General features: G+C 43.2%; 3 protein-coding genes, 2 long non-coding RNA genes and 1 pseudogene across 21 annotated transcripts; 2 read left to right on the top strand and 4 right to left on the bottom strand.

The window, feature by feature from the left end:
• Positions 1–17,063: 17,063 nt before the first annotated feature.
• Positions 17,064–19,908, bottom strand: LOC110565555 (uncharacterized; annotated as a pseudogene).
• A 9,053-nt stretch (positions 19,909–28,961) lies between these two features.
• On the top strand, positions 28,962–32,615 carry LOC132655923 (uncharacterized). The gene is made up of 3 exons (XR_009593882.1): positions 28,962–29,213; positions 30,606–30,773; positions 31,178–32,615. It is a non-coding gene; the product is annotated as an uncharacterized LOC132655923 (long non-coding RNA).
• A 404-nt stretch (positions 32,616–33,019) lies between these two features.
• Positions 33,020–130,582, bottom strand: Calcrl (calcitonin receptor like receptor). Its single transcript, XM_060390381.1, has 15 exons — positions 130,260–130,582; positions 80,331–80,421; positions 80,061–80,170; positions 77,967–78,053; positions 76,091–76,220; positions 71,615–71,725; positions 71,289–71,401; positions 70,060–70,151; positions 53,505–53,631; positions 50,924–51,077; positions 48,415–48,475; positions 48,265–48,331; positions 43,365–43,583; positions 42,469–42,510; positions 33,020–36,125 (listed from the first exon to the last, which is right to left on the bottom strand). The coding sequence occupies exons 4-15, from the start codon at positions 78,018–78,020 to the stop codon at positions 35,901–35,903; spliced, it is 1,395 nt and encodes a 464-aa protein (XP_060246364.1). The 5' UTR covers positions 78,021–78,053; positions 80,061–80,170; positions 80,331–80,421; positions 130,260–130,582; the 3' UTR covers positions 33,020–35,900.
• A 104-nt stretch (positions 130,583–130,686) lies between these two features.
• Positions 130,687–133,589, top strand: LOC132655924 (uncharacterized). The gene is made up of 3 exons (XR_009593883.1): positions 130,687–130,739; positions 131,977–132,337; positions 133,026–133,589. It is a non-coding gene; the product is annotated as an uncharacterized LOC132655924 (long non-coding RNA).
• Positions 133,590–137,968: 4,379 nt separating this feature from the next.
• Positions 137,969–188,364, bottom strand: Tfpi (tissue factor pathway inhibitor). 17 transcript variants are annotated; one of them, XM_060390372.1, is made up of 12 exons: positions 188,102–188,363; positions 187,461–187,578; positions 162,347–162,505; positions 160,658–160,770; positions 159,946–160,028; positions 159,709–159,831; positions 155,896–156,093; positions 154,519–154,557; positions 151,022–151,198; positions 150,382–150,474; positions 141,957–142,136; positions 137,969–138,347 (listed from the first exon to the last, which is right to left on the bottom strand). In XM_060390372.1, exons 5-12 carry the CDS (start codon positions 159,965–159,967, stop codon positions 138,259–138,261), a joined length of 921 nt encoding a protein of 306 aa, XP_060246355.1. In that variant the 5' UTR covers positions 159,968–160,028; positions 160,658–160,770; positions 162,347–162,505; positions 187,461–187,578; positions 188,102–188,363; the 3' UTR covers positions 137,969–138,258. The 17 variants fall into 17 exon arrangements, with proteins under 17 accessions (XP_060246355.1, XP_060246354.1, XP_021498557.2 ...); XM_060390371.1 differs by lacking the exons at positions 160,658–160,770; positions 162,347–162,505 and adding an exon at positions 179,142–179,320; XM_021642882.2 differs by lacking the exon at positions 160,658–160,770.
• A 155-nt stretch (positions 188,365–188,519) lies between these two features.
• LOC132655975 (uncharacterized) lies at positions 188,520–211,399 on the bottom strand. The gene is made up of 5 exons (XM_060390534.1): positions 211,170–211,399; positions 209,765–209,899; positions 207,304–207,580; positions 206,830–206,923; positions 188,520–188,646 (listed from the first exon to the last, which is right to left on the bottom strand). The coding sequence occupies exons 1-5, from the start codon at positions 211,188–211,190 to the stop codon at positions 188,520–188,522; spliced, it is 654 nt and encodes a 217-aa protein (XP_060246517.1). The 5' UTR covers positions 211,191–211,399.
• Between the last annotated feature and the right edge of the window lie 52,342 nt (positions 211,400–263,741).

The following is a 263,741-nucleotide window of genomic DNA, read 5'->3' as shown; positions in this document are numbered from 1 at the left end:
TCGCTACCCTCCCCCCACACACACAGACAAACACACAAAAAGAGTAAATAGCCTCTTTTATTTTACAGGAGATGTTGTATCTTTTATCTGTTAAAATGTGTACCTAGTTGTAAAGACTATAGACAAGAAGACTCTCCTTTTTCTGGATCTGAGGACAGAACCTCCAACTTTGAGTTTGCTAGGCAAGTAAGTGTTCCACCTCTGAGCTAAACCCCCAATCCAAACAAAAGAATACTGTGTAACTGGTCTGTGACTTAAAAGTACCAAACATTCCAAAATCCTTAAAACTGTGGTGCTTTTGTAAGTGATTCCCACCAATACAGTAGATTTCCAAATGCAGCTGAGAAGGGGTCTTGGTTTTAGATACATGTGTAAGAAACAGGGGAAAAAAAACCCTGAATACCATTACCTGAAACAATACCCTTAGCCATCAGGAGGGATCAGAGGAAAAGCCGTCTCTGCACACTTCAGGTGGACTATGCAGAGATTTGTCCTAGCACACTGACCTTCTGTCCTTCGTGCTGTTTAAGGATGCAGGAGAGAGTATGACAGGAATAAGAAAACCACCCCTGGATGGCACATCAGTCCGACCTGATGGGCCCCAAGGGCTTTCTCATCCTTGCAAGAATGTGCTCAGTGTTCATTCATCAAAGGAGGCGCAATGGCATTTCATCAGAGCGGAAACATCATCGCTTCAAGTTGAGCTCCCATTTAGTGGGTTATGAATAGCTGTTTTCATAAGGCACACGTGATTCGATGCTTCTGCTTCCAAGGTGATCTTATGTAACGCGCGTGAATTTCATTCACTCTACGCTGGCAGCCAGATGAAATATGGAATCATATACACTGGAAAATAGTTAGCTAATGAGGTCTTAGGAATCAAATGAACAACAATGCTTCCCTGCCAAGCTGCCAATAAAAACTTGTCTTTCTTAATTAAACCTTTGTGTTAGGTTATTTTGCAGAATTATTTAGAATTTAGAATTACAAAATAACTTTGCCTCCCTCCATTTTTCTCAGAACTTTCTCATTTTGCTGTTGTTTCTGAAAAATGTTTTTGCACAGAAACATGCTAGGACATTCAAGCAGATTAAAAACAAGACAAAAACAAAACAAAGCTACAACAACAAAACCAGCAGTTCTTTTGAGTCATGTCTTTAGATGTAATTTAGTCAGAAGACAGAGGGCTTAAAAAAGAAAAGAATGAGTTATACATGCTGCTTATGGGAAGGAATAGGGCATCCAGACATAACTAAGCAATTAAAACAAGAAAATGGCTTACAAAATTTAATGAGTGGAGAGTGAAGGTGATAAATGAGAGTATGTACTGATTCTAGGGGGAAATCAAACCACTTTGGCTGACATAGGTGATGTCAGGAAGAATGAGAGAGTGAAGACCAGAGGGAACTCAGGCCCTTAAACCGGGGTCTCGGCAGGGATAGGGGAGTGTGCGGATTTTCATCTGAGATCTTGACTTCTATATTGTGTAGGTTTCAGTTTTCTTTGGAATTTTTTTTGTTTGTATTTGGAAAAGTTTTGATTTGAAAAAAAATTTGATTGTGTATTTCTTGGCAATATGGAAAACATGATGTGTTTGACTATTTTCCAAGAGATTTGAGTCTTCAGCTCATTATTTTGTTTTTACATAATGTTACATTGTAGTCAAAATGTAGTCTTTCTTGTGTTTATATTGTTTCAATATTTTCTGTTATTGAGACTTAAAGTGATTTTTAATTATCAGTACAGGAATTTTAATTCAGAACACTTCTGCTCTGGCAAGAGATCACATCCAAAAACCTGCTAGATCTGGAATACCAACACACCTTTAACCCAGGAGACAGAGACAAGCACACCTAGTTCAAGGCCAGCCCGGTACAGAGCAAGTTTCAGATAAAGAAAAGCTTAGGTCCAGGTGTGGCGGCACAAGCCTTTAAAGCCAAACAATGAAGGTAAAGTTAGTTTGTAAAAGGAAGCACCCATGTTTGAAAGTGATGTCTGAGTGGCAGAAAGAATCAGACAAAGACTTGAAACTCTCTCGAGAAGAGAGAGGAAAGGGAAGCTATCCAGGGGCAACGCAGGACTGGAGAGAGGCGGCCTAACTCGGGAGAGGGGCCTAGCTGCTGGCAGACACGGGGCGGCACCCCACAGTTGCGCCACTGTCGCCACAGCCCGCTTTCAGTCAGCTGGTGATTGCAGGGCAGGTTCGCAGCGGGACGGGGTGCAGCTCGCGGAGGGCCTTCCGGAGCACGTAGGGGTGAAGGCTCTCCCCACACAGGCGCCGGCTCCGCGTCTCCACGTTCAGGAACTCTTACATTCCCGAACGACACAAGATATCAGCCATTATTTACGGGACAGAAACACAAATCAGGGAAAGAACATAAACCCGAGAAGAGTTAATCCCATCCACATCCTGAAAATTGGTTGGTTGCTGCCAGGTTAAAGCGGTGATGTTTTTAAGGGACCATCGCTGTGCCGGCTGCCAAAGCCGGAGCCCAGTCCTCGCAAGGAGCCGGGAGAGAGCTGGTGCGCAAAGCTGCCCCCGGCCCCTACCTCCCGCCGCGGCATGCGCTCTAGCACACGCATGCACAAGCACACTAAATGAAATTCAACAAAACAAAGCAAACCACGGCGGCTGCGGGTCAGGAGAGGCCTGTGAGGAGCGGTCCTGACTCCGTGCCGGGCGGGTGCAGCAGCTTGGAAAGAGGAGTTGTGAGATGCTCTTGGACGGCCTTTGTACTAGTGACAGCATGTCGAATACAGAGACAACAGAAGCGATAATGCGTTCTCATTATCTCATAAGTAGATTCCATCCGGGGGGAATATTATCTACGAGAAAGGAGGGAAAAAAAAACTGCTAAAATTTCTCTTAGCTGTCCTGGCCAAGAAAAACACAAGGAACTCAGATTGACAAGAGGCCAAGCCACAAAGACTGGATCCTAGGACCCAAAGGCCAGGGCCAGGGTAAGAGGTGTGAGGCGGGCTCCAGAGCAGCCGGAGTCTAGAGCCCGGCCACTGGGGAGGACCTGTGAGGTTCTTCTCACACGGCCTGCCTGCTGGCTAAAGTGGTTCACGGGAGCAGGAGGCCTCACACTGCTAAAGAACTCCCTGTTCTCGCGTCCCTGTGGTGCTCGAGGTCAAAGGTTGTTAATGCTGAGGGGTGACCTCCAGTGGGTACCCTGGAGATCAGAGGTTGTTAATGCTGAGGGGTGACCTCCAGTGGGCACCCTGGAGATCAGAGGTTGTTAATGCTGAGGGGTGACCTCCAGTGGGCACCCTTGTCCGCGCTGGTCTCTGAGGCCGGGCTGGCTCACGCCTCCCCTTACTCAGGGAGCCGCCTGAGTGGAGGTTGGAACAGAGGCTCTCGGGAAGTTTTCTAAGCTCTGCTGTAGATCACAGCTGTGCGAGCAAACTGTGCTTCCGCCGACCACAGCCAAAGCAGTCATTTCGCACACACTAACACGCATCCTTCTCTGCTGAAGCGGTAGAGAGTTGTTCCGAGGTGGGGCCTTACTCTTAGAGGAAGTGGGTGCAGAACGGCTCCCTCTGTCCCCCAGCCTGTCAGGAACAGCACCCGTGCACAGAACCAACACATACATGTAAGGCCACAGTAAAAAACAGCGTTTCAAGCACTCCCCTCCTGTCTCCTCCTGTGATTCTCTGTACATGAAAAAATTCTTCCAAATGAAAATATTCTTCACTTGTAAAAATGGTTTCTCCTTAACCCACAAACTAATTATGTGTTTCCTGGGGCCTACCAACAAATTGGATATTCACTTTATTACTTATCTGAGTCACAATCTGTTTTCCAATTGTTATTAATGTGTTTATATTTTCCTACCTTAAATTTAATTGCTATATATTATACCGTAAAAAAGCATGTCAACAAGTTATCGGTACAAAGACAGAAAGTTATTATTGCCCAATTAGGATAACTAATTAAAGAGAGGCTGTGTGCAATCCTTGGTTCTGACTTGATATGCTAGAATTCAGATGCCATTTCATAGTTGAGAGGCTTCAGAAATACTGTGTTAACTGCCTAACTCCCTAACACAAACTTTCAAAATCAATTGTCTGGTTTCAGATCTGTATTTCAAAAGTCCATCTTTTAAAACTTTATTTATTTATTTATTTATTTATTTGTTTGTTTATTTATTTATTTATTACAATTTATTCACTTTGTATCCTGGCTGTAGCTCCCTCCCTCCTCCCAATCCTGCCCTCCCTCCCTCTTCTTCCCCCCTGCCCCTCTCCAAGTCCACTGATAGGGGAGTTCCTCCTCCCCTTCCATCTGACCCTAGCCTATCAGGTCTCATCAGGGCTGGCTGTATTATCTTCCTCTGTGGCCTGGCAAGGCTGCTCCTCTGTCAGAGAGAGGTGATCAGAGAGCCAGCCACTGAGTTCATGTCAGAGACAGTCCCTGTTCCCCTTACTAGGAAACCCACTTGGAAACTGAACACCCATGGGCTACATCTGCGGGGAGGGGGGTCTAGGTCCTCTCCATGCATGGTCCTTGAAGTATCAGTCTCTGCAGGCCCCCCTGGGCCCAGATATTTTGACTCCGTTGGTCTCCTTGTGGAGCTCTTTTCCTCTCCAGTTCTTCCTGTCTCCCCCCTCTTTCATAAGATTCCCTGCACTCTGCCCGAAGTTTGGCTGAGTCTCAGTATCTCCTTTGATACCCTGCTGGGTAGTATTCAAAAGCCCATCCTCCAACAGGGTGATGCATCAGGTTCCCATGAAAATTCTGTCTGATTTTATTTGGGGCTTTTATTTTTAGAAGTTCTGAGATTTATTAAAAAAAAAAATAAGAACTATATACCAAAATTTGTTTCTGACATTTACATTTTAACCAAATCACTAGTATGTTTAAAGATTAACTGGAAAATGATGGTATACTTAAAGTTTTCAAATTAAAACACAAAAAAACTTTTATTTCAAAAAGAATATTTTCAAGTTTAATAACAATTTACTTTTAAGTTCCTACAGTTTAATTAGTAAATTAAGGATATGTGTGCATATGTGTGCATGTCCCTATGTACATGTATGCATGCACATCCTATATGTTATTTGCAGTTTCTACTTCTAGGAGCTAAATATTGAAAAATTCTAATTATAGTAAAAATATTTTAGACTCAATTCCCATGCTTTTCTACAGTAAAAATGAGTTTTAAAAATCAAAACATGTTTATTTTTTCAAAAAATACATTGAGATGAAAGTAAATGCATTAGTCCTGAGGAGAGTAAAATATTCTTCCCATAGACAGTGTTCATAGTCTGTTTTAATTGTTTTTGTTAGCAATAAAGAGAAGAGAAAATCCCACAGACATTTAAAACAGACAAGTCATAAACTACAATCAGCATCACTTTTGGAGATTTTATTTGGCAAGACTTCTTTGTCTTTTTTTTAAGGCAGTCCTTTAGAATATGCATCTGGACATCACCTCCTGAGAAAACACAAACAGAGGAGGATCGCTCTCCGTGTGCTCTGTTCTGTGGCCGAAGTTCAGAAGCAGCAGGAGTCTCCATCTGTTTGCAAGCTGTCGGCACGATCTGCTTCATGAAGCTGTTTTCCTCTGGAAAGGCGCACTAAACTAACCTCAGCAGAACAGTGTCTATGGCAATCAGAAGAAAAAACAAGAATACCACAGTCAGCGTACTGATTCTTAAATTGGTAATATGACTAGATTGGAGGGGAGGGGAAGACAAACATGAATGTGTCAATAATTGATCAAAGAACCCAGAAAAGGCAAATAAAAGTAACATAAATATTTGAAAACAGTTAAAAACGTAATTTATGACTTCCTTGCTTTTTATCGCTGAGTAATATTCCATTGTGTAGATGTACCACAATTTCTGTATCCATTCCTCAACTCAGGGGCACTTGGGCTGTTTCCAGCTTCTGGCTATTACAAATAAAGCTGCTACAAACTCAGTGATTAAAAAAAAAAAAAAAAAAAAAAAAAAAAAAAAAAAAAAAAACAAGGAAATCATGAAATCTGTAGGTAAATGGTGGGAACTGGAAAAGATCATTCTGAGTGAGGTATCCCAGAAGCAGAAAGACACACAGGATATATACTCACTCATAAGTGGATACTAGACATATAATATAGGATCAACATACTAAAATATCTACACCTAAGGAAGCTAATCAGGAAAGAGAACTCTGGCTAAGATGCTCAGTCCCCATTCAGAAGGGCAAAGAGGATGGACATCGGAGGAGAGAGAAAACAGGGAACAGGACAGGAGCCTACCACAGAGGGCCTCTGAAAGGCTCTACCCTGCAGCATATTGAGACAGATGTTGAGACTTATGGCCAAACTTTGGGCAGAGTACAGAGAATCTTATGAAAGAAGTGGGAGATAGTAAGACCTGGAGAGGACAGGAGCTCCACAAGGACAGTGACAGATCCTAAAAGTCTGGACACAGGGATCTTTTCTGAGACTGATACTCCAGCCAAGGACCACTCATGGAAATGGCCTGGAACCCCTGCATGGAGGTAGCTATGGCAGTTCAGTATCCAAGTGGCCTCCATAGTAATGGGGACAGGGACTGTCTCTGACAGGAACTGATTGGCCTGCTCTTTGATCACCTCCCCCTGAGGAGGGAGCAGCCTTACCAGGCCACAGAGGAAGACAATGCAACCACTCCTGATGAGACCTGATAGACTAGGGTCAGAGGGAAGGGGAGTCCTTTTTAGTGGACTGGGAGAGGGACACAGATGGGGAAGAGGGAGGGACTGTGGGATTGGGAGGCGAGGAGGGAAAGAGGTACAGGGGGAATACAAAGAGTACTTACAAACTGTACTTAGTAAAAATAAAAATAATTATTTTAAATCCTTAATTTAGAACAAAAGCAAAATATTCATGTGATAAAACGAATTACAAACATTTAGTAAGCTCAATTGTTGAGAGCTTTGTAGGCAAATACTGAGTACACACACACACACACACACACTTCCTGGTCACAGTGGAAATATCACCCTTGTATTGAATACCTAGTTTTATCCCATTGTTTTTGAAGATCAGGATGTGATTCACTGTAAAAATAGCTTTCTCCAGTCTAAAGTGTCTGAACAAAAATAGTTTGTTGTTGTAGTATTCAGGAAAGTCTAAAAAGTGTGTGTGTGTGTGTGTGTGTGTGTGTGTGTGTGTGTTGGTGTGTGTTTTCAGCAGCCCCATAATGTCCCTAAACAGCCACTGTGTAACTGTGTACTTTGCACTGAAGAAAAGCATAGAGTATAGATGTTAAAACATAAAAGAAAATATTGATTCTTGGATATAATTGCCTTTCCAACTTAAACAGCAAATCTTTTCTGTTGATAACAAAACACATTTTTCTCATGTATATAATTCCTTTCAACATTAATGGTATAGTCATGTTCTTAGTAAACCTAAAAGTTGATGTTTCTTCTTCCATTATGCATTACGTTTTGTATATTTTAGGTGAGCCTACTTTCTAGATAAAATTATTTTAAACAAAATAAAATACAATAATATAAAGCAAAAAAAATAACACATTGGATTTGGACAAAACAAACAAATTTGGGCAGGGGGGAAGAGCCCGAGAGAAGGCACAAGAGTCAAAGACCCACTTGTTCACACACGCAGGGATGCGGTAAAATACTGGCCTTCATACTGGGCGTAATACACACGCGAAGACAGTCTTCGCCTCTTCTTCTACGGGTTTCCTGAGCTTGGTGGATATGAGGGAGACATCCCATTTAGAGCTGAATGTTCCAAGGTCTAGAGAGAATGTTTTTAAAGAAGAGAAAGAAAACATTAGGTGGCAAGAAAAGTCAAAGAAATGAAAAGCTTCCGGGCGCCTGCTTCCGGGCGGCTCTTTTACGTATTTGCTTCACGTTGTGAAACACTGTGACTTAGTCTGCCGTGACAGGAGCAGTTATATTTATTTATTGTTTGTTTGTGTGTTTGTTCATTTATTTTTGTGAATTCAACAATAGAGGCAAAAGAAAGCCCTTCTGGTGTTAGGTAAAATGTGCGTCCAACGGGGCTCTTAAAAAGTTTTTCCATCTCATACCAGCCGCCTTAGGTCAGCAAAAGTAGGACCTCAGCAGAGCCAGGAAGAGGATCCAGGTCCAAGACTTAGGGCTGCACAAGCCTAGCACGCCCTGCTGCCCTGGAAGGCCTTCGTCTGCTCGGGCGTCCACTCAGGGCTTAGAGGAGTGCACAGCAGTCTGAGGCACGGGTTGTTTTGTGAGTTACCTGTGATGCTCAAGCACCCAGAAGATGCTAACGAGCAAAGTTTTCAGAATAACTGCTCGATTCCTTAAATCAGATCAGTTCAGACCTTCCCAAGCCTGCTCAGCTCCCCCTCACCCCCCCGCAGGAGGGGGGGGGCTCTTTCCTTAGCTTCCTACCAGTCTATCAAAGTTTAAAAACAGGAAGCAGCCATTAGCAGTGGGACAGTGCTGCTATTTATCAGAACTGAGAGTTTTCCTTGCCATCCTATCTTTTCAGATGGGGATGAATATTCATTAAGCTAGGAAACAGCAGGCCAGCTGCACATCTTCCCAAGGTGTCTTAGCAATCCAAACCCAAAGGAAACACAATCAGTCCTCTGTTCGGGCATCATAAAGAATGAAGATTGGCACTAGCCAACGCAGGAAGAAAACAAACCTCTAACTCACAACTTTTAAAGAAACACACACATTAAAAATACCTTTGGTTTCTGGTTTTGTTTTATTTTGTTTTTACAAAAGAAAAATTGTTTTGAATTGTTGAAAAGATGAAATAGCTAAACATACTAATCTTGAATTTGATCTTCACTCAGTTGTAGGGAGGACTCTGGATAAATGGTGAAAGGTGGAGAGACTCAAGCGTTTGGAAGGCTTCCCTGGAGCATGATGTGTCCCAGCCCACCGTGAGCCAGTCAGTAAACCTATGCAGGGAAGTAAGAACCACTAACTGTGGAGAGCTCCCAGGAGAAAAGCTGCTGTGTCCTGGAAGCTTGCTCTCCTTCATCTCCTGACTCAGTTTTCTCCCTTCCCCACACCCCTGGCGAGCGCTCAGGCTGTGATTTCTACACCCGTCATCACATAAGCAACAAACAAAAACAAAAACCAAAGGCCTCACGATTTACCAGATCCGCTCAGCTTAACAAGGCCCGAGAAATCAAGATATAAAATAAAGGCCATGCGTCTTTGAAAGTTCCACCCCACACATTTAAAGGAATACGCACACTCAGAGATTCCTGCTTTTCAGCTTGTCTGATGCTGCCTCAGAACGGGAAAGAGGGTTGCACTAAGCCTTAATTTCGTTTGCCTTCTGCTGACTGTAAAGCCCTAGACAAAGACTGCGAGATGGAGGGAACAGGGGTTAAGAGAATAACATTTGTTCTTGGCCATGGAGATTTAGTTAATAATATTAATTGCCTATAGAACAATCTTAGATTTTTCCCCAAGATATTAAAGAAAATTATTAACTACTTAAAAGGTATGCCTTAATAAATGATCAATTTTTCCCACAGATTATGATTTTTTTAACATGGGACCCTTGAGCTATATACCAACCGTGAAATTGCCAAAATGAAACAAAAGCGCACACACACACACACACACACACGCACACACGCACACACACACACACACAAACACACAAATAAAACATGACGTCCATTTTGTATTGGCTAACCACTCCTGAGAAAGCACTGGAGTATGGTTGATACACACTGTGGCATTCCATTGCAGAAAACTGACCGCTTGACAGTTTGCCTTTTTTAAGGCATCTATCCTGGAGAGCTACACTTCAGCTTCCTGGTCACAGGTTAAGAGTTCTCTCCGGTGGTTTCTTGTTACTTTGGGGGGGGGGGGGAGAGGAACAGGGCTGTTGTCACAGAGCTTTCTGTCTCTCTCTGATTGGGAGTCTGCAGTCATGGGGGACAGGGCTGTTGTCACAGGGCCTTCTGTCTCTCTCTGACTGGGAGTCTGCAGTCATGGGGGACAGGGCTGTTGTCACAGGGCCTTCTGTCTCTCTCTGACTGGGAGTCTACAGTCATGGGTACCACTGCAGAAGATGCTTTCTTATCCTTACCAGTCAGGGGGAGCACAGATCCTGGACTTCCACGTGGTCTCTGGCGACCACAAGGACCACGAACATCAATCTGGCCTCCAGCACATGCGCATGGTCTTCGGTAACAACATAGAAGGTGGACATCACCATGGCCCCCAGCTGCAGGAGGACCACAGACTTAGACATGGTTCCTGGTGGCAACACAGGCCACGGGCATCTGCATGGCCTTTGGATAACATGGCCAAACAGGCCAGGACCAGACCTGGCCCCCAGGGCGACACAGGACACAGACATCAGCATGACCTCAGGTGGCAGTACAGGCCAAGCACATCGACATGACCTACGGAGGTAGCTCAAGCCTTGGACGTCCACAAGGTTCTGGCACTCATTGAAAGCTACAGCGAGTCTCTCCTCTCTCCTCTCTCTCTCTCTCTCTCTCTCTCTCTCTCTCTCACACACACTCACACACAGAGTCTACATGCAAATATTCATTGCCATGGGTCCTCTGGCTCGAGGCCTCTGATCTCCGAAGCACCCTAATTTATAGGATGTTTTCATCTTCGGAAGCGATGACGTGCTCCCTGATCTGGGTCTGTAGCACAGGCTCCTCCTTCTGGCCCAGCAGCTCATAGATGGAGGAAGTTTAGGGGTTGACCAACTGGAAGCCCTGGGTGGGCAAAGATGGTCAGGCTGCTGTTCCGGTGGGCTGTTCCAGCTGTCCACCCTGAAGCAGCAGACCCACTTGCCACTTTCAGGGCTAGGTTTTGTGTGGTCTCAGTGGTTTTGTTTGTTTGTTTTGATTTTCATTTTTTGTTGCTTTGTTTTTGACAGAGAGAGGGGGAGACAGAGAGACAGAGAGAGAGAAAGAAAGAGCCTAGGGTAGGGAGGTGAAGAGGACCTTGGAAGAGTAGGGAGATGGGAAAAACATGATTAAAATATATTTCATGAAAAAAAATAAATATTATCATCATACTTTCCCCTAAGTGCAGACAGCTAAAATAAGGATACTATATATTCTGTAATTTATTTAGCATGTGCCAAGGCTAGAAAATGAAAAAATACTGTGTAATTATTTTTTATTTTTTTATTTTATATGCATGGGTATTTTACCTGCATGTATGTTTGTGCCTGCAGATTCAGAAAAGAACATTAGATGCTCAGGGTGGTTGTGAGCTGCCCTGTGGGTGCTGGGAATGGAGTTGAGGTTCTCCAGAAGAGTAGCCAGTGTTCTTAATGGCTGAGCCATCTCTCCTGCCTTGGCAGTATACTTTAACGCACATTAGTAACTGAAAAGATGGGAGAACCTTCATTTTGAGCCTATGTCTAGGAGTCTAGGAGTAGAATGTGCCAGTGACACTGAACTTAGGACACTGAGTGGATTTCCGTGTGGTGTGTTGTCTTGTTTTTATTTGTACTCTGATAACGATGGACGAAAATCCAAATGCTGTCTGTCATGATCTCATTCTCCCAGTATGTATGTATGTATACAAGCAGCTCTGCAAGAATTGTAAAGCTTCTTAATGTTGTTATTTGCACATCGATAAAATGGTAGACTCAAAATTTTATATAATTATTATAAGGAATAAATATCAACTGACTAAAATCTATGAAAATTGATACTAATGAAGCATAAGCCATAGCTCATCACTTTTAGAATATTCTTAAAAATTCAAGAATGATTCATTTTATTCTGATTTTCAAGAATTATGGTCCTTGACACAATAACAGAGAAGTGAAGTTTAACCTCTCTTCCTTTTGGGTCTGGCTGGTATTAACACCTCAAATGTCTAAAATTAGGCATTCTCTCAGTCTTGGAGAATTTCGGTGCTAGACATGACAATATCCCTGACCACGGGAGAGTGCGCCTGCAGTTCTGCCTAGTTGAGGATTCAGAGACTGGGGGATCTGCGAGCCTGAAGTTCTTCTAGACCAACCTAGACAACACAGCAGAGCGTCCTACAAAAAAAGAAAAAATAAAAAGTCAACTCAAACTAAAACTCCAAAAAGTATTATCTGTGTTTACACTATAAATGTTCTTTGTTTTCATATATTCTAATTCTCTTATTTTCCTTATATCCCCAAAATACATAAAATGTAAATATAAGACTATAGCCACATTTCATATAAGTGTATAAATACATGCCATATTTTCAAAGTCCAATCAGAAATGTGGGTCCTTGTTTGTTTTTGTTTTTTCTTTCTTTCTTTCTTTCTTTCTTTCTTTCTTTCTTTCTTTCAGCATCGTGAACGTTTTTCAAGTGCACATTTTGGTGAGAGCAGTAGCTCAGTTTTTGGCTTGTTCACTGTCAAAAGGCTAATTACGAAGGTCCGGATACACAATGCTGCCCGGTGGCATTCAGCAGCACTTGCAGCACTTCTTGTTAATTCTCCTTCATTTGGGATGTTCAGGCCTCTACCTCCCTTCCACCAGCACCCCAACCTTAAGTGGGAGAGAGAAAAGGTTAGTGGGGGAGGGGCCCAGACCTCTTTACTCCTCCTGGCTGGTTAGGGTCACGGGGTTCTTTTAGACCCTATACCAACCTCCATCAACTGCAGACACAGCCAGACGGATCCTCCACGCCGCTGCGCCCAGAAGCGTTTCTCTCGGCCTGTCTGCTGCACGCCGCCACAAGGCTGCTCTCCACACACCAACACCACACCACACCCCCCTGGCTCTCATATTTATGCTCTCAGAGTCCTAGACCCTCTCCGTACCTCACCTGGAAGGCCGTTAGCAGATGGCAAAAGCCACGCTCCACACCAGACAGTTAACGGGTGTGGACAAACTATAGCCCAACTGGAATCCCACACTTGGGATTAAGACAAAAGCATATTTACGTAACCTAAAAACCTTCCATTTCAATCATTGTTCTTACTATATACAACAGCTGAAAACTGCCTACCCACACTATCTTCTTTTATCTATAAAATGACCATATTTTCACGGTGTCGGTGTGATTATGAACAGAGTGAGAATATGAAAAGTACGTACAGCGGGTCTGGGCACTCATGATAGCAGCTATGGTCGTAACCATGTTCTTCACCTGACTTGACGGGAAAATAACATATAGAATTGTATCTGACTTCAAATTTTGAATTCCAGCTGATATAAAGACAAGGCCTGTAACTAATTTATTCTCAGAGAAGACATGATCAAAGTGTTTAGGGAAGTACCTGGCAGATGAGTATATTAAATAAATATCTACACTAAACATTATTGTTTAATTTATAGAATTTACTAATTAATTTATTCATAAATAATAATAGACTTATTTTAATTTTAACAGAGCATAATACTAAGGTATGAGTTGCCCAGACTCTAGTTAGGAATTTTGCTGTCCTCATAAAGTGCTGGTAGTGGGTTCTCCTCAAAGACCCACGACCTTGTGATCCGCAGGTAGTTGGCTAGGTTTCTGGTAGCCGGCATTATTCCGCTCCTGCTGAGTAGACCTTAGGTACAGCTAGACACCACTTGGGTACCACCAACGTGAGTGCTAAAACTGCATGTTTAAGGCTGTCTTGCTGTGCTGGTCAAAGTGGTGGCTGGAGGCATCGCAGCTTGATAGAAGGATTGTTTTCCTCCTTTGGCAGCTTGACAGCACCTTCCAGTACTATGAAAGCTAGATTAAGGAAGAAAGCTTTCGTGTTAGATACAGCCTGAATCTCCTGCCTCCTGCATCCAAAGTATGCAGGCTCCTGAGTAAGAGAAGCATTCCTTCAGCCTCTGAGAGGCGATCAAAGGCATCAGCAGTTACCTATACTGTTTTGGGAGTCACATGGTCTAGCCTAACCAACAATTTGAATAGTGGTTTTTCATACCAAGTACTGGGATTTTTGTTAGCTAGTCTATGACTCTTTTAGGGGCATTGTCAGCCCACATGGCATAAGACACACACACACACACACACACACACGTGTGTATATATACATATGGGTGACAATTAAATAAAAAAAGAGATCATCATTTGAGAGAAAGTGGAAGTATAAGAGAGGAGTTGGAATGAGGAGAGGAGAAGTTAGAGGGAAGAAAGGGCAGGGGAACATAGTGGAATAAGATTTTAATTAAGAATTTACAAATATGAATTCTGATTTCAGCACGAAAGCAGAACAGTCCCTCAGCTTTCGCTGAAGTAGAGCATCTTAGCGGCTCTGCAGGGTCACAGCTGAGACAAACACTAACTCTGTTTTTCCTAGAGTCACGGACTTGGCAAGTTGCAAACATTCTGTGAGTCTCAGTTTTCTAATTTGCAAGATGGAGCCATTAACTTATCTCCAAATGTGTTGTGAAGATTTAAAAAAATACAAGTTTAGCAAACTTTATATGGTATTCGAGAAAACTTTATTTAGAACTTTATTTATATAATTGTAGTTAGAAAACTTTATATTGCATATTGTATTATAAGTAACTCTGTGTGAGTGCTTCCTAGCTGTTAAATAATGTATGACATTGTCTGTCCTCAGGTTGCTTCTTGCCCTTCAATGGTCATTCCTCTTCCAAGTCAAGGCAGATGCAGGCCCGTGTTCATGGAAGCATGGCTGACACAGGTGTGCTGCAAAGAGACAGATAGATAGATAGATAGATAGATAGATAGATAGATAGATAGACAGACAGATATTTTTAAAGGAGCATTAATAAGTCTTCTTCTGTGACTGTTATCGATGCTCAAACTTCAACCATCTGTTTTCCTTTAAATGTTCTCTGACTGTCCCTTGCCTTGTATGACTTCAACCATCTTCTTTCCAGGCCCTTGGGCATGAAACTCTATTCTTTCTCATCGCCTCCCTTTCTCAGTCTTTTTCATAATCAAAATCTTGCAAAATAGTCTCTTGAAGGAAAATTGACTTCATTTGTCTTCTCTTATCTATCCCATTGTAGCTGAATCCCTGGTGAGAGCATTAGTCACATTATCCAAATTGATGGGAAAAAAAAAAAAAAAAACCTCTTCCACAATCTCCAGATTTTCTTGTATTTGAAATTTGAAAGTCCTTGTTCAGAGACTCAAGTTTCTCAACTTCTCCCTCATCTTCTTCTACATCCATCACTGCACATTCTCCTTTTGATGACAGTCTTTATGAATTCAAGAATCTTAAGAATTATCTACATCTTTAGCCATTTACAACAATAGTCTCATGTAGTTTAGTTTATACCTTTGAGTTAATATTTTTTAATAAAGTGATATAAAAATGAGTTTGTTTTCTTGAAAATTCTGATTCAAAGCATGTAATCATTATCACGTCACTTAGGTCTCAGACACTGCTAACTCGCTTGTATACGTAGATTTTCAGCAACATAAATGCCACAGTGTTCACCCACGAACATCACACTATTTTAATATACAAAAATACCACAGATCCGCAAGGAAAGACATTTTCTAGCTGCAGATGTGTTTGTTTAACTTCTGGACAAACAGTGGCTGGGAAAGTGCAGTTCACTTTGTGATTTCTTTAAAGTTGGGAAGAATTCCAATTTGATGAAACAAGAAACTGAGGGAGGGAGGAGTTGGAGATGTGTTTGATCTTGGCTCCATCTTCAATGCTGATCCTAATTTTTACTCTAACAAAACTACAAACTTGTTACGTCCAAAGTTGGACTGAGTTCACACACTTTGCAGAAGGTAATTATAGCTATTGTCAGCAAGCCAATATAACAACATGCCAATTGTGATTAGCCAAGAAGCCTGGAAGTCAAAAACTGCCTTATATTTGTTTATTCTTTCATGTTGGCTGTTTATCAGGAAGTGACTTCAGTAAAAAAGAGCTACAACTAATTTATTAAATAAACTCACAAAACACTGGTATATGGGCTCCATTAAAATGCTACACCTTCAAAATATTTGTATGTAAGTGTTCGTTGATGTTTGACTTGACTGTTACTGTTTCTAATGATGTATGAAAGTAAGATCATGATTACAAAGTGAATGTGGTACATAATTTCTTCATGCTTTCGAAACATAGTATTTCTCTCTGTCCAGTATCTTACAGGGAAGTGTGTGTGCGTGAGTGTGTGCGTGAGTGTGTGCGTGAGTGTGTGTGCTTGTGAGGCTATGTGTACATATGTACATTTTGTGTAATTTTAAACTTAATTTTCTCTCAATAGTAAATGCAACAAATAACAGAATGCAGATTACAATTTTGGGCTATGCAAAACTCAGTAGAAAGGTCATGTGAATAAAAACTGGCCTGTTCTAATTGAGATGCTATTTGGTCAACAGGTCCAAGGTTGAAGTTAGCAAGAGGAACGTCTGGTATTTTACTACCTCATAGTAAGTGAACATACATTGCTAGAAGAAAACATTTAGAATGTACTCACCGTAAAGAAATAGTTAAAAGTTAAGTTAATTAGCCTGAGTTAATCATCATCCAAATCATATGTATGAATCAGAGCATCACTTTGTATCTGACAAACATGGACAATTGTTTTGTAGCAATAAAAAACTAACCTTGTGTTTTGGTCAGTTGTGGTTTTCTATAATGATCTCCACCCACTGCAAAAAGAAGTTTCCTTGCTGAAGGGTGAGAACTACAGATCTCTGCGGGTCTTTAAGAACTGTTTCGATTGTTGATAGGGGTTATGCTGGCTTAGAGCCCCCCATGTCAAGTTGCCACTCAAATATCTCTTTATGCCATGCCCAGCATGATATGACTACCCCAAGTGTAACTCATACTCATTGTGTTTAGCACAGATGGCAATGTCCTCTATGGGACATTCTTTTAGTACTCAAATTTAGATGTGACAACCACTGATAGTCTCTTAATTGGTGTTACAAAGAACTCAAGAAATTAAACAGCAACAAACCAAGTAATCCAATTAAAAAATGGGGAGTAGAGCTAAACAGAGAATTCTCAATAGAACATCAAATGGCAGAGAAACACTTAAAAGAAATGCTCAATATCCTTAGCAATCAGGGAAATGCACATCAAAACAACCCTGAGGTTTCACCTTACACCCATCAGAATGGCTAAGAAGCTGATGAAAGAAAACACAAACATCTGTACAAAGACATTCGTAGCAAAACATGATGGAAACACTCATGTTCGTCACAACCCTTGTTTCTGTAACTAGTCACGTGGCCTCAGCTGGCATTTACCACTGTCTTCCTCTACTACCCATTCTGTGTTTCCCCACCCTCAGCAAGCACCTCAGCAGGCTCTTTCCCTGGAGGAGTGACCCAGAGCTCCACCCTGACAGCTCCTTGCCCTTTGCCACCCTGCCGGGATTAGACTGTTGTGGTTTCCCTTTGCCTTTACTCACAGGGCACAGCAGCACCGACACACCCTACAGGACCTCCCGAGCTGCAGACATACTCTTTCTTACCTCCTCCGTGGAGAAGCAATCCAATTTCCCCTTGGTAATCTTGATCAATCACCCCTCCTAACACTATTCCTGCCTTAGCCCTTTGGCTTAAGGGCATCAGAAGCCCAGAGTGCCCAGAGGAAGCCTGGGCTTCCAGTTCAGTGGGATATTTATTGTGCCTCTGGCAAGAGCACCTTTCCTCCACTTCTGGAACCAAAGTTCTAGGCCAGGAGAACTTAAAGTCATGGAAACAGGAAGCAAATTTTTCCTAGTGGGTGACTAGGAAACAGGAAGCAAAATTTTCCTAGTGAGTGAAACAATTCCTTTTTTTACCCCTTGATTTCTGGACCCATTGATCCTGGCTATAAGAGAAACCATACTATGTCATAGATGCTGATTCAAAGTATATACTGCATTCTAAGGAACCCTACTCCAGGCCATTTTATCTTTCTAGCAAGCCAGCTGCGTCAGGATGGTAGGGAACATAGTGAGACCAGTATTCCGTGACCATGGGCCCCATGTGGCTGTGAGGTAAGTTCCTTGGTCAGAAGAATATTGAGTGTGATATTATAACAATGATAAGACATTCTGCGAGTCCACGTGTGGTTGTTTTAGAAGAGTCAATAGGTGCAGGAAAGGCAAATCTATAACCAGAGTAAGTATCTGCTCCAATAAGAAGAAAGCCATGGTGAGCTGAAGTCTATGCTGCTGAACTCAAGAGTAACTCTGTCACCGTGGCCACATTGTTCATGGGCCCATTGAGCAGTGACAGGGTCGGCTGGGGAAGGGGCAGAGTGTCTACAGAATGAGTCAGCCCATCGACTCGACTACTGAGCTCCTCCTCAGCTGAAGTCACCTTTTGATGAGCATTTACATGGGGCACAAGTATGTTCACATCCTTCATCCACTTGGGGAGATCTATCCCCATGCTTCTTCTCCAGATGTCTTCCTCACCAACTTTCTGACTTCTTCCAAGTCCCCGACCATCCATGGCTATGGTCCGTAAGTCAGTGAACAATCTCACATCCTTCCATTTCTACTTCAAACAGAATTTATGACTGTGTGCTGTACAAGGTTCTGCCCATGTCTTTCAAGCCTGTCCCAGAGAAGAACTGTCATACTGCATCTGTCCACTCCCGGAGGGTCCCTGCACAGGGCACAGTACCGTTAGCCCGGCCCCCGTCTCCTCGCCCTCAGCCAGCCAATCACCTCAGGGACCCTCTGAGGGTCAACTTGCGTAGCCGGCGAGAGACGGCACTGTAACAAGGGTTAATACCGTAGGTATTAGGGCAAACTTTTCACGTAACTTGTGCCTCCAGGACCTGCTCAGGCCTGATCATATATATACCGCTTCCATTTGATAGCGGATTGTTTCCGCGCACATCCTGCTTCAGAACTTGATAGGTCAGGGTTACAGTTAGATCATGATGGCCATCCCACACGGTTAGTTGGTGACTGATTTTCAAACGTTCAGTGTCCACCAAGAACTAGTAGCCGTCCAAGAACTATTCTTCAAAGGGAGAGTCGTTGTCTGAAGATGATGGTAGAGCCTTGCTCCAAAATCCCAAAGTCCCTTTCGTGATCCACCTATCAGGGCCTGCCAAAGGCTCAGACAGCATCTCTCTCTGTCACTGACACGCGGCCCATCGAGTCAGCTGAATCATACAGTCCAAGAGGTAGAGCACCCTGTGCAGCAGCCAGGACCGGTTGAAGATACTTCTCCTGCCCAAGGCCTCACAAAAAGCCGTAGCTTTCCACGTAACTTGGGATACATCAAGGTATGGTTTTATCTTGAAGTAAAACTGAGAAAGTATTCTGCTCACCTTGCCAAGTGAAAGCAAGTTGCTGCTGATGGTGTTTAGGGACATCTGCCGGGCCAACAGCTGCACGCCGTGTGCCAGGCGCGTTGATTTGCTCAGGTAACGGCATCTGGTACAGCAGCTGCAATCCAAGTCCCGGTTTGATTGAGTTTTGACAGTCAACTGTCACTCTCCACGGTCCATTTGTCTTCCTCGCTGGCCAGAGAGAAGAGTCAAAAGGAGATGTGGTGGCAAGCCCTGCCCCTGTATCTTTCAAGTGCTTGATGATGCCAGTAACTTCCACACTTCCTCTGGGGATGCAATACTGGTTCTGAATCACTATTGTCCCCAGAAGAGGCAGCTCTGAAGGCAAACGTTTAGCCTTTCCAAGCATAAAAGCCCTCACTTCACAGGCCAAGAACCTATGTGAGAATTAGCCAGTGCGTGTGTGTGTGTGTGTGTGTGTGTGTGTGTGTGTGTGTGTGTGCGTGTGTGTGTGTGAATTATACATTATGGGACTGGGACTAAGGAAATAAGTACAGAATGAGTTCGGTGACCCACTGAGCCTACCATGAGTCAGACTTCAGCCAAAATTCTATTAATCATCTGATCTCCATAAACTTTAACTGGAGTTTAACAAAGTGTCTGTGGTCTCCCAGACTCAGTGTCAGTTCAGAGCCAATATTCAATAGAGCCTGGAGATTGTGATTGTCCCTCTCCTCCAGTGGACAGTCATCCTTGGAAAAGGCCAGAGGTCCCTCTGGGGAAGGACTGGAGAACGGCAGAAGTTTTAGGTGTTTTACCAAGGCTCCTCCTCAGGGGGTGGCTGTCCCTTCCTTCAGTGGTTCTGGGTCACCAAATTGGCTCAGGTATGGAAAGCAATTCACAGGCCAAGATTCCCCTTTGCCACAACCCAATGCAGCCTTCCTTTTATTTGGCTTTTCGCTGTAGTTAGCCAACCTTATAATGAGGGCTTTGGTTTGGTTTTCCTCAACCCAAGCTCTGTGACTGCTGCAGAGAAGAGTCCCTTCCAAAGAACACTCAGAAATCTTTAGAGTGCACACCTGGAGCCAGGCAGTTTTATTGCTGAGTTTATTCTTTGCCTTTGTCAGTTTATCCAGAGATGCTAGGAGCAACCAACCAGCACCATCATTTTCTTTGTTTTTCCACAAATTGTCAAAAGTTTTATATACAGTGTCATCAATTCCATTGCCCCTCACAACTGATGAATCAGGACAACCAAATGCTTTTGTCTCCTTGAGCATGTAAAATAGTTCACACCACAGGCTTTCAGGGCTCTCTGAGCTCCCAGGAGAGGCTTCAGTCACTGTAAGTGTTGGCAAGTTGGAAATCCCATTCCAGATACTTAAAATATTTATCCTTATACATCTGTTGCTACAGAACTACTTCTGCCTCTAGAACCAAAATCTGTGTTAGTCAGAGATTTCTTCCTAGAGGAATAAAATTTATAGCGTAAGTATATGCTATAATATAAAATATTACATGTTTTCTATTGTATTAATTACATTGTATGTTATATAGTACATATATATTATTGCATAATATTTTATATAATAATATAATCCAGTAATTGGTCAGTCCGCAAGGCTGGATGTCTCAGCTGGTCTTCAGTATATGCTGAAATCCCAAAAAAGCAGGCTCTATTGCCAACTTGGTAGGGAGAGCCAGAGCAGGCAGGGGAAGAGTGAGCTAGCTTCCTCCTTCCATGTCCTTTATATAGGCTACCAGCACAAAGCATGAAACAGACGAAAGGTCAACTTTGCTATCTCAAAAGGTCTGGATTTAAGCTTTACCTTCCCGCCTCAAAGATCTAGATTAGAAGTTGGTCTTCCCACTTCCAATGATTTAACTAACACAGAAAAATCCCAGAAGCCGACCAGCTGCCACTCTGCTCTGCTCAGGCAGGTGAGAGACACCAGAGGCATGCTTACCTCCGGTGCCTCTGCCGTGAGCAAGTGTGTGGTGGAGAGGAAGAAAGAAAGAGAAGTGGAATGGTCTGTGCACTATGAAGACAGGCGGAACTGGAGAGGAAGAGAGAAAGAGAAGTGGAATGGTCTGTGCACTGTGAAGACAGGCGGAACTGGAGAGGAAGAGAGAGAGAAGTGGAATGGTCTGTGCACTGTGAAGACAGGCAGAACTGGAGAGGAAGAGAGAAAGAGAATGGTCTGTGCACTGTGAAGACAGGCAGAACTGGAGAGGAGGGTGGAGAGGAGCAGCCTGGTGTGAGTAGCCTGGGCTGCCACGTGAGGCCATGGCGGTGTCCCAGCCCATGCTTCTGCCAAGGGCCAAGCCTGGTTCATAGCCCCACAGCAGCAAGGGCCTGGGTCCGTGTCTGTGGCCCAGGAGGCCCTGAGGATCCCATATTGATAGCAGAAGCCAGAGGCCTGAACACTTGCAAGTGAAGCTGTTTGGGGGAAAGTGCATTCTGTGTGACATACCACAGCTTCTACTACAAAATGGTAGTAGAAAAGTGTCTTTTCTTTTAATTTTTGTGGTTTTTTTTTTTTTTTTTTTTTTTTTGATGAAGGCTTTAAGTAGGGATGGAGGATGGAAAGATGAATGGGATTGGAGTGCAGGATGTGAACTTCACAAACAATCAATTAAAGGTTTTTAAAAAGAGAAAAGAGAAAAAAAATCTTCTGCAGGTGTGCCCAGTAATTTGGCTTTAAGTTCATTCCAGATGTAGACAAGTTGACAACCTAGAATACACACCAAACACACAGTAGAGTAGTGGTTTTAGGCTCTTCTCCAGTATCCGCTCCTTCGCCAGCACTGCACAGCTGGCTAGGCTGCCAGAGCAATCATGTTTTCCCTCGAGTTGCATGGGTGTTAAGACCCAAAGACACATAGACAAAAGACCCCTGCCCCGAAGGCTCAGGGAACAACTGTAAGAGCCAGAGGATCAGGAAATCTGCTACGGCCTTTGTCTGCTGGTCATGTCAGAAGTTACAGTCATACAGTCTCGCCAGCATGACTGCCCAAACATGAGCTGAACATGTTTGGTGACACCAATAGACACTCCAAAATGGAAGGTGGGAAGCGCATGAGGCCTTGACCCTACACGAAGAACTACAGACGCATGAGGGACAGCGATTAAGCTGGGAAGAATGCATCAGGCTACTCTGTACCAAACAGTCATCCCTGGAAACGTGCATACAAGTAACAATTCATTGTCTGAGTCAGTTAAAGTTACAAATACACATGCATATACATATACATACATGTATATACATATACATACATGTATGCAGTAACAAATAACAAAAAGAGGCCAGGAATTTGAACTGGAGCAACGAGCACCATAGGGGAGGGTTTGGGTGGAGGAGAGGGACAGGAGAAATGTAACTACATTATAATACCAAAAAAAATTTTTTTAAATGAGTACAATTATAAGATCAAAGAGTGTTGCACTAGGGATGAACTTTTTAAGAAAGAAGCACGGTGCCTATGAAAACAAAGCTTCTGAAGAAAAAACAAGATGAACTATGTTCTTATGAGAAATGGCACCAGCAATGGGTAAATTGTGCCTTTGTGTATGTTTAAAAATGAAATACATAATTCACTAGAAAATTGAAAGACCGCAAACAAATTTTCATTGTGAAATTTTCTGCCTTAGCCAATTTGCTTAAGATGTTGAGTTTCAATTCATTTGTTTTTCCATCATTTAGTCAGGATTAATTTATTAGGGATTCTTCAGCTTTTTTGTCATGGGGCCTGGCAATAGTGACCATGATATTCTGAATCTTGAACACTGAAGAAGTGAACCATAAAATTGAATACATGATCAATAGAAATATAATTCTAGAAGACTGCCCTGTAAGACCTTAATATAACCTAGATAGTCTACACATAATGAAGTATTCTCTGGCAAAACTATGAAACAGACGCAGCCTTCTTTCAATGTGACAGACATGATAGTATGCATTGTCATGTTTCTGCTGTAAGCAAGGAACACAGCAAATTACACCTTTTGTAATACCTAGGAGTGAATAAATGGACCGACTCCTCCAGGCTTGCACATCTAGAACTCTTGCCAAGGTTACCAATATTCTCTTGCTTTTTAGTGTCGCAGGCTTGCCAAGCTTAACTGGGCTTTAAACTCTTCTCGTTGCTTTCTAGAGCCTCACAGCACCTCTACTTCAGAGATCATTGTTTTCTGAGGATCAACTGTCCTCAAATTCAGGTGACTTAACACCTGAGCACGACCACTTTCTCAAAGCCCTCAAACACTATCTCTATATTGCCTGTCTCTAAATGGTCCCAGTCAGTCTCGGAATCTATCACCTCATCTACTTTATGCTCACTGAATAAGCAAAGAGTCACGAGGCTGGTAGGGGAGAAAGAAGAAAAAGAAAGAGAGCGGGAGAAAAACGGGAGATGAGGATCCACAGAGAGGATCGGGTAAACGAGCTGAAGTCCCAGGATTGTCTGTTGTAAACATGTCTAAACAGAACCATTTTCTTTCCATATGGTACTCTACTGTCTCCATTCACTTGTTTAGTGTGTACATCATTGCCTGCAGTTAGGAAAAGAGAGTCAATAAAAGGGTTCCTGAAATCTGGCCTTCAATAAACTCATAAGCTCTGTCCTCAACTCATGTCTGTTTGAACTGTCCTTTTTCCACTGCCTAAGTTCAGTCCAATCCATCTTCTTGGATCATTGTTTCTCCTCATCCATGAGCCTGTGGCCACACTGAGAAACTTTCCCACTCAGAACCCTGGCCAGCTGGACACCGCATCATGAAGCCCGCATCCTCTGCAGACTTCCCATCCGTCCATTGGACTTTGTATTTCCCTTTGCTATTAGGCACCCAGATGCAACTGATTCTCACACCCCTCCACGTGGGTGCTCCTGGACCTGTTACTTAGGATGTAAGCTTCCTGCAGAGGTCTGTGTCGGGAAGACCTGGGATTCCTCCAGGCCACCGCTGCTTTTTACCAGCTGTGTTAAAACTTGGTACATATGTACCACCTCAATGAATGGATGTGGACTCTTCCCACTGCTGACAGGTACACTGAGGTTTCTTTTATTCAAAATTGAAAATAGTGACTCCAAAAAGTGAATCCCAAGGACAGGATAGTGGGGAGGAATATGTGATACCTAAACAAGGCTCTAGGGATGCTGATTTCAGAGCTGTGCTGTTCTTTTCTGGACTTTCATGTGAAATAGAACATATCAAAGGAATGAAGTGATTGTGTGTTATCATTTACCATTTAGTACCATTTTCCTCTCACAGACACAGGAAGAGGGGAGAGAGGACAAGCTCCCTCCAACAGCTTCCAGATGCTTTTTTCCTTAAAGAAATCAAACTTTGTGTTAGATATTCTTACACTCTAAATATCTGTAGGTAAACTTTGCCGGACTTAGCCACATTTTCTAAACCTGTTTTGACTGTTGATTTTCCTATGCGTTTAGCAATGTAGCTATGCACTAACCTCTAACAGATGCCTACGGTCTTGAGAATGTTTTTTGTTTATTCAAATTTCCTTTCACCTAATATATGTTATTTTTCTTATTTTAAGGCTCTCGATATTCAGTCAAATACTTGCCTTTTGTGATGTGGTCTTATACCGCCTTGGCTGGACTTGGACTTGTGAACCTCCTGCTTCTGTCTCCAGAATGCATGGATCATAAGCATGCACCAGCTTCTTCTTCTTCATTTAATACGTAGCTAAGCTTAAATAGTATGGCTACATAAAAAGGTACATGTTGATCCAGAAGAAGGGAACGATGCTAGAAGTCTCAGCAAGATGGGAAATTCTAGAACTAATACAGTGATTCTCTGTCACACTATTTTATTTTAATTTTTTTCTTTTGTGCTTTGTTTATTACTTTTTCCTGGGAAGAACTGATAAATTTCCATTTTGATCCATTAACATTCAGAATCATAATTCAGGAGCTAATGTTAGTTAAAAATCCATGCTCACCGGAGGGAAGGAAACCTGTAAGACAAGGGTTCATCACCACATGACTTTCTCATATCCTTTGGACTGAGAAAAAAATAAATATATCCAAGAGGCAGAGAAAGATTCACCCAGTTTGGAGCAGAGCTAACTGAATTAGTGGGGGAACATCATCAGAATTTGAATTGAGTATAGATGTAAAGCTATGTTCACTGTTCATCATTTTACATTAATATTTATATAATGTGTCTCAAGATTCTCCTGTCTTAGACATATTTCTACAAAGCATCTCTGGTGGGAATAAGAGTGAACTGGATCTGGCATCACAATGGTCACCCATCAGTCATCAGTAAGAAGCAAGACTTCTCTTAGAGACAGTGGCTCTTTTCCTGGGCTGATTCCTTGAATGCGGTATCCTAACTCCCTCTATATCCCGGAACAATGTAAAATGTTTATTCTTGATAAAGGTACTGCTGTTTCTATTTATATCTATTATTGTCATCATGAGAAGAGAGGAGACTTTAAAGGCAGGCGCCTTTCTACAAGTGTCTCGGCCTCTGGAAAATGTATACAATTTGAGCATGTTTGTGCGTGCATGATCTCCAAATTTTGTTGCCTCGGCCCTGGTCAACATGACAATAATAAGGAAGCAGCTCCAGGCCTTAGTAGTAAGAACTGCTTGTTCTTTTGAGCAGTGCTATTGTGATCATTTTCAAGATGCTGTGTGTGGACCAGAGCACTCGAGGCATCTGGGAACTAACTCCAAGCTCTCGGGTTCACCTCGACTGTCCGAATCACTAGTTCATTTCCCACCAAGCTGTCCAGAGGGGCTGGGTCACACTTTGGTTGGCAAACCATTGCTCTTCTCAACTGAGGCTCTTCATTGCTTTGTTGTCTAGATCCCTCCTCTCTGGCAGGATGGTGAAGCCCAGACACTTTGTCAGGTTCACGTTCTTACATGACCAAAATAGAAAATAAGTTATATTGAAATATTAAGAAAAAAGATCATCCTGAGTGAGGTAGCCCAGAACCAGGAAGGCATCATGGCATATACTCGCTTATAAGTGGATATTAGCCATATAATACAGGATAACCATACTACAATCCACAGACCTAAAGAAGCTAAGTAACAAGGAGGACCCTTGGGAAGATATTTAATTCTCACTCACAAGGGCAAATAGAAGAGACACCTCCCCCAATTAAATTACTAACAATGGTTTGGTAAATGTTTTTCTCAAAATCATTTGCATACACAAGTATATATTTATTATAATTTATTTCTCCTTTTGGAGAAAGGAGTCCTCCTCCATTGATGGTAGGAGTGCAAACTTGTACAACCACTTTGGAAATCAATCTGGAAGTTTCTCAGAAAATTGGGAACAGCTCTACTTCAAGACCCAGCTATACCACTCCTGGGTATATACCCAAAAGATGCTCCACCATACAATAAGGACATTTGCTCAACTATGTTCGTAGCAGCTTTATTCGTAACAGCCAGAATATGGAAACAACCTAGAAGTCCCTCAGCTGAGGAATGGATACAGAAAGTGTGGTACATTCACACAATGGAATACTACTCAGCAATTAAAAACAAGGAAATCATGAAATTTGCAGGCAAATGGTGGGAACTAGAAAAGATCATCCTGAGTGAAGTAACTCAGAAGCAGAAAAATACACATGGTATATACTCACTCATACGTGGATTTTAAATGTACAAACAGGACAATCATACTACAATACACAGACCTAAAGAAGCGAAGTAACAAGGAGAGCCATAGGGAGGATGTTTAATTCTCATTCAGAAAGCCAAATAGAATAGATCCTGGAAGCAGTTGAAGAGAGGGAACAGGACAGGAGCCTACCATAGATGTCCTCTGAAAGACTCCACCCATCAGGGGATAGAAGAAGATGCTGAGACTCACAGCCAAACTTTGGGTGGGGTGCAGGAAATCTTATGGAAGAGTGGTGGGACAGAAGGACCCGGAGGGCATAGAAGCTCCACAGGAAGACCAACAGAGCCAACAAACCTGGACTGAGGGGGGCTGCAGAGACTGATGCATCACCCAAGGACCATGCATAGAGAGGACCTAGACCACCTGCTCACATGTAGCCGATAGGCAATTCAGTCTCCATGTGGGACCTATAGTAAGGGGATCAGGGGCAGTCTCTAACTCCCCCCTGGCTGGGCAGCCTTGCCAGGCCACAGAAAAAGAGGATGCCAGCAGTCCTGATGAGACTTGATAGGTTGGGTTCAGATCGTAGGGGAGGAGAGCTCCCCCTTTCTGTGGACTATGGGAGGCAGATTTGGGGGAAAGAGGGACTGGGAGGAGGCAAGGGAAGGGGCTAAAATTGGGATATAAAGTGAATGATTTATAAAAATGAAATGAAAAAGAACAAATTTGTGATCCAACACCATCCTTCTCCTTTGTAACACAGTCACTCTGTGGACCAGTTTAACTGCGGCCATTGTTCTGAAATGCTAATGAGCAAAGGTTTTTCTAGATGGACATCTGCAGTCACTCTGCCATGGCACCACATCTGTGGTTTATAAAAACAAAAAATAACTAACCCTGATACAGCCAGTTTCTTAGTTTAGGACTGTATTCACAGTTAAGCAAACCAATAGTTTGAGTTTTCTTTGCATCCAAGTTCATGGACTCTCTGATTTCTATCCATTAGTCCCTGGGGGGCAGGGAACCCTCTCAAGAAACAGTTTTCAGCCCATGTAAAAGATGCTTCTCTTGCGGTGTGATGAGTGTGGTTCACTATGACATAACAGGATAGGTTGTGACTCAGGTGTTTTCTGGAAGATGTGGAATAAGCCCTCCAGGTACAGTTACAGCAGGGCTGAGCAAGCACTTCGCTGGAAACCATCACCGTCAGCGGAGGAGTTTCCTGCCTCGGCACTCATGGTCTTTTTCACCGTGGCTTTAAATCCCTGTCTATGAGCTTCACAAGTCTTTGCTTGTTGGCTTGCCGTTCATTGACACCCTGGGACCCCTCAGAGGTGGCACATTTCAGGCCGTTCCTTTTTGTAGTTACAACCAGCCCCCATCTGCGGAAATGGATATTTGAAGATCACAAAAACCAGCGAAGGTTAGATGCAGTCTGGGCTCTGCGCTGGCCTTACCCGCCAGAGCTCGGAAGACGCAAGCAGCCAAGCGGACCTGGCTGCCATGCGTGATGGCTAAATGCAGGTATCAGATGAATGAACTGGCCAGAAAAAAGTTTCTTTCCATCTCAGTTACTGCAGACAGGCTCTCCAAACAGGAAATAGCAGAGTAGAAAGGGGGAACTGCTTTCAGTACAAAAACAAAGAGACAATAGGCAGTGAGGAGAAGGACATGCCTACACTTGGTGGCTCGGCACAGCAGTAATTTGTTTGTTTTCCCGCCTTTCGTCAGTTCCTTCGCCCAGCCGCTGCTTTCAAACCATGGTTTGTTTGTTTGTTTCTCTTCCAGTTCGTTTTGTTTTTCCGGTACTTTCTCCAAACTCTGGTTAAGGGGACGGTAAGAAGGCCTCTAGAGCACTTTATTATGTTTTCTTCTATTTTTGTCTCTTGTCTGTACCAATCAGAGCCTGAAATGGGCACTAACTAATTTCAGCTTAATGATAATCAGTGTAACAGGAGCTAAAGCTTTCAAAAGCTCGTTAACTTACCACTGAATAACTGCGTTTCTGACGAGGGAACTAAAGCAGGTATTTGTCGCGTACCCACTATGTGTGAAACTCATCACAGACAGGAGGCAGCGTGGCCTAGGAAGAAGGTGAGGGACTGGGTGTGAGGACACGGGGAAGGAGAGTAAGCCCTGAACAACACAGCTGCCAGGGAGCCAGAAACCAACCATGATGAGGTGACCAGAAAGCGCTGTGCCCGGGGACCCCCTGGCCTTGCAGGTGTCCGCAAATGCGGCGCTAGCAGGATCGGCTCCCTTGCTTGTTATACAGTGCTGAGAGCTCTCTGTTGCCGCTGCAGGAGGCAGGTACGTGAACAGATGGGCAATTTAGGAAAGATGGACATCAGGACAATCTGTCTGGAACAAACGTGGATGCATCTTTATAGGAGGAAGAGGAGTTGAATGTACACCTGCTTCTGTAAGTCATTCGTGATGACCCACCTCTGGACAATCAGGCAGAGAGAAAGGCTCTCGCAGCTACCAGGCAGGATTAGGTAAGGCAAAACTTCTTTCAGGTAATTAAGAAAAAAAATTAGGACACAAAAACTTTGATGTTTAATTTAAAGAATATTTATTGTTTTAATGGAAGAAAAAGCCTGAAATGAACTTTGGAAAAGCAGTGTAGGTAGACTTCATAATCTACCTACCTATGAGTGAAGAAGCTCATGATTTCTGCAGGAACTCTCACACGTTTATTGAATAAGTCACAAAAAATTAGTTACTTTAAAGACATCAGTGGGTTCCAAAAGATTCATAGGTGTAATATTTGAATAGTAGAATGAAAAATAGTAAAATAGCTGGCTTGATCACTAAGAATTGTGACATTTGACTTGTTGCAAACAACATGTATGAGGTTAAACCTATACTATATATTAGAGGCATGGAAAACCTATGGCTTACATAAAAGAATATTTAACTATTTAAAATTCTTTTCAACTTGGCACAAGAAAGGATTAGTAGACGAGTGTGGATACTTATGCGTTATGAAAACCAAGGCACTATTATTTAACGCGCACACCCAGGCTCTTCCTTAGTCTTGATGTCTCAGGCAAGAGGCTAAATATAAGCCTACGTACTTAACAGATGTCAAGTGTATAAACAAAAATCTACAAGGCAATTCAGCAAGTTTTTGTTTTCCCTTTTTCAAATAATTTTAACACCCCAGAAAATTAGTTTCAAATTTAGAATTTTTGGAAATCTCAAAGTCCTTGGAGACTTGTACATAAATGTGCTAGTTTGGTGTAAGCTACTATCCAGCCTTTGAAAAGTATCTTCATTCTCAGGTCATTCCTGAGAAACTAAGGGTGGTCATAGACAATACACAACCCATCACCAGGAAGGAAAATTCAGCCAAAACCTCACATTCTACCTCTGTGAGCAAAGGCCACTGGGCTGGGACATTTGGAGTCGATGTGGTCCAGGAAATGCTCACACTTAAGCCCTAGGAAGACCTGCTTCCTTGGTTCTGATCACTTCTCATCACAGGAAGAAACACCAAGCCAGTGCAAGCCCGACAACAACAGACAAGCCCTCTCTCCAGTTTTCCTTCCATGCATCTAGTGCTAGAACTACAAATTCCAAACCAGAACTGATGCCATGGCTGGAAGAAAACATATCTAAACTCTTCGATAAACTATATGTTTAGCCTGAATTTATAGAAGATGTGTTAATCACAGAACACAAATAAACTCCTGCTACAAAAGTGCCCTCGGCATACAGACATGGATCATCAAACATTTGTAACATAAAAATAAAATAATAATAACAATTACAAAATCCATGAAGAGAAAGCAAAAATGAAGGAAAGCAGAGGACGAACAAGGGGACTGCCCGGCCCTTGGGCTGCAGGGAGACCTTGGTTCAGCGTGCGTGTTTTCTCTTTGCAGCCTGGCTGTGCAGCCGGGAGCTCACAGTTCGCAGAGCTCTGGGCACCTAGCTCGTGACCACACATGTACAAGCGGCGCTCACGCTCCACATGGGACAAAACAAGACAGAAGAGAGGATGCCTGTGCTGTTCTGTTTTCGTCCTTTGCTCCTCCAAGCTGTAAGCTGAGGTAAATGTTTACAAAACTTTTGGAGACTAGTGTGTTACTCTTGATCCAAGGGAGGAGCTGGCTCTGGGTCAGCTGGGGGATTTTGAAATGGTCTCCAGTTGGAACACAAACCATTTCATTGTAATTAAGAGAGATGAAACCAGATTTAATTCAACAAGTTTTTAAGTAACTGCATCTGCTTCTATAAACTATGTTGTAAGTTTGTGTAGTTTGTAGTTTTCATGAATTCAAAACAAAGCAGTGTTGTGCAGAGATGTTAGTGCTGACGAGAAGCTTTATGCACTGTCCCGGCACAGTTCTGTGGAACCATTATGGCGTATTCTCAGAACGTTAGCTATACCTGGGCTCACGTGACCCAGCTCCACCAGCCCTGCTAAACAGCCAAAAACTCTGTCTCATAACAGAGGTACTCATGCATCCACGCTTCTGAAGGCGTTATTTGTAGCAGCAGGGAAATGGAACCAGCCTAGATGTGCTCTGATGGACCAGCGGATAAAGAAAACGCAGCACAGCCGAGTTTATTCTGCGACAAGGAAAAGTGAAATGACAAAATAAGACGGATGCACCTGGAAAGTGGCCTATCGCGTGGGTAACCAACATTCAGAGGACAAAACCTCCATATTCTCTTTCATAGCCAAATCTCGGCTTATAATATCTATGTGTGTGTGTGTAGGTAGCAGTAAGTGCAGGATAGACTAAGAAACTAAGAACATCAGGAGAGGGAAAAACGAAGAGTCCAGGAAAGGGGCACTAACACTTCCATGACATTAAGGCAAAAAGAGCCATGAAGGATTGGAGGGCACGGGGGTGAGGTGGGAGGAAGATGAGTAAGAATGTGGGGGAGGAGAATCAACAAAACAAATTTTATCTGAAAATTAAACCCACCACTGTGTGTGGTAGTTAAATTTTCAATTAAAGAGTAAGCTAAAAGATCTGAGATTGTCAGACACCATAGAAATGGTAAAGCCGGCCTGGAGAAATTCCATTTCATATTACAGTGTTCTCAGGGTGCTTCTGGAACAGCTGATAGACTTCAATCTACTTTATGATGTAGTAATATAATCTCAGCTATGACAACGCTAACTTCATTTGTGTATGTATTAGCATGTTATTAGGCAGCACACTCCACCTTTTGTTTTGTGTTTTTTGTTTTTCTTACAAATGAGTAACTTCGGAGGAAGCAGTTTCAAAACGCATTGAGCAGTATATGACCTGCCTAGTTAGTTCCATTGTATCTTTTTTATATTATTTAATTTATTTTTATTTATTTATTAAAATTCATTCACTTTGTATCCCAGCTATAGTCCCCTCCCTTGTCTCCTGCCCTCCCTCTTCTCTCCCTTTGCCCCTCCCCTAGTCCACTGATAAGGGAGCTCCTCCTCCCCCTCTCTCTGACCCTAGCCTATCAGGTCTCATTAGGAGTGGCTGCATCCTCCTCCTCTGTGGCCTGGCAAGGCCGCAAGTTCCATTGTATTCTAAACTTTTACCACTGAATAGCTCAAAATACTCTGGGGATATTTTTGCTTTTGCATCTTTGTTAAATGTAAGCATTTTTGTCTTCTGTAAGATTTATGTTATTGTTTAACTCTACATCAATATTAGCATATTATTTTAATGTCATCTCGTCTCTTCTGAGTGTGCAGTCTATTGTATTTACTGTTTTGCTTAATTTTATCAGTAAATATATTTTATTATTTGCTTTTTGTTGTTGTTGTTTTTCAAGACAGGGTTTCTCTGTATAGCCTTGGCTGTCCTGGAACTCACTCTGTAGGCCAGGCTGGCCTCTAACTCACAAAGAACCGCCTACCTCTGCCTTCCAAGTGCTAGGATTAAAGGCATGCACCACCACACAGGACATTTGATTACAATTCTTAAACATAATATTTTGTACATTCACCTCAGGGTTTTTGTATTCTCAAGCATATGTGGTATTTTAAGTTATGCTTGGAATAATTTTGACATGTTACTAGTTCTATCGTTAGTCAGACAAAATCTTTGAAATGTTTAAGGTTTTTTTTGGGGGGGGTGAGGTTTTGACCATTTCTTTTTTTTTCATATTATGTAGGCATTTTCATTCTTTTTATTTTTGGGATTTTACACAAACTCACTCCTTGGAATACAGTGCAGAGAGAAGAAAAATACACTAAAAATGTTCCTATTTGAGAAGGTCTTTCCTTTTCTTACAGGACAAACAGGACTCCTGTTTGTGCATGTTATAGTTTTAGCATGGAAAACAAATTCACATCTTTTAAATTAATTTATTAAATTCACTTACTAGTTTATTGAAGTCTTTAAAGAGAGGAATAAAGACATCATCATTTATTTTGCAAGGTATTTCTTTAATTCCTGCAAGAATTTTGTGAGACATTGAATTACTCTGTAGTCCAGGAAGATGAGTGAAAACTCAGTGTTAACTTGTAACTCTAATATTCTCATAAAATCTAAATAGAGATTTTAAGTAGATGTAACATGAGTTCTTTGAAGTGACTGGAACAGCTTGAATATAACAGATAATGTTTCTATGCGCAAATCAAAACACAAGAGAAAGTAAGACAGATTCACATTAAAATAGCTAACCAGGGAGAACAACACAGAGGCCACTACTAAGCGTTATACAGTTTGCTATATTTGAACAAATACTGAACTCCGGGATTACAAAGTCACTTCTAAAATGTTGCCATGACTTTAACAAATACTTACACAGAAATGATACATCTAACTGTTAAAAAGCTAGAAATCTCCCCTCCCCCCCCAAAAAAATTGGTTTTTAGGCACCAGAGAAGTTTTGTTTAAAAAAATGTCATATTTTGTTTTTTACAAGCAACACAGAAAGGTTTTAATTGGCACTTGAGCTTTAGAGAATTCTAGCTTCAAAAATATTATTACAAAAACTAATACTGGCTGATCTCAGATGGAAATGGCTGAGGATTATGCCACAGTAGATGTCGGCAGTAAAGAAATCTCAGCTCCGTTCAGTAGGATAAAAGAATAATAAAGTTACAAATTATCATACTCCTTAATCGTGTTCTCTGGTAGTTCAGCTTCCTCCACCGTCATGTATGGTGAATGCTTGACAGTTTGTTTGGAAGAACGCAGAACTACATGAACACTGTCAGCAAAGATACAAATCTGTGCCTTTGAATAATAAATAGCTAAAATTTGAGTGTATTAAAAGGAAGTTCTGTACAGTTTAGGCAGTTGCAAGTTCAGAACGGCCTGCAATCCTGTCTAGTGATGGCTTGCATGAAATCCACAAAATTCAAACTAACTTAGTAACACCTTGTGCCTATATAAATGAATTACAAATATATCTACCTGATCACCTGATATGTCAGCTCTTGATAAGTTGAATTGTTTTCCTTAACAACTTCAAACAACTTCTGAATTCCCTATCTTGAGACACAAGTGGTGATAACTAAATTATTACTTTCATCCATCGTAACATGACTGAAACACTTCAAAAAGACACATATATGTGACTTTCCCCAAAATGACTTTTCTTAACTTAAGTCAATCTTGTTCCTCAGAAAATCCAGAAGAAACCAACATTAGAAAAACTAAATCCATTTAGAATGTCACTTTATCTCATGAGCAAGGCATTCTTCTGTCTTAATTTAATTATTACCTAAGTGCCTGACGGTGTCTCCTCAATGACAAGGCCAAGTTTTCCCCTGACTTGTACTATACCCACAGTAGTCTACTGAAACAGTGAGTATTACATAGAGAAAATTCCTCGTGGTTCATTAAAAAAATAATAATAACCTGTGTCTTTTTCAAGACACATATCTTCACTTAGTAAAAGTCAGAAAAGCTCTATTTTAGTGAACTGAAGCCCACACACAGCAGACCAGCATCTCTGTGAACAACTGTGGGTGCTCCAGTGTTCTGGATTTGAATGAGTTGTCAAAATGGAAGAAGCAAAACGTGAGCACACCAAAGATAATGTGCTATATAATTACGGTTTTGCAGTTTAAAATAAATATTTCTGTTTTTAGTTCTTAAACCTCTGATGCTGGTGTCTGGTTGTCCTTAAAATATTTACCAACTGCAGACTTGAGGGCTCTGTTTACTATGCAGCCAGCACAGACACGGCATCAGAAACGGCATCGCCTATGATGTCGCGTTATCTGTCTGCTTTAAAACAGTTACCTAAGTTGTGTTTTGAATTGAAACAATAAAATAAACTGACAGAGTATTTATTTACAGGTTCATTTGTACAAAAGCTCTCTCTCTCTCTCTCTCTCTCTCTCTCAGATTTTCAAGATAAAAAGAAATCCTTCATGTGAAATGATTGATCACTTGTCTACACAGTAGAAATGGAAAGGCCAAAGTCTCTATTTACAGATTCAGGAAAATTGATTTCCTCCCACACATGCAGTAAGATTAAAAAAAAAAAAAAAGTAGCTGACAAAGTATTTGTAGCTTCTACCAATATGTCTCCCTAGTGATTCAGAAAGGGATTGTATACTGTAGGTTTTGCTCACCAAGTGTCAAAACGGATATACCCCAGGATACAAGTGTATGTAGCAGCAACTGAGAAGCCCGTGGGAGTTCTGCTCAGCCGCTTCTCTTAAAGAGAAGAGCATGAGGTGACAGAAATAATGAACCTCGTGTAGTCCATTGGGGAAGTTCTAAAGAGGGTAGGAGTCTTTCTGAGCAAACCATCCACAGCTACCAAATGTCAACAGGACAGAGTTTTACCACAAACAAAACCCAAACTGTCCTCTCGTGTCTGTAAGATGGAGGTCTCCTCAGGCGAGAAGAGCTGAACGCTGCTCTGTGTGTGTGTGAGCATGCGGTCATCCATCTGTGAGCACATGCAGGGTTGTGGTTTCCAAGGCATGTCTGTTCCCAAGAGTTGATTGTGCTTTCTTTCTTTCCAGTTCCACAGCCGGTGGTGTCAGGTTGGTAACTCGAAATCAGCTACAGTGGGAGGATTTACTGGCCAGTGGTAGAGATTGAGGCCTTCCCCACTGAGAGAGGGGGGATTGTTAAACAGTATCAACACAACTCTCATTACATTTGAGGGCTTTCTTTACGGTATTCAAGAAATCCACTTGCTATCAAACCTTCCGGCTAGCATATCATAGCTTCGTGTGGCACCGATCAGGTGAGATCTCTGTATCTTCACAGAACTAGGTCATACACTTTTTCTGTTTTTAAGGCAACGTTTTCCATATCCTGAATGCTTTTCCCATTCAAGTGTTCAGTGGGACAGTCGTGGCTATATCCAGGAGCATCACTGATGGTTGACACCGTGTAGGAAGCACTGCGGAGAGCATCCGAGTGGGAAAAGCCATTTCCAAACTGGATTTTGTACTGGTTCCAATTTCTCCTCAGAATTGCTTGAACCTACCAATCAACAAGAGACAGGAACAGCAAGAACAACCCGTTAGTGGAGATGACGTTATTCTAGTTGAGGCACAGCAAAATGTTTTGTAGAAAGGGTATTTGTTTGTTTGTTTGTTTGTTTGTTGTTTGAAATAAGAGGAAGACCACGTGGTCCTGGTCTGTAGTTGTAGCTACCCATGAAACTGAGGCAGGGATACTGCATGGTCAGAGCCTATTGCCTGGCAGTATTAAGTAAGTTCAGGCCTGCTGACAGCTGGTGCCCAGTAAAAAGGAGGGAGAGAGAGAAATACTTAGCTCCTTGGTAGGTTGCTTGCTTAGCACGTGTGATGCCCTGAATTCAGTCCTAGTATCACGCGTACACATGCACACCAATTTTAAGTAAAACACTTTCACATTAGGGAACACAGTGCAATTAATCTGTACTTTTGATTTAATTAATATTTTATTATTTTTATTCCATGTCTTGAATTTATTTTTTAATTTATTATTATTATCATTATTATTACTAATTACAATTTCTTCACTTTGTATCCTGGCTGTACCCCCTCCCTCATTTCCTCCCTGTCCCATCCTCACATCCCAGCCCCCATGTCCCTCCCCTAGTCCACTGATAGGGAAGGTCCTCCTCCCCTACTATCTGACCCTAGCCTATCAGGTCTCATCAGGACTGTCTGGATCCTCTTTCTCTGTGGCCTATTAAGGCCACCTCGCCAGGGGGAGGTGAGCAAAGAGCAGACAACTGAGTTCATGCTAGACACAGCCCCTGTTCCCCTTACTAGGGAACCCACATGGAGACTGAGCAGCCATGAGCTACATCTGAGCAGGGGTTGTAGGTACTCTCCATTCATGTTTCTTGGTTGATTTATCAGTCTTTGCAAAGAAACCTGTGCCCAGATTTTCTGGCTCTATCAGTCTCCTGTGGATCTCCTGTCCACTCCAGGTCTCTCTCTCCCCCATCTTCCATGTCTGGAATTTAAAGGTATAGTAACCTATATGTAGTGCGTGTGTTCTTGTCAAACACAATTCATCTAGGCCTTTCCCATCCAACACAATATGTATATCTGGTTTTACATCAATAACTTAATAAAATAACAGTCTAAGTACTGACAGTGTTTAGGGATTGGAGAAATACGTACATTAAGAGAATATAGGGACACAGGGAAAATTGTCATCACTAGCAGTAGGATTTAGTGAATGATTTGTGTACGCTAAAAATGGTGCTACTTTCTGAAATAACAGGGCATTTGACTTAACAAACCTAAAATAATGCAAGGCGTTAGACTGGACAAAAGTTATTGCAAAAATTGGGTAGGGATGTCTCCACTTCTGCGTATCTTGTCTTTCTTTCCTTTTTAATATTTTCAAGAATGTATTACTTTTATTTTATGCATGTAAATGTTGTGTCTGAATGTTTGTGAGCGTATCACATGTGTGCGAGCCTGGTACACAGCGAGGCCGGAAGAGGCTTTTGGGTGCCGGGAATTGTGGCTACAGGTGTTCTTGAGCCATCGCTGGGTGCTGGGCCCTGGGCCTGGTGCTCTGCGTGCGCAGGCGCAGCGAGAGCTCTAAGCTCCGCCACCTCTTCCTCTGTAGCTTTCTTTCTGAAAACAGACGTGGAGTTTAATGCTTTCCCTGACCGAAATTCCAGACTATGGCTAGTTATGTCGGATATGATGGCTCCGATTTTGATTGAACTTAGGCCACTAGAAAGACTTCCTTCAAGCTGAAGCCTTAAACTCGTGAGAGTCTCCGTCTTGGATGATGTCATCTTTATTCCAGCACATGGTGCGCAGTCTGACTGGAGCCTGGCACTTTGAGTCATAAAGTGTTTGCCCCGTCGCTGGTGTGTAATGCATGTGTGCCTAAGATTTGAGGAGACTACAGCTTTGGGGACTTTCAAGTCTCTTCTCGGCTACCACGTAAGATAGAAACAGGTTTCCTGACTTCTTTCATGTTTTAGTAGTAAAGAAAAATGAATGGTCAAAAAAATGGGGTCATTCATTTCTTATATGTAATTCAGAATTAATTACTGAAATATCCATTTAATATTGCTGTATCTCAAACACCATAAAAGTAAAATGCTATAAACTCAGTTATAAATATATCATTAAAAACTTCAGCAATTTTGAACCATCCCTTTATATTTGGTACTAAAAGCTAATGTATATTCATGTAAGTACTATATAAATAAAAGACTTATAGAATAATTATATATTTATCTTGCACAAAATTACTATTTGCCCCCCTCATGGTTTATGAATTCTAAATCAACAAATAAGATTTAAATTAACATAACTTACTAATTATGTATATAATGTCTTTAAAAAGTGCAAGCAAACAATAACTGCAATGGCTTTCAAGGGTATGTTTAAGTAAACATTCAGAGACTGTAAGAAGATATACTTTTGAACAACTATGTAACTATTTTGGGTAGTAAATATTTTAGTCTGATATTTATTTATATTTTTCATTTATTATGGATGCTAGACTAATTAGAGACTGGAACTGCATAGCTTCAACTTGAATGGAAGTCGGATGTATCTTCCATAAAATATTCCAGACCAGTGTTGAAAGGATGCCAACTGGAAAGTCGTGAGATCCTTGAACTGATAGTTCTAAGAGAAAAGCTAACCAAATCCCAGAGGTCAAAATAAGCATGAGCTGTTAGATGTTTGTCCTCAAACAATTTTTGATTATGATCATCAACTTGTTTCTTCCGAGTGAAGAAGTCATCAGAAAGGACTATGTCCTGAAGTGTGGGTCATTACTTACCAAAGTTTAAAAAAATGAATCTAATTAAAGACCAGTGGTCTTTACAACCTTGTGTGGTAAGAATGTTACGTTCTTAACTTTTTCCTCTAATTTAAGAAGAATATTAAATTAGACAATCAATAATTTTAAATGGGAAAAATGAAAAATATGTGACTGGGCACATATGAAAATGGTTTCACTGGTTTATGTAAGAGCTTTATGCTAAATCAAATGCTTAGCATAATATATGCACATTCATACATGATAAGGATCAAACACCACCTCTTAGTCTAAATCAAATTTTAAGAATATGATAGTTATAAGGAAAATACCCATTTTTCTTTACAGAATGAGTTAAGGCTCCTCAACCTTCTTTCGTTCATTGTAAAATGCTTACAATGCATCGTTGTCACATTCGCCCTCCTGATGGCCGGAGCCCCCTGTTGGTGTTACCCAAGCCTATTTTTATTTGAGTGGAAAGGGGCTGAGATGAAAGTGGCCTGCCTACTTGTCAAGCTACAGTTAACTAGCAAGAAATGCTAAGAGGAAAGCAGATGCTTGCTTAAAAAATAAAAATCAGCAGACAGTCAAATGCAAGTGCAGATACTGGGCAGAAGCAAGCCACTGACCTAACGTGAAGGGCAAGTAGGAAACTGAGACAAAGCAATGATCTTAACAGAAACATGACATATTTGGAACCACACAAACTGAATCTGGCAGCCACTGCTTCGTGTTACAGGGGTGGGAAAATGCAAGCGGCAGAGAGACAAAAGGCAGAAATTACAGCATTTCCACATTGAGGGATGAATCATGCTCCACCAGGGACTGTCTCCCAGGCAGGACAAGGGACAGATATTAACGATGTTGTGATGAGCTGAGAATTTGGCAACAACCTAGTTCAAAGGTTTTCTTGTTATTAAAATTCTCCAATGCCAAAATTTCCTCAGTTTAAGGCATGGCAGAAGAACAAGGTACCGTCTTTCTTGTTTACACAGATAAGGGACAACAGGAGTGTAAGGCAGGGACTTCCGTATTCCCTGGACACTGTTTCTGAAGGAGAGTGCCAATTTGAAACTTAAATTGCGGCGTGGCTGATGCTCCCATTTCTACACGGCTCTTCATTGGACAGTGAGTTCTCCGACCAGCACAGCAATGGAGCTACACTATTCTAAGGATGTGGTTAGGTTGGGGTATTGTATGAAAAGTTTACATTCACCTTTCCAACATTAGTGCAAATAACTTGCTTTTATTTCTCTTTTATAAGGACAAATACACTTCCCTTGGTTCCAGGTCTTTCCTAAAATGTAACTTCTAGGAAGAAAGAAGCGTCTCCAGAGTTTGAGGGTAACACTTGTTCGTTTTCCACCACCCCCTCTCCTGCGGCTCCCTCTTCAACTCCTGGTTCACGCGTGACTATGATGTAACTATGTAAAAGCTTCACTAATCTGTTTCTATGAACAGGAGCACAGCTTCTGTATTTCATGTGTGCTCTTTGACGTGTGTTCCTATCATTCTCATCAACATGTAACCGGTGTGGCCTCAGTGAGCGCATGTGCGTACGCACATAATAAAGGCTGCGTGAGTTTCCCTGTCAGATGGCTTCTCTGTCCTTCCTGGTTGCATTCTCTGCCTACAAGTGTCAGCCACTAGAGGAAAACAGTCATTCTTGTGTATAAGGTAGAATCGTGGAGACACAACCCATATTAGAACTCAAGAGCTACATTTGACAGCGCACAGCTATAGCCCACTCATACACACAGCGTTAGAAATAAATGTAATATAATAGCTCTATGTTTGATTACATATACTTTAAATTTAACTTTAAACAATTAATTTGATTATTTCCAAAGAGGAAAAAAAGAAAGTAAAAGCTTACTTAGACCAGGAAAAAGTACTTTACAGTTTCTCATGAGATAGATGTAATTTCCAGTACTTAATTTTATAGAAAATATCCACATATATTGTGCCAGCTGGTCCATGCGCTTCCCGTGTGAGGTTTGCTGATGGGTTTTGCAGTTATTCTCTGCCCATTTCTCACTGAGTTGCTGTCTAGATCTCTGTGCTGTGCTCAACTGTGCTAGCACCCTCCAGATAAAAACTAGCCAAGCCGATCAGGAAGAGTTAAAAATCAAAGTCAGTAACACCCAAACAACTGCAATAGCAATGTCCATGTGACCGGGAGCGTCACCCAGGGAGATTCCTGAAGCCTCTCAGAAAGAAAGTCGTCCTGCAAAACCCATCGTGCCAGCAGTCTAGTTACAGCAGTCTAGTCTGAATTTCCTAGTTACTGCTTTTACTTTAACTTGTTTTAATTTTTTTTGTATCTGTAATAAAACCTTTCAAAAGATTGTGTAGTTGAGCCTACTGAAAAAGAGACGAGAGAAATGTGATAGACATCAGAAGCAGGGAACAGGGCAGGAGACTACCACAGACAGCCTCTGAAAGACTCCACTGATCAAGGTATTGAAGCAGGCTGAGACTCACAGCCAAACATTGGGCCGAGAGCAGGGAATCTTATGGAAGAAGGGAAAGACAGAAAGACCTGGAGGGGACAGGAGCTCCCTCCAGGGAGGGAGAAAAGAAAAAAAAAAAAAAAAAAAAAACAAAAAACTGAGACCTGGGGCCCTGAAGAGACTGATACCCCAACCAAGGACCATGCATGGCGATAACCTAAAACCCTGGCTCAGATGTAGCCCATAGACTCAGTCTCCAATGGGGTCCCCAGTAAGGGGAGCAAGGACTGTCTCTGACATGAACTCAGTGGCTGGCTCTTTGATCACCTCCCCCTGAACAGGGAGCAGCCTTACCAGGCCACAGAGGAAGACAGTGCAGCCAGTCCTGATGAGACCTGATAGGCTAGGGTCAGAGGGAAGGGGAGGAGGACCTCCTCTATCAGTGGACTTGGGGAGGGGCATGGGGGAAGAAGAGGGAGGGAGGGTGTGACTGGGAGGAGATGAGAGAGAGGGCTACAGCCAGGATACAAAGTGAATGAATTGTAATAAATAATTTAAAATTTTAAAAAGAAAAGAAAGAGAAGGGGAAAATGAATAAATTCTGTTTCTTGTGACAGTGCATGTTCTGTGAAGTTAAAGATTGTCCAGCCCTGTTCCCAGAGCAATATCCAGACTTAGTACTTTTTTCTTTCTTTCTTTCCTTTTTCTCTGAGCTCTGTGAAGCTCTGGCTGTCCTGGAACTCACTCTGTAGACCAGGCTGGCCTCAAACTCAGAGATCCACCTGTCTCTGCCTCCCAAGCGCTTGGGTTAAGGGCGTGTGCCAGCACCACCTGGCTGACTCAGTACTTTCTAATAGTAGGTCAAAGAGGTAGCTGAATAGAAAGTACTCACTGGAATATTTAGAAGTAAGACTAGCTTTCTCCTGCCGTTCAACTCCAATATTACCTGCAATTTTTGAGATGGATATCTGTGCCTACACAAGGTAATTTTACGTTATTTTTCTATGATAAAATTGGTACTTGAAATAGTTGTTTTGAGATGGGTTTATTTATTTTAAAACAAAATTGTATAAATTATATAAATTGTATAAATTTAAAAATTGTATAAATTATAAAAGTAGAAGAATCAATAGGCATACCTCTCCATTGAAGAAGCAGAAAATTGTAGACACCAAAAGACCCTGTTAAAAAATAGAATTATCTGGGTTTTTATTATATCCTTTATTATTTAAAACAATTTTTAATTTAAAATATTTTGGTCATATTCTTTCCCTACCCCAGGTTCTTCCAGATCCTCTCCCCATCCCTAACCATCCAACTTTTAAGTTCTCTCTCAAAAAACAAACAAAAACCAAATACAATAACATCCCCCCTCAAAAAAAAAAAAAAAAAAAAAAACAAGGAAACAAAATAAAAACCACACCCCAAAACAAAAAAATACACCAAACTGTAACCGAATAAAAGCGTGCACACACACGCACACACACACACACACAAACAGAAACCCGGGGTCCATTGTGTGCTGGTAAACTGCTTGTGACCAGGAGGCCTGTCCTGGGGTGGTTGATACACCACCCAGCCTCGCTCTGCTGGAGAAAACTGATTTTCCCACTCCGGGCAGGTATCAGTGACAGTTCGGGGTAATCGTTACCCTGGTGTCTAGGTTTCCGTTCATCTAATCGTTCACGCATTCATTCAAAATGTGTAACACTGTGCAATATAACAAGATAAGCAACAGCAGGAAAGAGCCCAAGGGAAGGCACAGGAATGAGGCGTCGTGCATGCCAAGCCGCCAGGCCCACACGCAGGGGGCACAGAGGAGGAGCCCCCACGCCCACGCAGGGGACACAGAGGAGGGGCCCCACGCCCACGCAGGGGACACAGAGGAGGAGCCCCCACGCCCACGCAGGGGGCACAGAGGAGGGGCCCCACGCCCACGCAGGGGGCACAGAGGAGGGGACCCCACGCCCACGCAGGGGACACAGAGGAGGGGACCCCACGCCCACGCAGGGGGCACAGAGGAGGGGCGCCTCACCTGATAGTGCATCAGGATGTGCATGACGTAGTCGTACACCTCCTCGGCCACCCTTCCTTCCGGCCGCCACGGGAAAAGCACGAACTCGATGCCCAGCAGCGGGACCAGGATGAGCGTGGCTCGCACAGCCTTCATGTAGAGGTTGGATTCTGCCTGGTGCGTGACTTTGAGCTTGGTGATGAGAACGCGCACGATGTTTAACAGGAAAAAGAGGTTTACCTACAACCACAGTGAAGAGCCACGGAAAGTCAGTTTGGAGGACTCCGGTTCTAGAAAGCTTGGGCTGTTTCACGTACAAGAACTACGGGCTCATTTTGGTAAGACATTAGTGTCTATTTCTAGAGCGATGCTGTTCAGTTTATAGGTGCGTGAATTTTAGTGAAATTAGCTTTTAGAAGTTATGCCAGAATTGTTGTGGAACCCATTTAGTCAGGAAATATTTGAGTCATTTTAAGCTCATTTGCCATATAATATTTAGTATATGTCTATGATTCCAAATAAAGGTCATAAATACTTTAAGCAAAAAGGATTCTTAAGAAATGTTAATTTTTAAATATTTATTTTTATTGCTCTGTGGGGGGGTGAGTGAGCGGGGGTGAGTGTGTGTGTGTGTGTGTGTGTGTGTGTGTGCGCGTACACGCGTGTATGTGTTCCCATGGAGGCCTGAGCTCGATGTTAGATCCATGGAGCAGGAATTACAGGTAGGTGTGGCCGGCCTAAGGCGAAGGCGGGGAACTGAACTCTGGTCCCTGGAGGAGGCGGCAGGTGCTCCTAATGTGAGTCATCTCTCCAGCCTCAACAAATGTTAACTTAAAGAGTCGCCTCTTCATCGCTCGCATTCTGTGTGCTCTCCAGGCACATATTGTACCGTAATAGCTATTTTTGTATATTGTTTTGTCTTTCTTTCTGTAATAATCTTCATAACATCTTTTCATATAAACATTTCTCATAACAAGTACCTGCAATGTACAGTGATCTTCCTGACGCTGAGAAGAGCCAGCCATGCACCTGAGCCATCTGATATCCAACCCAGACTGCGCTAGAGATGGACTCTTTCGCCTCCCATAACAACCTCCACAAATAACCTCCATAAATAAATTTACTATTTATTGTGCTGTAACAACTTTCCCCAAGGGACAATTTTGTCTTTGAAGGGATTCATAGAACTATAAAAAATATGGAATTTGACTCAGCAATTAGAATGTCCTATCAGTGTATTAATTTCAATTCGTCTGTCCTTGCTTCCCTTTCATCTACTTCTTTTTCTCCAAACTCTACTTTCTTTCCTTTTATAATGGCTACTCTAGATTTTTTTCTCCACTTCCGTGATAATATACTTTGACAAAGTAATATGCGTTTATTTTAGCTCGTAGCTCAAGGAACAACCTGTTACAGAGGGGAGTCAAGGCAGCAAGAATCAGAAGCAGCCTCTCACACCCTACATCCAGTCAAGAATCAGCAGCAAGGATGCACTCGGGGGCCCAGCTCCCTCGCCCCTTTTCATGCTGTCCGGGATTACCAGGCTGCGAGGTGATCCTGCCCACGATTAAACTGTAGCTTTCCACACCGATTAAAGTACTTAAGAAAATCACCTACAAGCATGCCCCAGAGGCCTTTTAGGTGATTAAATAATTAATCATAATTAAAAGGCCCTTTAGGTGATTCTATATGCTATCAGGTTTACAGCTAACACTGACCAAAATATTGACCTAAATACAAACTAAAATTTTCCCATTTCCTATTGAAAATTCCTCATTTAGTCCAAAATGTCATATTGAACAAACTGTTAATTTCTTTTGGTTTTCTGACCTTGACTTCTATAGCATTTTTCCTTTCTTTAGTAACCTAATCATAAATTTTAAACAACAAGCATCTATGCACCTTAATAAACTGAGGTAATTAAAGCCCATCTCTAATCAAAGCCAACACGGATAAAAACGTATATTTACTCACTTTTAACATGTGTCATGAAAATTATTAAGCGTAAAGTTGTTGCACTACTAAGAGAATTCAATGTAACACAGGCTTCAAAAACGCATAGCTAACCAGACTCCTAACAGGAGCCAGTCTGTGGGAAGAACATGTTTACAGACATGGGAATGCAACGAAGACAAATACAGAGAAGGCCATTTGACAGGGGGTATGAAAGATGACACAAGCCAGCAGGCCAGCTGTACTCCTCGCCCTCTAAACAGGTTCCCCTTACATATAGAGAGAGGTTTTGTTAAATAAAAATTACTGCCACTTCCTGGGGAGAGTTGGGTAACTTTTATCCACTTAGAAGTGATCTTTTATCCATGTATAGGTTATAGATATAAATTATATTACAAAGTATTTTAAAATCCTAATATACAAGAAGCACTGATTAATAAATGTTAGACATGTAGCAGCTTAGATCTGTCCTCCATGAAAAACAGTTAACTACAGAGAGGTTCTTTGACACCGTCGTTCTGACAAAAACGTGGAGCTAGGCCCGAAGAGGAGGCTACTGTTTGTGTAAGCCTCCGCTATATATAGCTGGAGCAGGGTGGACTGGGCCCTACGAGCTACACAATTTCCCACAACAGTCTTATTTTAGGCAAAAGCAGAACTTCAAATTTCAGATGAACCCTATCTGGATTTCATCTGACTTAAACCAGACCTCATTAAAAGATTCCTGATTTTTTTTTTTTTTTTTTTTTTTAGCTTATGTTTCTGAGAATTCTGTACGATTACTTCCTTCATATCATTCCCCCACGCTCCTTTTCCCTGCAGCCTTTCTCAGGTAAACACCTCCCCACACCCTTCCAACTCCATGGCTTCTTTCCCTGTCATTATGATGGTTATATGTGTATATATATTTAGACACATAGGCATCTAAGAAACCCGCCTGGTCCAGGTACTGTTGCTTGTGTGTAGATGTGCTGAGCTGCTGGTTATGGTTGGAAGATGAAAAGTACAGGTAACAGATGCGTGCTGAGAGACATGTTTTTCACCATGGCACGATGTGCAATAGCTGGCAGATACCACAAGATACATTCACATCACCATGGTCCTGGGGTCAGAGAAGGAAGACTGTCACACAGGGCAGCCAGCAATTCCTTCTCTCTGCCCTCAAGTGACTTCTCCAAGATCTCGAGCTGAATGCATCTTCTCAGCAGTAGCTTAAAGTAGCTCAGCGGGGCCTGCCTGAGGGCTGGGGGTGAGGGAGGAAGTCTGAGTGGGAAAGGGTGATTTTCATTGTGGAACATAACAAAACTCTAACTGTGACTTTTGTTGCCCTCTAACTGAAAAGGACAGGAGGGAAAACTGGCCCGGGGCTCGGGAGCAAGGACCCCCCAAATGCACAATTCCATCTCATCCTCAGCCAGAAGCAGGGCATGGCCTTGGATTCCTGGAGAGGAATGCCAGAATGGAGCTCCGGTTTCTGAACTCTACCTGGAGACCATAAACAACCATGTGACCCAAAATCCAGTCCAGAGACCAGTCTCCTCTGATGAGCAGCTTTGGAACTGCATCTCTAGATTTTCATTGTGAAAGCGGGTTGTATCTATCCGTCAGTCTCAGCCTTTTTCCTAAATGATTTTCAAGACTCTTAATTCAGGAATCTTGTAGACTTGGAGGTCACTGGGGCTGGGGATTAGGGCTCTCTTAAGGCTTAATAGGGAGAGATATTTCCTCCAGGAAATATTGAGTCTAACTCTGTCCCCGCATGGAGACATGGCATACCTTAAGAGACAGCCCACCTGGACCTGTCAATCACTGTGGCATGGAACCACCCCTCAGGAAAACCGATTCATCCCCAGGTGGGGGAAATAATTACCCACTTAATGAGATAATCTACTCATTCTTTCCCAACCCCCCCCCATGTGAAGTTTGCAGCTGCCTGAGACTGAGAACGCCTGCTTTTCTGAGTTACTCAGAGGAGCGTCAATTTTTTTTTTTGTACCTTCTATTTCTTTCCCCAAAACTTAGCATGCTTTTCAGATGCTCTAGGCTTTTCACTCTTTCTCTGAAGCTCCCATCTTCTGCATGTGGCTGCTTACAAAAGGCTTGTCTTCCTCTTTCTTCCTCCAACTGGGGAGATTTAAGGCTTGTCTGTCCTATTGCTTTACTCTTAAACTGTAATAACATTGACCTTGATTTGTTTGTTTGTTTAATAACAAATTAAATTTTTCTAAATTTGAATAAGGAGAATAAGAACCCAAAAGAAAAATTATGGCTCGACAAAATTTCTGATAACACAACCACATTCAAAGATGTCCAGTTGCTGCATTCATTAAATGATGTATGATAATTACAGAAAACATTAAGCACTGCTCCTTCCAAACAAGGTTGTTTCCTCATGGGCCCTTCCTCTTGCAAAGGTGTGTTGCAATCTCTTAGCAGAGCCTCTGTTCTGCCCCTCCCCTAGAAGGCAGCATTTGCGGTATCATCACTCAGGCCTCTGACATTTACTGTATTTGGCTAGCAAGAGGAACTAAGAAATCAGGAAGAGAAAAAAGTCTGAGGATTTGTCTCTGCTGCTGCTGCTGCTGCTGCTGCTGCTGCTGCTGCTGCTGCTGCTGCTGCTGCTGCTGCTGCTGCTTCCCTGCCTTCTGTGGTTTGAGCAGCAGCTGCTTTCCACTAGGCAGAGCCCGACTGCTTGCTGAGTTACTCTTAGCATTTGTCTAATTCTGTTGGAGCAGCTTTGACCTCGATACAAGTTCAGCAGCAAAAGCAACCTCCCACACTTGCTTCTTCTTGATACTTCTCCCTCACTTGCAAATTGGCAATTTACCTTACATGCTCACATTATAAATACCACAGCCTCGCCAAACCTTATTCAGTTATGCAGTGTATCAGCTCTGACTGAGACGTGTGGAGAGGAGATTGAGGAAGTATGACTGACGGCGAGAAACAGCGAGTTTTCGTTACATACCAGTAAAGCAGCACAAATCGGACCATGGATTATGTAGAGGAGATGAGTGTCTGAGCTGATCCAGCAACTAGGAAATAAAATGAAGACATTAGAAGGAAGACTTTCATTTCGTTTAGTTCTAATAGAAGTCACAAACGGAAGACGTCTTACTTGTCATTGTAGTACAAGCTCCTGGCGATGGCGTGGATGCAGGCGGGAAGCAGAGGGAACCCTACAAGTAACGCAAAGGAAATGAATGGGTCACATCCCTTACAGACGGGGCTTCTCCAAGAAGTCATGATCAAACTTCAGACACACCTTAGTAGCAAAAATAATTAGCCACCTATTTTTTTCTGTGTAATTGCCTAAATGCGCTAAACTATCAAGTTTGAATGTCACGCACCACTTTGAATCAGTAAAACTGCAGAGATTAAAAATATTACATGCTGCCTAAGTCACGATCCTTAGAAGAATTTCTGTACTCATATAATTTCTGTGGGATGAAATTGGCTAAAATTTAATATCAAAAATTGAAAAATGCTTAAACTAATAATTGTTTTAAGATTCGCAGTAAGTTATTTTCTGAAGGAAGAGAGAAAAATGTGTTTCCTATACCAAGATTTCTGCATGTTTTCAGGCTTCTCAACAATATCTTGAAAAATCTGAAGTGAAGAAATGTCATATAGAGAAAATCAGAATCGATTGACAGTTTGGTGTGTATACATGCATACTTCTTGAATATACCTCAGTATCTACACTTTCATTTGATAGATAATAAAGAAATAAATCTCAAGAAATTAGTCCTATTAAATTCATTTCCTATCTATTTTATCCACACACATTATTCCAATGACCTTTAAAAACATAGCAGTATGATTCAAGGTTTGTTTTGTGAGTAACACAATGCCAAGAGATCACGTAAAAGAAGCAGATCTTTTGTATGCATTTGTTCAATTACTGACACCCCAAAATTATAAAATGGCAATTTAAAGAGATCTCAACAGGGCTGGAGATCTTTAGTCCCAGCACCCAGGAGGAAGATATGTGAATCTCTAAGTTCAAACCCTTCCTGATCTCCATAGCAAGTTCCAAGCCAAAAAGATCCTATTTCAAAACCAAGGGAGAAAGAAAGAAAGAAAGAAAGAAAGAAAGAAAGAAAGAAAGAAAGAAAGAAAGAAAGAAAGAGAGGAAAGAGAGAGAGAGGAGAAAGAGAATCTTAAAATTTTTTTGATGCCACTCTAAAGCTACTTAGCACCAATGTCCTCATTTTACACATGAAAAAAGAAAATTCAGACAAGTGCAGAAACTAGATCCTGACTTTTAATTCTATTATTTCAGTCACTGTGCATTCATCTAGAATAAACTCGTCCCTGGGATGTCAAATATCAAAAAGGGATCATGTTGTTCATCAAAATGAGACTAGCGAGATCACGACTTTGTGACGCTTTGCTCTCTTTTTTTTTCATCAATTACACTTTATTCATTCTGCATCCCCCCATAAGCCCCTCCCTCCTCCGCTCCCAATCCCACCCTCCCTCCTCCCTCTGCATGCATGCCACTCCCCAAGTCCACTGATAGGGGAGGTTCTCCTCTCCTTTCTGATCTTAGTCTATCAGTTCACATCAAAAGTGGCTGCATTGTTATCATCTGTGGCCTGGGAAGGCTGCTCCCCCCCAGGGGGAGGTGATCAAAGAGCGGCCAATCAGATTATGTCAGAGGCAGTCCCTCTTCACATTACTATGTAACCCAATTGGACTCTGAACTGCCCTGGGCTACATCTGTGCAGGGGTTCTGGGTTATCTCCATGAATAGTCCTTGGTTGGAGTATGAGTCTCTGGGAAGTTCCCTGTGTTCAAATTTTCTTGTTCTGTTGCTCTCCTTGTGGAGACCCTGTCCTCTCCAGCTCTTACTATTTCCCAGTTCTTACCTAAAATTCCATTCACTCTGCCCAACAGTTGCCCATCAGGCTCAGCATCTGCTTTGATAGTCTGAAGGGCAGAGGCTTTCAAAGGCCCTCTGTGGTAGGTTCCTAGGTTGTTTCCTGTTTTCTTCTTCTTCTGATGTCCATCCTCTTTGCCTTTCCGGATGGGGATTGGACATTTTTGTTAGGGTCCTCTCTCTTGCTTAGTTTCTTTAGATGCACAGGTTTTAGTGGGTTTGTCCTATGTTGTATGTCTATATGAGTGAGTATATACCATGTGTGTCTTTTTGCTTCTGGGACAACTCACTCAGGATGATCCTTTCCAGATCCCACCATTTACCTGCAAATTTCCTTGCTAGAGCAATAAGACAGTTGAAGGAGATCAAGGGGATACAAATTGGAAAGGAAGAAGTCAAATTATCACTATTTGCAGATGATATGATAGTATACGTGAGTGACCCCAAAAACTCTACCAGGGAACTCCTACAGCTGATAAACACCTTCAGCAAAGTGGCCGGATACAAAATTAACTCAAAAAAATCAGTAGCCCTCCTTTATACAAAAGACAAAAGGGCTGAGAAAGAAATTAGGGAAACAACACCCTTCACAATAGCCGCTTTGCTCTCTTTACATGTTTCAATGTATTGCAATGAGAAAATCTCGTTACAAGTTAAGAATGATTGGCAAAAAGTCACGTTGCCTCAGAGCTGAAGGCCTCCTTCGTCAGGCGACGAGGCCGGTGACGACAGTGGCACCTACCCCAGCCAAGAAAGTAATACCACATCAGGTGCTGCTTCTCCGCAAACACAGCCACCACGATGAGCGTGTGCAGGTAGACGCCTTCACAGAGCATCCAAAAGTAGTTACAGCCCATCAGGTAGAGATGGATGAACTGAAACACCTTACAGCTCACCTGAGGGGGAAAGAGGGTTGGCTCAGTTCACGAAATTCACGTGCGAAGCAATCGTCCGGCCTATTTCTGAAACCATGGGCATTTTCTGTCCCCCACTCGGAACTGTGCGCTCTAGGGAGACTGAGCTGCACAGTCTTTTGAACACTCAGCCCACGGTGGCTCTAAAGTTGTTAACCATGCACTCTATCGGTTCATAAGAATCGTATGATATTCAAAACAAAGCAATCTCCCTCTGCTCAGTTGGTACCAGTTTTCCTGGTGTGTTCCAGTTGTTACGCAATCATGAATGTAGCAGTCCACACACACAACACTGCACAATTGTTTTGATTTGGGTTGTTGTTTTCTGTTAGAAAAAAACGTTGACAGGCTCATCAGCGCTTCATTAAACACGCATGCTATTGGTAAGTTTTGTAGCTTTCAAACCAAAAGCACAAATAAAACTTGGTAAGTAATTCTCTAATGAACCTACTCATTGTCCAGATATAAAATATGTGAGATTTTTCATAACAGATAAAGAACTGTGGGTTTGTTTCCTCTTTTTCTAGGGTTCCTGTTTTCTCTTCTCTTATAGATTAGAGAATTAGAGAATAGAGATTAGAGATCCAAATATCAGATAAAGAAAATACAAAGGAGCTGAGAGATACAGGTCTTCCCTTACCAAAGTAAATAAATGTAGCAACATGTGGAAATCGTTAGAAGTTCAGTCTGAAATTCAATATATAGTTAGTGCTTACTGCATTTTTTGAAATAAATATTATATTAGAAACTGAAAGCCCTGATAAATAAGTTTAGAGTTATCATGGACTAAAATGAATAGCATTTGCATAAACGTCACCCTAAAGTGTTTGTACTATTATCATTTATACATATTTTAATCAAATTCTTGAATATTTCTGTGAGGTATGCACTGTAAATTATCACACACCACAGATAAAAAAAAACTAGTAGAAAAGTGAGAATATTTGCAAATATTTATATAATATTAATCAGAGTTGCACCTTAAACAAAAACTATGATTCTATTTTTATTACTCTATGTAATAACACCTTCTTAAAGGATATTTGTAACATCATTTCTTCATTTAACATGTGTTAAGGATTCATTTACTAAATTTTAAATAATGTAGTATGTGTTTTATGACATTCAAGCCTCGAAAAGATAAAATAACTTTTAACTACATATATTTGAGCATATTTATAGTTTATTTAACCTTCAATATTTATATAGGTATCAAATTCTTATCTAATTAAATTTGATGCTGCTGATAATTTAAAATTAATATAAACTATTAAGAGGAAAAGCATTTAGGACATACTTCAGAAAAGCATTTTTGTTGAGGGCTCTGTTAACATCATCAGAGAATGCTTTTTTCCAAATAGTAACTTCACTGTACTCTAACTTACACTTTGTGGATTAGCTGCATGTCCTTTCAAGTGTTAGAAACCCAGGCTGTGTTACAGACTTCCTCCTCCTAGAGAAACTCGTTCTGAGAGGGCAGAACGTCGCCAGTGTTTTATTCTGCTGATTATGTCCTGGTCTGCTTCCTGCCCCAGTGGCTTCAGAGAGGACGCAGTGAGAGCAACCCAGAAACACACTCTCAAACAATGGGAAAGCGTTAGAACTTTGTAAATTACCCTGAAAACACACGTAACACACACGAGTGTTATTTCCCACTTGTTGGAAACTCCTTCCCTTCTCTGATTTCAGTAACCAGATAACATAATCCAGAAACGCAACGGATGTGCTCAAGAGCACACACTTACACACTCACCACACACACAAACCACACACACACACATCCAAATCCAAAATTAGAGTCTCGCCACATGTCAAAGTAGATGACTCTAAACGTGTGAACATTTCTGCTACATTACAGATATTTGAATCCAAGTATGGTTTACATATATGTACATATCATGGATAACTTTAGCATGTATTTTAAGTATGGCTTACAGGAAGAAGAGTTTATCAGTGTGTACTGAGACTGGAGAGCTTCTAACATTTCATTTTAATGGCGTTTAAGGTTACTGTACATACAAAGTATGTAAATCCTTATCTTTCTGGTTTTATTAATTTTTAATGTAAGCTTGACACCAAAACACAATCTGAAGTTCCCATTACACGCATTGTGCTCTTTCACGGAGTACTCAGTTGCACTGATTGCGGTTTAAATTGGATTGAACAAACATTGTGCAGTCACAGCCCCTCGGGCTGCCCGGAGTCCATAGCTATGACATGAGCTGAAGCTGTGGAAATACTGAAGGGAATTTGCCCTCTTAGGCCGCAACATAGCTCAGCTATGTTTTCTGTGTTAAACCGAAAGTTCACATAAAGATTTATTTCAGGACATACATATTCTATCAGAAACCAGCCCCCAGCCCGAGTCTCTTCCCACTAATCCTCAAAGCTACAGCTTATTTTACTTACTGGATTTGTGGCCACCAAGGCCTGGTTGTTGGCCACTGCGGTGAGGTGAGTAATTGTTACAATCGAATTACAGACAAAGGAAAAGAACAGGTTCTTATGTAAGGTAATCCGCTGGCAACTGAGGCTCCTGTAAGACAAAAGAGACAGTGTGCTGACAGCACAAAATGTTCCTGCATTTTTAATTAAACATAACTCAAATAAAGTACACTTTCAATTTATAGAGGCTGCTCTAATTTTGGAAAAAAATTATTTTGTTTATCCATAATTTTCACTTGATAAAAATTTTAATTAGAGAAAAACTCAGATGGAAATGAGTTGCTTTTGCAGAGATGTGGTGATGTTCAGGTGGGGAACTTGCCTTGTAAAAACTCTGCATTAATTAATCTCCTTAATTCTGAACACAATATTTTAATTCATTCTACAGAAAGCAGAAATTGATATTCGATGATGTTACATAACCAAAAACACACTAATGAACGTAAATACTTCCATTTACCTGAGACTCTCGTGCAGATAACACCCTCTCATTGCACTCCACAGCTTTCTTTAAACAGCAGGTGGATGGTAATGACCGGTCACGGGAACTACGTGATTGTATTTAGACCAGCTGCACTCATGGAAACTAGGAGCCACTGAGGATTGCTTAGCCCTGTTGATGGTCTTCCGATTGGCCCACATGTCATCAGAACATAAAAGAAGCCGTCCTCTCCCCATTTGTACAAAACAAAGAACTGGCCACACAAAGTTCACACAGAGTAAAGTCCAGGAAAGGTGTCATTACAGTTGTGTGACACAGCTTTTAAATGTAACCCACAATCACACATAGAATTTTTTGGAACAGGACAACCTTACCCACATTCAAAAGAAAATCCCAGCACAAATTCCTTCATGACACAATTGCACGCAGTTTTACTCAAGGTTCCGGGACAGGGGTGATAAAGGAAGCTGCCGAATGGCACAGTTAAACACGGGTAGGAATGCGCAGGGCAGAGCGTCATGATGTCAAATGAAACCTTGTGTGTGGTTTACTAACTCAGAATGTCTTTCTGGAGAAACCACCCAACTTAATCACAAGGTTTCTACTTTGAAAAATTAAAGATTTCGTATAATTGTATCACTTCCCTTTTATCTGAGAAAACAGAATGTGTGGAAGTTTTGAATTAGAATTGGGAATGTTTTCCACATTTAAAATACAAAGTTTAAACTATTTTCCTTCTAAATTGTCCATAACTCTGTGATTCTATATACAGCTCTACCGTTTTAAAGAATGAGGAAGTCTTTTTAGCCCAAACTAACGTTTTCAGTTTGCTAATACGTGTCCGATGCTAGTAGCCAGGATTTACAAAAGCTTAATAGATTGGATAGTTCTTAAAATAACCACTGGCTGTGGGTGAGCCGGTCAACTAACAGCAGGTGTTTGCAAGCATCTGCAATCCATCCAAATCGGAAGAGTGACAACCCCAGGTGTCCTACTGACTAGAGTCAGCCACCTGGACTTGATTTCTCAGTGCAGAGAAACAGTGAGGATACTCCACAGAAAACAGGAGTTTTCAGGAATGGTGAAGAGTAGCATGGCTCTTGTACTTAAAGAAAGTCCATACTGAAAGGTGGGCCTATTTCCAAGACGGTGACACAGCAGTGACGCGATTCTGCTTACTAACAATGAAGACAGAGGCTCAACAGGACAGGCCTACTAAGGATATTCTTCTCACAGTGACTAACATTACATGTAATTTATTCCCATAGTGTGCCACGCTCCTGTGATGAAAGTCCTGAGCAGCTCTGCCGGGGGCCTGCGCTTTTTCTGTGGGTTCCAAGCAGTGCTGAGGAGCTACTTAGCAGTGCACACATTTGCTTCTTTGGGTGCAGAATTAAAGAAATGTGTTATCAGACAGAAAACATTTCCTTCATGGGGCTAGTTCACCCTTTTCTGCTGAACACGTCTCTAATCTAAGTCATGGATAAGACACATATCCTCCTCTTTTCAAGAAAAAAAAACAAACAAACAATTTTCAAATTATGATTAAAGATTAAAAATCTTGGCTTAAAAGGCAAACATGAAGTGTTTTAAAGTAGCTGAATTCAAGCATTAAGGAAACCTTTTACAAAGCAGCAATACCTGCCAGGCCAGGTGAAGAGGCCTGAAATCTTATCTCTTTGAGAGATCAAGGCAGGAGGATGAAAAGTTCAAGGCTAGCCTGGGCTACAGAGGGAGTTCCAGATCAAGTTTAGTAAATTAGTGAGATTCTGTCTCAAAGTAAAACAAAAACATGACTGTGCTAGCGATGTATTCCAGCGCACCCACCTGGCATGCCCGGGACTGTAGGTTCAGTCTCCGGGGCTGCCGATGGACGAGCTAAGTTAAAACTGAAAATAGCAATGCTGGGGTGAGGTAACACGTAAAAGTTGAAAGGTAAGATCTGAGGAATATGATAGCAACATTTATAATAATGCATGGTATACATGTATGTAATTCAAAAATAAATAAAAATGTAATATTAAAATAACTATAAATGTTGATATTAGTGGTATTCTCATGGGAAAAGATTGGAAGAACTTAAAATGTTAGCCATAGACTGCTTTTTGTCCAGGTGAACATCCTGCCCTTTCCTATACTAACCTGCACGTCTGTCCTCAGAAATTCCTTTTTCATGTGGTTGCCCGTCCCCCAACCTGTCCTGAATGCTGAAAGCTTGAAAATGTGCAGCTGGTATGTATTGTCGCTGAAGATGAGATTGTGTCAACCTACACAATGCAAGCCAAAGATCTCTGCTTTAGCGATCCTGATCATCAGCTGAGCTGTCAAAACTGTTACATAAACTAGATCACTGCCAAATCAGGCCACCCTATGGAGTGAGAACAAACCGCACTGTCTAAACCTTTGGCCTGCTGCTTTAGTTTCTTCCATTTCTGCCTCGAGGCACCGCACAGACAGATGCTATCTGATACACCGTGTCTACTGATAAAAAAGGATTCAGATCCCTACGGTGAGTCTTAGTGTTTCCTTCTAAACACAGTCATTAACACATGTAAGGAGATTGGTGCACATGAAAATCAACTTGTGCATGAAAAATTTTAATTGTAACTATTAAGCAAATGAGTGATTTGCCTAAAGAAATATGCTAACATTTTGAGATATATACATATAAAATTTGTCCTGGGGACTGTAGCGCAACCACAGAATAGAAAACATGGCTGATGAGCCTGGATTGTTTCCATTTCATAGCCTTATCTGATAATACTTCAGCAAATCCTTCCAAGATGCAGTTTTGACATGCAAAGCTGTATAGGGAGGTGTGCAAGTGTGCAACCCCAGAGGCGTGCCATTGCGGCCCTCTCAGAACAGTTTCACACAGGGAGCATTAAGTCAGGACACGTGGTTCTGAAGGGGCTTTGGAAGCCTGGACTCTTCCTTAGAGCACGCATTTGAGCAAGTGTCTGGCATCTAATATCACATTCTTTTTCTGCACCAGGGGATCATCGTATGATCGCCTTGAAGGTTAAGTGTGCCTGGCCATGACGCGTGTGGTACAACCTTTAGCCTATGGGGAACACATATTGATGCTTTTTTAATTATTATTTTTAGCATCACTAAGACATGGTTAATTTTAATTACACAGTTAAGAGTTTCCTGTGCACAAATATTAAGCTGGCATCAAATTCTATCTCAGTAATAGAAAACTGCTTCAGTAGTAAAACATTTTGTCTTAGTGTTTAATTAGTCTCTATTGATGCAATGAAACACCATGACCAAAGAGCAAGCTGGGGAAAAAATGGTTCATTAACTTTAAACTTCCACATTGCTGTTCACCGGCAAAGGAATTCAGGACAGGAACTCAAGCCGGACAGAAATCTAGAGCAGGGGCTGACGCGGAGGCCATGCTGCCCGCTGCCTCGCTCCACATGGCTCGCTCAGCTGCTTTCTTCTAGAACCAAGCAGCACTAGCCTAGGGGTGGCCCCACCCACAATGGACTGGGCCCTCCCCCAGTGATCACTAATTAAGAAAATGCCCAACTGGATGTCTACATGTAGAAAAATGAAAATAGATCCATACCTATCACCCTGCACAAAACTGAAGTCCAAGTGGATCAAAGACCTCAACATAAAACCAGACACATTAAATCGGCTAGAAAATAAAGTGGGGAAGACCCTAGAACTCATTGGTACAGGAGACAACTTCCTGAACAGAACACCAACAGCACAGGCTCTAAGATCAACAATCAATAAATGGGACCTCATGAAACTGAAAAGCTTCTGTAAAGCAAAGGACACCATCATCAAAACAAAACGACTGCCTGCAGATTGGGAAAAAATCTTCACCAACCCTTTATCTGACAGAGGACTAATATCCAGGATATATAAAGAACTCAAGAAGCTGAAAAGCAGCAAACCAAGTAATCCACTTAAAAAATGGGGAACAGAGCTAAACAGAGAACTCTCTGTAGAGGAATATCGAATGACAGAGAAACACTTAAAGAAATGCTCAATGTCATTAGCCATTGGGAAATGCAAATCAAAAAGACCCTGAGATTTCACCTTACACCAATCAGAATGGCCAAGATGAAAAACTCAAGTGACAACACATGCTGGAGAAGTTGTGGAGAAAGGGGAACCCTCCTCCACTGCTGGTGGGAATGTAAACTTGTACAACCACTCGGAAAATCAATATGGCGCTTTCTCAGACAACTAGGAATAGCACTTTCTCAAGATCCAGCCATACCACTCCTAGGCATATATCCAAAAGAGGCTCAAGTACACAATAAGGACATTTGCTCAACCATGTTTGTAGCAGCTTTATTTGTAATAGCCAGAAGCTGGAAACAGCCCAGATGCCCCTCAACTGAAGAATGGATGCAGAAATTGTGGTACTTCTACACAATGGAGTATTACTCAGCAATGAAAAATAAGGAAATAATGAAATTTGCAGGTAAATGATGAGACCTGGAAAGGATCATCCTGAGTGAGCTGTCCCAGAAGCAAAAAGACACACACGGTATATACTCACTCATATAGACATACAACATAGGATAAACCTACTAAAACCTGTACATCTAAAGAAATTAAGCAAGAGAGAGGACCCTGACTAAAACGCTCAATCCCCATCCTGAAAAGCAAAGAGGATGGACAACAGAAGAAAAAGAAAACAGGAAACAACCTAGGAACCTGCCACAGAGGGCCTCTGAAAGCCTCTGCCCTACAGACTATCAAAGCAGATGCTGAGCCTGATGGCCAACTGTCGGGCAGAGTGCATGAAATTTTATGTAAGAAGTGGGAAATAGTAAGAGCTGGAGAGGACAGGAACTCCACAAGGAGATCAACAGAACGAGAAAATTTGAACACAGGGAACTTCCCAGAGACTCATACTCCAACCAAGGACTATTCATGGAGATAACCTAGAACCCCTGCACAGATGTAGCACATGATAGTTCAGTGTCCAAGTGGTTTACATAGTAATGGGAAGAGGGACTGCCTCTGACACAATCTGATTGGCCTGCTCTTTGATCACCTCCCCCTGAGGGGGGAGCAACCTTACCAGGCCACAGATGATGACAATGCAGCCACTTTTGATGAGAACTGATAGACTAAGATCAGAAGGAAGGAGAGGAGGACCTCCCCTATCAGTGGACTTGGGGAGGGGCATTCATGAATAAGGGAGAGGGAGGGTGGGATCAGGAGGGGAGGGGGGCTTATGGGAGGATACAAAATTATAAAGTGTAATTAATAATAATAATAATAAAAAGAAAATGCCTTACAGCTGGATCTTACGGAGCATTTTCTCAATTGAAGCTCCATCCTGTCTGATGACTCTGGCTTGTGTCAAGATGATATAAAAACAGCCAGCACACATTTTATGTAATTCAATTAAAGAATTAGAAAGCTGTCATGTTTTTGTTATGATGACAGGAATTTAACATTCAGAAGATAAGGAATTCCGTCCTATCTATGTATGTCTAAATGACTGTGTTTGCTATCATGATGACCCAATTCTGCCACTGTATCTTCAAAAATTGGCAGATAATGTGGTCAAGGATCTTGACGTCATTTTCCATTCAGGTTTGCTTTTCTCAGTACTAATAATGAGCAGCATTGAGTATTGAAAGATGGAGCACATGATACAACCATAATCTTGCCTATAGAGCACTGCTCTCTTGTTCTGATTGATCTAATTTAATTACTGAGTGCTCAGACCACTTCCCATTAAGTCACTGGTCATGTATTTAAAAAGGACAGCTCATGCCAACCTGTGCACTAGCAGAAACAACAGGCAGAAAACAGTGAGTACGCTAAAAGGACAGTCTATATCTTGATTATTTGTCCATTGAATTGATATGTGCTGGTCGGAACATCTGATCATTTGTGACAGGAGTAAACGCTCTTTAGTGATAATTCTTTTTCAGGCTACTTGTGATTATCTACACACATTGAAAGATGTGTTTGTTTCCATAGAGGGCTAATAAAAGTCCCAGCCTGGAGTCAGCCTTCTTCCAGCCTGGAGTCAGTCAGCCTTCTTCCAGCGCGCTCCTCCCTTCCCCGTCCTTGCTAGGGCTGCCTCTTCAGTGCCACAGCTGAGCTCAGGGCTGCAGAGGGAGCAGGGCTTCCACGTGGCCAGCCAGGACCTTCCCATGTGTGTTCTATGTTATACAAGTTTTCTCCCTTGTCTCCTGAAGGGCAGGAAACCATCAGAACAAAAACAATCTTTTGAATGTTTATATTTCTGAAACAAACAAAACCCTTTTTGATTCAAAATCAGTAATGAGAGCAGTCACCGTTTATTGAATCTTTAATATATCCCAGGCATGAACATAAGCCAGCTAGAGTCATTTTCTTAACAACCTCTTAAAATATCATTATCTTTTAATACAATTAAAGAAGGTTGTTCAAGGTCATACATCTACAGAGATGACCTATTGAACCGGGAAGTTTTGAGGAAGCAATGAGGGTTTTATTTACTTTATTATTCAATTAGTGCTATTTGTTGTTTAGAGTTATCTGTTGGCCACTGCCTCTAGATTCTGGAGAAACCGTTGTGAACTGCTAGAGCAAGACCCTCATGTGTTATTTTTATCGCAGTGGGAAGCAAACAGACACATGAGTTGATGTCCTTCTTAATACTTGTCCTCCTTTTTAAAAACCTAAAAGACTATGGCCAAAATGAGTGGCGTACTCAGGACTGACCCAGCCAGGAGAAGATAGTAGGAACGTGGATCGTAGTAAGGAAGCCCTCAGTTAAAGTAATGAACTTGGTGTTCCAAAGAGGACGGAGACCGCAGGGTGACAGCATGAGACAGCTGTGCACCTTCAACAGGTGAAGAAAATGGAAGAGGTTACAAAGTATTTCCCTGTTCTGTGTGATGTCAGACAAATGTTATGCTTATTTTTCTGCTTTTCTAATGGAAAACTATGCATGCCGATATGCATAGATACATATATACAGATATGTATAATTACTTTTCTAATTATCCTCATCTTCTTGAAGATCTCAGTTTTTGACATCTGAATACCTCACCAGCAAGTGTAGCGGTGTGGGATCTGTGCACTCAAAGGCTTTGCATTTTCTAGCAGCTAAAAGGATGCTACAGTCCTTGAGGGGGGGGGCATTGGCATTCCTCATCCATAGTCACATCTGTGTGCATGGATTAAGAAAATAAAATGTTTACATCTGCAAGACTACAAGACCAGATTACAAAATATTTTCACTTCTGGAAGAGCTTTTATAACATGTTGTCTTTGAACTACAAAGTTTTAATGCATTTAAGTAACTGTATGGTTCTACACCAACGGATAGTTTGCCAGCTTAGTTAAAACAATTTTGTGTCTTTCCATATCATTTTAACTTAGACACAATTAATTAACACTTTGGTTAAACTTTTTCAATAAAGTGCATAGGGTATATTTATGGAGAAGTTAATATTTATAAAATATCAATAAACATTTATCTTTACATACATATATGTAGCTTCAAATCACACAATTATTTTTCTCCCTGGGATTCTTTGCTTATATTCTTTAACATGGGTTATTTTCTTATATTTCCATACATGAAGCTCTCCTCATTAGCCACTGGCAGCGGTTACCTTAGAATTGAAATGGTTTTTACGGAGCAAAATCCATTACTTCTTGCCCTACAGTGTCCTTATCCAAATGTAGTAGTCTAATGAGAAGATGCAATTTCATGACATAGTTCAGTCTATATTTTTAAGATTTGTTTCCGACTACAACTTATGTTGTGTAATGGAATTGTTTTTAACTCACACAACATTTAGTATGAGGAACAGTTTTCAATCCACTGATTATAGCACAACTTGGGATAGACTGAGTGAGGCTGGATAAACAACACTAAAAAAACATTCAGGTAAACAACGCACAGCATTAAGCTAGAGAACACATAGGATGCATGTGTGTGACATGATACACTTCAGACGTAAGTACATAAATCCTGCAAAAGAGCAACTAGCTCACAAGAGTTGGAAGGCAAGAATGCGGTAGGTGGACTTTGACAGCCTGCTATCCACAACTAGATGGCTTCAGCCCTCGTCACAGTCCTGACAGAGCAAAAGCAAGGTCAGCAAGTCACTAAATGAGCCACTCTTAAGTGACCGTTCTGGCTTCCCAGACAAGTTTATCAGACAGATTTGTAAAACAAGATTCTATGTAGGATTCCTTTGATTCTAAGCTGCCCTAAAGGGTGAATTATATATATGATTCCTGAAGAAAAATTATAGCTATAGGGAAAAATTATACCTGCTTTAACTCAAAAGAAATGTGAAGACGAAACAGAAGGTCATAACACTGATTAAAAATATTCAGATTCGATCTGGGCACAAAGGTGCAAGTTTGGGTCATTCATCTTGAAATGTATTCAAATATATATGCACACATATATATGTATTCATATAAGTATATGCTGAAGCACTGTAAGGCTGTGCCACTAAGTTGAGAATGCTTGACTCACCAATGGTTTGGGTTTTTGTTGTTTTGGTTTTTTTTGGCTGTGTTTTATTTGGAATTCATGACAATAACCTAGAAAGATAACTTTTACATGCTTGAAAATATGCAACTTGCTTTAAAAGAAGTTGAAATTAGCATCTAAAATTTCAGCAAAGATGTTCTTTCAAGAAATCAAAGCAAATTAAAAAGAGAGCGAGAGAAGAAAACGAACTGTTTTCTCTGACAAGACAGATAGGTGCTGCGCACTCCCTTTTATGTGCAAGCCTTTTATCTGAGTTGAAAGAGGCAGGTTTGCTATGCTTTTAGCTTTTGCACAGCAATTAAAACATAATTTGTAACTAATTCCAGTAAAGTTTATTTATTTTTTATCTAGAGGGTTCTGCTCTGTTTTTCCAAGGATTATTATGAGTAAGCTGTGGCCTTTGAGGGCTTGGCAAACCCCAAAGTCATGGCTGTGTCTCCCCCTCCCTTCCAGTTCTCTTTCTTTTAATCTCCTGCTCTGACTCTACTTTAATTGTCTCTAATATAAAACAAATCTATCTGGTGAACAGCTTCTCTTGTTCTCTGTTTCTAATTTAAAGCATGGATGAGCAGTAGAGCATTGTCTTCCCCTTCTAAACAAAAAATAACAACCAGCACCCTAAGTCAACATTCTGTGGAGTTCCTGGTTTTATGAGGGGTCAGCGCCCTTGATTACCACAGTGGGGAGAAGGAGTTTCCTCTGCCAGAGACTAACTGAAGAAGACCGAAATATGAGGAACCAGGATAAGAGGCAGAAGGAATATGTTAATGGATTTTTCACACACCCAGTGATTTTAACTGGAACATCAGCTTCTCTAGAAATTGTTTCCCAGTTACTTGGCATGAAACTAATAAATCCTATCATCCCTGACAGTCTATGAACACACTCACGCAGCATTTAAATGTAGGAATTTCTGAGGTGCCCAGACTTTCTTCAATGTATCTGTAGTCTGCGTCTGCCGTCTGATTTTCCTTGGATACTTCCAAGGATCAGAATTCAGAGTTCTGGGCTAATTGCTTTCTTTCTTGATGGCAACCATAAAGCCTGGAAAACCTCAAGGAATTTGTCAGAGGTTAGAGATAAGGTATGGACAAGTCAGTCCTGGATGTAAACTACAAAGCCTTTATGAGTCCAATTTCATGCAAGATACTACTGCAAGGGCTAGGCTGTGTGCAGAGCAGAACAAACAACGACTTCGCTCTCCTAATTCTGTGATGTTTTATATTACTGTATTATATTTTATTTATTTAGGCATGATGCTTTCTCATTTCTCAGCATATTTCTAACCATATTTTTTCTGAAATAATTATATTGTTAATTCAGTTCACAAAAATGTTCATTCTGTGTTTGCTTTGTTTCACATGAACATTATGAAATCTTCTCTCTAAATACAGTGCATATAAAACTAAAAGTTTTGCTCTTAATTTTTATTTTAAGGATCCTCTAGCACACTTACTAGGACTAGGAAGCGGAGCTGATTGCTGCTGGCCAACTAGCAGAAGCAGCAGTGGCAACGTGCGTAGCTGGGAATGCGTGGTCTTAATGAGGCCCTGCGCGGCTCTGCGTCTCACTGGCAGCACCGACATGCAGTAGCCCTAAGCGTAAAACAGTCATGTAGATGATAACGCCATCTTCATGGCAAAGAAACAGCATCAGAGAAACAGCAGAAACCACACCATGCTCTGACATCTGTCCTGTAATAATGTCTACACGAATAAAAAGCAAAATGCTGACTTGAGCACTGTTGTATTTCATGTAACGCCTGTATAATAACAGGAAACTGATTTTTGTTTTGTTTAATTTTGTTTCTTTCTGTTCAAACTAACTATAATTCAAGAATATTCAAGTCAAAGAAAATAGCTAAGTCAAACAGAAAGATGATAGATTCAGAAGGACTTAGGAAAGTTAATTTTTTACAGGGAAATAAGTGAAGGTAAGAGTGAGGCTAGACATCTTTATGCTTCTAGTTTATGATTTCTACCTATTGAAAGTCTGTTCATCAAAGAAACACCCATCCTTCTCAATGGCAATATCATATCACAAATACCTGACTAGTGTGTTAGACCTTTCTTCCTTCTTGTTCCTACTGTTGTTTGTAGCTCTGCATTAATACTTTTTAAATTGCTTGGTTATAACATGGGATAATGCTGGGTAATTGCATAAATGTATCTTATAAACGCCAAGTATGGTGTGAGTGTATATTCCATTCTGCAGGGATGCTCCTAGAGCAGAAAGCTAACGAATTCAAAACCTCCTCAGGAAGTCCCTGAAGCTGACCACATTCCCTAGGCCCCTCCGTGACAGGGAAAGGAACCTAAGTGCAGAGTGCCTCTCCAACTAAGTTGAAAGCAAACTGCCAAAAAAAAAAAAAAAGACCTTCAGAGAAGACAAGCTGGAAAGAAGACTCTAAGGCCAGTGCAGCTGCCTGGAGAAACCAGCCCAACTGCCTGGAAGAGGTTTAGACCAAATGAGGCACCTGGAAAGAGAGCTCTCTAACCTTCTGAGCTGCCTGCAGGCTGGGCAGTGCGCTCCAGGTTCCCAGCTTCTCGAGCCTTGGTGATGTAGCTGTCTGAGTCATTTCTCCTGTCAATAACTCCTCACCCACATTCATGTAAGTAACTCCAATAAAACTCATGGCTCGCCATGTTTAACTCTGGTGGTGTCTGTATTTCACTCTGTCCTGGGCTCCCTAACGGGGGTGGACAAATGTTTGTCGTGCACCCCAGGAAAAGTTTGTTACTCAACAGTCTACTTCAAATACAATGGCTCACTTTAGAAAGAGAAGTTGAGCTACTAAAAACCAGCAAAGCACACACTACTAGTAAGTGCTGATATAGCCAGGCAGTGGTGGCCCACACCTTTAATCCCAGGACTTGGGAGGCAGAGTCAGGTGGATCTCTGTAAGTTCCAGGCCAGCCTGGTCTACAGAGTGAGTCCCAGGACAGCCAGGGCTATACAGAGAAACCCTGTCTCAAAAAAAAAAAAAAAAAAAAAAAAAGCCCATGCTTAACACTTTCTTTTATAAAGTCCAGTAAATAAACAGTTCATTATAATTTGGATATAAACATTAGGTATAAGCAAAGTAATTATTAGTCTTTTAATATTTTTTTGTAGAGGCCAAGAACCAATTTTTTTAAACTGGTAGAAAACTCATTTGATTTCAATGGTGTGGCCTTATATCATTTTTTTAAAACTTCTTACTGATTCTTTTTGAGTTTTACATAATAGACTCCATCCCCAGATCCCTTTGAATCCACCCTCCACTCTTGCAAACTCCCCTCACAAAAGAAAAATTTTTAAAGTAAGAAAAAAAAAAACAAAAAAAACATCTCATCGTGGAAGCTGTAGTGTGACAGTGTGTCACAGAGCACACCCTTTGTCCACGTGTCTCTTCTTTCAAATGTTCGCTGCCCTGAGTCATTGGTGTGGTTGAGGCCTCTGGCTTCTGCTGCGCTGTCAATGCTGGGTCCTCACTGGACTCCTCTCAGATATCCCATTGCTGCCCTGTGTCCTGGAGTTCCTGCCACTTTGGATCTGCAGGACCGACCTGCTCACACACTCTAACAGTTCACAGAAGGGGCAGGGGTTGGGGTGGGCCAACTCACAGCCCTGGATCTGAGCCCAGGGGGCAGTAGCTGAGTTGGTCAGCCCGCCAGCTTCCCTCTGCGCTCACAACCAGGGCAAGCTCTCCGGCTTTGCCCCTGCTAGCTCACCCAGTGCCCCCGCCTGCGAGGGGCAGTGCCAGCTCTCCCACTCTCACACCCTCAGGCCACTCACTCAGGCTCAAGCCCTCACCCGCAGGGCCAGTCCACTGTGCTGCCCAGGCAAGGTACCCGCCTGCTCTCCAGAGTGTTGCAGCAGGTGAGGGGAAGGGACAGTCCTGCTCTCCTGACCTGGAGGCCAGCTTTCCATCTGAAGCTGGGATCAAGGGGCAAGATGGTGGGCGGGGAGGGGGGCCGGCAGGGAGCCACCTCTCCCTGGCTGACACCATATCACAGCAGAGGAATGGCAGGGCCAGCTCCACCCGCCTGCTTGTGCTCTTGTGTTCTTGAGTCCATTCATAGATACTTGGGCTTTGAAAGAACAGTGTTCTAAGTCCTCAGGTCCAGCTACAGACCCAAAATAGGAATAACCGACTACAATATTCTTTCATGTGTTTGGCTGTGCTCCCCATGCTGTGCATGTGTGGGAACATGCACAAGCATGTGTGCACACACATAAGGAGGCGTTGGTTGACCCTGGACATCTTCCTCCATCACTCTCTAAACTGCTTTTGAAAGCAGTATGTTCCTTTGAACTGGAGCCTGCCAGTTTGGCCACGTTGGCTGGCCAGCAGGGCCACAGCGTCCTTCCTTCACCATCTCCCCAGCACTGGGGTTGCACGCACCAGTTTCCTGCTCCCTGCTGGAGCATGGATGCTGAAGATCCAAACTCACATCCTCCGCTTATGCAGAGAGCACTGCAGTGGCTGAGCCATTTCTCCGACCCGGCCGGCAACATTCTTGATAGGTTAGCATATGACTTCTGCTGGAAAACTGAGTGACAGCGAGGTCTACTGATAACCAAATAATCACTGCATTTGTTTTTAAGGAGTTTTTAAGTTAAGCCACATATTTTCTTCTCTTTATTACTGCACAAACTCTATTTCTAACTATAATTATTTGAACTCAAGTTGCTATGCTTCTATCGCTGTACATCTTAATCCTTTATGACTTAATGTTTCTTCTACTTTATGAAATAATCAAAATAGATATTTTGCCTTAATTTCTCAACCTCCTTGATAACCCATTTATTATGACAGTGTTTTCTCCATTGAGAACTGACTGAAGGAGCAGTTTGATTAGAGACTCAGACTGATGCTGCACTTTCCCTGGTCCATTTTGGCTTCAGCATTGTTTGCCTTGGCTGTCCCACTTGCCTCATAAGCCCAGGGAGCATTTACTTTACTAACTCTTAGATTTTCTTTATATATAAGGAAGCAGTATATTAATTTTGCTTTTAACTTGTAGGTACTTTACTGATATCTTTGCTAAATCAAACTTGCATGATGGCATCTGGCCTAGAATTCCAGGAGGCCATTGTTTTCTGTCTTACTACTGGATTTGGAATGCAATTCAATTGCTATTAACTTTATCACCTTTAGAAATTTAATGTCCTTAGATGTTTTGGTTTATTACATGAAAAATAGAGACAGTTTAATCTGAAGAGTCTCAGCTGGAATGGTTTTTAATTTAAAGAGATTGTTATCTCTCAAATGCTTTCAAATTTTTACACCGTGTCCATTGTAATTAATTACAGCTTCAGTAAGGAATTCAGGAAGAGTCCACTGAGGAAATAATCAAGATAATCCTAGATATGAAACATCTAACCAGGGTAGGGAGGCACAGAAGATAATAGGCATGATTCATTGATACTTTCATGTTCATATAAGGTGCAGTAAAAAGCACTCTAATGTTTTTAGGCAGAGAATGACAAGTGAGGTCTTGATGCAAAAGCTGATTTATAAACTATTAGAACAGCAGCTGGGTACGTGGGCATATGCCTTTAATCCAAGCATTTGGGAGGCCAGAGGACACAGGCCTCACTGGGTTTGAAACTTGTCTAGACTACATACAGTTTCAGGCCTGCAACGGCTACACAGCGAGAAACCTCTTCTGGCTCCTGTGAATACCAGACATGCTACGGTACACAGCATATAGATAGATAGATACAAACACATATGTGAAAAGTACAGCCATTATAGAAATCAATATGGCAGTTCCTCAAGAAGATGGGAATCAATTTACATCAAGATCCAGCTATATCACCCAAAGGACAGACACTTCATCCTACCGCACAGACACTTGCTCAACCATGTTAATTGATGCTGCAGTGATAGTAGCCAGAGACTGTAAACAACCTAGATGTCCCGTAACAGAATGTGGATAAAGACAATGCGGTACAGCTACACAATGGAGTATGACTCAGCTGTTAAAGAAAAAATGAAACCATGAAATTTGCAGGTAAATGGACAGAATTAGAAATAAATCGTTCTGAGTGAGGTTTCTCAGCCTGAGAAAGACAAATGTGGTATGTGTTCACTGCTATGTGAATATTGGCTGTTTAAGTCAATGATAACCAAGTAATAATCCATAGAACCAGAGATTTACTATAGAGAAAAGGACTCGGGTTGGTGGGGTAAATCTCATTAGGAAGGGGAAATAAGATAAACAGATATGGGCAAAAATGGGGAGGCTGAAGTGAGGGGATCAAGTGAGGAGAGGAGGAAAGGGGAAAAGAAGAAAGGAAATAAGGAGAAACAACTGAAATTAGGGCCATTTGAGGGGGAGTATGGAAACCTAACACAGTGGAAACTTCCTAAAATGCATGCATATATGAAGGCAATCCAAATCAAATTGCCAAAGTTTGGAGGGGACAGACACATCTAGCCAGCTTTTATCACCAAATGAAGCTTCCAGTGCTGGGATTGGGTTACCCCTAACTGGGTGGTTGGCCAAAGGGAGCCCACGGGGACCCAGGCTGTTGCCAAGACTATGGACTTCTCTCCACAAACAGACAGCAAGGCTCCACTGCTGAACACAACACAACTCATTGGCTATAGATAAATCAAGTTAGTGCCTTTGTAGAACCTTCGCCCAGCATCTTTGGTGTAGGAAAGCACTCAGCCAAGGTGCTACCAAAAGAGAAACTCAAACACCAACCCAACCACCGTGGTGTCCTTCCACCATGGTGTCCTTGCCTGCCAGATGCACTAATGCAACGGTGGCACAAAGATTGTGGGAGTGACAGAACAGTGTCCGTTTAGACAGAGCTCATTCCACGTGATGCAGCCCATCCCTGACCCTGCTTAAGTAACTAAGAACATGAGATGACAGAGCTCAGGAACCTGGGAGAAACCAAATGCCACTGTTAGAAAAGAAAAGAGATAGCAAGAAAATGATGCTCTGTCATTCTCACATCAGCACCTTGCTCAGCTGCCAGAGAAGCTTCCTCCTGAGCAGATGAGAACAAAGATAGACCACAGCCAGGCATTATGCAGAGACTGAGAACTTGAACACTCAGCCATAGCACTCAGGGAGGCAGAGGCAGGCATTTCTGAGTTCAGGGCCAGCCTGGTCTACAAAGGGAATCCCAAGGCTACCCAGAGAAACTGTGTCTAAAACAAAACAAAACAAAAACAAACAAACAAAAAAAACAAACAAAACAGAAAACCCACTCAGCCACGAATGGAATGTCTCTGTCAAATCCCTTCCTCAGGGCTCAGGAACCCCTGGGTAAGAGGAGGCAGAAACGGTACAAGAGCCAGAAGGGATGGAGGACACCAAGAGAACAAGGCCCTCTGAACCAACACAATCAAAGCACATGTTTCATTTATATATGCCTAATCATTTTATAACATTAGAGTTAAGATATTTCATTCATAACCTGCCGATTTCATAAAGCTAAAGTATAATAAAAATATTCCAGTTTAAATACTAAATTTATTATCCATATTTTGTATATTTTGTGAGCTCGTGAGCCCACTGTGCACCTAAGCTGGATCACCACATTTGTCAAATTAAAGAAGATTGAAATGAACTTACTTGAAATAAAAAAATATGATGAGAGAGATGAGCAGAGACGCAATAGATAATCCGTGTCCAATTATAGTCAGGTAGAACAAATTCAGTGCGGTCTACAATTGTGTGATAAAAAAAAAATAGAATGAATTCTGTATCTAAAATCTTTATGTGTGTTAGGTAAAGTTCAAATAAATAAATTTTATTTTTTTAAAAAACATGCTGATAGATTTATAATCACTTACTTGAAAAATCAATAAATATTTGAAAATATATAAATGAAGGACATCTACACAAATTTACCAAGTGAGTTCTAAAATTCATGTCATGTATCCTTTTTTAAGGACTCAGAAGTCACTTTAACCCTTTGACGTAATGCATTTACCGATCTAGCTTATACTGTATATTAAATCAGCATTTCATATCCAAAATCAAATAACACTCAATGATTCAGTTCGTTCAGAGTGAAATGCCGTATAAGGCTTTCTTTACCTATTGAGTTTTTCCATCCCTTTTCACAAATCTGAAGCTCAGAGACAGATCTTAACGTGGAAACTTAAAAGACCCTTTGATCTGTGGAAATGTCGGTAGCGCCTCTTAATTTTCGCTTTCCTTCTTCCTTTCTCTGTGTGCTTTTGGCATACCGTTTACCGAGGTTCGGTGGGTGGGTGGTGGTTGTGGCTGGTAATTAAACACCTCTGGGTCAGCACGGCGTTGGTGACATTTGAACTCAGTGAGAGCTGGCAGTACTGCTGGGAGGCACGGGAGAAAGCACGCCTGTCCTGCGTGGCGCGAGGGCGAGCTCTCGCCACGGCCGGGAGGCGGACAAGGTCCGTGTTCACACGCTTAAGCGCGCACACGCGACCGAGAGCACATGCAAGTGTCCCTGTCGGGCCTGACTCTGGGACCGCTGCAGGCGGAGGGTGCGGAGCGGGAGGTTAAGGCCGCTGAGCTCGTCCCGCGTGGCGGAGCTTTTGGGGTCACTCTAGAATGCCGCTGGCAACGAGAGCTCTCAGAGTTGGCTCTTGAGCTAAATTTTCTTGGGAAAACCCGAAAGCCAGTGGCTGCCTGTGACCGCACGGGCCCCGACACGGTTCCGACCGTGCAGACACAGAACTAGCTTTCCGGATTCTTTCCCCCCTGTTCCTCTCGGATGGTGTCAGGGACTGCTTTACTGGGAGCGGACGCTGCGGCTCGGGACTGCCGGCCCGCGGTCAAGCGCAGGCCAGCCGCGGCCAGCCGGCGGCTCCTACCTTCACTTTCTCGTGCGTGCTGTTGTTGCACAGCGTGTAGTTCGTCCACGTTCGGTTACTGTCCGGATGTCGGAACCAGTTCCCGTCCTGGTCGCAGATCTTTATGACCTTCTCTTTAATATTAAAAAGAAAAAAAAATTAAGGGAGTTTGAGAAACCTACAGGTTTTGTTCAAGTTTTTCCTGTGGTTCAATGAACTCAGAAGTAAAGAAGTTAAAATTCAAGCAGTCGTAACTGCAAAGATTTCTGCGGAAAGTTCCAGCCGCGGTTAACACAGACAACGTTCAGCAAGCGGATTCCGGAAGCCTGACCCAAAGCCCAGCGCACCTGAGGGATCGAAATCCTGGAAGTAGTCGGGGCAGTACTGCATGGACTCGGTCCCCGCCGCGACGTCGCCCCAGCACATCCAGCCGTCCCACGTCCTGTTACAGAAGAGGCCTGCGAGGGAAGAGCGCGGTCGGTAAGGCTGCAGCCACCCTGACACATAAACTCCTGCTGTGGATAGGAACGTGTTTGTTTTGCAGGTGTGGGGCTGATTCAGATGGTCGCAACAGCAGACTATTCACCTCATGTGGGCTCTGAGAGGAGCTCTTTGCCACCTGCAGATCGTTTAAATCTGAGGACTCTGGAGAGAGAATAAATGCCAGAGCCAGGAGAGTGTGGAGGAGCTCCAAGAAAGAAGGTTCTGTTGCTCTCCTTGTGGAAGCTCCTGTCCCCTCCAGATCTTTCTATCTCCTCCTTCTTTAATAAGATTCCCTGCACTCTGCCCAAAGTTTGGCTATGAGTCTCATCATCTGCTTTGATACACTGCTGGGTAGAGTCTTTCAGAGGCCCTCTGTGGTAGGCTCCCGTCCTGTTCCCTATTTTCTCCCTCTTCCAATGTCTGCCCTGTTTGCTTTTCTGAGTGAGGATTTGTCATCTTATCCACAGTTCTCTTTCTTGTTTATCTTCTTTAGGTATGCAGATTTTAGTATGTTTAACCTATCTTATAGGTCTAATATCCATTGATAAGTGAGTATATGCCATGTGTGTCTTTCTGCTTCTGGGATACCTCACTCAGGATGATCTTTTCTAGTTCCCACCATTTGCCTGCAGATTTCATGATTTCCTTGTTTTTAATTGCTGCATAGTATTCCATTGTATAAATATACCACAATTTCTGTACCCATTCCTCAGCTGAGGGACATCTGGGTTGTTTCCAGGTTTTGGCTATAACAAATAAAGCTGCTACAAACATGGTTGAGCAACTGTCCTTGTTGTGTACTTGAGCATCTTTTGGATACATGCCTAGGAGTAGTATAGCTGGATCTTGAGGAAGCGCTATTCCTAGTTGAGAAAACGCCAGATTGATTTCCAAAGTGGTTATACAAGTTTACATTCCCACCAGCAATGGAGGAGGGCTCCCATTTCTCCTCATCCTCTCCAGCATGTGATGTCACTTGAGTTTTTGATCTTAGCCATTCTGATGGGTGTAAGGTGAAATCTCAGGGTCCTTTTGGTTTGCATATCCCTGATGACTAAGGACATTGAGCATTTCTTTAAGTGTTTCTCTGCCAGTCAATATTCCTCTATTGAGAATTCTCTGTTTAGTATCTTCTGATACTCCAACCAAGGACCATCCATGGATATTACCTAGAACCCCTGCTCAGATGTAGTCCATGGCAGCTCAGTATCCAAGTGGGTTCCCTAGTAAGGGGAACAGGGACTGTCTTTGATGTGAACTCAGTGGCATGCTCTTTGACCACCTCCCCCTGAGGGGTAGTGGGGAAACAGCCTTACTAGGCCACAGAGGAAGACAATGCAGCCAGTCCTGATGAGATCTGATAGGGTAGGGTCAGAGGGAAGGGGAGGAGGAGCTCACCTATCAGTAGACTTGGGGAGGGGCATGGGAGGAGAAGAAGGAGAGAGGATGGGATTGGGGACAAGGGAGGGGGCTACAGCTGGGATACAAAGTGAATAAATTGTAATTAACAAAAAAAATAAGTTAATTTTTAAAAAAAGAAAGAACAAGGCTGCCACTGCTTCCCCCCTGTGGCTCCTGTGTTGTGAGATAAGTTGGAGATCTCCTGAAATGAGGATTGGGCTGGCTCCAAGGATCCCAATGACCCAACCAGCAGGAAGCAGTGAAGAAAGAGAACTGTGCCCACTCTCCCACTAGCCATTTCTCTCTCCTACCTGGTGGTAGGATGTTGGAAGGGGTTGGGGTGGAGTTGAGAGAAAGAGATATAAGAAATGTAAAAAGAGTTTTTAAAAGTATGCCAACAACTATCTTTGATGATTGTATCTGACCATGAGGTAGTAGTTAATTAGTGTCCTTGTACTTAATTTTTTAAAGGAAAAAGTGAAGTGTATTTTATTTTAGAAATCATATTCTCTTTCCTTTTATATCTTTCTTTCTTTCTTTCTTTCTTTCTTTCTTGTTTTTCAAGATAAGGGTTTTTTTTTTTTTTTTTTATAGCCCTAGCTGTCCTGAATCACTCTGTAGACCAGGCTGGCCTCAAACTCTCAGAGATCAGCCTGTCTCTGCCTCCCAAGTGCTGGAATTAAAGGCCTGTGCCACCACTGCCTGGCCAGAAACTGTATTTTTTTTGTTTGTATGTTTGTTTGTTTTTCAAAACAGGGTTTCTCTGTGTAGCCTTGGCTGTCCTAGACTTGCTTTGTTGACCAGGAACTCACAGAGATCCACCTTCTCTGCCTCCCCAAGTGCTGGGATCACAGGTGTAATCCCACAGTATACAGCTAGAAAGTATTTGTTCTTTGTTTGTGTAGCCATGGCTGACTTGGACTCACTTTGTAGACCAGAATGACCTTGAATTTTCAGCAATCCACCTTCCTCTGCCTCCCAGAGTGCTGGGATCACAGGTGTTAGCCACCACACCTAGCTAAGAAACTGCATTCTTAAAGTTATTTGAGCTCTTTCTGAGCAAATCAATACTATTTCAACATTTCAACCATAATCATCTCATGTTTTCATCAATGTGAGGATAAAGAGGCTTTTGTGATATATATGTGTATATATATTGCATATTACATATGCATAGAGAAATTAACTCATTGATGTTCTAAAAAGTGCCTAATCAAAACTCTGTAACAATCTATAATCCATCAGAATCGAGTAGAACATTGACTGCTGCATGAAATATTTGTTAATAATAGCGTGTGTGATCATTTTAGCCCCAATGGAGTCATAGTAATTCTGGTGGCCTTAAACTCTAAATAATTGCAAACTTTTAAGAAGCAACTAAGACAACCACAGCTTCTTTCCTGTGATTGTAAATAAATTTTAAAATCTCTCCCATCATGCATGGCTGTTAAATTACATCTGTGGTCTCTCAAAGAACATTCTTACTGCTTCAACATCATCTTCAACATGCCCACGTTTCCACCCCACACGACTGTGTGTGGCACACTGTCACACCAGCAACGTGACGCGTCACAGCCTGCTCTTTAATTGTGCTGCTGTGTGAGAGCGAGATGGGTGTCTCTGGTCAGGTGGTTTCAGAAACACAAAGTTTAAAGAAAAAAGTGTTTAGTCAACTCTCAGAGTCTTCTTTACAAATTGTGAGGTGCATTGTGAAGTTCTGAGGTAAAATAAGCAGTGACCCTGAACTATTTTATCACGGAATTGTTTTACTATGAAATTTAAAAAAAATTCCTGTTGCTCAGTATTATTTTTTAGTACTTAAGCCTTCATCTAGATCATTTGCAAGGGTTAGTTCAGTAGTTTAGAAGAAATAGGATGGAATACAGTAATGTCAGTTAACCTAGAATTGTTGTGCAAATATTTTAATTACTTTATAATTCCATCTTATTGTTGTCCTAAATCAGATAATGTGTCATTGGTTGGCAAGTATCAAAACATACTTTTCTGACTATACAGCAAAAATGCCGATGCAGCTTCGGTGCTCAAATAGTTATTCAAGTTTTAGTAAATTAATGTTCATTTGAATTAAGTTAGAAGGTGCTAAGTGTGAAAAAAAGTTTTTTTTTCCTCATTTTTAAAAGCAAATTCATTTTTAATTACAGATACTTTACTTTTTACCCAATTTACATGTAAGTATATTATAAATGTTTTTTTGTAAATGTTTTGAAATCTTCCTTTTCTCTTACAGTTAAAAAAAAAACAGAATTATCTAAAGGGTCCGCATTTTGCTTGGTTCACCAACTTGCACCCTGTCTTTGAGACTAATGCTGTCTTGGCTTGTCACAAGAAGCCTGGGAGCTCTTTTGGGTTTGGGTATGTACAGAGACTGTACTTTTGTTACTCGTGTTTTCTGCCCAGAATCGAGGCAGGTGTGTGGTGCGTGGAAGGTTCTCTGTGAATGGCACTAATGGCAAAGCTTGTCTTTGGGGAAACAGAGGCTTTTAGACTTCAATAGCTCTGTCACCAAATTTACTGTGAATACGTGTTTTATGAAAAACACCCACGTGCAAGTTCTAGCAAACCCGGCATCTTTTTTTAAAGATAAATTTACAAATTACATTTACTGAAGGTCAGTAGCTATTGACTTGTCTTGTTCTAAAATTAATATAATATAATAGCAATATCTGTTAATATTTTGAATATTTTTACACCTCCTAAAAGGTCATTCGGAGAAATTCAGTGTATGAAATATTGTGTTGAATTTTACTAAAAAGATTAAGCCAGATCATGTCATAAAACACCCTTCACAAATACATAATAAAATGTACACATAAAGCAGAAAGCAAGCAACAGTCAATTTTTGTTAATAGACGTAAAGAAGCCGCTTTACGTTTTCTCTTAAGTACACGTTAAGTGGGCTTAGAGTCAGCAGTAGCTACCTTCTGCCTGCTGAGCGGGTTCCTGCATAATCTTTTGGTAGCATTCGTATTGCGCCGTCATGATCTTGTTTCGAGTGACTCCCAACTCCGTTTGGTTAAAATCTTCATCCGTCGCGGCTGTGACAAGCACCTGGGGGGGCAAAGCAGCGAGGACTTTAGAATGGTGGGAATCTTTGTCAGAGGCCTGAGGCACAGCAGTGAGGTGCCTGAGCACTAGCCCCAAGGCCTGACTCTGGCTGTGCCCGGGGTCCAACAGCGCCATTGGCTCTCTGAGGCCTGCGGTAGGCGGCTGACCACATCTCCGCCTAAACACTGGCTCTGAGATGCCAGCAGCTACACCTGCAGTCCCGCCCGGCTTCACTATGTGTGAGTATGCATCAGCCACTGCTCACACGAGTCTCTTCTGCACTGTAAAATAGCAGAGAGTAGCATCCAGCTATCGGGGAATATCAACCACATCGAAAGCAATCGAATTCGTACGTCTGTAACATCCAAATAATCATTTCCTCCCTGCGCGGCATCCCGTGCCTGATCAGCATCAATACTGACTGTTACTTCCTGGTAGGTTGAATTTCCCGCTAGAGCTGTCTAAAGCAGTCACCCTCTGAAGGGATGGCTGAAAGTCTAGAACATCAGGACTATTTTTAAATCAATTGATTTTAGTCCTTACTGCTGTGGGCTGGACCCCGTGCCTCCAGTGGGCTAAGCAAGCGGTGAGCCACAGCCTACCCAAAACAATACTAGAAAAAAAAGACATACACCGTTTTTTGAAAAGGCTTGTTAGAAATTAAACAAAGTAATAATAATGGATTTACACAGTGTCCCTGCATGAATTCAGGGGAGGTAACAGTTTGCTGCCGTCTGCGGGAACTCGCGTCGGCTCGCTGGCAGGCTTCACGGAGGGTGTAGCTGAGACACAGCTCTGCCCTTTGATCAGTCAGTTACCACGATAACATCTTATAAGGGCAGACGCTGGGCTGCTTCTAGACTCGAGGCTGCTGTCCTAAGTGTGGACTCACAGAAACGTAATACTGCTTTTTTGCTCGTTTATGTTTTCAGTACTCTCTTTTTTTATCTTTTTGTTTGAATCTTTTTGAGGGCTTTGCTTGGAAGCACCACAGAAAAGTTCTTTTTGCTGGCACAGAACTGGATGAGGTTATGTCTCTGGGTTTCTCGTGTACATGAAGAGAGAAGAGCAACAGTGGTTTTAATTCAATGCAGAGAAAAAGCTGAAGAGAAACTTAACTACAAAGAAGGGACGCCAGGAGGCGGGCGGCTCTTCTGGCTTTGGTAAGCCTCTGGCTTTCCCGCTCTAACACCCGTGGAGAGAGGCATGTGGATGCGCACACACAGATGGAGACGCACTTGCCCCAAGTCTAGCGTCAATACCTACTTGAATGAGCCAATTGATGAATGGACGAGTAAGGTAATACACAAGGCAGCACACAACTTCTAGGTACCTTCAATCGATATACGCCAGTTGGTGGAACAAAAGAAAATTTTTGAAAGACTAGAATATGATTTTTTTCAAAGGATTCTCTGAATCCATGTGTCTCGACATATCTGTGTGTATTTGCACTACTATAAAGCGTCGTCCCAAAGTCTTTTGCACTTGACCTCTTCAACATGAGCTTTGCACATGCCCATGGATATTTCTCCCAAGGACCCACCAGTCTGCATTGGTTATAAAAACTCAAAGTATAAGTAATACTAAAAGAAAATGGATCACGGCTGTGTGGATATAAAAATGAAATCAACTTAGTCATCTAATAACTGCTCTAACTTGTATTTATTAACATCTATCAATTAGATGCAGATTTTAATAAAGCATAAATAATCATAACTAATAAGATAAATAAGTAGGACAAATGCTTACCACATAAAGAGGCAACAGAAACAGGAAACATAGTACATGATTTTTATCCATCATTAGAGTCCAAGTGAAATGTGCTGTACGTTCAAACTATAAAAAAAGAAAGAAAACTCAATACTCGTGAAATTAATCTATGCCTCAGAAAAGCTGTTGTAATTCTACACTAATTCTAACGATTTGATTAATAGTCATATGTGTTACAAATATTGAGAACATGATGGCTTAGAGTATAATAGAGTTTAGTGAAATATAATCTAGTTTAATTTAACTTACAAATAAATCACTTGATACGTGTATTTTTGTGTAATTAGAAAGTATCTTGCTTTCTTTGCCTTTATCAAATTGAAATTATTTAACCACAAACATAATCAGCTTTACATGACCATCTTTTACATTGTCTTATATATAATTTATGGTTATTTATTATAAATATTAAATTTATCTGTAACTTTCTGAGTTCAGTTTAAGGAAGGAAATTACTCTCAAGCCAATTGCCTGAGAATTCAAACAACATAAAAATGTACTTTCAATTCTTCACTGTAGAAAACTGTGATTAAATTTGTATTAGTACTGATTACCAGGAGGCAGATTTTGAACCACCTAGGAGACACATCTGTGAGGAATTATGCATATTAAATTAGCCTCTGGGTATGACTGTGAGGGATCATCTGGATTTGGGTTGATTGGGATGGGAAGACCTAGCTTAGCTGTAGGGAGCAGCACTCTGTGGCCTGGGACCATGAACTAAATAAAAAGACAAAGCCGGCTGAGTGGACACACTCATTGCTGACTGCTTCTTGACTGTAGACAAAGTAACCAGATGTTTCAAATCTCTACTGTCCTTACTTTCTTTGACAAAATAAACTAATCGGTCAAACTGTGAGCAAAAAATAAACCCTCTTCCTTTAGGTTTGTTCCTGACAGGTATTTTATTAAAGCAATCAGTAGTTAATACAGAAATTAATTATTTTAAATCAGAAATAAAAAGATTCTCAAGGTCATCCACATTGTTGAAATAAGGCTCCGGGGAGGAACAACATTAAGCAAATGTTAATCTAGTGTTAGATCACATTTCAGGCTGGTAAAAAGTGGTCTCTCAAAGCTGGCCTCACCACTGGCAGGAGAGCTGGCCCTGTCCCTCACCAGCTGCAGCATTCAGGAGACTGGGCCCTGTACCTTGCCAGGGCAGCTCAGTAGAGCTGGCTCTGGTAGCGTAAGGACAGGAATGCTGAGCTGAGCCCAAGGGCATGCCAGCTGCACCTTGCCAGCCACAGCATTGGGTGAGCCAGCCGGGGCAGAGCTGGAGAGCTTGCCTTGTAGCTCAGGAGAGCTGGCAGACTGGACTGCTGAAGTGTGTGAAGGGCCAGTCCTTCAGATCCAAAGCTGTCTCATGACACAGGGCAGCAACAGGGTATCTGAGAGGAGTCCAGTGAGGACCCAGCATTGACAGCACAGCAGAAGCCAGAGGCCTCGAACCACACCAATGACTCACTGCTGCGAACATTTGCAAGTAAAGACGTGTGGACAAAGGGTGTGCTCTGTGACATACTGTCACACTACAGCTTCCACGACAGGATTTTTTTTATTCTATCTTCTTTTCTTCTGGCAGGGGGGGGGAGGGGTTACAAGGGCAGATATAAAGAGACTTGGAGATGAATGGAGTGTATGATGTGAACAGCACCAAGAATCAATAAAAAAATTTCAATGACCTCTCAAACACCATCTTCTAGGTGATACTAAAAGACAGGCTCTGTGGCGCTGACGTCCCTAAAAACTTGCTTCCTTACATACCCTAACACAGAAGTTTTCTACGTGTGGGTTATCGTGACATAAACACTGGACATAACACACATTCAAATTAACATGTAACAATGACTTTTCAGAGAGAATAAAAATGTATTCAGTAGATATTTTCCACTGAGCAATGAACTTGGATTAAATTCTGTTAGAAGAAAAGGTATGATATTCATTATATGACTAGCTTCAGAATACAATTAGAAAGCCCTTTCCCACGTGACCCCGTGTTCTGTGGTTTTATGGCAGGCTCTCACTGGTGGTTAGACTGAATTTGCTCCACTGTCCGTCCGATTGACTCACCAGCTAGCTGTGGCTGTTCCTGTCGATCATAGGCCACCCTCTGAGTATTGTTTCTCTTCTATCAATCAGCTAACCTGCACGTGTTTTCTTCGATCTTAAGGAAAGTATACCTGAAAATCAGGAAGGCCTGTATTAATCTCATATCTTGAAACATAGTGTGCTAGACTGAAAACTAGGAATGAAAGTTTCTGCAATTTAGTAATTAACAAGTTGTTACTTTAGTTGTTAATTACATTTAGCCCCTGGAAAATCTAATTTCCAAATACTTACATGCACAATTGTCTCCAGACTCGAATCACATTTTCTCCTGGATCATGTCCAACATTGTCTTCAAGAACTTCTTAGTTACAAGGGTCATGACCTAAAATATGGATTGATTTAAAATAATTTAATATGATGTTAACAAAACAAAATTATTTCCATAGTAAACTTAAATTTTCTAAGTAATACCGTTACTAAAATTATACATTCTTGAGCTATTCTAATTTTTAATAAACTACAGAAATGATAGTGGAAAGAGTAGTCTTCATCCTCACTTTTAGACTCTTTGTTTATAATAGGTTTGAGTTACTATTGAACAGTTTAGTTACTGTACACAATTTTTCAGTATAAATCATAGATGTGTAATAAGAGCACAGCTGGCCTAGAAATTTACATATTCCCTATGAATAAATGAATTTCAAAGTTGTTATATTTTTAAAGAAAATATTTCCAGGCCTGGTGGTGCACACCTTTAATCCAAGACTCTGGAGGCAGAGACAGGCAGATTTCCATGCATTCTGGCAGTGTGGGGAGACTGAAGCCAAACAGGGCTATACAATGAGACCCCATCTCAACAAACAAAATAATGTTTAAAATGATTCTGAATATGAATTTATGATTTTCTTTTTATTGGTTTATTCATACATTTCCCTTAGGTATTTATAACAAGTAGATTTTTCTTTATTTCTCTCTTTACAGGGTTTTCAATCATTCTGCCTTAAAACATTGAGTGTGGTTTTCTAATCTTATCAGTGAAACTCAAATTATCAACCAGAACAAGGAAAAAGATGCAGTTTGGGGGATGAGGAGAATACATGCACTTGTATTAAAGAAGTGAAGGCCTATATAGTTTGCTCACAGCTCTTCTTTTCACGGCCCTGATAACTTATTAAATTACAGCAATGTGAAACCCATCGCAAAGAGTATGTTTCATCTGGAGCCAGGAAACATACGGAACACCAAGGTTTAATGTCAGGGAGCCTGGCAGTTCTGACTTCCGGCTTCAGCCTCACCTCACTGCTCTTATTACCAGACATAAAAACAAAAATATCAGTATCTATTTGTTAGAGTAACAGGAAGATAACTTTGTAGGTTCTGTATGTGGAAACACTTATATCTCTACACTTGGATAAATATATCTTACTTTTATCTCATTAGTTTAACCACCATCACAGTCTTAATACTGATTTTGCATCATTTTTTCCTTCAAACCACAGAAAGATAATTCATTTTGTGCTTAATATCTAAAATAGAAAAAATATATTTGCAAACCTAAAAGTTTGGTAGTTACTTGGTTAACAAAGTCATTAAGTCTTGGAGATTCTGTTGTTTTTTTTTTTTCTCTCTCTCTCTTTTTAACTATTTACCATGTATTCATTTTTTTTCCCCTGAGGTGAGGATTGAACCCAGGGCCTTATGCTTACCAGGCAAGCTCTCTACCACTGAGCTAAATTCCTCAAGAATCTTTTTCTTAAAAAAAAAAAAAAATTAAAAGAGGGCCAGAAGCATGGCTCAGCAAGCCTGATGACCTGAGCCCCCACAGGACCTGGTGACCCACAGGAAAAAAGGCAAGAATAAGCCCCTCCAACAGTCCTCTGACCTGTGCACACACGCCATGCAAGTGCTTCCCCACCACAAACACAACAAATAAATATAAAAACTAAATAAAAAATCATGTATTTACAAAGCCAAATATGTGATTTTTGGGTTGAGGTTTTGCCTCTAATGAGCTGACTTTTTTAAGACCAGCTACTCTTTAGCAACATATCTGCTCACGATTTCCTCTACTCGCTCTCTGGTATCTCTAGTGTGCCTGATAGTATAGGGTCGGACTGCTTCAAGTGTCTTTGAAGGCTCACCAGTGGCGTCCCTACTTGAGCACACGCGTGCAAACGTGCGTGACATGCACAAGCAACAATGGCCACGTCAGCAGACGTCTACACGGCAGGCTTACCCGTGGACAGTCATCCGTGTCTGAATTTGAACCGATTATCTACAAGATCAGGAAGGTCTGAAATTCACTCTAGTTAAGCATAGAATAACTTTTAGATGTCGTTTGCGTCACATTTGTCTGTAGTTTGTTTTTAAACATCATATTGATTTTCATTTCTCTGGGATAATTGGGACATCGAATAATACAACTGAGTCTTTGATTTACAGACTCAAAGACACAAGGGTTGCAGAAGGCGCCCTGAGGTGGAGCCTAGGGCAGCGCGCGGCTGCTCTAAGCTGTCCACTCCCTCCACTCTCTGGTTTGGTTCTTCAGGGACAGAAACCACACCTGAGTGTATGTGCACCTGGCCAGACGCTCATAAATACTTACTACATAAATAAATGAATGAATTAACCAGTGAAATAGTTCAGAAAACCAGCGTTACGCTCCAGACTTTTTATCCTAAGTAGCAATTACCGTTTCCTATCTTAGAAGGCTTTGGTGGAGATGCTACACAGTGGTTCTCAGCCTGTACATATCTGATGCCCTGCGTGCCAGGTCTTTCCGTTACAATCCACGGCAGCAGCAAAATCGCAGTTATAAAGTAGCAAGAAGTAATTTTAGGCTAGTGGTTGGGGTCAGCACAGCATGAGGAAGTGCATGAAAGAGTCGCAGCGTTAGGGAGCTTGAGAGCCACAGATCTACGCTGACCACCAGATTCTGATGTTGAAATACTTACATGAGCATCACTATTGCCTGACAAAATCAGATCGTGAAAGCTGCTAATTCAGTCTCAGAACGCCAGGTGCCAGGGTGTCAAGTAAGCAATGGTCTACTAAGTTGGGAAGGCATCAAGATTACACAAATTTAAACCATTGGGAGGTATGTTTAAAAGATGACCAGTTCACGGTCATCTGTATGTATGTAAAAACACATGCAAATCGGAGTAGAAATAAACGTTCTGCTTGGGAGACAGATAGGTTTAGCAACACAGTGCTCTGATGCTTTACACACGAGTCAAGATCAAATTTCCTTCACTGCGTACAGGGCTAAACCCTTCAAGGCAAAGCGCTTCAAAATCATGTTTGAGATTTCCCAAGCATAACATAGTAAGAAACATTTCACCTGACTTCGCTCTTATTTTTGTTGCTATCTACTACATTTCAAAATCAGAGTTCTAAAAAATGCACCTTAGTAGTTGCCAAGTCATCTTGGCTACAGTAACTGAAGAAATATTCTCAATGCAAAGAGTTCCATGTTTTTAGCTTTCCTCGTCCCTCCATCCCTCGGTGATCTGAAAAACACACTCCCAGGAGGAGCAAGGGTGTGCTTTACACAGGAGTGCCTTATTCCCGATCAGTGGGGCAGGTGTAGCCCTGTCACTCACAGCAGCAAACAATCATGGCCGGCTTCTGTTGGCAACCCTGGAGAACAAGGGCCCTATCTACCCTCCAGATAGAATGTATCTTCTCCAGTTTGACACTGTCTCCACCTGATTCACCTCATTCCATTTATTTAGGAAAGCAGCCTCATAGACATTTGACACCAGCACGCTACAGGAGGGTGTGTGCGTGTGTGTATGTGTGTGCGTGTGTGTAGTAGACTGTAAAAAATAAAATGCAAAAAAAGATTACAGCAACAAGTTTGTGTGATAATCATCAATCACATTGTGGACACTTGTACTCTCCACAAGACACACCAATGTCCAGGCTGTGGGGTGACTCAGTTCACAGCTGTCACCTGCTCGTACGAGCTCTTATCCAAGTTTCCCTGATAATCGTCACAAGCAGCGAGTGGGGAAATGGAGGTATCACTCCTTTCACCATGAGGTCTGCGGTTAGTCACAAACAGACCCTGGGTGGGTACGTGGATAGCAGATGTAACCGAAAATCAGCTTAGGTTGTGTCTCAGATTGGTAGATGCAGCTTTTGCACGGCTCTTGGGGGAAGTACATTTACTTGTGTCTGTCTTTTTGAACATTTTCTTTGCACACTTCCTCTGTCTCATTCTGTGTTTCATCTACAATAAGTTCATTATGAATGCACTTTTATGAAAATGCATTCCACATTAATCAATTAACACTCTTAAGCAAATGATCTTTCAGATCTTGAATTATTTACTGACAACTGAATGTGACGCTGTAGAATATACTAAGTATTTTCTTTCAAACTTGGGGAGAGAGGAAGTCAATGAGGAGTTCAAAGTAAGCAGCCAAGTCTGCTGGTAGGATCCCCAGCACCCTGTGGTTTGTTTGAAGACACTTGTCAGAGTCGAGGAAGCTGCAGTTTGCTCTCAACTGAGTCTGTAGCCACAATGGCACTGGTACTATTGCCTAACATTTTCCCACTCTAGTTTCTAGTCTCAAGGATTGTTTATGAATGATTTATTTTCCCTTCTCAAAATTAGAAAGACTGGAAAAACTGGTTCTCTATGGAAGCGGTTTTCCTTCCGTGCAAACAGACAAGTACATATCCTAGCTCCCGGATTCTCCCCAACCATCAAAACTTTAAATTTTCAAGTGATTTATCATCACAGAAAGAATGTGGAGAAACAAAAGTTACTTGAAGCACAACTTATGAGTCAGTCACAACATTATATAATTTACCCTTCTGATTTTAATTTTCAAAGCTGCCTGGGTTCACTTACAAAATAACCTTTGCTGCTCTATAAAGTTCGTGAATTTTGAAAAGGACCCTACTCTTGGATTATTGTAGGATAAATATGTTTTGTTTTACAAAAAAAATATTAATAAATATAGCTAATCGGTGCTAATTTGTCAGGACACAAAGATGCAAATGTTTGCATGCTACCTGAAAGCCTGCTCATTCTATTTTCCATTTTATTATTATTCACATACATGTATATATACTTTACATTTGTTATGTTATATTAAGTTAATTTCTAGTTGAGTTGCCTAATCCTAATATTAAAAGAGTATGTTCACGCTAAGAAAAAAATAGTTTCCATCTTCTCTTCCTCTGCCTCTTAAGTACCCTGAGTTATTTTAGGCTCAAAGCCATATTCTTTTTCTTTGTTTATTTACCCAGCCACAACAGAGCTGGCCAACAGAAGCTTCATTTCCCACACATGACTAGATGCTCTAATACCCTAAACCTAGGCTTTAGCAAAGGTCAGTGATGTTCTGGCCAGCACACGCTTGCCCTCCTTGTGGCAAAGAGGATGAAGAAGAAAGTTTATCCTTCTTACAGTCTAAGAAGCAAATCTATTAGAGAGGGAAAATTTTAATATAAAAGTCTCAAAACTTGATTATTTTTTCTTTTATCATCATTGCTTATTTTTTGAGAAAACTTAAATCTTAAAACAAAAAACTATTACTACCACTTACCAATCTGATTCACATACAGTGTAGTCATTGATGGAGATATGATAGATTTTAATGTTACAGCCAAACCTGGCCCAAAGAGGCCTATATAGTATTATGATAAATCAAATATAAACATTTAGTGAGATCACAAAGGATCTTTCCAAAAAACATAACGGCCTATTGTCCTGGCTTTTGGTTACTCTCCAGACATGTTAGTAAAACTCTGTTGATGAAGACACATGCTGGAGTGACAGAACGTAGAGAAATCAATCTGGCACTAATGTGAAAGCTTCGCTCCAGCTATCTTAGTTTGGGAAGCACAGCAGCACACGAGAAAAGCAGTCATCAGTCTTACGAGCTGTCAACCCTGTGAGCTACGGTAATGACTGTCCTGGCAAGACATGACCGCTGCTACAACAGTGACACGAAAATCATGGAGTAACCAACCATTTGCTGATTGGGTCTAAAGACCTCTCCATAAGATGGAACTCCTGCCTGTTATGAAACTGAACCAAAATTTCATGACTAGCTGTCATAAACCCTAGGAAGTAAGATGGATACAGTCATAAACTGCACGCACACACACACACCCAAAGTTCTTATATTTATAACCATATATTAGTGCATCTCCTAGTCCTCATCAGGGGAACTCTTTTTGCAATGAATGTCAACATACATACCCACAGTTAGTCAGCAAGCAGAGAATGAGAGACTGAAATACTCAGCCCTAAAAGGAATATTTGTATCTTACCCCTACTGTTAAGCCTCAGGGGTTGTCAAGAAATTTCAAACAGAAAGAGTGTAAGAGCGAGAAGGGGTAAATGACTACCAGGAAATAGGACAGTTAGCCCTATGAACTCACAGCGATTACAACAGCATAGACAAGACCTACGCACACAAGCCAACAAAACCCCAGAATGGACTGAGGAAGTTGGGCAAGAAGTCTCTCTCTCAGGAGCTCTGGCAACAGACAGCTTCCGGGAGAAGAATCTCTTTAAAGGTGTGATCCTGTTAGGCTGACCTCACGCCAAGGTTTGGCTCCATATCTAAGAGCATTTGAGGAACACCAATTGGACTCAATAGGGAGAGAGGGAGAGTGAAAGGGAGGGGGGAAGGGGTCAGGGAGACCATGGGAGAAAAAGAGAGAAAACAGATGGGCTAAGAGAAAGGCATGGATTTGAAAGGAGACTAAAGAAGACAGCTGAATCTCCTGACACTGTTTTTGTCATTTTTAACGTCTTAGAAATATTCTCCTGGAGTCTACAGTTGCTAACAGTCCAAGATTCAAACATTCCAAGTTTGAATCTGACAATGACATGTATAAACTGAAGTTCTAGCAATTTTTTGTATAGTATATTCAAATAGTGGCATCATGAAAAATATATCATTTTAAGTTTTTAAAGGAGACAAATATGAAGCCTCCTAATTTGAGTTCAAGGTGGGTTGAAATAGCCTCTTCTAAAACTGTGCTGAACGCATGCCAGAGACCCTAATTGGCCAACTTGCTTATCTAATGAGCATTCCAGGCTGAACAGCTGAGCAGCTATTATAGAGATTCTTTTGTGATTGGGTTTGGGATTTCATTTTACACTCTGGAGTATTTACTCATGGGAATAATTTTCTCATTGTGGGCATAATTAGCCATTTTCCGGTAATTTTAGCTACACTCTTTTTATTTGAAAAGGCAAGTGGCCAGTGTCAGCCCAATTAGTAAAAGATGGGAGGGAGTCTTTTTTTAAAAATGCAGCTCTGTGCTTGAACACTCTCCATAGCTAATGTGGAAAGAATTAATTGGAGTAAGATGTGGCTAAGCTCTGGTCAGGCTAGCACAACCTCTGCTTAGGCCGGGCGAGCCATGGTTATGGTCGAGAGTGATGCAGTCAGAACCCTCCCTTGTAGCAGGGTCATGGCAAAGCACAGCATTCAGCCAGAGCTGCCCGGCAGGCAGGACATGGTATCAGGATGTTCATGTGCGTCCTGTTAGCTCAGGTAAAATACGGAGCCCAGTGCAGGCAGACACCTAAGCATCGCACACGGCAGAGACGCCTGTGACACTTTCAGAGCCCTTGGTTCTGGCGTTCTTAAAATCGGTTACAATTCTGAAATTCCTCAGAATACAAAGTCGAATTTTAAGGTTTGTTTTGTATTCTAAAGCGCTTGAGAAGTGTTGCTGTAGGAGCAAGCTGGCTAATTCTAGAATAAGGAAGCTTCCCTATTCACTCTACAGCTGGCTAGCACGAAATTCCTACAAAACAAGATGGCTGAGTTTCACTCCATCATATAATCTAGATAGTTACGGTTTTTTTCCAAGGGATTTTTTCATTTAAAGTAAGAGATTATTATTTCTTAGTATATTCTATGCCCTGGTAATAACTCATAGTGGATGCTTTTAAATCCTATGGATCTATAAAGCGACTGTTAAGGGGTAGCATATACTATACTACCCTTCTCAGGTGCTCAAGACTTAAAGTATGCCCATGGCATATACTTATATCCAGCTCAAAAAAGTAAAGCTAACTCTCAGAAGAAAGTATTCAAGACCATTTTGTCACCATGATTTAGGAAATACTTTTAATAGACATGACATCAAAAGTACAAGTCACAATAGCAAAAATAGATTGACTACATTAAAGTTATATATGCTTGTGTACCAATAGTGCCATTGTGGAAATGAGGACAGAGGTACCTCAGCAGCAGAAGATGGACCGAGAATGATCAAGGTCCTAGATTCAATGTACACACACACACACACAAGAAAAAAAGAAAGAAAAAGAAACAGAGGGACAAATTTGAAAATCACATTTGATAAGACGTGTTTATCATTGATACAGAAAGAAATTTTACTACCCAATAAAGAACACCTCAATTAAAAAAAAATGGCCAAAGGATCTGACACATACATTGAGCACTTGGAAATAAAGACTCTGTATTGTTAGTTATCATGAAGTGCAATTCAAAACCACAATCTGATACTGCTTCCCAGTTAGGGAAGTTACGCTAGGTTGTCACACTTACGATAAAAAGAAAGCCAAGCAAAAAGAGGCATATGAAGAGGTGTGGAAAATGTGTACGTTGCTGGTGGGAATGTAAAATGGTGTAGTCACTTTAGGGAAATACTTCAGAAGTGATACTACAGGTTAAAGCTGAAGTTACCATCTGGCCACAACTGTCTGTCTAGGTACATAGTCAAAGGGAATGAGGACATGTAGCTCATGGACGTTTCTGCATTAGTCATGTTCTGCGTTTCTGCATTAGTCATGTTCTGCGTTTCTGCATTAGTCATGTTCTGCGTTTCTGCATTAGTCCGCTGACAGGCATCTGAGAAGTCTTCACCTTCCAACTGTCAAGAACAATTCTAGGAGCACTCATGTGCAAGCATACCAAGGCTGGTTACAAGCAAATATTGTGCTCACTGAAAGCCAGTCGAAGGATGCACAATTTATGACAATATTTGTGTGAAACATCTAGAATAGGCTAATCTAAGAAATGGGAAATTCCATTATTGTTTGCCTAGGGTAGGGAGAGAGCAGCCATGGAGGTGATTGATGATAGATACAGGCATCCTTTGGGTGATAAAACTTTCTCAAATCTGATTATGTGACCCTTACACAATCTTACAATCTTACAAGCATCAAAACCATTAAACTGTGCACTATAAATGTATAAGCTATGTGTTAGATGATTTATATATTAAGCATTTTTAAAAGTTAATGTCCGAAGACAGATGTATTTGAGTGGAGAAGTTGCTTACAAAAACCACTTTTCATAATTGCTCTAACTCCTTCCCCCTTCTTCATCTTCCTGTCTCTATCTTTCTTGTCTTTTATTAGAAAATTAATAGAAATGTTGTAAAAGAAAACACACACAAAAAAATCTTGTCTCACTTACATACATCATTTCCCAGATTGCTGCATGGAAACCTGGAATTTTTCCTTCAATTTGGTATATTATTTCATGTTCAGAAAAAAAAATCCAGTATTTTACATTGATTGAGCTATTTTGTAAAGAAAAATACATCATCCTCAAATTTTGGTTTCAAAGCTTGCATTTCAACTTACAGGCAAAACATTCTGTTTTATTTCACAAGTAAATGTTACTGAAAAAATAACCCTATTAATATTCTGCTATGCTCACAGACAGCTGACCTCTAAGAGACTCCACCCAATAATGGACCGAACAGATGCTGAGACTCACAGCCAAACATTGGGCAAACGCAGGAAGCCTTGTGAAAATGTTGGAGGAAGGCTAGAAGGACCTTGAGGGGACAGGAGCTCCACAAGAAGACCAACAGAGCCAACTACCCAGGGCACAGAATGGCTTGCAGAGACTGAAGCACCAACCAAGGACCGTGAATGGACTGGACCTAGGCACTCTATACAAATGTACCTGATAGCAGCCCAGGCTTCATGTGGGTCCCCTGGTAAGGGGAGCACAGATTATCTATGACATGTACTTTGTTGCCTGCCTTCTGATCACTTCCCCTGGCGGGACTGCCTCTCCAGGCCACAGGGGAAGAGGATGTGCTCAGTCTGATGGGACTTGATGATCTGGGGTGGGTTAGTGGAGGAGTCTCCCCTTCTCTGCGGAACAGGGGAGGAGGAAGGCTACACCCTCCAGGGGAAGGTGATCAGAGAGCAAGCCACAGAGCTCATGTCAGAGAAAACCCTACTGATCAGGGTATTGAAGCAGATAGCTAAACTTTGGGCAGAGTGCAGGGAATCTCACGGAAGAAGGGGAAGAAAGATCTGAAGCGAACAGGAGCTCCACAAGAAGACCAACAGAGCCAAAACAAATCTGGGCCCAGGGAGGCCTGCAGAGACTGATGCTCCAACCAAGGACCATGCATGGAGAGGACCTAGAACCCCTGCTCAGATGTAGCCTGTGGCAGCTCAATGTCCAAATGTTTCATGTACTTAACCAATACTAACACTAAGGCATCTATAGCATAATTAGAACTAGGAAAACGATTCATTTTCTACCCTTTCGTAACTGCCGTCCATTCAGCATCTGTCCTCTCCAACCTCTTGTACTTAACCCTTCCTGCTCTCCTTTCATGCAGTATCGTACCCACACGTACATTTGTAAGCATATACACATATATTATTGGCTACAAACTGCATATGAGAGAGAATATGTAGGGTTTTTTTTCATTCTGAGATTATGTGACCTCATTTACTTTTATACATTTCAAGTCCATAGATTTTCAAGCAAATTTCACAACTGCGTTTTTCCTTTAGCAGAGACTTTCATGGGAACATCCTCTCTGCTTTGCTGATGGAGGCAGCCAGCCTGTCCTGAGCAGTGTGAAGTGGCTACAGCAAACCCCACAAGCAGTGATGCCCGGATATGTGCCTTCCTGAGAAAACTAGTGCTTTTCATGTATTTCCCAACTTTTCTAGAAAGTAGTAACAACCCTAGGAATATTAAACACTAGAGTAATATGACAGAGTTCCTGCTATTTTTTGCTCCTATTTCTACAATTTTTCCTGAGCCTTGCACTGTAGAGGTAGCCACTGAGAAATTTCATAAGGCCCAGCCCTAGGTGAAGAGCCACAGGCATCAATGGTGACAGAAAGAGAGAGAGAATGAACCAGCTTTCTCTGAGATTGAGCACTCTGATAGGTAGGTGCATGTGTGAGTGTGTGTGTGTGTACACATGATGTTTGGATGTGAGTGTACAATCATGGACATCATAGATCATAGATATAACCAGTGAGGGGGGTCTTCATTAATAACCCAGCCAGGGAGCCAGGTTTCAGCTCTGTGGCCTCTGGACTCAGCCCTCATTGACTTGTTAAAAACCACTCACAGTGGCTAAGACAAAAACACACTCAAATGCCCATGGTGTTAGAAAACTTTCATTTATAGTGAGCGGAGAACTTAGTGACTTAAAAGTACAGGTCATTCCCAGAATTGGATATTGGGTGTCAGAATAAGAATCAATGGCCGACTCAAAGACTACAGCTGAGAAAAGTGATGGCGGGAAGTTCCAGAGGCCGCTAAGACAGTTTATGGGAGAATGATTCCAGGAGTGTTGCCTTCTTGTCGTTGTAGAGATCAACAAACGAGAGCCTTGAAACGGACGCTCTCACCCATCACCACTAGACATTTGCTCTTGAAATGGACGCTCTCACCCATCACCACTAGACATTTGCTCTGGAAAGAGCTGTCTGTAGTTCGAATATATAGTGTAATAAATGTGTGTGCAAATACAGATAATTTTCCCAAATGTTAGTGTCTCAGGCAGCCGTTCTCAAGCTCCAGATAGCAACCCTTTGGCAAGCCTCTGCCTCCAAAAGCATTCACATTACAGTTCATAACCAAATTTGCAGCTATGAAGTAGCAACGAACATGATTTCATGGTTAGGGGTCACCACACCATGAAGTACCATTAACGGTTCGCAGCATTAGGAAGGTTGAGAGCCACTGGTGGTGAGTTCCAAGTCAGCAACGCTACGCGTGAGCAGCAGGTAGGGATGAAGAGCTGCAAACACAAAGGAAGGATGCGGGAATGAGGCGCGACAGGAGACACAGGGCCGGGGAGGACCTGAGGTGTGAGGAGGTCAGCGGTGGACACCAGGCGTGGGGCTTCAGGCGGCAGCGGGACAGGTTCTCACAGCTGAGCGGCGGTAACTCTGCACATCCCAAACACTGCTTCATTTACTAATCAGCTCCTGGGACTGTGTCTGGGTTAAAAATAGACTTTCCCGTGCAAGAGAAGGCGGCAGGAAGAGGCTCCTCGCTGAATTAAGCCGCGCTTAGGCGAGAACCCCACCGCGGGACGGCTCGTTCCCTGGGAGAGAACCCATTTCGGCGGCTCTAACCTTTACAAGCTGCTATTATCAACCCAATTGTATGTTTTTTCCTGTTGCACAAACATGTTCCCAAAAGACTTCTAAAATAGCTTTCTTTCCTGCTAAATCGTTGTGCCAAGCACTTTTTCTGACTCTCAGTCCTAAGTGCACCAGGATGTGTGAAAGGAAAAAAAAAAAATGCCCCGTCACGCTTGACAGGGTTTAATAGGCCTTAACAACGCTGAGATGCTGGCTAACGAAGCCTCCGCCCGCTCTGGGAATCCTCCCTCCCTGCGCTCTACCCAGACTGTCCCGAACAGACAGCACCTTCCCACGAGTCCCGCCTTCACCCCAGGCACCCAGGGGAAAGCCTGCACTCCCAACCGAGGAGGCTCTTCTCAAGTGGAAAAAATAATCAGAACAGAAAATAGAGCTTGTTTGTAAACATTTGATGTCCTAAAAGGAAAAAGAAGCCGGTGTCCTATTGGTGGGCGCGGCGCCTTGGGCAGAGGGCGCGGGCTGGGAGCGGAAGGCCACCTGGAGCGGGTGGACAAGCTCCAGGCTGGGCGGCACGTGCTCGGCGCTTCTGGAGGCACCGAGGAAGGGTCAACACCACCTTCTCTCTTTTCGGTGTCTTTTGTTCTTTCTGGGACAGCAAATAAACCACCACACGCACGCTGCGCCTTCTCAGCTGTTTCGAGCTGAGTCGTTCTCACGGCAACGTCGCTGGCGCCACCGGCCACGCGTCTGTCTTCCTCGCACACGGCTTCCCCGAGGTCTTTCTGAACTACACACCGCGGCAGCCTCAGCGGGAAGCAGGCGAAAATAAGCCAAAGCTAGAGCGCTAAGCGGACCGGGTTCTTGGTGGTGGCTGCAGCTGGAAAACTGAGGCGGTTCGGGTCAGGGGTCAGAGTGTCTGCAGGTGCGGCAGTCTGTGGTTAAGAAACGATAAGAGATCGCCTTGCAGTCGCCAGGCAGGTGGCAGGCGAGCAGCAGGGCCACGAGTTCGGGACACCTGCAGGCTGCCCGGCGGGGGCCGAAGCCAGGCTTGGGCGGTGGTGAGATGGGAACAGCGCAGCGGTACCGAGCGGAGCCACAGGGGTGGCGGTCCCTGCCCAGAGCAGCTGCGGGACGTCCTGGGTCACTCCAGCTGCTCACGCCGCAAGGCTGTGATGTTCGGTCAGGTAACACATGAGTATCAGACAACTTCTCTCCTTTTTGTGAAGCAGACCCCGCGGGCCACTGAAGACAGTGGGGCCTAAGACAGTCAGGAACGAACGGAGAGGACAACTGTGTGTGAGTCACTTGTTTCTAGCCAAATGACTTGGCTGTGTGCGCACGGCGCAGCTGCTCTTGGCTTTGTCTGCCGCTGCCTTAAAAACGCAGACGAGCTCTGTGCTCTAAGAGCAGCAACACCAACGGGCCTGTCTCTCTGTCTCTGTCCTCTCTCTCTCTCTGTCTCTCTCCCTACCTGAAGATAGTATTATTAAGAAGTCTTTCGCTCTTGGTCCTATCAGACTGAAAGAGGAATTCTGAGTCTGAGCTGCCAGCTCTTGTTTTGGCCAGCTTCATTCATTCCTAGATAAAGAGGAAAGCTGGTGAAATGGCGGTGTTAGACAGCGTACTCTGTAAATAATGTGGTCTGGGCGGTTATTAGTTCCAGAGAAACCGGTGTAAAGAGATGCAAGGCAAATGGCTCAAAGGGAAAGAAAAACCTGTAGCGCTTATACTTCAAAGAGTGTCTATTGAGTTCCTTTGAGATTGAGAACTGGAGAATAACTTAGATATTTTGTTTTTATGTTCTTACTTGTACTGTACATAGGTTTGTGTGAGTGTATATGTGACGTGTGTCTGTGTGTGTGTGTGTGTGTGTGTGTGCTTTCATCATTTTAGACATTCTAACACTTTATGTGTTCCTATAAAATAGTGAAATCAGTGGCTGGGAAGCAGATAAAACTTATCACCTTATTTGTGGAATATTTTGTCAAAACTTTTTTTCATTTTATTTTTTGATATTTTTTAATTTAATTTTTTACATTAATTACAGTTTATTCACTTTGTATCCCAGCTTTAGCCTCCTCCCTCATTCCCTCCCAATCACACCCTTCCTCCCTCATCTCCTCCCATACCCCTTTCCAAGTCCACCGATAGAGGAGGTTCTCCTCCCCTTCCCTCTGACCCTAGCCTATCAGGTCTCATCAGGACTGGCTGCTCTGTCTTCCACTGTGGCCTGGTAAGGCGCCCCTCCCTCAGGGGGAGGTGATCAAAGACCCAGCCACTGAGTTCATGTCAGAGACAGTCCCTGTTCCCCTTACTAGGAAACCCTCTTGGACCCTGAGCTTTCATGGGCTACATCTGTGCAAAGGTTCTAGGTTATCTCCATGAATGGTCCTTGGTTGGAGTATCAGTCTCAGAAAAGACCCCTGGGCCCAGATCTTATGAAAGAAGGGGGAGACAGAAAGACCTGGAGAGGACAGGAGCTCCACAAGGAGAGCAACAGAACCAAAACTTATTTTTAGCCAGGTGTGGTGGCACACTCGGGAGACAGGCAGGAGGATCTCCGTGAGTCCAAAGCCAGCCTATCATAGCAGAAAAGGCCCAATCTTAAAGTTAAAAAGTGGGAAAAATTAATCATTTGCATAAAGTAAGGACTGAGGTAGAGTTTAGTATAAATATGTGGAGCTTTGACGACACAACTGTCTTTATCACAGACACGCTTCTAAGTATCATGTTGAGTGTAAAAAAATCAAAAACCATCAACTTGAGTATGAAGAAACACAGGCTCTAATTCTAACCAAACCCAGGGATTGCAGTGGAGACAGAATGGCGTCTAAAACGTATCTGGTCCTAAGGCTTTCGAGCATGGTACAAACGACTTCTTAGTGATCCTACCTTCATGGCACGTCCTAGTTTCTGTTACTGGACAATTATATGTTTAATCTGTGTGCTGCACTGCCTCTCGTTTGGTGGGCTCCGTTGGTATTCCTCTTTAATTCAGATTAGGATATGGTGCCCGATTCTTAATGTTCATTGACTCTTTTTCAATTCTATTGTTCCAAGTAAAAATCTGCTAATGCATTGTTTTTTTTTAATTCTTTTTTTAATTAATTACACTTTATTCATTTTGTATCCCCCCATAAGCCCCTCCCTCCTCCCCTGCCAATCCCACCCTCCCTCCCCTTTCTGCATGCATGCCCCTCCCCAAGTCCACTGATAGGGGAGGTTCTCCTCTCCTTTCTGATCTTAGTCTATCGGTTCTCATCAAAAGTGGCTGCTTTGTCCTCTTCTATGGCCTGGTAAGGCTGCTCCCCCCTCATGGGGAGGTGATCAAAGAGCAGGCCAATCAGATTATGTCAGAGGCAGTCCCTCTTCCCATTACTATGTAACCCACTTGGACACTGAACTGCCATGGGCTACATCTGTGTAGGGGTTCTAGGTTATCTCCATGAATAGTCCTTGGTTGGAGTATGAGTCTCTGGGAAGTTCCCTGTGTTCAAATTTTCTTGTTCTGTTGCTCTCCTTGTGGAGACCAAGTATATATTCCGTGCTGCATTATCTGCATTTCTCAGTTATAACCAATGATGAAAAGAACTTGAAAGGCATTCAGGGTAGGATCTAAGCAGCAAACCATCACACAGCAGACAGCAGAGGAGAACAAAACGACAGGGAGAGTGCATTGTTATTGCAAGTCAAAACATCAGAAGAATGAGGACTTCTGTCCTTTTTGAATTTGTTCATGATATTAAGTATCAGTTGATATGCTCAAAATTTATGTTCTACATTTGGAGAGTTGATAATGACTTTACAAAATTAAGAATGCATTTTTGCATATTTTAGAAATATATTCTTTATTTAAACTGAACCGTTTTGTTCATCACATTAACTTTTTTCTTGCTAATGCATTGTTAAAAAAACAAACTGTTTGTGTATGTGTGTGTGTGTACATATGTATATACGTGAATATATATATATATATATATATGCAAACACACTAAGTATAAAAGTCCAAACTAAAAACAAAGATCATTTTTAACCATTAATTTGAGCTTACAGGAGACAAAAGTTACAATTTACTACATAACACAATCTTCTTCTTGATAGATCTAGAAAACTGATTTTTTGGCTTTCCAATGCCCTAATAAATTCTCTGAAGGTTTCCATCTGCTTTCTCAGAAAATTAGGATGAGTGCTACCTCAAAATCCAGCTGTACCACTCCTGGGCATATATTCTAAAGATGCTCCACCATTCAACAAAAACATTTGTCATAGCATCTTTATTTGTAACAGCCAGAATCTGGAAACAACCTAGATGTCCATCAAATGAGGAATGGATACAGAAATTGTGGTACATTTTCACAATGGAATACTACTCAACAATTAAAAACAAGGAAATCATGAAATTTGCAGTCAAATGGTGGGAGCTAGAAAAGATCATCCTGAGTGAGGTATCCCAGAAGCAGAAAGACACACATGGTATACACTCACTTATAAGTGTATATTAGCCATATAATATAGGATAAACATAATAAAATCTATAGTCTTAAAGAAGCTAAACAACAAGGATGTCTCTAGGGAATATGCTTAATCCTCATTCAGAAGGGCAAACAGGATAGGCATTGGAAGTAGGAAAAGACAGGGAACAGAACAGGAGCCTTCCACAGGGGGCCTCTGAAAGACTCTACTGAAACAGATGCTGAGACTCAGCCAAACTTTGGGCAGAGTGCAGGGAATTTTATGGAAGAAGGGGAAGATAGAAAGACCTGGAGGGGACAGGAACTCCACAAGGAGACCAACAGAGCCAAAAAATCTGGGCCCAGGGAGTCCTGCAGAGACTGATGAATCAACCAAGGACCATGCATGGAGAGCACCTATACTCCCTGCTCAGATGTAGCTCATGGCTGCTCAGTCTCCATGTGGATACCTTAGTGAGGGGAGCAGGAGCAGTCTCTGGCATGAACTCAGTTGCCTGCTCCTTGATCACCTCCCTCTGCTGAGGTGGCCTTAGTAGGCCACAGAGAAAGAGGATCCAGACAGTCCTGATGAGATCTGATAGGCTAGGGTCAGATAGTAGGGGAGGAGGACCTCCCCTATCAGTGGACTAGAGGAGGGACATAGGTGTGGGAGGGGGGAATGAAGAGAAGGGGGACTGGGAGGAGATGAGGGAGGGTGCTACAGCCAAGATACAAAGTGAATAAACTGTAATAAATAATACTTATTATTATTATTATTTAAAAAGAAAAATAAGGTGTATAAAATTAATATAATAAATAAAAATCTATGCCTTATAGAATGTTTTGGGAAAAAAAAAGAAGATTGCTATCATACTTTAAAGATTATTCTGAGTATGAAAAATAGAAACCAGCAATAAGACCCAAATATGTTTAATACAAAACTCATGACAGTTTTATTATTATTACTTTTGGGTGCTTGAGATTAACTTCAGGGCTTTGTGTGTGCTGGGTGAGTACTTTGCCACTAAACTAAGCCTCAGACCCAAATTATATTTTCTACTGCGTATGCATATTTTTTCCCTTTTAAAAACTAAAGATAGCCATGAGGTGGTGGCACATGCCCTTAATCCCAGCTGCTGAATCTCTGTGAGTTCAAGGCCATCCTGGTCTATAGAGAGAATTCCAGGACAGGAAGAAACCCTGTCTCAAAAAAAAAAAAAAGTAGATAAGTAGAAAGATAGATAGATGATAGATGATGATGATGAAGATAGATAGACAGACAGACAGATAGAAATAAAGATGATCATAGCGACCCCTGCTTGTTCTCCCAGCACTTCAAAGGCCTGCAGGAGACCTGCCTCCGGTTTGAGGTGAGCTTGGGCAACACAGTGAGATCTATGCCAGATTGGCTTGCAGTGAAAGGCCACGGATCAAAAACAACAGAGAGAGAAAGAAGAGAGAGAACACCACCCTTGCTTTCCAAAAGTCCCCACTGAGCACAATTCTTACGCTGCAGTGACAAATGTGAAAAGTGGATAAATATGCCTTGACCTCCAGCCCTGTTCTGTACAGAGGGAAAACAAACAAACTGCCTTCTGTAACTAATAACTTGGGATAAATAATCCAGCTTGTTTTATCATTTTATTGGTATGCATATATAAATTTCCACAGTTTAGAAAGCAACCAGTAACCTTTTATAAAAGAAATGAATTAATTTAATCACCATATTTTTGAAAGAGGTAATTGTACTGTGATAACTGAAGACTCCAAGACCAAGAAAAAATATGAGTTTTTTTTCTCTTATCATTTTTTAATCCCATTTTCTCTTCTTCACAGTTCTAGATAGTAATTAAAGCAATTTTGTGAAAGTGTTAAATTTATTTGTTATAAAGAAGTAGCAATCATGTTTATAGGATTTATAAGTAGATGATTTCAGAACACAGAAAATGCCAGCAAGTGTTCCTGCCCAAAGGTCTAAAGTTCTTTCTTTTCCTGGCATCACTGTCTCTCTCCCAAGGCTGTCACGTGGCTGAGTGGCTTTCTGAAGGGATGTTTTACATGTGAATGCCTTTAATTGACCCTGTTTGCCCAATAATGATGGATAATTGCCTTGATCTCCCTGGGAAAGTGCTCTTTCCTCCCTCCTTGAGTCAGCTTCTAGAGCTTGTTTGCTGTGACTCAGGGAACAACGTTAGAGGAGGGAGAGTAAGGTTGTCTCTCTGGACCAATAAAGGAGATGCTGGCATCTAGCATCTGTAAGGAAATACATATCTCTGACAGTTTCTTTAACAAGAACTAGGAAGCTTAAATAGCTTTAAGCCAAAGAGAGTTGGCAGCAAACGTCTGACTTCAAAGTCAAGCAGTTCAAGTGACTTTGAGGACAGCGACACAACAGTGTTCCAAAGCAGAATCCACACATAACTGCAAGATGCTCTGTACTCTGCTGGAGTTTGGTGTGTTCAAACATTCAAACATATTTACTGAAACACCAGGAGGCACCTGAGAGAGGACTGTATACGACGAATGTAATGAGAAATGAAAATTTCTTACACATTATACTGCAGAGACAGGAATTGAATGCACAAATTTAAAGTTACAAATGAAGATAAGTCCTCTGAAAGAAAAAAGATGAGCTCATATTGTGGCTCAGGGGATGATTTCCCAGAGGAAGTGGCATTTCACTAGACATCTGCATTCGGAGGATAGTTGTGGAGAAACAGGAGAGCAAAGGGCCTCTATCAGAAGCGGGGAAGGGGCAGAGGGCGACAGAGAGGGCGCTGAGATGGGGCTGTGAAGGAAGGTGGACCTGGGGAACACACTGACCTGGGTGACCGGCCGAAGACTCCAATCTGGGTCCTGTAACACCTGCAAACATCTGCATCCAGCAGGAAGAAATGATGTGGTTTATGTGCCCATTAAAACTCAGATGCAGCTGGGTGGGTGTGAGGGAAGCAAACAGTAAGAATAAAGAACCTTGCTGAGGAGTCTGGCTTTTAAAAGGAGAAGAAGGAGGTTTGGTGGTGGAGTGGGAGGACCTGTGGAGTGGACTTCTATTTTTAGATAAGACTGACATCAACATTTTACAATAATAGTGGGATGTATGTGGATGACAGAGTTTGACTATACAAAAGACGTTTAGATTTCTCCAGAGACTGGGGGAATAGGAAGGACTGCCCGGCCAGCTTTTAAAACTGGGCTAGAGGAGAGCGGGAGAGCAGGAGAGCAGGAGAGCAGGAGAGCAGGAGAGCAGGAGAGCAGGAGAGCAGGAGAGCAGGAGAGCAGGAGAGCAGGAGAGCAGGAGAGCAGGAGAGCAGGAGAGCAGGTCTGGAGGCTGGGAAGAAGGGAGCCACGTTCTGTCTATTCCCTTTTGTAAAACTAGTTGTTGAAAAAGAGCCAAAGGAGCCGACGGGATCCGTGAAAAGCATAGAGGTGTTGGAAGACATGGGGGAGAGGACGGGCCAAGCCAGCTAGTGCCGCGGAAGAGACAAGTACCGGGTCTGACTAAGATTAAGTTTGCTGGTTGCAGGAAGAGCATCACTGCCACAGCTCATAGGAAAAGGGTTTCACGGCAGAGTAGAAGGTGGAGCCCGGCCCTGCAGGCCGACAGGAAAAGGAGCCCTGTGGGCATGGGGGTCTAAGTATTTTCACTTTGGGGAGAACAGCACTGGAGATACTGGATTTCAAACTTAGTGCTGGGATGACTTTTGTGTGATAGGTTAAACAGTATTTTCTGTTTTCCTGATGTCGCGTCCTAGAGATGTTTAGGGAAAAAGCTAAATGAATAATATATTGATTTTTTTCTTCTGGGATTTGATAAAAGAAAGGATGTTTGAAGTAATAATCAGCTTTAATTACTGATTAAATTCAGTGAGCAGAAGCTCCCTAGAGTTCAAGCTTGTCTGTTTTGTTCTCCTTTCAAAACTCACGTGGTCTTTATTTCCTGGATCAGGCAGCTGAGGGGCACTGAGGGAAGCACACTAAAAGTACATTAAGGAAATCATTTTCAAGGCAATGGTTTTGCGTGTGTGTGTGTGTGTGTGTGTGTGATGTACGGGCCTGTTTGTGCTCTAACATTTTTGCCTTATTCCTTCGGCAACAGATCTTTTGCTAACCTGGAACCAGCAAGCCCCAATGATCCTCCAGTCCGCACCACACCTTGCTGAGCAGCCATACCTGGCTTTTTATATGGATGCCGGAGATTAGAACCCAGGTCTTTCTCTTAAACACCAACTGCTCCTTCCCAGTGAGAGCTACTGCCCCAGACTTCATAGGTGGTTTTAATACAATTGAGACAACCTCAGTTAGAGTAGTTTGGTATTATGTAATATCTACACAGAACCTAATAAGGCATGTTTATACAGGGATGTGGATAAATTGGTGGAACACGGGCTCAGCATGTAAATGGGACTTCAGTCCTGATACTGTTGCATGTATGTGTGCACGGGTACACACTAAGAAAGAAGCAAAGGAAAAGGGAAAAGAGAAAGGGGGGAGGGAGGAGGACAGAGGGAAGGAGGGAGGGAGCTAGTCCCAGGGCTAGATGGGGAGCATAATTACTATTAAAATGACTTATATATCTTAGAGTAGTAATAAAGGCCTATGAAGAAAAAAACAAAAACAACTCCTCTAGTCTTGGTAAAACTATCTCTGGTCTTGGTGAAAGCTAACATCTTACTTGGGGAGGGTCAGTAGCCTGGCCAAGGGGCCACCCACCCTAAGGAGGTGGATTCCCTGAGTCATGCTGAAGAGATAGGAGGGTGGTTTTCCTTTAACGAGAAACTGTGCTTTCTTACTGAGCCCCCACCCCACTGGCAGATTATCAGGCTGAAGCCGCAGAGCTTCTTTGTTGGCCCACGTTTCTAAACTCTTCAGAGACAGCAACTTCTCTTCTTCTTTCTATTTATTTCTTAAGTATGCTTTCTCTTCTACTTTGGGACATCCAAAGAAGAGGATTTGTTTGACGCAAGCCTCAATACCCTGGAGTAAAGTAAGATAAGGGGGGTAGATTAAATACTGTGATTAAATACTGTGAGTAGCTTTTGGGTTTCAAACTCTGTGACACCTCAAAGTATTTGTTGCTTGGTGAGTTTCAGTAAGTAATTCTACATATAACTACTTTTGTTGGTTATTCTCTATCAATAGTTATGTTTCTGTGACTAGTATGTGTGGTAAGTGCACTTTGTTCTCGAAAATATGTAATCTAGTACAGAAGGCAAAATAAGCAGAGTAAATATTTAATTGCAATGGTTCTCGTATCTGCCTGGAGTTCATTCCAACGCTGCCAGTAGATTTTTCTCATATATATACACAGTGTTGATAAAGTTTAATTTATGGTTAATGTACAATAAAATAACGTAATAACGCACAACATGGAACAAAACACTGCAATAAAATTGATTGACAGCATGTTATCATGTAAAATAAATATTTTATCATGTAAAATAAGGCGAACTCGAATACAAGCAGCAAATGGTGAGACCTCTGTCACGATAAGCAAGGCAGCTCCTACCAGATTAATGAGCCCCAGTGGACCACACATACGTAGCATGATATGCTGGACAAAGGAGTGATTAACATCCTGAGTTGGGTGGACAGGGCCATGCAAGATTCCATCCTGCTACTCAGGACAGCAGCACAAGTTAGAAACATTAATAATTTTTCTTTGCAATGCTTCATTTGCCTTGGCTGTGGACAGCTAAAACCATGGAAACTGAAAACAATGGCAAGAAGAGACTACTGTTTCTTAATCTGTGATTTAAAAAAAAAAAAAAAAAAAAAAGATCATTGTAAGGTTTCAGGTTTGGAAGTCTGTAAGATGACTTGGCCATGAACAATTATGAAAAATTACAAAAGAGAATAGATGCCAAATAGGAGAAGTAAAATGAGCAAAGGCAAAAGACAAGAGCAAGGCAGGTTGCTCTAATACTGTGACTATTAGGCTGGGAACAATAATAGAACCTAGGGAGGGACATCTCTTGGTCAGGCTGGAGTCCTGGTAGAGGGCAGGCTCCTGGGAGTCCACGAGCGTGACTCTAGCTGAGACTCCTAACAGGGGAGGACATGAAGACTGAAGTGACCACTTCCTAGCCAGGCAAGACTGGTAGAAGGAGGGGACCAACAACCCACCCACAAAACCTGTGAACCAAAACTTACCCTGCCTGCAAGAAGTGGAGGGATAACGAGGGAGCAAAGATAGAGGGAAAATCCAACCAATAACTGGCCCAACCTGAGGCCCACCCCACAGTAAGAGCCAGCACATGACACTATTAATGATTCTCTGCTATGCTTTCAGACAGGAGCCCAACTTGGCTGTTGTCTGGAAGGCTCCAACCAAAAGCAGATCCAGACAGATGCTGAGATTTGCAGCCAAGTATGGGGCGGTACTCTGGGAGTCCTGTGGAAGTGTCAGAGAAAATACGGAAGGACCTGAAGAAGACAGGAACCTCACAAGAAGACTAACAGAGACAGCTAACAGACAATCACATGGGGCTTGCGAGACTGAGTCATCAGCTAAGGAGCATGCACAGTTTGGACCTGGCCCCCTGCACACATGTGGCCTAAGGGCAGCCTGGTCTTCATATGGGTTGCCTGGTGTGTGTGTCTGTGTGTGTGTGTGTGTGTGTGTGTGTGTGTGTGGTGAGGAGGTGCTGTTTCTAACACGGACTCTGCTGCCTGCCTTTGATCACTTCCCCCTGGCAGGTCTGCCTTGCCTGGCCTCAGGGGATGAAGATATGCTCAGTCCTGATGTGACTTGATGTGCTGGGGGAGGTTGATACCAGGTGGAGGAGTGCTCCCCTTTTCTCAGGGGAAAAGGAAAGGAGAAAGGAGGAGAAGTGGGGGGGACTGGGAGGAAGTGAAGGAGGGGCACCCTCAAGATGTAAAGAAAATAAACGAATATATATTTTTTTTAAATCCTGTGATTATTGTGCTGTTTTCAGCCTGCAAGTGAGGTGCTGGACTTGTCTGACTGCAGCTCTCCCTGTAGTCGGTATCCTTTTTACAGCTAGTTTAATTGCACTTCACACAGGAGGAAAGCAAGAGAATGTCATTAGACTCTAACAATATTTAAATCATTCTTATTAACATAGTAAAAAAACGAGAGTGGGTTTGAAACGCTCCAGATAATAATATAAATTATTTCACCATTCAGCACTTCTTGATTGTTAACGGTTTGATCTTTAAATGCTCCTGTTCAGGCTCAAACGTCTTGTGCAGATTGATCATATAACCTTATGTACCTATCTTTGTAACTTGGGAAAGATATTTAATTCTGGATTTCTCAATATTATTCAACTGATTTACATAATAATAACTCTAAAAAACGAGAATATAAACACTGGCACATTTTAAACCTATTGCTAATATCTTTAAGTAGATCACACCCAAATAAAAATGGGATCATTTGAAAACTATTCTGTATTGAAAAGGTCTGTAATTATCACAAACCTACCTATAAGATAAATAAAATAAATGTATTATAAATAAATTTATTTTTTTAATTTTATTTTTTTCTTATCAGTTACATTTTATTAACTCTGTATCCCAGCCGTGTCCCAATCCCTCCCAGTCCCTCCCTTCCTCCCTCATCTCCACCGTGCCCCTTTCCAAGTCCACTGATGGGGGGGACCTCCTCCCCATTCATCTGATCCTGTTTTATCAGGTATCTTCAGGACTGGCTGCAAAGTCCTCCTCTGTGGCCTAACAGGACTGCTCCTCCCTTGGGGGGTGGGAGGCCAAAGAACCAGTCATTGAGTTCCTGTTAGAAATAGTCCTTGTTCCCCTCACTTTGGGAAACCAATTGGTTACTGAGCTACCACAGGCTACATCTGAGCGGAGGTTCTAGGTTACATCCATACATGGTCCTTGGTTGAATGTCAGTCTCAGAAAAGACCCTGTGCCCAGATATATTTGGTCCTTGTCCTCGTTTAGATGGGATGTGCATTGAACGTATGACAGGAGTCTACTGAGCGCATCTGAAAGACTCTAACTAGCAGTGTTTTCAAAGCAAAGACTCATGACCAAACCTTTGGCAGAGTACAGGGAATCATAAGAAAGAAGGGGAGTTAGTATGATACGGAAAGGATAGGAGCTCCACAAGGACCAAATAAATAAATAAATAAATTCATTATAAATAAAATAAATAATACCACGGAGTGGTGGTAATCCACGCCTTTAATCCCAGCACTTGGTAGGCAGAGGCAGGTAGATATCTTTGAGTTCAAGGACAGCCTGGTCTATAGAGAAAGTTCCAGGACAGCCAGGGCTACAAGGAGAAACCCTACATTGAAAAAAAACCAAATAAATATAAATAAACAAACAAATAAATAAATAATCAACCAACCAACCAATCCTAGGTCAAACTACAAATGTGAATGGCTAAAGATGCTATCTGCTGCAAGATGGCAGCGACCAGCACACACCATATCTGAGGGGCATAGGATCTGAAACTCTGAAATTGGTGGTGAGCTGAAGCCAGAACATTGACACTGAGGCTTCCTGGGCAAGAGAGACAACCTGTGAGCTGGATCAGTCTGGATCCAGGTCACTCTCGGGAGTCTCCAGGACTGAGAGTGGCAAATGTTCAACCCCCTGCACTTCCCCTTGCCCCAAGCACTGGCCTCCCTGCTCAGCAGAGACAGCAGGCAGGCTGATGCCCCGAGCACCCACCCGCCTCCCTGCTCGGTGGAGGTGGCAGTGGCTGCCCCAAGCACAAGCCTCCATGCTCTGTGACTGAGACAGCAGAGCGGCTACTCCAAGTACAGGACTCCCTGCCCGGCAGCCAAACAGCGGACACCACTGAGCTGACTGATCTCATACACTCTCATTTGCCCCTGCAGGCCCAAATCTGAGACTAGAGAACAGGGAGAACCCTGCGCTTTCTGATTAGGCCTAGCAAGTAAGTGCACCCTCAAGTGAGTGCATGCAGAACCCCAGATCCAGGGTCCCTCTACACTAGCAGCCCAACATCAAATCCCTTCCACCCACCCCACTGTGGGCAACATAGGGATTCTTGGGACAGCGTTCTCAACACTGAAGCCCCTGTTCTGTGGGTCTCCCAGTGGAGTCCAGGCAAACAGCTCCTGGAGCCCAGACAGATCTGAATGCCAGGAGGACAGTACAACAGGCCTGCAGGCCACTGAGGTATTCAGGGCACCTGTGCATGTGCATTGTGCGCATGAACAGCACCAGCACCCACACCCTCTCCTGCACTTAAGCTCCACCCTTCCAGGCATCTACATGCTCTAGCACCAAGTCCTTCACGGCATACTTCCACGCACACATCCCTGCTTGCACACATGCGCCTGCAGCCTTCCTCCCTTAGCTACAGCTGAAACATCAACACCCACTCTCACACCAGGGGACGCTCTCATCTTCCCGAAGAATGCTCCAGACTCCAGAGAAAGACCGGCCTAGTCTGAATGTAGACTCCAGGAACAAACAGTGAAAGGTTACGGATAAGCAGATGGCTAGAGGTCAGCAGAACACATCCAACAAAAATCAGGACATCATGGCTTCACCAGCAACCCACAAAATCAATAAATATGCTAATTCATTGAAAACACAGGAAAAATTATTTTAAAGCTATGCTTATGCAGTTATTAGAGGCACATAAAGAGGAAACAAACAAAGCAATACATGCAAATGCAGCCAAACAAATAGAGGCACACGTAGAAAAAAAATAGAGGCCATCACGGAAAGACGGGAATCCACATTCAAACATATGAAAGAAATGGTGCAAGACGTGAAAACAGAATTAGAATCAATAAAGAAAACACAAACAGAGAAAATCCTGGAGCTGGAGAACTTAGAGAAAAGATCAGGAACCACAAAGGTAAGCATCACCAACAGAATACAAGAGATGGAAGAGGGAATCCCGGGTGGTGAAGATACACTTGCAGAAATGGACACATCTCTCAAAGAAAAATAAAATCAGAAAAGTTCCAAACACAAAACCTCCACGAAATCAAGGACACCATGAAAAGACGAAATCGAAGAATAGTAGGAATAGACGAAAAAGAAGATTCCAGGCTCCAAGGTTCAGAAAATATTTTCACGAAAATCATAGAAGAAAATTTTCCCAACTTAAAGAGATGCCCATAAACATAAAAAAGGCCTACAGAACACCAAATAGACTAGACCAGAAAAGAAACACATCATGTCACATCATAGTCAAAACACTAAATCTACAGAACAAAGAAAAATATTAAAAGCAGCAAGGGAAAAACACCAAGTAACATATAAAGGTAGACCTATCAGAATCACACCGGACTTCTCAACAGAAAGTATGAAAGCCAGAAGGGCCTTAGCAAATGTCACAGAGACTCTAAGAGACCACAGATGCCAACCCAGACTACTATACCCTGCAAAGCTTTGAATCAACATAGATGGAGAAAACAAAGTATTCCATGACAAAACTAAACTTAAACAATATCTACACAGCAACCCACTCTACAGAAAATACAAGCAGAAAAACTCCAATCCAATGAAACCAATAAACCCAAGAAAACACAGGATATAGATAACTTCGCAACAAAAAAATTAAAAGAAAACAAGCATTGAAACACGGTAACACCACCAACTCCACAATAAAAGGAACTAACATTCATTGGTCACTATTATCTATCAACATCAACGGTTGTGGAAACAGGGGCCACAACTGGGATACAAAGTAAATAAACTGTAATAAATTTTTTTAAAAATTTAAATAAAGTAAAAAAAAATGCTATTTGCTTGCAGCTAACAAGACAACCCATTCCTTTCACACTTTTATCCCCATCCATCCAGAAATTGACCCCCCTAGAAAACATGGAATATTAAGTGTTGTTGTTTGCATTGATTAACTGATTGGTTAGTTAGAATAGAAAGTGGTGCTTTGGAAACACTCTTTGGTTGACGTCACAAATGATAGGCTGCGGCCAAAGCATGAAGCTGCAAAAGCCCCAGTGCAGCCTGTCGAGAAGCAGCTTGGATGTGTGGCATTCCTCAGAGTGTGAGCTCGCTGACTGATGGGCTGCTGGACACAGGACAGACGAGAAGTCCACTCGGCACAAACATACCTGAACATCTTGCAAACGTCACGACACTGATAGGGGCTAAAGCTGACGTGTATGTCACTGAACTTGTCAACTAAAAGGGGTTTCAGTAGCACCCGAGGACAGTGAGCATGCCTCAGGTCAGTTCCCAAGCATGTGCCTGTTCCTGGGCAGGAGGAGGTGGCAGCAGGCAGAGAACCAAACAAGGCAGAATGCTGTGAAAATGTTGAGAAACGAAAGAGAAGCAGATCCTTTAACCAGTGTCACTGTAATCATGGCCCCATGGTATCACCTCCCACTTGTCAGAACAGTCATGATGAAATCCATGAAAGAGGAGGAGTGATGTGTCTAACATGGCGAAAAAGAACCCTTACCCATTGTGGGCAGAAGTACAGAAAATGTGGGCACCATGGAAAGCAGGATTTCCTTAAAACAAGAACAGAACTCTTCTGTGTTCCATGAAAACCCTGGTAGGTGTGTCCTATGGACATGAGTCTGCAGGGTATCTACAGCCAAGACATGGATCCAAATTCAGCATCCTTTAATTGCTGAATGGCTAAAGAAGTGTTCTACACACATGGTGCATCATTCAGCCGAAAAAGAAGGAAGTCATTTTATTTGAAAAACACTGATGAACCTAAAGGATGGTATCCTGAGAGAAATAAGCCAGGCATGGATGAGAAATACTTCATGGCCTCTGTCACATGGAATTGAAAATAGTTGATCTTGCACACCTGGACAGTACAGTGTGGTCCCCAAAGACTTTACGGAGTTGATAGTTGGTGATTGTAGAGAAGTTGGTCAAAGGGAACAAAATTAGTTACAGAAAAGAATAAGTTCAAAAGATGCATTAATTGTACAGTGTGATGATCACAGTTACCGGCAATAGAAGGAATCCTTGAGAAATGCCAGCAGTGTTCCATCACACACACGAAAAGATTCATCTGCTAAAGGGCTGGATTTAACAATGCTGTGCCATGCATATGTGCCTCAAGATATCACATTGTACACGCCAAATTCATACAACTATATCTGTCATTTATAAAGCAGCAATAATGTAAAATTTAAAGATAGCTTATAAACAATGGCTATGGGAAACATTCCATCCTAATTATTTCTGATTATAAATATCTACAAATTTTGAATGACCCAGGGCTGCTTGCTGTGTCGTGTAAAAAGGGAGAGAATGTCTCCTGTTTTCTAATTTGGGGGGAGGTTTACTAGGGTTAAAACTAAGGCTTTATGCATACCAAGCAAGAGTCCAACCACTGAACTCTCTCCAGTTTTTCCTTTCTGTCTTTTATTCTTAGAGTCATGATAAATTACACAGGCCTTAAGCTTGCGAGTCTCCTGCCTCGCCATCCCAAGCAGAAAATCTCAGATTATAGGCCTGGGCCACCAAGCCTGACTGTTTTCATCTGCATATTATCTTAATACTAAAGTCAAATACATGAGCCTAGTTCTTTCCTGATTAAGCGTAGTTAACACACTTATAGTGACATGGAACTATGAGGCTGAAAGGCCAGGTGTGTCATAAATGAAAGCCATCACTCTTTATGGCTGGTCTAACACTTTGATTCTTCTTTTTTTAGCATATTGAGTTCCCCCAGAGTATCATCCATGGTAACTAATCAGCTGCTGGGGTGCTGTGCTTTGCTCTCCATGGAGTCTCCTAGCAGAACATTCGGTAACAATGTTAAATTAAAGCCCCTTGATTTGGAGCTGCTCCTCGCCAAAATCTCCATGCAGAGTGATTGTGATGTGTCCTTCAACCTGCTAGCTTGACTTTATCTGGGAACAGATTTTGATCTATCTAAATACATTTTGGGTGATGATGACTATCTATTCTCTTAAAAGAGATCTGTTTGGGGATCCGGAGATTGCTCAGGTATACACATAAAGTGCATGTCTCAAAAGCATGATAACCTGAATTTGATTTCCAGGACCCACACGAAAAAGACAGGCATGGTGGCATATTACTATCCAGCTAATCAGCATCCTTGTGAGGGAAGGTCCCAGCTAACGAGCAATCCTGTCTCATAAAACAAGAGAGAGGCCTCTCAAGGAACAACACTCAATGTTGTCCTCTGTCCTACATACCAACATATGCAAGCATAAAAACAGGCACACACATGTGAGTGGAAACATATGTGTGCTTTGTCCTCTGTCCCACATACCAACACATGCAAGCACAGATACACACAGGCACACACATGAGTGGAAACATATGTGTACTTTGTCCTCTGTCCTACATACCAACATATGCAAGCACAGACACACACAGGCACAGATGAGAGTGGGAAACGTGTGTGTTGTCTTCCTGTAACAAGGTCTCATTGTGTAGCCCAGGATGTCTGTGAATTTAGATTCTGCCACCCAGTATTTATATGCTCCCATGCCTAGCTTTAAGACAGATTTTAAGTCAATATGTTTGTCATGCATGGTTCTTTTCTTAATTATTTAATTTTATTTTAGGTGCATTGGTGTTTTGCTTGAATGTATGTCTGTATAAGGGTGTCGGATCCCCTGGAACTTGCATTACAGAGAGTTGTGAGCTGCCATGTGAGTTCTGGGAATAGAACCTGGGTCCTCTGGAAGAGCAGCCAGTGCTCTTAGCCTCGGAGCCATCTCTCCAGTCCCTGTCATACATGATTCTTGACAAGTATTGAAAAAAAAAAATCTTTTGACCTGAGGATAAATTTTTTATATCTGAAATGAAGTGCATTTATTTTATAGAATCTCATGGATTTAAAAACTATGCCAAGGAAATAGGTGCATAAAGAAAAACAGTCAGGTTCAGTGACCTACTCAAAGCAGCATGGCAGAAATAAAGAATAAAACAATAACAAAAAAAAAAAAAAACACCAAAATGTGTAAGTGCTCTCTTTTTGGAACCCTCCCACAATAAATGAAATGTGAACTCAGGCCTGGGTAACTTTCGTGTTTTGTTGAATATAAACCCAAATTTACACAAGCCTGGAAAAGTTTCATTGAATGTATGCCTATTTTCGAGTGAATTGATGCCACTTACTTCACTATTAAGCCTAAGTTCAAATACCTGTATATAGATGAGTCTGACCGTGTCAAGGGCAGAAAACTAGAGAGGAAACAGGCAGCTTACCGGTAAGAGCACCTGTTGCTTCTGCGGAAGACCTGCACTCAAGTCTCAGAACCCACGCGATGGTCGGAACTGTCAGTCATTCAAGTTCCAGTTTATCCAACATGCCTTCTGAGCTTGCTGGGCACCAGGCAGGCTCGTGTTGGACATACATGTAAGGTAAAACACGCATGCACACTTTAACAGTCTGAAAAGGGGGTAGAATACTAGGTGATCATAATAGAATAAAATATCAAAAGGTTCTGATTGCAAAGAGATGGACCTTTCCAAACAACCGCGGTGAACGTGAGCCAGGAGCTGGGCTTGGCAGTCCTATCTGCAGGCTAATTGAGTCATAACTCTCCTTTACATCCAGGGTCTGTTTTTCATTGGAGGGAAGTTTTAGATCCAGCACATAAAAAGCTGCAAATATTTGTGTTTGGTTTTCCTTTGTGAGATATCTGTAACAGTCTGAGAAAGTAAAGAGCATTTAGCCACAGCAGGGACTTCCTGTAAAAACGCGGTGAACTCTGCCCCCTTTATAAACATGCCCTTTGTTTCTTCGAAGGTTCTAGAACTTTCTCAAATGTTTAAAGCAGAAACTTGCTCATTTGAACAGAAACACATGTGTTGCATGTGTCTTTACTGATCAGTAGAAATATAAACAATATTTTAAACATATTAAGAGGACTCCACCCATTTGGTAAAGGCACCTACCACTGAGGAGATAACATAGACAAAAATTGGAAAATCTTTGGAGGATGTTACAATGGCACAGCAGAGAGAGCTGGCTGAGAGGAAAGAATCGTTGATAGATGTGACGCTCTGCTCGAGACCCGTGAATTGAAGATAGGCAAACGTGTAGCTCTCTACAGCCTGCTCCTGGCGTGTGTGCTGTCTTCCAAAATACTAAACACACCCTACAGTTTGCACATTGGAATGACATGGTAAAACATTACACAGTCCTCCTCAGCCTCAGAGTCTGGTGGGGACACGCGTTGGAAAGCCAGAGGCAGTTTTTTTTCTGTTAAAATCTTTTGTTATGGATTCTTTCGTACATATCATGAAGCAAAATGGGGATCTTTTAAGAAATGATTTGGCACCACATCACATAGAAAATATCAGGAAGAGAAAGGCAGCTGTCACATACATGTAGGCATTTGGAGCACTGAGACCTTGCTGCGAGGAACAGTGAGTCATCTGAAACGTAATGTTAGAGGAAGCTGACACATGAACAATGATGAGTTCCCAAAGACGGCAGCAAAGAACAATTACAGAAGTCTATTTCGAGGTCGAGCAATGTAACTTGGGAATTCTTTTAAAAATCCACAGCTTAAAAACAGAAAGAAAAATAAAGGAACCATCTCACAAAACTTTGAATTTCAGATAATGCAATTTTATTTTCAACTGTAGTGTTGTACCTTAATAGGAAAATCTTCATTGAATTGTTAAAAAAACTTTCAGCTTAAAAATAAGTTAAGGTAAGGAAATCTAATTAAATATTGTGGGGACTAAGGGGTTTAGCAAATAGATTCATAATAATTTTACTTTCCATAGCACTATAATGCCTGAACACATGTGTCTTTTTGGGAGCACCCATGGAAGTTTGCTGTTCTTTGACAGAATAAAATCCACACTCTTCTAAGGATTCCTAAAAATGATGTCTGGAATACTGCATAATATTGAAACAGTTCATATTCCTATATTTTTGTTCTTTTATTTATATATAAGGTATCATCTACTTTCTAATAAGAAACTTTTATCTCACCCCATTTATAGACATACAATGTAACCAAGATTATGTGGTTAAGAAAATAAAAAGTCCTATACAAAGAAGACATTTAGTTCAAGTGTATAGCCATATTATAACGTTTAAAATCACCTCTAAGAAGTCATCTCTAGATCAGTGCAATATTCATATATACACATGGCTTGCATCATTAAATCACTAGAATAAAAAAATATGACACATTTGAAATTAACTTAATATTTCTAGCCATCTGGCCAAAAAAAAAAAAAAATTATAGGTTAAATCTGCCCCTCAATGTCCTGAGAAAATAGCTCTGAGTTGATAGGTGTTCGTAATTCCACCTCTATCAGTAACCTATTGGGTTGCCACTTCAGGTTTCTTTCCGTTTAGAAGTAAGCTATGCACTTTCCTGTGAAATTTTCGTCTCTATAATGAGTGTGTTCTTAACATCCTTGATTTTATTGGCAATCCAAGATCTTACTTCTTGTTGGAATAGGTGCAATACCTGAGTGTTAGCCCAGCCAAAGTTTTGACAGTTGGTAGTTCAACATGTTGGTGTTTCATCGTGGGCCCTGGATGACAAAAGAACATTCCTGGGAATTTCGTAAACTTATACGTGTGAAGTGGAATTTTACAGAATTTAACCTAAACGCATATACTGGTGTGTTTTTCTGATACGATCCTAATTTTAAATGTTTATTAGCGTGCAAAAGGGAAGTTCACAGAGGAGATACATCTGTCACATTTAGTAACCATTAAGCTAGCCCAGAAGTCTAAAAAAAAAAAAAAAAAAAGCTTTGTGTTTGCAGCACGGCAACATATCCCTAATGGGGTCACTGAGGGACAAAACATGGAGGCAGGTGTTTCCTATTGCCTGAGGTGGGAGCACTAAATGGAGGATACCAGAGTTCCTGGCCCGCTGCAGCTACTAAGGAGAAATTTATCAACAATTAGATATGTAAAGGTCCAGAGGTAAGAAGTGGAAGAAAGGAAAACCAAGCAGCTAAAGGAAGCTTAAGGAGAAGACTGTGGCAGTCATGAAAGTCTCCGAGGAGGTGGCATTGAAGCAGGGACTGTGGTGAGGGAGGGGGGTACTGTGACTGCCCCTAGAAACAGGATGGTCCTAGATTGATGGCTTGATCAATGGTTCTGAGACAAGAATGACTTGGCTGGTTCAAGGTGTGAGCAGACGGAGGGTAGCATCGTCAGAGAGGAGAGATCAGAGCTGGTCAAGGAGGGACCCAGAAAAAACTCGTGCCACACAGAGGGCTAGTAACACATGCATGCACTGCTAAGCAAACTGAGAGTGTGTGGCATGTCTCTATCTTTCCAGGTGGGGTGAATGTTGACAGCAAGGTGAGATCATAGCATAGTTCCCACTGCTTTACATTCACATTGCATTAAGATTTACTGAACTTCAAAAATGTCAAGTTTGTGTTTTGTGGTGTCTCAAACTCTCATGTGAGCTCAGAAACTTTTGTTCATCTTGCTCTCATGATCTGTTAATCTACTGTTATGCTTTCCTGATCACTAAGTCATTGTCAAGGATTAATACAAAGTCAAGGCAAAAGCTTATGTGAACATTCAAACATATTAAACAGATTATTTCTAAAAGTGATAAAGTATTCTGTGACCCAAACCCTATTTAAAGCACCTTGTAATATCACTCTATAATTAAGAAAAATTTATCATGTTTCCATAATTTCTATTTATAATTATTATAATCAAATAGGATCAGGATCTAGTTATAGTAAAGAGATTTATTTAGATGTGAACCAAAGCTTTCTAAATCTAGAATCAGGGATTTTCTAAAAGTGCTTCTGAAAAAAATGAAAAACTACTCAGCCTCAGGCTTTACTGCACCCATAGGGAATTCAGCAGGTTCAAAGTTCAAGTTTATTTTGAATATTTTCCCAACTTGCTAGAAAATGCCACTAGAAATAGAAACAGCTGAGGAACCTTAGGCATTTTTCTCAGTATAATTATAAAATTTTCATTTTTTTATCCCAATCAAAGTGACCATGGAAGAATATTTTAAACCCTTAGGTAATCAGGTCATGAAACCAATAGCCCTGGTTATCATAAAATCAAATATAGAGGTATTTTGGTTGAAAACTATCTTACACATATTAATAAAATTACAGTGCATGAGTTACCATGTGCTTTCATTCTATAGGATAGCTATTAATACATATGGTGTCAAATAATAAAGGTTAGTATTCAGTGTGAAGCATGAAATGTATTATTACACAAACCTCAAGGGAACATGAGATACCTAGATAAAAATGAAGAAAATTGACTGGACAATGGGATTAAACAAAATGAACTGAATCTTGAGAAAATAGAAAAAAATCCCACCATAGCCACATGGCAAATAAACTTTCTTCATGAAATGTTGCCATTATTTAAGCCAATTTTTAATACTAATATTAAGTCTATAACTAAGCCAAAGAGAAATAAATCTGCACCTAATTATATTAAGAGGAACCCAGGTCTTGAAAAAATAAATGAGATAAATTCAGCCAGTGGTTATAAAGGCAATTATGTAGTTGCCAAATTATGACTTATGTGAAAGATGCAAACTCCAGTGCCTGTATAATGCTTTAATGAATAAGAAGTTAATATTACAACAGTGGGGAAAGAGATACAGAGTCAGATGATTTGTAAGTCCCATGACTTACTCTCAATATTTAATAGAATTTAAGTATAGAGAGGATAGATGATGGCTATCTATGATTGATAACAATCAAACCAATGATTGATAGATGATACATAGATAGATAAAAGTTATATGATTGATAGATACATGATGGATACATGATAGAGTAGATAGATAGATAGATAGATAGATAGATAGATAGATAGATAGATAGACTATCTGCAAAAAGTGGATTAATCACAGCTCCTCCAAATCAACTAATTATTACCTAATTTGAAACAAATGTTTTAAAGGAAAATTTTTATTATTTTATAAGCAAAATCACCATGATTTATGACCAGGCAGATGTAAATCAAAACCACAATGAGATATTGTATCACATGCTCCAAACTGGCAAAAATTAGACAGCCTGACAACAATACCCAGTTTTGGAAAGACTGTGGTGCAATAAATATCTCATTTACTGTTTGTTGGTGAGAATTTCACTTGGGTCAGTACTATGATTGCTTGGAACTGTGTCTTATAAATCTTTTCTCTTAAAAAGAATTCATGCAGGTGTATGGAGAGATATGTAAGGGAACTGTTTATGACTTCCTGCCTTATAAAAGCCAAATGTTGGAAGCAATTCTAACATGCCTTAGAAAGAGAAAGGGTGAGTGCATTCTGATATACCCATGCAATGAACCCTGCAACCGTGCTAAATAACACACCCCACAACACACCAACAGTGATGTATCTCAAAACCACAATGCTACGGTGTCGAGGTAGCTTGCAGTGCTGTTCCTCCTGCCCCACAGGCCGTAGGTTCTTTTAATTGACAGGTGTTACATCCATACAACACACAAGAGTTCCTTCTACAATGTGTGAAAGAGGCACTCATCACAGGAGATATGACAGCACTTTCATAAAGTAAAAACCCCAACAGCAAAGCTAAGTAATATAGTACTTAGAAAGTCATGCCAGGGGGAAACAATCTCCAGATCTTTAGAACCTATTTTAGGGACACAGTTTACAAGTGCATCAGTGAGGCAAGAACTCGATGCCCAAACAAACCAGGCTCTAGGAAAGGGAGATTTACTTAAATAGGATGTTTATTAGCTGGGCAGTGGTAAAGTGCATACCTTTAATCCCAGCACTCCAGAGGCAAAGGCAGGTGGATCTCTGATTTTGAAGCCAGACTGATCTAGAGAGAGAGTTCCAGGACCGCCAAGGCTACACAGAGAAACCCTGTCTCAAATACATATATACACATATATATAGGATATTTATGATAGATACAATCTGAAGATGAGATACAAAGTTCAGAGAATAAACTTTACAGAACATTGGCATAGTATGACTGTCTAGAATTTCGTGTTTTAAATCTTTGAATCAAAACATGGAAATACAACGTATGGCAAGAATATGGGAGGGGCGAGAATAATGGCTTTGACTCTCATACCACCAAATCAATTTGAGTTTTCTTCTTCCTGCCAAAATATTGCAATATTCATGGAAGTTCACGAGTGTTGTTATATGAACAAATTGTATGCTTGTAATTTAATGAGAATCATTTACTTGTCTGAATTCTAGCCATCTAATTTTGTTTTAAAAATCTACATCATACTTTTTTTTCTGAGTCTTCTAGGGAACTAGTGGCTACCAATGGAACTTTAGGCTACCAATGATGAAAAACCCTTGAGACTAAGCAACCAATGTCTGATTATCCCTGTCTGACTCAAGACACACTCCATGAGAGGAACCCAGACCCAACAATGCTTGGGTGACTAAGAACCAGAGACTAGATATCCCAGAGACCTAGGGGAAAGCCAAATGCTACTGGTTTTCTTAAAAAGTAACAATAAGATGATGTCTAATGATATTCTGCTATACTCAGATCAGTGCCTTATCAAGCAGCATCAGAGAGGCTTCCTCCTGCAGCAGATGGGAACGAATTCAGAGACCCACAGCCAATGCAGAGAGAGAGAGAGTCCTTAGAACACACAGCTCTAAGTGGGATCTCCATCAAATCCCTCCCCTCAGAGCTTAGGGAACCCTGCAGAAGAGAAGGCAGAAACTGTGTAAGAGACAGAGGGGTTGAGGACAGCAGAACAAGGCCAACTAAATCAACTGAGCAAAGCTCAGACGAGCTCACTAGGTCCTCTGTGAAGATATTTTACCTTTCAGTTCCTGAGTGTGTGAGCAAGTGGGTCTATAACTCTTGTGCCTTCTCTTGGGGTTCTTTTCCTTTTGTTAGTTTGCCTTATCCAACTTTGATGTGATCATTTTCTCTTTTATCTTATTGTATTTTATTTTGTTTAAAAATGACAAAAAAAAGCGTTGAGTCAATGTATGCTTCTGTGTGTGTGTGAGTGCATGCATGTGTGTCCTAGTGTATGTGTGTCTGTCTGTGTGCACCTGTGTAAGTATTATGAGTTTTTTACCTCTGAGCCCAGTGAAAGAAGAAAAGTTGTAATTTGAACTAATAGCAAGTTTCTAATAATACTTCTAAGATGTAGTGCTTTGTAAAAGAGAGCTGCGCTCTGAATAACAATTCTAAGCCAAGGCTTTTAAAAAAATGTCCTGCATACATCTTTGGAAATGTTTTGACGTTTCAGTGCGAATGCTTAGAGTTTAGTTGTTTTTTGAAAAAGACAAGCCCTAATTTAAACGCCCTCCTTCGAGTGTGATGGCCGAGACAGATGTCTAGTTAGGAACTATTCTGAGGGACTGGAACAGGCCAGCAGTTTAGACTCTGTGACACCACCACTTAGGAGTGCAGCCATTCCCTTGAATTCAGCCCCTTGAATGAGGCAGTAAGCCTGTTTGCTTTTCACAAGCTAATACACACTTCTCAGAGCTTACCTAGGATAGTAAGCCTGAGGCTTAGCCCCAAGTACACAAAAACATAAGACAAAGGGTCTTTTCCCAACACAGTTTTAGACCAAGTGTCTGAAAGACTTTTGCTTATTGACTAAAAAGAGTGCTCTTCGTCTGCCATCCATGGCCAAGTATCTCACAGCTCCCTGTCTGAAACGATGCGCTTTGTAAAAGATGTCTGATTAAACCCGCTTATCTTCTGGTCTAGCCTTTTATTTTATCCCATTATTTAGCTCATTTGATCCAATACTCCATTTGTTAATGTATTTTTTATAATTACAATTTATTCACTTTGTATCCCAGCATCTTATCCAGAAGGACCCTGGGTAAGATGATCAATCCTCACTCAGAAAGGAAAAGAGTATGAACATCAGAAGAGGGAGAAAACAGGGAACAGGACAGGAGCCTACCACAGAGGGCTTTTGAAAGACTTTACCCAGCAGGGTATCAAAGCAGAGGCTGAGACTCATAGCTAAACTTTGGGCAAAGTGCAGGGAATCTTATGAAAGAAGGGGGAGATAGTAAGACCTGGAGGGGACAGAAGCTCCACAAGGAGACCAACTGAACCAAAAAAATCTGAGCACAGGGGTCTTTTCTGAGACTGATACTCTAACCAAGGACATTCATGGAGATAACCTAGAACCCCTGCACAGATGGAGCCCATGGCAGTTCAGTGTCCAAGTGGGTTCCACAGTAATGGGAACAGGGACTGTCTCTGACATGAACTGGCTGGCCTGTACTTTGATCATCTCCCCCTGAGGGGGAAGCAGCCTTACCAGGCCACAGAGGAAGACAACGCAGCCACTCCTGATGAGACCTGATAGGCTAGGGTCAAATAGAAGGAGAGGAGGTCTTCCCCTAACAGTAAACTGGGGGATGGCCAAGGGAAAAGAGGGATAAAGGGTAGAATAGAGAGGGAATGAGGGAGGGGGCTACAGCTGGGATAAAAAATAAATAAATTGTAATTAATAAAAAATTAATTAATTTTAAAAATATACCCTTTCTTTTTTTTTAATCAATTCATTTAGTTTTTGAAATTTTCATGTATGAGTTCTGTATTTACCTCATTGCCCCTCACTTTTCTCCCTCCATCTCCTTTCACATTTCCTCCCACTCATTCTCAAATTCACAGCCTTATTCTTTGATTGGTATGTTACACACACACACTATCCACAAACATTTAAATGTGTAAATTCAACCAGCTGAGTTCTCTTAATGTTTTTTTCCTGCCTTTCATAGTTCCTTTTACTTTCAAATTTTACTCTTGGCTTGATTTTATGGTTGTTGGTGGTGGTTTGTTTGTTTGTTTGTTTGTTTGTTTGTTTGTTTGTTTTTCAAGACAATGTTTCTCTGTGTTGAGCTGGCAGTCCTGAAACTCTCTGTGGAGACCAGGCTGGCCTTGAACTCACAGAGATCCTCCTGCCCCCGCCCCCGCCGGGATTAAAGGCGTGGGCCACCGCCACCTGGCCTTAACTCGATTTCATAGCAGACTTTTCACTTCGACTAAAGCCTAAAGTGAAGTACTTTAGGCTGTTAATTGTTTACGCATCTTAAAATATTACACAGAAAAGCTTTTCTAGAACTACCTGAAGTGACTAGGTCCCAACAGGACTCTTAGCAGAAATTACAAAAAGCCTTTGCTTGTAGGTAACCTCATGAATCACAAAACCGGCTCAGACGTAGGCAGTTAGTCACCGGCGCTACGACCAGCCTCTTGCAGCAAAGATGACGGACAGAGCCAAAGCCTGCTGCGCCCTGATTTACCATCCACCCTAGCTACACCAGAAGTTCTCAGCGAGCTGCAAGCTGCAGCACCTGCTGGCCTATTCGAAATGCACAGCAGACCTCCGAAGCGTAATTTGGTGTTCAGTACTTCAGCCGTCAGCCTGTGAGCAGCGTTCTGTTGGAGGCTCTCGTATTTGCTGCCTCCGCTGAATCAAGACGAAAGGGAAGAACTGCTCAGCACAGGGTTTTTCTGAACAAGAATACATGGGAAGTTTGTTTGTCGCTGAAGAGTGCGGTGCTAGCTGAGAGAGTTAAGTGGCTCTGAAAATTGAGGAGTTAATCATCTTTGCACTCGAAAGTACTTGACTTGAAATTTCATTACGTGACTTTTCTATGGTAGTTCATTTCTAAGTGCAGGTTGCCGTTTAATCAAATCCACTCATTGGAAAATATTGACGTTTTGTCATTTAAAGTACTATTGGTGCCAGCTTACTTTATTATTTCCTGGCATGTGCCTCCTGGAATGAAGACTTGCTGCAACGGTATTGCATTGCCTTGTTCATCATATGCGCCAGAACTTACGCTCTTAGAATATGTTATTTATAAAAACTGCAAAAGAAAAGCAAGCCGAAATCTTTGCATTCTAGAAACACATTAATGAAGATTAAATTTCAAAGCAGCATGATTTTCTCTACACTTTATGATAATAATTTAGTCATAAATACAGTGCTTGATAATGACCACTTCAAATAAAGTGGGAAATTTTAAGAATTAAATGACAAAAAAACAATGACAGCAAGAAGTCATTTTAATTTTGATTTTTCAGCAATACTTTAGCAGTACAGAGCATAATGAGTCCAATGCAGCTCATTGCTTCTGGCTTATAAATATTGTCACTATTAGAGAATAAGGATAAAATATGAACTATGGTGCATACTTCACTCATTATACTCTGAATGTACATTATATCTATATTAAAATATAATGAACGTCACACTTTATCCTCCCCAAAATTATTGCATTTCTGAATTATACTAAGTAATTATAATTAGTATATAATTATATACTAACTAATTATATTAACAACTTCTTGTTGTCATTGTTTTTTGTCATTTAGTTCTTAAAATTTTCCACTTTATTTAAAGTGGTCATTATCAAGCACTGTATTTATGACTAAATTATTATCATAAAGTATAGAGAAAAGTATGCTCTTTTGAAATTTAATCTTTATTAATGTGTTTCTAGAATGCAACAATTTCTGCTTGCATAAATATCTGGGCTCAGAGTGAATGCCACTGTGATATTTCTTCATGGAGGAATGGTTAGCTGTAAATCTCTCAAGCAAATGGGGGATCGAAATTACAAAATTTGATTGTATTTCTTCTCATTTGTTATTTCATTCACTTTACATCCTTGTAGCCCCTTCCCTCCCAGCCCCACCCTCTCTCCCAAGGGAAGCTCCCTTTCCCATCAACCCTAGCTCAACTGTTGACTCCTGGCAAAACCTTACTCCATTAGTTACTGCCTTTCTGGACAAAGGAGCTAGGTCACTTACAAAAGTTGCATCAGGACTGAGCATGTCCTCTTCCCCTGTGGCCTGGCAAGGCAGTCCTGCCAAGGGAAAGTGATCTAAAAGCTGGCAAATGAGCCCATGTCCCATACAGTCCCCACTTCCCTTACCAGAGGACCCACACGAGGCCTAAGCTGCCCATCTGATACATCTTTGTAGGGGGCCTAGGTCCAGTTCCTGCATGGTCCTTGGTTGATGCTTCAGTCTCAGGAAACCCCTCTGGGCCCTGGTTAGTTGTCCCTGTTGGTCTTCTTGTGGAGCTCCTGTCACCTCCATGTCCTTTTCTCTTTCCTCCCACTTTTCCACAAGACTCCCTACGGTCTCGGCCTCGACCAGTGTTTGGCTGTGATCGGTTTTGGGTCGCTGCTGGGTAGAGTCTCTCAGAGAACAATTCCGACAGGCTCCTGTCTGCAAGTTTAGCGAGCAGCATTCATAGTGTCAGGGGCTGGCACTTTCCAACAGGGTGGGTCTTTGTTTGGACCAGGCATTCTCTCAATCTCTGCTCTATCTGTTCTGTCTTTATATCTGTACATCTCATAGGCAGGGTAAATTGGGTAGAAGTTTTGTGGGTGGGTTGGTGTTCCCCTCCCTCTACTAGGAGACTAGTCTAGTTAGAGGGTGTCCTCTTCAGTCTCTATGGCCTCTGCTACTAGGAGTCTCTGCTTTATTATATTTTTTATAATTTGGGAATTATATCAACTCGAAAGATATACTTGGTGAGAGTCAAACATGGAGCATGTGACAAATAGAGATTTTGTTTAGTCATAACTGTGTGTGTGTGTGTGTGTGTGTGAGAGAGAGAGAGAGAGTGTGTGTGTGTGTGTGTGTGTGTGTGTGTGTGAGAGAGAGAGAGTGTGTGTGTGTGTGTGTGTGTGTGTGTGTATCAGAGTCTGTTTCTGTGTATAAATACATATTCTGAGCTCACAAAATAATGCTTTGGCTTTAAGTTTAAAACCCTACAAAAATTGTACATATATGAAGGACATTGAGAGTTAGCATTCTGTTTAGTTTTTACTAAATACTTGTTGACTGGTGTTTAAAAGCTTAACAACTTGCAGATAAGAGGCATGTGACTCAATGCCTATTAAGCATGTTTTTTTGTTTGTTTTTTTGCTGTTGAACTAAATTCGCATTCTCCCACATGTGATTTTTTAATGCTTGATTCACTTTCTTTCGTCTCCACTGCTAAGCTTTTTGCTTTTGTAAGTGACCTAGCTCCTTTGTCCAGAAAGGCAGTAACTAATGGAGGAAGGTTTTGCCAGGAGTCAACAGTTGGCAAGTTTGCCAGTTTCAACAATAATTTTGCCAGTTTCAGCGATTGTTTGGCCTCCTGTGGAAAGGCTTCAACACTTTATGTCAAAATACTGGGCTCCATTCTCATTTACGCTAGCCTGAGTGTGTCACTCCTTGGAGCTCAGTGAAAACTGAACACTAAGCCCATTGCAGAAAGTACCTTTACAACTTATTTCTCCTCACAAACAATGTGGGGATCGATATTAGATTAACCTACAAATAATTAAAAAGTCATTAGTTTCTGGACATTTTCTCTTTGGAAGGATGCAGTGATTCTAACACATTCAGAAGTCAATGTACAGTGTTCTGTGATGTACAGACCCATATATAAAATCCATTCATTTAACTATTTATTGAGCAACTTTCAGCACCCATTACATCTAGGCATTTATAGAAGAGTTTTCAGAACCTTAGAGAATGCCTTTGTATGTATGGAAGTAACATGTTAGAGGAATAAACAAAATTCAAAAAACACATAGCAATCATGTAAATTACAATAGGTTGTTCGTTGCAAGGTGCTTAGTATTACAGAAGAATCCCGGGCCACCCCACGCAGAGGAAGAGCATGACAGAGCAGCGGTGGAGTAAGAATGTGCTTGGTTAAGTAGTGGCTTGAGAAGAGCACACACAAAATGGCCGTAATGAATCGCACTAGAGGAAGGTGAGGGACCGTGGCATGTTGGTGTTTGAAGAAGACATTTACGCTCATTATAAGAAACACACAGAAAGTTGGAGAGCATACTTCTCTCGCTGGACTTGTGTTGATTTGTATTAGGTTCTAGCCTGGCGCCCACTGTCTAGGGCTGAGATGCACCACAAGGGAAGAGGAACTCTGAGGTGTGTGTGCCGAGAACCCTGTGGCCGTGAACGCTGAGGAGCAGCTCCGTGTGCAGAGCCAGAGCTGCACACGTGCAGATGTGACTGACGGAGAACGACGCTTTCTTTCCCACTTCACTCAGTAAATCTCCCTCACTGAGCATGTCATAAACGTCTACCCTTCAACAAGGCCTTCTCGTGTGGAAAGGTCCATGCTGGTTCTAAAGACACGTGGCTCAGGGCCTCTGCTCTGGGCAACAGCCAACTGAGACAGAGGTATGAGCTCAATCTGTGGTGCTGTCAGTGTTCTCCTTTCTTCCCCTTAGCGTGAGACCAGGGGTCAGTTGTTGAAGGGGGTGGTGTCTAAAGTTTCAGAGCTTCACGTGTCAGATATGTGCTGTGTCTGCAGATTCATCTGGGCATCTCTGGACAGAGGAAACACGAGAAGGTAACCACTCTGAAGTAAAGAGTAGCCTCGTGACCTCTGCACCACTCACATCATGCACACCTGTGCTACGGTGTTTTAAAAAATGAATTCTATCCCGTTCACATCACACATGGCTGCGCTACAGTGTTCTAAAGCAGCTCGAACTTCCCATGCTTTAGCAGTGAAGACTCCTGCTACTCAGTTCCACTGTCAATGCCATGCAGCTTAATCCTAGTATTTCTTAAAAGAAGTAACTATATAATCAAATGCGTTATAACAGAGCTGTTCCCTGTGGGATTAAACCACGAAGTGAAAAACAAAAACAATTATTCCCACCTCAAAGTGTGCCACCACGACAGAAGGTTGTAATCTGGATAGAAAAGCAAGTCTGAAAGCCGCTCCATGGGTAAGATTCGGGACTCATACTCCATCAAACAGGAGGTCCAGTGAACTCCATATAGTTACATTTTTTAAAATATCTCTGTGAATGAAGTTTGCAAGTTTATTGTCGCTTCAGAAAGTGTTTTAAGTTTCCATTGCCTTTTCAGGAGGGTCATAATTCACAAATACTCAAAGCAAACTCTTACAATAAACTATCTTCAAATCTTTCAAAACCTAAGTGTGTTTTTTCCATCTGTTGCACAGGTAGTCTTGAAAGACGTCAATTACAAAGTAACTAGAAGAATCTACTAGCAGACAGCCTAAAACCCCAGACAACAAAAAAGACTTTAATTACATTAATTGAGTTTACTGAGTCACTCCCAATGCCCTTTTTAATCTTAGGCTTCTGTGGATGTTATTGTATTCACCACTAAATTTTTCTTGACATTCTTGACAGTTATTTAGTTACTTACTTTAGTCAGCATCTCACCCTCAGCCCTTGCTGTCCTCAAGCTTATTAGTTAGCACAAGCTGCCCTCTAGCCTGGGGTAATCCTCCCAAGAGGCCACTAGCCTGGGGTAATCCTCCCAAGAGGCCACTAGCCTGGGGTAATCCTCCCAAGAGGCCACTAGCCTGGGGTAATCCTCCCAAGAGGGCCACTAGCCTGGGGTAATCCTCCCAAGAGGCCCTCTAGCCTGGGGTAATCCTCCCAAGAGGCCCTCTAGCCTGGGGTAATCCTCCCAAGAGGGCCACTAGCCTGGAGTAATCCTCCTGCCCCAGCTTCGTAAGTGCTGGAATTACACATACAAGCCATCGAGTCCCGCTATAGTCTAAGATAATGTAGACATAATAACTAAGACTTTGCTCAGCTGTGTGGGATACAAAGGCAGAGGAATAATCCCTTTGACTGTAAACTACAGCTGTCCAGACCCCCTCATGTGTAGGCTGTATTCTCACTGAATGTTGGTTCTAAGAATAGACCTTTGTACAGATACACAGTGGCTCCATTTGTATTTCAAAAACACCTGACGATTTCTCCATAGACCTAAGCATTCCGCTGAACATGCTCCTCGTATTTTCTCCCAGACTTCACACCACATTGTAGAGCAGTGTGGTTCTAGCATACCATTTGTAGATGATGGAGAACTAGCAAGGGGTAGGCTTGAGACCCACCTGTGGATGGTGTGGGGCTAAAGCCCACCAGGCTGCGTGTGTAACACATCTGAGTTTGTAAAGCAGTTGTATCGGGTTGTTTTCCCTTATCCAATAAAGTCTATTGGAATGTTTTTACAAAGGTTTTAAAATACAAACTTTATTGAAATTAAGCTCTTGAAGGAGCATACATAGGCAGCCTGTTTCATAGAACACTAAACCTACTATTCTAATACTAGGTTTCCATTTATTAAGCTAAGTAAATCTATCCTCTGCCTCTGTAATAAAAATAGCTGCAGAGCTATTAATAACAGTTTTACATTGATAAAATTATTTCTTCATGACTTTACCATTTCCTATTAAAATGTACTGTATTCCTCCCTGACACTTTGACCAAAGTCTCAATTTTCCCTTCAGAGTCTCCTTAGAAAGCAGACTAAACTGAGTCATAGATACACAAGATAACTGCACGACTCCTGGTCTCCGCTAATGCTTGGATACAAGATAAATTTATACTAATTCTCATTGTTAAAGTCTCCCTTATCGTCAGGGGCGCACGAAGGACCTCCCAGGGAACTGAGATGCCGTGAGAGCACGCTTGCAAACCAACCTGTTGCTCATTTAATAAGTCAAATGACGCTTTGAAGATTTACTGAAGTTTTTATGAAAAAGACAATTGGATGGAGGTTACACTAGGCACACACCGTTTTTTTACACAGTGTGTGCTCTAAAAAGGCAACTTGTTTTAGTCTGACAAAAAATGGAATAGTGCTGAGGGGAGCAAGAGTTCTATGAAAAAGAGGTTTGTAATAAAAGAGTTGAAACTTCAGTATCACAGGATTATTAAGTAATTGATTAATTTATTGTTCTCTTACGTCGCTTTGAGTCAGTTTAATGTTTTGTCCTTTTAATTGCCTAAAAGGCTGAAAAAGTCACATATTTTATTAAAACCATGCATGGATTAAATTCTTTTACTTTTAGAAACCTGAATACACTATTTTGACCATATTTTCAAATAGTATGTTAATGTGTTCATGTTACATAAAGAAGCTAGCTGAAGAAAAAAGTGAAAGAAATGTGTTCTGGGCAAGTAGACTTTATTCCTTTGTGGGGGTGGCTCATGCCTTTAATCCTAGTACTCAGAAGGCAGAGTTAAGAGGATCTCTCTGAGTTCGAGGCCCGCCTGGTCTACACGGTGAGTTCCAGGACAGCCAGGGTTACACAGAGAAACCCTGTCTTGAAAACCCAAGTGTAACTCCTGACTTATTTTGAACTGTAGAACTCACACTGAGGGAGAGTCACTGGTAAACAGCTGATGGAAGAACCGGCATTTCTCCGGGTGCAGATGAAGTCCAGTCTGCGGGTGAGCTCTAAGCATGCAGTTCTTCTCTTGAGCGGTGTATACAAATAGTTTATCACATGATAGTAATTCTGGCAACCTAGGAAACCCTAACTCAATTCATGTTTAACATGGCATTAAAATTAAAGATCTTTTCCCTAAAATAACTTACTAATTTAAAAACTGAGTTAATTTAAGAAGTATTGAGATTATTTGACTTAAACTAATTTACTGACAAATAGTATAATACTAATTACACAGGAAAAATAATCACCTGGATTTATTGAGAAGTTTCTGCTTTCCTGAGGATTACAATGGAATATAAAAATATAGTCCATTTTGTCAAAATGAATATTATGATATGATTATAACATATTTCACAGATTTTTTTCATTTTTTCCTTAAGCATGGTAACACTATATTTTTTCAAATTTACAATAAATTGTATTCTACCTATTATTCCATTTAACTATTCAACTATGATCATATATATTCAAAATTACACACAAATTTAAAAGTTTAAAAAAGCATTGAATGATTTACTGCGTTGTTTCCACTTCTTTCTCCGGTTACCGAAAAATTAAAATGGCAAACTACAGACACCTGGAGTTTGTACAACCGCCTTTAATGAAAGATTTTGGGCAGGAAAAGAATTTCCACGATAATGAATGGGGAAAACGCCTTGTGGGATGCAGATCTTATTTGCAATTTTGCAAAGTTTTGTCCTTACACAATTGCATCAGAATGCTCTTACATAGTAAAGGATGTCTTTAAATAATTTACTATTGTAGTATGGCTCTTTTTAAAGAAGATTACACTCAAGAAAAAGTACACGTAAAAGTACATGTGTGGAGTTCATGCCCAGACCGGACCTCGAAACCGCAGTTCTTCCCTGATCAGCTGTGCACAAGTTACTCATGCTCAGCGCGAACCCTAAAATTCAGAACAAGTCAGGATTACGTCGCACTACAGACGCCGCCTCGGCCTCCATTAACAGCACTGTAAGACACCGATTATGCTAATGCCTTAGAAGTTTTTCTAAATCCCAAACAAAGACGAGGAATTAGGCCCTTGGACTATGTTTGTATTCTGAAAAGGTGACATCATCGACCTCTAAGAGCAGAATAGTTTTACTAGAGTCAATCAAAGTCATGTATAAAGTGTGAAATGCGTTTTGTTTAGTGAATACCTATTTTGATGCTTTAAAGGTAATTGTATTAATTTGTCTACAAAATTGAAAAACAATTCTGAATAAACAGTTACCATCAAAAGTTGAGCGAGATAAGGCTGATTGTATGCTATTATTGTGCCATCTAAATGCATCGAGTTACAAACAGGAAATTTTAGGTAAATGCATTTCAGATTATGTGTGACATGACAATTATGAATTCTTTGTTTTTATGTGACATATCTAAAACTTGTCTAAGAGCATATGGATTGATTTTTTGATGTTACAAGGAAATATTGTTAAGCTACCATTGTGGATAATAACCAGGTTTGGTTCTCAGACATTTGCTTACTCATTTTAAAAGCTACATTTATTCTAGAATGATATAAATTCTTATTTTAATTTCCTCATTATTAACTCAGATAATTCATTTGCCTAGTGACCATCAATCTTCATTGCCTGGCATTTTCTGCTATAATTTTTGGTAATAAAGATTGTTTTAAATGATGCTATTAATACAGATGAAGGTATTAAAAGAAATTATGTGCTTTGGAACATTAATTCAAGAAAAATCAAAAGAGTTTGTGGAGTTACTAATTTACAATATTTTACTAATATAGCAGTTAATTTAAGAATGTATCTGGCTTAGAATAATGCTTTTCAATTTCTGTTACTATCTATGACATGCGGTTATTTAATATGCTGATTGTACTTCCTTCTCCAGTTACCTAATGACTATTTGTAACAAGCCGTATCTTAGGAACCTTGTCCATTTCTGTCCATTAGAGAACTCAGTGATATAATTTTAAAAATGACTGAAAACATAAATTAACTACAATGCTTTTAAAAATTACAAGTGTATGAATTAATTTTTTATTATGCTGAGAAACGTATGTGCAAACTGAGCCAAACATCACTGAGGAGGTTCTCAGGATGCTTATCTGCCGGACTCCCGGACTCTATGCTCAGCACGCTAGCCTTGGAAGGCAGCTTGCAGTTGATGATTTCATTTAAATAAGAAAACATAGAATTGAACAATTACGCCGACAAACACAATTTGAGTCGAGACTGCTGCCTTCCACCCCTTCCCAGCACTTTGTGTGCCGCCTTCACCGCCCTGGCTGACGCCGCCTTCACCGGCCTGGCTGACGAGGCCCTCGGTTCCTAAACTCTCAGGACAGTCTGTGCCGTGGCAGAGAGCGGTACAGATGTTTCTTCTCAGCATCATCCTGGAAGTGCTTCCTTCAATACCTAACTGCACTCCTCTGCTTAGTGAGCTAATGCGCTTGCTTATCGTGTCTGTGAGTGTGTGTTCGCAGCGTTCCCCTAACAGCCTCTTCCCCACAAGTTTGCAGGACGGTTGAAATAACACAACTCTCAGCTGGAGAGCTTAAAAACCATGAAGTAATGCAGAAGTCACTGCATTTTCTTAACCTTGGGCAGTTGTAGGCGTTTCAAAGGGTATTTTTGGTTGTTGTATTTTTGGGTTTTTTCCCCTTATTAGTAAGACACCATGATCTCAATACAGGGACACTTTCTCCAAAAAGACCCAAAACAAACAAACAGAAAACAAGACAAAAAAAGAACAAAGCAAAACAAAAAAGGGTATTTACACATATCTGGCATCAAAGAACAATGAAGATTCCGCTGGTTAGGTAGAGATGTGTCAATAGACACAGAAGGCAAACAAAAGCCCAGGCTGTGGCTTTTCTTTCTAATTCTGCTTTGTGTCCGCCACACAGGAAGATTCTGGGACCCCATGAAGCCTCTGCCACCCCTTCCTTAGAATACTGATTATGTGGAAACTTTAAAGACCTTTCCTGGGCTGCAAATGTTTTCCAGCTGTCAAGACTTGAGCTAGTAGAACTAACTTGAACCAGCATTGTTTCCTGATTAAGGTATTTGTTCAGAAAGTTGCTTTTTGGTCCATTCCCATTGTTATTAGTTGCTAAACTTAAGTTCTAAAAGATCACTGTAAATACTCTTAGGCACTAGTAATAGATGCTGTATGAACTCTGGAGTAAGACTCTAGTTTCCCTATGTAGAATACTTGAGGCGGCTTCGACATTAACTCAGTGCCATTTAGTAAATTCTTGTCAGAAACGTTGTCAAACTACCTGAGAACAGTGCGGAGGAGACGTAGATTTCTCCTGAGGATCCACTTACCCAGCACAGCGACTAGGGAACTTCTGTGTGAGGCAGTCTCAGGATGGAGTTGTGAGGTGCCGCAGAGGAGCTTCCCAAGGCGTGGACGAGTGGAGCCCTGCAGTGTGGTCCTGCAGGCAGGGTGAGCTGCAGGCAGCAGCGCGAGGTCCGGGGCAGGAGTGCGCCGCTGGGAGGGAGGGCTTGCTCTGAGTCCATGCAGAGTGTTGTCAGATTGTAAGTGATCAGCGGCAGAGGGGAAGCATCACGGCTTCCTGTTACATCACCCCGCCCCGCCTGCACTTAGTGTTAGGTTACTTTCTTTCTCAAATAGCTCATCCCAGGAAAGGAGCAGCAGCTCCCTTCCCGCTCCGACAAGAGCAAGAAGCAGCCTGAACAGACAGAGATCCTCTGCTGTGTGAGCACACTGTTACCAGCAAAGCTGGCTGGCTTTCACCCAGACTGAGTTCTGTCAGGACTTGCTGCCTGTGATTTGAAGGCAATGTGAGTGCCAGAGAATCAAAGGAGTGTGCCTGTGGGTGTGTGTCGAGTTAGCGTTCACAGAACAACCAGCAAGAATTTTATCTGTCACATCTTTCTTAAATGTGCATGGAATTCTGAGCATCAGGATTACTTGGAAGCACTGATGTGTGATCCAATTCACAATCAATTTTTCGTAAGGAGATGAAGAAGCTTTGTGCTTCCTTCCTGAAAGTCCCTTAGTCGGTCATGACGTAGTACATGTGTGTGCACTGTAAAGCCAGCTTGTGTCCTGAGTGTGAAATAAATAAAACAAAGACTAGACTTTAACTTCTAAATGATCACAGTACAGACCCATATATCCGATTCTAAGGATACCTGACCTCTCAGACTTTCAAATGTTTGATGTAGTTATATCCCTGTATGTAAGCTAAACATTATGTTATTTGTATCTCAAAATAACTTTAAAGAAAATGTGGCTGTAGTTTGACATGATACTATGAAATAATATATATAGTAAATGAACTTTACTTTTTTTAAATGTTTTATCTCTAAACATAATTATATCATAGGTATTTTTAAGAAATCATTGAGTATGAGCAGGAAAAAAAAACTGTAAACCTGAAATATACTTGTTAGTTTTATATAACTATGACATTTGGTGATAATCATAACTCCTGAAACCACAGCATTAAAAGTCACGTGACCTTTGCATCAAATTTCTCATGTACAGACAGGGAAAGTTGGATAAAATAATACCTGGATTCTCCACATCATTTAAACTTTGAATCATTTAAACTTTTAAAACATTTACAAAATGGAAAGCTCCTCTGATTAGCTGCTCTGATTAGCGCTGACTCAGTGGCGCAGACTAACAGGTAAGCCGCTACAGCTAAGGAGCAAACTTCGGAGCCCAGAGTCCAGGCAGATTAGCCATGGCAGTAAAGACAGGATGCAGTCGAAGATCATCATGTTTCTGAAAGACCGTGCTCCTTCCTAAACTTTCACTATCTCAAGGGCTGTGGAAGAAATGTATTGCAGAATCTTTAATTCTACACATGTATATAGAATAAGATATATCCATATAAAAATAAGAGACGTGATTGGCAGTCTCAATCACTGATAAAGCCAAAGCTATGTAAGAAACTGAATGGACACAACGTAGCTTTAGGAGACAGAGGTAAGTGACTTTGCACAGACTTTAGTTTTGCTTTCTTGAAGGAACTGTTGGGTTATATTTTTGTTGTGCTGTTTCCTTCAGCTCATAAGATGAAAAGTCAACATTGTAAATCACTACTGCCTCCTAAAATAATAACTCATTAATCAGAAGGACGGAGAAGACAGTCCCCGGTGAAAACTGCAGCGTTCTGATTGGAGTCCCGCCCTGCACAGGGAACCGGGAGGAAAGGAGTGGAGAACAATCGCTTCCCAGCGTGGGGGCTCAATCTTGCCGGGGTGACCTTGATGGAACCTTTAAGCGTGATGCTTACAGCTTAAAGTTCAGGGCAAAATAAAGACTAGCTTTTAACTTCCAAAGGCTCACAGTCCATACCTGTACGTCCCACTCTAAGAATACCTGACCCCTCAGATGGAGACTGACTGTGGAAAGCTGCACGTTTCCAGTAAGTGTTAAAGCATTAACATTTTGTGATTCACTCATTGGATTTGTTCAAACACAGCTGTCTTAGTAAGTAAAGGAATTCTTTCTTTGACATGATGCCTGAAGTATCAGGACCCAATGAATGTTTTCCTGTACCATAGATATACAAGGTGCTATTGAAAATAGAGAATTTAATGCAACTTGTAGTGTTTAGGATAAATTATTGCTTGGGCAGATAGGCTTCTGGCTGTGGTCCAGAGAGGTTCTGGATAATTCATTTGTGTGTCTTTCTTAGAAAAGTAAAACTACTTCTCAATAATAAGATCATCATAAATTACCATTTAATGAACATGGAAAATGTGCATACGTGCTATATTAATGCACGTTATAAGGACCTGGGGTAATCTAGATTATGATAAGATATGTAGGAACAAGTGAAAAGCCTGAGTGAAAATTCTCAAGTGCATGCTTTAGAATGACAACAAATGCTTGGATAGCTGTGGCAAAACTAAATGAAACGATTCCCAGAGACCGATTAGGTGATCTGAGCCGACGAGGTACTGTTAGTACATTCATTCAGTCTTCTATATTCTACATGTAGTTCATATTGTCATTTTTCCCCAGAACACACTGAAGCTACTTAGAATTATGTGGTAAGTGGTGATCAAACTTGTATGTTCAGGTAAACGCTCAAAATAGTTCTTTTTCAGGCAATTAGGACCAAAAAAGAAGCGTCTTCTATTTTGACCGTTTAAGGACAGTTGACAGGCGTGCGAAGATGCTGCTGCATAACCACACAGAGCACACACCATGCAGAGTCCCTCCCCACCCCGTCCACACGTCTGCAGAGCGAGGAATGACGCACAGATGGAAGGCATCCTGAGGAACAGCCACATCTGTCCACTTCAGCTTTTACTGCAGGGTTTACGTCCTCCATCGTGTTCCTCAGTCGGGCTCAGCAGTGCCAGGTCCTCTACATGGGCTGTGGGAGCCCCTGAGAGATGGACCTTGCCTCACAAGGCAATTCATCAGGGGATGCTAAATCAGTCTGATGTGCACAAGTTAGACAAATTAGACCAAAAGCCTCTGTGACAATCTTAGGCTTCTGCTGTCTCAGCTGACCGCTTGGGTTTCTGTAGCCACTGCCTTGAACATGGGTCTTTAAAAACAACCAAAACAAAATCCTTTTACACAGGACGTGTGATAGATAGAGCATTCCCAGTGAAAGTGCCAGGCCGGTCAAAGAAAACATTTAAAAATTATGTTGTGAAACCTTCCAGCTACCATATTCTGAACTAGAAATTCTTTTATGTTTTTGATTAAGCAAAATTCACTATTCATCTTTAATTAATTGATGTGATTAAAAAGCCATTGTATGCCATCCTTTATAGGAATTTGCTATCTGAGAAACGTGTAATTCTTATACAGTTACATCAAAAAGAAAATTACTGAGGAACTAAGTTGACTTCATATTGCACTATTTTACCTAGCAACTGCTGTTAGGGTTTTATTCTAAAGCAAAGGGTAATTAATTGCATTTGCTAAAATAATTTCTACCCAATACCGTGTCTACTGAGTGTGAATACGCTATTACTAAAACTAAAGGACCAGTTTTCACTGTAATTATTTATTAAAGGTAAATAATGTTTTAATAAGCTTTACTGTGCATAAGATTGTTCAAGTGCAAGTGTGAATTGAACTGAGCAATTGGTGCCTGTTATCCACACAACAATAAAGCGATTTCACGAGCCTGTAGTATTTGTTATAGTATCTCGTGATGTTCTTCCTCAGGAGAGTCAAATTATGTCAGGATCAGCCGAATACTTATCAGCTAAAAAAGCCTAACTCTTGCTATGTCTTGGTGTATTTCAACTCCTGTGGGAACTTGTCTAACTGGTGCTGCCCATGAGAATCTGAAGAGAGGCCACTGAAAGAAGAAAGGGTAAGTAAGTCCTGGGAAATGAGGCGTGAGATAGAACAGGGAAAGTAAGGTCTAGATGTAACAGCTTAGAAATCCCTGGTTTAGTAGGGTGACGTGGGCTCTCTGGCAAGCACACGGGTTGGAGGTTTTATTTCTCAGTCCTGAGGGCAGTGTCCCTTCCGTGCTCAAGAGGGTTTCTGTTTGGGTGAAAAGTTATATGTGGACAAGCAGCGAATAAAGACCAAGAATTAATGTGTGAGAGGTTCAGTTGGGACACAGAAATCTCCCTTCCCAGGAAGGTTTGAATCTATTTCTGGAGCAGAGTTAGATCACATTGAAAATGATACTATCTCATTTCATATCTATTCATGTCGATGTGTTCTGAAATGCTTCGTATTTTTGAATACTAATCTTGAGTGTGAAAATGAAAGTTGTATTTAAATTTGCATTTGACATCTTAACCCACTGGTCATCTTTTACATGACCAATGTTATGTTTGCAAAAAATGAATCGCTAAATTCAAAAATGACAGCTTTAATGTTGTCCAATACTAGCAGACAATATTATCCACCTACCAACACTAATATTTGGGAAAGGTTTTTAGCAATTTTTAATTTATTCTATTTTCTTCAATTTTTCATTCATTCTGTTTACCACAACCCTGTTCTCTAGAATATAAGTATCTCTAAAGGGATTTGTGATCCAAATAATGCATAAGTCAAAGCCTAACACGCTGCCCATTTGAACTCTGGAGATCTGTGGAGAGGTGTAGCCTTTTCAGGCCGCACCTGAGGAATTACCTATCTGCAGGCCTATCCTGCCACCTAGTGTCAACAGTTCTCCGGTTTTAGTCCGTGCTTGTTGGCAGGGCTCAAAGTAATTCTGTTCCCTTTTTGTTAATGAAACAAACCTTAACAACTAGGAAAAATAGATGTTCCGTGTGTGAGAGAGAGAGAGGGAGACACACACACATCTCTCTCTCGCTCTCTCTCTCTCTCTCTGTCTCTCTTTCTGTCTCTCTCTTTCACACACACACACCAATGCAGTGAAACCTGTGGCTTCTTCAGTACAGCACTTGTAAACATCTGATCAGGAACCTGAATCAGATTTTCAACAATTCCTATCACAATGGGAAATGTCTCTCACATTCTGACTAGCAAGCTTTTTGTAAATATTAAAAGTATTCATTCAAAACAAGCTGTCCAAATTTTAATCATTATTTGGCTGTAATATTGCTCCAACTTAAAATTTAGCAGACCAAAAGGGGGGGGCTGGAGAGATGGCTCAGTGGTTAAGAGCACTGTCTGCTCCTTCAAAGGACTGAGGTTCAATTTCCAGCACCCACAGGCAGCTTACAACTGTCTGTAACTTCACTTCCCAGGATAGCTTCACACTGATGCACATAAAATAAATTATTTTTTTTAATTTAGCAGACCTTTCACAAAGACCATATTTTGTACATATTCATTGTCTCCAAGACCCAGCTCTTCAAACTTTTAATCACCAGAAAGACGTTTCTCAATGGTCATCCACAGAGCACAAATCAATTGATCGTCTACCATGTGAAACATTCAGATAGCAGCTAGAATACAAAATTTGCCAGAAGGGACGTTTTCTGCTCTTGAGGTTTTTGCTTAAAACTTCTTTATTCTTAGAAACCTTCAAAATTTTTATACATATATACAATATAAATTGATCATATCTACCCACTCCAACCCTCCGACCTCCCGGGAGGCCCCCAACACGTGCTCATGACCTCCTGCCTCATCCCTTCCCTTCTCTTGTAGTAACTCGCTGGGTCTGACTAGTGCTGCTAATGTGTAGAAGGGATATCCTCAGGGTATGGGACCTGCCAGTGTCCTCACTCCCAGAGAAGAGTGACTCTCTCTCCCAGCGACCATCGGCGGTCAATAATGCCTCAGCTCTAGTGGGGACTGGTCTTTTTCCTCCTCCCGGCCTGAGCTTGTGCCTGATCTTGTGCAGGAAACCACAGCTGCTGGGTTCAATGAGGGACAGCCGCATCGTGTCCAGAGAATGGCGGTGCGTGGCGTTTCCCCAGCCCTCTAACTTACTACCTTTCCGCTCCTCTGCCGTGATGTTCCCTGAGCTGTGGCCGGCAGTGAGGAGGTTCGGTGTATGTGCAGAGAGGATGAGTTCCATCTGGTTAACGTGGACACGACCAGGTTAACGACCCCACAAGAAGGGCAAAGCCTTTCCCAGGTCAGGCTCCCAGGAATGGGTGAGGGTGCTGTTGCTGATAGTGTGTGCCAAAGTCTGAGGAGATATTGACAGTCAACTAATCACAACTAATTCCTGTATCTTGTCTTTTTATGTTCACTGTAAAACTAAGGCTGGCCATGTGCGTTGAGACAAAGCAGGGAGGAGCATTTAGCCCGGATTCTTCACTTCAGCTGAATGACTTTAAATTTTCATCACTAAACTTCATGTTACTTATGATTTAGGTACATATACCACAAGATTAGCTGATCTATATTTTGCTGCAAAATTATTTATGGGAAAAAAATGTTGAATTTCATCAAAAATTGATTCATTTATTGAAACTGATGCTTAAACTTCCTTTCTTATATTTTTTCTCTGTATTAAATAATGATCAGATGTGAGCTATTGTTTGGTGGAAATCACCACCTCACATCCCTTGTTATCCATCTCCCCCTCTCTGCCCTGGCACCCGTTTATAAAATGAACTATATGAACGGCTCTACCCCAGCCTTCCTTCTTCAGGGCTCTGTGCAATGCTAGCTAAAGAAACCGACTGCTGGACTCAGCCAAGGGCCGAACGTGACAGACAGAGCGGAGAGGTTTTACGCCTCGTAGAGAATGCAGGAACTGCAATTATGTCTCTGTGTTCAAGTCAAAGGGCCTAAGAAAGAATGGGACCCCCAAAGGGAGCGAAAACATGCCAATTTCATAAAAATAAGGTAGAATAAGATCTGCTGGTGGAAAAGTCAACACCCTTCGAATAACTGGCTGATTGTGCAGCATTTTCTTCTGATATGGAGATGGACCCAGAGTACTAAAATAGTTTGAGCTGAAAGCATTTACATAATGTATTCAATTTTTATTTAATAACATGTTTGGTTTTATACAATATTCGATTCAATCATTGATGGAAATACAAATACAGAAAGCTTAAGTATTTTTAAATTTGTGTATACGTGTGTGTGTGTGTGTGTGTGTAACACATGGGCTTGTGTGCCTGTGGAGTCCAGAAGAGGACATCAGAGCCCTGGAGCTGGAATTACAGATGGCTGTTAGCTGCCCAGCACAAGTGCTGGAAAACGTGTCCACGTCCTGTGAGGAAAAGCACACACTCTGATCTCCTCACTCATCCCTTTTGCATTTCCATGGTTCTTAAGGCATTGTAATCTAGCGTCTGTGACAAACAAGAAATCATGTGTGCCTGCACGTCTGTAACTGAAGGAGATTGCCAAGACATTCTAAATAAGGAAGCAAACAGAGTGAAGCAGGGACAGTCATTTTTATTTGGTTTCATAACTCTGTATCTTTGTGATAAGTAACAAGAAATTCTTTAATAAATACCAGTGTAACAGTCCAGTTTATTGCTTGGGATAAAATATTTTATTTCTTACATTGTTAAAAAATAAAACCACTTGACAAGGTTTAGATTATCAAGGGTACCTAATGTTCATGATCAAATCAAGTGAAAATATATCTTCAATAGATGGTCCCCAAAGGAAACAAGAAAACTGGTTCATGGGTCAGCAAAAGAACTTTTAATTAAGTGGAAATACTTAGAAAGGGATCAAGATGAAATTCACAGTGGCCAGTTAAAACTACACCTTAAAAAAAAAGTACAGTGACTAGGTTAGAAAAGAAATGAAATGAAAACTCATCCATAGCAGACACAATGGCCTGGAAAATTGGCTATTAATATATCCATTAAAATTATTGTAGTAGAAGAACAGAAATTATAGTGAAACTACCTTATGGAAATATTTAGTGAAATTAATGTAAAAATATAACGTGTTTATATCTTAATCCTAACTAATGCTTTCATATACTACTTTCACTGAAGGCTTCTTTCTTCTTTGAATTTTAATTTCTCCTTTTGATTTTCTTTTGATGAAACCTACAATAAGAACAATAAATGATAAGATAATGGTGAGAACAATAAGAATTTATCAAAAATTTTTCTCAAAGCCTTTAATTATTTTTCGTAAAATAATATATTTTTTAAAAAGTCATTTTGCACCCGGCAGTAGTGGGGCACGCCTTTAATCCCAGCACTCAGGAGGCAGAGGCAGCCATATCTCTATGAGTTTGAGGCTAGCCTGGTCTATGGAGCAAGTTCTAGGACAGCTGAGGCTACACAGAAAATCCCTGTCTCAAAAAAAAGAAAAAAGAAAGTCATTTTGCAAGTGTGAGGGTCACCAAAACTGGGTAAGTATACTATAATTCAGTAAAAAAAAAAAAACATGTTCTTCTAGTAGATTTGTGCTTCTGATCTTATGTTGAGGTTTTTGATCAACTTGGATTTGAGTTTGTGCAGAGTGATTGCTGTGGATCTATTTGCATTTTTCTACATGCAGACATCCAGTTAGACCAGATGGAGAAGAGCCTTGAACTCATTGGTACAGTGTATAACTTCCTGAACAGAATACCAACAAATAATAAATGAGACCTTTTGAAACTGAAAAGCTTCTGTAAGGCAAAGGACACTGTCAATAGAACAAAACAGCAGCCTACAGACTGGGAAGGGGTCTTCACCAACCCTATATCTGGCAGAGGGTTAATATACAGAATTTATAAAGAACTAAGGAAGTCAAAAAGCAACAAATCAAGCAATCCAATTAAAAAATGGGGTACAGACCTAAACAGAGAATTCTTAATAGAGGAATATCAAATAGCAGAGAAACACTTAAAGAATGTTCAGCATCTTTAGTCATCAGGGAAATGTAAATCAAAATGACTCTGAGATTCTATCTTACACCCCACAGCCTAAGATCAAAAATTCAAGTGACAACACATGCTGGAGAGATTGTGGAGAAAGGGGAACCCTCCTCCATTGCTGGTGGGAATATAAACTTGTACAACTACTTTGGAAATCAATCTGGCACTTTCTCAGACAACTGGGAATAGTGCTACCTCAAGACCCTGCTATACTTCTCCTGAGAATATATCCAAAAGACACTCCACCATACGAGAACACTTGCTCAACTATGTTCTTAGCAGCTTTATTCATAATTGTTAGAATCTGGGAAAAACATAGATGTCCCTCAACCAAAGAATGGATAAAGAAATTGTGGTACATTTACACAATGGAATACTACTCAGCAATTAAAAACAAGGACATCATAAAATTTGCAGGCAAATGGTGGGAACTAGAAAAGATCATCCTGAGTGAGGTATCCCAGAAGCAGAAAGACACACATGGTATATACTCACTTATAAGTGGATTTAAGCCATATGGTACAGGACAATCATACTACAACTCACAGATCCAGAGAAGATAAGTAACAAGGAGGACCCAAAGGAGGATGCTTTACTCCCACTCAGAGGTAGAAATAGAAGAGACAGCGGAAGTGGCTGAAGAGAGGAAACAGGGTAAGAAAGGAATTACAGAGAAAAATTAGGGTCCATATCAGACCTGAGGAGAGCTGGGTCTAGAAGACAGAAGGCTTGCAGGCAGAAGAGAAGCCTTAGGCACGGACTTCTCTGTTACATGCTGGAGACCTACGACAAGGTAGGTTCCTGAGAGGATACAAGGATGACTCTAGCTGAGACTCTGGTAACAGGAGTCACGGAGACTGAAGAGGACACCCTCTAACTAGACAGGACTCCTGGTGGAGGGAGGGGAACACCAACCCACACACAAAATTTCAAACCAAAATTTACCCTGTCTACAAGATGTGCAGGGACAAAAATACAGCAGAGATTGAAGAAACGTCCAACCAATGACTGGACGCACCTGAGATTCATCTCACAAGAAAAAGCCAGCCCCTGACACAATACCCTGGTATGCTTACACACCGGAGCCTAGCATAGCTGTCCTCTGAAAGGCTGATGGAAACAGATGCAGAAAACCACAACCAATCATTGTATGGAGGACAGGGAGCCTTGTGGAGGAGTCAGAGGAAGGATAGAAGAACTCAGAGGACAGGAGCTCCACAAGAAGACCAGCAGAGCCAACTAACCAGGCCAAGGGGACCTGTGGGAACTGAATCACCAACTAAGAACTATGTGTGGACTGGACCTAGGCCCGTACACAGATGTAGCTGATGGGCAGCTCCGTCCTCATATAGGTTCCCTAGTAAGGGGAATGGGGGCTGACAATGACAAGGACTCTGATGTCTGCTTCTCCATCACTTTCCCTGGTGGGGCTCCCTCACCAGGCCACAGGGGAAAAGCATACACTCAGTCCTGATGCAACTAGACATGTTTGGGAGAGGCTTTAGGGAGGGGTCTCCTTTTCTGAGGAGTAGGGGGGGCGGATCGGGGAAACAAGGAGGGAGGGTGAGACCAGGAGGAAAGGAGAAAGGGGCCTATGGCCAGGATGCAAAATGAATAAATTAAAATTAAAATTAAAAAAATACACATTCATCTTCATAAAAAAGATAGATACGTGGTTATTGGAATAGCATTGTTTTATTTAATTTTTGTTTGGTTGGTTGGTTTTTGTTTTTTGAGACAGGGTTTCTCTGTGTAGTCTTGGCTGCCTTCCTTTGTAGACCAGGCTGGCCTCCAACTTACAGATCCACTTGCCTCTGCCTCCCCTAAAGGCATATACCACCACTCCCAGCTTTTATTTAATTTCTGTTATTTGTATTCTATCATATCATTATTATTGTCAGAAAAAAAGTCATCGAAATGTTACAGTTTGTGCATTAAAAGAGAACTTGCAGCTAGCTGGGCATGGTGGTGCAAGCCTTTAATCCCAGCACTCAGGGGGCAGAGGCAGGAAGATCTCTGAGTTCAAGGCCAGCCTCATCTACAGAATGAGTTCCACAGTAGCCAGAGCTACACAGAGAAACCCTGTCACAAAAAACCTAGAGAGAGAAAGAGGGAGAAGAGAGAGAACTTGCAAGACTTGCTATATTTCTTAAAAATAAATTCTTAGCTCTTAAACATTTAGGAAAAAATATTGCTGAGTGCAGTGGTGCGCCCATATAATCCCAGCACTCTGGGAGTCAAAGACAGGAGGGTCTCTGTGAGTTCAAGGCCAGCCTGGCCTACAAAGCAAGTCCAGGACAGACAAGGCTACCCAGAGAAACCATGTCTCGAAAAATAAAACAAAAAAGAAAGAAAGAAATAGTGGGACTGAGTGGTGGCTCGTCACTAAGAGTGGACCAACCTCAGTTCCCAGCACTCACTTCAGGAAGCTCATAGGCACCTGTAAGTCCAGTTCAGAGGATCTGACACCCTCCTTAGACTCTGAAAATGCCTGCACGCTCACAGCAAACCCATGTGCAGGGGCACACACGTAACATAAATAAAAAAATAAAATCTTTTTAAAAGGAAAGAATTAAAATTTTGTTTGAAATGGATGACTCCTCTGTGATACACACGCAGAACAATATGGCTGGCATAACTATCAGTATTACCCAAGTTTAGTTAGTGGGAGAAGAGACATTAAGTTGTTATATTTCTTCTCATAAGTAAGGAAATTTCTGTTGTTTCATAATTTAAACATAATTATCATTTCAAATATTAGTGATTTAATAGGAAGCCTCTTTCATACCTCTTTTACATGCTCTAACACAGTCTCTTCTGGTAGCAAAATTATTATTATTTCCCCCACATCCAGTGTACTTAAATTGGTGACATTTCCCAGTGGCTGAATTGTAGTAGAATCTTTTCTCACTGGCTCGACACAATCCACTGTCTGCCGGAGCAAGACACCATGAAGGGCCATGATATTCTAATACACAAACAAACAAACAGATAAATAAATGGAATTTTTAAAGATCAAGAAAACATGGTAAGCTCTCTGCATGATGAATCTGAGACTCCCTATTGTGTACTCCTTGCAGATTAGCTTTTGGTATGCCTTCTGAATAAAGCAGAATCCTACAAAGCTTAATCTACGAGAAACCCAAGGGTTTCCATTGCCAGAATGTGCTTAAACAAATTGGAATGCTCATAAGACCATGACCTTTCTCCAGTGAACAAAACACATCACAAAAGGAGAGCTTGCAGTTAGCGTTTACCTGAACAAAGTGGTTATACATAATCCAAACGAGTCCTATTGAACAATCTATCTTCTGAAACTTCAACTACCATTCATAAATACGCATAAATCACTTTCTATGAAACAAATTTTTATATTTACATAGTAAAGTAAGACACTGGTTTAGCATAGATAGGTTGGCGTATTAATGAGACCAAAAACATTCAAAACCCAAGAATGTGCAGCAAGGTTAATAATTTCAGTAACAGTGATAATAACATCTCCAAGGAAGGGATTTTAAAGGAGAGCCACGTCCTGGCTGGGTCGTCCTATTGTCCGAGTAACCCAAGAGGCATCCTGTGAGCGACTGCCCCACCTTTGTCTCCTGAACTTCCAAAGCCACCACTCAGGTTCAGAAACAAAAGGGACAGACAAGAAGCAATTGAATAAAATTGAGAATCAGAGGAATTTGTTCCTTGCTTTATGTTTTTTCCCAGCAAGTACCACATATATTTGAAAACAAAGTATGGAGAATGATATGGAATGGTGTGTCGCTCCTAGGAAGATGCAGATAATGTGTTACTGTAATGTAACGTTAATAATGTGTTACTGTAACTGTAATGTTAACTGTGGCGTTTTAGTAGCGATGCCCGCCCTTCTGATGTCAGGACAGAGAGGCGCCTTCGCTCTGAGAGCAACCCCTTCTCCACATGATCCGATGCAAGTAGAGCTTCATAATGGAGATGGAGAATATTTCAAGTGAAGAGAGGCTAATTTGACTATTGCCCCTAGATTGGAGGTGGGAAGAAAGAATGTTACCAGAGACCAAAAGCCTCCATCCCAGGTGAAAACCAGAACCACAGGCATTTCTGGAGGGACACCAGTCATGGACGGTGCGCCAGGGGCATCGTGGGCACACGGGCTTCTCTGTCTTTAACCACTTAATAATCCAGAAATATTTACAGACGGCAGTGACGTCAGAAGCCAGTGGAAATGGGTTTAATGCAGCGCAGGCCAGCAGAAGGCAGGGGTCACGTGAAAGCAGGCACTTAGGAGCACAGGTGCATCAGGAAAAGCTTCCTCGCCGATTTAGCCATCCAAGACATCACATTTCTGCTGCCTGACTTCTGCGCGAGGGCCGAGCGCAGCTCCGGGAGCTGAGGTCAGCGTCTCTGCCTGCCCCGCTCCCGCTATACGCGCTTGCTCCAGCTGGAAGCATCTTCCCAAAGCGACCCGGTGGCAGCTGTTTATCTCACCCTGTCAGGCCTGCTGCCTCCCTGTCCACACTCATCCAGTACGACACACCTTTGACCGCGTCAACAATGCTGCCAGGGCTAGCAAGAATGCTGCTTTCAGCGCGGGCTACAGTTTCAAATTTACCGCCAAATATTTTGTGTTATACATAGTCCAGTATTAAAAATACGAAATGATTTCCAATTTGGGAGTCTTTTTATAAGACATTTGTTTTTCTAGAACATAAATTACAGAATAAATTGAAATTAATTCATTGTTTTTATTTTAACTCTGGCTAACATTTCATTACTTTATCATAAATTGTAGGTAAAATAAAGCAGACAGTTTCTGCAGGATGTTTGGAGTCCTTGACTAGCATCTAATTAAATTTCCAGAGGTGAGAAAATAAAATATTTTTTAAAAATGAAAAGATAAGTTTGCCTATGTTCGGTTAACAAATCTATTTTAGACATACGTAGACACTCACCTATTTAAATTCCAGACATTGATATCTACAATAAAAGAAAATAGGTTTTGAAGTAGATGCATGGTGCGGTTTCTTTGGTCTAGATTATAACTAGTGACAGATTTGAGACAGAATAAAAAGACACTAACCTGGCTGGTTTCTGCTCATGTTCCAAAGGGACCTTGGCAGCCAAAGGCACTTTATCTTGATCCCGGCATCAATAACAAGCTGAGAGGATTCTGTCTAGAAGCTTTTTGCTAGGTTTCAGGGCATAGCACCTCCTTTCTCCAATTTGCTTTAGAAAACACTACTGTCTAGTGTGACCGCTAAATGGTGGTGGCCCAGGGTCCACTTTTCAAGTAAAATGTTCTAGGTAAATTTACTTTGGAGTTCATGCGTAAGCTCTGAACTTAATGCACTAAAACTTTACCAAAGGTCCCATTCCCGTAACACTTTCTCGTATAGGTTCTTCCTGTACCAAGAACATTAGTGTTTATAAACCGCCTCATCACCTGTCAACCGTTTTCTTCTGAGAGTTTTTATTTCCTTTTTTCCCTATAAGTTGTAGTAAAGAGAAATATACTCTTATTATAACTTTTACAAAAATTTAAGTAATATCAAAAGATAAAAAAAATGAAATAAAACACCTGCATAATTCCCCTCCCCCTAATTAAATTACCATCAATGATTTGGTAAATATTTTCTCAAAATCATTTGCATTCACAGAGATATATTTATATACTACTCTATGTATGATTTCTAGCCTTCATAACCTGTGAATATGTTTTCTACAATTACACATCATTTTAAATAGGCATAATATTTCATTTGTTCTGCCAAACATCACTTACATGGAATCTAACATGTGTTTGATTTTGAGTTGGACTATTTCATGTACAACTAATAAGGAAGCTCTGATTACATTATTGCATCCTATCATTCACAGGCTTCATCGTGATTACAGTGCTAAGATGTCGAAAAATGTGTGACTTAAAATTAGTAAAATATGCTACTTTGAATTATATGTCAACATCATACACGAGTACATATAGAATCACGTATGTAAAAATGAAAGTTATATATGTTATTCATTGGGGAAAATGCTGAGAGCCTATGTAACGAGTGATGTCTCTCAGTGTTGCTTTCTCAGGCTGTAAACTGAGGAGTTCACTAGACTAGAGTTCTATAGAGTAGACATTTGTGGCGAGCATGTTATGGGCTGGGGCCCCTCCAGCAGAACTTACAGCCTTCCAATCATTTGTTCCAGGATAAATTTTTTTAATAAAATAAAATTTACTAGCAATGATTTTACTAGTATGATGTGATTATGGCCAATTTTTACTGCTGTTTTCTGTTTTTCAATATGTTTAGTATTCCTAAATTCTAATGCTCAAGTTACACAATAAAAAATTAGTGACTAGATTATTAATTACAATTAAGTCCAGTTCCTTAAAGTGATAAAAAATAAATAAAAAGCCAGAGCACCCTCAACTGCAGCCTGGTTGGTAATGGACAGTAAGGCACCACCACCTCCTCTGCTGTGCAGAGACGCCCAAGGGAAGAGCAGCCACTGACCGAGCAGAAACCCATAGTCCTTTCAGCCCTGAAGAGAGCGAGGACTGCTGAGCAGTCACTGTGAGGATGATTTTCCCTCCTGGGTGTGCAGGACCACGTAGCAGGGGTTAAAATGAGCAGCCAGGGAATTCGAGATGGAAAGGTCAGAGGAAGAGACTGTGAGAAATCTTTCCTGGACAGGAAAGCCTACACAGATTAGAAAGGAAAGAGGGAACCTGATGAGTTATGTGTTTGCTTTTGTCTAGATGCCGACTAATCCATACTCAGAGTTCACTAAGAGAGCTGAGCTCAAAGGTTTGTCTTAACAGTCCAAAATTCAAATGGCTGTAGACAGTGGCAACTATGAAATTCTCTCATGAACATGTTTTTCTTTTTAAATTAAGCATTTTGTTAGAAAATATATGTTTGAGGAAAAAAATACTTACAATCAGCACCATCATACGAGCACTTTTATCTTAATCTCGTGCAGAGGGGAGAAGGCTCAGCACCTGAGAACACCTGCTGCTCCTGCAGGGAACGCTCATGCCATTCTGCACCCCCAGGCCAGTAACTGCTGCCAGCTGCCTCAGGCAACGCACACAGGAGATGTGCAGACAAACACACTCCCATACACACACAATAAGGTAAGTCTAAAAATATGTCATTGAGAACCGTGTAGAGGGAAGGCTATACGGACCGTGACTGCTGACACAAACGTGTGTATCCAGGGCCTCTGTCATCTGTGCAGCAGGTCACTCTCCATCAAGCCCAACTGTAAAATCTTCTAGAACATCGGTATGATTTTTTCAAGATCATTTTGAGTTTGAATACCTTTGAAGCAATCCATGATGTGTGCAATTAGAAACATTATATCTAAGCCAGATGAAAATTAACTATTTATTTAATATGTCGGTCAGCTTTAACAGAAGAATATGGTCTTAACAGTCAGAGAAACAGCAGTGTGTGGGAGAGCACAGAAACAAGAATATTTCTGGCTCATCTGAAGGGGTGCGTTAGAAAGTCTAGACCAGCTAAAGAGCGGAGCGTAACAGACAGGATGTTAGATGTAAATCTGGAAGCACAGATTTAGGAAGAGTTCAGGCAGCCGAGGAAAGCTGGGCGTGGGGAGGCGGCCTTCCCCAGGAAAGACTGAGCAGCAAGTACCTTTGCTCTGTGACCTAGGTCACTGGTACCCACATTCCGAATGTCACCTTAGCTCACTTTGACTTGGTCCTGCCGTATCACCTATAAGGCCTCACTACTGGAGCCGTTTATTTATCTGAATCCTTCTCGTATCTGGGAATCACGTCTGCAAAGAGCAAAACCACCCTATTTCATTCATCCATTTCCAGATTCTGTCACTCTTCCCATCAGCAAGGTCATCAACTTTTGATAAATCTCACTAAAGTTAGAAAACACAGAAAGCTACACCTCAGGTCATAAAATTGGATAGATGGGTATTTTATGCCTCCAGCGATCACAAATAAAATCCAAAGACACAAAAGATAGGATTTTATTTAGTAAATTGGGCTTGAATTCTGCAATCACTGTGTGTTAATTCAGATAACTACATCGACTTTAAGATTTCTCAACCCAAGGTTACCACGTTAGTTTATTAAGATTATAATAGCGTATGCATGACAGTACCTTGAAGCCACTTCTTTTACGCCTTTTTCTTTTAAACCTTAGGTGAATTGGGGTCACCATCATTGCCACCGAAAGCCTTAAAATCAATGTTCTTGTTAATGGCAGCACAGGAGGAAGTGGTCCGTGCTGGCATAGTGGGTCAAATACTTTATGACACACGACATTTCACAGGCGGCAAAGAGACCTGCACGCTGAGAGAAACACATGCCTCTTTCCAAGGTACAAAACAAGTCAGGAAACTAAAGAACTGGACTCAAAGCCAAATTCCACTCAGAAAGCCAGTCTTCTCGCCCACTGTCAGACATCTCTCAAAAGCTCAGTGGGAAGTTCTTCTAGACTGACGGAGCAAGTGTTTAAAAGACTTTATCAGACGAGGTTGGCAAGACTTCATTATTTCTCATCTCCAATTCTCCTCCCCTTTAATCTCCAGTCAAAACACTCGAAATGTGCCTTGCACCCTGCCCCTGCACCTCATGACAGATTGGTGCTCATCAAGTCTGAACAAGAGCAAGACAGCTAACTGAAAGAGTAACCCTAACAGGGAGGCTGGAAACGCCTTGGGGGCACCGGCGCTGAGCCAGATGGCACTCTGTCATCCGAGGGCAGGAATCGCTCAGTCGGCACCTTCAGCCTGGCCTCACTCTAGAAATCACAAGCCACAGTCCAGGCCTTTATGCTTCTGGGATCAGATGCTCCCGGTGAGGATGCTCCTGACACTCAGGAAACTGGGAAATAGGAAACTGCCCTGTGGGGCTGGGAAAGGCAGGTGGGGCTCTCTGATGAGAGCTCCTCACTTCATCTCTGCAGAGACCATCCGATCCGTAAAGAGAAGCATGACTGGGAGTAGCATAGGTTTTTCTAAACTAATTCTTATTCCTGGCCTATCTTTTTGCTATCAATACAAAATTCATATTCCAATATGGATGTCCTACTGTTTTAAGAAAAGGGAAATTTTAAGAAATTAACAGTATTAATTAGTAGTTTGGTCTGTATTAATATGCAACTAAGTTTTCTTGTGGCTTTACAGTTGCACAAATGTGGATTTCTATTATTTTATTCAGTATAGACATCATTTGAAATAACTGGCTGACACAGTGACGTTCTCCGGGCTCTGCTCCCGGGGAAAACCATCATCTTTGACTAGACACAAGACTGTCTGCGGGGAGATTTACCAGTGAGGTGGGGTGGTGCCTGCGATTTTGGCAGAGGAAGTGCCACATTGTTGTTTCTTGCCAGCACTCCTGACAGGAAGTAGAAGGCCTGAGACGAGCTCCGCTAACGCTCTATTTATGGAAAGCCAGCTTGCCAGGGTGTCAGCACCAGCCACCAGATTTCCCATGCAGGACCACGTCGGTGGTGAGATTTACTCCGTGCTTCTCTGTGAGAATACATTTGAAGGCCACCATACTTGCTTCAAATTGTGAGTGTTTGCTGATGAAGTGAGGTTACAGCACCGTCCACTCATGACTCCGTGGGCTGTGCATATAAATGTGTAATTCCTTAGTTGGAGGGGGTATTTTCTTCCCAGAAAATTTACATGATTGCAATATTCCTCTGAATGCAATCAGTGTCTTCCAAGAGAATACCTAGATGAAAGGATTCTATTGTGGATCTCTAACATGAACACATCAGTGTTTGATTATTGAATAGTTTCTCCATCAACATCATTCCTCTTCCAAGAGACATATGTGTGTGTGTGTGTGTGTTACACACACACACACACATACATATATAATTACATGTGTGTTTGCTCCTTTCCACCATTTTCTATGTATGTGGAGTTTGGCCCTAGGTCATATTCAGGATAGAGTCAGGAAAGAGTTTCAAGTGTCCACGGGTCTTCTTTGTTACATGTAGTCATTCTCCTTGGACCTGGAGGCCGCATAAAGCAGTATGGCCCTGGATCAGTACTCAGGTGCTCCTTTCTCACTCAGAGACCAAGGGCTGGAGACTGAGTCAGCCGTAGGCTTTTGAAGTCTAACCAAAGATGAGTCTTTTCAAAATATCATAAAGCTGATACAGTCCCAAGGCAGCTGTTAAGAGATGACGTGTAGAAGTAAAGTGGGCTATGAGAATTTGGAAAATAATTTCAATTTCTCCAAGATGATCAGGTCTACCCCAAAGACCCCAAACAAATCTGATTGGTCTGTCTTTCCTAGTGTAAGTTTACCAGTTAAACATAGTAAAAGACTATGTTAACTACAAATGTTAACATTAAACTTTATTAATCATAAGTGCAAAAGCATCAAGTACACTATCTAAATATTAAATAAACCCAAAGGCAACAAACAATAGGATATACACAGAACGCTATCCAATCCTAAAAATAAAGAACCTGAGTACGTGACTGTAGAGGCATTTGGAAAGACTTGGCAAGTATAATCAGCATTCTTCCAACCACTATTTGTTCCTTCTTTCGTACGTGCAATCACAAGTTAATAAGTAAAAAATGTAAGTCACCTACATATGCTTAAGATGGAGGTGAACGCTGGAACGGAGGCTATAAATTATCATCCTCAGAACCGTGTAGCATAGTAACTCGAGCAAGGCAGAGACATCGGACGACAGCCACATTAAATGACTGCTTGGCTAGCCAGAGGAAGGGGGCTTCTGTACAGCAGGGAGCCCACAGGTGAGATGGTGAATACCAGCTCGGGGGACACAGAGTAGTCGGTGGGTGACCGTGGGTGACCGTGGGTGACGTGATTAAGAATAAGTTCATTTGACAGGAAGTCTTATGTTGAAAAGCTAGTTTTAAAAAATCTGGGATAGGTAAAAAGCTAACAGGAAATGTTGACAAATTCCAACTGAGTAATGACACTAAATTAAAACAGGCCAAGTGCATCATGTACACATTTCCCACACGGTACACGCAAGCAAAGCCTACTTCAAAGCACATTCTAGAAGAGATGAAGAAAATTGATTACTTTTATGAGATTAAGTGCCTGAAATTCATCAGATGTCTATATTTAACATACTCTCAAATAATAAAACAATTTTTTTAATAAAACAATTTTAAAAGATAATTCTAACACACACCGCTTCTATCTACTGTTCTTATAATATATTCATAAATCTTTTTAAAAAGATTCTTACCCCAACGGCTGAGCACTTTGGTAGATTGGGAAATCAAAGTGATATTTACAGCATTGGGATCAGCTGTGATATCACCTAGCTGTAACTCATTCACTGAGAAAAAAAAAGAAAAACAAGCAATTACACTCTGAAAACACAACAGAATTTCATACCTTTACATCAAGCAAATGCAATTGCTGTGTTAAGAACAGCATCCTTGCTGCATTTAGTCCCCGTCCTGATCTAAACTAGCAAACGAGGAACTTTATACATACACAAGCTAAGATTTCCATTAGTAATTTTGCGGCTAGTGACCAAAATCCTGCAACAGTTAATGTATAAGGTTTCCTTTTTCTTATTTTGAGTAATTATTAACGTCATAGTTTGTAAGAATAAGAGATTTCAGCACTCCTGCGGCTTGGCTGAGCGTGTACTGCAGCCCTCTGAGGAAAGAAGGTTAAGTGGTACACCTGAAAACACGCCGAGATTTAGGGTGCCTGCACAGTCGTGTTAATTCTCTGTGTCTGTTTTTGGTTTTGTTTTAACACGGTAGTGAATCTCCTTCAAACCTGATTGCTGTTTGTGCAGCTTAAGTAGCATCCGGTGCCCTCGTTTTAAATGCTATCTGTACATGGACCCAAAAGAGACGGGCAGTGCGTACATGCGTCCCCACAGGTCTTCTTGCACTCATCCAAGGTTTCAAACTGGTTGCGGTTGCCCAGGCACCCGCCGTAGCCGAACTTTTCACACTGCTTTGACTCGTTGTTATAAAAATACTTGGTAAAGTAGCCTCGGCAGATTCCAGGATCCTCTTTCAGGAAGCAGAAATCTGGCTTTCCTGGAAATTGAAAAGCACATCAAAAAGAACTATTTTCCTTTTGTAAATCATTTAGTTATTTTAACAAAATTCATAATCAACTTATTTAGAAAAAAACAGTTTTGAAAGTTTAAACACTAAACCAGAAGATATTTCTTATCTCATTAAAGGTAAATAAAATTGCTTTATTAAAACCTGAACCATTGGGACTGGAGAGATGGCTCAGTGGTTAAGAACACAACGGTGGAGCAGCCTTACCAGGCCACAGAGGAAGACAGTGCAGCCAGTCCTGATGAGACCTGATGGACTAGGAGCAGAGGGAAGGGGAGGAGGACCTCCCTTTTCAGTGGACTGGGAGAGGGACACGGGTGGGGAAGAGGGAGGGTGGGTTTGGGAGGGGAGGAAGGAGGGAGGTACAGGGGGGATACAAAATGAATAAACTGTAATTAATAAAAATAAAAAATAAATTAAAAAATAAAAATAAAAAGAACACTGGCTGCTCTTCCAGAGGACCTGGGTTCAAATACCAGCAACCACATGGCAGCTCACAACTGTGTGTAACTCCAACATCCAAAACCTTCACATAGACGTACATACAGGCAAAACCCAATATACATAAAATGAAAATAAACAAGTTATCTTAAAAAAAAAAAAGAAAATTTTTAAAAAACTGAACCATTATCTGGCTATTTTGGTATTTGGAATAAGGAAGATGAAACTATATCTTCTATATTTTTACCTGGTATTTTAGATCTAGGTTTCTTATATTACAGGGAAATACTATCAACATTTTCATGAAACAATAAAATATAGGATTTGGGGTTGTTTGATAATGTGCTGACCTTGCTTTAGAAGTACAACATATTATGATAAGTTTTGCTTTAATTGCTTCTGTTGTTTACTAAGGAACAGTCCGCTGAGGTGTTGGGAGTCAGCAGGGAAGGAACTGAGCTGCTTCGGAAGAATGCCATGGCGGCTTTAAACACTGGAAAGGCTCTCAGAGGAAGCTGCCTGGCTATTCGTGGAAGTTCCTGAATTCTTGTGCTGGAATTAATAACTGGGCGCAGGATGGCACCCTCCACTTCTGCGTCTCTCCCTCCCTCCCGTCTCTTCTTCCAAGCAACAATGTAGAGGCAGAAAGGAAATACACGTTCGGGGATTAGAAGAGCTTTTGCAAAGTTTAATATCCTTTCTTTGATCACGTTCCAGAACAGGCTAAACACAGCTGTCACAGAACGTGTAATATTATGACCTACGTTATAATCTCTGTCTACATGCAAACTGTGACTGTTTCTTGAATTCCAAAATACAATTTTACATTCTATTTTTTTTTTTTTATGGGACAGGGTTTCTCTGTGTGGCCTTGGCTGTCGTGGAACTCGCTCTATAGATCAGGCTGGCCTCAAATTCACAGAGATCCATCTGCCTCGGCCTCCCAAGTGCTAGAATTACAGGCACTACCATGCCCAGGGAAATCTTAATATTTCAATGTCACTATTTCCTTTCATAAAAATATCTTCCTTCACTTGGTAGACAAAACGGATTTTATAAATACACTGTTTTTTCAGTACTAATAATAACTGAATTTACTTAACTGAAGTCCTGCACATTGTTACTAAAATTAATTCACTATTTGTGGGAATATCTTTTTTTTTTCAGCTTATTTACTTTACATCCCAAGGGTGCCCCCTCCCTCCTCATGCCAGAGGAATATGTTTTTAAAAATTATAAATAATCAGTTCTATTTGTTATACACATTGTGATTGAGTTTATTTTATTCCTGCTGGTTTGGTTTGGTTTGGTTTCGTTTGGTTTGGTTTGATTTGGTTTGGTTGTTTGGTTTGGTTTGGTGGTTTGGTTTGGTTTGGTGGCTTGGTTTGGTTTTGTTCGGTTTCATTTGGTTTGTTTCTGAAACCTGATCTTTCTGTGTATCTCTGGCTGTCCCAGAACTCACTCTGTAGACCAGGCTGGCCTCCTCCTTAGAGATCCACCTGCTCTGTTGCCAGAGCACTGGGATTAAAGGAATGGGTCGCCACTGCCTGGCCATTTTATGCATTTTTAAATTAAATTCTGATAAGTTAGTTCTGAAGATTTCCAATTAGTGAAAGATATTTTCAACTGTTTCCCAGACAGGATGGTTAAAAAGATGTTAAAATTTAAGTGTACCTTGAATTTTGCATCTTCACTTACTTTTAAATGACGCAATATTTCCAGGATTTTGAGTTAAACAGCTTGATTTTTAATATGCTTTCCTATTCAGTACAAATATCATAAGTGGCAACTGGATTAAACCAGTTTCTAGGCCTCTGTTGACAGCAGTTTGAACCAGGGATTGGAACGTCGCTAGACTGCAGAGTAAGCTGGAAGCCAAAGCAGGCGACCTGCACAACAGCTGCAAAACCAAAATAGAGGCAGGAAAAGCGGAGCTTGGCTTCCCAACACAGCGACACTATTATTATAATAAGTCCTTAAAAAGTTACAACTAGTAAAAAAAATTCTTTATTCAAAAATACGTGTGCACACTAAATAATGATACGTGCACACTAAATAAGGCAGCTACTGTTAACTTATCTACACTCACCTTTACACTCAGAACTGTGAACAGTTCAAGCATGCGTCAATTCATCCGTTCAATGAGATTGACTAAAATCACCCAGAGCGGAGGTTAACTATGGCTTAGCGGGTGGAGAAGAAGACATCAGGGCTACATTATCACCCGCATATTTTTAAAACAGCCCATGTGGCTCTGGCGCAGTGGTTCTCACCTTTTCCCATGCTGCGGCCCTTGAGTACAGTTCCTCCTGTTGCTGACCCCCAACCATAAAATTATTTCATTGCTACTGCATAATTATAATTTTGCTGCAGTTGTGGATTGTAATGTAAATATCTGATCTGCATGATATCTGATCGGCAACACCTGTGAAAGGGGTGTTAGCTCTCCCTCAAGGGGTAGCGACCACAGGTTGAAAACCACTGCTCCAGAGAGCACGCTGCAAAACTCCTGGCCTGTCAAGGCTTCCCCCTGGCTGTGGTGTCTAAGATTTTACCGTTTCTAATTCAGAAAAGTATCTCAGCTGTGGTGGGACACACACAGCCCTCAGGGGGCAGAGGCAGGCAGAACTCTGAGTTCAAGGCCAGCCTCGTCTACATTCGAGGCCAGCCTGGTCTACAGAGCAAGTTCCAGGACAGCCAGGGCTACACACAGAAACCCTGTCTTGAAAAAAACAAAAATAGAAAGAATTATCTCTGATGTCATGTAGATTTAAAGTCAATCTACAGAGGTAGAGAAGAACTGAACAGCCAGCTGCCTTAGAATAAGTTACACATAAGTGAAAGTTCACCTGCCCCGGATGTTGTCTTTACCATCTTCTCTTTATAACCTGCAAAAGAAAATGAGTGACTTAGTGGCCATCACTTATAAAGTAATATTATGAGCTTGACTTTAAACTAGAAGAGTTACATAATCTCATTAATATTATCCTCATACAGAATGCCTTAATGAATCAAGTTAGTTTGTTTTTATTTATAGATTATTAAAGCCAGGCCTTTTTTTGTTTGTTTGTTTGGTTGGTTTGGGTGTTTTTGTTTTCCAGACAGGGTTTCTCTGTGTAGCCTTGGCTGTCCCAGACTTACTTTGTGGACCAGGCTGGCTTCGAACTCACAGAGATATGCCTGCCTCTGCCTCCCTGAGTGCTGGAATTAAAGGCGTTGTTTGTTAGTGTATATCAAATGAAGGCCCTGATAAATGCCGTGCAGAAAGTCAGCTCCGGAACTCAGCTTCCCACTTCCCGCTTCCGATTTGCTTTTTTGAAAATTATCTTAACTGATACACAGAAATGAAGAATGATACATGGTAATAGGGTACAGGTCATATTTCAATACACGTGGACACTGAGTAAAGTTTAAGGGAGGCTAGATATGGCTGCCCCTCAAGAGCATCAGCTCTTTCTGTGAGCTTCCCTGCAGCTTTTGGAATGCACAACATCTCATTTCCTGTAGCTCCCCTACTATGAGTCAGTCAGACTACCAGTGGTGGCACTTGTGAACACTGTTAAAATGCTATAAAAATTATGCTGTGACCAAAAGCAAAAATGCCAATCAAGTTTAATTGTCATATGCTTTAAGTCGTGTAGCAGTAACGTCAACACCAACACTAGCTTAGGCAAAATTCACATGGAAGGGTTGAAATTTTGACTATTTTTTCTGTAATCTTACAAAATTCCAATAAGAATGACTCACTTCTAGGTCCTTGTTGACTTAGAAGCAGTAAAGCCGGCTCAAATAGTAAACATTTGTATATGTCAACATGTTTATCTTTGGAGCCTATCGGTTCTCTGATTCATTATCTTCAGAGAAAGTTGCTGGAAGAAGATTCTATTTATAAAGCTGCAGCCAAGTCCATCTGAAAAACGATTTTTCTCTGCCAACCCAGCACCCAGGTAGGTTAGCTGCACTCATTTCGTTGTACCTATGAAATCCTTCAGCAGACTTTACTGTTCCCTCCCTTTTTGCTATTCTAAGATGCTAAGATAATAAATGAGGCTTCATAATTTTAAACTGATATGAAGAAATCAAAAAAACAACAGTTAACTATGAAACACAGAAATGTAAGCAGTAGGATTTCTTAGGAAATAGCATTGCTTTTCAAAAATTACTAAATCTGCATTTAGACCTGGTAACCAGACCAGCTCCTGGGCCACGGCTTCCCGGAAACCTACCTTTTATGCACGTTGTCTTACACTCTTCCAGGGTATCAAACCGATTGGGGTTTCCTCGGCACCCTCCATATATGAACTGTTCGCACTGCTGGCTAGAAAGATTGAAAAAATAACTCCTTATCATTGCTTTGCACGGGCCTCCATCCACCTTCATTGCACAAAATGTTTGCAGCGGTTTCCCCGGCGGCAGCTCTGAATCTGCAAGGTAAAAATAAAAAGCTCACGTGTTTATTCTCTGCCAGCACTATGATAAGGTCCTTGCTGCTGTTGTGTGAAATACAAAATCTTCACTCTCAACTTTTTTTTTTTTTTTTTTTTGGTGTTGTTGTTGTTGTTTTTCAAGACAGTTTCTCTGTGTGGCCTTGGCTGTCCTGGACTCTCTTTGTAGGCCAGGCTGGCCTCGAACTCACAGAGACCCTCCAACTTCTGCCTCAAGGGCAGCAGTGCTCTGCTAAGTCAAAGGCTGTCAGCACAACTACCAAACGTTGCTTCATTCCCTATAAAATCAAATACCAAAACATGAATGAGCATCATTTTAATGTTTTCATATAAAAATTATTTTAAAACAAAGCAAATTTGTAGTTGGATGATAATCTTGCTGTAAATCCATTTTTTAAATTCCCTGCAAATTTAAAATGTGAATTTTTGAAAAATATTCATATAACTTTGATTTAGGTTACTTTCAAGTATCTGCTTCCATTTTTATTTTATCATTATAGTTATATATATTAAACTAATATATTTTATAGCTATATTTCAATAAAGATTCTAGCAAAGAAATCGGAATGTTCTCATTTGTTTACTTATGTATTTGTGTGCGTACATGCCTGCAGAAATGCTGACGTGGAGGGGACTGTCTCTCTTCAACTCCTGTCTCTCACTAGCCTGACCCTCGGAAGGCGGGCGAGGCTGGCTGGCTTGCTCTCCGGACAGTGGGCACCAGGAGCCTACCTTTCCCAGCACTCGGCTTAAAAACACGCACCATCAAGATCCCCGGTTGTTTTTGTTGTTGTTGTTCTTTTGCTTCTGTTCTGGAATAAAACTAAGATCCTGGTCTTGCAGGAGAAGCTCGTTACTATCTCCTCAGCTCCAATCATTTACAGAACTGATAAAATTGCAGTTAGCGGTAGTGGCTGGTGTTAATCATCAACTTGTGTGAATCAAATCACCTGAAGGCGGCTTCTGATCTGGCCTGAGGTACGAGAAGCCCTGACTCAGCTAACTGACGGGAAGCCCTGTCCCCCGCAGCCGGCTCCCACGCTCTGGCTGGGAACTGGACAGGGCGAGGGAAAGGCGAGCTGAGCACAGACCTTGTCCTCCTGTTCTTTCTAGTCTCTGGCTGACTTATGTAAGATCTTTGCTTTCTGAAATCTCTTGACTGTGTGTTTGTGTGTGTTTTCAGGAAAACCCAAGTTCCGCCTGCTAGTTAATAATCACGCCACCAGAGGGTGGCGCTGTACCACCGAAGAGTCATTTTGTTTTGTTTTTCAACTCTGTCTGCATTTACACAGCAGCAATAGTTACAGTAATCACGGGCAATTTTTTCTGAGTGATTACCGGGTCAAGAAACGTTATTCTAAAATCATCTGACGATCACCTGGCGGTGGCACACGCCTTTAATCCCAGCACTCAGGAGGCAGAGGCAGGCCCATCTCTGCGCTCCAGGACAGCCTGGTCTACACGAAGAGACCCTGTGGGGGCGAGGAGGGTCATCTATTGATCACAACTTTGTGGTGTCGGTGTTATCTTCATCTCACGACAAAGACTTCCGGAAACTCGTCGTTCAGACTTCCACCAGCACAGGGTGGAACTGGGCCTCCTCTGCTGCTGTAGCAGATGTCTTACAGAGCTAGAGCCTCAATGGCACAAACCTATGACTGAGATGCCCAAGACGGCACCTGGATTAAATAAGGAAATTTAATAATACAATTTACACTCAACAGCATTCTAAGAATTTGCTTTATAAACAAAACTATCAATTTTGTATTACCTGTATTTTGTTATTAGCTGACTATTCTTCTTTTAGGATTTCCGTGTTAATGAACTTACCCTAATTCTGTATCAGTACATTCTGTGCATTCAGCTTGTTAGCACTCACATCTGAGCAGGACACCGCTGACACGGGGGTGCTGGGGTGGTCCCCTGACATGCAGAGCCACCCACCGGAGGGATGGGTGCCTGTCTTGGTTTCCATTTGGGGGATAACCTTTTTGCATGTTAAGATTGCTTACTGAATACTTAGGTATCAAGCACTGGGCTGTTGTAGCAGATACGGCAACAGAGCAGGTACAGACCCCTTCATGAAGCCTGCAACCACTGAGACTTAGAGAGGAGTTTACTAAAGGGTGGACAGCAGAATAGCTCATGGAAGGATGAGGCTAACTTTTCTCACACTTGAAGTTGAGAGTGGAGGATAATGTCCAAAAAAATAAGGAATATCCCTTGTAGCACGAAACTAGGGAATTGGCAGAATAACCTAACAAGAATCTGATCTAATGTAACACAAGAAATAGAATTATAACTGCTATTTAAATATTTATAACTGATTGCATATATTTTGTGCCTGACAGTAACAATCTAGTTTCCTTCCCTGTGTCAAATAAAAAGCTCAAGGTCATAGGATGCCCTGACCATTACAATACTACTGTCCTGGAGACTGTTTCGAATCTAGGATCCCAGGTAACTTACGGTCTAAGGGCCCACATGCTGAGCACCTCTGGGCATCGCAAAATTAATTAAACAGAAATTAAACAAATCTCGACGAGACTGTTCAAGTAAATGATCAAGAGAACCTCAGATCTGCACTGTGAAATGGAGCTGGAGCTAGGGGCAGGACCCCGCCTTCACCCCCAGCCCTGAGACAGAAGAAAAGCTCTTCATGTAAGGCCAGCCTGGACTACAATGGAAACCCTCTGCAGAGCTCTGAGGATTTAAGGCCCTCCTCTCAGCCAACAACTACAACTTCAGCTCAGAACATGTACGTCCCCAACCTCTGTCAGAGGGAGTACATGGACAAACTCACTAGACATGAGAATGCATGTGTGGGACTCTAACACACGTCAGAACTAAGACATCATCACTAACCACTTGAGTTCTAGCAATAGTTCTGCACAGTGTTATGACGGGGAAAATATACAGATCCATAATGATGAGTACACAGTTTTTAATTTTTTTCATTATTAATATTTTTGTTTTAGACAGTTTAGGGAGTTGAAACTCACTATTCCTTTGATGTCCTGCTCAACTAGATTCCTACATTAGTTCCATCTCTGATGTTCTCATTTTGAAAATACTGATAAGAAGGAGCTCAAAGATAAGTCATGTTAGCAAGAATCTCCTTCAGATCTTCCAATATTTCAGAGAGAGTTGACTTTCCTGTTCACACAAAAGGCATGTCTCGCTGAAGTGCCTTGATTTTGCACAGTCTAAAAACTAACACACTCAATACAAGAATTGTCTTAAGAAAAATACCACTTCATTTAAAAAAATTCTAAGGGGCTGGAGTGATGGCTCAGCAGCTAAGAGCACCAGCTGCTCATCCGGAGGGTCCAGGGTCGATCCCAGCACCCGCATGGTGGCTCCCAACCAGCTATGACTCAGTTCCGAGAGATCCAGTGCTGGCCTCTGTCTTCTGAGGACCCTGCACACGTGGTGCACAGACACACATGCAGACAAAATACACAGACACATAAAATAATAAGGCAAACATCTAAAAATCTTTTAAAAATCTAGCATAATGAAAGAAATGTGAATGTTACCCTAAATTGAGAGCTTGGGTCAGGAAAAGAAAAGCTCAGTCTCTGCAGTGTTTACCTGTGGCTTCTGCATGTCCATCAGCCTCTTCAGTCAGAGCATTAGGAAGCTCGGGGACAAGGCTAAGCAACAGACACACAGATGCCCACAAGGCGTGTTCCTTCTTCATGACACGAGTCATCTCTGAAACACAGGACACAAACACGGCTAAGGAGTGGTCAGTGTGGCTGTGTCTGTGGGCTGGAGGACTCTTGCAAACGTCCTCACACGCAGCTGTCGACACCTTCTGAAGCTCACCTTTAACAATGTAGAGAAGCATCTGAAGTCACAAACATCCGTACAGTGTCCTTTAATAACAGTCAATCAAAGCCGCCTTTAGCCTTGAAAGGGCAAGACAAGACAATGCTGAGAGATTACAAGAGCTGGTTAACACAAATCGCTGCGACGTCGCATGTGGAATCCAGATTTAGATGGCGGTGCGGTAACGGGCAAAATCACGGTGTGGTGTTGTAAACACAACCTAAAATAAACTAACAAAAGCTGGTTCGGGAGCCAGGTGTGGTAGTCCACACCTGTAATCTCAGCACTCGGGGAGGCAGAGGCCAGTGGATCTCTGTGAGCTCGAGGCCAGGCCAGCCTGGCCTCACAGAGAACCCAGTCTTGAAAAAAAAAAAAAAATCCGGTTCTGGTCTAAACAGGTTGCATTCCCATGTCACTCAGCTACTTCTCTTTTCAGTCAGAACTAATTGTATTTTATTTTTCCAGCTTTTTTGTTGTTGACATTATTCAGGCAACTTTCAGTTTCTTATTCTCTTTCCCCTTGCTTTGCTCCCTCTCTCAGGAAGGAAGCATGTTCACCTATCCCCTCCTTGTTTCTTTGATATTTGTGTCTTGACCCATTCGTTTCCCACCCAGGTTTTCTGCCCGATGAGCAGGCAGACAATAGAAGAAGCCTCCACCCCAGCCACTCCCATCCTGAAGCAACTCAGGCCACCTTGCCCCAGTTTACCCTCTTAAAGGAGTTCTGCAGAGAAGTGATGAGCCAACACTTTACACTGAGAGATATGGATTCCAGCAGGAAGTGAGACATTTCCTGTTTCAAGATTATTTAAAGATCTAAATCTAAAAAGGAAAAGAAGTTGGAAAACATGTAGCTTTAAAACAACAAAAATTGACTTCCCCTTTGCACTCAAAGGTGAAAAGAAACATCCAGCGACCGTGGGACAGTGATGCTTCAGAGTGGAGAGCAAACGTGCAAGGCACAGCTGCGCCTGCAGACTTTATCTTTATACTGTATGCATAACTGTCTTAGTTGGTTCTCACTTCTGTAACAGAATGCCGAGGACTGCATAATGTTTAAGGTGTAAAGTTTTCTGTCATACTTCTGGAGTCTGGAATGCCCCAAATCAGGCCAAGTAGGAAAAAAACAGATAAAAAGACATGGGCGGCCTTTGAATAGATTAACAGTAAAGTCAGTGGTGCCATTTTACATTCAGCATCACTAAAATCACTGAGAGACTATATAATCAGATTTCTCGTGGCACACTGAACATGCTAGAACATATCTGAATTTTAGCCAGCGGCAACGTCATATATGTATGATTCATACAACATACCACATGCCACCTCATACAACATACCGCATGCCATTACGAGATTCTGATACACGTGTGATTACAAAGAGTATTTCTACTAAATGTTTAGGTTCTAATTTACTCTTCAAACCCTTTCAGAGACTGATTCTATGAAAACTCCAGTGCAGCTACTTTGAATTCACCATGAAGTAGGTTTTTTGTCTGTCTGGCTCAGGCTTAGGTAGGACTCCTGCTGAAAGCTCAGAACACAGATGCTAAATCTATCTTATTTAAAAACTGCAGCTCATTTAGTCTCTGCTTTGTTGCAAGCAGCCAAAGCTGGCTTACCTGAATTGGGTCAAAATGTCATTAGCCACATTCCAGAGACTGTGGAGTACCTACGCCTGGAAGGGCTGATGTCCGTTAATCTCGGAACCAACCAGAAGCAAGGATCTGAGCGCCTTTGGTGTCTCTGATGGCGTTATCCTGTCTCTGGAGAGCTTCTCCCTTATCCCCTCCACACAGCATGGAATATGGTCCTTTGGATTGTGGGGCATCAAAATAGTTTGGCTACTTTCGCTATACACCAGGTCCAAACAGCTAGTAAACAACCCTGGCAATTCCAATCTGTAAAGCGAGGAACCTTTCAGAGAAGGAGCTTTAAAGTGGAGCGTGCAGGGGACCTGGCTGGATTTCAGGGACCCCAGACATGATCCAAATGATGTTAAAGCTGTAGGGACCTGGAAAAGGCAAAGGCAATATACAATGACATGTCTGGTCTTTCCAACCTGAGCGTATGCATTTGTGTCTGGAGTGGCAGGGTCGGGGCAGAGTGGCAGAAGAGGCTGTTGGCTCTCCCAGAGTTATAGGTGGTTGTAAGCAGCCTGATATGGCAGCTGGGACCCAAACTCTGAAAGAGCATCAATGGCTCCAACAGCTGAGCCATCTCTCCAGCCCCAAACAAATGTGGTCAGGATTAAAGTAGAAGTATGTGTTTGTTGGTCAAGATTGAAATAAAAATATGTGCTTGTTGGTGGAGAGAAAAAATACAGCCCCTAGAAGGATGGGGTTGTTCCTCCAGAGCAGGAGAAAGGGTTTACACTATACACTACAATAAGTCATACCTCATTTTTTTTTTCAAGACAGGGTTTCTCTGTGTAGCCTTGACTGTCCTGAACTCTCTTGTAAACCAGGCTGGCCTTGAACTCACAGAGATCCACCTGCTTCTGCCTCCCAGAGTGCTCAGGTTACAGGCGTGCCCCACTGCACCCGGCCCTAAAATACTTTTAAAATAGAAAATTAAAAATAATTTTTGATGAGTTCAGCTTCCAATAACATGCAGGGATATTTTTAAGTAAGGTCTGTCAATAATAGCATGATCAAAATTTCCTCCTGTCCACACTAGTTCCCTGTTTCTGAAGCCTAGTGATTTAGTTACAGCTCGTCAGCTCCCCAGATTTCCCTGTTTTTCTTCTTTAACAATTTTTCTCAAGTCCTCTACATCATGCTTACTGATATCATTTATTAATAATCTAACAGTCAATCTAAATAGGTTCTGTGGAAGACTCAGTTTTCTGCACAGCCAGAAAGCCCCCGTTTCCCCAGGAGCCACCGTTAGTTTTATTATTTTCTATTCACACCAGCTTTTGTTACATTCTTCTAACTCTAGCCTCTGGAGAGAGGCCTTTAACGGTAAAGGGTCAGTCCAAGGTGGCCAGGAACTTTGTCAAGCAGGCCTTCAGGACACTTGGCCTCGCCACTTGGGGTCTGGAGAGATGGCTCAGCAGGTAAGAGTGCTGACTACTCTCTCAAAGGACCCAAGTTCAAGTTCCAGCACCCACATGGTGGCTCACAACTATGGTTAACCCCAGCCCCAGGGGATCTGACAGCCTCTTCTCAAATCTATAGGCACCAGGCTCACACATGGTGCTTAGAACATACACTCAAACATACAAAGAAAATACATTTTATTTTTTAAAAAGAATTCTGGTTCCTTCTTCTCTAGCTCCAAATAGGACTTACTTACTAGGGGAAAGTAGAAATTGTCTTAACAAAAAGGACAGCAGTTGCACAGGTTCTGGCTGTTGAGTGCTAAACTTGATGCAAGAAAACACCAGATGTTTGTATAGTTTCTTTCTAAACAGGTTTCTAGTAAGCAATGATTTTAGGTCCGCATTGCTTCAGTGTGGACTTCAACTTCAACTTCAGGTGCAAGGCCAGAGACCCCTGAGCTGGCACTGACCCAAAGCCTCCTCCCCGCAGACTAGCTTTCATGGCCCCAGAAGGCATCACAAAAGCTTCCACCGGAGTAAAGCAGTCAACAGTCGAACCCAGTGACGATGCCTAGGAACCACAACGATAACCAGCACAGCACAGGAATCCTGAGGCGGCAGCACACACACCCTCACAATAACCAAGAAGCACATGATGGATCGTACAGTAAACCTAGTCAACTACCCAGGGCAAGAGAGGTCATGAACCATGGAGGAGAACCTGTAGCCACCGCTTACTAAATCACAGAATCTCACTTACGTGATAAATATTTGTTCTCATATCCACAGGTAGGGCTAGTTCTCACTGCTCATCAAGGAAGCATCTCTTTGTAAGAGACTGAGACCACTACAGAAAACTACAACCAATGAAAATGCAGTTGTGGCACCAAAAGTTACATCTATAATACAACTCCTAAACCCAAGGCACGGGGATCATTGTAGAAGACAGGGCAGAAAGATCATAAGAGCCGGAAGATCAGGGACTTTGCTGCCTCCCAGGAATGTCAAAAGCTACACGCAGAAAGTCTCCCCATTATGACTGCCAAAACGTGAGCTGAGTTAGGCCAGTAACAACAGGCGTGCCAACGTGGGCAGAGGGGAAAGCCCAGGAGGCCTCAACGCTATGCAAAGACCAACAGGCGGCTGGGAAGGCCGAGAGCTACAGAAAGGCTTCTCTAGGGAGAGACACCAATCAGTTCTCCAATCCCAAATGGCCAATCCTGAAACACAGTACAAGTGACTTCTGCAGGCTGAGGTTTAGCTAGGTTCACATATGCATGTACACACACATTTACGCATGTAATAGTCACTGGAAAAAAGAGACCATGATTTTGAAAGAGTCAAGAAGGTGTCATTATATGGGAGGATTTGGAGGGGAAATTATGTAATTATAATCTCAAAAAAAATTAAAAATCTACAATAATGAAAAAAACTGCAAAAAACTGGTTATCTGTCACACTGGGCGACCTATCATCTCTGTGCGCATTTTCAGAACCTTATATACTTGTACTCGGTGTTGGGAGGGTGAAATTTTTCTTGTGTATGTCTGGTTTGAAACAGGGTCTCACTACATAGCCCTGCATAGCCTGGAACTCACAAAGATCTTCCTGCTATATGAGTGCTAGGATTAAAGGCACGCACCACCATGCCCAGTCTCAATGGGTTTTTGAAGCAGTATCAATTTCAGCTATTATCAACTTATGACTCTGACCCTAAGGTCATCAGTGATTATGCATTTCAGTTCCAACACAGCATAGTCATGCTAACAATGCTAGGAAATCAGCTTCAGCCGTTTCCAGTGGGCCCTCACCCAGCCCCTTACCTTTCACCACTGACTACTGTTCCACAACCTCCCGCTGCCATTGAACCCTGGGCCAGTACTAGTCTGCTCCTGACCTCAGGTGCAGGATGCTAGGCATCTCAGCAACCTTTCTCATTGACCTTAGGCTGATTTTTGTTCTGTTGTCTCTTTTGTTCTGTTTTCTTCTGTTGTCTCTTGCACAAATAAGTTAACTGAAGCAATGTCTGGCTTCCAGAGGGCTGTGCTAACCAGCATGTTAGGTCAACTTGACACAAGCTAGAGTCCTCTTAGAAGAGGAAATTCCAAGTGAGAGCAGATGGTTCTCCCAACAGATGGTCCTGTGGATAGTTTCTCCGTGAGGACTGAGGTAAACGGTCTCTGTTTACCGTGGCTGGTGCTACCCTCAGGCAGGTGGACCTGGATGCTTAAAAAAGCTGATAAAGCCATGGGGACCAAGCCCTAGCAGGTAGCATCCTAAGTGCCATGCCTTCTCCTTCAGTCCCTGCCCCTAGGTTCCTGCCTTGAGCTCCTGCCATGGTTTCTGTCGGTAATGCACTATGAAGTGGAAGCAAAATAAACGTTTTCCTCCCTAAATGCTTGTGGCCAATGTTGTCTCATCAAAGCAATAGTTGCCCTAAGACAGGGATAATCTAAACACTGGATATCAACACAAACTGGAATTCTGTATTTCATCGTCTTCTGCTCACTTTCAAGTTATTAAATGGTTCATTAATATCATCGTGAAGATGAGGATATTTATTTCATGTTGTATGACAATCCATTACTATTTTATGAATGCTGTTGCTCAAATTGTCTCCCTTTTGGCCAATATGATGCCGGATTGACTTGGCTCCTGGACTTCTTCAGCACTTCATTAGTATGACTTATCTTTTTTTTTAATTGCCTCCATACTTTCAGTTGCTACAAAATATTCCAGGCTTATATTGTACATCTATGTCACGGTCACAAAAATCAGCCATGTTTCCAGGGAGCTATGATTTCTTTCACTAGAGATTGCTATTTAAAAAATAACAAGGGGCTCTAGTTATTGTCAGTATCAGTGTGGAATCATCTATATTTGGCCCTTTCTGACAGATTAAAGCAATTTATATTCAGCTGGGCAGTGGTGGCACACATTTTTAATACCAGCAATTGAGAGGGAGAGGCAGTCAGATCTCTGTGAGTTTAAGGCCAGCCTGGTCTACAAAGTAAGTCCAGGATAGCCAAGGCTACACAGAGAAACCCTGTCTCAAATACAAGAAAGAAAGAAAGAAAGAAAGAAAGAAAGAAAGAAAGAAAGAAAGAAAGAAAGAAAGAAAGAAGAAAGAGAGAAGGAAAGAAGGAAGTTAGGAAGGAAGGAAGGAAGGAAGGAAAGAAGGAAGGAAGGAAGGAAGGAAGGAAGGAAGGAAAAAAGAAAGAGAGAGAAAGAGAGAAGGAAAGAAGGAAGTTAGGAAGGAAGGAAGGAAGGCATGTCTACTATGCTATGCGTACGGATAAATGCTCTGTAAGTAAACCTGTATATCCTGGAGGGACTGACTTGTTTCTCTTAGAATAATGTCTGAAGGTTTAACCTACACGGTTGTCTGCAGGGTCCTCTGTTTTAGTGTCTGTAGCACATTTCCTCACCCTTTCATCTGATAGTAGATGGATTATTTCCATATTTGGGTTAATGTGGCTCATGCTACAACTAAAATAGAAACGCATATTTTCAACATTTTGATTTCAACCTTTTCTTACATACCTAGAACTGGGATTACTAGATCATAAACAATATTTTACTCTACATTTTTGAAAAACCTCCCTATTTTCTCTTTTCATCAACACATTACCAGTTAACTTTTTTTAATTACAGACACCCTAACATATATGAGGTGGTTTCTCATATTGTTTTAATTATCATTTTAGCATATATATGTGTTAACCATCTGTATTTTCCTTTTAAGTCTTTTTCTTTTTAAGATTTATTCATTTATGTATTTTATGAATGTGCTATCTGTGTGGACACCTTCATGCCAGAAGAGGGCATCAGATCACATTATAGATGGTTGTGAGCCACCATGCGGTTGTTGGGAATTGAACTCAGGACCTCTGGAAGAACAGCCAGTGCTTTTAATGACTGAGCCATATCTCCAGCCCCAGCCATCTGTATTTCTTTTAATTTTGACCAATTTTTAGCTTGGGATTTTTGGATTTGTGCTATCAAGGTGAAGGCGTTCCTTATATATTTTGTACCTTGACCCACCGTCAGATACAAAGTTTGCAAACATGGCCTTGGTTTCTTGCTTGAGGTGAACTGAATGGTTTGCTCCCTTAAATACCCATGATGTGCTGTTTTCCCCAAAACAATAGCGCTAACTTGTTAGACTCTCAAAAAATATAATGTTAACAGTTGGAATATCTACCACCAAAATGAATATTTTTGTGACTGCACTGACGGCCAGAGGACACAGAGATAAGAACTTCCTGTGCTTTGATGGTAACACTGTTACTGGAATCAATGACAGTGAACGTCAACCATCAGACACATAAAAACCATGGCTATAACACAGGGCCTCGTGGAAACAGATCTTTACAAGCTCCTAAAGACACGACCCCTCTCGGTGACCACAGCTGTTGCTTTGTCTTGAAACCAAAAGAACATTAAATAGAGCCTATTCCACTACTGTACTGCACTGTGACCTCAGCCTTAGCCAGTGGCTCAGCATCACTCTTGGTCTCACCTTCAGTGGGTATTTAGTCTTACTGTGACAGGTGTGAACAAAATATCTCAGTGAAGCTATAGCTATGTTTATTATTATACATAGTTAAAATTATGATAGAAATACATGAAAACACTTTTATAGAAAAAAATGCAGGTAGAGCCCTAGCCTTTTCCTCCCTCATCCCCAGACTCTTCCTCCCCAGAAATAACTTCTCACTGGAACAAAGCTCTGTGTTCTCCTCTAGAACTTGTGCTGCTGCTACATACCTGCACACGCTCATACTTGCATGTGCAAGTAGGAATGACAGTATCATGTATAAATCTTAAACGTTTCACTGAAAAAACTTTCTGTATATGTAAATAGGATGACATGTATTATGTATACATTCTATAATGTTCTGTGTCGTTGAAGAAACTTTCTTTCAGAAATGTTATAAGAGAACTCAACACAAAGCCAGCCTCCCTGACTGACAAATGGGGGACCTGAAAATGTGGGAGGATTGACATTTTTCACAGGTTCATGTTCCTCCACTTCCTCCCATCTGTGTCCACTTTACCAGGCAGCAGGGGTAAACAAAAAGGGAACCTGAAGGTGTCTCAGTCATTACATATTACTATACAGGGATGTACAGCTAACCTGGTAAAATACATACAAATCCACGACCTAAATCACTTGAAAACATACTCATCTGTCCCCAGAGCAAAAGTTTACCCTGAGACGACAATACTCCACAATGTACTCCACATATCGCACATAACCTCAATCCCTGACAACACTTTGTTTTGTAAAAATCGACGAGGAAATCTTCAAATTCACATGGAGACTCTAGCTATTTACCGTAGCTAAAGCAAGCATAGGAAGGAGCAAGGTTGGAAGATTCACACTTTCTGAGATATGTGGGTACCTTTGTCATCTGAGTAGATAAAGAAAGTATGTCACGGGCTGGAGGGATGGCTCAGCAGTTAAGAGCACTGGCTGCTCTTCTAGAGGGCCTGGGTTCGATTCCCAGCACTGCATGGCAGCTCACAACTGTCTGTCTGTCACTCCAGTTCCAGGGGATCTGACACAGACACACATGCAAGCAAAACACCAAGGCACATCCAGTTTTTAAAAAGAAAAAAAAAAAACAAAACAAAAAGAAAATATGCCACATATACATAACAGAGTTTTATTCATCTGCAAAAAAGAATGAAATCAAGTCAGCTCCAAGAAAATGGATACAAGTGAGCACCATCCTGTTACATGCACTAAGCCCAACAAGGGTGACCAGAAAGCAGGATTAACACACAAGGAGAGGGAAGGGGAAAGCAAAGAAAGGACAGAAAGTTTTAAGGAGGGTGGATTTGAATAAATTTTGACATATATATGTATATATTAAAATGACACAGAAAATTCCACTCATTTGTATACTTAATGTGAGCTAACCACATGCAAAAACTGAAACCAGCTCAAAGCTACAGTAACCAATACATTCTGGCAGCTTTATAGATTCATGGAGAACTGAGAATCATTAAACAGACCTATGTGTACAATCGACTGACAGTGTCAAAGATTTCAAGAGTACTCAGTAAGGAAATGTTTATCCTTTCATCCAAAGATGCTGGCACATATGACTAGCTGTGTTTCAAAACAATGTGATAGCAGGGCATGACGGCATCTGCCTGAACCCCAACACTCGGGAGGCAGAGGCAGGCAGATCTCTGATCTACAAGAATGGTTCCAGAACAGTCAGGGATACCCAGAGAAAACCTTTCTTGGACCATCCTCACCCCCAAAAAAGAAAGACTAGACCCTTCCTTTGTATAGTACACAAAACTTGACTAAAAATAGGTCAGTGGCCTAAATAGAACTAAAACTTGTAGTATATTCTACAATATGACTAAATCTTTGTGATCTTATGTTGGGCAAAATCCCTTAGGTATGGAATCAAAAGCAAACCTAACAAATGAGAAAAAATGCACTCAGTTAACATTAGAAACATCCTACAAAACAGTTAACGAAGAAAGATGTAAAAGCCTACAGGGTAATAGAAAATATTTGCAAAGCGCCTATCTGACTTGTGACTAGCCGACTAGCCGACAGAATTTTCATGAGCCCTTCCCCATGCATGCTGGGATTGGCACAACTGCCTGCCTGATACTGTTAGCTGGGCCAAACCCCTGCCTAGCAAGGTCACAGGCCTTGGAGGTGACCCTAATACCATTATTCTGCTAAATGGACAAAATGTTAAACCAACTCCCAGAGGCTCATCACTGCACCCATAGGCCAGAGCATCTCTCTGTCCTCAGAGAAGTGTCTGTCTGCAGTCCATGACAGTTAACACAGGCACCCATTGCTGGTACAGAGGACAAGAGACTGCAGGAGCTTTGCTCTAAAGCAGGTATCTACATCATAACCAACCTCCCTCCAAGACTAAGGGATCGTCACAGAAGTGGGAAGCAGGGGCTGAAGAACACCCTGTCTAATGCGGTCTTCGTGAAAAGGCATGATACAACTAGCAGACATTCGTTGGTCTAGGTCAAAACCTCTGCAGTGCACATATTATTTTGCCATCTGTAGATTACCTCAAAAGCTCATGTATTAATTTCACATATGAGCCAGGTATGATGGTGCACGCCTTTAATCCCAGGGCTCAGAAGTCAGAGGCAGGCAGATCTCTGTGAGTTCAAGGCCAATCCGGTCCACAAACTGAGTTCCGGGACAGCCTAGGCCACAGAGAGAACCCTGTCTGCGGTAGGTGGGACTGTATATGTGTCACAAGCTTGCAGCTAGTAAACTTGAGCGTCCTTGTGAAGATTTTCTTCCCTTTTCACATCCTGTTGACCTTTTTAAAACTTTTATGAGAGCTGGAGAGATGGCTCAGTGGTTAAGAGCACGGGCTGTTCTTCCAGAGGCCCTGAGTTCAATTTCCAGCAACCACATGGTGGTTCACAACCATCCTACAGTGAGATCTGGTGCCCTCTCCTGGTGTGCAGGCAGAACACTGTATACATAATAAATTAATAAATAAATAAGTCTCTTTTTTCAATAAATGAAAACTTTTATGGCTGGACAGACATGACAGACCTTTAATCCCAGCCACAGAGGCAGGAAGAACTCTAGGGCTAGCCTGGTCTATCTACATAGTGATTTCCAGGACAGCCAGAGTTACATAGTGAGACCTTGTCTCAAAAAAAAAAAAAAAAAAGTTTTATGATAAAAATATAAGGTAATGGGTACTTTCCTATATCTTAAAGAACAGAAATTTTGTTTTGGTTGATTATTTATGGTCTGCTAAAGGAAGGCGTGAGGGACAAACTTGACCACTGAAAAAGGGAGGACATTTTGGAGAAACATCTTCTGGACTCATGCAATTTTCTCGGCTAATGCCGTTTCCTCTGTGCATTTACCACTTCTGTCCACACAACTTGGCTGACCCCACTAAACCATGGCTGTCCATTCTCTTGAGCCATGTGCCTTTTTACTTGCTGCTTCTCACTGTGGGTGAGCCAGCAGCCAAGCAAAATGAAAAAAGGGAAAAAGCAAGCAAGATAAAGCCCACTGTGAGGCACAAGTTAGAGAGCCACTCAGGACTGTTTCACTTTTTTCTTGTTTTCAGGGGGTTTTGTTTGTTCTTGTTCTCTGTTCTGGCAGACAGGCTACCCTGACAAGTCTTTTCCGTGTTTGGAAGTTCGCTTTATGTAAGCAGTATTCTCAAGTGAAAATTCTAAAACACTCATAACGAGGTGCTGTAAATAAATTGTTGTTAGCTGTGGTGTTTTGGAAACTGTAAAGTCACATTCCCTAGTGGAGGAATGGCTTGCCTCAGAAGAGGCCTGTGAGCTAGGTTTGTATTCACAGGAAGAAAGTATTTTCTGAAAAAATATACTGTGGAAATGCAAATGTTTGGGTAATTCCCTGGGGGACAGCGTGACGAAGAACTGCACGAGGACCACATCCCAGACTAAGGAATCCACACAGGGCCACGTTTATCTCCTTGCTCACTTCCCCAGGAGCACATTCCTAGTGCTAGGGGTCAGAGCTGTAAGCGAGACATGAGCCTCAGGCTCGTTTATGACGTAAAACTTAAGTTAAGCTAAAATGGGGCTCTGGCTAGACCAGATAAACATCGACTTTGAAAATGACATTAGAGGCACAGAGACATGTAGCTATAAAACCTGTACATTTCTGTAATGACTGAATATTTTCAGAGATTTCCTGCCGCGACGCTAGGTTGCTGTATCCTGACAATAATGCTGCGCAGCTCTCCCGCAGGCACACTGACCTGCTGTTTGCTGTACAGCATGTCCATTCCAGGACCAAGTGCCTGGATGACCAAGAAGCAGCACAAGTGATCCTGAGCTGTGTGCCTGCAGCACTCCTTTGTTTTGTTTCTCTGTGTGGCCCTGGCTGTCCAGTGCTCTGTGGGCCAGGCTGGCCTCGAACTCACAGAGATCCGCCTGCCTCTGCCTCCCTAGTGCTGGGAGTAAAGGTGTGCGCCACCACTGCCGGCTCCCTGCTGCACTCTTAACTAAGGTGTATGCTGTGGGTACCAAATTTAACACACGAAAATATAAAACGAACAGATATATTATTTATGTCCATATTTCTCTTTTAGTATTCTTAACTGCCTCTTGCAAAAGAGGCTTATACAGTATCTGTTACAACAGGAAAAAAGCCTGTTTTCTCTAATATGCTTATTCTACAAGCAAAATTCATTGAATAATACAAGTTTTACAGTGTTTACTGTTATAAGTTTAATACTGAGGATTGCCCAAGTGTTTCATTCTTCTTAAAGTCTATGCTTTGTAAGAGATTATATTTATTAATGAAAAATATTTCCCATGACTCTTTCCAAATATATACAAAAAAACTAAGTTTAAGCCCAATTCTAAACTAACCATATTAATAAAAGAAAGAGCCAGGCACAGTGGCGCACGCCTGTAATCTCACCACTCAGGGAGGCAGAGGTAGGAGAATCTCTGTGAGTTTGAGGCCACCCTGGTCTACAGAGCGAGTCCAGGACAGCCAGGGCTACACAGAGAAACCCTGGCTCCAAAAAAGAAAAAGAAAAAAGAAAGGTTGAAAATCAGGGAACTGGCCTCTTCCACATGAAGTAGTGTAGGAGTTTGCTCAGTGATAAAACTTAAACAAACAAAAGACACGCCAAGTATCAGACTTTCCTTTGCCTCTAAAGTTTGGTGGTAATAAAACCCATAAATTCACACATTAAAGAATCAGCTTAAGAGAAGAGCTGGAAAGAGCCTATCCTATTGGACGTGAGCTCGTTTTGAGCACCTACCTGTTCTCAACGTTCGCCCTCTCTGCCTCCATCTTGTGTTAAGGCTCAGCTCTTTAGCGGGCCGGGATGCTCTCCTTAGCCCTGAGCTACAGCCACAGTGTGTCCATTAAAGCTGCAGGCAAGCAACAGCAGGTTCCGAGAGCCCTTAGCATCACACTGATCTTCTCATGTCTAACTTGTACTCACGTTAAGAAAAAAACACGTCTCACTATTTTATACCAGAAGCAAATACTGATTCAAAATAACGAAATGAGTTGTCAAATTTTTCCTTGACTGGGACAGTGTAGAGCCACCTGAAATCAGCACTCTCTACAGTAAAATACTCTGGTTTCTCCTCAGCTAGTGTGAGTCGTGTATTTAAATATACAACACTGACGGAAACTTTAAATACTCTTACAGGTAGGTTTGCACATTAATAGATTTGTTTTAGTCAAAGTGCCAAAGCAAGTCCAGGGCAGCCACAGGGCTGTACAGAGAAACCCTGCCTTGAAAAAAAAAACAGAGACAGAGAGAGACTGTTGATCAGTTCCCCTACTTAGGTCTCTCTGCCTCCTGCAATCTAGCCCTGACTTAATCTCTTGAACACAGTGGAAACACTGCTTTATATTCAAATTTCTCTTCAATTATTGCCTTAGAAGAGTGGTTTGGGGGCTGGAGAGATGGCTCAGTGGTTAAGAGTACTAACTGCTCTTCCCGAGGACCTGGGTTCAATTCCCAGCACCAACATGGCAGCTCACAACTGTCTCTAGCTCCAAAATCTGACACCCATAGACATACATGCAAGCAAAACACCAATGCACATAAAATAAAAATAAATAATTTTTTAAAAAAAGAGTAGTTTGAACACAAAAGAGAAAATAGCTGCATGTGTATGTCTATGTCGTTTTCATGCATGTAAACTTGTTCATATGTGCACGTGTGTAGAAGCCTGAGGTCAATGCTGAGCGTTTCCTCAGTCTCTCTCCACCTTCTAGGTCCAGGCCTCTCCCTGAGCCCAGAGCTCACTGTTTCGCTGCTTTGTCTAAGCAGCTTGCTGGTTCCCTGATGGCTTCCCAGAGGATGGGATTATAGACAGACCCCCACGACCGCCCAGCATGTGTATGCGTGTGGCATAGTCGAGCTTCCTTTTGCTTCTGAAGCAAAAGCTTTACAAGTTTTTCAGTGTTCTCACAGGCTGCTGAGGAAGAAGAGTCACCAGCGGTCTTACCTAGATGCTCTGTGCGCAATGGTCAGCTAGGCAACAGGTGCCTATTTGTGCAGTAGAGGCACGAATGTTTGTTATGGTGACAGCTTTCTACCTGGATTCTTAAAGCTCACGCCACAGGAAGAACCCCATGCCTGGGACGCTCCCAGAACAGGCGGTTGAGGAGGCTGCAGGCTCTGAGGAGAACCCACTGATACTGTTTTGTAAATGGACACTCAGCAAACCACCTCCTACACACCTATTCTCACAAACATAGACTACTGCAGGTTTCACACTCACCCCACATCAGAGCAGATCCTTCGTGCTGTTGTTAGAGTCGCAGCCAGTAAAGCAAAGAAAAGAATTGACTGTGGACTACTCATCCTTAAATGAAACATCCACATCACAACATGCTCAACACTCAGGCAGCACTGAAGAAGGCGGGTGGAAAGATTCTAAGAGCGGAAGGTCAGGGAAGACTGCTGAGGTGTCTTCTGGACCTGACAAGGCCTTTTCCCTCAAAATCTCACAGTAACTGTAGCTGCTTGTATCAGACCTTGTACAAGATTGAGCCCGTCAACATTCTAGCATGGTTAAAGAATGGGCTAACGAGGCCCCGCCACTGCCCAAAAGCCATGGTTAACTGACGGTTGCTGGAGGCGGCAAGACTCCCTTTTCACGGTGTGGCTCATGGCAGTGTGGCGGTGAACGTATTTCCAGGCTATATTTACTATGCTAAACTTGTGAGAAAAAAATTTTTTGCTTGTATAGGCCATGAGAAAGTTGTTCCTGCCTTGAATGTCCCCTGTCAGCTGGCCTGAGGTGGACCACTTCCTGGCACAGTTGTGTTATTCTTATTATTATTCTTATGCAGCTTTTATTCACTTTACATCCTTGTGGTAGCCCCTTCCCTCCTCACCTCCCAGTCCTACCCTTTCTCCCTCCCTCCCTCCCCTCCCCTATTCCTCAGAAAAAAGGAGCTCCCTTTCCCATCCAGCCCAGCTCACCAAGTTGCATCAGGACCGAGCATGTGGCCAGCCAAACCAGTGCCGCCAGGGGGAAGTGATCAGAAAGCCGGCAAAGGAGCCCGGTGCAGTCCCCACTTCCCTTGCTAGAGGACCCACACCAGACCTGAGCTGCCGGGCTGCTACATCTCTGTAGGGGGCCAGTTGTGTTATTCTTAAGAACTGCTGATTGTTGCAAAATATTTTCACTGCCTCAGCTCTTCCTACAAGTTAATGAGCTCACAAGATTAACTGCTAACTTCTACCTTTGTGGAAACGCTTGCTGGCTTGGATGGCTCAGGCACCTGCTGGACATCCATTAAAATCAAGCCTTGCCTCCACCCAGAAAGGACAGGAGTTACTTTATGGGACTGGAGAGATGGCTCAGAGGTTGAGAGCACTGGTCCTGAGTTCAGTTCCTAGCACCCACCTGGTGGCTCACAACCATCTATAGTGAGATCTGGTGCCCTCCTGTGGCATGTAGGCATACATTCAGGCAGAATGCTGTATAAATAATAAATAAATCATTTTAAAAAAATTATTATTTTATGGTTTTTGCCTTTATAATCCTTAGGCTAACAATAGCTGGGGCCTTACTTAGAAAACTCTCTCTGGGTTGGGTTCTGGACACTCTCTTTTTATTTAAAAAAACAAAAACAAAACCTCTGACTTACTAAAGCCAAAACTTGAGTCCGACTGGTGAGTCTCTGAATGACGCACAACAGCAGGATGTCCAACCTCTCGGGGATGAACCAATATCATGTGCACACTGGAAACCCTAAAATCAGGCTCAGTGATTCCCAGGAAGGGTGTAGGAGAAGGAGTGGGAATGGAGTTAATAAATCACGAAAAAATTATGTAGTAAACCACCAAAAAATTATGTTACCATTTTGTCTCTAGAAAAAGAGGATGGATGGAAGGAGGGAAAGAGAGAGGGAGGAAAGTGAAGAAAGAGTTGGCTTTTCAAAATAAAAAATAGTAGTGAAGTTTTAGAACTGTGAAAGTTTTGATGTTTTCATTAAATAAGGTATTAAAAAGTCCTCATTAATGGCTGGAGAGATGGCTCAGAGGTTAAAAGCAATGTTGGTTTTTCAAAGGTCCTGAGTTCAAATCCCAGCAACCACATGGTGGCTCCTAACCACCTATAATGAGATCTGGTGCCCTCTTATGGGCTGCTGGCACACACACAGGCAGAATTCTCTATAAAAAATAAATAAATAAATCTTTTTAAAAATTTTCCTCATTAAATGGATTAGGGGCTGTTAGCTGTTATCATCCCAAAAAATCAATCCATGGTAATGTTTGCCTTTAAGTGTCAGTAATCCTTGTCCTTAGATGCTTGAATTAGATTCACAGCTGGAGTTTATTAACTGAATAGTGATTTAATATGCAAAATAGGGAGGGCTTTGGAAAGAATTGGGTAAGAGACAACAGATAGATGGCCTACAACATAATCGCTAAGCCATGCATTTTCCTGCACGTAAATGTTTATTGTTCAGAAATGCCTGAAATTCTTTAAAAAATTATACTTATGAACTAAATATTACAAAATGGCTAAATACACATTCATATCTATTATACACTCAAGCAATGTAGATTTTCAAGACTGTAACAATTAAACGTAGTGACACTTTCATTCACTAACTGCTGTATCTCTTGAAGCTGATTGGTAACGAAAAAAGCCCTTCACATTTACAAGAAAATGTGTATTTGAAGACTATTTAGTAGAGAGGAAGGAAATGGTGTTCGAGGAGAAATACATGATTTGACAGAAGATACAAAGTTTTAGGGAAATGTGACATATTTTCTTTAGATTTTTTAGTTAATTTGGACATCTTTGCTGGTTACTGAAATGGTGATTAACTGGCCCTCCCTCTCCACAATCCATGTGCTCACAGACCACAGACCACAGAAGCCAGCCGGGGCCACAGCACAAGTGGTCTACACCATGATGTGTGGCTGGCTGTCAGTGTCTGGGCAGCCCTGCGACCCTCTAGAACAGCTCCTCATGCTGGTCATCTCCAACCACAGCACTATTTCATTGCTACTTCCTAACGGTAACTTGGCTAACGTGGTGGGTAACAGGGCCGATACCTGACATGCAAGGTTTCTCGGCCCACAGGCTGAGAGCCGCTGCTCCAGGGGGATCTTACAGGGTTGAAGAGAAGGTGTTTGTTTGCTTGTGTGTTTGTTTTTTCAAATGCCCCTCCATCTAAGTGCGCTATGCAGGAAGATTCACTCAGAGTCGTTTAACTTCTGTAGGTACCTGTGACCAAGCAGCTCTCATGTGATACTAAGGAAGATGGCTCTAAGGACACTGGCCTGCTGTCAGTTACGGGAATGATACGGAAGAGCCCAAATTCATGCTGAGCTGGTCAGTCTTGAAAACCCTGCCTCTGAGATTTGAGTATTAGGGGCTAATAACTGGGCCCATTAATTTAAACTTGTATCTTCTATGGTTGTTTTCCTTTGGGGAACAAAACATGGCCAGGCAATTGTAGTTTGTGCTTTCACAAACAAGCTATTAGCCAATCTGTGAAAACGGTTTTAGTTGGAAGATGTTTATGGTGCTATGACTCACAAGGCCCAGACAGAACCTTCTCTCTGTCAACTGTTTTGTGAGATGACACAGCAGTAGAGGCCCTTGTTACACAAACATTGCAAAGGTGGAAAGAGAGACTAACTCCATAAATTGATCAGGTTGTTGTTGGTTTTGTTTTGTTTTGTTTTGTTTTGTTTTGTTTTGTTTTCTTTTCTTTTCTTTTCTTTTCTTTTCTTTTCCAAGGCAGGGTTTCTCTGTGTAGCCCTGGCTGTCCCGGAACTTGCTCTGAAGACCAGGCTGGCCTTGAACACAGAGATCCACCCCCACCTAGTGAATCATATTTTTAAAGATTTCCCAGACCAAAAATTAAGTACGGGGAGCAATGAAACAAAGCATTTTGGAGCTGAAGAATGAATATCAGAACATGGAGTAATTTAAAAGCAAAGCAAAAATTATAACGCATGATTCCAGGCTCTGCCTCATCTACTTACTGAAAGGCTGAACAATCCAACAGTGAATCCGCTTTTGGATTTGGCTCTAGTTATAAGGAGATGTAACTTTCTGAGGAACTGCTCAGTGTAAAACTACCTGATGGCGTAATATGTCCATATTTGAAACTGTGACCATTTTTCGGGTTACATTTTTTTTTTTTACATTTTTTAGGAAAATAGTTGACACAAATGGTTTTATAAAAACAAAGAAGGTTGGAATAAAGATGCCAAAATCTTTAGACCACAGACTCTAACTTCTTATTCATAATATAAAAAGAAAAAATGGGCTGGGCAGTGGTGCACAGGCAGATCTCTGAGTGAGAAGCCAGCCTGAGCTACAGAGCAAGTTCCAGGTCAGCCAGACTACACACAGAAAAACCTGTCTCAGAAACAAAGAAACAAAAAAGTAAAAATGAAAATCACTTCATGGGAAAGGAACAACAGTGCCAGGCAGAAGAAGAAAACATTCTTTTGTTTTGTTTTGTTGTTTTCTGAGACCGGGTTTCTCTGTGAAGCCCTGGCTGTCCTGGGCTCACTCTGTAGACCAGGCTGGCCTGGAACTCACAGAGATCTGCCTGCCTCTGCCTCCTCTTGTGCTGGGATTAAAGGTGTGCACCACCACACCTGACTACAAGACAGAATATTCTAATGCCATGGACAAACTAAGATGTTAAAAAGCTTGAAAACGTAAAAGAGGGTATGGTTATTCACACTGCTGTAGACGAGAGAACTCGTAAGTATCTAAAACATTCCAGCATATTTTATAAGTAAACAGAGACTTAGAAACCATTGGCGGGGGGCGGGGGTTCTCTGTGCCACAGCCCCACTTCCTGTCCTTGGCTAGTCTCACTATAGACCAGGTTGGGCCAATGTGCGGAGCTCCTCCTCTCTCAAGCGCTGGGATTACAGCTGTGCGCGGCCGTTCTTCTCTGTTTGTGGCTGTGGTGGGAACAGGGCATCTGTGACATGGGCCTGTGGGCGGCCAGGCACGCCAATGCCAAGGTCTGGTTCCTGTCTCTGTGTGTTCTGCCCTGGGCTACCGTGCTCTGGGACTGACAAGGGAAAGGCACCCCGACACCTTGTGGTTCTGCCGGCTGAGCTGACAGCCCACATCTCCACCACACTCTCCCCTGGATTTCTTACCTTGATAAGCCTGTAGTCCTCCAAGGAGACCCGGAGATGAGCTCCCAAAATTATATTGTCTGCAGAAGAAATTCGGAGACAGGTCCCCAAAAAGATACAGTCTAGAAATAATACAGGCTAGGGGTCTTGACTGGGTTCAGTTTCTCTGCCAGTTGGAGAAATAAAAGGCAGGCAAAGGTCTGAAGGGCGACAGAGAGCAGCAGAGATTGTGAGTGCCACTGGCAGAACAGCAGTTAAAGAAAGGCAGCTCATGAGCGTGAGCAAGCCCCGGCCTGGCAGACGCTTGGAAGAGTGACTCTCTGCAAAGCAAAGAGAGCCCAGCCTTTTCTGGAGGCCTGCGGTTTTAAAGCATCTCAAGCCTTCCTCCCCCGAGGTAGGGTTGCTCAGTCTGAAGACAGGACCTGTGTCACATTCTCAGCGAGGAGGGTTGGTCAGTCTGAAGACCTGTGTCACGTCCTCAGTGGGCCTTGAACTCACTGAACCGGTTCTCAGCTTGAGGCTCTTGCCTCAAGGTCAAAGGCTGCTCAAGAAACTAGCCTCCGTCCTCATGCACCATCACCCCTCTCCACATCTGCCTGCCTACCAGGAAGTAAGTCTAACTCCTGACCACTCACCCTGATGGACCACAGTACCAGCGCCTGGTAACAGGGAAGAAGACGGGTGGCCGCAGACTCCATCTGGATCTTGCTTCAAGTGTGGCAAAGAATTGTCCTACGCCTCAGCCCAAACTGCAGCCACTGTTGGCTTGGCTGCCCTGCTCTGCCTAAGTAGTTTTCCCAAGTCTCCCTTCTACAGGAAAATCTCTTAGACCCTCTGCTCTGGGGGCTGACGCTGTCCAGCATGGTAGCTGAAGACTTAACGCTGCCGTGGGCGGCTGCCAATCACAGATAACCTCTGCCCCAGCAAAGACCCCAGAAGTCACCACACTGGCTGTCCAGGTAGCAGGTAAATCTGTCATCCTTAACTGACACAGAGGCCATTTGGTTTGCACTTCCTGCTCAGGTTTCTCCTTGTCAGATCACTGTGACAGTTACGAAGACCAGCCCTAGCTTTATCAGTTTAGGAGCAGCAAGCTGACCTTATCCTGCTCCCCGCAGGACACAGCTTCCTGGTCGGTCCATTTCCTACTTAAAATCAGGCCTGGCCTTTTCTAGACCTGGTCTCCAGCTGAGAAACGCAAGCTCACAGATTTCCCTTGCTGGCAGGCTTCATGCTGATGCAGATAAACTCACAGAAATGGGTTTCAAGGTTAAAAGCAAACTCTAGCAATGCCATTGCTGCCACTACGTGAAACTTGCTTTTTACTGCTTCATCATTTAAAAGAACTCTCCCTTCAGTGGCTTTTCTCAGTAGCCAAGCACCTATGCCTCACAATAAATGAAAAAGGTCAAAGTTTATGCAAATTGCACAGGCCTGAGGAAAGGATTTAAAGTATGTGAAAATGATTTAAGGTATGTGAAAATGAGGCCTAAAGATGATACAGGATGCTAAGAGTTCAAAGGTCACTCGGTGGAGTTCTGCTATGTTAATCCTGCCTTGGTAAAACACTGGCTATTAAACCTTTTTTAAAAATTATCATAGCCAGCCAAATGGGGTGGCTCACGCAGTGAGGCAGAGGCAGGTGGATCTCTGTGAGTTTGAGGCCAGCTTGGTCTACAAAGGGAGTCCAGGTCAGCCAAGACTACACAGAGAAACCCTGTATCCAAGAACCATCATAGTCACAGATTCAGTTTTTTTTTTAATCTCCTAAATATAAATTTAAAAGTGTTTCTATTAGAAATACCCTTGTCTTCTGTTTTCTTCCCTGCCAAGAAAAATCTCTTATTGCAGAAAAATAAATCTACATGCTTCTATTATACTGATAAATTTTCAAGCTTTGTTTTGCTATGGCTCAAAGGTATGTGTCTAGTCCCACTGTTTATGGACATTTGTTAACTGCTTTTTGTACAGTGAGTATTTCAGTGTAGTTTAACACAGTGGTCATGCTACCCAAAACTTTAATCTCTTTTTGTATACTTAAAAATATTCACAGGCCAAATGTACCCAGGGATCCCTTGCCAAAGGTAGGCCTGGGTAATTGTTCCCTGACTGTCTTCAGACTCACTCAGAAAACCAGATCCTGCCCCACCCCCACCACAGCCTCTGACTGGAATTCCAGCCTCCCTGACTGCCGGCTAAGAAGCCGCTACAGAAGAGGGCAGTACATCAACCCTCATCACCAACAAATGGCTGGACGCTTTCAGCTGTCCAAATACACAGAAGAGAGCTTGAGCTGAGCCACAGGGGGATTTCTGGAGGTTAAATAAAAGCAACCATTCCTCAGGGACTTTTGAAATCAGTTCCCATCGGCCAAAAGGCATCCTTTCTCCCCTCTGGCAGAAGTGACAGGGCTCCATTGACATGGACCTGTGGCTGCACAGCAACGCCCATGTGGCCTCCAAGCTCCCTCAGTCCCTCCTCACAAATACCTGCTGTACATTTCAAAGCTCCCACACCAGTCTCCTGCCCCCCTTCTTATAACCCCATATTCTGGCTACACTTTTTCTTGTTATGTGCTGTCTGTCTCTTGTTCTTGTTCTCTCTCCCTCTCTTGCTCACTCTCTCTCTCTCTCTCTCTCCTCTCCCTCTCTCTCTCTCTATATATATACATATATATTCTCTCTTTCTCTCTCTCTCTATATATATATATATTATATATATATATATATATATATATATATTCTCTCTCTCTCTCTCTCTCTCTTCTCCCTTCCCCCTCTCTCCACTCTTCTCTCCTGCTTCCCTAGCCCTGGCCATGTCAAGTCTGCTGACCATGTTCTCTCTGCTATGAACTCCTCCAGGTGCCTCTGGCTCTTCTTTCTCTCATATCTACAACAAAGTCTGACCATATCATGGAGCAATGATGTCAGCAGTTTCCTTACTATATCCCCTCACACACAAGAATTACACACTGAAACTTTGGAGGCATGTTCAAGACACATGCTCAAGCACATACAGACTGTTAGATTATGTTAGATTATTTAAGGCAGCTGTAGAGAGACAGAAGAAGGAAAGAAAGAGAGGCTGGGTCTGACCTTAAGTGGGACCATGTTTATTCTCAGCGAGGAAGGGCTTTATCACTCACGTGTGCAGATGGCCAAAATGCCTACAGAAGATAGGCTGCGGCCCCTTATGGGGCGGAAATGACTTCTGTAGTCCACGGGAAGCTGGGAAGTGTAGTCTTTCAGCAGGAAACTATCATTCCTAACTCTGACAGGATATAAAAAGTGCAGGGCAGGGATGTGAGAGCTGCTTCGTGGTTTGTTCTGCGGAGGGGGTTCTTTGGTGGGGGGTGGTACCAGGCCCAGTTGGAGAGGCGCTCTTCTGGTCAGGCAGCAAGGAGTCTTAACTCGTTCAGCTGCAGCAGATCATGTGTTTCCATCCTGCATTCCTGAAGAAACTTGAAAATTTGTTACTGGGGGGCTGTAGGCAGATTGCTTTGGTTACAGAGTAAAAATGAAAGGTTTTCCAGGAAGGTTGAGGAATAGGGAGGAGCTGAGATGGGAGAGACAGAGGACCAGCAAGAGAAAATGAGCATACAGTCGATTCAGGGTGACAGTGATGGTCCCATGGCCAAGTCTGAGGCACCAAAATGAGCCAGCAGAAGTAGCAGGGTGCTCCAGAGCAGCAAAGGAAGGGACCAGAGAGAACTGAGGGCTAGTGTAAAGATCTGGCCTGGGGTGCAAGGAGGAAGGTGCCTTTTGGCCAGAGCTTCTCCACAACATCCAAAGGGTCTCTTTGTAGATGTATCAGGAACAAGCGGAGCTGTTGTGGAGTGAGAGCTGTCGGGAAAGCTTATGTGGGACATTTTGTTTGGGTATAAGGTGAAGTTCAGTAAGTAAAACATGTAAAAGGCATCAGTGTGAGGACAGTAAAGAAGAAAGCAGTGATCTGGGCAGAGCCAGAGCACAGCGAGCCGGAGCCCAGACAGGAGGCTTAGGCTTGTGTCTCTAGGCCCCATCTCAGACCAGTCAGGATTTGTCGGTCACAGAGGAGGGCCCAAACCACCCAGTAGTCAGACCTAGTCTTTGTTTGTTTGGTTGGTTGGTTTGGTTTTTCAAGACAGGGTTTCTCTATGTATCCTTGCTGTCCTGAACTCCCTTTGTAGACCAAGCTGGGCTCGAGATCACAGAGAGCCGTCTGCTTCTGCCTCCCCAAGTACTGGGATTAAAGGCATGCGCCACTGCACCAGCTAGATCTAGTCCTCCTTAATCTTGGAGCACTGCGCCATTCAAGGAGTCCAGCTGGCCCTGACGGGTGTTACTGATCTGAGCTGGTGAGACAGAGAAGGGAACTGATGGAAAGGAGACTTCAGTCCAGCGGTTTTCAGTTCTGAGTCCACAAAACAATGTCCAGAGTGGGAAAAAGAGGGATGAGTTGGACAGCCCATGGTCCATGGTTCTCTTTTAGAGGGTCCCTGAATTGCCTTCAGGGTTTTGCCCATCCATCTCTTAGAAACTGCTCCAAGGCTGACCAAAGGACAAAGAGCGGAGCAGCAGTCACAATGCCTCAGAAGAGGATCCGTGCGAGGGACTGTGATAAAACTTAACAGTTGGCAAAGATCCAGAGCATCTCAGGAGGTGAAAACTGTACAACTCTGTAGGGATCATTAACAAAGTTATATGAGGAAAACTGTCCATCCAGACTAACAGGAGTTAATGTGAGGTTGAGTACAAAGCTAGCAAAAGGTTAAATGCAATTGTACAACTGGCTGGGCCATGTGCTGGAGATCTGTAGAAGCAAAAGGTAAGCAGAGCTACCTGTTTGCTGCATCAGACTCTTGCTTATGGAACAAGCGCCTGGAAGCTTTGCAAAAGAGGCCGGTTAACAGAACACCGGAAGGAGAGCAAACTATTAATTTAGTGAATAATGCCGCTGCTAAAGCTGGGCTCATAGAACTAATCCCTTCCTTATTGATTGCTTATCCCTCCTTCCTCCTCACTGCCTATTGGGATTACATCTCATTTTATAGGACTATTTATATGTAATTCCTTATTTACCATAAAGTATAGACTTGATAGTGACGGGAAGAAGGTGTCTTAAACAACTAGCTGGGGCTGGAGAGATGGCTCAGTGGTTAAGAGCTCTGTGTGCTCTTTCAGAGGTCCTGAGTTCAATTCCCAGCGGCCACATGGCGGCTCACAACCATCCATACTGAGATCCTCTTCTGGTGTGCAGGTGTACATGCAGTCAGAGCATTCATAAAATACATAAACTTAAAAACGAAAACAACTTACTGGTAAAGTGCTTATAGAGATTATTGTGCCACTAAATAAAACACAGGTAGATTATTTGTCCCACACTGAGAATAATGGAGAGGTAGCATTAACATGTTACTCAAGACCTATAGATAATCATTATCCCAAAGATCACATTTTAAGATTTTTTTAAATCTTTTGTTTTGGTTTGGTTTGGTTTTTCGAGACAGGGTTTCTCTTTGCAGCCGTGGCTGTCCTGGACTCGCTTTGTAAACCAGGATCACCTGCCTCTACCTCCAAAGTGCTGGGCTTACAGGTGTGCACCTGGCTTTAAATCTTTTTTTAAGACCCGTGCATGTTACCTAAAATTATACATCCAAAAAAGCCTAGCAATTGCTTATTAATGCTTTTATAGATGGCTCTTCAAAAGGACAAGGAGCAAATATGTTATATACGAATTCTGCGCCATCCATGAAATAGATTGTGCCCAAAGCAGATTGTTGCAGGTGCCATAGTCAATCCGTCCTTACCAGACGTTTCTCGGCCACTGAATATTTTAGCTGACTCTGCACGTTCCTGTTTCTCTTTTAGAAACGGCAAGACCTTAACCACACACACCCCCCAGTAATGTCATTTCACAAATATTCCTCTCCCTTCAGCCACCTATCCAACAGCGAACCCAGCCTTCCTCTTAACTCAAACCTGTGCTCCTCCTAACCTGCCAGTGTTCTAGCCGATGAGCTGGCCTCCTTTTTGCTCCTAAGACTTTCTTTTCAGGATGCTCAAAAATCACATACTGACTTCACCAGCTTGGTTTTCTTCCACACCACTGCCATCTACTGGTGGAATGCATTAATTAATCCTTGGGCGTAAAACTACCATTTGGCAAACAGGTATCACTGATATCTCAGAACTTGGGTGTTCAAAGTACGTTCATGTAACAGTTCAGACTTTCTCTAATATGACCATTGCTCCTTCTCACAGAGGTGAAACAACCTTGAATGCCATTTATTGTATACCTTTTTAACGGCACTCCCATTACAATTTGATAATGGCCCTGCCTGTACCAGCAAAGGCTTTAAGAAACTTCACAATTAATCACATTCCTGGATTCCCTTTCAGTGTACAGAGTCAAGTTACTATGGAATGACACTATCAAATATTTAAATGACAATTTTTTTTAAATAAAAAGGGGCATACACACCCACCTAAATCCCCACATACTCTACTACACTTAACCACGCTAACTATGCTAAGCTTTTTCACCTTACTGGATAATGCTGTTTCTAACGTGCAAAAGCATTTTGCCCTAGAGAAGTCACAGCGTAAAGTACATGTTAAATGGGGAGACCTAGAAACTAATCAAGGCAAAGGGCCGGATGTTCTTCTCAAGGTTACGCCTGTGTCTTTGCAGAAAATGAATGAGGCCCCAGACTCCCACTCTGATACGGCTGACGAGAACAGCATCCCAGAGACCACTGGACAAATAAAGCATCTGGAGACAGATGACAAAGCCATCCAGGAGAGGTGCCAAAGAAAGGATAAGTCAGTAACTTGGGGAAGGAACAAGGTCACAATACTACTGATCCAAAAGTGATGCTGTTGTGTTTACTATGTTACATGTTAATTCTCAGCTTGTTAATGCAGAATCCAAATGCTTTCTGTCAGCAGTGAGGCAGGCATAAAATTCACAGCTGTAGCAGGAGACAGCATGACGCTGTCTTGCCTTAATGAGGACTGTTTCTTATGGTTTTTATTCCCAATCCCAGGAACGCTTACTGAGCCATGGAGAGATTTCAAAAATGGTTTGCATTGTTGGGCCTGATAAGGCCTGCTGTATCTACCTGAGCCTGGCTTGAGTTTGGAGACCTGTCTTTAGCTTCTGATTTAAGAGGCGCCACTTCTGGGCAAAAGTGATTCAGCATATCCACCTTAAAATCAACCCTGACTGGTAACTGTTACATGGAGTTTTGTCACTGGCCCACCTCTCCTTGCACTACCTAACCTTGCCCTCTACGTCATTTTACCTCACTTCCTTAACCCTGCCCCCAGACCCAAACCTATAAAAAGAACCGCTTTGTTCAATAAACCAAGTTCCTGCTTCGACAGATCTCCTGGCTCGGTGGTGGTTTATTCCCTGGGGCATCTGGGGCGGTCCAGGCCGTTGACACTCACTATCCCGCTCAGCCATGGAGGGCGTCCAGCTGGACTGGCCACCCTCCTCTCAGCTCCACCTGCCGGATAGCGACCCGGCATTGTATGACTACTACATTAGCAAAAATTAATTAACAGATGGATCAGTTGAGAACCACAGTTTTACCAAATAGAGCTACTATAGATTGTTTGTTGCTCAAGTATAAATTGTTGACAATTTCCTGGAATACACTGCTTTAATATATCCCTCCAAGCTTGCTTCCATATAAATTGCATTTGTATTTGGCATGACTATTAACTTGTATGCCTTAGTTATCTTTAACAGCTTACAATAAGTGTACTGTCACAAAACGCCACCTTTTTTTATGACTCTGTTTCTCCAAATAACTAAAGCTTGACAAAGACAACTTGGCCATCACAGTTCTTATATGATCCAGTTTTAGAACAAACCTTCTAAAGAGGCTGATATTGCCTCTTTAGTTTGAAAACAGGGTACAGTGATGAGCAGAGTACCCCCTTAATCACCTTAACCAAGGTGGTGGTAAAGTCACGCAGCATGCTTCCATCCAGATGAGGACACCAGCCAAGACGGCAACAAGCCACACAGTTGCTAGGTCACTGTCAGCCCCAACCCAGCACAAGTGGCTGAGGTGCCCATTTAACATACCAAAGTGGGCCTGGCCTCCAGGTTCTCCCAGCATCCCTGAGTCCCAACAGGTTACAGGGGAAGGCTGCCAACCCCGCCCTCTACCCTGAACCCTCCCCCCAGGGGCTCTTTCCTATGTAATCCAGATATTGTGGTTACTTGCCCCCTTTTGCTCCGTTTGTACCTTGGGCCTCCCGGTTGGTTCTCCTCTGTCTCTTTTCCCTCCCTTCTCCCCATGACTACTCTGGACCCTCCTGACTCTGGCTGTGCTCTCTTACATACCTATCATAAGCTTTCTCCTCCACCATACCTAGGAACAGTCATGTCCTTTTCTTTTTTTCATTCAGTTTTCAGCCATGATGGAAGGCATTCTGGGTCTGAGCATGTCTGTAAGCCAGGCCTTGAGGAAGATGAAAGAGAACTGTGTGTTATATTGGGAGGGGCCTCGAATGTAACATTCTGTCTTGCAGAATTTTCTAAATCAGCTTAGGTATTAGAAACCCAAAGACTTCGGGCCAGCAGCGGCCATTTGTCCGATGTGTGCTGAGGCCAGCTTTGGTCAAGAGTTGAGCAAATGAACTACATATAGGGTCGACTGTTTCAGATCAGCATGTAGCGAGGCTGAGAGAGGGTGCTTTGGAACGGAGACTTTAAAACTCATAGCAGCGTCCACGATCAAAGTAACGCACTGTTGAGAAATATTTAAAAATACGCCACGCAGGCGACAGATCTAGCATGAAGGATATTTATTGGATAGAGACATGGTGGGGGAGGGGTGAGAGAGACAAAGTGGCCCATTGGTCCTTTCATAACTCAGCTGAACTTGTCTGCCACACACCTGGTGGGTAACACATGATGACATCATCGGTTACTAGGCAGCCCAGAAGCAGGTTGACTAAACTTGTGCTCTAAATCTCACGTACCTGGAAGGTAAAGAGGGCTCCCCAACCTGTACCATTCCAGGGTCACCGGAAGGCCAGAGTGGACGTTGTCTGACAACCTGGTGGATGATCTTTTGCTGATGTGTGGAGCCACATTCACCCGAATCCCCCAAATCCTGAGTGTTGGTTAGGTGCTAATTCTGACGCTCGTCTCTCGGCGGACGGAACCGTCCCTATCAGAGAGGTCCCACAGGCACCCTCCGTCCATAGACCTATCCGTGTGCTCACTGCAAATCCTTCCTCACGAGGACTCGTAAAGGCCACGGGTGCTTTGCTACTTTACAGGGGGGGGAGGGGGCGACGTAGCCAGCCTTGAAGCTTTGTTGTGATAATAGTAAAGTGGAGACTTTTCCCCCAAATTTTACTGTGCGCAAGTGTGTGAAGAAAGTAAATTAATGAACTACACCAAGAGGTGAAGGACTGGAAGTTTGGACCCAGCGCCGACCAGCCCGGTGTTGACCCGGATTTCCTTCCGACCGGTTCCCTGCCGGCGACGACGCTGCAGGGACCCCAGCAGGAAGTGACTTCTGCGGTCCACAGGGCACTCTGGGAAGTGTAGTCTCGCAGGAAACCGTCCCAGCCAGGCCGCTCAATTTTGCCTTTGTAATTTCGGAGACTTCCGGAAACCAAGACTGCAATTGTTCTTTAATGTCTGAGATGGGAGGAAATAGGCGGAACCAGGAGAGCCTCGTAGAGAAAGTAGCGCCTTGAACGTCTGAAGCTGGCAGGCGCTGCAGAGTGGAATCTGTGTAGGTCGGAGAGATGGCTCCGCATCCTGCCTGCACCAACCCAGGACCCACAAGGTGGGAGGAGAGAGCCAACTCCTGCAAGTTGTCCTCCGAGCTCACACTCAGCGTCTGTCACACACACACCAATGCACACAATTTTTAAAAATAAAATATTATAAAATTTTTAAAAGAAAAAAATGATTACAAACTGAACTGTTCTGGGTTCAAGCCTCAGATACGCATCTTGCTGTTAAAGGCAGACCTTAATTCCATCTCAGTGTCTAAGCATGGTGTTTGGCTGGAATGGATTTTCTTCCCCAAATGAGGATGAACGTGAATCAGGAGACCTGCACCACTCTGTCCTGTCTGTGCTTCAAGCCTCGCATTTGTGAAGAGGCTTGACAGGACTATCTTAAGGACTTGCTTTGAGTCACAGACATACATTGAGGAGCGTGCGTGAACAGCTGCTTAGGCTATCTTAACAGTCCTGTCAGAGCTGCCGCTCTTAAACATGATCAGTAAGAATATTTTCTCGTCCCTACTATTTGCTCAGGGCTCTGGAATGGGGGCGGGGGTGTGACTGTAAAATACCAGGAAGCGTGCACTCAGCTTGAACCTTAAAACTGCCAGAGCCCACTGCTTGTGTGGCAACTTTTCACGCAGTCACAACTACAGAAAGTAGAAAGGGGGCAGCAGAGAGCTGTGGGGCAGAAAACACTCTAGAAACCATGCCGTCTTCACCCTCTAGAACGCTGAATGAAATCTAAGACCAAGCCGGGGTCCAGCATCCCCCATAGACCACCCCAGTCCTCCCACTTGGCTGCTTTGTGACCTAGACAAGGCATGTCTCTGGTTTGTGGTCTCTGGTCTGTGGTCCCCGACCTCTGAAATGAGTTCAGCCAAACCTAGCTCTCAAGGCTGTTCTAAAGGTTGGTTTGTTTTGTTGGGGGGAGGAGGGTGTTTTGTTTTTGTTTTCAGTTAGAAGAGTTACTGAATTCTGCAGCAAAGTTGCCTCAGGGCAGAAGTGAAAACTGAACAAACTGAAGATGGGAGAGATGATTTGATAGTTACATAAATAAGATCAGTTTAGATAATAAACCATCTGTTATGACCAAAATAAGGATACAGTTTTGTGATGGTGGACTTTCTCTGCTCCTCACCCAGCGCGACTTGAAAAGTGAGTCAGAAACCAGGCATTCTGCCCTCTAGAGCCAGTTCATGTTCCTGCTGCTGCTGTACAGGGAAGACTGAGAACATCACAGTGTGAGGGACAAAGGTCTCTTCCTGCCTAACGAGTTGGAAGCCCCCATGGGCTCAGACCGCTTTAAGGGTCACATAGCAGACACCTGCATATCAGACATTGACATTACAATTCCCAGAGGTAAAATCAGAGTAATGAAGTAGGAACAAAATGATGTTTCTGGCTGGGGTCACCACAACCTGAGGGGCGGTATTAAAGGCTTGTAGCATAGGAAGGTTGGGAATCAGTCCGGCCTCGGTGATCCTCAGCTTCTACCCTTGTTTGTTAGCACAAATCCTTCCTTCCATGGATGCACAGGCATGAGAAACAGAACTTTGCTGTGTGGTGAGAAGTTGAGGGTCTGAGTGATATTACCGCATAGCTGAAACTATCTCAACATGGTAACAGAGAAGAGATTATAAGGAAAGCATGTTGATGATGATAATCTAATGTGATAAAACTTATAGCCCAAAAGGGATATTAAATTTTACAGTATCATTTTATACTCACTAAAGGCTTACTCCATCAAATGAGGTGTCATGACATCTTACGAATTTAAATGTATGAATTCAAATTTTTATGAAGAAAATCTGTTTTAAAATATAAGGAAGGGTTAGATGATGCAGTCAGCAAAATGCTAGGTATAAATGCAGAGCTGAGTTCACTGCCAGAATCCACGTAAAAAGTCCATCATGGCGGGCCATCCCTGAAATCCCAGTACCAAGGCGGTAAGCACAGGAAGCTCCCTGGTGCTCACTTGTCAAACCACATAACCTGCTTGATAAGCTCCAGGCCAGAGACAGATCTCATCTTGAGAAAAAAATGTTAAGGTACACACATGTGAAGACCACCACTCAGGGCTGGCCTCTTGACTTCCACATGCTTGCTCACACAGTCATACACAGATACGTCTACAAACAAATAAGGGAAAAGCGACAACCAGCAGGGTAGTCAAGGACTTTGAGCAGAAAAAAATGAACACATATGATACATATGATGTTTTTTATTTCTTCTCTGAAAGCTTCATACAGCAGTGTGTTTTGCTCATTTTCACTGCCATCGCCCTCTCACATCTCCTCCCTCTTCTGCTGAAGCCTTCAGCACAAGAAGCCCCGCTTTAACCTCTGTGTCTCTTCACTTAAGTATGGCCCATAATTTCACCTTGTCTGCTTACACGAGCACATGGGAAGATATCTGCTGGACCGTGGGCTCCTTTTCAATGGGTCCAGCACTAAGAAAAATGGCACCCTTCCCCCTAGTAACCATGGGCGAACTTCCCCAGGAGTAGGCAGGGTCTCCTGACTCCTCCCATCCATGGTGAAAGGTTGACAGGTCCAGCCAGGAGCAGATCTTGGGGGGCAGAGGCAGGGAGGACGACACAGTGGCTGTGAATCCTGGAATGTGGTAGCCATTTTGACTTCGGGAGGCATCACCACCTTTTCCTCTGGCTCTTGCATTGTTCCCATCATGCTTTCTCCGTGTTCCTGGAGCCTGGGAGGGGGTATTCTGCCTAAAACAACAAGCAGCTTCTCTGACCATGGCTAGGAGAAACACCGATCTATCGTTGTGAACATGAATATCGGAAGCCTGTTTATCTCACCCATTTAGCAAAAACTGGTAATCTGTTCTCCTGTAGGGCACATGACCTCCCAGCCGTAACCAGGCTGACAGTCCCAGGCCTGGGTTCCCTCTGATAGTGCAGGCCTCAAATTGAGTCAGAAAGCACATAGCTACCCTCAGAACCAACATGGTGGCTTGTGTTGGAAGGACCCTGCTGCTTGAGGCTGCAGTCCTCCCAGTCCAGAGAGCCAGTCTGAGCTCCGTGTTAAGGTGCGGGACTCCCTCTCCCCAGCAGGGCCTCCTGCTCTCTGCCTCACTTCATCTGGAGAGTGTCTCTAGACACAGATGCCCCCCCAACCACATTTGATATATTGCTCTCCCCTCCCTGCGCCTATAGGATAACTAGGTGCCATGTCCAGTTCCTCTGATAGGAGTGCGGTGTTCAATGCGAATCGAGCATCCTTGACGTGCCTAGTTTTAGCCAATCATGTACACCTGTCCTTGGAGCCCCCACCAACTCCCCAAGGGGTGCACAGCCTTTGTTCTCTGGAATTAAAGTTGAACCAGCTCCCTGAAGTGGTTCCCGGAGTGTCTGGCCTTCCAAGCTCATCTTTTGCCCCTCCTGACATCATGGGCTGGTGGGAAACAGCCCCCCAGGCAGGAGGAGAACACAAACTTGCAGCACTGTGAAAGCTATCCAGCAGGAAGGAGGTCTCCAGTTCTGATACAGCTTGATTTTTCTGTGTTCTGTGTGCCCAGTGTGTGGCTGATGTCTTCAGTAATAAGGTTCTATCAAGTCCTTGAGAGCAGCCAACAGAAATGGCAAGTCTGTGGTGCTTTGGAAACCTCCATAGCTTCCCTGACCAACACTTTGTAAGAACATATCCCACAGCTGGCACTGAGTAGGATTTTTATTTAATAACCTATGGCTACTTGAAGGAGCATTGTTATGAAAGATTTTCAAAGATTTTTAATGCTGTCAATGCATTAAGTAAGATTTTAAAATAGTAATAATTTAAGAAAACTATTCAATTTTATTTTAAATAGACTTTAAAGAGGCACATGCAAAAACTGGAGAGATGGCTCAACAGTTAAGAACACTGGCTGCTCTCTCAGAGGACCTGAGCTCAATTCCCAGTCCCCATGTGGTAGCTAACTACAGACCATAACTCTCATCCTACTGGATCTGGTGCTATATTCTGGATTCTACGGGCACTGACATACTCAAGCAAACACTCATGCACATAAAATAATATTTTGAAGGCAGATACAGGAAAACTAGCTAGGTGGCTATTGCAGTGCCAGGTCCAGAGACAAATGGCTTAGGCAACAAGCGATAAGTAGTCAGGTCCCGACAGAGCTTGTTAGCTATGGAATGTGAAGTTCAAGAAAGAAGAAAGATGAGAAAAATCTGAAAGTTTGGCCTGAACCGTTAGGAGGATGGACTAACCAGACACTCATCTGGAGAAGTCTCCAGATGACCTGTTTTGCCAGGAAAAGCAATGGTTTAATTATAGATCAAATAAGTTTCCTTTGGAAGTTTCCTTTGGGACACATCGAAGTAAAAGATCAAGATTTGTAAGTCTGAAGGTTTCAGATAAAAAAGCTAGAATGAAGATAGAAATCTAGATTTAGTCAGTTTATTGATTATGTTTAAGGCTGCAAGTTGACCTAAGAGCGCCTGGAGTAAGGAATCAAAGGCAGACAGGGGATCCCGGCCAGTAACCGCACTCCACACAGTTCTGTGCTGAAACGAAAGAGAGGCCGAGGGAGCAGCAAATTTAAGGAAAAAAAAGAAAAAGTAGGAAAATGTGGTCTTCCGGTGTCCAGTGAAAAAGCTGTCTTAGAGGGGGCTAGAGGGATGGCTCGGTGGTTAAGAGAGCTGTCTGCTCATCCAGAGGTCCTGAGTTCAATTCCCAGCAACCACATGGTGGCTCACAACCATCTATACTGGGATCTGATGTCCTCTTCTGGCATGCAGGTGTACATGCAGATAGAGCACTCATATATATATAAAATAAATTAATTTAAAAAAACTGTCTTAGAAAACCTAATTCCACTCTATCAAATGCTATCGATGCATCAATCGAGATTTTAAAATAACAATGACTTAAGAAAACTGAATTCTGATCGAAAACAAATTTAGAATTTAGAAAGGTGCAGGCTCTGCTTGCAGAGTAGGTTCAGAGAGGACAGAGTTAAAATACTGAGGGGCAGTGGATATGAGTGACTGCAGAGAAACGTGGCTGAGTTGTGCTGTGGCGCGGGCCTCCACTGCAAGCCCAGGGGTTTGGGTTTGACCCCAGAACCCACACAAAACAGGAAGGAAAGCAGCCGGTGGCTTGTGGGGAAAGGTGGCCTGTTTTCTTTAATCCTGCGGCCCTGGGGTCCACACTGGGCTGCACGAATTGGACTCTGTGGATTGCTTTTTGTTTGGTTTCTAAGAGAGAGAACATGGGGTTGGTGGGATGAAGAGGTAGAGATAGATCTGGAAGGAGAGTGGGGAGGAGTTAGCGGAGAATTCGATCAAAACACAAATGAAGTTGTCAAATAATTAAAATATTATATTACAAATAATGCTGTAAAAAGATGAGCATGGTGGCACTGCTTAAGATCCCAAATATATCTGGGCACAGGGGTCTTTTATGAAACTGTTTCTCCAACCAAGGACCATGCATGGATATAACCTAGAACCCCTGCTCAGATGTAGCCCATAGTAGCTCAGTATCCAAGTGGGTTCACTAGTAAGGGGAACAGGGACTATTTCTGACATGAACTCAATGGCTGACTCTTTGACCTCCCCCCCCTCCCGAGGGAGGAGCAATCTTGTTAGGCCACAGAGGAGGACTTTGCCGCCAGTCCTGAAGATACCTGATAAGCTAGGGTCAGATGGAAGGGGAGGAGGACCTCCCCAATCAGTGGACTTGGAGAGGGGCAGGGAGGAGATGAGGGAGGGAGGGAGAGATTGGGAGGGAATCAGGGAGGGAATCAGGAAGGGGGCTACAGCTGGGATACCCTAGCTGGTTTCCCTAGCCAGAGGCAGCTCCAGGCTAGTGAGGATGCTGCCTCAGAAAACAAAGTGTGTGGGGCCAGAAAGATGACTGGGTAAAGATGCTGCCACGACGAACAGCGTAAGGTCAATACCTGGGCCCTACAGAGTGGAGGGAGAGATACAGACCACGGATGCGCACACACACACACACACAACACACACTCATACACAGGTAGAATAAAAATGTGTACAGCACCTGAGTAAGGACACTTAAGGTTTTCCTCTGGTCTCCTTGTGCACACGCTTTTTTTTTTTAACATATTACTCCCACTTTAGCCATTGCATCTGTGTGTATGTGTGTGTGCGCGTGTGCGCATGTTTCCAGTGAGAGACATAAGCCAAATTGTGTGTGGTATTTGCATATTCGTTTATACTCAAATGGACAGAGAGAGGCTCTCTGTTCCCAGACCTTCTGTTCTATCAGGGTGAGGGAACGTGACAGCTTCAAAGAACAAAGCGCATCCACCTGACGAAGCCTGCAGCCTCTGAGCCGCTCCCTGTGGACACCGCGCCAAGAGGGGACTGTGACTCCAGCACCTCACTACCGCACCGCTCCGCGCTCCACATTTAGATACTCCACCCCCGCCCCCACCCCCACCCCTGCACCCCACCCTCAACTCCTCACCCCCCACCCGCCCCACCCCCCCACCCGCCCCACCCCCGTCAAAGTCCTCCTTCGCAGAGCTGAGCCACCTCATGAGGTTTAAAACAAGAAGCTTCGCAGAGCTGAGCCACCTCATGAGGTTTAAAACAAGAACCTTGGCTGGCCCGCCCCCCTCAGCCCAGACACCGGCCCTCACAGTCACTTCAAACCCACCATTTGTTTCTCCTCTTGTTTCCTGTCGGATTTCTAGGTCACATGCTCATGGGGTTTCTAAGCGGTTTCTCGGCATTTTAATTCTTGACGTCAGAAAAACAAAGATTTGGCTGTATTAATCGACAGCTCACACCATTACCACTGTATCCCTCTCTGCACTGTCAATGACGTCACAGTAAAATCCTTTGTTAGTGAACGTTGCATTGCTAGCTCTAAAAACGTGATTTACATCTAGTCACTCCAGGTGCCGTCATGTCTTTTTTATTGTTTTTTAATTGTCTTGGTTCACCCTTGCTTAGCTGCGTACATACCAGCAATTAGTGCAGAGTCCAAACAAAGCTAAAAACTCCATGTTTGCACCAAGAATTCCTTCATTCAGTGTCATCTGTCAGGACATACCCCCTAGGGTCCTGATACTCTGTCCCCCTCAGGCCTGATAGGACCCTCAGGATGAGAACTCCTTTTCCTTCTTCCTCTTTGAATCCTTTTTGTTATGGCTAAGATCTTCCTCTTCTTTAGTTTATTTCTTGATTTTTTTTCTACTTTCTCTGTAGTGCTCTGAGACAGATGCCTAAAAGGTACATTTTTATGACCTAGTACCTTTGAAACATTCTTTTTTGTTGTTTGTTTGTTTATTGAGAAGGGTTTTTTTTGTCGCCCTTGTTGTCCTGTAACTTGCTCTGTAGGCCAGGCTGACCTGCTGACCTCAAACCCAGAGATCTGCCTGCTTCTGCCTTCCAAGTGCTCGGATTAAAGGCGTGCACCACCGCCATTTGGCAAAACATTCTTTTTTAATATAACATTTTTCTTAATTTTGAGAATATCACCTATATTTACCCTTCACAATCTCCCTAGTTTCTCCCAGATCTTCCTCTCCATTCCCATCCCAACTTAATGTCCAAATAATACATAGATAGATACATAGATACATAGATAGATACATAGATAGATACATAGATACATAGATAGATACATAGATAGATACATAGATACATAGATAGATACATAAATACATAGATAGATACATAGATACATAGATACATAGATAGATACATAGATACATAGATAGATACATAGATAGATACATAGATAGATACATAGATAGATACATAGATACATAGATGATACATAGATAGATACATAGATAGATGATAATTGTTAGATAGATAGTAGATAGACAGAAGGAAGATGGAAGGTAGATAAATAGATATGATAGATAGATTATAGATAAATAGATGACAAATAGACACATAGATGATAGATAGATAGATAGATAGATAGACCGACAGACAGATTCAGAGCTATAAAACCTCCAGGTTTAATATGTGCTCCCATATACACAGCATGGGACCATGCCCTGGAGCATGGTGGACCTGCCAGAGCCACACACTTGAGGACCACTGACTCCTCTTCCCCCAAAAGCTATCAACTGACAGTAGCTTCTCAGCTGGGATGGGGTTCACATCCCCTCCATGTTCCACACTAGAATTGTCACTGCTTGATGCTGTGCAGGTCCTCTGCAAGCAACCACAGCTTCCGTGAGTTCATGGGTACAACAAAGCTGTCCCGACAGAAGGCATCGCTCCTCTCAACTGCTATTTCAATCACAGGTACTTCATAGGCTGCCGAGTACAGAGAGCATCTTCTGTTGCACGCTCATTTCCAGAGGCAGCGGCAAGAAGTGCGATGCCATTCACGCAGCCATCTTGTCTGCGAGATCATTTCTCCTGTGGATACTCCACCAGTATCATCCCTTGTCACCTGAAACATTGCCACCATGTGATGATTCTGTTGTCACTTGTGTCTCTAGTCAGTGTTTCTTCACGGCCTACGTTAATCATTTCCCCTCAGCGTTCTAGTTTTCCTGCCGGGGATTTGTGGAACCCTGCTTTTAAGGTTTAAGTCTGGGGCTTCCAGATAGCCAACTGGCGGACCCCCTTTCTCAGCAGGGTACCCTCTGTGAGGAGGGCCTGTCACACGGCCCTCAGGAAGACCCGGGGCTGGATCCTCTCCTGGGGATTCCTGGAGATGCCCACCCTATGCTAATTAGATGCCTTGACTTTCCACCAATGACCTTCAGTTGTATCTGGACAGTTAAGTGCTGTGTTCTCCTTTCTGTGATAGGACCGTGCTACTGTATGTAAATCAAGTATCCTCAGCATCCCTGACCCCGGCGAATCAAACACGTTCACCCTCTAAACCTCTTCCACCGCCCAGGGTTTAAAAGCCCCTGATTTCACAGGAAATAAACATGCTGGGTAGTGCTGCGTGATACCCGTCAGCTTTCCACCACGGCCAGCTGAGTCATCATCTATTCTGGGGAGTAGGAGCGCTCCCCTCTCTTGAGAATTGCCAGTGATTGCCCAGAGCTTGCCTACCAATCAGAAGGCTGCCCACCCTCGCCCTCAGGCTTCTGAACCACTCAGGGCTTGACCGCCGGTTGGCCATGTGCTGCTGGCTGCCTACAGCCGTTCACGAAGGCTGTCGTGCTGACCTCTGGCAGAGCACGCACCGGGCCTGCACGCGGCCCACCTGACCTGCGCCTCGCCAGACCTGCGTTCGGTCAGGCGGCGCTCACCCTGCTGCGGTTCCGTAACTCCCGGATTTCCACGGCCTCTGATACTGACAATCTCATTCTAAAAGAGCTACCTACCTGGAACACTCCGTGGAAAGCTCTTTGCACCCCTCGGCCTAGCGCATGGGCCTTGCCCTGAAGTGCTCTAGCCCATCCTGAGAGACCTGAACCCGCATTCCAGTCCAGAAGCCTGGGCTCCCAGAGTGGCATTCGGCCTGGCGGAATCCCCTGTGCCACCCTTGGCGGCAGCTTGGAGGAACCTCAGAGGACAGCTCCATCCGGAGGACCACCCAGGCCCCTGCTGGCCCTGCCAAATAAAGAATGGCCACCGCAGGCTCCGCCGAGCGGAGAGAGACAGGGTTCCCTTCAGTTCTATCAATTTTCAGGTCAGCATAGAGGCTTCATCCTGGCATCTTTGTGTTCACGTTACTACAAGCTCCTAGTCCTCATTTCCCTCTCCACACCCGCTTTCCCCTCATCTTGTTCTGCTCCGCATCTTCGCACTTACGTGTTACTACGCTCTATGATTATTCATTTCTCTCTCCATACCCACCTTCCCTTCATCTTGTTCTACTTAAAATATGTTTTAGGCTCAAGGATAATTTTACTAGAGTTTAAAAGAAAAGCGGCAGGAGAAGCGGTCTGTACGTTTCAGCAGCTGTCTGGAGGAGAAAGAGAAAGCTCTGCTTTTTGATTTAGGCATGGAAGTCAGCAAGTAATCACATGACCACATGGCAAGCGAGCAAAACATCCTTAGGCTCTGGCCAGCTAGACAAAGAAGCGCAGGGCAAGCAGAACTGGTCCTTTCTGAGTCAGGTTTCACGCCGGCAGGCAGGCCAATGCAGGCAGAACTTCCTGCCGGCTCTAGGGACAGAAAGGAAGGAAAAGTGCAATACTTCATTTATCTCTTTAAAGGGATAATTATTCCTCCCATTTGTTCAGCATTCTACCTAGAATTCTTATTACTCAGATGTTAAAACTTTTTGCCTGATCTTCTCATTACCTTATGTTTTTATTATCTTTCATTGTTTTCTCACAGGGCTGGGGAGATGGCTCAGAGGTTAAGAGCACTGGCTGCTCTCCCAGAGGTCCTGAGTTCAATTCCCAGCAACCACATTCTGGCTCACAACGATCTAAAATCTGATGCTTACTTCTGGCATGAAGGTGTACATGCAGATAGAGCATTCATATACATAAAATTAGTGCACACCTGTAATCCCAGCACTCAGGGAGGGGGCAGAGGCAGGCAGATCTCTGTGAGTTCAAGGTCAGACTGGTCTACAAATCAAGTCCAGGACAGCCAAGGGTACACAGAGAAACACTGTCTCAAAAAATAAATAAATAAATAAAAACTTTACATTTGTATTAATATACAATAATCTAAACCAATGTAAACCTTAAATTTGTATCAGTATGAAAAAATCTATATTAATATAAGCAAAATAACCTTATTTGTGTATTAATATTCAAAATCAACACCAATGTTAGATTATTGGCTTATAAAATATGTTTTGGTTTAAGGATAGATTCAATAATTTACCTTTTTCTCCTATTATTCTGATTATTATTCCTATATGATATTCCTATACTGCCCTTGTTTTCTATCAGCTCCTTCCCCCTTGCCTAAGAAATAAAGATAGAGAAAAGAAAAATAAGGAGTCCAAACTCCTTTATCTACTTTCCTCCCTGATCAAGATGAATTAATAACTTGTAACCAATCCCTTTTTAATAATAAGCATCCATCATCCAACAGAACGACCAAAACCTACCCACCCTGCCTTAAGGGAATGGGACACAATTCTCTTTAAATTGCTTCCTGCTGATTTGGGACATAGTGTTCCTTTTGGGGGAGAGCAATAAAATTCAGAAAATGGCTAATAAGGCTAGCTGTAACTTGCTGTCCAGTTGCTAAATGCTGTGAAAATGCAGGCTTACGTCAAGTCCTGCATGGAACAGTCTGAAAGGCTGGACCAATTGGGCTCCGCAGCTTTCTTTGAAGCTGTCCTGGAAGCAAGCTTTGATGGAGCAGCAACTGAAGCAGTCTAAGGCTGGATCAAGCAGGATGCTAGGATAAATGTGTTTCAGAGTCTCGGCGTCCTGGAGGATGAATCTGGTCAAGGCCGTCTCCATTCTGTTGGTGTTGGTCCTTGTGTTCTGTAAACATATCAACTCGCACAAGTAAGATACAGTTCTGCAATTACATATGTATGGAATGTGCCTTGTGCATAGATCATATAAAGATGGTTCTCGCTCTTTGTTTGAGCAGGTGAAAGACATTCATCTGTCTTTATGATCTAGTTTGGACTGTGTAACAAAAATGCAACATAAATCTGCATCCCCACCATAGAAAAGGATAGCTTGTGATAATAAGCCATGAAGACTCTGGCCATCCATGCCACAGAAAAGGATAGCATGTGATAACAAGTCATGAGGACTGTGGCCAACAAGATTTCACCATGGAAAAGGATAGCATGGGATAACAAGTCATGAGGACTGTGGCCATCCACTCCACAGAAAAGGATAGCATGTGATAACAAGTCATGAGGACTCTGGCCAACAAGATTTCACCACAGAAAAGGATAGTATGTGATAACAAGTCATGAGGATCGTGGCCAACAAGATTTATTGGCTATGCACAGGCATTTAAGTCTCAGCCTCTCAGAGCTGTTCCCACGGAGAAGGATCAGTGTGTACATTACCAGCCTTGTTGGTCCTGATGACCTCCCTCCTCCTGTCTTCATCCAAGATCTTCGTGGGGTCTCCCTCTGTCAAAACTGATTTCCAACAATTTGAAAGGAAGACATAGCTTTTCTTTCCCTGTTGGAACAAATGCACAGTCTCCTCCCCAGCAATATACCTCCTTTCTTCCATTCTGAAAATAACACACACACACTCATATATACATATACACACACATACATGTGCGTGTGTGTGTGTATACATATATATGTTGATCTGATTCATCAGTCCTTTCTAAATTCCAGTGCTTTTTAACACCTGTGTCTCATTGACTTTAAAAAAAATTCGAAGCCAACAAAGCATCGTTTAATTTATTTCTGGGATATTCCTCACCCCCTTTCTGTTCTATGAGCACCTCTTTTAAATTCCTGTTAGAGCTCCCCACAGTTGTTTGACCTGTAGGATTGTAAGTTATATTTGTAACATTCTCTGTGCCACACAGTCTAGGATGTTGCTGTATTCTGATGGATATGTATGTTGTAGCATCATCATCAACTTCTGTCTGTAAAGGCATCTCCAAGATAGTCACCACTTCCAACAAATGTGCAACCTCAGAATCATCCTCGCCAGAATCTAAGGCAAAAGCCCACTGGAATTCTGAATTTGAACCTATGGAAGTCATATGGCAGGGAGATATACAGCATGGCATATATTTCAGCTCTCTAAACTCTGTAACATGAAACACACAAGCAAGTGTATGACTTTGCTCCAAAGCAACAGCAAATAGGATCTGCATCTCTAATTTAGCAGATGGACCTTGACAGGACATACATAATATCTGGTGTGACCATGTTGGCCTCTAGCCAAAGCCTTCTAGTCAGTGTCTTGGTGGGCTGCCATTTTGCAATTTTCTCAAGCCCCTCTGGACTTTTCTCATCAGGAACTTTATTTTTTTTCCTTCTAATCTCTGTTCTACGGTCTCCAACCCAGCAATCTATTTCTCAGTCTCCCACTTCCCCAAGTCCATCCCATTATGATCTCTCCCAAAGAGAATATACAAAACTGCAATCATCACTGAAGAAAATTCTTTGTATGCTAAGAGCAACAAGCGCAAGTGGAATCCAGATACACTGTGTCTTTGAAGTCACTGACTCTCCTTTTCTCATTTTTGCTTTTGTTTTTTCGAGACAGGGTGTGCTCTGTGTGTCCTTGGCTGTCCTGGACTGGCTCTGTAGAACAGGCTGGCCTTTAACTCACAGAGATCCACCTGCCTCTGTCTCTGAGTGCTGGAACGAAAGCAGTGCCCCATTTTTTTTTAATATAGGATATATTATTAATTTTTCCCAGACTCTCTCTCTGAGGACTTTACTTTCCTATTTTCAAACCAAGTATTTTTCCTCTGGTTTTTATACCCAGTTTCCCACCTCTTTTATTGTTTTCCAAACTTAATACCTTACCAGATTAGACGCTTGGGGAGTCTCAGTCTACAGCTGGAACTGTGCCCTACCCCAATTCTAGTATCCGGCCCATGTGCTTCACCAGATGCCCAGCTTCGTGGCTGGCACTGCTGGCGCTTTGGGAAAACCCCAGGGAAACTGCCGTGCACCTCTGGAACCTGCCGCTGAGTTACCCATGCTGGCATTAAAGGCTACAGATCCTTTGCTCCACCGCAGTTCTGGGAAGCTTTTCACCTTCAGGCATGCCTGAGGCTCCCGTCTGCTTTAGCACGGGCCCCACGTTGGGCACCATTATGTTGTTAGGTGCCTGGTTTTTCCTCCCAGCCTTAAGCTCCCAGAATAATGATTCATGAGACTCAAGACATATTTACAAATACCTAGGCCATACAGCTAGGCTCTTCTCTGACTATCTCATAGGTTAAAATAACCCATGTCTACTAATCAGAGACGCACAGACCACCATGCCACCCACTGGCCTGCCCTTTGTTTCACAGTGTGCGAGTGTCCGGTGGACAGGTGGGGGAGAGGGACGCGGAGCGGAGACAGACAGAACTGAGTGGAGAGGAGTAGCCTGATGCGAGTGGCCTGCCCGCCTCCTGGGCCACCTGCGGCCGTGGTGAGGTCCCAGCCCGGGCTACCGCTGAGGGCCAGGTCTCAGTCTGAGGCTAGGCACCCACAGTGTCGACGTCTGCGGCTCATGTTAGTGCTAGAACGCTGGGGTGGCTGTGGTTGGAGCAGCTGTGGGGGACCGCCTGGCTGTCCAGGGGCTGTGCAGAGCTGCCCTGACCCTCACTGGGTGCAGCCTCTGGGTGCGGCCCCACCTCTCACCTCTGGCAGCGTTTGGAAGGGCAGGCCCTGCGCCTCACCCTCGCAGCACAGCAGAGCTGGCCCGGGTGGAGGGTGCCCAGATGAGCTGGCCTGAGGGCTTCAGAGAGGGAGAGCTGGCCCTGCCACTGTCTGCCCTCCCCTCCTTGCCCCTCACTACCTGCAGTGGTCAGGACAGCAGGCCCAAGGGCATGAGAGCAGGAGGCTGACCCTTCCGCCTGCTGATACAGCTTCCGGCGGCCTAGCTGGAGCTGGAGAGCTCGCCCTGGTGCTGCCAATAAGGGAGAGCCGGTGGGATGACCACCTCAGCTACCACCCAGGCCTACATCAGGGCTCTGAATTGGCCCACCCCAAAATCTACACCATCTACAAATGGCCGGGATGCACAAAAGGGCCAGTCCCTCTGCTCCAACGCTACAGGATCTCCATGACACAGGGCAACAACAGTATAACCCAGAGGCAGAGGAGTCCCAGTGAGAACCCAATACTGATGGTGTCACGGAGCCAGAGATCTCTAATCAGACCAATGTCTCATTGCAATGGAAGATGTGTGAACGGAGGGATATCCTGTAAGACACACTGACACAGTACGGCGTCTATGATGAGATGTTTCCTATGCTTTGTTTTGCTGTTGGTGGTGGTGGTGGGGTGTGTGTGCTTTACTTTGGAGGAGGTTGCAAGGGTGAAGGGCAGACATGAGGGGACAGGGAGCAGGGCTGAGGTCTGTGATATGAAAGTCACAGAGTCAATAAAAAGTACCAAAAAAAAAAAAAAAGGAAAAGGAAAAGTAACAATTCTGAACAGCTGTGTTAGTCTGAGTTTACTGCTGGGTATCATAGGGGAAATCTGATCTACGCAAAGGGAGATTGCCCTTGGAATGTGGTTTTTCATTAGATGATTCAGCCACGGACGTGGGCGTTGTGGAGATGGCTGCATGCTGAGTGCCAGCTCTCCAGCAACTAAGGAGCACGATTAAAGCCAGCCTGAGCAGCAGCTGATGGGGCAGATGTGGAGACCCACGGCCAAACACTAGGCGGAACCAGGGGAACCCTGAAGCAGAGTGGGAGGGAGGCTTACAGAAGCCAGAGGGGCCAGGACACCACAAGAACAAGATCCATAGAGTCAACTAAGCAAGGCTCCCAGGCTCACAGAGACTGAATGAACAACCACAGACCCTGCATGGCTGTGAGCTGGGTCCTCTGCATGTACCCTTTAGTTCCTGAGCTCGGTGTTCACGTAGGACTCCTACCAGTGGGAGTGGGGCTGTTTCTGACTCTTTTTCCTGCTCTTGGGACCCTTTTCCTCCTGGGTCACCTTGATCTGAGGATTTGTACCCAGACTGATTGTAACGTGTTATGCCATGTTTGGTTGATATCCCAGGGAAGCCTCTTTGCTTCTTCTTTCTGTCTTTCTTTTCTTTTTTTCTTCTTCTTCTTCATCTTCTTGTAAGGGAACTAGAGAAGCAGTGGATCTGGGGAAAGAGGAGGTAGAGGACTGGGAAGAGTGGAGGGAGAGGCATGTATGAGAGTGTAATGTATGAGAGAATATTTTTAAGCCAGACTGAGCTACAAAGTGAAAGCCTACCTCCAATTAATTCTAATTAATTAATTACACAATTCATTAACTTGATAAAAAAAACACAAAGATTAGAGACCCTGAGGATTTTATCACATACAAGTAGACACTAAGTTGGCTTCACGGGGGCAAACCTTGCTCAAAAGAGTCAGGGGCTTAGTTAACTCCACTATCGCTACCCTTCATCATGGGAGAATCCAATATAAATAACTGGCCTCTGAGTAACTGGTCAGCCTCCAGTTATCTCAGCTCCCTGAGAACTCATGGCTGCTTGGTCACCACTGGTGATAATCCAAACATTCAGCCAGTCATTCTGAGTTGCTTAGTAAGTGTTAGCCAGGTGTGGTGAAGCATGCCAACACTCAGGGAGCCAGAGGCAGGCAGATCTCTGTGAGTTCAAGGCCAGCCTGGTCTCCAAAGCAAGTCCAAGACAGCCAGGGCTACACAGAGAGACCCTGTCTCAAAAAAAAAAAAAAAAAAAAAAAACAACAAAGTGGGTGTTACAATTTCCTCCTCTATCTTCCAACCCTTGCCTATGAGAGCCTGTGTTGTCTGTTTGAACTATGGTGACAGAATACATTAACTTGGGTGCCTTATAAACAATGGAATTGTACTTCTCATGGCTCTTGAAGCTACAAGATTAAAGATCACATGCAAGCATGCTAGGCTTCCTGCCGGTCAGAATACTCACTTGTCCTTGGGTGCCAACAAGGTGAAAGGGACAAGCCAGCTCCCGGGGAAATAACCCTACTTAGGAGGAATGAATCCTAGGGACCTAAGCAACTTTAATACCATGACCTTGGCGTTTAGGATTTTATTTCCTCATAGGGGGAGACAAATAGGGGGAGATAGGGACAAAGATGTTCAGACTGTAACTGAGCCCAAACAAAAGTCAGGGCATTTCCTTTAAAAGGCAATAAAAGTTACCTGTTGAAAGAGACAAGACTTTCTTCTAAAAATCCTAGCAAACCAAACTGCCTCCCCTCTTACCACACTCCTGCTGAGTTCTAAAGATCCTGAAAGAAGAGCAGGCTGAGCCTCTGCCGCTGGGGAGCCTTCCTCCCGGCCCAGCCCTAGCACTGATCACCCTGATGGCTCTCAGATCACCCAGTAAATAGGTCAAATTGATTGTATATTTTATTCCTACCGATATCACCAAGACCTCCACTAGGATAAGGAGTGTGATGTGTGTGGATAAATTAATTTTTATTCCCTTAAGATTGTCCAATTATATAAGAAAAAAATAGAGAAACAGCTTTATTTGGAGATGTTAGAGTTTAAGAGATGTGATTTATCTGAGAACCACCGTGAGAGTGACCGACGCAACTAGGATGATCAATGAGTGCTTACATCCCTAAGTGAAGAGGTGAGGGACTGGGACTCAGTCTCGGAATATCACCCATAGACAAAGAGAATAAATGTCTAATGGTGATGACACTGGCCGACACTGACCTAACAAATAAACGAAGAGAACCGGGAATGGGACAAACTGACATTTTGGGTCTCATGAGTGAGAAAGATAATTATTTAGAATTTTTGCCAAAAATTCTTTTCCCAGGTCTAATGATAATTAGGTAATTAGAGAAATATAAATATGCATAACTAGAAAAGCATTATGCATAACATAAATATGCATTATGTAAAAGCCACTGGTCTGAATTATTCAAAACTTTGTCCAAAAAGAAAAAAAAAACACTTCATTTTTTTTTTAATTAAAGGAGAGAAAATATAGAGATGTATAGGGCTGTAGAAGAGCTGCATGGTGGAGAACAGACACATTATTTGTGGGACCCTCAAATCGGATACCCGGCCCAGAAATGTGGAGAAGAGGAGAGAGAAGAAAAGTCCTATGTTTAAAATTAGCAGGTATAAAGGGCATTATCAGGTTATCTTTGTTATAGGTTATCTAGGTTATATGTTATCTAGGTTAATATAGACTATATATTAATGACACTATTTCAAAGTTGAATTTCTTAGAAATTGTAATTATTTCTTAGCTATTGTAATTATGGCTATGTAAAAGAGTGTCTTCTTTCTCAGCATCTAAGCGTATCCTAAGGCTTCAGCTGACTTTGGAATGATATTGATAGACAGGCGCCTTCACCCACATAGAGGGGAGGAGATCTCAGAATGCAGCGCACCATCCAGGCAAACCTGCCCGCTGGTACCGTAACGGCAGGACCATTGCAGGGATGACCTTACCGTGGGGTTTGCGGTGGGGCCCTCTCCACAGGGGAGAATTCAGCCTGCTGCTGGAGACCTGGCCGAAAGTCCATGCCTGAGGAGGTCATGGGCCCTAGGGAGAGTTTATTTATTAATTTACTTATTTACTCACTTATGTACGTATGTATTTATTTATTATTGTTTTGTTAAGCAGTCATGTTTTCAAACTGCCTTTTTAAAAACTTGTATTTATGCACATAAATTAGTACTCAAAACCTCAGCAGAGAGCAGTTAGCACGCTCACAACTAGTCAAAATGCTGAGAATAAGTGACTGTGAGTTTTTGCTCATAACTGAAACACCTGTATCAAATCCCCACCTCCGCCCACAAAGGCTCATTGATCATGCAAGAGGGCTTGTGAAGCATGTAAGAGCTGGGGGAGGGTAGAATGCCGTGAGATGCTGTCACACAAGTGTGGTCTTCCCGCTCACTGGCTCCCACCAGCCGTGTTACCTGAACACAGCAGTGGAGATTCCAACATGACCAGCAGCAGCTGATGGCCGCTGAGGGAGGGAGAGTCGCTCTCCTTTGGAGGGTGGGTTCCTGCTCCGGTGCATGGGCACAGAGGCGTGTCAGATTCGGTAGGTGACTGGGAGGGAGACATGTTCAGGGCGCTTTGGAGAAAGCAGTGGATAGATACGATCAAAGCGATCAGTGTCGAGTCGGTTGGCAGAGCAGTACACGATGGGAGGTGGGCCTCTCCAGTCCAAAGAGGTGTGCCGTGATAAAACTGAGGGTGGGAGAGAAAACTATGGAGCCGCCTTTCAGCATGACACCACTTGTGCTGTATTCATCTATTAAAATGTTAAAGAATAAATTAAAAGATTATTTTAAAACAGTAAATAAAGCCAGGTGGCAGGAGTTACACAGTCAAACCCAGCACTAAGGAGACAGAGGCAGCAGCTCTCTGCGTTCCAGGTCACCCTGGTCTCCAGAGCCAGTTCCAGGATAGCCAAGGCTACACAGAGAAACCCTGTCTCAAAACAACAACAAGCATACAAGAAACAAACTGATGAAAATGTGATATACATATAAAATGAAATACTGTGAAACCTCAAAAAAGAAAAGAGCAGAAATGGCCACGTGCGGCAATGTGAAGGATTGTTGGGGCATTAGGCTGAGCAAATCAACCACCCAAAGGACAAATGCTGCACGAGTCCCCTCGCGTGTGGCAGCTGCAGTAACCACAGCGGCAGGAACAGTGTAGGCAGGAGTTGCCAGGGCTGAGGAGAGGAAGGCAGGCTCCACCCAGCGGGCAGAGTTCTGCGTTTTCAGACTGAAGGCTCTCTAGAGACAGATGAGCGTATTGAACTGTGTGCTTCAGACCGGCTAAGATGAGCTGGGGATGTGAATCGCAGTGGAAGAGCCTACACACGCAGGTGCCTGGATTCAAGCCCTGGTATCATAAACAAAATGGAGCCAGCTGTGATACCACTCACCCGCTCTCCCAACACTCTGGAGACTGAGTGTTCAAGTACGAGCTGCACAGGCAGCTCTCATTTAAAAAAACGTATTGCATTAAGAAACACCTCGCAGGGGCAGGAGAGATTAAGACCACTGTGATTAAGAGCACTGTCTGCTCTTTCGAAGGACCCGGGTTCGATTCCCAGCACCCACATGGCAGCTCACAACTGTTTGTAACTCCAGTTCCAAGGAATCTAATACCCTCATACCAACCAAAATTAAATAAATTATTAAAAGAAGACGAAGAAGAAGAAACACTGAGCAGGACAGGCTATAACTCAGTGGGTAAAATATGAGCAAGAAAGACACCCAGCATCACCCTCTGGCCTCCACACGTGTGCCTGTACATGTGCCCACACACACACACACACACACACACACACACACACACAGATATGTAATCACATATAAAAATAAGGGTGTGCAGGCCAGCCAGGGCTGCATAGCGAGACCCTGTCTCAAAAACAAAATAAAATTTAACAAAAGAGAAAAGAAAACCCTTGGGCATGGAGGCACTCGTTTGGCCTGTACAGACATTTTCAGAGAAATTACACTGAGGATGCAGAGTCACTCCAAATACAGATGGCACCATCCTATGAGCTGGGGTCCTAAACTGAGTGAAAGTGGGACACGGAGGAGAGCCGCTGAACATCGCCAGCGTCCTCCCCCTCTGTCCCTCTCTCCTACCTGACTGCGCGTACAAGCGATGGCATCTTACTTCCTGGAATGCCCCCCACCACGGCGGACCATGCGCCCTCAAACGGTGAGCAAGATAAAGCCCTCCTTAAGTTGTCTTGTGAGGTGTTCGTAACAGTGATGAGAACGGTAACTGACTGTAGACGGTGAACACTGCGCTTGCTATATATTTATGATCATACTTATAAAAATAAAAAGTTTAAATATGTACATGTACTCTTATAACATACTACAATGTGCACAAAAATATGTACAATTCCTCATAAGGAAAGAAAAATAAGCAAACTGATTATGGTGAATCTGGGAAATACATGGACATTTTTATGTTATTATGTTTTTATGTTATGTTTTCTATTTTTCTTTAAATTAAAAATAAGAGGAGGTAGGGATCTCTGTTCACTGAGAACATGAGAACACGTACGAGAGCCCACGGACATGCTTTGATGAAAGTGTGTTCTTAAGTTAACGCAATGTCCGCGTGGGGATAAAGCACTTGTGCTCTGTGCTCTGTGGGGACTTGCCCAGCCTTGCTGTAAACATGAACCTTCCATGCCAGCCACTGCTCCTGATGGAGGTGGAGGCCTTTTCCCATAGGCCACTGTCGGTGCCTGGCAGCCGAGAAGGGTGTAGAGCTGCTTGCATTCGGCAGCTTGCTTTAACACCAACACCCTCCCGGCAGTGAGGATGAGCGAGTGGGCATGCACCTCTTCCCCACCCACACCTGCCTTAACCCCCAAAACAATCTGACACTCACGCACGTCAGGTCAGCCGGCAGCAGTGGCACACCAGTTGTGGAAGGCAGGCCCCTCCAGTCCAGCAGGTGAGCAATGATGTAACTGAGGTGGAAGGGAAAACCATGGAATAGGCTTTCAGCGAGGTATCTTGTGTGCTAGAAAGAAAGACAAGAGGGATGAAGGGAGAGAAGGAAGCAGAAGAGGAGACAGGAGGAAAGAGGAAAAAGAAAGTCGGGCCGGCCGTGGTGGCGCGTGGCCTTAATTCCAGGCAGAGACAGGCGGATCCGAGTTCACTGAAAGAACTAGAGTCAGCACAGACACACCAAGACCAAGTTTTCTGCACAAAAGAGAGCTATTTGCCCAAGAGGGACAGAGAGCAAGAAATAGGGGACAAACACAGGAGACAGAGAACTAGGGAGAAGGGAAAAGGAGCAAGGGAGGGGGAAGAGGTATTTGTCCTGGAGGGACAAGGGACCACCTCTGGAAAGAGAGGTGACAGACAAGTGGCCCATAGGCAAATGGAAGTTTATGAGAAGAAAAGGGAAAACCCGTGTTAGCATGGTTGGTTCCTTTTGATTGGGAAGGTTAATTAGGTGAACCAAAGGGGGTTTTCATCCCTGGACTTAACATTTTGATAGCTGGACCTTGGTGGTCAGCCTCAGAGGGAGGAAGCGGTGGCCAGGACTGGGTGGCTGGCTTGAGGAATGTAATCTGAGGAGGGAGGGGGAGGGCAAGGGCTGCCATAGCCATGTTTGCTGTGCTCAGGCCTACTAGCCCTTCAGGCACATACATGCAAAGTGGACACAGCTCAAACTGTAAACAGCATTATTCTTGAAGGGTATTTGGGGTTTTGTTTAAGATTTTTTAGGCAGGGATTTGCTGTGTAGTCCCCTAGCTGACCAATTCAGAGTGGCCCTCCTGCCTCAGCTTCTCAAGTATCCACCTATACGCCCAGCTCTTACAGCGTAACTAAAGGATGGGTCAAGATTACTTCTTTCCATGCTGTTTCCTTGTAGACGACATTCATTTTATGTCCCATCGCTGTGGTTAAGAGAATAACAATAACAAAAGCACCTTAAAGGAGTTATCGCTGAGGGGAGGTCAGGGCAGGAACTTGAAGTGGCCAGTCACATTCAGTCACGAGCAGAGAAAATTAACGTAAAGCTCCTTGCAGCTGCCCTGTTCCGGGCTTCTCCCTCAGTCCAGGCTTCAGCCCAACAAACGGCCTTGCCCACGTACAGGTGTGACTTCCCACTTCAGTTAACCCAATTAAGACACTCTCACAGGACATTGCCACAGGCCAACCTAATCTACATAATCCTTCCTCCAGCCTTCATTCCCAAGTCATCCTAGAGAATGCCAAGTAATCCTCACAGCTGCAAAGTTCTCTCTCTCTCTCTCTCTCTCTGCCTCTCCACACAGTACCTGGTCTCTGCTGATCCCCATGACCCACTCAGTCTTGACACTTTCACATCCTCAAAGCCCGTGCCACGTGCACAAAGCTTACAGCCTCCGTTCTCCTGGAATACATAGGCCAACTCCACTGACAGCTGCCATCCTGTGTGTGCGAACTCCAGGAAACACCTCCCTGTTGTGTCGATGGGGCATATTCGGCTCCTCTGAGATGTTCTCTGTCTGTTACAGCTGCTCCCTCATCCCAAAATGTCCTACGACAAAAATCACTCCATTATTTTTAAATTCAGCTTCACTCTAATTTCAGGCCGTGAGCAGAACGAATCCAGACACATAGCCAAGACATTCCATAAATACTTCCCGGTGGAGTCCCATGTTTCCTAGCTCATCAGCTAGGCCGCCCACTGCCTGCATCTCTCTCAGCACTTTTTTTTTTTTTTTTGTCTTCCAAGTTCCAACCAGAATGGCCCACTAAGCTTTTCTTCCAGCATTCGGGGTTCCCCACACTCGAAGTTCCAAACCTCGCACATTCCACTCACAAAACAGTTCCGTGGTTTAAAAGTCGCAAGGTCAGGCTTATCCCAGCAAAGACCCTCCTTCTCAGCACCAATTCCTGTCACGGTGTCTATTTCAGTTACTTTCTGTTGCCATGACAGACATCATGACCAAGACAACTAACTAACTTACACAGTGAGTTTATGGGGCTTTTTGTTTCAGGGGTGAGTCCACAGCCATCGTGGTGGGAGGCACGGTGCCAGGCAGGCATGGCAGCACCAGGGCGGCGGCAGCTGAGAGTTGCATCTTTGTCCTATGGGTTGGGGAAGGAAGAAAGAAAGAAGGGGGAGGGGAGAGGAAAGCGAGAGAGGGGAGGGGAGAGGGCGAGCCAATCCAAACAGCCGTCACTGACCTTCTCCTCCCACATTATTCCACACTGTGTCAATCTGACAATTAAAACCGACCATCACGTAGCCTGTACACATTTTTCACATCAGACTACTGTAATTTGAATTATTTTAAGAAAAAAAAAATAATAAAGGAAAGGATTATCTACAGAAAGAGGCTCCGCCCATGGAGGGAAATGGCTGCTGGTGTTGCTTTGAACAAACTTTGAACACGTTGTGCTCGATTCGAGAGAACCCAAAAGACCAGTAGGAGTCGAGTCCGTTGCAAATCACATGAGGATCTTTATTCAAGCTTAAGCTCGAGTTGCCAGTCTTCCCTGACTGGCAGGTCAGAAAGTGAGGCCCCAAGTCTCAGGGGGGTAGAGTTTTTAAAGGGAAAAACAGCAAGAGGGGAATTCCCAAGCCTTGGAGTTACAGGGAAGGGTAAGTTTTGGTGGGGGTTACAGCAATCGAGATGACCTTTAGTCTAATTGTTCCAAGCCACCTGGCCAAACCAACAGATATCTAAGATGTCTGTAGGATAGCCTGCTGGGTGGAGAGGAGGACCCACTAACACATTCTGTGACATTTACGACAACCTGACAACCTGTGGGGTGGAGGCCTGATTATAGTTATCTATTTACACATTCTGTGGTATCCATGACAACCTGCAGGGTGGAGGGCCATGTGGCCCTTCTCAGAACCCAAAGGTGGGGGCCAAGTCACTCCAAGGTCAGTCATCTTAAGATAGAGTCTGAGAAACAAAATGGAGCCACCCCTGCCATCCTCAGGTCCTTCAAACACAACCTTGTTCAGAGGTCAGCCAACTCCAGCTAACAGGTCCAGTACGGGCCACCCCCGGTTTTGCAAAGATACATAAGCATACAGTGACCTCCTCTATGTGATAAACAGCAGAGCTCTGTGGTGTGACACAGCCTCACAGCCTACCAAGCCAGCAATCATTATTGTCCGTCCCTTTAGGAATGGAATCTGACCATCTTACTGTAGATTCCTGCTTATCTTTCTTAAGAGTTGAGCAATGCACACTGACCCCAGCATTCCAAATTTGAAAGGTTGGGGAAAGGTCAATTATAGTTTTGCTCAATGAGGCCTCAAAGTTCAAGTCAGCAAATATCACATCACTAAGAGGCCTCTGTTATTCACCTAATATCAGGATTGCTTTCAAAAACTGTGTGGCCCTTGGACACTCTCACATTGTCATAGCCACTCAGCTCCTTCTTCAGGAGAGCACAGGAATCCTGTCAGCTCTGTTTACCATTGTTTTTAAGGTTCTCTTGAAGATAGTGGATGTTCTATAACACTGAATGGATGAATGGATGAATGGACGAATGAATGGATGGGTGGGTGGATGGATGGATGGATGGATGGATCCATAGACAGAGGGAAAATTAGGGGATTAATATGATCAAAATACATTGTGTACCTTTATAAAATTACCAGAGAATAAATATCTAATAAATAAATATTGTATAAGGAGCTGGAGAGATGGCTCAGGGGTTAAAAACATCTCGCTGTTCTTCCAAAGGTTCTAAGTTCAATTCCCAGCAACCACATGGTGGCTCATAACCATCTATAGTGAGATCTGGTGCCCTCTTCTGGGGCACAGGCAGAATGCTGTATAAATAATAAATAAATGGATCTTTTTAAAATCTATATTGCAAACAAGAGGTTCCCATGCCCAGAGGAACCCGATACTGGTAAGATCAGGGGATGCACAGGGGCAGGGCTTCCTTGTCTCCGTCTCCGCTCATCCTCATAACTCATGAGCTGCCAAGCAGATTTCAGGCGAGTTGGCAATTTCTTGATTCCTCCCCCAAACACTAGACCTGATGGTCATCAGGAAAGCAAAGCCCTTCCTTGGCCAGGCAGAGGGATAGGTGGGAGGATGAAACCTCAAAGAGATTACATCATTTTTGCTTATGAATACCAAAATGAAAAGAGAGGTAAAAAGAATGTGAAACCTTCCCCCTTTTGGGGGGCAGGGGGCATGCAAATCTCATGAGACTTTTTATTAGGCTTCATCATAAATCAAAACTATGTCCATGGGCTACCTAGATCTTTGCTGTCTTCCCAAGAAACAGTCAGTAAAGTTGTCATTATTCATTAATCCTTTGTTGCAATGATTTGTTTGGGGGGGTGATAACAAAATTTCTGCTTCAAGGTGGGTGTAGGGTCAAGAACAGAGATTACTCAGCGTGCAGGGCTACATCTGAGTAACAAGAACAGACTATTGTATTTGGCAGCCCTGGAGTCCTTATCTCTGCCTAAACGGAACAGAAAAATGTGCAACCTTGAAATACAGAGGCCCATTCACTTTTGTAGGTGAAACCAAACAGCCTTGTACTGTTTTAGAAATAAATGAATTCCCAGTAGGGTAGCAGATACCAAAGGGAGACAACAGCCCATTGAGAGGTAAATTTATCCTTTGTACAAATAACCAAACTTGAATACCAAAACTAGTTCAGAACTCACACACCCATTTAAAATGACTCTAAGCTGGGCACAATCAGCCTCATTCCTTCAGCTGAAAGGTCCATTGTCTTTGAAACGGCCAGTATCTCTGCCCTGCATTTTTCTCTGAGTCAACTGCAGTTCCTGCTCCACGCAGACCCACACCACCTGATCAGCTTCGCCTTCAACAAGAACGCCTGAAAGACTCTCAGAGTCATCCCTTAGAATCCTAAAAGACTCCCATTTGGAGATTCCCACTTTAATCATCGCCAGGTCCCTGCTTCCCCACACTGGCAGCTGCAGCATCTGTTTGCTGCAGCTTTCCCCAGAATGCAGTGTTTATGCCACCTGGACTGCTGATTTGAACCTCTGGGAAAGCAAAATGTACAGATGTGCCTTTCCCCTTCAGACGCTGCCCCTCCCCCGCCAAAAAAAAAAAAAAACAGAGATTTACTTTTCTCTCTCTCCCAGCCTGCATTCCAGTGTCTTGGCTTCTGTTTCCTCAGCCCCTGTTTCCGGGATTTGTCTGTAACAGAGCAGCCTTTGCCAGCATTTGCTCCCTGGTTTCAGTAGTCACCTTGTCTCCCTCACCGAAGACAGGTGGCTCGTTACGGACTTTTGGGTTGTTGAGAGAGAAGAATGGAAACTTGGCAGAGTACTTCATACACACAAAATGAGGATGAAAGGGAAAATCTTATCCCATGTCCCTGGGCCAGGATAAGCTTTGTTAATACTGCTGTGTGTTTTACAAGCTTTTATACATACGGAGAGAGGGGGAGGGTGACAATAAAGACGAGCATTCATACACAGCACACTGCGGGGCCGTGTCAGGTGACAGTGAAGGGGGTCACTGAGGAAGAAGAAGGGTGTGAGGTCAGAACAGGTAGTGCGGCCAGCCCTTCAGAACCAGCTTGTGGATCTGCCTTCGTGAATCTTCTGTCCTCTACACGCTCTACATACCTCTCTGTGCCTGGGCTCCTGGCCCGGGCTCCACCTCAGGCCCCAAAGTCTAAAGACAAGTCTCCCTCCTGGCACGCCTTTGTTCTCACACGATAATTTCTTGAGGTAAACACTAACGAAGGGGGCCACTCTCTTACATTTTCTTCTTGGAGCTGCTAGCTCTTTTTGTTTTACTTTGTGTAACTTGCGTTGAGTGTTTTCCTTGCATGTGTGCTGTCCACTGTAAATGTAGCTGATGCCTGCAGAGACCAGAGTGGGCGTTGACTCTCCTGGAACTCTCTATGCAGACAGTTGTGAACTACTGTGGGAATCAAATGTGTGACCTCTTGTGAGAGCAGCAAGCCTCTTAACTGCTGAGCCACCTCTTCAGCCCCAACTTGCTTGTTCCAACTGGCCCCTCCAAGGCTTCACATCTTGTCCTGTGTAACCCAAGAGAACCTGGAGAGCAGAGAAGGGAGACTATGAGAAGCTGACAGTGTGAGCACCAGACCAGGTGGAAAAGGAATGTGGAATCCAGCCAGAGAGCACACAAACACCTGGGCAGCCACAGCAACATGGAGACATTAAAATGGTGCCAACAACTGGGCTAAGGTTCAGGGACCATCTCCAAACAACTTAGGAACCCAGGTGCCTCATTCCAGCCCCACAAAAAGCCACAGCTGAGATAAGACATGGCCCTACACATGAGATGGACAAATCGGAACAAAATATGCCCCTTGTGCCATTAGGGAGGTTATTGAGCAGAAGGATTGTGGGTCAAATTGAGATGCTCAAATAAAAAATGCCTGTCAAGCAGATAACAGAAAAAGAAACAGAGAGGAAGAGAGAGTAAGGGAAAGAGGCAAATTTACACAACAGTGAGTGTTAAGACCCCAGTCTTAAACTTGCACTACATACCATCTTTCTGCTAGCATGAGAACCTTTAGCTGAAGATAATGAAGAGTGACAGCAGAAGGTACCCGGATACTCCATCAGGGTGACAGGAACAAGTTCACAAGTGTGCCTGTCCCATAACTGCTGCTCACCAGAGGGTTGTGAACAGCCACGTGTTTTACATAAACAACTTAGATGGTGACCGAAGAATGCCTGTGCAGGACGTCACGGACGCCGAGTATTCGTGTCGACATAGCACAGCGTGTACCTAAGTACATAGCACTCTTGCCCTTTCCTGCCTTCCAACAAATTCATCACACACATCTCCACTTCCTTTGTCTAAGCTCTTTGACTATCCACTTAGTTCCTCCTATTTTCTAGGAGGTGTCATTGGTAGGCCGATTGGTTGGTTGGGTCTAGGTCTCATGTCATGGAGAATTACCCTGAACTCTGGATTCCTCCACCTTTGCAAAGCATGTGCCACCACACATGACTAGGAGAAAATGCAAATAACCAAAAGTCTCTCTGACAGAAAGGCTTTCATCATGAGTCAGTTTGTTTATGTGTTTGTTTGTTTGTTTCTTTTTTTTTCCTTTGGTTTTTTGAGACAGGGTTTCTCTGTATAGCCCTGGCTCTTCTGGAAACCCTGAACTTCTTCAGGTTATGAATCCCTTGTCAAGGAGGAAAAGAGCACAGGGCTAAGAATGTAGACACTATACATGGGAAAATGAGAGGAAACAAATTTGACTGTCAAGAGCTGTGTTTCAAGTTAAAAAGGAAATTTAGGCCAGCTGGGTTGGGTAGCACGGCTGGACTTGAACCTCCCTCAGACAAAACATCCACCTTCACTTGAGGCTTCAGAGTCTAACTGCTCCATCACTGAAACATGCCCAAACGAACAAGGCAAACATGTCAATCAGTGTCTCAGATTGACCCAAGAACTATCTTATTTATAGATCTGGGGTAATTTTCCTCAACAATAAAAGCATCCCAAATCTCAGGAAACCTCTGAACATCATGAACTACCTCAACGCTCTACCCAGATGTTGGAATTTAGCAATCAGGCTATTTTTGTTTTTCAACAAAACAAGATGATTTCTTTAACAAAGACTTTCCCCCCAAAAGCCACAGAGACACAGAAGAGCAGCAAACAAAGGAGACAGGAAGAAAAGCCCTCCATCAAGGAATCTAGAGAGAAGTGTACTTATAACTAGCACAGACTAAAAGGACTCAGTAGCCTTTGTCCCCATGGCCCAGAATTCTCCATCCTAACTTCCACCCGGGGTTTTCTCCATGGTGAACCCTGCATTCCTGCTTCCTGTTCCTTCCCCAGCCCTGGCCTCTGTACTACATTAATCTCAGATTACAGCTTCCAGGATGACTATGGCCTTGGCAAGGTGATAAAGCTGAGCTAACAGTTTGTGACTGGAAAGGAGGGGATTTCCAAATGAAAACACATCAGATAAGTGTGTCAATCTTGTTTCCAAGGTCAGCGTGAGGAAAGTGCCAAAGTACGACCGGTCCACTCTGCCAAACAAGAACAATTTTTTAAGAATGGTGCTTACCTTGGAGGTGACCTTCTGAGGGGCCTACAAAGGTGAGAACAAAGGACTCTTTTTTCTTTACTTTCTGGCCAAGTACCACTAGAACACTGACCACTTGCAAGTCTACCTAAGTAACAGCTGGTCTTTTTCATATTTTCACCTTTCTGTTACACGAAGTAGGAGGTTCATCAGGACGCGTCCATACATGCATGTAATCTGTTTTGAAGACTGTCATCCTCTATGTTGTCATTTGACACCCCTCCCTCTCCCTCTTTCACCCCACTTCTTTCACCGCCTCCACCCAGGTCCCACATCTGAGAAGAAGCCTGTGACTCAGACCTTCATGAGTCTGGCTTTGTTCACTTAGAACCGCACAAAATACATTCTTCCATTTAGCAGTTCTAACAAGGAAATTTCATTCTTCTTTGTAACAAGGTAGCATATCCAAAGAGGGTCACCATTGATCTCTTCTTTCTCTGAAACACACTACTGCTACCAGAGGGAACTCTGCTTTGCTCCTGAATCCACATTGCTCTTGTGACTAGAGACAGCAAGTTAGTTTACAGAACATCCTGTTCATTTTCAATTTTTTGTTTATTGGTTTTTTTCGAGACAGGGTTTCTCTGTGTAGCCTTGTCTGTCCTGGACTCACTTTGTAGCTCAGGGTAGCCTCAAACTCACAGCGATGCACCTGCCTCTGTCTCCCTGAGTGCCAGGATTACAGGCGTGTGCCACCGAGCCTGGCCAATTACTTTTTTTTTTCAATGTGTTATTTTACTATATTTAATCCCCAAATAATTCCATGAGACCCACTTATGCCAAAACTTATTGTTTCGTATCAGCTTATTGTTGTTGATAGGAACTGTGAATGTAACTGCTCCTCCTGTGCTTTGTCCAGTAACTCCTCTTGGAATTTGAGGAAGCAATGATGTGTCAGTTGCAAGACTGTCGCAGGACTTGGGACACAGGTCAGAAGCAGAGTGCTCGCCTGGCATGCACAGAGCCCTTGTCCTCAGTCCTCCCAGTGTGCTTGCTCAGCCTCCACCTCCCTCTTGGAATCAGCCCTGAGACCACCATACTATGAAGAAGCCCAACAGGCCGCACGGAAGGGCCGCACGGGGAGTCACTAAGGAACAGGCCAACCTGCCATCAGCAATCTGCAGCTGCACTGACCCCCAAGCTACGCCTCGCTTCGTAGAACAGAACGACCTAAGCCCTGCCTCAGTTCCAGCCCACAGACCGTGAGAAACAATTACTGCAGTGCGCAGCCCTGATGCCCCAGTTAGGGCAGGAGGAGAACTTCAACTGCAGATACCTCAGATGAGGGCAAGAGGAGTTGGCTCCCTCCCGCCTCCCCACCTACAGCAACCCTGATAAGAATTTATTACTGTGCCGGTGATGAGGCTTCATTCCTTGTTTGACCCCTGAGCCCCAGCCCCTGAGTAGGCAGATGAAGTGTCTTCTAACACCCTGTCCTGGCCAATTTCACACGGCCACTCAGAGACCCTGCCCACCTCCCTATGGGCACAAATGCCACCCCCACCCCACCCCCAAAACGAACCAGCTCTCTGAAGCTGTTCCCGGGTGTCTGTTCTTTGCCTGCACTCTGACCAAGATCCTGCCTGTACCCAGCCACCCTGGCCTCACTTCACTTCCTCCAGTCCAGCCTGGTGTACAGCTGGCCCAGATGCTCCAGAGAGAAGCAGAAAGGGGAAAACGCTACAGTCCTTTAAATGAAATGTAGAGAGATGTCTTATGTAGCAAGAGACAACCAAACTAACGGGTAAGGGGCCATCTTGAATTTGGTCCTCCGTGGTGTCTCCACAGAGCAGGGCTACGGTGGCCAGACCACTTTGCCCAGCTTTGGGACTCTTATTTATCCCGAAGGAGGCACCATAACTTTGCAGTTCAGAATACGGATTTGGAGCTGACTTAGACCAGTGCTCCCTCTGTCTTATGCTGTGCAGCCTCGTCTCCTTATCTGAAAATGAATGTCAACATGACTTATCTTCTAGGGGAGCTAATGAGGATTAGAGGCTTAATGTCAACAAGCATTTAACAGTGCACTTCCCACTCAGAACTTAACACTCAGAACACACCAAAGAAGTCTCCAACCTGTATAATTATATTGTCTCACTTGTTACATCTATCCACTAGAGAAGAGTTTCTTGAAGCCATAATAGCAAAGCTATATAAACTCTCAAAGAACTGGTGCTTTTCATGGGAAAAGATTTGCAATCCTGGAGAAACACTGAGGTGTCTTGACTGAATTCATTGCTGGATTCCGCCATGCTTTTTCCTCTGCGGCCCAGAGGTCACTGAGAGATTACAAACACCTGAACATACCGGGCCTGCTGTGTAAACACCATCCCCGCAGGCCATTCTGCTGTTCCCAAAACTCCTCATTTCTCTTTCAAAAATGCTGGGACAGGAAAAAATGTGGTTATGTAAAAAAAAAATTACATGAAACAGAAATGATGTGGGTTATGGAATCAGACAGTCCTGGAATCTAAATGTAGTTCAAGATTAACATAGAAACCTGGCATACTTTGTAAACCGGAAAATGACAGAAAAATTAAACCCTTCTCTGGTTAAACCTTATATGGTGGAGCTGGAGAGACGGCAGTTCCGAACCACTTTTCCAGAGGAGGGGGGTTCAATTTCCAGCGTCCCCACGGCAGCTCACAGCTTTCCACAAACGCCGTTCACAGGGCCTATGACCCCCTCTTCTGGCAACAGGTCCACATGTGGTGCCACGCATTCCCGCGTTCGGAAACACCCATACATGTAATTATTGTCAATTAAAAGACAGATGTTCTGTGGAGTAGAGCATGGTTCATACAGATGCTCATTTTATACCAGTCTCTCCACTTTCCAAATGTTAGCCATTCGGGGACAAACAAAAAAGGTACTGACTACTAAAGGAAACTCTCAGCAGAGTGACTGTGCTGGTTACAGAACACGGGAGAACGTGTAGCCAGCCACACCTCAGGCAAAGGGCTAATATCTAGAATGCATAAGCCTCAAAAATTTTTAATTTTTTTCAGCCAATAAATGGGCCAATAAATGAACAACTGCTTCTTTAAAAGGGGAATAATAGTGGGTAGAACATAGCTGGAAAAGTGTCCACCATCCTTAGCCACCAGGAAAATGTAAATTTTTGCCTTAAGATTTCATCACACCCCAGTCAGAATGACCAGCAAGAATATAAACTGTGCACCAGGGCGGTGGTGGCGCCTTTAATCCCAGCACTTGGGAGGCAGAGGCAGGTGGAGCTCTATGAATCCGAGGACAGCCCAGTCTGCAGAGTGAGTCTAGGACAGCCAAGGCTACACAGAGAAACCCTGTCTTGAAGAACCAAAAATAAATAAATAAATAAGTGAATGCTGGCCTGGACGTATGGAAACAGAAAGCCTTATTAACCCCTGGTGTAATGCAAGTTTGTGGAAATTAGTATGGTTATTTCTCAAAAACTAAAATTAGAACTATCATACGACCCAGCTATGCTATTTCTGGACATAGAGCCAAAGACTCTAAGTCCTACCAAAAAGATACTTGCACATAGAAAAATGAAAACAGAGCTGATGGAAGGGCTCAGTGGGTGAAAGCCTGGTGGCCTGAGTCTACCCACGGGACTCTCAGGGTAAACGGAGAAAACCAAATCCTTTAGCCTCCATATTCGTACCACAGCATGTTTCTTTAAGATTTATTTATTTTATTATTTATACAGGTTCTGCCTGCAGGCCAGCAGAGGGCACCAGATCTCATCATAGATGGTTGGGAGCCACCACGTGGTTTCTGGGAATTGAACTCAAGGCCTTTGGAAGAACAGACAGTGCTCTTAACATCTGAGCCTTCTCTCCAGCCCCACAGCATGTTTCAAATGCACAACTGTCTGTCTGTCTGGGTGAACACCACGAAGCTTGAAAGGGACCCACAAGAAGGGAGGAAATGTCTTAAAGAAGCTGAGGGCTAGGATACGGCTCATTTGGTAGAATGCCCACCTCGCACGCACAAAGCCCTGGGTTTGATCTTCAGCACTGCATACATCAGCCTAGAATCCCAGCACTTGGGAGCTGAGGCGGGGCATCAAAAGTTCAAGGTCACCCTAAGCTACATAGTGAGTTTGAGGGCAGACTGAACTATAGGAGATGCTGTATTAAAAGGAGGAGGAGGCAACTACTGAAAGGAAACAAGGACCATGGAAGAGGAACATGGTGGTAGGGGGACCAGCAAAGGGTGGGCAGAGGGTTTGGAGACAAGAGTGGGGAAAGGGACCAACAAATATCAAATATACATGAGGACCTCATGGTAGAACCTATTACCTCATATACTAGCCTAAAAGATACAATAATTTTAAGTGTGTCAGCTACCAGTGCCAGCAACATAGTTCTGTTGATTTCATCTGCACTCTCCCTTCCTGTGTCCTCAACAACATTAGTCACAATTCCTGTGACCTTCTGTCCTCTTTCCATGATGCAATTGTCTCTGTCAGCATGAGCAAGCCACCTTTGTTCTGTGATCACCCCTGTTATCCAGCCACTTCCTTCCTGGCGGATAAGTTCCCTCACACAAGCCAAGACAGAAATCCGTCCACTCCTGTCATAGCCATCTTGCATCCTTTCCCTCTCCTGTTACGTTACTGTTACGTTCCTGAGCTCCAGTGCTCTAAGCTGAGCTCCAGTCGTGAGCCAGCCAGACACTGGAGTCTGCATCAGAGAAGAAAAGGGACACATTCTCACGTCCCAGGAAGCAAGTTCATGACCTTAATTAAGCCAAGAGTCAAATACCAGGGGAAGAAAAAGCCCACTCTAAAGCCAAAGAGAGAAGAATCATTCTCAGGGCTGAAGAGAACCTTCTGTTCCTGCAGAGGACCCAGGTTCAGCTCCCAGCACCTACAAGGTGGTTCAAAACCATCTGTAACTTCAGTTCCAAGGGATCTGAGCCCTCTCTCTGACCTCCTCAGGCTCCTGCATACACACGGTACACACATACATACACTCAGGCACAGGCATATACACAAACGTTTTAATAAAAATGTTTAACTAGCCTCATGACTGAAGTTGGGATCAAGCACAAGATGAGAACATCAGGAGGTGCCCAGAGCCCCCACAGATGTTGCCTTATCTGCCCTGAAAACCCCAGAGGTCCAAAGTCCTCGTGAGGAGGGCAAGGGAGGCTTGCAGAGTCTTCTATGCTCTGACTTATGTGCAGTTAGTTTGGTGCTTGGCTTCTTCTGGTGATCGTGTCTGTATTCCAGCACCTCGCACTTGCCAGGGAGCCACAGCTGCATCACCCCAAACAAGAGCTGGCACTTGGTTTCCTGTAAATGTGTACAAGCTATTGCCCGCCACCTGCTCCCTCGCCTTGGGAGCTCACGTACACACAGCAGGCTTGTCCCCGGGAAGGACCTGAATTGTCCCTTCAGGGTGTCATCTCATCTCCCAGCTAGACTGTAGGCAAAATCAAAGTCTAGGCCTCGCCTGATGCTGTTGGCCACTAAGATCGGGAATGTGTATTTGCACATAGCTCACCACTTCCTTTCATTTCAGATGCAGGCAGCAGACAGAATGCCGACTATGCTGCTGCTTCCAGGACTGCATCAAACAGTGCCACTCCCTGAAGAAGGGGCTCTCCCAAAACTCACTGGCTCGCCTTTGCTGAATACCGTATACGCTGCGCACCCTGAGAAGCCTACCGTACGCACGGTTCCTGAGGTACACAAAGCATATAGCACACACGAGGAACGAGAAGCTATCTTGTCTGCGGTCTGCCGTGGCTCGTGGCTCATAACTGATAGAGCCAGGTTTTCAGCTCATGTAGAAGCCTGTGCTCCGCCGACATGCCTAAAACCATGAAGGTTTTGTAGAGGGTTATGTAACGAGTTTACTTTTAGAACTGTTTCCAAAAACATCCAAGGAGCTTGTTTCCCCCGTGGTTCAGATTTCTGTTAACACCATAAAGCATTGACTCCCTCCGGGGATTTTCCAGTTTCTGAAGAGCATCTGATGGGCAACTTGAAACATGAAGAAAGAAACAGAATAGAAGAACCCAAAAAAGAGAAAAGAAAAAAGAAAATGAAAGGGACCCTGTGGCCACTGCCTTGTCGCAACTCTCTTACCAACACAGAAAGTTCCAATTCCCTAAGCCATTCACCTCTTCCTTAACTTCTTTCTGGATCCTTTCAGCATGTTGGCTTGAGGATGGGGGAGCTTCTGTTTATTGCTTGCTTGTTTGTTTGTTGAGTTTTGTGAGGTTGTTGTTGTTTTAGGGTTTGGACCTTTTCTGTTTGTTTTGTATTTTGAGACAGCGTCTCAGGGATGTAGCTCAACTGACCTCAAACTCAGCACGTAGCAGCTGGTGACCTTGGCCTTCTTATCCACCTGCCTCTACCTCTGAGTGCTAGGAGCACAAGCATGTGACACAATGGCGCAGGAAATAAAAACCCAGGGTTTTCTGCATGCTAAGCAAACACTCTACCAGCTGAGCCACATCCCTTGAACTAGCATGGAATTTTCTTTGTGACGAGCAACAAAAATGAGATATTTCTTATTCCAAGATAAATATATCCAGGCTGCAAGACATACAAGTGTAACCTCAGCTCTCAGGAAGCTGTGGCCAGAGACTGTGGAACTTGAAGCCAGCCTAGAGTACATAGCAAGATCCTGCCTCAAGTGCACTGCATGGGAAAGCCTTGCCCATCCAGTGTGATCAAAGGAGGGAAAATAATAATAATAATAATAATAATAGACCCCAACTCAAAAAACCTAATGTAGAGACAAGCAGTTTTTATTGATTGAATAAAAAAACTCAGGACCGGGAAAGGTGATATTCCTCAAAGAAGCCAAATTTAATGTCTCTCCCCCAAATCACAAAAGGATCTGTTATCATAAAAACCTCAACTTTTCCTTGTACAAAAGGAGGTTAGTTATATAAAAGATAATATGTGTCAGGGTCTTCCTGGTATTCATCTTACCAAGAACGCTGACCCAGCGCTGCCTTTTCGGTAAATTCCTTTCCTACAGGCTATGATCACCCTGATTCTCTTTTTGCTCATCAGAGAAATGGTGATGTTGCACACAGAAAGCAAGGGAGAAAGCATGGTGGCAGATACCTACAGCGCCATAATGCTAGGGCAGAGGTTTTCAACCTGAGAGATGAGACCCCTTTCACAGGGTTCACCTAAGACCATATCAGATAGTTACATTACAATTCAAAGCAGTAACAGAATCACAGTTATGAAGTAGCAATGGTAATGATTTTATGGTTGGGGTCACCACAACATGAGGCACTGTATTAAAGTGTCTCAGCATTAGAGGCAGAGGCAAGAAGATCGTAAGTTCAGGGCCTACCTGGTACCGAAGCTGCGTAGTAAGTTAGTTACTTTTTTCATTGCTGCGATCAAGTATCTGCCAAAGGCAACTGAAGGGAGGAAGGGCCTATTTTGACTCAGAGCTCAAGGAAACATGGTTGATGGAGCAGGGAAAGCAAGGCAGCTGGCCACAGTGAGGCTGCCATCAGGAAGCAGAATTGCTCCACTTGCTTTCTGCTTTACACAGTTCAGGACCCCAAGCCCTGGATGGTGTCCCCACCTGTAGGGTAGGCCTCCCCATGCCAACTAACCCAGTCTACAAATACCGGTGATACAGACCCAGAGTTTTGCCTTCTGGGTAACTCTAGAGCCTGCCGAGTTAACAATATTAACCACCAACATAGCAAGATCCTCTTCAAGAAGCGCACAGTGCTACTCCAGCCAGGCAGAAAGGGAGGCTAACTGCAGCTCTTCACCTACCTCTCAGCAGACCTCCCGCTATGGCCTACCCCACCCCCACACACACACACACACTTACAGTGGATCATAGGATCTTCTCTCCCATGCTTCCTTCTGCCCACGTGCTGCTTTATCCCAGCCCCTAACCCCAGCTCTGCTGTGCCTCTCCTCATTCTCTGTGCCCACACCCAGAGGACTAGGCAAATCCTAGTGGAACCCCCTGCTTTCCTCTCCTGCGAACCAATGCAACCCCAGGGTCCCAGGCCTAGTCCTTCCCCACTCCTGTCAGACCCCCCAACACTTAGAAACACATTTTTACCAGAATCCCCAGTAGCCATACCTATCAGGACCCCTTAAGACTGTCCTACTAGGCAACACACAGCCACCACACTCTCCTCAGAACCAGAGAGAGCAACAAAAATCAAGGAGCCAAACGTTCACCCAACAAAGACAAGACCAGAGATTAGCACCTAGAATTACAATACTCCCAAACTCAAGTGACTAGATGCCATCTTTAAAAAACACAGTCTATAACAGCCATGATGATAGGTCTCCTGTAGAGCTCAGTAACTCTACCACAACACATCCTGGGTATTACAACAAAGCTGAAACACACACACACACACACCTTAAAATAACCCTTACCAACATGATAAAGGTTCTTTAATGAATAAATTCCTTAGAGAAACAAATACACGAGCCAGGCATGGTGGTGCATGCCTGTAACCCCAGCACTCTGGGAGGCAGAGGCAAGTGGATCTCTATGAGTTCGAGGACAGCCTGGTCTACAACACAAGTCCGGGACAGCCAGTGCTATACAGAGAAACCCTATCTCAGAAAGAAAGAAGAAAAGAGAGAGAGAAAGAAAAAGAAAGAAAGAAAGGCACAAGGGAATTTAATGAATAAAACAGTTCAAGACCAGAAAGTGAAAATGGAATCAGTAAAGAAAACCCAAACTGGGGGAAATCTAGAAATAAAAAATGCAGGAACTTGAACAGGAAGCCTAGAGGCAAGTCTCACCAACAGAATACAAGAGCTGGAAGAGAGAGCACCAGGCAGTAAAGACTCAACAGAAAAAAATGAACATCTCAGTCAAAGAAAATGTTAAGTCTAAAAATGTCCTGACACAAAAACACTCAGGAAATCTGGGACACTATGAGAAGACCAGATCTAAAAATAACAGGAAGAGAAGAAGGAGGAAAAACCCAGATCAAAGGCACAGAAAATAGTTTCAAAACAATCAAAGAACAAAATTTCCTAACCTAAAGAAGAAGGCGCCTGTCAAGGTACAGGAAACACAGAGACCACCAAAATATATAAAGAACTCAAAAAGCTAGACACAAGAAAACAAATAACCCAGTGAAAAAATGAGGTTCAGATATAAGAAAATCCTCAAAACAGGAATCGAAATGGCTGATAAACACTTGTTCACCATCCTTAGTCAGAGCATAGAACAAGGGACTCCGAGGCACAGGCAGATCTTGTTAGGAAAGTGAAAGAGAAGAGATAGTTATAGATGGATGGAGGGCCGGAACAGGAGGAGCTTGGGCGTGGGGGAGAGGAAGACAGGGGAGGGATGTGGGGCGAGAGAACGAAAATTAAGGGCTGTTTAAAGGGTAGCCTAGACAATAGAAGCTTCCTAAAACATAAGCATTTTGGAGGCGACTGAAATGAAATCACGAAATAATAGGGATACAGGGCCCCAGATAGTCATCTCTTGTCACTAAACGAAGCTTCTGGCACTAGAATTGACATTTCATTGAATTGTTGGCCAAAGGGTCCCACGGGGACCCCCAAGAAACCCAGGCTGTGGTCAAGGCTCTAGGTTATTCTCCACAAGCTGACAGCAAGGCCCCACTGCTGAAGACAACACCCACTCGTGGAGAGGTCAGGCTGGGCCTCCAAGGAGCCTTTCTGTCAGTCATCTTTGGTGCAGGAAGGTAGTCTGCACACCACCAGAAGAAAAGCGTAAGCACTGCCCCAGCCACAAAGCTTGGGATTTCCAATGGGGTCCTGCCTGAAATACATGCTAGTGCAGTGTCAGCACAAGGCTTGTGGGAGTCCCAACTGGTATATGATTTGACTTAGGGCCTGCTCCACAAGATGGAACTCACACCCAACACGCCTTGGTGGCCAAGAACCAGAGACTGGATAGCTCAGGGACTTAGGAGAAAACCAAATACAAATGCAGAGAGACCCACAGCCAGACAGTATGCAAACACTCAGTCCTACATCATATGTCTCTGTTAAACCCCTCTCCTCAGGGCTCAGGAATTCCTGGAAAGATGAGGCAAAAGGAGTGTAAAAGCCACAGTGGATGGAGGACCCCAAGAAAACAACACCCTGTAAGTCACAGTGATCAAAGCTGGCATGAATGCATCGAGATGGAGCCGGCCTGTGCTGGCTTTCGGGGATCAGCTCCCGGTGCTCTGTGTGTGTATTATGTCTCTAGTTCAGTGTTTTCATGGGGTCCCTGAGGGTTCGCATGAGTGGGTCTTTGTTTCTTGTGCCTTCTCCGGGGCCCTTTTCCTTCTGTTTGTTTTGTCCAATTCAGATGTTACTTTTGTTTTGTCTTACTGTTTTATTTATCAACCCCTAGAAGTCTGTTTGTTTTCTAATGAGAGACAGAAATGGAGCGAATCCAGATGGGAGGGGAGGTGGGGAGGAACTGGAGAGTGGAGGGAGGATCAGGATATATTGTGTGAGGGGAAAAAAAATCTACTTTCAATAAGAGGGAAAGGTAAGCAACATGAATAAATAGAGATGGACACACACAGAGGGGCAGAAAAAGAGAGATAAAAAATGCCTTCCAATAACTCTATTGTCAACTAATAACTTCAAAAAGCCACACTGCTCAAAGAAAAACTAAGCTTAGTCAGCCTACTGTAGCCAAAAAAGACCACCACCTGAGGGGAAAGTGATAACAGTACTTCAGATATATGCTGACAACCTGAGCCCAGTCCCTGGAACCCACCGTGGAAGGAAAAAGTTAGCCCCTAAAGTTAGCCCCTGACCTGTGAGCTGTGACAGGACTGTGTGCCCACTCACACACACAATAGCAAGAGTAAAGCAGATAATATATAGTAGTGGCAATAGTAATCGTAACAAATTCTTATTTTGACAATTCTTTCTTTTTAAGATGCAGTATTTATTTATGTATATGAGTGTTCTGTTTGCATACACACCAAAAGAGAAAATCAGATTCCATTACAGATGGTTGTGGGCCACCATGTGGTTGCTGGGAATTGAACTCAGGACCTTTGGAAGAGCAGATAGAGCTCTAATGGCTGAGCTGAGCCATCTTCCCAGCCCCCGTTGACAGTTCTTTAAGAATACTACCTTAATAAGCTTTTCTGGACTGCCAAAGGGAGGAAGTCAGTGACAGACTTTCCAAGGATGTGGAGGTCTGGACTCAGGGGTTAACTGTAGATTCTTTTCAAGGTAGGAAACAAGTGAGGATTGGCTGAAGCCTGGGACTTGGCACGGGGAGGAAAGGGCCTGGAGGCTGGTCTTGGTAAGTCAGCTATTTGTTAAGGAAATTGTCTAGATGGGAGCTGTTTGCCCAGCGCACAAAAGTTTGCTCAGGTGTGAATGGATCCACGAAGCAATCGTGAATCTGCTTCTTGGCCTGAATTTCCTGGAATAGTTAGTGAAAGCAGGTTAATTCCCAGTGCTTGAGTCACAAGGATATGGATTGTCTCCGTTCTCACAGTCAACTTTTTATTATTTTTTAAATCCACTTGAGGACTCTGTACTGTTCCCATGGGAACAGAACTTTACTCCGCGCCACCAACGGCACCACACTTGGGCTATCAAACTGGACTTTTTTCCTCCCACCACTGTGAGGAGACAGCTGGGAAATCATCTCAACTAGAGAGTTCTTTGCCAGTGCGGAGAGTCTCTCTACATCTGGATGGTTAACGTGTCGTTGACAATCCCCCAGGGGGATTCAGAACAGCCAGCGAAACCTGGAACAGCAGATCAATGCTATGGCAACCCCGGCGATTTTAGGATATTTTCTTTATTGAGAAAGCCAATTCTCGGGCCCTCTATCTCCCTAGCTCTATGTAACTCTCAGCCTCCCTTGGGGGGCATCTACCCCTTAGCACATCTTTTAGCTAGACACTCCCCAGGACTCTCCGACTGAAGCCTTTTGGGATTAGTTTCAAACACTGCTCACTCTCTGAGAACTTGGTCCACACGTGCAGTGTGTTTTAATCATACTCACCCACCTGCCCCCAACTCCTCTGGCTCCATAACGCATCCCTCCCAACTCCACATTTTTAAATAACTCACAGTTAGTCCAGTTAGTCCTGCCTGGAGTCTTTGACATGGCACCACTAATCTGTATCTTTTTCTAATAATAAAACATCCATTTGACTGATTGTGAGCTCAGCTCCACACCCCATGACAGACAGATGTGTTAGCACCTTTTGCTGGATTGATAGAACGTAGGTTCACAAAAAGAAAAAAGAAACCCCACAGGGTAGGAGGATTGACCCACGACTTTCTTCTATTGCAGCCTGTCTCCTGGCATCCATTTTACAGCAGAGGGCTCACACAGAACCTGCCTGTAACAGCGAGACCCATCCTGACCGGAAAACGAAAAGACATGCTAACGGGGACACAGTTCCAGCACGACCCAACTGGCAACGGCGTGGCTGGAATGCATTGGGGATGCGAGGCTTAGCCCCGTTTCTTCTCTGTGGCTAGACCACCTCAGGGCCATCCCAAAGTACACCCCAGACACACCCACACACGCACATACGCACACACCCGGCCTTCCTCCAGGAAACCCGAGTTAACAGCCCTCCTCCTGGTGAAACTCCCTTCAGGACGAGAAGCTTCCGGACTGAATTTCTTTTACACAAACAAGCCACATGCCTAACGAGGTTTTTTGTTTTTGATGGTGATTTCCCTAAGGTTATGGGAACGCAGAGTAGCAGCTAGCCAAGCACCCCGAGGAGGGAGCAATTCTTCCCTGCCTCCTGGGAAAGCAGGCTGACCTCCCTTCCTCACTGTGCAATGCTTCCTCCGTGCTCCAGGACCATGCACCACCTCCCTCCCTGTCAGTGAGATAGCCCTACTCACTTAATCATTTGTGATGTATACAGTGTCTGCCTGCAGGTGTGCCTACACACCAGAAGGGGGCACCAGGGCCACCATGTGCTTGCTGGGAATTGAACTCAGGACCTTTAGGAAGAGCAGCCAGTGCTCTTCACCTCTAGCCATCTCTCCAGCCCCAGTCAGTTATTCTTAATACCTTATTGTCAGCCAGAAAAAAAAAAAAGACAAGTTAAGTAAATGATAAGCATACATACATACAAACACACACACTCTCACAGACACACAGACATTCCACTCCCACCACCACCTTCATCACCATATGCAGCCGTTAAATATGACATAGACTAAGAGTTTTGGGGAAAGGTCACATCTTTCTGAGCGAGGAAGTGGAAGACTCTGTTCTACAGCACGACTGTGGAAGTTTGCAGTCATGCTCTCACTGAGATTTGTACCAGACACAGCACTTGGCCGACCCCCATCTCTGTAGCAGGAACTTTACACGGTGTTACACTTTCTGTGTGTGTGTGTGTGTGTGTACGTGTGTGTTTACCCTGTGTTGCTTAATCACAGCTAGCGATAGTGTCAGGTGTATCTCTGCATTCCACATCCATATATTCAAGCAACCAAGAATCAAAAATGTTAGGAGAAGACGCCGTGCCTGTTCTGAATGATGTATAAACATTTCCTTGTCATTATTCCCTAAAAACGCACCATGACAACTTTCTTTTTTCCTTCTTTTTTCCTTTCCTTTCTTTCTTTCTTTCTTTCTTTCTTTCTTTCTTTCTTAAACAGAATTTTGTCTAGTCCTGGCTGTCCTGGACTCACTTTGTAGACCAGGCTGGCCTCAGACTCACAGAGATTCATGTCTGCCTGTACCTCCCAAGTTCTGGGATTAAAAGCATGCGCCACCATGCCCAGCCATAGCAACTATTTCAATAATAATTATATTGTATTATGTCTTATAAACAATCTGGAGGTGACCTAAAGCATGCTGGAAGAGAAGCACTAGATAGATAGATAGATAGATAGATAGATAGATAGATAGATGTACATAAATATATAATCACCAAGCGCCTTTCCCAGAGATTCTGAGGCTCAAAATGGAACCTACACCTCAAGGGACCCAAGCATTGATTGTTGGATGGTTAGAACTCCCACTCACATCCCTGCGTGAGCCACAGGGGTTACGTTGCTCTGTGTCCCTAGCCATCCCTTGGCCTTGAAGTCCTTTGAACTCATTAAACTGAAAATAGAAGCCTTCAGGGACTGGACCCTGGGAGTGAAGAGGCTCTTCCCTGCCACTTGATGGAGGCTGCTGCTCCCTCAGTTCTTCCAGATACCAGGATCACTCTGACCTCCCTTACAGGCAGCTTAATGGCGCTGGGTCTACTCGTGAGAGAAGGAATCACAAATTTTCCAAACTCTGGGGTCAGGATGAAAACTGCCAGGTACATCTTGAAGGAGGAGTCTTACCTGGAAGAAAGACTCACAGACTTTGTCACAACTGGCTGAGGGAGACATGCTCTTGAGAAAACTGGTCAGAGGTAATCAACGAAAAGGGGGAGAAACACTCGCAAGAGGTCACCATTTACCAAGTCCACGGGGAGGTCCTCGGAGCACCCACACGTCAGTGGGCTAAAAGGTGTTACCGCGTTTCTCAGATCATCTTACCTTCCGTTGCTTGTTACTCATTCTCAAAGTCCTTCCAGGTTCACCTCTAGGCCCAGAATCAAGGTAAGTGAGGGGAAAGACAGAGCTCCAACAAATGTACAGTACACAGGAAACACAGCAGCCTTGGGCTTTTGTTCTGAGGTCTTTTGCTTTACCTGTCACAGCCTAACCTCTCAACTACCACGCCCAAGGTTTTTCCACGAGCCCTTGGGATCCACCACAATCCTCCTCAGCTACTGGTGGGGTTTCACGCCTACCTCAGGGCCTCCACGCTGGCTTCTGGGTGGAGCTTCTGCGGGTGCCACGCGTGCCGTCACAATCACTGTGAGACCTATGCACAGCGCCCATGTTTCATCTAGAAAAAGATATTTTCACCACCTTTTGCTCTTAGCCTCTATGATTATTCATTGATGTGTCTTTTCATAATGTGGCATTTCCTGTGCTTCACAAAGGCCTAACTCTCTCTTGGGCCCATGTATTTAGGTCTCTAGAACTTACTTTATCAGAAGTTAAATGCTTGAGCTGGAGAGACAGCTCAGGTGTTAAGAGCGCTTCTCCAGAGGACCCAAGTTCAGTTCTCAGCACGCACATGGCAGCTCACAACCATTTGTAACTCTTCCGCCCTCCACAGGCATCAGGCATTCATGTGGTACATATTCATACACGCAGGCAAAGCACTCATTTATACGAAATAAATCAATCTAAAAAGTTTTCTTCTGAAGGTCACTACATCCTTCCTCTAACCCCTTATCTGTCAGAATACGCAACATTGCCACTTTGTCGCTCAAACCAGAATCTGGGCTTTAATCCCGTGACTTCAGCCCACAAATCCAATTACTGAGCAAGCTCTCAGACAGCCATCTCCACATTTCCTTCATCCTTTCACTTGAGCTCTGAGGGTGGAAATCTCGTGTGTTTAGATCACCCTGGTTTTCCAGTGCACATGAGGTAGCTGATGTCATTAGTTGCCGAATGTGTCACTCTGCGCCTATCTGGTTGCTCTCAAATTTGTCGTCAGACACGTTAGCCTAACCATGTCCCTGTCCTGCTCAGAGCTCTCACCAAGTGTGCAGGACTCAGCGGTCATGACCAAACTACAGAGGCCAGTGTTTCCTGCCCAGGGCTCATTAATATAGATGAAATGAAATAATTCTCAGACTACCCTGTTGGGAAAAATGCTAGTCTCTTCTCCCATTCGTTAAAGCTCTTTCCATGAGGGAACTTCCGGAATCTTGAGACTACACTTACTACATAATACATAAACATGAAGAAATGCATGCGATAGTCTGACATGGTGACTTCTTTTGCACCTAAAGAAGGAGCAGTTTGTGTGAGAGAACACACTCATCCGTATCTCTGTGATACGTACACAGAGTGAGGACAGGGAGGCTCTTCTGAGAGGCTTCGGCCTTTCCCATCTTGGGCAGGCCTCCACTTCACAAACTTCCTCTCTTCTGGTTTTTACAAGCATCCTACACCCTTGTGTGTGTGAAAGAGAGGGAGAGAAGGGTATTGAAGTCTGACATTACCGCCTCTCTATCCAAACCAGGAGGCCGGAAGCCATCCCCAGGGTCTTTGCCCACAAACCCACTTGATAAGCAAGAACTGACAAACCCACCCACGACATATTTCTCTTACCTCCCCACGCTTCAGCTCTCTAAAAACAAAACATCTATAGTTTACTTCAACATTCCGCTCAAACGCATTTTCCTTGTCCTGGCAGCCTGGGAGCCAGGCGATGCCAGTCTCCTTTTGGCCAAAGGTTCTTACTGGGAACCAGTATCCTCCAGTTCCTACATCCCAAGTGGTGTGCAGTCACTCATCCCTGACCCTGCCCTGTCAGCTTGCTGACAAACTGTAATCCCAGCTCACAGAGCCGCAGTGAAAAGACCATTCATCACCAGTGCCGTCTTTCTTCTTTCTAGTGAGGTCTTGAAGAACCACAACAAATAGCGCCCCTCTTCACAGTGCAAATTCTGAGCCACTTAAAAGAAAAGACACAGAAGCCAGGCAGAGAGGGATGACAGTGTTCCCTGCACCGCTGATAGAACCTGGAAATGCAGGTTCATCCCCGAGGATAAGTGGCTTAAACGGAACACTAGAGGGCAGTGACACAGCTCAGTAGGTAGATACACCACTGCCAAGCCTGGAAACCCAGGTTCAGTCCCGGGACTCACTACAGGAGCACACTGACGCCTGTCCTCTGACCTACACATGTGCGCGCACACACACAAATAAATAGATGGATGAATAAATAAATAAATGTAAAAAAGCTGAGCTGAGCCCCAGAATCAGACAGATGTAATGACCCAATTTTAAGGTCTACATTACAGAGAAACAGAGTAGAGTCTATACTTCCAACAATCGGCCTCCAAGAAGGACAGGAGTGTCACACCATAAGTAACCTCCACAGGGAGGGAAACAAAAGGAAACACCCCCTCGGGTGATCCCCACAGCCAGAGATTTCACACTCTTTCCAGAGAACTTGTTTATAAGACCCTGAGGTTAGTGCATTGTTATTTCTAGCATTCTGGGAAGCTCTGCCTTGTTCATTTCTCTCTTCTCAGCCTCACTCAAACCATCTGGAATCCCAAACATTTAACGACTAGCGTGCCACAGTCACCAGCTCATCACGGCAGAAGCCTGAGCAGCGCAGACAAGGCCTGGCCAGTCTGAACAGCCGCTGGCTCCTGTGTTCTACTTGGCCTCACCCTCTCCTGATAAGCAGAAAATCTAGATGATAAGGACCCTGGGTTTTGAGGTGTTGGGATAATGACACGTTTTTTAAATGCCTGAGAAGGTAATTATGTTGATTTTCAACTTCTGTTTTCTGGTTAGAATTTATCAGCAATATTGCCTTGAAAATGGGGTTCCTCACTGTACCCCAAGGCACAAGACTGGCACATGCTGTTGCCTTCTACGTTGCTAGCTGAATGAGCCTTTAGTTCTTCATCCTGGTTTTCTCGAATCAAGGCTTTTATATCTGCTGGGCGGCCTATTCTCCCAGATAGATACTTTAAAAGACAGAGTTGTAAGAATCATCTCTTTTTTGCATTTTTATTCTTAATTATTCATAAATGTTCTCATACAATATACAAGCTGCCTTATCTACAAAGCAGTGTTTCCATCGTTATTCAGAGTCATTTATTTTCCTCATCATTATTTATTTATTTTGCGTGTGTGAGAGCGTTACTGTGTGCATGTGGAGGTGTGAGGAGTTGGCTTTCTCCCCCGTGTGGGTCTCAAGGCTGACCCTCACGTCATCAGGCTTGTTGGCAAGCATCTTTACCGCCAAGCCTCTCCCTGGCCCGCTCCATTAGCCATCCCTCTGTCCTCTCCAACTCCTTCCTGACCCCAACAATGTCCCCTTCCAAATTCATGTCTTGTTTATTTTTAACCAATTGAATCCAAGAAGTGGTATCCATACATGCATAAAAGCCTGTCTTTTTCTGGTTGGTCGGTTTGGGTTTTCTGGTTTTGTTTTGGTTTTGAAATGGAATCTTGCTATTTCCCGGGCCATCCTTGAAGTTCTAGGAACGTAATCCTTCACCGTCATCCTCCCTGGAAGTTCCTAGGACTCTTCAGAGGCCCCCATGGAATAGCAGGGCCATGACTGGGTATATCCGTTCCTTATCACCACTTAATCAAGCAATACAAACTGCTTAAAACGAGAGAAAATTGTTGTTTTGCAGCTCCTGAGGCTGGGCCGTGCCCGTTCCACAGTGCGCCCTTCCTGAACTCCTCCAGCTTCTCTTGAAACCCGGCTTCCATTTCCACCCCCATCTTTGTTTATCCTTCTTCCTCCCCAGTCTGTCTTCCTTCGGAATCTGTGCTCACATGGCAGTTTCCTCCCTAGAGCTGTTTATTTCCCTATAATAACAACAAGCACAGTGAAACTGTCTCCCTCCTGACTGAGCGTGGTGTCACTTTAGCTGGATTCTGTCTGCAAAGACCCTATTTGCAGATAAGCACACACTCACCTGCAGGTGCCTTGAGGCTGTAACAGAGAGAGCTGTTGGGGAGACATGGTTTAGCCCACAGCAGGTATAATGGTCTGCTGACTCATCCAGCACTCTGGTGGCATGAGGCATCGAGTTCCTGTGTCCCTGGCCTCAGTGTTCCAGGTTTTGCTTCTAAATGCCCACATTTATCCTTTAATTCTCCCTCTGGGCCAACAGACGAGGCCTCCAAAATATGCTCTTCCTTCAACACCCAGTACAGGTGACCATTCCCCAAAGAACTGCTAAGGGTGGTTTTTGTTCCTGTCTTATTTGTTTGCTATAGCGTTTTGGTGTGGTTTGGTTTGGTTTTTTGAGACACAGTTTCTCTGTTTTAACCCCAGCTGTCCTAGAACTCACTCTGTAGTCCAGGCCGGCCTCTGTCTCCAGAGTGCTGGGGACAGTGATTCCTGTAACCCAGATCAGCCTTGAACTTGCCCAGGTAGCTGAGGATGAGTTTGCAGTTCTGATCTGCCTGCCTCTGCCTCCCAAGTGTTGGGGTTACAGGCAGCTGCTAGCACACCCAACTGATCCAGTGCTGCAGACTGAACCCAGTGTCTCGGGTATGCTAGGCAGGTGCTTACCAATTAAACAGCCTCTCGCCCTGCTTATTTGGAGACATAGCCTCACTGTGGAGCCCAGGCTGATCTTGACCTTGTGGTTCACCTGCCTCTGAAATGCTAGGACTGCAGTCCTCTGCCACTCCACTCAGTTTAGAACGGGAAATTTGAAGGCAGAAAATTATTCTAGGGACCAGAGGAATCAGTAAAGTGCATATGTGACAAGCATGAAGAACTGAGTTCAGATCTGCCCAGAACCCTTGTAAAAACAAGGTGGGGGCTGGAGAGATGGCTCAGCAGTTAAGAGCACTGTCTGGTCTTTCAGAGGTCCTGAGTTCTCAGCACCCACATGGTGGCTCACAACCATCTGTACAAGGATCCAATGCCCTCTTCTGGCGTTCAGGTGTACCTGCAGATAGAGCACTCATCTACATAAATACATCTTTAAAAAACAAGGGGACAACAAAGACACTGAACGCTGACCTCTGACTTTCACAGCACACACACTATGTGATCACATAATATATATGTAGTATATATTATAATAGTATATAATTATATAATATAAGCTGACTATACAATACCCATAAATTCACTAGATGAAGCGAATTCTTATTTTATGGTTCCTTAGGTACCAGCTCTCTTGCTTCAGGAGAGTTGATAATTTCACTGATGTTAAGTGGGTATGATATTTAAGTCAGAAGTTATGTGTGGCATTTAAATAACTGGTAAAGAAATTTTTAACACATGGCCAAGAGTAGGTATTGAGTTCACACTAATCTGCCCTCTGTTGTGGATGTTTTGGTTTATGATACATAAACATGTTTTTGTCATAATTCCAAGTGGGGGATTTTAGTTTGTCCACACCTGTTAAGTGCCTCCTGCGGAGCGTGGTCTTTGCAGGTGGAATGAGTTGAATTCTGAGGACTTTGAGGAAGAAGGTGCGGCTGCTTGGAGGAGGACTGCTGGCTGCTGGTTCCTCCTGCTGCTGCGTTTGCTGTTTGCTGGTTTGCTGGACTTCTGCATTTCTGGAAGAGTGATATTGCTGTTGTTCTCAGGGTGGATGTGACTGGGAGGGAGGGGGCTGCAGCAGGGATACAAAGTGAATAAATTGTAATAAATAAATACAATCAAAAGGTCAAGGTCATCCTCAGCTACATACTCAGTTTGGGACCAGACTTTCAGCCTTTAAAAAATGTAATGACGTTTCTGCTGCTTAAGCCACTCCATTTGTTGCATTTTTGTCATCGTAATCCTAGCAAACTAATGCAACTTCCATTCTGGAGGTTTCTGAAGCAATTGTTAGCCACTCGGGGATTAGAAAGGAAAACTGCAAGAGCAGTGTAAATTGCCCACTGTCAATTTTCTTTCGTTGTTTCCCAGTCGAAACCAGTACCTGTCATTTAGGTAGCATTTAACCCTCCCAGAATCACTTACCTACAGCAGAGTCTGAGGAATGCAGCTATTAGCTCCGCCGCCTGCCTGGATTGTCTTGGGCTCTGTCACTCGGAAGGAAGAGAAAGGACTTCTGACACCCTGCACTCTTAGCCATGCCCCTCTGACTGCTGAGCAGCCTCCAACACACTGCATTCGAACAGCACACGGGCTCTAAACGTCTCCGCCAACATTAAAAAAAAAATTCAGTGGGGTTATTTCTTAGTCATTTTTGCTGTTATGACAAGACGCTGGGGGTTGGACAATGACTTGAAAGAACAAGGACCTGAGTTTGCTGCCCATGTGAAAGGCTGCTGCAAAGGGGCACACCTGTGCTTGCAGCACTGGGGCGAAGAACCATTGGGCTCCCTGGCCAGCCGGCGGAGCTAGCCACGGAGCTCTGTCAGCAGGGAGAGACCCTGCCTGGAAAAAAAACAAGATGGAGAACAGAGCAATAGAGAAGACACCCAAAGTCAATCTCTGACTTCTATACACATATAAGAATGTGCACACACACACACACATACGCCGTAAACTGAGTGGGTCTCGTACGGGTGAGAAAGTGATTTCTCACAGTTCCTGTGCCCCAAATGCCCAACATCAAGACCCCAGCAGAACTGAGTGTGGTGAGGACCCACTTGCCAGTTCACAGCGGCGGCAGCTCCCTGTGCTCTCACGGGGAGAAGAAGGGCCTGGCGTCTCTGATTAGGGTGCCAGCACCATTACCTACTCTGCTGTGACTGTCTCCCAGTATTACCTTGAGGATTAGGAATTCCACATTCAAATTTGAGGAAGACACATCAGAGTTTGTGAACTTTTGGGCACAGGGAACCAATGCATTTAAACTGAGGCACCCCCAGCCTTCCTACCACACGCCCACCCTGAGACAGTGTGCCCCGGAGTGTCAAGGCAGCCAGGGCCTTAGCCACGTCTCCCAGGGCTGAGTGTGCCCCTCCGTCCCATTGCCAGCCAAAAACTGTGCAATCACTCGAGCCCCGGCATAGAGAGAACCGCTTGTGGGAATATCAGATGCCACAGACAGAAGCCCTTCCTTTGTGCTCTTGTTTTTCTTTGTTTAAAAAAAAAAAAAAAAAGTAGGGCTGGGAGTATTTCAGTCCGTACTGTACTTGCCTGGCACACAACGCCCTGGGCTCTGTCCACAGCCCTGTAAAAGCAGGTCCTGGCGGCCTGCGCCTGTACTCCCCAGAACCTGGAGGTGAGGGCTGGGGAGCAAAGGAACAAGGTCATCCTCAGCTACACAGTAAGGTTGAGGCTAGCCTGAGGCCAGGAAGGAAAGAAGGAAGGGAGGGAGGAAGGAAGGAAGGAAGGAAGGAAGGAAGGGAGGGAGGGAGGGAAGGAGGGAGGGAGGAAGGAAGGAAGGAAGGAAGGGGTGTATGGAGAAATCAAAGATGAGGGCAGATATTTTTTCCACTTCTAAGCAGGGAACCCCACAGAGTCCAGGAAATTTTGGATGTAAGAGTACATGAGGAGAAATGAGGTTGTTTCCTAGAGCTAGGAGCTGGGAAACGGTCTCTTTCCTGAGTTAAGATGGCAAAGTCTCTGGGTGCTGCTGGCTGCCAGCATTTGGATGTTAGTCAAAGTTCTGGTAGGCCTAGGAGTTTGAGTCACCAAGGGGTCATGTCACTGGCAGTGCGCCGCCGGAGAATAGAGCAGCAGGCTAGGCAGGCTATTCCTCACTCCACATGCTGGCACCAGCCAGCACCAGTGATGTTTCCCCCACTTCAGGGGGGGTGCCCTCAGCACGTGTTTACCTGTATGCTCACTGACTTCCTGTCTCAGTCTCTCAGCCCCTGGCCCCAGCATGGAAAACTGGGATTAGCACGTGACATTTGGTTTAAATGGGATGATACAACAAAGTGCCAAGTGTGGAGTCTGTCACAGAATAGATACTCAGCAAATACAGCCAAATAGTAAACACTGGAGTTAGCTCAGTGTGGCAGAGTGTGTGCCTTGGCAGGAAAGGCCTGGGTTTGGAGGCCAGCACATAACCAAGCAGCCACACAAAGAATGTGCTGCAATCTTTCTCTTGGGAACAAGGAGGCTCCCTCTACACGAAGCCCATAAACTGCCACAAAGTAACAGGGATGAAATGTTTCCCTTGAAGAACTGATAGCTCCCAGTCGTCCTTGGGTGCTCTTCCCATGGAGACAGCCACTGGGAAACACAAACCCTCTCTTACCCATCAGTCCTGGGGACTGGCCCCATACATGCACACACCCTCAAAGGGAGTGGACAGCACTTCTGAAAATCATTTCCTTGTACATTTTATTGTTGTCTTCATTTCGTGGAAATCACACAGCTGAGAAGGTGTAACACTGAGACATTGGGATACAAGGACCATGGGATTGAGAGCATAGGCTGGTATTGTTTTAAAAATGATGCGCACAACAGATATTACATGAAAGAGGTTTATTGGATGGAGAGGGAAGGAGAAAGAGAGAGAGACATGGTGGGGGGAGGGGCACCCCAACAGAGAAAGGGGAGACAGCAGGAGAGAGGCAGAGAGCAGGAGAGAGGCAGAGAGCAGGAGAGAGACGAGGTAGCAGTTTGGACGTTTTCTATCTCGTGCACAGCTGAACCCTGTCTGCAGGCGACACATGATGGACATCATAGGTTACTCGGCAACCCAGAAGCAGGCTGACTATACGCTGACATAAACTCTTTCTCCTGCTCTGGACATCCCTGGTCATCCTCTGAGCTTGGCTTCCTGCACTTGAAAGCCTCTGCCACACGAAGTCCTTCTTAAAGCCTGTTCATAATGAGCTTAAGTGCAAGGATTCTGTAGGGAGTTCGCCTTACAGAGATGGAGTTTATATTTAGCATTGAGTGAAGTCTACTTGGGAATTGAAATGGATCTGCACAGACGTCAGTTGTGCTGCTTACAACCGACCTGGATTTTTACATGAAATTCAGAAGTAAAGTCTTCGCTTTTATTCCCTCTGGGGAAAGCCTGCCATCCTTCACCTGCCTCCTCCTTCAGGGAGTGAGCTCCTGCTCAGCCATACTGGCAGGGTGGGTGAGCGCAGGACAGTTTCAGATAGTGTACGCACCATAAAAAAAAGGTGGACGATCAAGGTAAAAGTGCAAGAGAACCACTATCCACCGATGACTACTGAGAGACTCTCCCAGATGACCGTCTCCAGCAGAGACAGGTCCACACCTGGAGCAACAAGCAGGTGACTCACGCCAGGGAAAGATGCTTCTATTCTCTCCACTGCGATGCGTTCAGGCAGACTGGGGAGTGTGAGGCAAGGGCCGTGAGTTACTGATGACAAGGAGGGATAGGAGAGAGGAGGAGGTGTGCTGCTGTGCCAGCACCCTGAGCCTGGGTGGGGCTCTCAGTGACATCTTGGTGCTCCGTGCTGTAGGAGCCTCCGTGTATGCTGCAGAGGGCTGGGCAGCACACGGGGACCTACTGCAGACTCGGTGGGAGCCCACCAATGGTAGCAACTGAAGATCTCTCTAGCACAGTCCACACAGGTTTTGTTCTGTTTTGGTTTGGTTGGTTGATTGATTGGTTTTTCAGGACAGGGTCTCTTTGTGTGTGGCCTTGGCTGTCCTGGAACTCACAGAGATGCACCTGCCTCTGCCTCCCTAGTCCCGGGACTAAAGGCATGCACTGCCTCGCCATGGCCATGGCTCCTTTCTGTAATAGTCTCATATCTCAGGCTGGGCTCAGGCTTGCTGCATGGCAGGAGAGGACCCTGAGCTCCTGGTCCTCTTGCCTCTTGGGTGCTGGCCCTATAGGCCAGCCCTGCCCCATCTGGTTTATGTGGTGCTGGCGACCCAACCCAGGGCTTCTGCACACCAGGAGAGCATTTTACCAACTAAATTACATTTCCAGACCCTACAATTTTAAGAAAGAAAGAAAGAAAGAAAGAAAGAAAGAAAGAAAGAAAGAAAGAAAGAAAGAAAGAAAGAGAGAGAGAGAGAGAGAGAAAAGGCTGAGCATGGTGACACATATACCTGTGATTTCAGCAACTCTGCAGCCATAAGCAAGACACTCAGGCATTCAGGGCCAACCTACGCTGCATCAGACCTTGTGAAAAGAGAGGGAGAAGAGGGGGGAGATTCAAGCAAGGGGCTGAGCCACCCACATCGTCCCACATCCATGCACGTCTCCCCGCCTCAGTTAAGCCTTTCTGGAAACATCCAGAGTCCCGTTTCTATGGTGATTCTAAATCCTACCAAGTGGGCAGTTGAGGTTAACCATTACAGCATATAATCAATATTCTAAATTCATTTTAGAATTTTGCAGTATTTTGTTTTTCTATAGTTTTTTAAAATTATAAATCCCTTGCCCCTTCATTGTCCTGTCTTCAACCCCTCCCTTGCACTCTCTGAAATCCATGGCCTCTTTTTCTTGAATTGTTCCATTCTTTCTTTTTTATCAGTACCAAAGCCTTCGGCATCTCCAGTGTACCTTCTATTTACAATTTATCACAATTTGGACTGGACACATTTCCTGTGCTCCGTAGCCTCATGGAGTCATTAACTAATAAAAATGGGCAATATAAGAATGAAACTCTCCTCTCAGAGCGAAGGTCACCCTGCCCTTCCCCCAGAACCAAGGGCTGGCAGAGCTAAACCGCACCATGAAGCCATGCTGTCAACTGAAGCCCTTTGCCCTTCCGCAGTCCAGGGTACGGGTTCCAGGACCCACATGAATAACCGAATCTGCGTTTAAGCCCCTGCTAGAAGCCAGCTTAGTCTTTGCCCAGAACCTCTGCACACCTCCCCTGTACAGCCCCTCCAATTACTAGACGAAGCCTAATGCGATGCAAATGCCACAGAAAGAGATATCAGCACTCTACCGCTGAGCGAATAATGACCCGAAAAAGTGTGTTCGTGGACATGCTCAGGACAGAGGAATTTTTCTTCCTAATATTTTCCAGTCACAGTTGGTTGAACCTGCAACTGAAGAGTCCATGGCTCCAGAAGGCTGACTGTATTTATGACTCAGAAGATGCCCATTTCCAGGGGTTCCTGTCCCTCCCAGGCAGACAAACAGAGCCACAAGCAGGTGGCCTGGTCCTTTCCGAGGAGAATGCTTCGGACCGAGGTTGTAAGCCCCGGAAGAAAGCACCTAGCCTATCTGTCCTGAGACCTGTCTGCTGAGACCCACATCCCAGGATTCACACCCTGCTTCATTCCCTGAAACTGACCTTGTTCCCTGCACCTGAAACGTGGCTGCCACCCCTCAAGCCCTGTGCCTTGTGCACCGCAATCAATTCCCCAACCCTTTACCATCTCTGTTTTTGACAGACAATGGAGGTGCTCAGTTGAGTTAAATGCCTTCTCTCTCTCCCTCCCTCCCTCCCTCCCCCTTTCTGAGGCAGGGTCTCTGAAGCTCAGGGACTTGGTTTGATCCCGGAATCTGTAAAAGATCTAGATATTAGTGAGCACACTTGTAATTACATAGCTGGGTTGGTGGACAGAGGCTGATGGCCAGCCAGCATAGACTACACATCAGGTTCAAGGACAGTGAAAACTATGTCTCAAAAAGAAGGTGAACAGTGCCCTAAAAATGATACCTAAGGTTGTCCTTTGCCCTCTGCATCTCATGCACACACACACACACACACACTACACAGACACATGAAAAAAAATCCTTACACAATGCCAGGCATACATTAATGCCACAATAAATGTGTGTATGACTTTGTTGGTAGTGGCAAATACAGCCTGTACCTGGGGTGGAAGAAAGTCTTTGAAAGCTTTTGTGTTTGAAGTTGGGGAAGGATGGCCAGTTACATGCGGCTATCCAGTGCCTAACTTGTGTCCATGGAGAGCTTCCTGGACAAGCGGACTTGAGGTCCAGGACCTCGGCTGCAGCCTTCTGCTTGTGCCCGGGCCCATGAGGAGCTATCAGACCCTGACTAGGAAGACTAAAACACAGACCCAGTCCCCTTCCTGTTGGAAGCACTCACTGACTCACTGAATTTGACAGCTTTCAGGATTTTCTTCTGGTCTAGATCTTGGGGTTTTCTTCATTTAGCTTTAGAATCAGTCATGTCTTTCAAAATATTTTCTTAGCCTTTTCCTGCATTTCTGAGTTTAGGGCTGAAATGAGTTCCTGTTTCTGCTGTGTCTCCTGCTGGCTGAAAGTGTCAGGCTGGTGAGCTAAGATGGATCCGACAATGTAAGCACCCTGCTCCCAGCCAGGGATGGTGGTGTGCTTCTGTCGTCCTGGAGCTCAAGAGACCGAGGTGAGAGGACACTGCACACAGGAGCTCAAGCTCATCCTGGGCAAGACAACAAAACCTAGTCTCGAAAGTTAACTAAACTAGTTCCTTTACCATCAAGTCTCTGTTGCAAGCCTGCAATGAGTTCCCATTCAGTCTGGCTTAGGAGCCAAAGAACACCGCCGTGTGCAAGCTTCCTGTGACAGAAGAGGTGATTCTCATCTAGAATCACCTTGCATCCTCCTGCGAAGGGGAATTACTCAAAGGCAGACACCCGGGGGACACTGCACAGGATAAAGCAGAGCTCTCAGTAATGCATCTTCAGAGAAAAGCCGTGGATGTCCAGATAAAGTCCAGACCTACGAGGAGGCACAGTCTGCACCCTTTCACCGCCCTCAGTAAAAACCAAGCTGCAGACCCCGCCTCACACGCGGTGACTGCAGAACTGTAGAACAATAACTACCTACTGACCGAGCTGCCCAGGGAGAAGCCTCTCAGGTGCCCCAGCAAACTAGCCGAGTCCCCAGCATCTGCCGTGCCCTGCAGCGGGCCCCACAGTCCACCCGTGCTTCGGACAGGAGAACCTCGGAGCAGGAGAGACTTCGTGCCCGTGCTTTAAACTGGCCACCAGAGCCGGGTGTCCTCTCTGAAGCACTCCAGTAAATTCTCTTTTGTTTAAGCTGATTTCAACTTGATTCCTGAGTTTTGCATTCGAAGGTTTTTATGTAAAATATATTTAAGATGAACATTCTAGCACATGCCTGTAACCCCAGCATCTGGGAGGTAAAAGCAGGAGGATCAGGTGTTCAAGACCAGCCTCAGCTCTACAGTGAGTTCCTGTAGAGTTTGGGCTATGTAAGACCCTGTTTCAAAACAGCTTCGTGTGTGTGTGTGTGTGTGTGTGTGTGTGTGTGTGTGTGTGTGTGTGTTGCGGTCTCTAATAGGTTTTTGGTAATAAACTTTGCAGCTCTTCCTGTCAAGAACACCTCTCATGGAATGTTAGTTTAAAACAAACAAACAAAAACATTCATTCAGGCTGGAGAGATGGCTCAGAGGTTAGGAGCACTGGCTGGCTGTCCTTCCAAAGGTTCTGGGTTCAATTCCCAGCAACCACATGGTGGCTCACAACCATCTATAGTGAGATCTGGTGCCCCCTTCTGGCCTGCAGGCAGAACAGTGTATACATATGAGTAAATAAATCTTTAAAAAAAAAAAATCCTTTCCAGCCAGGTGTGGTTGCACACTCCAGATGTCTGTGAGATGGAGACCACCCTGGTCTACACAGTGAGTTTCAAGTTTCAGGAGGGCCAAAGATGCATATGAAACCCTGTCTCAAGATTTAAAAAAATGAAAAAGGAAAAACAAGAAATGATTCATTCAATCAGGACATGGTGGCACATGCTAATAATGTTAGCACTTTAGCACCAGGGAGGCTGAGGTGAAAGAGATGGTGGTTCGAGGCCAATATGAGATCGAGTTCAAGACCCTGTTTCAAAGCAAAACAAAACAAGGGGGAAAGGAGGGAAGGAGGGAGGAAGGGAAGGAGGGAGGGATGTGGGGAAGAACAGAAGGAGGGAAGGGAAGGAGGAAGGGAGGGAGGGAAAGGTGGAGGGAGGGACATTAATGTGCCCCAACTAGCAACTCATTCACTTGTGTAGCGTTCAGACTTCATGCAGCAGCTTCCCATTGTACACCTCCTCCAGAAACCTGTGGTGGAGGTGAACTCAGAGAACAGTTTCAAGTTTGCAAGAGCATGAAATACCAAGCTTTTCTCTAGAGATGATTCATAGTCAGCAAGCAGCAAGCATTTGGCTTTCGTAGGCTTAGGTGAAGACAAAGAAGCCTTGGAGCTTCATAGATGCATTCAGCAAGAAGGCTTGGGGAGTCTGCTCCTTACCTCATGCTGAACAACGCTCTGGAGACACTGTGGTGAGTAAGAAAGCCCCAGCCCTCAAGGCACGCACAGCCTTGCCTTCAGACTATTTGTCCCAAGATGTAGTTTATAAAAAATGAACAGGTTCTGCCTGTTCCCCATCTACCTCTCCAAGCAGAGTCTTGCTTCCCTGCTGGGCAGCCTCCTTTTCTGGGCACTAGATGCATAGGGAAGCCAAGAGGTCCTGTCTTTGAGGAGTGACAGGTTTAGCAAGAAGCATATGGTCAGAGACACAGCCCTTGAAGCTTAATTTTAACATTCTGAGAATACTTTTCCCCCTTTCATGTAGCAGAAGATCTGGGCCAGGGACTGTGAGTGGGTGAAAGGCAGAGAGAAATGGAAAACTAAAAATGACAACAGGAGATGCAAAGCTACATTCTTACTTGAGAAATAACTGTGGCGACACTGCTGGGAGGTGGGTAGTGCGGGGTGCATGCAAATGATATGTAAATGGCATTCACACCAGCTCAGATAGTTACAGTCCTGAGTGTGGGTCGTTGGGAGCACTTCCTGGAGCTGAGAAATTAGTCACTGCTATCCTCTCTCATCACACTTAATCATGACTGAGACACTTCCCTGCTGTGTCCCTTTGCATGTCCTTTTACACAGCAGAATCGGAAGCACTCTTGGAGGGTTCTTCCAGGTTTCACATACATCTTCGGTTCAGAGAACAATAATTTACTTTGCCGTCAGCGTTTTCAAGAAATTAACCTCCGAAGTGGAACACCCTTCGAAAGTCCAAATCGTAGCAACAATGTGCGATAGAGGGGAATAAACGAAAATGAAATTGTAGATAACTGTTACCTGTAGATGAGGGTAGAGAGCAGACATATCCCTGGTACTACAAGGGTGTTCGGAACTGCCCACACCTTCCTAGAACCCACAGAGAGAGAACTGTACAATGCCTGTGTCTCCGCGACATCGTGCATGCATGGCACTATGTATATATGAGGCTATAAAACTTTTAGTTGATGATGGGAAATGTTCCCTCTGAATTCTTTTCTAGCTAGTAACGTGACCAGTACCACAGGCATCCAAGAAGAAATCTTTGTTTTGTTTTTATTTTAATTTGGTGGTGGTGGCAGTTGTTTGAGATAGGGTCTCATTACATAGGCCAGGCTGACCTCAAAGTTGGCACTCTTCTGCCTTGGCCTTCCAGATTCTGGGGTTACATGCCTTACTGTGCTCTGACCCAGAAAATGCCTTTTGGGGATGATTTCTCAAATCCTTTCCAAGCCCACGAAAGCTTAATGAAATTAAATCGACTTGAATTCCCTAAAACTCAGGTTTGGAGCTTCTCACTTTCGTCTGTATTTGAGGTCATCTTGTACACTGCACCAGCTCTAATCCTTGTCCGGCATTTTCCTGCCTCAGATTCTCCATCATACTTTCGTACCCAGGATAGGAAAAGTAACACCTATGAAATGCTTCTGTCTTGGGTCCTCCCAGAGACATCTTGGGCAAGTTTCACTTTGCCGTTTGGATCCTTCTGTTTCCCCAAAGTCATTCCCTTCTATCATTTAACCAATAACTATATTTTGAAAACCACTGGGCTCCCTGGCATGTGCTTGGAACTACACCAAATACAGAACACGCAGACACTGTGCTCCTCCTTTCTCCAAGGCGCCCACAGCTTGGTGGATCACCACCAACAACAATGGGAAGCCAGGAAGATCCCAGGGAGCCATGCTCACGGGAGTGGTTACAGGGTTTTAAGCTTGTAGTAAAAGTGCAACCCTCATGCGAATCCATGCATTTTAGGGGAACAGTGCCTCACAAGGTCAAGGTACATTTATTTCATCCTGAAATGAGTTCTTTGTGGGTTTTTTTCATGTTTGCTTGTTTTGGTTTAGTTTTTGGTTTTTAATGTTGTTGTTTTTGTTTTTTGAGGCAGGGTACCTCTACAGAGCCTTGGCTGTCTTGGAACTCACTATGTAGACCAGGCTAGCCTTGAACTCATAAAGATACCCCTGCCTTTGCTGGGATTAAAGGTATGTGCCATCATACCGTGTCCAGCCTTAAATGAGTTCTTAACCCTAAATAAATTTTACTAGTAGCATGTAAATTTGACAAAAAAGCATGACCAACTTTGTAAAATTACTGCACTAGGCTACACCTTGTACCTTGTTGGGCAATATTTCCAAAAACCTACCCAGTATCCAACCGTGAAACTCCCATTTGATAACAAAGAATTAAGTGGCATACCTCGAATGAAGTGTGGGGGCATTTTAGAAGAAAGAAATAATCCTTTCAGTTGGGGTAGACTGGGAGGACAAGAAAGTTTAATTAAATGTTTAAATCTGGTAATAATAAACCGTGATTGTAAAAAAGAAAAGCATTGTGGGTTTGAGGAGCAGAAACAGGAACCAAAGAAGCCCTTCGGTGAGAACGTTCCTGGAACGCACAGGCAGCCCGTACCCGGGCGGTGGGGAGCAGGCTGAGAGAACAGGACAGTTTCGGAAAGCTGTCGCGCAGCATCGTCAGTCCCGGAGGCTGGAGGCTGGCCGCGGCTGAGGGCGTAGGACGCGAAGTCAGCAGCCCTTCAAGGCCTGGACCCACACCCAGCACCGTCACTACAAAAAGGTCATAGTCTGCCAGGGAGAGGGATGGTGTGGATGAGGAGGCTTGAGTGAGAAGGCGGATGTAAGTGGAAGGCTGAGGAGAAGAGGCGTGCCTGAGACAGGGTCGTTGAGAGGCGGAAACCCATCACAAAACCAGCTGTTGGACACTTGGTTCAGCAGCTCTGCCCTGTCGATCTTCAGCAGCTGCTCAAATCCTCCTTGAAGACACTGGCCTTCAGCAACCCAGCGAAAACTACTGTTCAAACCAATTACTCTCTTGTGTCTTTGTTTCAAAGCTATATCCAGCAATTTTAGTGAACTTAGGTCACAATGCAGTCATATAAGATGTTTCCATTGGGATCTCACTAGGTACCAGGCACTGCACGGACATACATCTTCTAAGTTCTGTGTCCTGCATGGCTCAACCAGCATTCCTTTAAATTTTTCTTCTTTTCTTCTTTTTGTTTGCTTGCTTGTTTGTTTGTTTGCTTGCTTGCTTGCTTGCTTGCTTTGAGACAGGGTTTCTCTGTCTAGCCTTGGCTGCCCTGGACTCACTTTGTAGACCAGGCTGGCCTCAAACTCACAGCCATCCGCCTGCCTCTTCCTCCCGGAGTGCTGGGATTAACGACTAATACCACCGAGACCCGCTCCTTGTCAAGATTTTCAACTCAACTTTACAGATGAGGATTCTAGGAGTCGTAGACATAGAATCCACTCAAAGTTCTGCCATTGCCATCAATAACTTCATATGCAGAAACTATAAAATATTAAAAAAAATTCATGCTACATCACTACATAATTCTATTATTAAGGATTATTATTTAAGGGGTACAGAGAACTGAGTGTCTTTTCCACAACAGACACTCTTAAACACTCATATGTTCATCTATGCTAACAAAGTTTCTCAGAACTTGCTAATCCTTACTGTTTGTTGTCTGTCTGTCTGTTTCTGAGACAAGGTCTCATGTATCCCAAGCTGGCCTGGAACTCAGCCGCCATAACCTGGAACTCACCATGACCTTGAACTTCTCATTCCCCTGTTTCTACCTCCCAGGTGCCGGGATTACAGCATTTGCTGACACACCCAGCTAGAAAGTACCACTTCATGTGTAAAAGAGTGACAAGGATTACTGCCAGGAGTGGCCAAGTATTTTCAGTAAGCTGGACAGAGTGCTCCAAAATTGTCTATTACAATCAAGCATAGAATGTCGTTTTTCTAGACAAGCTTCTTTTCTGTGTCCCTGGCGCACAGTGGCAGAAAGCTCTACACTAGGCAGGAAGCTGGGGAGAGCAGATGTGGCCTCAAAGGTACTTCACCCCCGGCCTTGACTTGGCAGGTGAGGAATCGGAAACACAGTGAGAGAATTGTGACACAGCAAATAGGTCCAGAACTGAAGTGAAACGTCACCTCATCTGTCAGCCCAGCTCTTTCTACCCACTCTTATGCCAGTGGAGGCCGGTGGGGAAGGCCTTCTTCCCCTCTGTGGCACCACTTTCCCCTTGCCCACAACGTAAATCTGTTTGACACAAGCGATTGTGTTAGTGAAGTTCTCCTGTGACTAATCTCCAGGAAATAGCCCTCATCATCTGAGAGGAAGTTGTGACGGAGCAGGAACACCGCTGGCTGTCTCCGTCTGTACCTACCTGACCCTGCCACCCAACCGTGTCCAGTCCTCAGCCTGGACTCCACACGGATCTCCTGACAAACCTCCAGAAGTGGAGCTCACTTCTTTGGCTCTCTCTGCTTTCCCAGCTTAGAGAAGCTTCCGTTAGGGCTTGAGGGAAAGGCGGGCACTGGGGGACTGCTCGACTGGTCACATGTTCTTATATGCTTGTGGTTAAGCCGTGACGGTCTGCCCTGGGTTATTGATAGTTCTAGCTTTTGAAGTTCAAAAGCTTTTTAATCACAAAGGTTTTATCTCTGACTTCAGTTTCCAAAACATATTTGAAACCTCAAAGGCCAGGGATTAACTTTTTTGGTATCTGCTCCATGCTACAACAACTGTACCCTAGGGCCTATCGCCAAGAGGTCAGTTTGGATGAGGAAGGAACATTGAGCAAAATTATATATTTTCAGGGATAAAAATCAGTGTCAACTATGCATAACTGTAAAGATCCGGACACTTGCCGGATAGCTGCACGTTACTTTTGAGCCACAAGCTCTGACATATAACATTTTTTACATGTGCTTCAGGCTTAGCTGTTTTCCTCTGTAATTGAAAACAGTTGTCAGACTCACTTAATTCAAAAAGGATCAAATTCACTGTTTTGACATAGTCAATATCTCAGTTGTAAAATCATTAACATCAGCACTTTATTTTTCCATTTTCCACTAACTTTTATAAATAAGGGCAAAAATGCTAAAAAAAAAAAAAAAAAAAAAAAAAAGTCAAGTAATTGCAAAGCATTGCCGCATTTACATAGCAAAGCTGCTTGAAGAAAGCTGTGGGCTGGCAGGTGGTACCCCATAAGGTAACTTGAGAGAGCTGTTTGTTTGCTGAAATGGAAAAGGCAAAATTCAGCACAGAAGAGAGGTTCAGGAGTGTTTGACGCGAGCGCGGAACTGCTTGCCTGTGGATGCGCACTTGGGCGGTGAAGGCAAGAGGGCGGGAGTGTTGAGGACGTCCTCAGCTATGGTCACAGTCAGCATGGTCTACGCAGGACCCTGCCTCAAAGGGGGTGGGAGGTGTAGCTGAAAAGGCCAGTTACAAAGATGGTAGCGCATTACCTGCATTTTGATTCATTAATTTTTCCACCTCTCACTCACCTTAATATCTCTTAAACATAGCTGTAACATTTTTTGAAAATTATTTGTATGTATACGAGTGTTTGCCTGCATGTATATATGTGTACCACATGCATGCGATATCCACAGAGTCCAGAAGAGCCCCTGGAGCTAGAGTTAAAGACGGTTGTGGGTCACTGTGTGGGTGTTGGGAACCAGAGTCCCTGAAGAGGCAGCAGGGTTAGCTACTGAGCCATTTACTCATTCCATTCATCAGTCCAGCCCCAAAATTTTAATTTTGAGGAAATCCCATTTATTTATTGTTATGGGCTAAATTTTTGTTCTCCTCCTGCTGGCCTCAAGAGCAATCAGTGAATGGTCTTCACCAAGCTGAAAAGCTTCTGTATGGCAAAGGACATCATCATCCAGGCAAGGCCACAGACTACAACGTGGAAAAAAAAATCTTTATCAATTAAACATCTGATGGAGGGCTAGTATTTATACTAAGTAGCAAGACCTTAAAAAACAAAAACAAAAACTGGACAGCAGGAAAATAATCCAATTTAAAATGAGTAGTGGAAGCTTTGGTTTCTTTAAAAGCTCAGTTATGTAAACAGGGTTTTGTTTTAATCCCAGGTGTGGGATTTGGAGCTGCTTTTATTTTGTCCACAGCTCACAGAGAAGGGTGGTCTTTGCCATCTGCTGTTAGTTTAGTAGGAAGACAAGAGCCCAGACAGAGAAAGTGCGCTTAGAGAGATGCTCAGAGAAGGAAGCTGCTGCTGCGTTTGCTGTTTGCTGTTGCTGGACTGCTGGATATCCTGATGACTGAGCTTGGTACCCCAAGGAACCTGATGACCCTAAGCAGCAGGAACTAAGTCTAAAGAGGTCTACGTCACCTTTCCCATCTAACCTTTCTCTCCTACCTATGGTTGGGGTAACAGAAGGCATGAAGGGGGAGAAAGGGTGGAGAAGGGAGGCAGAGGTTCAAAGAACTTCAAATGAAATAGATTAAAAGGCACAAAACTTTTGGGGTTCAGAACTAAGCAGAGAGTTCTCAAAAGGTAAAACACAAATAGCTTAGAAATTAAAACTACTTTGAGATTTCATTCTCACATCAGAATGGCCAAAATCAATAAAATGACAGCACATGCTGGGGAGGATGTGGGGTAACGGGAACCCTCGCTCACTGATTGCAGCTGATGTGGCTTCAATCTTGTAGAAGCACGTGGAAATCACTGTGGCTGGTCCTCAGGGGCTGGGACTAGATCTACCTGAAGACCCAGCTATAACCACTCTTGGGAGCACACTCGAGAGACTCTACAGGCTATTACAAAGATATTTGCTCACCCATGTTCATTGCTGCTCTAGTCATAACAGCCTGAAACTGGAAACAGGCAGATATCCACCAACTGATGACTAGAAAATGAAAATGTGGCACACGTACACAATGAAACACTATTCAGCTGTCAAGAAAATGAAATCATGAACTTTGAGGGTAAATGGAGAAAAACAAAACAAAACACAACTAACCAACCAAAAAACACATCCTGAGCAAAGAAACCCAGACCTCACAAGACAAGTATTACATATTTTCTCTTTTGAGTAGATTGTGGGTCTGCACCATAGCTTGGGGTGTCCAGACCCCACTACACAGCAGGCTGGGAGTCAGGACCAGGTAGGGTCTGCAGGGTCCTGATCCAGCGGGAGTGAGAAGGGACGATGAGGGGGATGGGACATGGGACCAGGCCTTTCCCCTGTTCATTTGTTTGTTTGTTCAGTGTTACAGCCCTTTTGGGCGATTATAACACTTTGCCAAGAGGGACAAGAAGAAAAAGGAGCAGAGCAGTCAGGGGCCGACACGGTGCGCAGTGAGCAGTGCAGGCAGGAGCCTGGGCCACCATCAGGGCCATCGTGCAGACAGGTCTGAGGGGCCAGCGGTGGATGTCCGGAGAGAGAAAGCCCTCTGTGTAACTATATAACCCTCGGGGAGTGGGGAGTCCAGGGTGGGTGCAGATCATTGCTTGGGGCTAGGATGCTGGCGATGCTCTGTTTGCATCCAGGTGGCAGGCTGCGCGACTCCCTGTGACTGACTGCCTTGAGAACTGCGGGTCACAGGTTACGAGGCCCACAGTGGATGTTAGCTGTCAAGCTTTTGATGGGCATTTGACCATCCGTGTAACCGCTGAGGTTAGGCATAGAGTAAGGAGTGGGGAGGGGAGTGGGAGATCACCCAAAGAAATAGGACATAGTCATGGAGAGATGGGGAAAGACCGGAACGGATTAAATGGAGAGGGTGGCGGGAGAGAGGGGGAAAGAGGAGAATGAGGGGCGGGGCAGCTGACATTTGAGGGTCAAAGGAAACCTACTGCAGTAAAAACTTCCTGAAATATATACACATGTAAAGTCATCAAATAATGGGGAGACAATGCTGCAACCATACACCCCCCACCAGGTAAAGCCTCCAATGCCAGGGATCCGTCACACCTAGTTGTGCTGTTGGCCCAAGGGCACCATGGAAACCCCCACATATATCAGGCTATTTCCAAGGCTGTTGGTTGCTCCCACAAACTGTAAAGCCCTGTTGTTGAAGAGAATATTTACATATCTCAGGGAACACAGAGAAATGAAGCTGGTGCCCACCTAGAGCCTTCATCGCTAATGACTAGCATTCGTGGTCCTGGAAGGTACTTTACACGCTACTAGAGAACGGTGACTATCAACTCCACTAAAACCCTGCAACATACCACAGCAACCTGCCTGCAAGATATGCTGGTGAAATAGTGGCATAAACATTGTGGGAGTATCCAAACACTACCTGATTGGATCTAAGGCCCATTCCACTAAGATGGAACCCATGCCTAAGACAGTTCCAGCAGCTGAGAACCTAAGACCAGATAAGTTTATTGTCTTGCTAAAGGAATACAGCAATAAAATTACTCCTAAAGACATTCTGCAATCAGCCATTATCAGAGAAGCATCTTCTTGCAGTACATGAGAAAAACAGTGACCCACAGCTGGACAATGTGCAGAATGAGAGACTTCAGAGCCCAGTCCGAAATGGACTATCTTCATTGGACCCCTCCCCTCAAGGAACATATGAAAGAGGAGGTAGAATGACTCAGAGACATAGAGAATGGATGACTCCAAGGAAAGAGTGTCTTTCAGACACAACAGGACTCACAGAGACTGCAGGAGCACCCCAGGAACTACACAGGTTCAAAGGAGAAGAGGGCTGGTGACGAGAGAAGGAAGTAGACTCGGCCTCCCGCCACTGCCAAAGAACGTGTCTGCAACGGAAATCTAATTTTTCCCAGTGGGGTCTCCGAGTGTACCAACCACACTTCAGAGCAGGCCTGTGCGCAGGGGCAGTTGGCCAACACAGAATGAACTCAATGCAATCTTTGTAGACTGTCTGTGTCATATCACTTTGTTTGGGCAATTTTTTTTCCTTATTGGTTTTTTTGTTTTTATGTCTTGGTTTCTTTCTGTGTTTGTGAGGCTTTCTGTGTTTCTCCTGGTCGTTTTGTTTTTGTTTTGGTTTTTTTTTGTTTGTTTGTTTTTGCCTTTGGCCTTGTTTGTTTTTTAAAGAGAGAAAGGACCTGGAGTGGGGAGGATCTTGGAGGAGTTGAGGGAAGGAAAAATATAACACCAACAATCTTAGCAGTGATGGGATCAAACCAAAGCAGTCAAGGACAAGGGGCAAATCTCAGAGAATTTAGAACCCTGATGACAAATTGATTTCGGGTGCAGTCTAAAACCCCGTCATAATAATCACTCAAGCCTAAATGGTCTCAGGGAGATGGTGGCCCTGTGTGGAGCTGTGGTGCCTGAAAAAACAAACCCGACTCCTTTTTCAGAGGAAAGGCATTCTGCTCAGCTCCCGTTCCTCCTCATAACGCCTTCTCATGTGAACCCCTTTAGAGCATTTTTAATATGTCCCTCAATTTCTAAACATTGTCAAGATATATACCTCCAAGCTTTCCAGAAAACAGTATGGTAACACGTAAGTAGAGATTTTTAAATAGTCTACAGTTTTTGACTCAACAATTTCTCTTTTAAGAAAATAATCCAGAAAACAAGGATTTAGACAGAAATAAGTTTATTATAGCATATTTATGATTGTATACATAGTTATAATACTTAAGTATCTAACAACTGGAGAAAAATTAAATAAATAATGGTATATTCAAGCAGCCATGAAAAGAATTGGTTTTGAAGAATTTAAAAACATGTTTAAAACAATGGTGAACAGGTAAAGCAGGTTAACTGTATCACCGGTATTGCATAAGCTTTATTTTATTATTTTTAAATGGGCGAAAAACAGATAAAAGGATATTAGAATGTTAATAACGGTTGCCTCTGGATGGAGAGACCCAAGATTATAAGTACTTTTCCTGTGCTAAGAAAAACAAACAAAAACCCTCCCTTTGATACTCATTAAATTACCTTCAATTACATTTTTCAAATTGTACAGCCAGTGAAAAAAACAAAACAAAGCAAAACAAAAACAAAAAACACAGTAAGAAAGTTATCCAGTACAACTGTCTGCCCATTACCAGTTTTGACCCTCGGAATAAGCAGTGTGAGCTTGTAGGATATAGGCAAACTGCGTGGCAAAGCTTGTTTTCTTGGAGACCAGGTCCCGGCACCCTAGTTTGGAACCACACTCACACAAGGATGAGTGGCAATCTGTCTTCCTGCCTCTGCTCCCAAAGTCCGGGGGGACAGGAGTCAACCCCACATCCAGTTTCTGCAAAATCTCTTACTGTGCCCCTCTAATTCCATTCACTAGGTCCTCTGACTAGATCACTGGCTGTGACACGGGAATAAGACAACTGAGTGAAAGCACAAACACGAGACATGCTCCTTGGGTGGGACCCAGCTGGGATGAAGCAAGAAGGGTGCACACCAAACAGCCCATGGAACTAGAGAGGACTGAAGTGGAGCAACCCAGGACAGCGCTTAGTCCTCCAACTCCAAGTGTGTGGGGGACCAGAGCTTCCCAGGAAAATGCTTGTTCTCTCTGGAAGACCAAAATCTCACACTAAAGCCCTGCAGCTGGGGTTAAGTAGCTGGGAGGGAAAGCCAAGACAGACCACAAAATCAAACTGAGTCTTTTTTCCTGAGACAGGTTTCTCTGAATAACCCTTGACTGTCCTGGACTTGATTTGTAGCCCAGGCTGGCCTTGAATTCAGAGATCTGACTGCCTCTGCCTTCCCAAGTGCCAGGCTTGGCAAGTCTTTGGAGGAGAATCTGCGACACTCTGGTGTGCTTGAGGGTTATCTTTTAAATTGCTGCTTCTACTGCCAGGGAGTCTGCTTTAACCAAGCTGGAGTAAGATAAGCTTCGTCTCCGACTCCCAGAGAAGTGAGAGATGGGAACAGTGGGCAGGTATGATAAACACACATTGTATAAACTATGACAATCCCAAAGAGTAAATAGAAAATGTATTTAAAAGAGAATACTGTATTTTAGCCAATTATCCCTGTAAACCCCAGGTTTTCCTGATTCATGAAGCACAACAGTCTTGAAATTTTAAACTCTTAAAATGTAGGTGAAACACTGTGTCTACATTTCTCTGGAGAAGCCCCATAACTACCATCAATCAGATTCTCAAAAGAGTTCCGTAACTCAAGAATGCTAAGACCTGTCTCAAGGAGCTGAGTTCAGAACTGAGGGACTCTTACTCAGGGATCAGCCTGGAGGGACAAGGAGAAGATGAAAACACAATTATGAGGCCAGTGTGGAGTGGACCCACCGACAGACACGAGGACAGACCTAGAAGACTTGTGCCTGGAGGCCCACAGTGCTGACAGCTTATGCTCCTTAGACACAGGCAGCTGGTTGCACGAGTGTGACCCACGCACAGTAAAAAGGCAGAGTCAGAGAGACTAGTGCCAGGAGGGGTTAACAATGGCTTTTCCAAGATGGGAAGATTTCCAGCCTGAAGAAAAGATGGCCAACTGCTGGAGTCAGAGCCTGGAGTTTAAGCCACGCTAGAGGACAGCGGGCTGCGGGGGAGGGACTGTGACGTGTGGAAACTGTCAGAGGACAGCTTTTTTAAAGGTGCTCTGCTATTACAAAGATGTGTTGTGGAGGAGAAGCAGTCTCGGCTGGAAGAGGAACAGTGACAGTAGAGGAGGGTCCACGGAGCCACTTAACCAGGCTTCATCCCCTCCCTTCCAACCTGCGCAGCATGGTGACAGAACTCCATCTTCAAGACACCGAGACACGGAAGAGGGCTATGAAGCTGGCACTGTCAGCAGGAGAGAACTGGGGTCCAGCTCAGGGGGCTGGCTTTGGGGTTCTGAGACATGAGCACACTTCCATGCCTCCCTCTGCCCTTCTGAGAAACCAATTACTATATTCAAATTTTCCTCCCGGGCCAAATCTTGATTAGCTAACTCCTCCCTCAAATCAAATTTCTCATTCATTCATAATACTGTGTTAGCCTTGCGGCCAATTTCCCTACTTAGTCTACTATCTACTATAATCTTCAGCAGTATATTGCTCAAGTAACAGCCTTTAAAATACCCAAATGATCCAATAGCCATAAACAAAACTTTAAATCATTTACAGTCATGCTTATAAGTGAAATTTTATCAACAAGCTAAGATTAACAAAACCTAGAAGCAGACCTGATCTTGTTAAAATGTGGCAGGGAGTCCCCTTGGCTCAGTTTCTCTATTCCACTGTTCCCCACCCCAGATCCTCACAGTCCCATGGAAACGTGAAACCTAAACTCTGCCTGCACTTGGCAGGAAAAGAAACTCATAACCCAAAGCCCACCTCTACCTCAGCTGCTGCTGGGCCTGTCTTGACCCTGCTTCCTGTTGCTGTACAGTCCTGTACCTCAGTCCCACGACAAACTTGTAGTCAAATTCATATGTTGTTACTATTAATATCAAATCTACAAAAAAAGTAAATAAAAAACCCTCCATGTGTATATAACAGCTTTAATGATTTTGTTTGTTTGGTTGGATTTTTTGAGACATGGTTTCTCTTTGTAGCCTTAGTTGTCCTGACCTCAAACTCACAGAGCTCCACCTGTCTCTGCCTCTGGAGTGCTGAGATCACAGGCCTGTGCCACCGTACCTGAGATAGTTTTAATTAGTCCATAGCTTGTCACATGTCCTTTACACCCCATCCATTCCTCCACTACAGCCATGAACTTTCCAATAATAATAGTTGATGTAGAGAGAAAGCATTTTGATGTTAAGTGTAATTTATTGTAAAAAGTAATGACCAGAAAAATGCTCAAATTATTATAGACAGGTGGGGTGGCACAGATATCTAATCCCAGCACTTGACAAAGACAGGGAGTTCTTGAGTTCAGGTCCAGCCTGGAAATATAGCAAGACTTTGTCTCAATGGTGGCATATGCCTAAAATCCTTGTACTTATGTGTACAGGCAGAGGTACCAGGAGTTCAGAGTTACCCTCAGCTACAGAGGAAAAGCAAGACCTGTTTGAGTTTTCGGTTTGTTTTGAAATTTTATAATCTTTTCCTTTGTTTTACTTTTGTTTTTTTGTTTATTTGGTGTTTTGTTGTTGTTTATTTTTTCGAGATAGGGTTCCTCTGTGTAGCTTTAGCTGTCCTGGAACTTTGTAGGAGAGATGGCTCAGTGGTTAAGAGCAGGACTGGCTGCTCTTCCAGAGGACCTGGGTTCAATTCCCAGCACCCACATGGCAGTTTATAACTGTAACTCCAGCTACAGGTTATCAGACAGCCTCACACAGACATACATGAAGGGAAAACACAAATGCACATAAAATATCAGTAAGTAAATCAATGTAAAAGCAACCAAACAAACAAAACAGTAAAAGATCCTATCTCAAAAAACAGAAAATGCAAAGGTGGGGGATAATAATCCATAAATTTACACTTAAAAAATGATCATCCCTTTGTAACGAGCCTTCTATGTTCAAATGTCCAACTATCTCACAAAATGTCCTTTTTGAGGGGAAGGCGTGGTCTCATGCAGCCCAAGACGGCCTTGAACTTCAACTGGAGCTGAGAATACCTGACCCTCCTCCGTCTTTCTCCCAAGTACTGGGATTATAGGCATACATTGAGACTGCAATATCATAATCTATGGATCTCTCTACATTCTTTTCTTATTGTAATTAATTTATCAAAGAAATTGGGTCATCTTGATAATACAGTTGAGTATTTTCCCTATCTTATCTCCACTTAATAGTTAGATCCAGAGGCTATTTAGACTCAGGACTGAACTTTCTTTTTCTGTTTTGTGCTTGGGGACTGAAGAAAGGACCCCGTACACGTGAGACCAGAACTCTGCCACCAAGCCACAGCAATAAAAGATCCTCAATTAGATTTTTTAAACTTCATGGGTGGTTTCTCTTTTTGTGATATCAACCACTGATGTTCAGTGCCTAAAAGATCCAGCTGTTACAGACTCCACAATGATGACATTTTTAACTACTTCATTTATCAGATGAAATGTTTCTAAAATGAAAAGTTCCTCTTGCCTACTGAACTATATTATTTTTATATTTCTGTTGCTCTGCACAGTATTCCCTCCGACTATACAACCTCCAATCTTCAAGGAGCAGAAGCCCACCTGTCCTTTAATCTCACTACACCTCAATCATGGCTTGCCGGTCTCTTGGCAGTGTGCCTCTCTACTAAACGCTCAAAAGGTTGTTATTATAATAATGCTTAACCTACTGGCTCATTAATTAAAGGTTATATTATAATAATGCTTATCCTACTGACTCTGTCCCCAGAACTGGACCTCTCAGAAACAAGAGGAGCAATAAGCCCGAGCATCTGTACCAAGTGATCACTGGACAAATATTTGCAGGATGAAGGAAGTATGGAAGAAGTTGGGGTTTCATCTAAGAGGTCATTTTCCTCAAGTGGTTCTATAACAGTGCAGTTCACAAAGCAACTGGTAATGAAAAAATCATTACTAAAATAAGAGTGACCAATATCAAAGAATACCACAGGAAGTAAAAGAAGAATCAGAACCAAGTTAGAAAATCATAGTTAGGCACTAACCATGCACAACAAGAAGAGCTTGACGCCTCAAAACTAGACAGAAGACATGATGAGACGCAGGATGAGCCTGGGTCCTTTCTAATGATTCCGTCAGGTAGAAGTATATAGCTACTTTCTTCACCTGGAAACTTCTTGTGTCTGGACTCATGCTGTGCAGGGATGTTAGTGCTGAAGATGCTAGGCAGAGAAACTTATTCTCAATGAAACAAAGCTTTAAAACAAATCAAATCTCCTCTGAGTGCTGGAAAGATGGCTCAACAGGTAAAAGTCCTTGCTACTTTTACAGAGAACTAAGTTCAATTCCCAGACCCCACACAGCAGCTTAAAATAGTTTCAAAGGACAGTTATGGGGTATCCAAAATCCCCTTATGGCCTCTGTGGCGAAAAGGTATACATGTAAACAAAACACCTGTACACGTAAAAACAAGTCTTCAAAAGAAAAGAATGCCCCTTTTGTATGCCTAGCATCTTTGGCTGGAGGCACAGAACAAGCAAGTTTCATTTGAAAAAATCTTCTGGGGAGGGAAGTAACAAAAAGGGCTGACAAAGTGAACCAGAGGCAGGGGTGAACAAGAATGGTCCCAAGCAGCTCGTCCTGTCCTAAGGAGAGCTCGTAGGTTCCGCACTGAGGGAGAACTGTCTCCTGGGGACATGGCCTGCACAACTCCCACAGCAGCCACACAAGTACCTCAGAAGCAGGGAGAAAACAGGCCTCAAGAAAGACGTGATGCAGACTAATGGTAATGCACACAGTCATTGAATGTCTATCACAAATGTGTCTCGTGTGATATACTACCAGCATCCCAAATTTTCAGCTAATAGCCCCAAGAAAGACCTTGGAGCCTAGAGGATGCTGAAGAGCGCTGAAATGAACTGGAAGGTCCCCACTGGCTCTCCTGCTGGAAAGCTGGCAGTCTCTGAAAGGTACACCTCACGACCCAGGCAAGCTGTCGGCTGTGAACACATGGCCACGAGAGCTCGGACTCTTAGCACATTAAATCCAGTTTCTCTCCCAGCACTAGGGAATGTGGGCAGGTGTATCCCAGGAGCTCACTGGCCAGCCAGTCTAACCAATCAGTGAGCTTAAAGCCCAGAGAGACTTTTCCAAACAATAGAGAGCAGTAGAAGCAGCTACCAGATGTTGGCCTCTGGCTCCCACGTGTGCGCACACACACACGCACACACCACACGTATGAACCCATGCATACAAAGTTTTAGCAGAAAGTACACCTCCGCCCTGCTAAGGGCAGCCTATGCTTTCCGTTAAGCCCTACTTTGGATCAGGCCCCATCAGAGTACGGAGGCCACTCAGATGTTCGTGCTGCGGCAAGAGGCAGCACGACTTCAAGGATTGGCCTGCTCTTGTGCGGCTCCTGTGGCAGCCGTTGACCCTGCTAACGCTCTCTCACTCCCTGCCTGTCTCTACACCTGCTTCCCACTCTTGCTCTTCTGCATGCTGCCCCAAGCCCTGGGATGGCATATGCTCTTCCTCTGTTCTTAAGCCCTTAAGCCCAGACCACCCTACCAGGTGAAGTATTAACTGAAATCACCCCTCTGCTTGAGAAGTCACATGCTCTATTTCCAGTATTTGTTTCAGCTAACATGTTGTCACAAAAGTTCTGATCAGTATCTTTACTTTGCTCCCCATCCCCCTCCAAAAAAGAATCTGAGACTTGTTCTAATCAGCCTTTCAACTTCCATGTCATTGTCCAGCACCTGATTCGCTCCGAATTACGCATCGCCCTTACATAAGACTTACATTCACATCATTTACGAGGGCTTTGCTTAGTTCACCTTCTTGAAGCCGAGTTCCCCTGGAGCTCACGGATCCTAATCCATGTCCTGTTATAGTGCAAACTTGTGCCAACATCTCAAGTATTTAAGGACTGGCTTATGCATCTTCAGTCCCCATGTTCCCCCATTGCTCCTTACTACATGAAGTTCTAAGGACCTGGTTAGAGTGTACAAGAGCTGTTTCTGAACCTTTAAAGGAAATGCACTGGCTTCTGAAAACCATTTGGAGGTTTGACCAATAAGGTGCCAGTTAGAAGTCCCTATTTACTGGCTTGTGGGTCACTCAGGTATCCTGTTTGGATGGCAAATTATCAAGATCTGGACAAGTTCTTTGCAGTCTCCCTCTGTGGGGTATTTATTGCTGCTAAGAGGTATGCATGCACTTTGTGAGGTCAGTTTTCTCTTCCCACACTTATGTGGGTTCCATGCATTGAACTTGGGTCACAAGATTTGCATAGCAAACCATCTGGTCAAGAGTGTTTATTTATCTCTATGCTAAGGGTATTCAACTTTCTGTGGACTCCTTCCTTTCACTTTCCTGCATTCCTTAGAAGCTTAAAGTATGCTGTGCTTGGCAGTCACACTGAGCAAGGTTGGTTTTTTTATACTTCCAAGGATCCCAGTCTTGGCTTTGTTATATGCCTCTCTAGCAGTGTGTTTAAACAGGATGTGTGTGTGTGTGTGTGTGTGTGAAGCCCTGAATTCAATATCAACAAGACAGGAGTGAAAAATATTTTTTAATAAATATATTTTTCTAGCATCCTACTTACACTGAAAAAATTTTCAGGAAATCTAATACACCATACTTCTAAAAACAGAAGCCTGTATATTAAAAAAGGACCCACACTAATCCTAAAAAAGGATTAAGATGAAAACTAGAAGAGCCAAAGAGATGGCAAAGCTGGGTGAAGAGCACCAATAAAATAGTTTTTGTTTGAAAATGCCACAATGAGAGAAAACGAAACAAAAAGATGAGACAAGAAGAACACAGGAAGTGACTGGAATGTGAACAAGTGTGCCACCCGCATTTTCCTTTCTTGGGCACATTACAGCATTTGGACTGTTTGTCCATTAGCACTAGAGATACTCAGGGAATGGCAACTAGACCA

The sequence above is a fragment of the Meriones unguiculatus genome, chromosome 8 (genome assembly GCF_030254825.1).
Source record: "Meriones unguiculatus strain TT.TT164.6M chromosome 8, Bangor_MerUng_6.1, whole genome shotgun sequence".
Taxonomy (NCBI): Eukaryota; Metazoa; Chordata; class Mammalia; order Rodentia; family Muridae; genus Meriones; species Meriones unguiculatus.
Note: the sequence above shows the minus strand (reverse complement) of the source record. Positions and strands in the feature narration are given on the sequence as shown.

Excerpts from the sequence above, each read along its gene's own strand:
- Calcrl (XM_060390381.1), bottom strand. The coding sequence starts at position 78,020 with ATGATGGATAAAAATCATGTACTATGTTTCCTGTTTCTGTTGCCTCTT. Across the intron at positions 76,221-77,966 it reads TTCTGTTGCCTCTTTATGTG|GTGCTTGTCACAGCCGCGAC; the intron begins GTAAGCATTTGT and ends TTGCCCCCCCAG. Across the intron at positions 43,584-48,264 it reads CGATTTGTGCTGCTTTACTG|GTAAACCTCTTTTTCCTGTT; the intron begins GTATGTAACGAA and ends CTGTGGTTGTAG.
- Tfpi (XM_060390371.1), bottom strand. The coding sequence starts at position 159,967 with ATGCTTCTCTACATTGTTAAAG. Across the intron at positions 142,137-150,381 it reads CAAAGTGCTCAGCCGTTGGG|AATATCATGGCCCTTCATGG; the intron begins GTAAGAATCTTT and ends TTTGTGTATTAG. Across the intron at positions 138,348-141,956 it reads TGTTAGAGCATGTAAAAGAG|GTTTCATCAAAAGAAAATCA; the intron begins GTATGAAAGAGG and ends TTCTTATTGTAG.
- LOC132655975 (XM_060390534.1), bottom strand. The coding sequence starts at position 211,190 with ATGGGGATCAGCAGAGACCAG. Across the intron at positions 209,900-211,169 it reads TGGGGATCAGCAGAGACCAG|CACACAAGATACCTCGCTGA; the intron begins GTACTGTGTGGA and ends CTTTCTTTCTAG. Across the intron at positions 206,924-207,303 it reads ATCTCCACTGCTGTGTTCAG|GGCCCATGACCTCCTCAGGC; the intron begins GTAACACGGCTG and ends AACTCTCCCTAG.